Genomic DNA, 288,358 nt, shown 5'->3' with positions numbered 1-288,358 from the left:
TACCATCCCCCCACTAGGACTCTTGGCTGAGAAAAATCCTTTTCTAGCCTCCAGAGATTTCTCCATCTGGACTTCAAGCCACCAGAAGTTTGCAGCTGCCTCTTTCATGTTCCTGGAGATGTCTGTGTTTGCAGTTTCTTGTTTTTTCTCAATTACTCAGAGTATGTTTGTCCATCAACCAACAGAATCTTCCATTTCCAGATTAAGTCATCTGGTAGGAGACCTAGTGAAAAGTCAACAAAGGATGTTTGAAAGACACCCATTTTAAAGTATATTAGTAATAAGAATACACTGAGAAGGAAGGACCACTACTGGAGGATCCCAAGAGGAAAGAGATAGATAGCTAGATAGCTAAATAGCTAGATAGATAGATAGATAGATAGATAGATAGATAGATAGATAGATAGATAGATAGAACAGTCATGGGAAGGCACTTCCACATCCTTTTGCACCCTTTAATATGCTGTTTAGGCTTATGTGTTCTGAGTTGGTGATGTTTAAAACTCTGTTTTCTACATAATTTGTGAAATGTAGCACTTTTACTTAAAAAACAACAGGAGTAACATAGCCCAGTCTAGTCTTTGGAGGATTAAAACATTTAAAGTTATTTCTGCCTGGAGACTAATGTAATGAAACCTCTTCAGTAAGCTACAGAATTGAGAGTCTGAGTGGCATTTCCTTGAAATAACCTCCAGTTAAAGATAGGAAGCACCCTTCCCTTACATTTCCCACAACCTCTCTCAGAAACAGAAAATCCAGTGTAGACTGTAATCTGCCAGTTCCATCTGCCAATGTGACATTTTTACATGTAAACCTCTTTTTTTTAATCCATTTCTCTTGTTTATATTATTTATTTCTGGGTACTGTTTCAAAGCCAAATATTAATTTCTACTTTATCAATATGATCTTCTTCTTGGGCTTCCTCTAAAAATCCCAGTCCACATTACACTTTTTTTCAAGTCATATATCTTTTGAGTTTTGTAAATGACTCCTGAGATTTGTGTGTCGTAACAAATCTCTATTTTAGAATTATCTTATTTCAGTGATAGAAGACTATCCCAATCTCCTACTGTTTTTCCCACTCCTGTTTTCCTTCCCCCTACCTTACTGTAACTGTCTTCTCTCTCTTACTCCCTTAGAATTATCTTATATTTATTCTGAAGGCAGCTAGATGGCACAGTGGGTAGAGTCAGGCATGAAGTCAGAAAGATTCATCTTCCTGAGTTCAAATCAAAGCTCAGACATTTATTAGCTGTGTGACCCTGGACAAGCCACTTAACTATGTTTGCTTCAGTATCCTCATCTGAAAAAAAGAGCTGGAGAAGGAAGTGGCCAACCATTCCACTATCTTTGCCAAGAAGACGCCAAACAGGGTCACAGAGTTGGACACAACTAAAAGGACTGAACAACAACAAAATATTCATTCTCAGCAATAGCATGATATCATGGTTAGAGAGCTTAAATCAGAACCAGGAAGATCTGGCTTAAAGTTCTGCCTCTGATAAATACTACCTAAAAAATCACCACCTCCCAGTACTTGAGGTTTTAAAGATTATAATAATTTTAATTTATTTTATTTTATTTCAATTTATAATAAACTACTTTTAAAGGCTATTTTTTACAGAGAAGATGCCAGTCTGCCCTGATAAAGCAAGTTCCTCACTGTGAGCTCTCTAAACAATGGAAATCCCAGGTCCAGTCTCTAACTCTATGCTATTTACTCTGTGTATTTACTAAGGTAAGGATACGTCTCCTTTAGACTCATCAAAGCTCGAAGTTATAATGGACAAAAACCAGAGACATTGAAATATAAAGATCATATAAAATATATCTTTCAGATATAGAGAATGATATGCCTTAGAATCTTAAGTAGCTAAAAGAATAACTGAGTTTACTGGCAGGTTTTTCAGGGAAAGCATACTGGTGAGCACCCATGATCTACAGACAAGGAAGCTATCCACTCAAAAGCAGACAGCCCTGGATACCAGAGAAGGATCACCCTCTAGAGATCCAACTTGTCCCTCCAGTAGTAAAAGGGAGTGGGGAGAGTTCTGAGAGGATCGTACACTAATATATAGACATGTTTGTTTGTTTGTATATTTGTTTGTTTCAAAAACAGAACACAATTTCCTTGAGAACAAGAAATGCTTCATTTGTCATATCCCCAACACAGATCACAGTCCTTGGCACAAAGTAGATGCTCAATAAGTGCTTGCTAATTGGTAGATTAATTAAGTGATCTTTTTAGGGGAAGAACCCTATGATTTCATTACATCAGTAGAAAATACACTATTATCATTGTCAATGGAATTGTGTAAGCAAGAATAGAAATTTAAGATGAGGTAATGCAGTAGGTTACCTATGAAAACTACATTCAAGTATACCCAGGACTAAATAAAATGTCAAATAAAGGCTGGGGTTTAGAGATAAGTGTCAAGACCAAGAATGTCTAAAGATCCTTGGCTGCGCTTGCCATATGAAGATTATAAAAACTTCCAGTTTCTAAGAGAAATAGAAAGGTCCTAGAACATCCATGACTTCCATAGATATTGGCAGTCTAGGTACGCATAGCACCTTCCCTGGCTCCTAACCCCCACACACGTCTGCCCTCTCAAGACAAAAAAAAAAATGTATCTTAAATGGGACCCAGGGTTGGGAAGAACTTGTGTTTGGGTGTCTCTTCATGTAAAGCAGAGGCTTAAACATCTTGTATCTCATGAATTTGTATGGAGTTGAAGTTCCTGTTTCTTTTATTGATTAATTCTCTGAATTGGTTTGAATTTATTATCTCTGCTACAATCTTTTTTTTTAACTTTGACGTAACTATTATTTATGCATTCTGTATTTGAAAATGAATTTATCCAAGTGTGATGGTGCATGCCTGTGGTCCCTGCTGCTGGATAGATTGGTGATGATGGATCTCTTGAATTCTGAAGTTCTACACTTTGGTAGAATGAAAACCAATTAAGTTAGTAAGTTCTCTTGGAGCAGAAGGTCATCAGGCTACCTAAGGAGAGATGAACCACCCCAGGCTGGAAAAAGAAGGCTTATTAAAGTTGCTGTGCTCATTGGTATTACTACTGGACCCATAAGTGGTCACCATTCTTAGAGTCTGGGCAAGATGAGGAGAACCAGTCCTCCCCCCCCCAAAAAAAAAAAGAAATATATTTTGTTTGTAGCAACATAATAATTTTGGAGAAGAATTAGTAACTTATAGATAGAACTGGCAGGCACCATTAGAACAATCCATTTAATCCCACTAATTTTATCCTGAGAAGGCCCTAAGGGAAAAAAAAAAGAAAGAAATTTCAGATTTCTGAATAGTAAATTGTAAATTCTGATTTTTTTTAACCCTTACCTTTTGTCTTAGAGCCAATACTAAGTACTGGTACCAAGGCATAAGAGCAGTAAGAGCTAAGTAACTGGGATTAAGTAACTTGACCAAAGTCACAGAGCTAGGAAGTGTCTGAGGCCACATTTCAACCCCAGTCCTCCCATCTCTAGGCCAACTCTCAAACCATTGAGGCACCTAACTGTCCCACAAATCCTGATTTTTAAATCAGATAAAATTAAAAATTCTTAATTTTTTTTAGAAAAGAGGGGCAGGGTCAAGATGGCGGCGTAGAAGCAGCGAAAGTTCAGACCTCGGAAACCCTTCCTTACCGATCGCAAACAGAGTGCTCCTAGACCACCGAAATTCAAGCTGAACAACAGGATAGACCTGGGGAAACCTCCTCCTGGACCTGGATCAAAAGGTACCACACCCCAAAAGCCAGAACCCTAGATCACTCGGATCTAAGGGGTAGACAGAAAGAAGGTCCCAGGACCCATCCCCCCCAACCCAGAGTGCTGAGCCCATGGCAACAGCAGGAATCTCAGGGCTCTGAGGACTCACCTTGAAAGCAACCTGAGCCAGTCTCTAGGGTGCCCAACACAGATGGCAGGGAAACATAGAGAGAAGGGGGAAGCCTGTAACCCCCTGGCTGGGTCCTTCCATCTGAGTCTCAAGGGAGGTCCCAGCTTTAGGGCACCAGCTGAACCCAATCCCATCAGGAGCCTTCAGAGCTACTGAAAGGACAGAAAACTCAGGGCTGGCAAAGGGTTTGCTCCGAAGAGCTTACCTTGAAAGCTGGGCCAGTTTCCAGGCATTCAACACACACTGTGGAAAAGGAGGTTGCTGCTTTTTTTTTCTTCCTTTTTTTGGCTCAGGGATCATTCGGCCCACACCACCTGAACCTAATCCCATCAGGAGCCCTCAGAGCCCAGGCAAGCCATGACCCCTCCCCCCTAGAGAGCAGGGTCTTCTGAAAAAAACAGAAACCTAAAGGTGAAGTCAAGATGGCAGCCTAGAAGGAGCATAGACCTGGAAGCCTGGCCAGAGCTTTGGAGATCCTCCATATCTGCTCCAGCCTTCCAGGAAGTTTAAAACTCAGAGTAAACCCAGCCCAACTAAGCTGAACTCAATCCCATCAAAAGTCTCCAGAACACAGGGAAGCCCAGGCTCCCCATCCATCCTCACTGACTGCTGGACTTTAAGCCAATCAAAAGCCTCCAGAGGACAGGAAAGCTCAAACCCCCAACAACCCTCCCCCAGAGATTACACCAAGAGATCCTCTGTTAAAGCTCCAAGAGGGGAGACTGATAGAAGTCCCCAAAAAACAAAAAAAATGAGAGGAACAAGAGCACAGACAAATACGGGGAGGAAAGAAGGGGTGAATATGAACAAACAAAAGAAACAGAAGAAAGAAACTACAATAGACAGCTACTACTCACCAAATGGAACAGAGGGGGAGAGATCAGCAAACGATAAACCAGAAATCCCAGCGAAATGGATACAGGCTGTGGAAGAACTCAAAACACAACTAAGAGAGGCTGAAGACAATTGGGAAAAGAACTTAAAAATTAAGATAAGTCATCTGGAAACAGAGGCACTTGAACTAAAACAAGAAAATAGTGTCCTGAAAGCCAAAATCATCCAGCTGGAAAATGAGGCAAAGGAGATGAAAGATGAGGCAAAGGAGATGAAAGACGAGATAAAGAGGATGAAAGACGATCTTCAAAGAAAATCAGACCAGAAGGAAAAAGACGACCAAAAAGCCAGAGATGAAATCCAATCTTTAAGAGCCAGAGTAAGACAACTAGAATCAAGTGACCTCACAAGGCAGCAGGACACTATAAAACAAAACAAAAAGAATGAAAAAATTGAGGAAAATATGAAGCATCTCATTCACAAAACAGACGATTTAGAAAATCGTTCAAGAAGAGACAATTTAAGAATAATCAGACTACCAGAAGACCACGACAAAAGAAAAAGCCTGGACATAATACTAGAGGAAATTATCCAGGAAAACTGTCCCGAGATCCTAGAACAAGAGGGGAAAGTGGAGATTGAAAGAATCCACGGATCACCCCCTGTATTTAATCCCCAACGGACAACACCAAGAAATGTTATAGCCAAATTCAAAAACAATCAGATAAAAGAACAGGTATTACAAGCTGCCAAAAAGAAACCATTCAGATACCATGGAAACAGGGTGAGGATAACACAGGATCTGTCTGCATCCACACTGAAGGACCGAAAGGCATGGAATACGATATTCCGGAAAGCAAGGGAACTAGGCCTACAGCCAAGAATAAAATACCCATCAAAACTGACTATATTCTTACAAGGGAAAGTATGGCCATTTAACACAACAGAAGAGTTCCAAGCATTCATATATAAAAGACCAGACCCGAACAGAAAATTTGAAGTCCAACCACAGAACTCAAGAGAATCATCAAAAGGGAATTAAAAAAGAGGGGAAAAACAACAACAACCAAAAAAAAAGTTTTTTTTAAGAGACTCAATAAGTTAAAATGATATGTATCCCTATAAGAAAAGAGGTCATTGGCAACTCTTAAAAACCGTTGCTATCACCTAAGCAGCTAGAAGAACTACACTCAGAGGGAACAGTGACAAACTGTATAGGATGAAAGGACAAGACATAAATAGGTATATAGATATATGCATGCACAAATACATATACGTGTGTATGTATATATATATATATATACATGACTAAAGCTAAAAAAAAGAAAAGAGGTTATGACTAAAAGAAATGGGAAAAGAAACAAATGGGGGTAAATTTATATGTCACAAAGAAGCTCATGGAGGGAGGGGGGAGAACATCGATACACTGGAAGGGTAAAGAGGTCGGAGATAGGAAATACTCAACTCTTATGTACTTTGAAACTGACCCAAAGAGGGAAGAACAATCCAATCCATTGGGGAAGAGAATAGATTTGCGCCCTATAGGGGAGTAGAAGGGTAAAAAACAGACTGGTGGGGAGGGAAGCAGTACAAGGGAGGGAGAGAGTGGGGGGGAAATTTTAAAAAGACTACAGGGGAAAATAAGGGAGGGAATAAGAAGGGAGGGGGGTAGAAAGCGAAATACAAGGGGGACTGATTTAAAGTAAATCACTGGACTAAAAGGTAGAGCTGAAGAAGAAGGGTTAGAATTAGGGAAGGATATCAAAATGCCAGGGAGTCCACAAGTGACAGTCATAACGTTGAACGTGAATGGGATGAACTCACCCATAAAACGTAGACGAATAGCTGAATGGATTAGAATCCAAAACCCTACCATATGTTGTCTCCAAGAAACACACATGAGGAGGGTAGACACCCACAAGGTCAGAATTAAAGGATGGAGTAAGACCTTCTGGGCCTCAACTGACAGAAAGAAGGCAGAAGTGGCAATCATGATATCTGATAAAGCCAATGCAAAAATAGACCTGATCAAAAGGGATAGGGAAGGTAATTATATTTTGTTAAAAGGGACTTTAGATAATGAGGAAATATCACTAATCAACATGTATGTACCAAATAATATAGCACCCAAATTTCTAATGGAGAAACTAGGAGAATTGAAGGAAGAAATAGGCAGTAAAACCATATTAGTGGAAGACTTGAACCAACCATTATCAAATTTAGATAAATCAAATCAAAAAATAAATAAGAAAGAGGTAAAAGAAGTGAATGAAATCTTAGAAAAATTAGAATTAATAGACATATGGAGAAAAATAAATAGGGATAAAAAGGAATACACCTTCTTCTCAGCACCACATGGCACATTCACAAAGATTGACCATACATTAGGTCACAGAAACATGGCACACAAATGCAGAAAAGCAGAAATAATAAATGCAGCCTTTTCAGACCACTAGGCAATAAAAATAACGATCAGTAATGGTACATGGAAAACCAAATCAAAAACTAATTGGAAACTAAACAATATGATACTCCAAAATCATTTAGTTAGAGAAGAAATCATAGAAACAATTAATAATTTCATCGAGGAAAATGACAATGGCGAGACATCCTTTCAAACCTTTTGGGATGCAGCCAAAGCGGTAATCAGAGGTAAATTCATATCCCTGAGTGCATATATTAACAAACTAAGGAGAGCAGAGATCAATCAATTGGAAATGCAAATAAAAAAACTCGAAAGTGACCAAATTAAAAACCCCCAGCAGAAAACCAAACTAGAAATCCTAAAAATTAAGGGAGAAATTAATAAAATCGAAAGTGATAGAACTATTGATTTAATAAATAAAACAAGAAGCTGGTACTTTGTAAAACAAACAAAATAGACAAAGTACTGGTCAATCTAATTTAAAAAAGGAAGGAAGAAAAGCAAATTAATAGCATCAAAGATGAAAAGGGGGACATCACCTCTGATGAAGAGGAAATTAAGGCAATCATTAAAAATTACTTTGCCCAATTATATGGCAATAAATATACCAATTTAAATGATATGGATGAATATATATAAAAATACAAACTGCCTAGACTAACAGAAGAAGAAATAGAATTCTTAAATAATCCCATATCAGAAAATGAAATCCAACAAGTCATCAAAGAACTTCCTAAGAAAAAATCCCCAGGGCCTGATGGATTCATCAGTGAATTCTATCAAACATTCAGAGAACAGTTAATCCCAATACTATACAAACTATTTGACATAATAAGCAAAGAGGGAGTTCTACCAAACTCCTTTTATGACACAAACATGGTACTGATTCCAAAACCAGGCAGGTCAAAAACAGAGAAAGAAAACTATAGACCAATCTCTCTAATGAATATAGATGCAAAAATCTTAAATAGGATACTAGCAAAAAGACTCCAGCAAGTGATCAGAAGGGTCATCCACCATGATCAAGTAGGATTCATACCAGGGATGCAGGGCTGGTTCAATATTAGAAAAACCATCCACATAATTGACCACATCAACAAGCAAACCAACAAGAATCACATGATTATCTCAATAGACGCAGAAAAAGCCTTTGATAAAATACAACACCCATTCCTATTAAAAACACTAGAAAGGGGGCAGCTGGGTAGCTCAGTGGATTGAGAACCAGGCCTAGAGACAGGAGATCCTAGGTTCAAATCCGGCCTCAGCCACTTCCTAGCTGTGTGACCCTGGGCAAGTCACTTGACCCCCATTGCCTAGCCCTTACCACTCTTCTGCCTTGGAGCCAATACACAATATTGACTCCAAGACGGAAGGTAAGGGTTTAAAAAAAAAAACACTAGAAAGCATAGGAATAGAAGGGTCGTTCCTAAAAATAATAAACAGTATATATCTAAAACCATCAGCTAATATCATCTGCAATGGGGATAAACTAGATGCATTCCCAATAAGATCAGGAGTGAAACAAGGATGCCCATTATCACCTCTATTATTTGACACTAGCAGTAGCAACTAGAGAAGAAAAAGAAATTGAAGGCATCAAAATAGGCAAGGAGGAGACCAAGTTATCACTCTTTGCAGATGACATGATGGTCTACTTAAAGAATCCTAGAGATTCAACCAAAAAGCTAATTGAAATAATCAACAACTTTAGCAAAGTTGCAGGATACAAAATAAACCCACATAAATCATCAGCTTTTCTATATATCTCCAACACAGCTCAGCAGCAAAAACTAGAAAGAGAAATCCCATTCAAAATCACCTTAGACAAAATAAAATACCTAGGAATTATCTCCAGAGACAAACACAGGAACTATATGAACACAACTACAAAACACTCCACACAACTAAAACTAGACTTGAACAATTGGAAAAACATTAACTACTCATGGATAGGACGAGCCAATATAATAAAAATGACCATCCTACCCAAACTTATTTATCTATTTAGTGCCATACCCATGGAACTCCCAAAAAATTTCTTTACTGATTTAGAAAAAAACATAACAAAGTTCATTTGGAATAACAAAAGATCAAGGATATCCAGGGAAATAATGAAAAAAAAAACACAAGTGAGGGGGGGCCTTGCAGTCCCAGACCTCAAACTATATTACAAAGCAGCAGTCATCAAAACAATTTGGTACTGGCTAAGAGACAGAAAGGAGGATCAGTGGAATAGACTGGGGGAAAGCGACCTCAGCAAGACAGTATACGATAAACCCAAAGATCCCAGGTTTTGGAAGAAAAATCCACTATTCGATAAAAACTGCTGGGAAAATTGGAAGACAGTGTGGGAGAGATTAGGTTTAGATCAACACCTCACATCCTACACCAAGATAAATTCAAAATGGGTGAATGACTTAAACATAAAGAAGGAAACCATAAGTAAATTGGGTAAACACAGAATAGTATACATGTCAGACCTTTGGGAGGGAGACTTTAAAACCAAGCAAGACATAGAAAGAATCACAAAATGTAAAATAAATAATTTCGACTACATCAAATTAAAAAGCTTTTGTACAAACAAAACCAATGTAACTAAAATCAGAAGGAAAACAACAAATTGGGAAAAAATCTTCATAATAACCTCTGACAAAGGTTTAATTACTCAAATTTATAAAGAGCTAAATCAATTGTACAAAAAATCAAGCCATTCCCCAATTGATGAATGGGCAAGGGACATGGATAGGCAATTTTCAGATAAAGAAATCAAAACTATTAATAAGCACATGAAGAAGTGTTCTAAATCTCTTATAATCAGAGAGATGCAAATCAAAACAACTCTGAGGTATCACCTCACACCTAGCAGATTGGCTAACATAACAGCAAAGGAAAGTAATGAATGCTGGAGGGGATGTGGCAAAGTAGGGACATTAATTCATTGCTGGTGGAGTTGTGAACTGATCCAACCATTCTGGAGGGCAATCTGGAACTATGCCCAAAGGGCGACAAAAGAATACCTACCCTTTGATCCAGCCATAGCACTGCTGGGTTTGTACCCCAAAGAGATAATGGACAAAAAGACCTGTACAAGAATATTCATAGCTGCGCTCTTTGTGGTGGCCAAAAAATTGGAAAACGAGGGGATGCCCATCAGTTGGGGAATGGCTGAACAAATTGTGGTATATGTTGGTGATGGAATACTATTGTGCAAAAAGGAATAATAAAGTGGAGGAATTCCATGGAGACTGGAACAACCTCCAGGAAGTGATGCAGAGTGAGAGGAGCAGAACCAGGAGAACATTGTACACAGAGACTAATACACTGTGGTATAATCGAACGTAATGGACTTCTCCATTAGTGGCGGTGTAATGTCCCTGAACAACTTACAGGGATCCAGGAGAAAAAAACACCATTCATAAGCAGAGGACAAACTGTGGGAGTAGAAACACCAAGGAAAAGCAACTGCCTGACTACAGCGGTTGAGGGGACGTGACAGAGGAGAGACTCTAAAGGAACACTCTAATGCAAATATTAACAACATGGCAATGGGTTCGAATCAAGAACACAATGGAATCATGCGTCGGCTACGGGGGGTGGGGGGAGGAAAAGAAAATGATCTTTGTCTTTAATGAATAATGCATGGAAATGATCAAATAAAATACTATAAAATTAAAAAAAAAGAGGGGCAATATTTACAAACAAAATAACCAATTCCACTTTTTTAAAATGACTGTAACCAGATCCAAACCAGTTAAGATTAATCACTTAAAAGATATTGAATGAGTCTCATCTATGAAAAGTAAAAGAACAGGATTTTAAATTTAGGTTTTTGTTTTTGTTTAAAAAACAAAAAGGAAGAGAGAACATGCATTTACAAAGGCACTCTGCTATGCCCTTTACAAATGTCTCAGTTGATCCTCCTATGAGATAGTTGCTATTAATATCTCATTTTTACAGAAGATTCTGAGGCAGAGAGAAGTTAAGTGACTTTCCCAGGGTAACACAATTAATAAGTGTCTGTGGCCAGTTCTTCCTGACTTCAGATCTAACATTCTGTGCACTGCACTGCAACCACCTCACTTCCTCTAGAAAGCAGATCTTAACCAATTGGGGAATTCTTCTCGCATACTACATGGAGAGAAATAGTCACCATGCATGAAAATTGTGTCCACTGAGGCAGAAGAACTGGTAGCATGGCATGTTTGCCAGGACCTTCTCAGTGGTATAATGGAAAGATCTCTGGATTTGGAATCAGAGTACCTGGATTCAAATTCTCTTTCTACCCCTTATTACTTCTGTGACAGCATCATAATAATTAATAATACTTGTGGGACACTAGACAAGTTATTTCACTTTTCTTACCTCAGGTTCCTTTTCTCTAAAATGAGGTGAATGTGGACTGGATGCTAGAGAGAATCCTTTCCAATTAAATCCAAGGTTCCATGACAGACTGATATTGAAACTTCCCCAAAAAACTCTGAGGGAAAGTATGAGTCTCTGTCTCTGTCTCTGTCTCTCTGTCTCTGTCTCTCTCTCTGTCTCTCTCTCCATCTCTTTCTCTCTCTCCCTCTCCCTTTTTCTCCCTCCCTCTTCTCTCTCTCTATATATATCTATATATATATCTATATAGAGAGATATATATATATATAGAGAGAGTGCTCTCTCTATATAGATATATATATATAGATATATATCCCTCTCTCTCCCTTCCCCCCCCCCTCTCTGCAGCCAGCATGGGCTGCAGAAGATCACCCTGAGCATGTAAAGGAAGTGGTGAAAGAGAGTCAAGGTCGAGTCCGGAGTATTAGTCCACCTGTCCAACTTCACTGACACTTCATTAAGGAGTCAGCCTCCTTAGTGGTTTTTCCAGAAGGGAGAATGTCTCTTTCCCTTTTCCTTCACAGATGCAGTCCAGGACTCTCTGGGCTTCCTAGAATTTTTATTAAGTATGATAGATATTCCATCAGTCGTTTTTAGGCAGCTTTTACTAACAATGATAGCTGCCAGGGCATGGGTTTAGCCCTTGAAAATGTTCACTTGAGATATGCTGCTAAACCTTCAATTGCAAGCATTCATATGCAATCAACATATCACTTAAATATTAAAACTATTTGCCATCTACATCTCTAGCAGCTTTGAGACAACCTAAAATCCCTCTTTTCTATAATTCAGGACATCGCAGATTTAGAGCTAAAAAGGACCCCAGAGGGCATCTAAGCCAGTCTCCTGGTTATAAAAATGAAAAACTAAGGGCCAGGGTGGTTATGTGTGTAAAGGTAAAAGCCCTGTGCTTGGGACAAGCTTAAAATCCCCTTCTTGGTTCTGACCCACATGGAGGTTCAGTGAACCTGCTTTGAGACATATATGATGCAGAGCATGTGTTGGCATCCCCTACTTTTCCTGCCCTCTTACCATAGGATAAGGAAGAGTCTTTTCATTGACAGCTGAGCCAGAAGTGAAAGTGCACCCAAAAGGTAAACAAGACCATGTCTTGGTCTCTCTCCTGGATGCCTGTGAGTGAGGACATAGACTAGGATGTCCTCCTGCCTCTGTAGTCATACAGCATCCTATCTCCCCACCCCTCTTCTGTTTCTATCCATGCATGACATTTTAAGATCAAGAAAAAGCTTTGGCTATGCCACACTGAGTGGTGAGCATGGTGGAAATTCTGCCAAAGGAGAAAAGGTCTCCCCAAAATTAACTACACCTCCATAAAAGGGGGGATATTTAATGCAAACCACTTCAAGTTTGGCTCCACGCTCCCTAAGAGTCCCTGCTCACAGAGAGCAAAGCATGCCCCGCTGTTTGGAGAGATGTTTTGGCTGCTATTCTTGCTATGTTTTTTTTTAAACTCTTACTTTCTGCTTTGGGAACAACTCTAAGAAGGGCAAAGGCTAGGCAAAGTAGGTTAAGTGACTTACCCAGAGTCACACATCTAGGAAGTGAGTAAGGCTAGATTTGAACCCCCTGAACCACCTAGCTGCCACCTGACCTCTGACTCCTTTCTTTTTTCTTTTTAATTTTTTTTTACTCCTTTCTTAAATATTTCTTTATAAAACCTAATTTATAGTACAATGAGATGGCTCTGTAGATAGATCACTAGACATGGAGAAAGGAGGTTCTGGGTTCAAATATAGCCCCAGGGAACCCCGATTGTCTAATCTTTCTGCATTGGAACCAATACTTAGTATCAATTCCAAGATAGAAGATAAGAACTTTTTAAAAATGCTAATTGATATTGGGGAAATATAGACTGGTTAATTGATGTTAGAGAGTACTCCAGATAGGCAATCATAAGTGAAAATAACAGAGAAACCTCTAACTCCTCAAAGTTACTCCTAATACTCTTTAGGGTATAGTACTCAACTTGTTGGTGGAAGTGGAAGTTGGGAGCTTGAATCCAAAGGTGTCTACAATTGCATTGCCCCAAATTACACATATAAGAAATATTAAAAGCTGCATTTGAATACAAGTCTTCTGAATCCAAGAGTCAGTGTTCTCTCTTTTCCCCCCTACCTGGTCTCCATTCGACTGGCCTATGCTATAACATGAGATAGTTCCATAAGTCATTTAAATCCAAGCTTTGGGGTCCCACAGGCTGTAACTTTGGTCAGCTAGTGAACACAAAGACTCATGAGAATAGGAATGCCTAATAGAACCTCCCTTCAGTTTTCACTTAATACCAAAGTCAGAACACTTCTATTAATTAAAGGCCAAGGCTTCCACTAGTCCTCAGTGATGTGAAGAATCAAGGAAATTATCTGAACCACTGAAGCTTCAAATAATTGAGATTTCCCTCTTTATCTGACAAGGCTTTTTCCTGAAATGTTTGGCAGATTTCCTCCTGCTAGAATACCCCATTAGGTCTCTTTCTATAACTGGAACCTATAATTCTTATGTATTTTATAATTCTTACATATAAGAACTTTCTTCTTATCACATGCTCTACTCCTCCATAAAGATGTACTTTATAATTCTTTAAGAAAGACATACAAAGGATCAGGTGACTTATTTTCTTATTATAAGCCTCTAGCACTCACTGCCATCCTTTTTGCTGCTCTTTCCAATTATGCAGGATATATATTTATGTGCATGTCTATATACATACACTAGTTTTTTTCATTATATCATATTATCATTTTTACTCTTAGAATTTCCCAAGGGAAATAAATACCTTAATTTCAAAGATCTTATTGCCTTCTCTGACTACCAGTGGGAGAAAAGTCAAGAAAAAGAAAATCCACACATGATAAAGTACAGTTCACGTTGTTTGTACTTGTGATTATTTATTTCTAAAAGTTTTGACCAACAAGTTACATGAAGTGAACATCTGGCTAAAAATAGCCCACAGAAAAACAGACCATTGATAGTGATGCTGAATTGTCATTGTGGTTAATCTTAACTGTTATGGGGAAAACCACCTTCACTGTATACAGTTTAGAAATTATTCATGTTCTAAGAACATAGGGGTATAAATAGCACTTAACAAATAACAATATGGTGTTTTTTTTTCCATTCTGTTTAAACAAAGTGGTTTTACATTTCCTTGAAGTGGAAAAAATGACATAGGTAGAATACGGACAAAAAGAAATCTGACTGATGGTAAATAACCCTCACCTTTCAAAATTTAACTCAATTTCTACTAGAACAAAAATATCTTGATATTCATATTGCTTGAGCAATGGATTATATCCTGGAGCCATCTTTACTATAAAATTCTATATATAAAATTAATAATTAGAAGATCATTTGCATTTTCTTTTTATATAATCTCTACTTTTCAAAATTATTATTATTTTATTAATGGTATAATTTACAATAGAGGACACCACCATTTATAGCCACCAATGGAGGGCACTTCCTTTTCAACATAAAAGGAATTAAGATAACATTTCCACCATAATTTTCCATTTGATCCATGATTTCTTCAGTATGAGTGCTCCATAAGCAGTACAGTACAGTCCACATAGAAACATCTCTGCTTTCTTATTCCATGTAGTTTTGTTTCATGTCTTTCTATAAATTCAATGAAAATAGCAATAAATGATAATGAAGAGATAGATGATAAGTAAAGGGGCACAGTAGAAAGGATATTAGATCTTGCATGGGAACCTCTGAGTTCAAATTCAAGCTCTTTTGCTTACTAACTATGGGACTTTGGGCAAGTCACTTAACCTCTCTTGGTCTCAATTTCCTCTTCCATAAAATGAAGGGTCTGAAATAGATGGTTCCTGAGGTCTCTTCCAGATCTAAATGGAATCCCATGGTCACAATTCTTTACTCCAGAGAGGTTCTACACAACATACTGGAGCCTTTCCTCTAGAGATCATTTAATTACCCCTTACCCCATCCTACAGATGAGAACACTTGAGGTCCTGAGAGGTACATGGAGAAAAATTCCTCCTGCTGATTTATTGTAAATTTTAATTCCAGAAGGACATTTTCCAGCAAAAGACCCATCTTAGGATCTTCTTAAATAGCATGAAAGAGCACTAGTCCTTGTTTCATGAAGTTTTGATAACAAATCAATTTTAGTTTTAAGCATTTGCTTAATGCGATCTAGCTATGAGTAAGTGATAAATTATTTTCCCTTTTCATACCCAAATATGTATTAGTCACATTCATCTATTCAACACATAATAAAGTTCTTTTATAGCAGAAGAAAACAATGCAGGACAAATTCATTAAAATACTTAAAATAATAAACAAATTATATTTGACATCATCTAAAATTTAAAAACTATCTCAGACAGAAGTTTCTGAATATGAATGAAAATGTCAAGGCAAACAGGAAGCATGCAATTGGACACATTTTTATGCTGCAAAATTGGGAAAGAAAACTATTATGACTTCATTGACTTTGAAGCAAACATGGAAGAGAAACATCAGCAAAAATCATCAGGCTTTGAATTGTGTTTCATGGAGTCCAGAGAGGAGAAAATTGCTATTATCCCAGATGTGTTTTTCTCATGGATGGCATGGGCCCATTTTTATCCCTTGGAGAATTAGCAAATGTGGGAATAACAGGCTTGAAGGCAAACCAGTTGGCCTGTTTTCAGTTTCTAACACATACTCCAGAGTTCATATTCTGGTCATCAGAGAGAATCTACAAAAAATAAAGCTAGACATGACTGTGGCTCGTCAGCTAGCTTAACCTTGTCAAGTGGGGATGAAACCGGAAGTTTTTTGTGACACTGATTGGCAGAATTGTTCTCCAATGAAGAAAACATACCGCAGGAGAGATAGTGAGAAAATTAATGAAGTCTATACTCTACCATGGTCAAGATCAGAGAAAAAATTAATGCTTATGATATATTTCAGCAGACTGATCCATTCCAGAAGTCTTTTCTTTTTTAAACTTCCTTCAAAACTGTTTACAGAAACTTGATTGAGGTCAATGTGGGTCATGTAGCAAAAGAGTATTTTTAATTGTACAAATGACATTCTTGCTGTCCTAATTCAGAGGTTAATACAGAGTAAAAGTACTACTTTGATGGTCTACAACACAAACATAACTTCAGTAGGTTTCAAATACACAGACAGCCCTCCATAGCTTTTTTCCTACCCTTATATTTTATTTTTTTTATTTATATAAATGTTTTATATTTGAATAGGCCTAGGAATTTCTGGGCTTTGTAAACAACACTCAAGCTGATAAGATTCAAAAGCACATAAAAAGAATCACATATCACAAAAATATGCTATGTCTTTTTTTAACTGAAACTTTAATTCATTTTAAAGGAGGGTAAAGTCTATAAATCCCCTTCACTGAGCTCAGTAAATGTTTATTTAATTAAAGTTGCAGTGGAAACATTAAAAAACACAGTGATATACTGACTGACACATAGCAGGTGTTTGATAAGTATTTGCTGGTTGGTCTCGTCTGGCACAACTACCCATAAAAATTGAGAAGATGACATGCCACAGGAGACGGTCGATTAGTTGATTAACAGGTCATCTTGAAAAGAGCCAAATATTTTAATCACCAAGTTGCCTGAATATGGGAAGGATCTATGATTTTGTAGGCCTAGGGAACTTGGAGTGTGGGAACTGCCTCATCTTTGACGTAGAAGATAAATCCCAGAAAGTTGTCGGTTGTACCTAAAGGCTAAATGCTCGCCCAGAGTCACAAAACTAATAAGTGTTGGAAGCGTTACTGTTACCCAGGTCATTCTGACTCCACCGTCAGGCTGTCTCTCCAATCAAAAAATTAAACCAAATTATTTTCATAGGAAAAAAGTTGCTGAAGGGCAATCACTCAACAAAAGAACTCATGTGAGTGGTATTTAAGCAGAACTGTGAAAAAACAGGGGATTATATGAGACTGCTGGGAAGAAGAAATGAATTCTAGGGGAGTATCTTCAAAGATGGGGCAGCTAGGCAGAACAGAGGACAGAAGGCTGGGCTTGGAGTCAGGGAAAAATCATCTTTTTAAATTCAAATCTGGCCGCAGGCTGCGTGACCCTGGGCAAACCGTTTAACTCTTGTTTTCCTCAGTTTCCTCACCTATAAAATGAACTAGAAAAAGAAATGGCAAACCACTCCAGTTTCTTTGCCAAGAAAACCCCAAATGGAGTCACAAAGACTCAAACATCACTGAAAAACAACGCAATGACAGCAAAAAAACTTCTAGGGTTGGCAAACAGCCTTTGTGAAGGAAAACAGAAATGAGCCTTGGAATGTTACATGTAAGAAACAGCAAGAAGGTCAGTTGGTCTGGACCACAGAATATGTGAAGGGAACTCTGGAAAATTAAGTGGAAGTCAGGTTGTAAAGTATTTTCAATCCCAAAGAGAAGAAGTTGTATTTGATCTTAGAGGCAGCAAGCCATTGGCATCTTACTGGTTAGGGTATAAAGTTGTCAGAAATATCACTATGGCATCTTGTGAGAATACATTGGAGAGGAAGAAAGATGAAGCAGGGAAACCATTCAGAAAGTCTACTGGGAAAGACCAAGTAAGAGGTAAGTAGGGCTAGACACAGAGTGGTGTCCCTGCAGTTAGGTGGAGATTAAAAGGACAAGAAGTGGAGAGATGTCTTGAAGGGATAATCAACAAGATCATTGAGCATACTCTGCCAGTTTAAACCTTGGAAAAACAAAGCCAAAGAGTTTCTGAGGGAGAAAAAGACATATAGACACATACATCACTCGTTTTTAAAAATCTTGCTGGCTCTTAACAACCTCTCATGACCCTAATGACTGTCTTTCACAATATTCAAGGCTTTCTAACTTCCACTTCCATCTCTACAGCACCTAACAGAAAATTAATGGGAAAATTTGGCATTCGTAGTACTTAGTACATAATAGGCACTTAATAAATGTTGAGTGATTGAAAAATCAACAGGGATCTTCAGCTCCTAAGGGTCTGTAGTTAAAATGTTATTAAATCATAATAATAACAACTCCCATTTATATATGACTTTAAGGTGTACGAAATACTTTGTTATCTCATTTTATTTTCTTGATACTCTGAAGTAGTTGCTATTATTTCCATGTTACAGATGAGAAAAATGAAGCTGAGAGAAACTAAGTGATTTGCTTACACACAGATCACACAAATAGCAAGTGTTTGGGGCAAGATTCCATTATCCATTGTGTCTTCTAGCATCATCTTTTATTTATTTTCATTATAACTAAATTCATAAACAGCAATTATTAGGAATTCTTTTTCCATATATAACTTACAACAACAACAACAAAAACCTTAATTTTAAAAGGAAATATCTCTCTAATCAATAATCCAAGTAAAGAGTTCAAACATACACAAGCATTTTTTTAAAGAAAACCACCATGCAAAATACCTGTATCATCATTATCTGCATAGAGTTGCAGTGATAGTTGTCTCTTAGCTGAGTCTCATGAGAAAAGATGAATAGTAAAGAATTAGGTTGATAGAATGAATGTGAGAAAGCTTATAGGGTAAAGGGATAATACTCCAACACTCGTGATTTTATATATATAGATGAATGGATGGATGGATGAATGAATAGATGAATGGATGGAAAGAGAAGTGTCACACACACACACACACACACACACACACACACGTATCCTCTCCCATACTGGTTTCTTATATATTGTGGATTGGCATAAGAAATTAAATGAGAATTTTGGTGGAGTTTTGTGGAAGCAGCAGATAGCTAGCAAATAACACAAAAAATTTAGAAACTCAGAAATGCATAAAATATGTGTATAGTATCATATATTAACATATTTTATCTTTTAATACCCTAAGTATACATAATTTCCTTTTTAAAGTTGAAGTAAGAAAAAGTTACAGTCTGCAAAAAGAACACAGAAGCCAGCAGATAATACTAATACACAAAGGCTAGAAATGTTAACATTGACTCACATATAACCTATGACCAAATATTTAATCCAATTTTACAATAAAGTACTGTAAACACCTAATAAAAGTAAAAGAAAAAAATCAGACTTCTGCTTTGGTATGAAAGGAGGACTAAACAATTTTACACAGATTTTCCAGATCATAGTGCCTATAACACCAACAATGTGGAAGGGACCTGAATATATATACACAGAACAATAATCATCAGTTTAGCTTGAAAATTACTTCAATGGCCACTCATATACACTAAAAATGGACCCATGATCTCATCGATGTAGGCATTCCATTTAGTACCAATCTTTTGTGCAAACCTTATCCATGCCATTCCATAAGATCATCAAAGAAGGTCTACCTCATATGATAGAAGCCTTCTTCTGTGATCACAAGAGTATCAATGAACTACTCTGGCTACTTACCTATCTGTCATCCCTCAACCTCATGTTGTGCTTTTTAAATGGACTGTTGTTTCCAAATGGAAACCTTGCCTTGTTGAAGGAACTTTGTAATTTCCCAGGGAAAAAATCCAGCCCACCCCACTTCTCCTGATTAATTCAGGGCTCAACTCATTAAAGTGAAATATGTGTTTATTCTACATTTCAGTTAGAATGTCCAAACATTCTTCTTTTTTAAAAAAGGGAAGTGGTCATATAATTACCCATATCTCTAACATCATCTTTATAAGAATTCCACTGACAGTAGTTAGTCTATACTGTCTATCCCTTTTATACTTACTAGTAGACAAGTTCTATAGGTTTTCCAACCAAATGCAAGTTGTAATTTGTGTAACGAACATTTTTTTTATCCACTTGATATTTCCACTGTGTATGATCAGATCAAAGTCTTTTTAGATCTCTTCTGGGAGACTCTGAAATGTTCCATGGCTTGAAACAACCAACACGATGTCATTTTAAACAGAAGCATCTAGAAAATCTTATTACCCATGGAGAATCTTTTTTTACCCTGAATTCTCTTATTCTCTTCTTCACATTGGATATTCTCAATCATAATAACAAATGTCTTTGGTGAGCCTACATCTCCCTGCTATGTGTCTTATCAGATTTTTATGATCAGAGAGTCATTCAAATTCTCCAATGATTTTGATGTATGAATGGAATAAACTTTGTTAGAAAAGAGTTTTTAAAGCAAAATTTTGCTCTAATAAGTCAAATACTTTTTCATAATCAGTAAACAACATAAGCACAATGAGATTTTATATACTCCATAACTTTCAGTCATTTGAGAAATTAAATTATATGGCTCATTATGAATATTCATTGAGAAAGCCTGCTTGTTCCCTTTTCCAGTCCCTCTCATCAAAGATGACCTCAATTCATGCATAAATGGCTCTGAAAAAGATTTAAATAAATATCTAGAAGAGCAGGCATACAAGTTAATAGTGTTTTATTGGCATTTCCTCAGTTGTCCTATTTTTTTATATATTAATAAAGTCTAAGATGTTTTGTGACTCTGACATTTTCCCCTCCTTTCTGTTTTCTATCTAACAATCTCTTGGTGCCTTCATAATTTGTGGACCTCATTTTATACCTTTGTTCTAATCTGGCTGCTTTTTAACATTTTTGTTCTCTTTAATACCATTTCCACTTTCGTTTATTGATATATCTGGGACTATGATGTTAAGGACCAAGTGTGATGGTTCCATTGTCTTTAATGGCAAAAAAAAATGGTTTGCCATAATAATTTTTGCAGGTTTTTCCCATTTTCCTTCTATAGTTTGTGCCCTTTTTATTCTGTCTTGCAGTGTTTGGGGGATGACTTTACTTGGTTAGATATCTTACTAAATTTTCTTTAACCTGCTTTCAGTCTTCTCTGATTCTTTCTGTCTTAGGAAATAATAGTTTTTATTATCATCTACTTCTATATTTTTCTAATTGAATTTATATTTTAAACTAACTTTTCTCTTTTTCTATTTGGCAAATAAGTCAAATGTTCCCTGACTTTTCTGAGTTCCTTTGGTTTTCTTGCAATAATGTGGTGGATAGAAAGCTAGCTTCAAAGCCAGAAAGATTTAGGTTTCAGTCCTTCCTCTGACACATGCTGACTGTGGGACTTTGGGCAAGTCAATTAACCTCTAATGGTCTAGGCAACTCTGTATAATTATATATTAGCTTGGGGGTAACTTCAGAAATTCAAGAAGTTGAGAGTTTCTGAATGAGATACTAGATGCCCAGCAAGAAATGATTTCTTCAACTACACAATTTCTCAAAGGAGAAATCATTATTAATAGAATCATTTTGAACATAAAGGACTAAAGAGAGTCATGTTTTTGGTGGCTGGGAGGTCTAAACCTTGAGAAATGCTCAGACAGTGCAGATCTGAAGTGAATGTAAAAAAGGAGACTTACATATTTCAACCTTCCCACAAAGTAGTTGCTGGAATGTATGATGAAAGTGGTGGGTCATCACTTTATTGGGGGGAGGTGTCTGTATTTGCTCACATAGACTTTTGAATTGTTTGTGTTTTGAACTTTTACTGTGATAAAATAAATAAATAGATGTTAAATGAAAAAAAAAGTGTGAGGTATTGGAACAATGGGGAGAAGAGAAAATCCAGAAACACTACATAGAAGTTACAGCACCAAAATTGATTCCTAAAAGAATCTGAATAATATTATGAAATGCAGAGATCAGGAGATGTGCAAGGGACATAGTGGGTCTTTGGGAATAGTTTTCTTTATTGCCCTCAAAATTACTCTTCTTCATCCTGAGGCACTTTGTCCCAGGGTTCCCAGAGTCACACATGAAGAGAGTACCCTAGGAGTACTAACTAGAGGTTCCCTTTCCCAAAACTGCTCATTTTAGCATAGCTTAAACTAATGGCCCCATCACGTGTGTAAGAATGTATGTATGTGTGTATTTGTGTGATACAAATTTGGTCACTTTATGATATTTGCTGATGTTAAGTTATTTAAGTAGTTAAGAAATTTAAGGTTTGATATGAGGTTTTCATTTCACAAACTGAAAACAAGAAATTCCTAATGTTGAACATTGCATCACATCTGTTTTACAACACAATCACAAATACACAACACAAAATCACAATACCAATATTTTACATGAAGGAACATGAACATCCTTTGATTTAATTAAAAATACTTTCCAATTCTTTAGATAGTAATGATCACATGGTACATGGTGGGATTTTCAGGACCATATATAAAGAAAAGGACCTCTGGGATGAAAAAAAAAATACTAAAGCCCAAAATTATTTGGTAAAGCAGGATTTTAGAAAATCAAGCAGCACTTCTACAAATTTCAAGACTCCCTTTTCTCCAAGAAACATGATGCTTTCTCTGGACCCTGAATTTTCAGAGAGAAGGAAGTCTAAAATATAGTAGACAGAGACTAGCAACAATCAGTTAGGTTGGTCTCTCACATCTCTGCAGTTTAATAGTGGGTCAGAGTTCCATCATTAAAACACTGAATACTCTTTTTTCCTTCTGACAGTCACTGGTTCCTAATGGATGGTGACTTCTGCCCCTTTGATCTACTATGGTTTTTCAAGATAAGGAAAAGGATTCATATTTCTTGAGTGTTCCCACAGCTTAATCATGTTGTCCCTATCACTAACATTCTTCTCTCATACTCCTCTCCTCATAGGAGGGAGGTGACTCTGGGCTCTTTAAGGCCATGCCAATGAGACACAAGCCCTAGTAGGTCCAACCAAATTGCAAAGGTTTCAATTACAAATTCAATGACAAACTAAATGCTACTTAAGGGACAGTCTATATGGTTTCAGAAAGACTCATCCTTTGGTTGCTTATGAATTTTTCAGCTCCAGTTACTCTCAAAGACCAGGAATATCCACACCAAAGAAATTATTTATCCTTAAAGTGTTATTTTCCTGATATGTATTATATACTTTTAAAATATGATACTTTAAAAAATTATGCACTGGCTTATTTAGACAATCATTTATCCCTCCCTGCTCCCCCAAACAATAAAGAGGAAAAGAAAACACTTATTAAAAAATGCACAGTCCAGCAAGGCAAATTTACACATTGACCATGACCAAAAATATCGGTCCCATTCTGTATTTTAATTCCATCATCTCTCTGGCAGGAAATGGTTTGTGTGCTTCATTTTTAGTCCTCTGTACTTGGAGTTTATCATTATGATGATCAGTGTCATTTTTCTTTATCATATTATTATTGCATAAAGTGTTCTCCTAGATCTGCTCACTTCACTCTGCATCAGTTGATAGAGATCTACCCAATTTCCTCTGAAACTGCCCGTTTCATCTTTTCTTATGGCTTAGTACCACAACTGGTTTAGCCATTCCTCAATAGATGGAGGTTTACTTAGTTTCTATTTTGGGGCTACTACAAAAACATATGTTGTAAAATTTTTGTACATGTGGGTCTTTTAACCCTTCCTTTCATCTTTTTTGGGTATAGTTCACATAGCTGTTTAGCTAAATCAAAGGGCAAGTACAATTTAGTGATTTTGGGGGCATAGTTCCAAATTGCTTTTCAGAATGACTGTAAATTCACAGCTCCATCAGCAGTGCATTAATATGCTTACTTTTCCTTAACCTCTTGAACATTTGTCATGGAAACCCTTTTTTCTGGCTTTAATATTTCCCTAAATTTTTACCTTATTTAGTTTCCAGTCACTGCAAGAAATCCATTATTCTTACTAACATGACCACATTGCTCCTCACTTTTCCATACTAGTCACATATTCCACTATCAAGAAGATTTAAACACCTATAAAGCAGAGAAGCAATCATTATTAAGAATCTACTAGGTTCTGGGTACTAAACAAGCCACTGGAGATACAAAAATAAAAAGAGAAGTATATTTGGAATTCTCTCTTTCTGAAATCTGTTATTTTAATATAGTTCATAAGTAATTTAGAGTTGCTTGGAGCACAGGATAGAGAGCAAGCCTCAAAGTTAAGAAGTCCTTGGCTCAAGGACAACTCTCTGGCAATGCTATATGACTCTGAGCCAGTCACTTAACTTCAGTGCTCTTGGAAACCCTCTATGACTATATGTTGCAGAGAAGGTGCTGATCTGAATTGGTACCCAGAGTTTCTTTGGCTAGTAGTTCACGATACTAATGAAATTACATGTCCAGTGCCTAGCACTATCCCACGTGAATAATATGAAAATAAGCTGAACATTACTCCTACATTATTATTTACAGCAGTCTCAAACATGTAGGACATAAGGCACAAAAAAGATTTGTGTAAGCCAGCTCTATAAAATAGTAAATAGAAGGAGCAGGGACAGAATCTGAAGTCAACTCAATCTCTAAATCTATGGCCAACTGAGAACATTAAGGAAAGTTTTGTGAATAAGGTGGGATTTTATTTGAATGTTAAATGATGACTAGGACTTCATCATGGGAAAAGATGAACCACCAGGCACAAGTTACAGCAAGAGCAAAGGCAAACAGAAGAAATGACATAATGTATATAGGGGCCAGCAAGCAGTCTAATTGGCTGGAGTATAATTATCCATTGAAAAAAGGGTTTGACCCATTTGATACCCTGCTCCCTTTACAGGTCTTTGCTAGAATATTACTATTAAGTTTAAGTTTTCTACTTCCCTGTTCTTGACTCCTTTCTACCCTGTTCTTCATTCCTCTCTCTTTATTAGAAAACATCCTTCATTCAGGAAAAAAAAAAACCCAAAACTTCATTTTACTGGCCCAATAGAATAACAGGGAAATCTCTCATTTGGTATCACATTGAAACATTCTCTCAAATAACATATATACTCAAGCTTTGAGGATCCCCATGGTATTTGGATGGAACATGGATAGCCCCACCTACTGTATTCTGCCTACTCCAGGCATGGGAAGTTATTCTTTCTTTCCCTTTTAAAAAGTATTTAAAAAGTATTAAATTTTGCAGTATTTTTAATGTTATATTTCCTCCAATTACATGTTAAAACAATTTTTAACATTTCTTCCCTTTTTTATTTTGAGTTCTAAATTCTCTCCTTCCCTCACTATCTCCCAATGTGTCCTGCTCTCTAAGATGGTAAGCAATCTGTTATACATTGGAACCATGTAAAATGTTTTTCCATATTAGTCATTTTGTGAGACAGGAGGAGGAGGAGAGGAAGAGAGATAGAAAGAAAGGATAGAAAGGGGAGAAAAAGAGAGAAAGGAAGGAAAGAAGGAAGGAAAGAAGGAAGTGTGAAGACTGGCTACCTCCTGATTGTAACAATGAAGATACTTAGCTCTTCCTTGATTGTGAAGATTAAATTATAATCCCCTGATTGTAACAATGAAGGTGCTTAGCTCTTCCTTTATTGGCAAGATTGAATTGTAATCCCCAATCTAGAAGGAAGGAAGGAAAGAAGGAAGGAAATGTAGAATGTTTTGTTCTGCATTCAGATTCCATTAGTTCTTTCTCTGGAGGCAGATCAAAAAATATTGCTTGTACTTTGTGCAATGTTCTGGTTCTACTTACTTCACCCTGCATCAGTTCATGTAAGTTTTTTCCAAGTTTTTCCAAAATCATCCTGTTCATCATTTCTTATAGCTCAACAGTGTTCCACTATACTCATATAACTCAACTTGTTCAACCATTCCCCAATTGATGGACAACTGCTCAATATCCAATTCTCTGCTACCACAAAAAGAGCTGCAATACTTTTGTACAAATAGGTCATTTTACCTTTGGTGATGGTGTTTTTCAATCTTGACTTCCCTCACTAAGGGAGAGTATATCAAAAATAATTCTATGTATGAATACATATGAATATGAAACAAAACTGGAATGGTGTAGTAATATTAAATTGTGGAGGCAGACCCTTGAATGACAAGCTAGGGACTTAAACTGTCTCTAATTAGTAAGGCTTCACATAATATTTTATGGAAGAAAGTAATATGGCCCAGTGAATGATTAAGGAAAATGTCTGAATTATGTTATTTTAGGATAAGGGAGAAAGAGTGGATACACAAAAACCTGTGAGATTTTTCTGATCATCTAAGCAGCTGGAAATAAAGATCTTTTAGAGTAGTGACTATGAGAATTGAGAGTAAAGGATGATTATGAGAGTTATTAAAAAGGCAAAATCATGGGACTTAGTAACTAATTGGATGTTAAAGGTGAAGAAAGATGTGTTTAATGTTTTATTATGGATATCGTATATTTTTATTCCAGATATAGTACATATTAGATAATCCTTGAAATAATGAAAAACCTTAGGTGATAATTCTTGGGGAAAATCATTCTTTCCTTCAGATTTGTCCCACTTGGTTGTGGATCTTTCAAAGTCACAGCTTTTGTAACATAAAGAATCCAATAAATATAACCATTGATAAATCCTCTTTATATTTAGGCTTATGTTCTTTTTGAGAATTGTGTTGCATTAATTTTCAGGTAATTATACTCCTTTGTTCTGTACCAAGTAGCACTTCACCTTCCTTAGTGTTAACACCTTCAAATAATTGCCGATGATTATCATGGCCCACCTTTGTTGTCATGCAGCCAAAGTATACCTATTTAAGTCTTTTAATCTACCCTCATAGATCAGTGCCTTCAACCCCTCAATCATCTTCCTGCCTTCTTGTCTGTACTCTTTCCAACTTAAAGTCTAAATCTTTCCTGTGCTGTTATTCCCAGAACCATGTGGTATCCCAGATGTCAGTTTACCAGAATCAATTCCGTGATCCAGGGTAAATCCTCAATTCCAGCATCCTCCAAATCCCATTGGGTCTATTCCATTCCTCTTCCTTTTCTTTCACTTTCCTCCCCAATATCAAGGGTGAGTCCTAGCTATTTTGTATCCTGTGGTCATTTCCTATTCTATTGCATTTTTGGGGATTATTATAATGATATTTCTTACTCTTTATTCTCCTCTAAATAATGTGTAATAAATAGCAAATGTAAAAGAATGAACAAAAATAAAAGAATGGAAGGATCAAAGCAATATAATTATTTAGGATTGGATTATAGGAAGTAGGACTCAAAAGGACATTAGAAGACTTCTTATCCACTCCTCATGCCTCTTTACCACTGAAAAAAATTGCTCAATGTCACATAGGTAGTAAGAGGCAAATCCAAGATTTGAATGTCTTCTGACCCCAAGATCAATGTTCTTTCTGTTAACCAGTGTAAAGTGTAAAAGTAAAGTGTAAAAAAAAATTACATTGCAAAGAACTGCTAGAAATTATGTAAATTTATTATCTTCTGCTCCAAAAAGCTTTAAAACTGAGTAATGAGCCCAAGTATACTAAAAACAACCAAAACTAATGTCCAAAAAAGAATAGAACATTAATTAGGGGCTTCTTTACATTCTATTGTTAACTCTAATTGTCTGTTTGAACTAGTACCTAACAAGAAACAATCACATTAAATAATCACATTAAAGTTCATGTTTATTTGATTTTCACCTCTAAGATTTCAAGCTCAAAAATATTTTCATATGTAATTACTAAGATCAAAATATGAAGTTTAACTTAAAATAACATTCAGTCTTTGGAAGTGAAATCAAAGTAGAAGAGTCTAGATAGATTTGTCTTTTATTTTCTTTGTTATAAATATTTCCTGATAATCAGGTCTTTAACAGCCTTTTCAGAAATGTGGCTTACTAGGAAATTTGTAGGTGAAGTTTCAAGAAAAATATGTCAAATGGAACAGATCTACAACAACTTATTATCATTATTAATTTTAGTAGAATAACTTTTGGAACTCTCGGTCCTTTTTACACTATATGTGACTTAATAAAATGAAGGTGGCACTTGAGAAAATGAAGTTGGATAAGTATCTAGAAACTGATTTCTACTTATTTATTTATCTAATTGAGACTGGATCTCCCTATCTCGCTCAGACTTAAAATGCAACAATATTCATGAGCCCAGTCCCAATACTGATCAACTCTGAAATTTTGTTCTGCTTTATTTTTCCAAACTGGGCCAATTCACCAATCCTGAGGCATTCTGGTGGCCCTCTCCCTTTCTTACTCTGTCCCCAAAGGACTCATCATATTGGGCTATGATTTAGTGTGCTGTCCACCCCCCACAATCAGCTTTAACACTAATGCAGCTCAGAACTCACAAATTCAAGGGATCTACCACCTTCAGCATCCCCAGCGGCAAGGACTACAGGCATGCATCACTCCTCTGGCCCCAGAAATTGATTCTGAAGATATCAAAAAGAAGGGACTATTTCAGAAGAGTTCAAAAGATCATGGAGGACAGAATTACCAAAGAAAGACAAACAACAGTAATTATTGCTATATGTATATAAAATCTTTATAAGTATGTTCCATTTTTGAATTGGAGGATATCTTTGATGAAAATATGAAAAAGAAACACTAGGTTTTGCAGACAAATTTTTGCAATAGACTATATCTTCACAGTCACACAACTGGAAAGAATGTCTTTGTTGATCATTTTGTTTTTGTTTTTTAGAAAGAGGCATTTGACTCCAAAGGACAGAACTCAGGCTTAAAGGCTGTCTTCAAATGAATATGCCTTATGTATGTGTTCAATCCTAGAGAATTTTGTGATATATTTAACCAAAGAGAGCACTTATTCCATGTTTAAAAATACAAGTGAGACCTAAGTAAAAAGATTTATGATCATCAAAGGTATTAATCATAACAAGGAGGAAAAAAAGAAAAAATACAAATGGAAAAGAGGATCCCTATCTATGATGAGCACTTCTATATGGTCCAATTTGTGAATTATATGCTGATTGCATCAAATCATCTAATACTCTAGAACCTTCTCAATAAGATCTATAATTACTCAAGAGATCAAACTAGTAATTCCCATGATAAGAAACATGTCAATGAAAAAGGTATATTGCAGATTATAATATGCAGCTGGACAAATAGTCCATTGAGTGTTATTCTATAATCAACATAGGTCAGTCTTTGTGGGTGTACAGAGTCTAACAAAAACACCTGCATTCACATAGATACATATGCACAAACAGGTTGTAAACAATGTGCCTCAACAATGAACCAGAAGCAAGTAAAAGAAGAATTACGCATGTGAAGAATTACGATGATCCCAAGCTCCCTTTAATCACCAAAGTCTTCTTTTTTAACGATAGTATTCTCCTAGTAATAATATAATAATACAGTCTCAGAAAAATAAAAATGCAAGATGACACAAAATTCTAGGTGGTACAAGTAGACTGTAGCATATCACTAACAATAATTCATGGCAAGAAATATGAAAGAGATCATCAAGAACTGATATGAATAGAGAAGGAAGTGTGTATCATGTAGAAAGAACAAGGGCTAAAAGATGACCAGAACAAGTGTTGCAAAGGTGCTATGAAATGCCAAAACCCTTAGAGCAATGCCTCCAGCATACTGGGTACATCTCTATAGAGGATTTAAGAAAGAACATAGACAAGAAGAATTCTACAGGAGAGAAATTCTACAGAAATTCTACAAAATTCTACAGAATACATACAAAAATTCTACAGAAATACAGAAATTCTACAAAAATTCTACAGGATGAGAAACTATATGTAAGTGCCTAGCTGAAGGGAGTCTCTTACTGATGAAATCATGGACGTAGTGCAATATTCAGATTAGAAAAGACTTTAAAAGTAACAGTGTGACTAGGATCTCCTTGCAGCTTTAATGTGTGGGCAAATATCAAGTCAAATCAATTAGCATTTATTAAGCACCTGCTATGTGTCAGGCACTACGCTAATTATGAGGCAAGAAAAGGAGAACATGCACATAACTATATATAAATATAAATATAATGTACATATATTTGTGTGTGTGTATATATATATATATATGCATGTGTGTGTATGAAGCATCAATATACTCTGAGGAAAGAATAGGAAGCAACAGGTGTCAGACAACTCAAACCACCACCACCTTGACCATCTCCATTCAGGCTGTGATGGAGATAGCTTTGGGAGGAGAGATGCTTCCTTCCCAATGCTCTCAGTCATTATCCTAGGAAACAACCCCTATGGAGACACAGCCTGGTAACTGTCCCCCTCTGTGCTAGAGCTGTAACTACCAAAGACCCCAAAAAGAAAGGTCTTTTCATTAATGTCCTTGGCACTATCAAATAGTTCAAATTCAGAAACTGTTATCAGGGTAAATTATCATTCAAGAAGAAATACCATCTACTTTGCCAGTGTATCCTAATGACCATAAGACCTTTCCATCTAACTCACAGCCAAAATTTTCCATTTGTGTTGTCTCCTTCTTCTCCCTGATTCCAAACTCCTTGAGAATATGTATCATTTTATTTTTCTATTTGTATCTCCAAAACTTAGCATAGCTTTTTGCTTAAATTAAGTGCTTAATATAGGCTTCATTCATCAAGAATGAATTAGAGATAATCAACTAAAGAAAGGCACTAGCATTAAACTAGATGGAGAAAGACTTCTTGTAGAAAACGGATTTTTAGCTAGGTCATGAAGAATGCCAAGAAACCAAAAGATGATGTTCAATAGGAAGGTAATACTAGGCACTGGGGACATCCAATGAAAGTACATTCATTTTACAATAAAAATTTTCATATTTAACTATATAAATATAACTATATAAATAACTCAATTAAGAAGGAAAATTAAATTGGCTTATAACTTTGTTCATTTTCATTATAAATACAATAGAAAACTAGCATTTATTTCACAACAAAACCAATCATTCTATTGTTATATGAAGAATATTTCTAATCAATAGGAGAAGTCCTAGCATAAACAGTCAATAACAGATTTACAATCTTAGTTATGGGAATAATTTCTACTCATTGTTTGATCTTGAAAATTAGTTTAAGAAAAGACCATCTTCATCAAGGAATGTGGATAGCACAGTAAAAACTAGCTAATCCAATGTGATAAAGATAAAGGAGTTTCAAAATAGTGTAAATTATATTTATTTACTCATTTACAAAATACAAATTATAATTAATTTGATGAATATAGAGAAATAATATGCTCTTTATTTGCTAAGTAAAATAATGACTTCGCCCTGCCATCTTGAATATCCGAAGGGTTGATTCTTGCTTCCTACCACTCCTAAAAAGTATTTTCCCAACCTGATACCTAAGTTCGTAAATTTACATTTTACTCTTCATAAATATACCATCAAAAATGTTAGAACTGGAAGAAAGGTTAAAGATTATCTAGTCCAAACCTCTCATTTTGCAGATAAGGAAGCCAATATCCAAATAGGTTAAATGATTTGCCCAAATTCTCATTATTGGTTGGTAAGGGAGTCATGACCTGGAGTCATTGGTTGGTAAGGGAGTCATGCCTGGTCTTCTAATGACCAATATTATGCTTCTTTTACTATATTTGCCTTTCTTTTGTGACAATAGCTTTCAGGTCTCCTTGCCCACTGAACATCAGTGTACAATCTGTTCTTCCTGCCCAGTAGGCACTAGTTCTCAATTATCTGCACCAGTGGAGGGAACCATTAGTGAAGATAATACAATAGTTAATCAGCTACTGCCTTCTTCTCCACCATTGTCATCCTCCTGGGTTGTGGTTTCTAGTGCTAAATCTTCCACTAATGTTAAGTAAGATAACTTTCAGTCTTTCTGTTTTTCCCCTCTCTGAAACTGTGATTTTCCAGATCAATATATGAGATTTAAGGATTAATTTTTAAATGTTCATAAAATATTTTTGTGTTAGATAACAATAACTCTAAAACAAAGTAGATCATCATATAGCATTTTAGAACTAGAAGGAACCTTAAAGAACTAATCTAATCCCTTCTATTTAAAGATAAGGAAGCTAATTATCTCTCTAAGGTCCTACAACTATTTAAGGTTAGAGCTGAGGCTGAACCTCCAAAAAGAACAAATGTTATTTCCATTGTGACTTTGTGTCCACAATATAATCCCTGACTTCAAGGAGTTCACTTTGGAGATGGGCCACATTTTGTACTCTGAAAAATAAATACCATATATAGACATAAGAATTTTAAGAGTAGAGAATTAACACCAGGCCAATGATGAAAGGAGTCTTCATGTTGGCTGAGCTAAATTGCTGGATTGAATTTAACCACAAGACAATGTTATTTATAGATTACAGGATATTTTCATAAATGTATTGCATGCAGAGTCAGCTAAGTGGCTAAGTGGCTAGAAAGCTGGAATGGTCAAGAAGTCCTGAGATCTGACACTTCTTAGCAGTGTGACTCTGAGCAAGTCACTTAACCTTGTGTTCCTCGGTTTCCTCACTTGTAAAATGAGCGGGAGAAGGAAATGACAAACCACTCCAGTATCTTTGCCAAGAAATCCCTAAATGGGATCATGAAGAGTCAGATGTGACTGAAAGAACTGAACAACAACATTGCCTGCAGATGGCAACTGGGCTTTTAAGTTCATACTTAATTGAGATATTCTCAACTCTTGACTCAGGGTGTGTCCCAAAACTCTCTGAGATCATGGACAAATCATTTGAAAAACTGAAGTTGATCACTTTAGTTTAATTTTTACAAGTCTAATTCCAGCTGCATAAACCATTCTATCTAGCTACTTTGGTCTGAGGGCAATGACAGTGGATCCCACCATTTTCAAAACTCATTCCTATTTATTCCAATAGCTAGCACTCCAGAACAGTTTACAAAGTCCATAATCTAAAAAACAAGGAAGGATTAAAGAAATAAATTCAACTATGCCCCACGATCATAAAATGTTTATTGGCATGACCTAAGGATGGGAATAAAATTCAAATGATGTGGCTTGAAGCTGAGGAGCCTTTCAAGGAAGTGTGCTAGATTTGTTTGAATTTTTCCAGGAAATAGGACCTGGAAATAGGACTTACAAAAGACAGTTTACATGAAGTTTGAAAGAAAAGCTCATTCCTGTTTTTGTTTTGTTTTGCTCCCCCCCTCTCCCCCCTGTTTTTTCCAGAGTTGCACCTCAGGTGAAACTAAGAGAGAATACTCTTGTAGACAGATACACTTCAGTTGGTTTTGTATAGCCCTGCTTTGCATGACAGTAAGAATAAATACACTGTAAAATGATACCAGTTTTAAAATGTTATCTTTAAGCAGTTTAGTGCCTGTCTAAATGAGGACACTCATGGCCTTAAATGTCTCAGAGCAGCTTCACTGTATTAATCTGTTGCATAGCAACCCTCAAAGAAACCTGGCAAGCGCAGACTCAATCCGGACAGGGCAAGCTCAAGTATGAAACATATCCCAGATCACTTCAGACATTTTTAGCATACAAATGTAGTCAAGTTCAAAACAAAACACCCACACCCTCCTCTCTTCTAATGTGAGTCTGGGGAATTGTGGTTTGGTTATGAAGGCTGAAAGTCTCATTTAGTCAGTATCTGCAGTGTTGGCCAATTATGCCCTTGGCTAAGAATTAAAAAAAAAATACCCTATTTTCTTTTGGGTTTGGGAAAGTGGTAGAACTAAGACTGATAAAGTTTTGGTTGGAGGGAAGGTCTTATGAGATCTTGGATCTGGAACGTTTAACTGGATTTGGCTTCTGGTTAATAGGTTGGGTACTTCGTTATTAGCTAGTCTGGGATTTAGTATTTTTAGGTCGAAAAGATGTTCTCAGTTGATTTTCTACTCTAGAAAAGCAATGGTCTCCATTCCTGTAAGGCAATTTGCATTTTAACAGGAATGACACTCAAAGCAACAAATGTCAATCAGTATCAGTAGAAACATAGATGATATTTGGAGACCAAACTCTCTTCTTGGTCCAAGTAAGAGGAATATCAACCAGGCAAAAGGGGGAAAGATGATTTTCTTAAAAAGTTGATTCATGGGCATCTACTTTTTTAAGAATTAAATTGTCCTCTTTTTTTCAAGTTAAATTTGTGGTTTCACTGGTATATGGAGTTCCTAGAAGGAAACTTCCTCTACAGATACAATCTGATACCATCTCAGAAACTTTTAAAAAGTTGACTGAGGTAATGAATGGCTAAGTGAACTGCCCAGAGTCCCACAGCAGTATGTTGCAGAGGCAATACTTGAATTCAAGTCTTGCTCACTTCCAAGCCCACTTCATATCCATTATACAGAAGGTATTGCTTCTCTTGGTTTCACATACTGAGTATTGATTCCTCAATGTTAAAAGTAATCTGGTAATTGTTTGAAGAGTTTAAAAGGCATCATTCCTGACTAATAATTTGTGTCTCCAAGGTTACTTATTTAGTAAGCTCATCTTTAGTTCTAATTAAATGCCAAGAAACACAAGTCTAATGAACAAGCAGTTTTCAGATGAAGGTATCAAAACCATCAATAATTATATGAAAACTGTTATAAATCACAACTGATTAGAGAAATGCAAATTAAGACAACTCTGTAGTACCACCTCACACCTATCAGATTGGACAATATGTCAGTAAAGGAAAGTGATAAATGTTGGAGGGGATGTGGCAAAATTGAGACACTAATGCATTATTGGTGGAGTTGTGAACTGGTCCAACCATTCTTGAGGGCAATGAAAACTGTGCATACCCTTTGATCTACTAATGTCACTGCTGTGTCTGTATCCACAAAGAGATAAAAAAGGGGAAAGGATCTACTTGTACACAAATATTTATAGCAGCTCATTTTGTGGTGGCAAAGAGTTAGAAATTGAAAGGGTATCCATCAATTGGGGAAAGGCTGAACAAATTGTGGTACATGTTGATAATAGAATACAATTGTGCTATAAGAAATGATAAACCAGATGATTTCAGAAGTGTTGGAAAGATCCTCAGGAAATGATGCAGAACAAAATAAGCAGAACCGGGAAAACATTGTACACATTAACAACAATATTGTACAATGGCCAACTGCAAAAACTTGGCTACCCTCAGCAATGCAATGATCTAGGACAATTCCAGCACTTATGACCCAGAATGCTATCTACCTCCAGAGAAAGAACTGCTAGAGTTGGAAAGATGCAGATCAAAGCATACTATCTTTCAGAATACCAGTCTATTTATAGTTTTATTTGGGGGTTTTAGTTTTGTATGAGTGTGCTCTTACAACAATGACCAATATGGAAGTGTTTTGTATAATAATAACTTTAAAAAAGAAATATAGATCTGCAATTATATGAAAGATACCATGTGGTCAGTGGCTGCTAATCCATGAATCATATCAGAAGTGATATGTACTGTGTTTCAGGGAAAACAATGGCACGTGGTATACTACTAACCTTTTGAAACAAAAGAATGGTTTGGTAAACAGAGATCTTAACATCACCTGGAAAAACATTCATTCTAAGTACATTAGAGCAAATGTTTGGAGACACTTGTGCTAATATTTCTAGAACAGAATTCCCTTTCAAGTCTTTATACTCAGTCAACAACTTATACATTCCACTAATCTCTGAACTCTCCTCGACAGTATCATTTTTCTACGAGGGTTAGAAAAAAATGGAAGACCCAGCCAACTACTCAAAAATATCAGTGTTCCAAGCTTCCATATTTCAGGGAAAGCATTGTTGCATAAAGAAGACTGACCTAACAGTTTTTAGCTCTATTCTCATTCAGAAATTTAAAAGTGGAAACAAATAAAAATTTTTACATTTTTAATCCAATGACTACTTATTAAAATCCCTACTAGGTGCTGGACCCTGTACTTCAGGCTGTAGATACTCTTTTCAAGGGGCTTATATATTCCACTTTCAGAGATGCAACACACACACACACAAAGGAAGTAAAGGGGGCAAAAGAAAGTTGCAGTACTTCAAGAATACTTGAGTAGTAAGAAAGTACTTTCCAAGGGGTTAGGGTCAAAGACAGTTCCACAGGAAAAGGCCAAAATAAACCAAAGGTCTAAACTCTGAAAGAATCTAACTAAGGGTTCTGAAAAGAGATCAGGAGGGAGCCCAGTCCTAACATGGGGACAGCCTGCACAAATACTTGAAGGTAGGTGAAGGAATGTCAAGTTTAGGGGAGAGCTAGTAGTTAGTTTGACTGAAATGCAGAGAGCATGAAGCAGAATAATATGAAAGAAAACTAGAAAGGAATATTGGGCCCAGATTATGGAAAGTTTTAAATACTAGGCTAAGGAAAGTGTGCTCTGTCCCAGAGGCATATGGGGGTCCTCACTGAAGGCTTGTGTATAATGAAATGGCATGTTCAGACTTATTTTCTGACATGATTCCTGTTAGCTGTATAAGGAACAGGTAAGAGGAAAGAGAGGCTAATTCAGTTGTCCATAAGATGCAATGAAAACTTGAAAAAGGGCTGTGGCAATGTGAGTAAAGGAATGGAGCCAGTTATATACAAGAGATGGAAGGAACGAAAAAGGAAGGAAGGAAGGAAGGAAGGAAGGAAGGAAGGAAGGAAGGAAGGAAGGAACGAACGAACGAACGAACGAACGAACGAACGAAGGAAGAAAGGAACGAAGGAAGTAACGAAGGAACAAAGGAAGGAACGAAGGAACGAAGGAACAAAGGAAGGAACGAAGGAAGGAACGAAGGAAGGGTTAGGGAGGGAGATTTAGGGAGGGTTAGGAAGGGATGGAGGGAGAAAAGAGGGAGGGAGGAAGGGGAGGAGGAAAGGAAGGGAAAAAAGGAGAGAGGGAGGTAAAGAATTTATGAAGCATCTGTGTGCCACACTGTGGTAAACACTTTACAAATAAAATATTTTATCCTCAGAACAACCCTGGGAGGTGGGTGCTATTATTATCCCCTTTCTTTTACAGTTGAGGAAACTACAGCAGGCAGAGGTTAAATGACTTGCCCAAAGTCACAGGTTAAGTATCTAAGATCATATTTGAACTCTTCTTGACTCTAGTCCCAATGCTTTATCTTGCTTTAGTTCTGTAAAATGAGGAAGAGGTTGAGGGAAGAAATAAGGATAATTCTGTGGTTAACTTTATTGATAACTAAGACAATGTTGCTGTTAACATAAATAGGAAAATTTTCAGGAAGGGCATTTACAGGGAGAAGATTCTGAGAGCTATTTTGAATGTGTTAAACAGGCAGGTTAGAGATGGGTTGGGAAATAAAAAAGATTAGATTATTTGGATAAACCTGAAGAAAGTCCTTTGTCCTTCCTGACAAGAAATTTTAAGAAAGCATTAGACTTTTAAAGAGGAAACTAATAGCATCAAAGCCATTTGTGGAAATGATAAAATTGACTGTAAGTGTTCAAAATCAATTGAAGCAACTACAATTTTGCTTCATTTTGCTCTGTGTTGGTGTTGAAAAGTAGAGAAGAACAAAGGAGGAATTTTCAGTTTACTTTTCACCTAAGACCTATGTCTAATTTTTCTTTAAAGCTAATAGTAACAATTATAGCAAGAGCTTAATGGTAGCATGGAGCAACTAATGATTCATTTCTGTTTCTTCCTTGATTGATACAAAACTAACTGACAAATTAGGCAATTGTCTGCTTGCCAGGGCATGGGAATTTGGTCAAAAGTAGGAGAAGGTGAGAGGTTTACTTAACAATTCCAATTGCTCATTTCTGTATTGCTACATCCTAATCCTTCTCATTCCAGGTATGCTAAGCCCAGGGCTATCGTGAAGGTTGGAAAATAAAAAAGAGGGTTAGATCATTAGGCCCAAATCCTGATACATATATTATGCATAAACTTTTATGTATAGTTTGCGGCATTCTTGCTCTAACTCAGTTTCTGAAACTGTTAGCCCTTACATTACACAGAGGGGTTTTATGAGAAATTTTCTAAAGATATTGCCCCACTAAAATGTTAAATATAAAACAATATATGTGCACATATGTAGTTTTATACTTCATACATATATGAAATAAAATTCTGAATACATGCAGCAAATTTTTGGCAAACAAAATGTTTGTTTTATTTTCTCTGCTTTGATTCAAAATCTCCAGAATACTTTATTCCTGGCATATTTCAAATGCCCAGACCCATGTGGACCAATATTTACAGTTCCCTCAATATCCATCTCAAGTACAAAGGTTTTGGCAAATTAACCTGGGGAAAGCTGCTTTAAATGTATGTGGAAAGATAGATAGACAGATAGATAGATAGATAGATAGATAGATAGATAGATAGATAGATAGATAGATAGAGATGATAGAGATGATAGATAGACAGAAGACAGATAGATAGATGGATCAGTTGATCAATCAATTTAAATTGAATCTTTTATTTCATCTAAGTATGGAATTTAGTGAGTAAATACCCTCCTTTGATGTAGACAAGCAATTGGTCTGCATCCTGCAGTTTTAGGAAATTGTTTAAGCACTGAGATGTTAAATGACTTGCTCAGAATTCCATATCTAGTATGTGTCAAAAGGCTAGACTTGAACCCAGATCTCTATGATTCTGGTGCTGGCTCTAGTTCCACCACTTCATAACTGCATTTCTTGCTTCAAATATATGAAATGTAAAGAACTCAATCCATCCTAACATATTTGGCTTAAAGAAAAACTGAACCTCATTGCTTTCTACCATCAAAATCCTCAAGAACTTGGTTTTCAGAAAAATGTTCTAGATTGATACAGAGTGAAAGGAGTGGAACCAGGAGAGCATTATAGACAGAGACCAATCCACATGGCACAATCAAATGTAACGGACTTCTCTACTAGCAGCAATGCTATGATCCAGGACAATTCTGAGGGACTTCTGAGTAAGAACGCTATCTACATCCAGAGAAAGAACCGTGGGAGTAGAAACAGAAGAAAAACATATGATTGATCACATGGTTCGATGGGGATATGATTGGGGATGTAGACTGTAAACGATCACCCTAGTGTAAATACTAATAATATGGAAATAGATCTTGATCAATGACACATGTAAAACCCAGTGGAATTGCTCATTGGCTATGGGAGGGGGGAGGAAGGAGAGGAGGGAAAGAATGTGAATTATGTAACCATGGAAAAATATTCTAGATTAATTAAATAAAATTTTTCAAATCAAAGAAAAGAAAGAAAGAAAGAAAAAGAAAGGGAAGGAGGAAGAAGGGAGGAAGAGAGGGAGAAAAAGGAGGAAGGGAGGGAGGGGGAAGGGAAGAAAGAACGAAGGGAGAAAAAGGAGGAAGGGAAGAAGGAAGGAAGGAAGGAAGGAAGGAAGGAAGGAAGGAAGGAGGGAGGGAGGGAGAAAGAAGAAATGGAAAAAGAAAAAGTCTTGCAAGACCAAAATTAGTATGGATACAATAGATTTTATAACATTTGGAAGGCACCAAAAAATAAAAAATAAGAACTATCAAATATTGTTACTTTGTCTTTGCTTTCTTATAAGCTATGAGATCTTGGACAAGTTGTGGCACAGTAAAAGGGATGAGAGAATTAGAGTCAGAGTTCTCTGTTCAGATCCTAGCTTTGCCACTAACATACCTCAGTGACCTTGAAGAACTCATTTTACCTCACTAAACTTTGGTTTCATCACCTGCAAAATGAAAGGATTGAATTAGATGACTCCTCAAGACTCTTTCAACCCTAAATCTATGATATGACATTTTGACTTATCAGAGCCTCAGTTTCCCAATCCTAAAAATAAAAATAATACTTAGCCAAACTAATCATATGGATATGGATGCAAATAATGTTATTGTTATTATTATATAATTATATGCTACTCTTATCATGTAATAATCACATTATTTTAAATTATTATCTCATATTTAAATAGTCAAATGGATCTTTAATTTCTCCATTAATTCAGATCTCAGTCTGTCCTTTCTTGTCCATCCTATGTAATTCTCACCCAAAAGTTCCCTGCAGGAAGTTCAACCAATATGCCAGATGTCTCCTAGTCTCAAGTCTCTCCCTACTCCACTTTATCCTTGACTGAGTTAACAAAGTAATCACCCTAAACTTCAGGTCTGACTGTGTGACCCCATTATTCTATAAGTTCCACCGACTGTCTATAGAATCATTTAAAAAAAGTTCTTAGACAAGCTCAGATCAACATTTTATTTTATTTTTTAAAATCCTTTCCTTCCATCTTGGAATCAGTATTGTGTATTGGCTCCAAGGCAGAAGAGTGGTAAGGGCTAGGCAATGGGGGTCAAGTGACTTGCCCAGGGTCACATAGCTAGGAAGTGTCTGAGGTCAGATTTGAACCCAGGACCTCCTGTCTCTAGGCCTGGCTCTCAATCTACTGAGCCATCCAGCTGCCCCCTCAGATCAACAATTTAGCAACAATAAACACAAATACACATGGAAGATAAATTATTGTTTGGCTTTTAAAGCCTTTCATAATCTGACTAAATTTCTAGTCTTCTATCACCTTACTGCACTCCATAGACTCTGGTATCCAGTGGCATTGATCTCCTTGCTGTGCTTTGCTGTGACATTCCATCTCCCAACTCTGGACCTTTGTGGATCATGTCATAAGCCTGAAAATCATTTTCTCTTGGAGAGAGAGATAATATTAGTCAATAAATCATTACTTAGCACACTGGCTGGCATCTTTTAATCTCTTTTTCAGTTATGTTTGATTCTTCCTGACCCTCTCTGGGGTTTTCTTGGCAAAGATACTGGAATGGTTTGCTACTTCCTTCTCCAACTCATTTTATAGATGAGGAAACTGAGGCAAACTTACTTAATTAACTTACCCAGGGTCACATCTGAGCTCAGAAAGAGAAGTCTTCCTGACTCCAAGTCTGGCACTCTACCACCATGCCATCTTGCTGCTCTGTCTGGTATCTCGTAGGTGCTTAATCAATGTTCCCTTCCCATCTGTGGGTCCCTCCTCCACCTTCCTTGGAGTCTGAGCTAAAATCTCACCTTCTGCAAAAAGCCTTCTGTTGCCCTACTTAAGATTCTGAGATGTTTCTCCAGTTGATTCTGAATACATGCTGCTTATGCTTTTCATATTGTCTCCCTCACTCCTTGAGGGCACAGGGACCTCTTGCCTATTTTTCCTTTCTTTGTGTCCTTGGTGCCAAATGCAGCCCTTGGTATATAATGGCACATAATAAATTCTTACCAACTTTACTTGACTTCCTTAACTTTCTCCCATCATCTCAACTTTTCATCCCTTGATCTCACCACATGACCAGACTTTTCTTCCTGCCATACAGTTCTCTAAGGATATCTTTTCTTCCTGTTCCTCCCCAGAGTTCCTCAACAGTTATACCCTGGAGCCTGCTCACACCCACTCTGTGCCCTTCCATCCCAATCTATGTGATGTGCTTATCTCTAATGGCAAAGACAGAACGTTCCATAAACATCAACAATATAGCCACGGAGGTCCTGCTGCCTTCAGATCTCACTCTAGGGACCAACCTGATGTCCTACCTAAACAGCTCTGTGGAGGAGATCGGAATCTGAGCCCTGCATTTTGGATATTTTGCTCCATCAAATATACACCAATCTATGGAGGCTCCCATAGCTCTAGCCCTTTAGGGGCTCTCATCCCTTAAATCGTCCACATGAAAAGTGAAAAGAGCACTGAAGCCAAGGACAGGGTCAACAGCAAGAGTGGAAGGAAGTTCAGGAGCGATTTCAGGGCAGCTGAAGTCCCTCTCTCCTAAGCAACTCGCCCTTTTAAATCTCAGAGCAGCGAGGGAAGAAGCAAAGGCGAGAAGGGAGTCTTAGAGGAAGCTCTTCACTTCCCCAGCAAGTTGAAGCCTGCATGGAGAGCAGAACGAGTTCATAGATGAGCATACTGGCTCCAGATGCCATGAACAAAATCCTGCCCCTAGACGCTGTGTTTCCCCAAACAGACAGGAAGATTGCACCACAAGGTCCCACGTTGATCGAGGATGTTATCACCCAGGAGTCTCTTTCCAAAAGGTTCAGGTTTCATTGGCTGACAAACTTGAAACAAGGTAAGAAAGCGTTTGCTGAGGCTGTCCTTTTTGACAGTTGGCATGGTGCTGCAGAGGGTTATGAAATGCTAATGTGCCACCCACCGCCCAGAGTGGGAACTAAACTGGGTGACCCCAGAGCACACCTCCAACCCTACTTAGCCATTGAAGTCCTCAGGCCATCATAAGGCATAGGAATCCTTGGAAGACATACAGCAACAGGATATACAAGCAGGGCTTGCAACACCCTGCTGGGAAAAGCTCAGAACTGTCTTAATGACTAGCCACAGATTGTGTGTGTGTGTGTGTGTGTGTGTGTGTGTGTGTGTGTGTGTGTGTGTGTGTGATTCCATATCCAATGTTTGATAAAAGTTATTAGACTTGTCAGCATTGTTTGCTGCATTTTTTTTCTTACCCAAACTGCCTCAAGGGGGAAAAAAAGCACAAAAGAAGCTGCAAATGAAAATCTGGCTTTTCCCTGCACTAAATCACAACTCCAGAGTTCTAGGGTAAGCACAAACAACATTATGGAGATAGTAAACACAAATATGCAGTGCCTGGCACATAGTAGGTGCTTAATTAATGTGAATGGATGGAAGAGAAAATTTTTCATTACACTTCTCTCAGTTTACCTGCTCCAACTCTAGGACCAACTCTCAATTTCAAAAAACAAAAATTTTAGGAATGCATTTTGCTAAGCACAGAGATATTTAAACAGCTAAACAATTAGATTTCATTGGAAAAAACTGAAGGATGAGCCGGTTAACTTTTCCTAAGGTATATAAACAGGAACCAACAAAGCTGAAAACAGACCCCAGACAAAGCATAGTGGAACACAGTTATGATCCTGCTGCTTTGTCTAAAAAGGAGCTGGTAGGGAGCAGCTGGGTAGCTCAGTGGATTGAGAGTCAGGTCTAGAGACAGGAGGTCCTAGGTTCAAATCTGACCTCAGACACTTCCCAGCTGTGTGACCCTGTGCAAGTCACTTGACCCCCATTGCCTAGCCCTTACCACTCTTCTGCCTTGGAGCCAGGACACAGTATTGACTCCAAGATGGAAGGTAAGGGTTTAAAAAAAAAGAAAGAAAAAGAAAAAGAAGCTGGTAGATTCCTTGCACTCAGAATTTCAGAGCTGAAGAAGGGCCAACCCTGATCAAACGGCTACAATAAGTGTGGCTTCAATTTGATTAGTCACCCCAAGAGCAGAGGACCACCATTTTGCCTAAATTAGGGTAGAAAAGTCAAGTTAGTAAAAATGGCACAGGTTAGCTCCAGTAATAGCAGGGGCACTTAAAGTTTAAATAAATAAGATACATAAAATAAAATAAAAAATTGAAAAAATATAGACTTGTTCAATCATTTTTCATGACCTCATTTGGGGTTTTCTTTTTTTTAATAATTTTATATATAATTTTAAAATATTTTTCCAAGGTTGCATAATTCATGTTCTCTCCTTCCCTCTTCCCTCCCCACTCCCAGAGTTGACAAGCAATTCCACTGGGTTATACGTATATTATCGTTCACAACCTATTTCTATATTATTCATTTTTAATAGAGTAATCTTTTAAAACCAAAACCTATATGGGGTTTTCTTGGCAAAGATACTGGAGTGGTTAGCCATTTCCTTCTCTCACTCATTTTACAAATGAGGAAACCAAGGCAAACAGGGTTAAGTGAATTGCCCAGGTCACACAGCTAGTAAGTGTCTAAGGACAAATTAGAATTCAAGAAAAATAAATCTTCCTGGCTCTAGGCCTGTTATTCTATTCACTGTCCCACCTGGCTGTCCCATGAAAAAAAAAAGAAGAAAAAGAGGACCTAATTTCAAAAAAAGGGAAGAGGAACCAAACCCACAATACTCCCAACAAATGAATAGTGACTCCAGCCTATGTGGATTCATTACTATTGTTTCTTTAACTTTTTTTGGAATCACAACTCCTCGCCTCCAAATGTTCAATCTACTAAATTATAGTAAATTGAAATTAATTGTATTTTGACAGTTGCTAGAAGATTTCATGATACTTCTTGAGATAGCTGGAAACATTCCTGGGGAGACACTAACCAAGGGCTGAGAATACTAGGATGGGTAGAATTTTAGAGATGTGTATGAATCATCTGCTACTCATTAAATATGTTTATTTGACATCTGCTGTTTTTACTTTTCTCTTCTGTTTGTCCTGTCTCCTTGGTAGAAAGTAAGCTCCTTCAGGGCAGGGATAGTATTTATTTTCCCCTAAATTCCTTCTCCCCCTACCCTTTACTCCAGAAAATTTGGTACAGTAGCCTCTCACTAAATATTGTTGACTGACTGATTTACCTAAATTACAAATTCATAAACTGGCTTAAAACTTCCTAAATTACAAACTCATAAATTGGCTTAAAACTTCCCATAATCCCAACCTTGCTTTGGAGTTTACAACCTTCTAGACAGTGGCTGTGACTAACTCCTGGTGAGGTACAAGCATTATTCGGGTAGGCTTCAATATACATGAAAGCCTCATGTTAGTTGCTGTTGCCAGTTAGTCCAAAAGTCAACAGTCTCCTTTCCCACAGCATTTCCTCCCATCTGCTTTCAATTATCAATTGGCCATGAAATGACGCAAAAACAAATATGCACGAAAGTTATCAACATCTTTTAAGTCTTAAATACTTAGGTTTTAAGGAATAGGTGGGAACTCATTCCAATTTATCAGAGCAGTTCTTTTGCAAGCATCTATCTACTTAACACAAAGCTAGGTCTCAGTCTACTGCTGGTTTGAAAAAGAAGTGCTTTCCTGTAATTCTATTTCTTCTTGTCTTACTTAGATCTCTCATCATTATCTAAAGCTGAACTGAATGGTTCCTCCATTTCAGTCCTTCAGAATTGCCACTATACTCAGCACACAAATTTTACCTGGTTTATCACTAAACAAATCTTTCTTTCTGATAAACTCTTCAGAGCAAAAGGTCACTATAAAATGTCCAAAGATGTTAATAATAATAGCAAGTACTTCCTTTTTCTTTAAACGCTTACCTTCTTTCTGCCTCCAAATTAATGTAAAGTACCAATTCTAAAGTATAGTCTTTGTTATATACTTTGTTATCACCTAGAACTGTATGAAGCATCAATGTACTTCTTTCAGAGAAAAGTGGTATACCAAAAATTAGACTTTAATTTTAAAGCAAAAGAAGCAACTGAGAATTACCAGAATCATATTGTAATGAGAAAAGCTTGAAAAGATTTCAGTGGCAGTAAGTAGTGGTGGAGTGGATAGAATGCTGGGAAAACCCAAGTTCAAATTCAACCTCAGACACTAACTTACTAGTATTAAGTCCCTTACACTTAGCAAGGCACTTATCCTCAGTTTTACCAACTGGAAATTGGGGGAAATAATAAGAGCACCTATCTTGATAGGTTGTTGTGATGATGAAATGACAGTACCTAGTAGATAATAGCTGCTATATAAATGCTTATTGCCTTCCATCCCCCCATTCCCCCATATAATGATCTTTATAATTTGAACTTTATAATTTGTATATACTTTATAATTTGAACAGGATGTTTTGTTTCTTCTTGGAATTGTAAAGTAATTCCTTGCTCACTGGTCTTTCCTTTTCATCCCATTTTAACTCTTAACCAAAGAATTTATGAATAGGAGAAAGATTACATGAATTTAAAGTTCAGACCAAATATTCAATATTCTTCTGATTTTTCTTCACTCTATTTACAGGACCACACTCACTTTTGGATAGATTTTGGGATTCCATAGGTACTGCCTGAAGAGTCATTCTTTTTTTTTTCTCTAGAAATGAGCAGCTACATTTATTTATTGTATTTATTTGTTGGTTACATTAATATCCTCACTCCCAATTCCTTTCTCACACCATAGAAGACATCACCCAACAAAAATAATGTATATATAAACTATGTATTTCATGTTTCTATTTTATCAGTTTTTTCTCTAGAGGTGGACATTCACAAGTTATTCTTCAAATATTAATTCTGTAGCTATATGCAATATTCTTTTGGTTTCACTCCTGAAGAGTCATTCTTGACTAATTATAAGGTCCTAGTCTTCATCTTATAAGTGAAGGCAAAAAAAAGGTGTTTTTTTTAAACTATTGTTACTATGTTGTTAATTTACAAAGAAATACTACATTTCATATACACAAAATCTAGAGAATTCTGTGTGTTTAGATTCTTGAGTGTGAACTTCAAAATAAATTTCAGGTTTATTTAAGTTTTTCCACAAAATAAAAAGAAAATACAGACTATTATTGGTCAACTACTCATAGGTAAGCAGGAACAAACAATGCAAAGAAGATAGATATTATATATGCAAGAAAGAATAAAACTTAGGATACTGGGTCAGGGTTAGGACTGGGGGGGGGGAGGGAGTAGTATTGCTTTGATGTACAAAAGAACCATTGTTAATGTGGGACAAAACCTCCCCAGTATGAGACAGAGATAAAAAGGAGAGAGTTTCTAGTAGATCAAGGTCAGCCGAGATATATGAATAACATAAATGCTATTAATCGACTGCAGCATGAATCACTGAAGTTCAGCAGGATATAGCTGTATGGCAGAGTTCATGGCATGAGCATTTTATGCCACTTTGTATTAGATAATGAGCATATTCATTGGAGATTCCTAAATTCTATCCAAACTGGCATAGAAGAAGCCTTAAGGAGCTCAGTGAACAAATCAAAGAACTAGATCTGAAGATCACAAAGGTAATAGGGATGTTCAAACAGTGAACCAAGTTGAGATATTCGCAGGCGTCCATACAATTTCACTCTGCAGGAAATAGCGTGAGAAAGGATTTCTTATTTGGACGGGCTTGCAGCTTATGGCTGATATTGCCTCACTCATTATGTCCTAGTTTAGGAGTTATAAAAGATGCAGACAGTAACACATGAAAAGGCTGCAAGCTGGAAAACATGGAATTCTTTTCTTCCTATGACTAATTCAAAAGTACAAAATAAGCTGTTTTTCATTTTCCAAGAGAGGCTCAGGCTAAACACCATCGGGTAAGAACTGCTAATTATTTTCAGCTTCAAATATGTATTCTTGACCCAGAGATGCAAACCTTACTGCTTTGTTTCTGATTTCAACAATGTATATACCATTTGACTTCAGGCCCATATCTTTCAATATCGAGATTTGGGTAAGATGGGACAAGGAAAGGACACACAAAAAGAGAAGCTAAAGAATGGAAGAGCAATAGAGGAAAGGATGAAAGAGAAAAGAAGAGGGAGGAAAGAAGAGAGGGAGGTAATGACTAGAAAAAAAAACAGGAAGCCCAGGGTGATTTTTTTTTATTTTTATTTTTTGAAAATTGGTTGTATGCAAGTATTACTCTTTCCTGCATTTGTTATTTTCATATGTCTCCATAAGCTACAGCTTATATATGACATTGAAAAAAAGTAATGGTTAGCCCCTAATTTATAATTATCAAAGACATTTGTAAAAGGACCACCTTACCAGTTCCCGTTTAGATTTGGTTTTTGTTGGCTATTATTGTTTGCTGATATACAGAGTTAATATAAAAATCAGCACTGAGATTGGTCACCCTTTGTTCTTTCCAAGATTCCACTACATGGGATGAAATTTTTAAAAAGGCACCAGAGTAGATCAGTATAATGTTGTTCCTATAATAATTCTCAAAGAAGGCTCAAAGATACATAGCTTTCATTCCAATCCTTCTAGATCTATCCATCTAAAAGAGAAAAATGATTCAAAAGGCATTTATTGAGAAGTTAGTATGTTCAAACCCTGTTTTAGACAGTGGAAACTTGAAAAAAATTTCTTGCTCCTTTTTTTGGTCTCTTCTGTCTTGGCTTCAATGACACTGTAATGTCCTGGTTATCTTAATATTTCTGCTTTTCTATAAATATTGACAGCTTGAGTGACTGATAAGGAGTACAGTACAAAATTCCAAAGGAATGTAAACCACCCCTGTATTCAGCCCAATATTACCTACCTCAAAATGGAGCCTTTGTGAGAGGCTCCACATCTATTCACCTTGTGATTAAATAATGTTCGTCCTTTTGCCTCTATGTATGGATAGTTTTTTGTTCTCCATTCTCTAATCTTCTTACATTCTCTCCCTTGACAAATCTCAGTCCTTCCTAGGGCTTCAGTTATGACCACCATATCTAGGACTCTGAAATCTTTTTCTCCAATCAGAACTTTCTCATAAGTCCCACTCCCCAAGTGTCTGCTAGACATCTCCAACTGGATGCCTCATTGGCACCTCAAACATCATCTGTCTAAAACTAAGCCCCCATTGCCTGCCTAATCTAATCTATCTTTCTTTTCTTACTATTTCTCTTGTTAAAACTGTCATTCCTTCTGTCACCCAAGCTTCACAACTCAGCATCATCTTTAACTCCATCCTCTGTCTCCTCTGCCAAAGCCAATTAGGTGCCAAGCCTTACACCTACATAACATGGTAGATGATTTCTCACTTCTGTTCACACCATAAGGCATTCATTCTAATTATCCAGAATACTGTCATAGCTTCCCACCTGGTATCTCTAGGCTCTAACCTATCCTTCACACCCTTCACATTAATTTCTGGTCCAGTCATTCCCTAATTCAAAAAACCTATAGTGGAACATCTACAAGATTAGGACTAGCCAAAATTATACTTAACCTAACCTTCTAGAGTCCCAATCTGGCTTCCTCTCTGCCTTACTAGTCTTGCCTCACATTGTCCCCATCATGTACACTGTATCACACCCCCTTTAGACAATTCCTCATTAATCCATCTGCTCTCACCTTTGTCACTTCTGCAATTTTGCTCCTCCTTTTCTCTTCTTGGCATGAACTTCCCAAGTCAGGCATTTCATTCTTCCCTGGCCCTCTTTCTAAGTTCCAGGGTCAATGTTGCTCATCAACTTCTCCAAGAAGCTGATCTTAATTCCTCCTCCTCACCAGTAGAAGTGACTTCTCTCAAATATGAATGTTGAAAGTCTTTTTTCAGAGTTGGGCTTCAACCTACCTGTCTAGTCTTATTAAATGATTCCCCTTTATGTGCTCTGTGACACTATCAAACTGGTCTTCTTATTGTTCTTGTTATTAATACACAAGATTCTTCTCTCCTACCTCTGTGCCTTTGTACTGTGTATTCTGCCTTTTAGGATACTTGCTTTCTGTTAAGATTCACACCAATCCTTCACAAGTTTTTTATTATACATATGATATGTGTCATCTGCCATGGCTTAGTTAATATGGAAATATGTATTGCATGAAAGCACTGATATAATCCATATCAGACTACTGACTGCCTCCAGGAGGGAGGAAAGGAAGGAATCTGAATTGGAAAATGTCAGAAAACAAGGGGGTAATTTGTCCTCAGATACTTCCTTCCCACATGACCCTGAGCAAGTCATTTAACCCCTATTTTCCCAGCCCTTTCTGCTCTTCTGTGGTGGAACCAAGTTCCTTGAGGGCAAGTATTATTTCTACTTTGTATTTATATGACATAGTGCCTAGAACACAATAGGTGATTAATAAATACTTGGTTGAGAATTGATATTTTTGTCTGAATCTCTCCTAATAGATTTACCATATTTTCATTTTTCCCTAGTGACTTATATGTGTCTCCTTGAAATTTACTGACAAGTTCTTTCAGATTACACATGACCTTAATTTTTTTATGAGTAAATGAAGATAAAATACATGCATTCACAAAAAAACAGAGGGTAGTATAAGTACCAAAGTAACATTAGAGACAATGTGTTAGAAAAGATTTTATAGAGAAAGTGGAATTTAAGTTTGACCTTGAAAGATTCTTAAAATTTCAACAGGTTCAATGGTTTTGGGGAGTGATGAAGAACAAACTAGGGAGGCTAATACACAGGGTTTATTTGGGGAAAATAGTAGGAGACAAATTTGGGAATTATAAAAGGTCTTGAAAGTCATCTTGGGAGTTTTATTGATTCACTTATGATTTATGCTCCATTTTCTTCCAAAAACAAGTTGAGGTAGTAAGCTAAAGCATTTAGATTTTCTTTTTCAGGCAGTGGAGAACCATGGAAGGTTTTTTGAGCACTCTTTCCTCTGGTAAAGGTTCTCTTACTTAGAAGAACAGAATGGAGGCCTCCAGGGCATGAATATTATAAATATGGCCTCATTTTCAACTGGAAGGGCTATAGAGGATAAGGGGTGGGAAGGAGAAAGAAGGGTAATGAGAAGTTGTTACTGAGTGGTTTAGACAATTTGATTAATCATGTAAATAGTCAATTGAAGAAGGTAGAGGGAATGAATTGGGTGACCTGCCAAGCTCATCAGTCAGCACAGCTAGAAGGAAACAGGAAGGTCAATTGGGTTTGCACCAGGTTTCAGTCAGCTTGCTTGGGAGTGTTTGGCACACAATAAAATGCCTGTTGATTGATTGATTGATTAATTGATTGGAATGAGTGCTAGAGACTCCTAGGCACAGTGTCTAATTCAATGTAGTGCTCACTCCAGAGTCAAACTTCTCTTTAAAATGTTGGAAACTGTTTTTACATGTAATTGAGGGAAATTTTAATTAAGTTTTTAAAAAATTTTAAATATTTAGTGCTCACTATGCTCAGAGATGAATCTAAGAAGATGAAATTTACTAGGGAGAAATTTAAGGACTGAAAAGTTCCTCAGAAGCCATTTAATTCTGATCCCCTAGGTAATATATTCAACAAGTACTCATTCACTCAGTCTCTACTTGAAGTTCTCAAATGAGGCTCTAATTGTTGGGAAGCTCTTACTTATATTATGTCTTAATTTTTCTCTACAATTTCTAACCATTCCTCCTAGGAATGTCTTCAAGGACTAAGCAAAACAAATCCAATCTCCCTTCTTCCAAAAGATAGTTTCCAAATATTTGAAGACAATTATCAAGTCTTCACTGCCTTTTTTATTCAGACTAAAACATAAACAGTTGCTTCAATAAACAACAAAAGTAATAGTTTGAATTTTCATAGAGTTTTATGTTTCCTATGTCACTTTATGAATAATTCATTTGATACTCACAACATCCGGGTGGGGTTGCTGCTATTATTACCACTTTATAGATGAGAAGACTGAGACTGAGAGGGTTTAAGTGACTTGACTAGGGTGATGTGGTTATTAAGTGTCTGAGGCAATACTTAAATTCTTCAAAGGTTTTAAACAAACAGTTCTCAAAAGAAGAGGCTTTCAACTTACATATGAAGGAATCCTACAAATCACTAATGATAAGAGAAATGTCCACCAGAATAATCCTTTGATTCCACCTCACATCCTGCAAATTGGCAATGGCAAAAGATGAGAATAGTCATTGTTGGAGGAATTGTGGGAAGATAGATTGCTATTGTTCTCTTATCTTGTCCAACTCTTGGTGACCCCATGGGCCATACATGCCAGGAGCTTCTAGTCTCCACTACCTCCTAAAGTCTGTTCAAGTTCATTGTTTCCATGACACCATCTATCCAACTCATTCTTTGCCATTCTCTTCTTTTACCTTCAATCTTTACCAACATCATGATCTTTTCCAAAGAGTCTTGTTTTCTTATTGTATGGCTGAAGTATTTAAGTTTCAGCTTCAATATTTGACCTTCTAGTACATAGTCTGAATTAATTTCTTTAAGTATTGACTGACTCGATAGCTTTGCTATCTAAGGAAATCTCAAAAGTCCCCTCCAACATCACAATTCAAAAGTGTTGCTACTACGGCAAAAACCATAGCTTTGTTGGCAAGGTAATGTCTCTGCTTTTTAGTAAAATCCTTACAAGGAGAAAGTAATGTTGGTAGAGTTCTGAATCAGTACAACCATTCTGGAAAACAACTTGGATTTATTTAACTAAAATACTAAAATATCCATATCTTTGATTCATAAATCCTATTATAACATTTGGATCCCAAGGAAGCTTATTAACAAGAAAATCCCCACATACACAAGATGCCTATAGAAACACTTTTTGTGATAGCAAGTAATTGGAGATAAAGTAGGCTATTTGGGGATTGTCTAAAAAAAATTGTGGCACATAAATGTAATATAATATTATTGTGGTATAAGAAAATACAAATGAAAAGATTTACATGGACTAATGATGCATAGCAAAGTAAGCACAGTCAAGAAAGCAATGTACACAATGACTGACAATGTAAATGGAAACAAAAATGGTAAAATAATCCAACAACAGTAAATAATCCAAAATAAATGTTTCAAAATTTTAAAAAAGCATGACCCCAAAGAAAAAATATGATGAGCTACCCTCATCCCATTCCTCTGCAGAGGTAAGAGGTTCAGAGGTATGGTATGTCACATATTTTGACTTTTTTAAATGAATGCAACAGTTTTGCTTATTTTTCTCTTTTTTGTTTTTATTTTACAAAATATTATTTGCTATGTCAGCTCTCTGAAGAGAGAAAGAAAGGGATACCGGGAAATTTTTGGTGCCATTTAAAGAAAAGGTAAATAAAAATTTATTTTAAAAAAAGGATTAAAACTCCTATCTTCATGTCACCATGTCTAATGCTGTTATACAACACTTTCTCTCATGGGAATATGCTCATATGAGTGACCAGTTTCTATATGGCATAGTCTTCAATTGACTCAGTTATCTTCTGCCCTAGCTTGTCCATATCATACCTAAAATGCAAACCTAAATAGCACTTAAATGTTGTTGAATAAGGGTAGAATACTGCTAGTCCCTTTATTCTGAAAACTATGAGTCTGATGCTGGTTTAAACCAAGGCCCTTTTACCCAGAAGGGTCTAGGGGAAAGATACAGACTTAAAGAGATAGAGAGATTGATGCCTATCATTACTGAAGGCCCTGGCTCCAAAGAAATTCCACCAGGTTTTGGGTTTAGCCTTAATTTGACTTAACTGAGGTTGGTACACTTATAAAAACTTCATTTCCCCTTGACCTCTTCAGAATAAAAATGTATGTCCTAGAAGAACTTGATCTTGCAATCTCCTTTCCTCAAAACAGGCAAAGATGGGGACCTATGATGTAGCAGGGATGTGTATATCTTCTTTTAGGAGTATGCCCAAGTGGTTTATATATTATTGAATAAACCCTATAGTTCATTCAATGTAGTGTGAATTATTGTCATATTCCTTTGAAATTCCAAACCTAACAAGTCTACACTTTCTTCATGCAGCCCTTGTAAGACAGCATTAACATTGTATTTGTTAATCCAGTTAATTGGACCCCTGAAATCCCTCTTTTCCACATGAATAACTGTCTAACTATCCTTTCCCACTTTCCACCCCATCCCATCAATCCTATATTTGTGGAATTGGTTTTAATACAAATGCTGAACTTGACAGTTATTATTATAAAATGGGTATAAATTGATTCTGTTCTTGCTAAAACATTTTCCCTAGCCCATATTGTAGTTGGGTTTGCTGTTTATTGGGGAAAAACACTGGAATAAAAGCTGCCTGGAGAAGCTCACACCAAAACACAGGATGGCTTCTGTATCAAGCCTTGCCTGTTCTTCTTCCCAAACTACCAATGCTACTATATTTAACCAATTTGTATGAATTTGCAATTAGTCACTTTGTGTGTCTGGATATCTTTACATATACTTGTAATCTGCCCCTTTAGACTATAAGTTCCTCGCCAATAGGAATTTTCTTACTATTTGCACCAATATCTCCATTGCCTAGCACATAATAGGTTCTTAATAAACAATCAGTTGATCAACCAGCCAGGCCCACAGCAGGAAGAAGAAAAAAAAAGCACATAGAGTAGTCTTCTGAAAAGGAAGCCACAAGAAGAACAGACTTGGAAGAAGGCAGAGCCTCTGATTCAGAGCAGGAAGATAGATTTCATAGTAAAGCGTGCTGGCCTTGGAATCAGGAAGCTGTTATTCAGTCATCAGTCATGTCTGACTCTTCATGACCCCATATGGAGTTTTCTTGGCAAAGACACTAGAGTGGTTGGCCATTTCTTCTCCAGTGGATTAAGTAAACAGTTTAAGTGGTTTGCCCAGGGTCACACATCCAGTGAGGTCTTGAACTCAGGTCTTCCTGACTCCAGGCCCAACATTCTATCTACTGAGCCAGAGTCAAGAAGTTGCCTCCAGAGTGAGATTTCAAATAGTTCAGAGCAAAGATGGGATCCTATGAAATAAAATACTTCTAGGGAAGTCATTCCAGGAAGCTTGGGAGATTAACAAGAATGAAATTCTGAAGGCATAAAGTGAAACAATTCCAATGAAGAGGAAAAAATAGAACTAGTCTGAAGAGACAAATGTGAATACATAGAGAACACTCCAATCAAAACTTTGATTTTTTTTAAAAATGTATTAAGGTGGAAGCCAAGGCCAGGTAACAAAAAATGAACATAAGCTGGAATGAATATCTAACACAGAATGTGAAAGGTTCTGAGTCTCAAGCTTTTGGCTAACTCTAATAAGATCAAATTCAACACAGCTAAATGTAAAAATCTTATAGTTGAGTACAAAGATTCAACTTCACAAGTGTAAGATAGGGGAGGCATAGATAGTTGTGACTGAAAAAGATTCAAGGGTTTCAATAGATTGAAAGTTCAATGTAAATCAGCAGTATTATGTGGCAGTCAGAAAAAGCTAATGGGATTTGGGATCATACAACCCATAGCTTCCAAGAACAAGAATTATTCTCATTGTACTCTGCCCTCATGAAACTTCACAGTAGTATTGGATTTAGTTCTGGGCACCATGGCATAAGAAAGACATTGATAAGTTGGACAGTGCTCAGAGAAGGGCAATCAGTATAGTAAAGGATTTTCAGTCAATAGTATATGAAAAACAATTATAGGAATTCAATGTATTTACTCTGGAGAAAAAAAATATTCAAGAGGACAAGATAGTGGTATTCAAGAATTTGAAGGGTTGTCATATGTAGAAAAGACTAAATCAGTTCCATTTGGACCAGAGGTCAGAGCCAGGTGCAATGGACAAAGAGGCAAATTTAAACTCCACAGCAGAAAAAGCTTCCTAACAATCAGAGCTTTCCTGAAGCAGAATGGCTGTCTTGAGAAGTTGTGACTTCTCATTCCTTTGTGGTCTTCAAAAAGAAGTTTGTCAGCTATGTTTTAGTAGGGATTTTAAAAATGGTTGAATTATATAGCTACTGAGATTCTGTCTAACTCTCAGAACATTTTTGATTTTCCCATAGAAAGAAGTTTGAGTAGGAGTTCAAGCCCCCCAAAGTGAGATACCCCCTTCATGCTCTAGGTGTCTCTAATGGAGATAGTCTTCAAGAGAAGTTAATATATTTACCTGATACATATTTTTATATCAGGTTCAGGGATGTTATGTTGTTGGGTTTGTTTGGTTTTTTAAACTTATCCCACCCCCAGTTTCCTTGAATCCTTCTAAGCTCTCATGGAAAGATTGAAAAGAGAATTCCATAGATTTGAGGATCTTTTTCATTTAAATTCTAAATAAAACAAATCATCTTTGTTTTAAAACAAGGTAGAAGAAAGAAAAAGAAAAGTGTTTTTATCCTATAATTCTTTGTTTGTGAATAGTTTTCCTTCTTTAAAAAGTGAATCTAGAATAGGAGAGTTAGATCTTAAATGTCATTCAATTTTACAGAGACAAAGTGAATTGTACTAGATGGTCAGAAAGTTAACAAAGGCTAAACTAAAACTTATAGCATCATAGAGCTGGAAGGAACTTCTTAGGTCACCTAGTCCAGTCCACACTAGAACAAGGATCCCCTCTACTTGGGTACACAACAAGTGTTCATTGAGCCTTGGACCCATTTCTGCCTCTTAACTAGTCCATTCCACTTTTGGATAACTCTCATTGTTAGGAAAATTCCCTTACATCAAGCTGAATTCTGCTTCTGGGTAACTCCCATTCCTTTTCTCCACTTAAACAGACATGTAGTAAAGACCTGCTCTGGACCAGCTCAGTTCTCCCCACTGATCCTAGTTCTGCCCTCTGGGGCCAAGCAGAAAAAATCTTATCCCTTTTCCCAGGTCTCAAAGTACTGAAACCAGTGCTCTTTCCTGGTATTACCAGGTCACCAAGGGCAACAAAGAGTAGAAAAACACAGCCAGACTTCCATAGTTTGTGAGCAACACAAATTGCTGGAGAATCTCTTGTAAATATGAAAAAGGCAGACATAGAAAAAGCTATAGATCTTGAGTGAAACGCTGGTTATTTCAACTCAAATATTTCTGTTACAAATGAGGCCTGTTTTTGTTTTTTTTTAAGAGTATCGCATTGCTTCTCAGAGCAAGTTTTAAGAGAAAGGAAACTGCTTGAGGCTATTCAAAATCAGATGGTAATAAATCTCTCTATCACTCCTCCTTTCCCAAAGTCAGAACTCTAGTTCTGGCTAACTTGGCCATGCTTTTGTGTCACTAAAATGTAGACAAATGTTAAGTTCTTGAGAAGCCAGGACCTCAGACACTCTTAGATGGACCATACACTAAATATAAGAAAACAAGTTTCTGTTCTAGTTGCCTAATAGCTTTAGGTTTGCTTATTTGTTTTTTGTTTCTTTGTTTTGCTTTTTTTTTTAAGGAAGGAAGACGACTTCATTATAGCAACTGTGGATGTAAATATAGCCCAAATAGCAGCTACATGGCAGAGGGTCATAGGAAGTAGAGGGCTACCCTCTGCTGGAGACTGATTTGTTTTGTTTTATTTTGTTTTAAAGCCTTATCTACTGTCTTAAAATCAATATCGTGTATTGGTTCCAAGGCATAAGAGTGGTAAGAATAAGGCAATGGGGGTTAAGTGACTTGCCTGGGATCACACAGTTAGGTAATGTTGTCTGAGGGCAGCTTTGAACTCAAGACCTCTCATCTCTAGTCCTGGCCCTTAATACACTGAACAACCTAGCTGCCCCCAATTTGTTTTGTTTTTAAAGGGAAAGTCAGTCCAGAAATTTTTCTTGGCTCCTCATAAATTAAGCCAATGGAAAGAAAACTGGAAAACTTTGATCAAGCCAGTATCTTTGGTCCTCAATTGACTCACCTATAACATGAGGGAAAAAATGTAGCTTTGTCTTTCTGGATGGATAAGAGTTTGAACAACTAGTTATCTCTTTGGATTCTCTTCTAAGTCTAAAAATCTATAAATCCTTTTCCACATATGTTGAAAATGGGGCGGGGTGGGGGGGAGAATGTGTATGTATACTGAAGGAAATGGGCAGGAATTAGTAGGAAGTATGTCTTATATTTTGTCTACATTCTATTATAATTTGATGAGCTGTCATTTTGAGCTTTTGGTACTTTGGCTTTTAATACTGACACATTTGAGATATTTCTCTTAAGTTCTAATCACTCAATGGCAATGAGTATGTAAGTTGAGGAGGCATCATGGTACAATAAGAAAAACACCCCTTCTATTATTAGAGGACCCACATTCAAATCCCATCTCCAATACATAGCACTTTTGATCTGAGGCAACTCATTTCCTTCATTCTTTGGGTCTCAGTTTCCTTACTTGTAAAATTAGGTAGTTAAATTATGTAGCCTCTGAGGTCCCTTCTAGATTCAGGTGTATGATCCTATCAACTAGATTCAGAGATCTAGTGGGAAGGCAAGCAAGCATGAGTCTGCAGAGTATCTTGTTCAAATGAAGAGGCCTGAAAAACAGGGATGATATCTATTATATAGCATATACCTCCCAGGGAGGAAACTGAGGCAGAGGTTAAGTGACTTGCTTAAGGTCATACAACTACTAAATACCTGAATCCAGATTTGAATTCCTATCTTGTTGACTGCACTCTAGAGAATAGCCCAGATGCCTCTAAGGCATTGTAGTAGGCTTGAAGGAACCATGAGACCTTGAAAATTAAGGAACAGAAAAAGCAATGACAAACAACACCAATGAGTCAGAAAAGGCCTCAAAGAAAAGGATTCTTTGGGGCAGGTAAATAGTTCAATGGATAGATAACCAGGTTTCAAGATGGTCCTTGGTTCAAATGTGACTCAAGACATTTAACCCCCATTGCCCTAGCCCTTACCGTTCTTCTGCCTTGGAACTAATACTTAGAATTGATTCTAAGAGAGAAGGTAAGGGTTTAAAAAGAAAATGATTTAGATCTCCATACTACAAGGTGTCTGTGCCCATGAGCCAGTATTCGCAGGCTGTGATTCCTGTCTTTACGGAGAGGCTATGTAGCTGTGTATGTGAGAACTACAGTATGAGAAGAGAATCAAGAGAAGCCATTAAGCAAAGCCCTGAAATCCCAAAATGAGGGGAGGGAAAGAAAGGCTCTGCACATCTCATTGGGTGGCTGGATCCCAGTACAGTTCATATAAACATGAGGACCCACAAAAATCTAATCTTTATTTTGGTCCTCGGGAAAAGAACTTAAGAATCGGCAGCTGTTTTTCTCCCACCTTCCCCTCTTTTCATCTTCCACTGTCTTTAGATCAAGGAATGTATGAAGAGCTATTTTCTTCCTATCTACCCAAATTTTATTTAATAAGTTGAGTTGTTCAGTCTCCATTTCATCACTAGATCCTTAATTCCTGGTCCTCCACTTGGCTTTGGGGCGATAAGACCTTCTTCTGTTGTGGGTGAGCCCATGTGCTAAATGCTTTTCCCTCTTCTCTCTAGGAATCTCTTCCCCAGCAATGGCCCCCATAGGGGCACCTTCTGAGCCCAGTTTTAAAGAGAAAGCTAAGAAAGGTCCAAGTTCTCCTTCCCTTTCTTTCTCCCTCTCTGCCTTTAGCATTTCATGGAGAAAACAGCAATTCCTGAATGTGAACGTGTGTTCATTATAACTGGACTGATGGAGGCTTTTTTTTTTTTGGTCAGAATATTGGGCTCTGTGTACATTTCTCAATTTAACCACGTGAAGGTGTGTGTGTGTTTGCTCTCCCTCTTCTTCCCCATAATTACATCAAGTGGTGAAGCAGTTAATGTTGGATCACTATTCTTGGCACCATATTCTCTTAGAAGACAATAGGAGATTGTTTTCGGAGGACTGGGAAGGATCAGGTTGGAGCAGGCAGGGAGCTTCTAGTCAGCCAGCTTTAACATGGTTAGGGAAGAGAGCATGTGTACCTTGTTGGAACCTGACTTTCAAGTGTCTTTTTAATAAAGACAATCATCTTAACCACAACTTTCACCAAACCGAAACCAAAAATCTTCGTGGATGGGTCTGAGGAGGAACGCGGGCAGGCGAGGGAGAGATGAAACTAAGCCGGATATAGCTCCTGAAGAATTAGATGAAAGCCAGCCTCAAAACCCTGCTGCCCTCCGGGTTAGCCGATTCCAGAAAGCCCTTCTTTCTCCTTCTACCTCTGCCCTAGTTAACAGATTTAGAGCCGCTACTGAGTATTAGGCAATAGGAACCACCCCCAAGATGATGAACTTTGCCTAGCAGGAAATAAAGGGATTTGGAGCCTGGAACCCCTGAGGTGGCAACCTCGGCTGCCTGTTCCATTCTCTGAGGAAGGACTTCTTTCATGAGGGAATCTGCTGTGAGGAGAGAGAGCAAACAAATTATACGGGAGACACAGTGATGGCTGGCTGGCTGGCTGGCTGGCTCCATGAGAGGCTTCCATCAGGACACAAGGAAAGCGAAGCAGAGAAGTGCCAAGAAAAGTGCTGGGAAAGATGGTAGTTTGTGCAGGAGGCACTGAGAAAAGTAATGTGTTTAGTACCAATCTGTCGAAACAAACCTTAAGTATTGACAACCCCAAGGGGACAGTGGATTTTAAGAATGAATTGAAATGCCAAGTATCCAAACACACTATTTCCATAATTTAATTCAGTTAATTATTCCTTAAACTTGGATTAAGAAAGTCAGTAGAAAAAATGAAAGTAGTACTCTACAACAAACTATATGTAAGATTTTTCACTTATTCGTTTTCAACTTTTACTGGAACCATTTTATCACTGTAGACAATGAGTTTGATCTCAGAGGGCAGCAGGGTGGCTCAGTGCATTGAGAGCCAGGCCATCTCGGGGTTCAAATCTAACTTCAGACACTTCATACCTGTGTGACTCTAGGCAAGTTACTTAACCCCCATTGTCTCCACTATTGATTCTATGACAGAAGGTAAGAGTTTTAAAAAAGAAAAGATTTTTATCTCAGACAAACCCACTAACATCTCCCTCCACTTGGTTTGCTCATCTGTAAAATGGGGATAATGACACCTGCCCTGCCTACTCACAGACTTGTGAGACTCATATGTGAGACTCAAATCTAAGATAAAAATCATAACTTCTGAGGTAGGTTCAATAGTGACACAATGACAGAATTACAAATTGAGGCATAAAGAAAGAAGGCTAGCTAGAGATTAACAGAAAAAAAAATCTAGAAGTTATAATGAATCACAAGTTGAATAGAAAAGTTTAATGTTATCTTAAAAGTAAACATGATATTAGTATGACTTTCTAAAAGTATGAAATAGAAAAGTCAGGAAATGATTTTTGTACTATATTTGGCATTGACACTGGTATGGATGTTGTGTGCCATTTAAATTTCTATATTTTAAAAAGAACATGGAGAAACCAGAATGGATTTAAAAAAAACCAATAAGGATGATTAAAGGGATAGAAAATTGTCCCTCTGAGCCAAAATTAAAAGTTGGAACTGGTTAGCCTGGAAAAGAGAAGACTAATATATGACTTAATAATGATTATTGAGTATGGAGCAGGTTATTATGAGAAGGATGCTGAACAATTCTCCATATTCACAGAGGACTGAACAGATAAAATGAGCTCAAATTGCAATGAACACTTTTAGTTACACACAAGGGAAGAGATTTCTGAAGATAAAGATGATTCAACACTGGAATGAGTTACCAAGGGAAATTGTGAAATCTGTCCCTAGAGATCTTTAAAAATAGGATAGAGAACCATCTGACTCACATGCTTTAAAAATTCACCTGCTAGAGGCAGAAGGCTGGCCCAGATGTCTCAAGGTCCTCTGAACATCCATGAACATACTATTTAAATTTAACTCTGTCAAGCCTGTCCATGTAAACAGACTAGAAGGTCAGAATAATTTATTCATTAGTCTTTGCTTCTTGCAATATTGTTAAGGTGGCAATATCTAAGAATGTGATTTGGATTTCTTAAAATTTAAAACAAAAAGGCTCCTGGTTATGGATGGAGTGTACCTAACTAGAGATGGCAAAAGGATGGAAAGAATGTATTTGGAATCTTAATGAATCTAATCAAAAGGATTTTAAACTGACAAACAAGTAAGATGGGAAGAACTATATAGAGCTACCAAGTTATATAGCATATAGCAGTGTTCAACAAAATGGGAGCTCAGGCAATCTCAGGGCTTTGGCTCAATCCCAAGAGGGATATGCTCATCATACGCTAGAAAAGAGGTCATATTTCACTGTCCCTTAGTTAGCCAGTCATAGGACTTCTCCCCAGCACAACCATGCATATATTTATTCCCCAAAGACCTCACATCATATACCTTTCCTTCATTGTGAAGGTTAACAACCTCCTCCCTTATAAACTCATGACTGTGCAAACTCAAGACCTCTCCCCTTTCAGAGCAGAAAGAGATAAACTCAGAGAAGTTTTAACCCAAAGAAATTACTAAACATAACTGCTATTAAAACAAATGGTTCTGGGATCATAGCTCAAGAGCTTCCCAATATCACACATCCACTATATATACATATTTATATTTATATATGAAGAGGTAAGATTCTAACTCAGATATTCTTTGCTTAAAGGTCAGTTCTCTATCTACTATGTCATGGTGCCTCTCCAGTAATACATATAATTTATGAATATAAATATATATTGGAAATATAGGCTCAAATATTTTTACTGATAGGTATCTGTGATGAAAAAAGTTTGGAGACTACTTCTATTTATTAATTTTTATTTTATTTTCCCCTATTATATATAAAAACAATTTTTAACATTTTTATTTACAATTTCTCCCCCTTCTCCCCTTTCCTTTCTTCCATCCTCTACCCCCTCCCTGAGATAGTAAGCAATCTGATGTAGATTTTACACATGTAATCATGTAAAACATCTTTCCATATTAGTCATTTTGTGGAATAGATATCAAATGAAAAAAGGTGAAGAAAATGAAATATAGTATGTTTCAGTCAACATTCAGATTTTATCAGTTCTTTATTGGAGGGCAGATGGCATTTTTCATTATGAGTCTCTGGGATTGTCTTAAATCATTGCACTGCTGAGAATAACTACAGTCATTTGTAGTTGTGAAGAAATATTGCCAACACTATATACAATGATCTTCTGGTTCTGTTCCCTTCACTTTACATCAGTTCACATAAGTCTTTCCAAATTTTTCTGAAATCATTCTGCTTTTCATTTCTTATAACACAATAGTATTCCACAACTATCATATAACACAACTTGTTCAGTTGGAGACTGCTTCTATATAAGGTAAGAGGAAGAATAGCAATAAAGACAAAAAAATTCACAGGGGGCAAATATCTAAGGAAGAGTTAGCAATAAATCTGATGGTTTTGTAGGTCTATATATGAATGCATTAAATAGGGGTAGCAAGTAATCAATAAATAGTCAGTCCATCAACATGAATTTATAAAGTTCTTACTTGTACCAAGCACTCTGTTAAGTGCTCAGAATACAAAGAAAGAGAAAAACACATTCTTTGACCTCAAGGAACTAACATTCTTTTGATGGCAAGAACATAGAAATAACTATATATCAATAAGTTATATACAGTTAGAATAGAAGGTCATCTCAGAGGGAAGATACTAGTAGTGGAGATGGAGAAGGAAGCCTTTTATAGAAGGTGGGATGTAAACTGAATCTAAAATAAAGTCAGAGAAGCTAGAAGGTGGACAGGAAGAGGAAGAATATTCCAGGCAAAGAGGATAGCCAAGAAATAGAAATAGAATTGGGAGATAAAATGCTGTGTGTGAGGGATAAGAGCCTCCTCTCCTATCCCAAGATGATGGTATCTTTTTCTTCTGAGATAACTTTCCCTTTACTCTGTATATATCTGTTATCTTCCCAGATTTTTTCATGTTTGCCTTCCCCACTTCAAAATGTAAGCTCCCTGAGAACAGAGACTGTTTTTGCTTACCTTTATATCCTTAGTGGTTAGCACAATGCTTGGCAAGAAATAAGCACTTAATAAATAAGCACTTAATAAATGTTTTTTGAAAGACTGAATGATTAACTAAATAGTTTTATCTTTCTCAATTTGGGAAAAACAATGAGAAAAACTTCTATCCTTGGTTTGGTTTTCAAAAATAAGGAGAAAGTGGCTGCATAAATAGAAATTATGGGAACTTTGAAAATGGCAACTCTATAGGATGAAAAGTGGACAGTTTTATATATATGTGTGTGTGTGTATATATATATATATATATATATATATATATATATACACCCAAATTTAGGGTAAAGCAGATTTTAAAGAGTTCAGAGAAAGATATACCAGATCCTGAGGAATAAAGTTTTAAGGGAAAGTCGGCATAGGAGGAAGGGGGTGAGGGTGGTTCCTTAGGCATCAAAATTTTAGGACAAAAATAATTCTGATCAGGAAGAAAAAAGGAGATTAATTAAAAAGAATAATATAGAGACATAAGGAACATCATCAACCATCAACCAAAATGAATTTTAAAAGACATAGAAAAGATTAAGCAAGAGTAAGTAAGAATAGTGTCAGGAACGCTAATAGTAGAATGAGCTAAGTCATATAAGGAAATCAGAGGGCAGAAAAAGGGATAGGTTTTTTGGTTGTTTTTTTTTTTAAGCTCTATTATGGATAAAATGAAGAAAAGATACAATAGAGGGTATTTCACAGTATGGCCAACAGAAAAACTGCAACTAAATCAAGCTTTACTTTACCTCAGAACTGTGAAACTTGTTCCAAATTGGAACAAATGGAAGGAAGGAAGGAAGGAAGGAAGGAAGGAAGGAAGGAAGGAAGGAAGGAAGGAAGGAAGGAAGGAAGGAAGGAAGGAAGGAAGGAAGGAAGGAAGGAAGGAAGGAAGGAAGGAAGGGAGGGAGGAAGGGAGGAAGGGAGGGAGGGAGGGAGGGAGGGAGGGAGGGAGGAAGGAAGGAAGGAAGGAAGGAAGGAAGGAAGGAAGGAAGGAAGGAAGGAAGGAAGGAAGGAAGGAAGGAAGGAAGGAAGGAAGGAAGGAAGGAAGGAAGGAAGGAAGGAAGGAAGGAAGGAAGGAAGGAAGGAAGGAAGGAAGGAAGGAAGGAAGGAAGGAAGGAAGGGAGGGAAGGAAGGAGGGAGGGAGGGAGGGAGGGAGGGAAGGAGGAAGGGAGGAAGGGAGGGATGGAAGAGGAGACAGAGAGAGAAAGGAGAAGAAAGAGAAAGAAACAGTTTCTTTAAGGAAAAATAAATTAATTTTGCATAATCAACTCCTGATTAGTTCTCAAAATCTCCCTATCTACATATCTTGGGCTTTATTCAGCTGTTGTTGGAAAAGAAGGGCGGTCCTAAAAAAGGGAGAGGTAGTTCAAACCAAGTACTTTCACTAACTAACCCAATGTCTATCACTGCTGGTGATTATTTATTCCCATCCTCCCACCCAATTTTCTCTTCATATTAGGCTTTAAAAATACTGAGTACCAAATGGCATCTTTTTAAAAATTTTTATATATTTTATTTTTCCAATTACATATAATAACAATTTTAAACATACATTTTCCAAATTTATAAGATCCAAATTGTCTCTCTCCCCCTTTTTCCTCCCCACTCCTGATAGTGAACAATTTTATCTAGTTTATACAAGTATTATCAATAAAAACTTACTTCCATATTAGTCATTATAAAAGAATACTCATATAAAACCAAAACCCCAAAATATAAATACAAGTAAACTAAAGTGAAATAAATATTATCTGCGTTCTGACTTCAACAGTTCTTTCTCTGGAAGTGCATAGCATTCTTTGTCATAAATCCACCAGAATTATCCTGGATTATTATATTGCTGAGAATAGTAAAGTCTTTCATACTTAATCACTACAATATTGCTGTTACTGTGCACAATGTTTTCCTGTCCTGCTTATTTCACTCTATATCAGTTCATGTAGCTTTTCCTTAAATCATCTTGCTTATCATTTCTTATAGCACAATATGGTATCACCGTACATATTACAATATGGGGATCCAGGTATGAACTAATCTTGAAAGTATTGTTCATATATTCGAAATCTATCATAATCAATGTATTCATGTTACAAACTTGTGGTTATTTTTCTCATGATTGATTTCTTAATCCTTGTAACAAAGTGTAACTCATCTTACGGTATTCTGACCACTCCCTAAGCCTACACTCCAAAGGTCAAATGGACATCTAGGCCAGGCGCTGAGTTCCAAATTATCTTAGTCTCCACCTTTTAGATCTTATGGTTCTTAACCAGGCCAATGTTAAATTCTCTGCCATGTCACATGTTCATTAACTACTTCCCATTCCCCATTCCTTGATTCTACAATAAAAAACTGAGTCCAAGTGTGTCCTGCTCTCTCTCCACCATCAGAGGAGCACACACATGGAATCCCATGCTGCTGCACCTTTTGTCCTCTTGTCTTTCTTTCTTCTTCATGTTCCCTCTCTCTTATCTCTAAACCCCTTCACCCATTTTCCCTCAGTTGCCAGTTTCCCTTCGCAGGTGTTCATCCACAAAGATAAAATTTTGTGGCTGCTGGCAGCTACATACAATTTTTTCAGCAATTCTCCAATTAATGAACATTCCTATATTTTCCAATTCTTTGCCACAACAAAGAGAGTTGCTAAAAATAGTTTTGTACAAGTAGGTCTTTGCCCCCCACACTTTTTTTTCTCATTTTGAACACAGACTTAGTAGTAGTATTTCAGTAGGATTAAAGGGTATGCACAATTTCATAGCCTTTTGGGGAATAGTTCCAAACTGTCCTCCAAAATGGTTGCGCCAGTTCACAACTCCACTAACAAAGCATTAGTTTCCAATGTTGTCATGTCCCCTCCAACATTTATCACTGTCAAATTGGCCAGTCTGATAAGTATGAGATGGTACCTCAGAGTTTTTTTTAATTTGAATTTCTCTAATCAAAAGTGAGTTAGAACATTTTTTCATAAGATTATTGATAACTTTGATTTCTTCATCTGAACTGCTTATTCATATCCTTTGATCATTTATCTGTTGGAAAATGACTTGTGTTCTTATACGTTTTACTCATGTAGTAACTAAATGAACACAATTACAAAATACTTTACTCACAAATAAAGACAGATTTAAACAACTGGAAAAAGATAAATTGCTCATCGGTAGGGCAAACTAATATAATAAAAATGACAATTCTATCTAAATTGATTAATGTATTCAATGCCATTCCAATCACAACCACCAAAGAATTATTTGACAGAGCTAGAAAAAAATGAAACAAAATTTACCTTCACTAAAGGGCAAGACTATCACAAGAATCAATGAACAAAAAAAGTGAAGGAAGGTGACCCAGCAGTATCAGCTTCCAAATTATACTACAAAAGAATAATAATCCAAACAACTTGGTACCATATAAGAAATAGTGGTGGATCAGTAGAAGAGATTAAGTACAGAATATGCATAAGTAAATGACATAGTAATCTAGTGTTGATTAAACCAAAATATCTAAATTTGTAGAACAAGAACTCACTATTCAACAAAAACTGCTGGAAAAACTAGAAAGCAATCTGGCAGAAACTAAGCATAGACCAACATCTCATACCCTATACCATGACAATCTCAAAATGAGTACATGATTTAGACATAAAACATGATATCATAAGCAAATTAGAAGAGTATAGAAAAAATTATCTGCCAGATCTGGATAAGAAAAAAGTTTATGATCAAAAGAGAAACAAAAAGGTTCAAAGGAGGAAAAGGGGACAGTCCTTGTTACATTTAATTAAAAAGGATTTAAACAAACAAATCAATTTAGCCAAAATTGGAAGGCAAAGATAAAACGGGTAAAAAAAAATTAATTTATACCAGGCTTCTCTGACAAAGATATTACTTCTCAAATATATAGTGAAGTAAGCCAAATTTGTAAAAATAAGAGATACTCCACAATTGATAAATGTTCAAAGGCTATCAACAGGCAGTTTTCAAAAGAAGAAATCAAATTTATCAAGTCATATAAAAATTGTTTCAATCACTAATAATTAGAAAAATGCAAATTAATTGGTTCTACATCATACCTTTAAGATTTGACTAACATGACCAAAAAGGTAATGATACATTCTGGAGGGTATGTGGAAGAATAGGTACACTAATGCAATGCTGGTGGAGTAGTGAACTGGTCCATCCAATGTGGAGAACAATTTGGAACTATACCTAAGGGGCTATAAAATTATGCATACCCTTGACCCAGTAACACCTCTACTAGGAATGTGACTACTAGAAAAAGAAAAGGACCTATATGTACAAAAAATATTTCTTGTGGCTTATTTTGTGGCAACAAAGAATTAGAAATTGAGGAGATACACATCAATTGGGGAATGGTTGAACAAGTTGTGATATGTGCTTATGATGAAGTACAGTAAAAAATTATGAGGGAAATGGTTTCAGAAAAACCTGGGAATATATTTGAATCTATACTAAAGGATATGAGCAGAACCAGGAGAGGAGAACATTGGACACTATACAATAACACTTTAATGATGATCAACTGGGAAAGACTTAGCTACTCCAATCAATGCAATGATCCAAGACAATTCCAAAGTACTCGTGATGAGAAATGCTATCTTCTGCCACAGAGAAAACTATAGAACTATTGAAGATTGAGGCATACCTTTTTCAATTTATTTTTCTTTCTTTTCTTTTTTGCAATATGGCTAATATGAAAATGTTTTGCATTATTTCACATATCTAGTGAGTACCATATTGTTTGCCTTCTTAGTGGGTGGGGGAAGAGTTGAAGAAAGGAAAATAATTTGAAACTCAAAATAAAAAATGAATGTTAAAAAATAGTAAGTATTTAAGAGACTGGCATAGTATCCTGAGAGAGGAGAGATATAGCCATATCAGCATTAACTGTCCACTGGACCCCTGCCCTATTACTCTTCAATAGGAAAAAGGTATTAGTTGTGATTAGTGAATATTAGTGAATCAATGAGAGCTTATTGAAAATAAGGAGCTGACTTCAGGCATCTAAGATGGTGTCAGAGAAAATTATTTAACTTTCTGTACCATGAAATGAAGAACTTTGGGTCTGAAATCTAATTGGGCACAAGAAGAATGTATTCTATTGATACTAATCATTTCCCCACACTTCTATGTCCCTGTACTCCATTTGTCTTTGAAAAAAAACACAAATATTATCTATAATAATTTCTGTTTTTCATCATATCTCAATATATTCTTTTCCTATTAAAGAACTATAGTTTAGGGGCAAAACCAATCTTAGGATATAGTATGTTTTCCTGGAATTTTAACATTCTTATTAAGAAGAGAATGGAAAGAGCTTTTGCACAAAGAAAACCAACTAAAATTAGAAGTAAAACATAAATTTTGAAAAAATCCATTGTAGGAAGTTTCTTTGATAAAAGTCTCCCATTCAAGATATATAATGAAACTTATTCAAAATTATAAGTACTGTACAAGAGCTATTCTTCAATATATACTAGGTAACCCACTCTACTTTCAGACAATTCTGTTAGCAAATTTATACTTAGAGCCCAAATTTAGAGATCCAAAACCTTTTTAGAGGTTTATAGTTTCTATTTTTGCTCATGCTATAAGTATTTTCCCCACCCTTTAGGCCACATACCCCAAAACCAATCCTAAAAAAGGATAGCAGAATTCCCTATAAGACAGGTCTCAGACATGGCCCTACCTCTGGGTGCAGTGCCAATTGAGACAAAGGAAGTTTATGTCATCTTTATAGCCAATTCCTTCTTATTGGTCAGAATCAATTCCGAATTATAATTCTTCCTGCTTCCTCTATATTTTGGAAAAATAAATTATCAGCAAAACAGTTTCATCATTTATCATTTGCTTTGTTTTTTAGCCAAAAAGAATATTCTCATAGATATTCAGATGGTTGAAGCTCCCTGTCACAATTATATCCTTTCTCCATGCCAGCTTTGCAATTTATGTCAGGAATGCATTATATATTTGATCTATTTTGCCCAAGTCAATAGTATACTTTCATTATAATGGTAATTTCACTCTCCTTTGAGCCTCATCCAAATTCTTTCTACCCTATTTCCCTTACCTTGTGTTAGTGCATTTACAGAGAGCTATAAATCTTGATGTTCACTTCTTTTTCCACCCCCATCCCTCACCTCTCTTCTATCTTTGAAAAAGGTACAATCTTCCATTCTGAGAGATAGTGATTAATTCACATTTACTTCATTGCCATTAATGTTTCTAGTTCATTTCATCAGCTCTACTCTGCTTTATTATATACACACACATCTATACACTATTAGTAACATTTCTAACCCTTTTCTCAGTTTTCTATCCACTGAAATATTGAATATTTCCAATGCTACTTATCTTTCTATATCACAATGCAGTAAAATATTGTTGACTTTTGTATCATAGTAGTATGAGTTCAAATCCCATCTTTGCTGCTTACAGCCTATGTAACCCAGGGAAAATTAATTAAAGACAGTGAAGTCCAGAGAGATTATCTGGAAAATGAGAAGAATGGACTAGATGACCTCCAAGGTCTTTTCTTGGCTATACATGCCTAGGATCTGATAAACTCCTAGACTCTGTGGTATCTGGTTTAGCACTTACAGCTAGGTTTAAAACAACAAGAACAATAACAACAAAAAAAACATTTCTGATATCTACCTGTCACCTGTGGCTCCAAGAAGCTATAACATACACAGCAGCCTCACCCAGAGAAAATCCATCTCAGCAGACAGGCTAAACCAGATTGAGGATAACTGATATACCTCAAAGCCGTCAGTGACTTAGGAGGCCTATGCATGTAAAGATCTACCCCAGCCAAATGGGCAGATGAAAACAACTTGTTCCAATGTCCTTGATGGCAGTTGAAGTAGTTGCTATTAAGTTTCTAAAGCCTGGTCTAAGACATCTAAGACATCTAAGCCATCAAGGTCATCTGTTTTATCCTGGGCCATCACCAGTCATCCTGACTTTTTCTTGACCCTAGACTTTAATCGATCTGGATGAGTGAAGCTGACAACTTAGTATACCTCACTTAAATCCAATTCACCTGCAAGTTGAGAATGTCATTGGTCTTCTTTGAAATGAAGGATGAAAAATAATACATCTAGGTAATTTTCTTCCTCTCCATTCTCAGCTTACACTTTTCTTAAACACATCAAGTCTCTAGAAAAGTACATTATTTACTGAGATAAGCCATACTCCAAAACTATAACTCTTTAACAGGAAAACATATGTTGAGATATGACGAAAACAAATTATGATAAACCAAACTCAAGATTTGTATAGATTCGTGAAAGGACAGGGAAGGGTTAAAGAAGCACTAATTAGATGTGCCTCACCTCAAAACAAGAGTCCTTCATTTCTATATCATTAGTTATGGTCCAGAAAGTCAGATCACTTTGTCTGAAGCTAATTTTTTAGCCAGCTGTTTATTTTTCATCTCCTCCCCTTTCTCTCATGAAATCCCTATATTTACCAGCCACAATTAAGAAGTTCTTCCTGTTGACATTATTGTACATCTTTACTCTTGGTAGACCTACCTGGGGCTCTTCTTTACTATTCTGTGAAGCACAAGAATAAGAGGTTCCAGATTTCTATGGAAAGTACCTTATTCCTATTAAGTGGTTCCAACTCCTCATCCCCTAAACCCTAACTTCTGCCAAAGGTTTGGATACCACTTAGACACTAATGTATATTTGTCTTTACTTTCCACTTGGATCATTTCTTCTGTCATATTCAGGGAGATCTCATCCTGCCTGTTAAAATGGAAAATAGAGGGATACTTTCAATCTATTCTTCTAGCAGAGAGATCAATTTGCACTTGGTATATTATTGTTGTTGGTTGCCTGGGAAAGAAACACAAACTTAGCAAAATCTCCTTTTTCCTGGAAGTTCCTTTCCTCATGAAATATGCTGAGCCTAAATTCTCAGTTCTGAATTACTTTCTCTGACTACCTCTGTTTGCCAATGGTCTGAGCAAAACTGCCTGGTGGCTGCCAGAGGTTCTATTTTAAGGAAATACTTTCCACCTTCTGCTTTGCCCAGATGTGGATAATCAATAGTCAACAGGTTCCTACTAATTACTGACAAATGTCTAATTGCCAACAGTAATCACAATGAGAAGTAATCCTCAAGAGGACTTCTGGCAGATTAAAATTACCTCTTCTCCTCCCATACTTCCTCCCTGAATTTGTGTCTTCAGAGCTCTGCTTTTCTCAACCCTGTCAGCCAAGCTTTCATGGAGTAAGTCATGAACCATACCAATTAGTTCAAAATCTTGCTACCTAACCTCAAATGGGCTTTCATTGCTATTCAGTAATCTTTTTATTTATGTATAATTGGCTTCTCATATACCCTAGCCTTGAAGTTAGGATATCTGGGTTCAAATCTGGCCTTGGACAATTGATGTCTAAGTGAACATGAGCAAATCATTTTATTTTTCAGAACACCAACTTCTTCATCTGTGGAATGGATAAAATAGTGTCCCTGACTCACAGGATTATATTGAGGCAAGCATTTTGCAAGCTTTAAAATGCTATATAAATATATATATATGAAGGAAGTAAGCATTTCAATATCAACTATGTGCCAGGCACTGTGTTAAACATTTTACAAATATCCCATTTGGAAAACAGTAGGTAGCATAGTGGATAGAACACTAGGCCTGGAGTCAGAAGGATACTTCCTAGCTGTGTGACCATGGACAAGTCCTTAATGCAGCTCTTCTGTCTTAGAACTGATACCAGGACAGAAGGTAAAAGTTAAAAAAATATATATATATATATAAAATCTCATTTGATCCTAATAACAACCCTGGAATATTCATGCTATTATTATCCCCATTTTATAATTTAGGAAATAAAGACAGACAATTTAAGTGACATACCCAGGGTATGTCACACAGCTAGTAAATGTTTGAGGCCAGATTTGAATTTAGATATTCCTGACTCTGGGCCCAATACCTTATAAATTGTGCCAAACTGGGCTCTTCTTTTGTTCTTTAATGTAGTTATTTCTAGGTTACTGTTGCTGATTTTGTTTTCATTCTCTTCGTCTCTAACCCTATCTACCTTAATTTTTGTTAACCACAGCTACTACTCTCTTGATGCTGAGAGTATCTAATTATGAGAGCCCTCAACTTTTCATGTCAATGGCTCTTAAAGTAGAGATGACCAGAACATTGGAAAGCAATGACCAGGCAAACTTAGAGCTTTTATAAATCAGAACAGAAATAGTCCGACATCAAACCCAAACTTTAGGAAAGCACAGTCCAAAGAGTTCAAAGATAAGGCAGGTCATCTAGGCAGGGTATCAAGGGACCAAGATGTATAAAAGGAAGTCACCATAGGAGAAATGGAAGGTTTGAGAATGACATTTTAACAACACAGCCACAACTGGTCCTGATAAAGAGGAAAAGGGAAGTGCTCCCCAGGACTGACCAGGAAATTCATTAATTAACTCAGATTTAAAAACAACAACAACAAAAAAAAAAACAAGCACAAAAGATAGATCGGGGCAGATAACTGAAAATGAATAGAGTAAGTTCCTAGAAGGATATTGTTAGGAAGTTTAAAACCTCCTTAAAAGACAAATTCAAAATACAGAAAGTTATACAAAATCTTTCTTCCATTTTGTCTAACTGCCCATTGTTGGCTATCCCTATATGCTCAAATGTTTTATATAGTCATGTCCTTGGTTTTCTCATTAGTATTTTATTTTTGTTCCATTTCTCTATAAGACATTAGAGAGAGCTTTGCCAAAGGGAATCTCAAGAGAACAGTGAGTAACACACACACACACACACACACACACACACACACACACACACACATTCATATGCACAGTTTTTTCAAAACCACACAGCAATACAAATGCCAGAAAAGCAGTTATAAAAACCTGTAGAACTATACTAATGTTTATCAGTAACAAATTCTGCAGAGTTAGGATGATCTAATCATGAAAAATACCTTTAGTTACCTTTAAATAGTATGTTGTATACTATCAAAGGACAGAATGGCTAAGTTTCAAAATTTCTTACCAGTTTGCCCATAACAAAAACTATAAAATACTCTTTTTTAATTGTTCAAAGGTGTTGTATTACCAAGACATGAAGAGAACTGACACAAATATGAAAAGATAAGAGGCATTTCCCAATAGATCAAAGGGTATACTGAGTTTCTAAAAGAATTGCAGCAACATGTGAAAAATTGTGCCAAATCCCTAACAAGAATAATGCAAGTTAAAACAGTTATAAGGTTTTATCTTATAGTCCCCCAAATAGTAAATATCATAAAATATGAAAATCAATGCTAGGGGTGCTTTAGGAAGGCAAACATGCTAATATGCTTCCAAATGTTAAAAAATGGACTCATGAAAAAGTTTCTAAACTATTCATAACTATTTAATCCAGTGATTCCACTGGGTTGTTCTGAGGATAAAATGAGATAATATTTGTAAGGAGCTTAGCCAAATATCTGGCACATAGTAGATACAATATAAATGTTAGCTATTATTTCATCATGTTACCTAGATAATATGTATGAAAGTGTTTATTTAGCACAGAAGGCATTATACAATATTTATTCCCTTGTACTTCTTCCCCCATATATATCCAAATACTGAGTAATTTTTTTTTTGTGATAGCAAAAACTAGAAACAAAATAGACACTTATCAAACGGAAATGAGCCAAACAAATAATATCATATGAAAGTAATGGCATATAACTTTGTTGTAAAAAAAAGATGAATGTAGAATTTAGAGAAACATGAGATGTTTGTGTGAGTCGATACAAAGTCATGTAAGTCAAACTAAGAAACAATATGCACAACTTCACTGTAACCAGGGTCTGGTGCATGTGCAGACACTCTTGATTTGTTCAGATAGTAGCTCTAAATGGAGCAGATAATGACTGTCTATGTGGACTGCACAAGTAATCTATTTCTGGGATAATCATAAAAGGGAATTTCCTTCGAGAGACTGGAGCATTTGTAGATATTCGGTAATGGGTCAAGTTGACTAACCATGTGGTGAAGGAGCATTATTCTCCATGGTTTGGGAGGAAATTGAAAAGGCCAATTCCTCTGGGGTTGGGATGATATCCAGTGAGAAACTTCCTCTTTGAGGCAATTTATTCCCCAACAAATAGAGAGACTCCTATTTCTTCCCCCAAATACCATTCTAAATGCAGGGAGTGGCACATTTGACCTTAGGAGCTATAAAGGTTAGGAGAAAGAGCCATGAAGATGCAATAATTAGAATCTAAGCTTGATTTGCAGCAAGCTCAGGATACCTCAAGGGACAAGGAGTGTGACCTTGAGGACCCAGTGGTAGAACTCAGGGCAGCAATGTCACTTGTGGGATGAACTTGGTGAGGTCATTGAACTTGACTCAATGTAGTACTTGATCCCCTATAGCTACCAGTTTGAAATGATATTGTGGATATTATGACTTTTCTTGTTAGGACAAATATCTGGTTGTTCTGGCTCTATCTTTAAAATGAATATTTCTTTGTAAAAGACAAATGATATTAAGTAGTTAAATGGAACCAGAGTGCTAGTTAATAGACCCCTAACAATTCAAAGGAACACAGAGGAAAAGAAATATCTGTAAAGTTCTCAGAGGAGAGATTAAGCCTGCCTGGTCTTGAGAGAATGAATTCCAAAAGGTCCATGTTACAGTAATAATATAAATGAAAACATACTAAAAGCCAGCTGTTTAATTATAATGGCCAATCAGAACAGATGAGGGCTCATACCTCCATTCTTGGAAGAGAATGTTCAAGAACTATGGAAGTGGAAGTGATGTGTCATCAGGTACAGTGACTATATTGCTTAAGTTGGTTTAGCCATCTTTGTTACAAAGGAAGTTTTAATTGGTGAGGAGGGGAAGCATATTAGGGAAAATAACTGTGGTATAAAAACAAAAGGCATCAATACAACTTTTTTCAAACATATTAAGTGGATTATTTTGTGAATCATTATAAAATAAAACATCGTCCTATTGTATTGTATATTGTTACTGTATTAAGTTATTAAAACATGAATAGGACATAATATTTGCATGAGTATTACTGTTAGCTCTGGTTTGAATCAGACACTGTACATGCAAAGTTATGCAAGTTTGCTTATGTACTCATCCACTTTTTTCTCCCTTCTCTTGTCCCTGGTTTCATTTCCTCTCCTGACTTATTTTCCACATATTCAGTATCACATTGCCCACACACTAAAGTGGTAAGTCAAATTATTGGGATGATGTTGTGATACTGACACATAGGATAAACTCCAAGGCAAAAGTTATAATATACGGTACTCTATTTGGCAGTAGTCCTTGCCAATTGCTTCTTTAGATGCCTTGTTCTTTATTGGAAAAGTTAGTGAGAACTTCTGGAATAGGCAAATATATCCTAAAGAAATCATGGACTTTAGAGATTAACAATAACCTCTGACTCCAGGCCCTATGCCAGTTAGCTTCTTTGAAAACATATGAAATCAATTATCTATCTGTATCTATACCTGTATGTATCCATGTATCTATTTCCATGACACGGTGCTAAAGTGTACTACAGAGTAGTAGAACATCTCGCTTCCGCATATATCAGAGGTCAATAATAAAATCTATATCTGTAGACATATCTATATTTATATCTGTGTTTACAATATAAAAGAAGCCATATTTGTTTATCCCAATGGGCCTCACTAACTTCTCTAATAAGGAACAAGAATTTAAAGAAGGATTGGTCATATATGTTGCTTAATAGAACATGTACAAGGATTATTTATGGTTTTTAGCTCATTGAGGGCAATTCAGACCACTTTTGTCATTGTGAGGCTTTTCCAGAGAACTCTATAAGATAGAATTCTTTCATCAAAGTTTTTAGTATAATTGCAAGCTGGCTAAAATCTAAATTCATAGATTTACATGTGGCATGACAATAGGATCATAAATTTTGAGCTATAAGGGAGCTCAGAATTCATCTGGTCTAATACATTTTTTTTAAAGGTTAGGCAACTGAGATTCATAGAGATGCAGATTTGCTCAAAATGAGAATTAGTAAGTAGGTAGCAGAAGTGGGATTTAAACCCATTTCCTTGAACTCCAATCTAGCTAGAGCTCTTACTACTATTCTATGCTACAAAAATTTATCTAGTAATTGTATTTTTTTAATATGAACTTCGCCAGTATATTTATAAATTACCTTCTTATGTCTTTATTTCCAGGAACAGAAATAATAACTGAAAGTAAATAAATGCCTAAACTAGAATACTGTCAATAGTATTAGAAATTATAAATCAGCTGCCAGAGATATTGTAAAGATAGAATTTACAAGACTTGGTTTGTGAGGGATATAGGAGAGTTAAGAATTAAAAATGAAACCAAGGTTTTTGAATTTGGGCTTGACTAAGAGAATGATCAATAAAATAAAATAAATTATAACAAACATGTAATGATAAATATATATAATGAAAATAAATAATGATAAAGATGATGTTCTCTGTTTGAAGCCTGTTAAATTTGAGGTAGGGATATCCAAAAGACAATTGAAAAAGTGGGACTGGACTTTAAAGGAAAGGCTGGAATTGATACATGTATACAGGAGTTATATGCAGAGGATAGAATTGAAGGAATGGAAGTAAGTGATGTTTTCAAGAGTATAAAGGAGTGGAGAAGACCAAAGAAAGAACCTTAGTGGAAGCATTTACATTTAGGGGATAGGAAGAATAGTTGGAAAAGTATTTGAAGAATGATCTAAAGTAACAATACCAGAACAATTCAGAATCATGACAATTCAGTAGCTATTAAGGAGGGAAGGATTAACAGTATCAAATGTAATTAAAACAAAACTTGGACAAAGAGAACTGAAAAAAAAGGCCCTTGAATTTGATAATTAGATGGTATTTAGTAACCTCACAGTGACCCTGATCTTTCAACAAATTAGTAAAGATCAAAACTTGTCTGCAAGGAGTTGAGATGTGAATGCATTGTAAGGCAGTGGAAGTTAAGAAAATGTCCTATGCAAGATAATGATAAAGAGCTCCTAAGGAAAGAGTTCTTCTAAGGGCCTCATTTTTTTTCTCCCTATACCCACCTACCTACCTCCTAACTTCCTTATTACTATAAAGGGCAATACTATCCTCCCAGTCTTTCAGGTTTGTAATATATGAGACATCCTCAATTCCTCACTATCTCTCTCACCTCCGTATCCAAGGGCTATCTATTGCACCCTTTCAACATTTCTAAATGATGCTCCCATCTTTCCTCCAACACTGCCACCACTTTTGTATACAACCTCATCACCTGACACCTGGAGTACTATAATCGTCTACTAGTGGATTTGCCTGCCTCAAATGTCTCCCCAAGGTTTTTCATCTTCCATTTAACTACAAGTGATTTTCCTAAAGTTCAGATCCAATTGTGCTACCAACCTCTAAATAAATTCCAGTGACTCTCTATCATTTCCAGGATCAAATACAAAATCCTCTGGTTGGGCTTCAAAGCCCTTTGTGATCTAGTCCTCTCCTAGCTTCCTAGTCTTTTTATCTCTGCCACGTATTCATCAGTCCAGTGACACTGGCCTACTGGCTGTTCTTTGAACAAGACACTTCATTTCTTGGCTCCTGGCATTTTCTATTCCTGCTCTCATCCCCGGAATGTTCTTCCCTATTTCTTTGTCCTTGCTTGCCTGATTTACTTAAAGTCTGAACAAAAATCCCACATTCTACGGGAAACTTTTTTCCCAACCCTTCTTAATTCCAGTACCTTCCCTCTGTTAATTTGTATATATTTGTTTGTTGTCTTCCCCATTAGATTGCAAATTCATTGAAAGCAAGGATTGTCTTTTTGTCTCTTTATGAACTTCCACAGTGCTTAGCATAGTGTATGGAATATCATAGGTGCTTAAAGAATGTTTGTTGATTGGTTGATAAACTGATATCCATTTTCTTTTTCTCCTCTACCTCTGTCTTTTATATTCTCTAGACTAGGAGTAAACATTACTAGGGCTTATTTGGATGGGAAATAATATGTGTTTGATAATATGAAATAAATATAAAAGAAACCTTCCTAGTTCAGATTAGGTGGTACTTAAAGTATCTAAAGTATTCTACCTTTCAGGCATCAAGTAATCTATCAAGTAGTATCAGGCTATACTTGGCCCCTATTCTATTCTAGGAGAAAATCTCCATGACTAGAACTAAAGCAATTTTGATTTTGTTTGTGTTCTCCAAAGAGAGTCACTTTCTCATATCATAGTACCTCTTTTCTATTTGGGTTTGGACAAAATGGAAGGTCTGGCCAAGTTCATTACTCCATTTTATAGTATCAGACTCGAAAGGGACATGGAGATTGTAGATTTGCTATCCATGGTCCTTTATATTCTCTTGCTATCTACATTACCTTGGGAAGAGGAGAATAAAAATGAATAAACATTAACACTAACATAGCATCCCAATCTGGGCAATAAAGCCAGAAGAATCATTAAATGAGAAACATAAAGAGCTATTATACCAAAGATGCCCAAGATACAAAACAGAAGAAGAGAAAGAAGGAAAATGATAGTTATTTCTTCAGAACTCTGTTATTAGATATCATGGAAGGAGTCAAAAATTTAAAAAAAGGAAGGAACTGGTAAGAGAAGTGTAGAAAGTGCACATATGTGCATGCACACACAAATATAGAGTTTAGTGCAGAAATGTATTTAATTGAAGAAGACTAGAAAGAGGGAGAGAAGAAAAGAAATACAAAATGGAAGATAGATTCAAGGAGGAATCAGTCATAATCATAAGCAAAAAATAAATAAATAAATCTAGAAGTCAGAAAATCCTGAAGAGATCTTTAAGAAAAAGAAAGCAAGAAAGAATAAGACAAACATGGAGATAATGCCAAAGGCTAAAACAGATACCCAGATAAAAGTTTGCAGCTTCTGTGCAATCAAAACTAATGCCACTAGAGTAAGGCAAGAATTGGAATGGGGGGAAGGGTCTTTGTAACAAATTTCTCTAAGGGCTCAGTAATCAATATAAATAAACAAGATAAATAAAAGACCAAAGTCCATTGATTAATAGTCGAAGGATATGAACAAACAGTTCTTGAAAGCAGAGTTGCTAACTATTAACAACCATATGAAAGAATGTTTTATTTATTCATTAATCAGAATACAAATGAAAACAATTCTGAGGTTTGACTTCATATTCTAAAATTGGCAAAAAATGATTAATACAGGAAGAACCAACATTGGAGAGATGAGGGAAAGATAGGTATCCTAGTGAATTGTTGGTTGAAGTATGAATCAATTCAGTCATTTTGGAACACATATTGGAATTATGCAAAAGAGACAGAAATTTTTACAAGGTTAAAAAAATACATCAACAAAAAGTTATTTTAAAAAATAAAGGATAAAATCTATGATAAAGAAAGAATGGGGAACAAAAAGGGAGAAAAGCATGAGAATGGATGAAGGGAAATACACAGCAGACAAAATGTGAATTGGATGAAACACTCATAAAATGGAAAAGGAGAGCAAAACAGATTACTAAGAAAAATCTAATAATATGTTGTTTTAAAAAGCAAATTTGAAATAAAAAATCCACAAAACTTCCTAGCTGTGTGATCTAGCTGTGCCACTAAACACCCATTGCTAGCCCTTAGTGCTTGGAAGCAATAAACAGTATTGATTCTAAGATGGAAGGTAAGGGTTTAAAAAAAAACAAGCAAAAGAAGACCCACACAAAATTAAAACAAAGAACTCGATTAAAACTTATTATGGTGGGAATTGGTTTTGCCTGACTAAATATTTTTGATACAATGTTTATTTTCTTCCTTCTTTTTGAATTTGAAGAAGTAGGACAGAGAGAAGATAAACTTTCACTAATTTAATTAATATTTATTAAGCTTCAGATGAATTTAAGGAGTAAGGATAGCAAACAATCTCAGACAAGGCAAAAAAAAATAGAGACCTAGTTAAAGAACATAAACAAGGAAATTACATTTGGCTGAAAGGTACCATAAATTAATTTCAGTATTTAAAATTAATATACCAATTGGCATAGTATTTAAATACTTAAAGGAAAAAATAAATGAATTACTATGAAATAGTAAAACTATAATATGGGGACACAACGATACCCCCTTTATAGCAAGACATAGCTAACTCTTCACTTTCCCTCAAAAAAAACCCAAAAGAAAACATGAAGTTAAGGATCTACTTAGGAATTTAGAAAAGTTAGATATGATAGATTACTAATAAATACTGAATAGGAATAGAAAAAATATAAATAATTTTCTGCAGCATATGACACTTTAACAAAAATTGATTGTTTTAAGGAATAAAAATTTCACAAACAGAAAACACCAATGTTAAGCAAATTACTTAATGACTACAAACAAAAATATATTCTATAAAAGGCTATTGAAGAAATGGACTAAATTAACTAGAAACTAAATACTTAATTCTGTAGAATTGATAGATCAAAAAACAAATAGAAATGCTAGATAATTTTATCAAAGATAATGACAACAGCAAAACAACATGCCAAAATTTTAGGGATTCATCCAAAACAGTAGTTAAGGGAAAATTTGTCTCTAAGTACCTTCAGTAACAAAAGAAAGAAAGAAAAAATTAATAATTTGGGCATACAACTAAATATACCCTAGAAAATCAAGACATTTTAAAATACCAAATTAAACACTAAGCACTAAAATAAAAAAAACTTGAAAAACAAGGTAGAAATGAACAAAATTAAAGGCAAAACCAACACAAATTAATAAACAAAACTAGGAATGTTTTAAAAATTAAAAATAACAAAATAGATGAATTGTCAATTAAATTTTTAAAGGGGAAAACTAAATTGCCAATATCAAAATTGAAAAATGAGAATTCACAACATGAATTTAGAAACCGTTTTGCTTAATAATCACCAAATCATAGTGAGCAATAGTTGGACATAGCCATAATTTGCACAAGGGCTAGGCATTTTTTAGTTCATTTTTTAGATTTTGTTTACAATGGCATACAAGCTGATGGTCTATCCATCTATCTTTCTGCCTCTCTATCTATCTATCAACCAAACAAGTGCCCCCTCAAGGAAAAGGCTATAAAACAGAACATTACATTCTTTTAAAAGAGAAAATTTTGAAAGTTTCACATTTTAGGAGCATGTGTGCCACATAGAAGATTATTTTATCTTTCTTCTTTAAAATATATCTGGAGAAAAGGTGGTTTTCCCACTCTCATCCAGGGTGGAGCTCTATAACTCAATGCTTGTGCTATGGTTTTATATTTTTCTCTATTTCTTTTCCAAGGAATCAGGATAAGCAGATCAGATCTTACCTCTGATACTTACTAGTTGGGTGACCATACACAGGTTGAAATTAATCTCTCCAAGTTTCAGTTTTCTGAAACTTGTGTAAAATGTGTAAAATGAGAGTAACACCAGTCATAGTAGCCATCTCAGAGGATTGTTGTGAGGATCACTTTAAAGCATTATAAACATTTCAACTATCATCATCAGTATTTGTGCCTGTTTGAAAATTGTTTAATTATGATAGCCATTTCTCTTTTTAAATTAATGTATGTAAAACCAAACAAAGAGGACAGTCCTTGAGCCAAGTTAAAATCTGTATTGGCCCATGACCTATCAATTCACTTCTAGTATCTGTGATCTGACCAATGGGGATGCATGGATTCTACGCACTCCATATATCAGCAAACAACCTTCATGACTTGCTCTGGTCAAAAGAATCATTCCAAGGTGGTCAGTCTTCTGGCAATTAGGCTTGTCTCAATTTAGGTGAGTCCTGGGAGAACAGGCAATCTATCAGTACCTGTATATTGTTTCTGTTCAACTGTTTTCATTCATGTCTGTCTCTTTCTGATCTCATTTGTGCATTTTCTTGGCAAAGATACTGATTTCTTCTCCAACACACTTTAAAGAGGAAGAAACTGAGGCAAACAGGGATAAGTGACTTGCCCAGGGTCACACAGCTAATAAGTATCTGAGGCCAGATTTGAATTTAGAAATATTAGTATTCCCAGCTCCAGGCCTGGCACTCTATCCTCTGCGCCACCTGGATTAAGGCAAAAAGGTTAAATGACTTGCCTATGATCACACTGCTAGTAAATTTTTAACCAGATTTCAACTCAAATCTTCCTGATTCCAGTACCCTGTCTATTGATCTAGTTGCCTTTCCAACCTGGTGGGGCCCAGAAAAGTTTCTGGTCTTTTATTGAGAAAAAAACTTCAAGAATCTAAAACTATGTCCACACTACATTGAAGCATTGATGTAGGGCATTAGTGGAGGTAAATACCAATTATTATTATTATTTTTAAAATACTTACCGTCTATCTTATAATACATACTGAGTATAGGTTCCAAGGCAGAAGACCAGTAAAGAGTAGGTAATTGAATTTAAGTGACTTGCCCTAAAGTTAGGTAGTATCTCAGGTCACATTTGAACCTAGGACCTCCTGTCTCCAGTCCTAATTCTCTATCCACTGAACCACCTCGCAGGAAGACCTATTTAAAAAAAATAAAATCTCTCATGTTCAATTTTCATGTTTCCATTCATTCAATTTTTTTATGATTAATATCTTGTATATAAATTCCCATGGAAAATGTAAACAAAGAGAATTAAGAAAAAAAAGTATTAAAAATTAAGTGCCTCTGTATTTCACTGGGGTCTTAGTGCTTTGTATGAACAAGTAAGTGAAAAATGTCCTTTATTTGTATATTTGTCTTTAAAATCTGATGGCTAACAGCCATCAATGCACTCTAGTTGCTTGTTTAAAATACGATATAACAACCTCAAATCCTTTCCTCCTTTTGTTTCAAGAATCATTATACCTTTTAAAAAAAAAGGATCCAAATAAGTCCCATTGAAAGCAAACAAAACTTTTTCTATGAAGGCCACTTTATCATTATTTCAACAATTAGGTAGGACCCAACATTTAACAAGAACTATTTGCTTTATGCCTAAAAACTCCCAGTTAGGGTGAAGCAGACACCATGAAACAACAGGATCAATGTGTTTAATTTATTTCACCCTGAAATCATGGTGCGGAAATGCTGTGGACAGCTGTTGTCAGCGCCGTTTACTTTGTGTTATTTCTGCTTTGGTCAGGTTCCAGGCAGAGGGGAAATACAAGGGAAGGGAGGTTACAAGGAAAAAGGCATTAGAAGTTCCCTATCAACTTGTATTTGCCAACCCGGAAAGGAGTTTCACAAATAGGTCACTCATTAAAAGTTTATATAGCTGAATTCAGGAAGGCCAATTCTAAGTAGAACAACGGTGAGGGTTTTATTGAGCCTTCTGGGTGGGCATGACCATCAAGCGGAATCCAAAGCTTACATAAACCATTACCTCTCAGATACTCATCTAGCCACTCAGTAAGCATTCAGTTATTATTTACCCTTATGTAAACACCTCTAATCATTTTTTTTTCTTTTTCACAGGAATCAAAAGAAGTAAAACTTGGCCACACAATTAAACAAGTCAGCCCTCATACCCGCTTTGTACAGATAGGCAAATGCTGGAGAATACCAGGCCTGAGGAGAAGCAAGCTAAAACAAAGAAATCAAGGAACTAGCTCCAGATTTTTCATTGTTGTTTTTGTATTTTTAGAATAGAATGACATTTTTCTTTTTCCCCCACACAGTGAGCAATAGGTGGACAAAATTAGCCACAATTTAAACGAGGAAGCGATGGACTTTTAAAAGATGTTTTTGAAAAATAAATTTTTTTACAACACCCAGGCCTAATGGAATGGTATATCTAGCTCTCTGGTAGAGTATAAAGCAAGCAGACACTCCTCCAGGAGAATGCTATAAAGCAGAGCCCTCAGATTTCTGAGAATCTTGCCAGCTCTCTTTCCCTAGCTCTTTCTATAGACATTTCCTCAAAAATAGCTTCCATTGTATATATAGGCTTCAGTCCCTTCATTCAATACCCCATACACTTCACAGTTCTCCTGACAATCTCGTTCCATTCATTTCTTCTTCCTCTAAGGCTCTTGTAGGAGCTATGTCTTTTATATGCTCAGAACAGCCCAGTGGTTCATAATGTTAACACTTTAACCTTCTTTTCCTTATTAGCATTCCTGAAACGTATGGTTAAATCATCAATAACACAAATCATTTGGATTTTTCCTCTAACTGAAATCATTTGGGAGTCTTGGTTTGGCTAAGCCAGAGTGGGACCTGGCTTGAAAGTTTTCTTAAGTTTATTTTATTCTTGATTATCTTTTATTTTTTGTTATTTCACCTTAATACAATATGGCTATAGTTAGAGTTATGAAAAGCCAAAATTCCCCTAAATTCCTTTAAGTTTAGATTTACGTCATTTATTATAATGATCAAATATATACTCATTCTTGGTATAGGTTTTAGATTATCCTGTCTTTTAAGTATATATAATGTTTAACTAAATAACTAATGGTATAATATTCAAGTACAGTGATGGGCATGAAAGCCAATTAATGCTAGTTATGAGTCTTTAAACTTCTATCATCAAATTTCAAAAATTGATGTGTTTTGTTTTGATTTTTAATCTTGGATAGAAGGGAATATTTGCCTGGGTGAGTACAGAGATGTTTGGAAAGAAATATAAGTGAAAACAAAGGCATCAATAAATTTTTATTTTTTATATTTTTCAAGTTAAATAGTTTCATTTTAGAGCTTAATCAATTTGTGAATGCATTCTGATTCATAAAGAAGCTGGTATAATAGCTGACTTTATTAAAGCTGACTTTATTATCTAAGTATCTGGAAGTATAATGTACAAAGACCTATTAAGCCAGTAGGAGCATAATTTATTTAATCCACTATTTTATCTATTTAGACATTTGGATTATAATTCCAACATTCCAGTTTGTCATTAGTATCAGCCTTCTCTCCAGTGATGTAAACAGAAACCTATCCCTGCCTTCCCATCCTGCACAAATCTCACATATTTTCCTTTCAGACACTCACCAGATGCTGTCCACTCAACTTACTGAGGCCCTCATCATCTTCTTTTGATATCATGAGATTACCTTAGAACAGGAGTTAGCAAACTATGACCCATTGCCAGTTTTTGTGGATTAGAATAACAACGTGCTCTGCAAGCAACAAAACTTCACGTTTTAATTTTTTAAATTCGCATTTAAAATGAATTAGATTCTAGCACTTTCAGGACAATCTCAGGGGATAATAATAGTAACAGTAATACATGTCTAACAGGTATCTATGTATTATACTGCTATATATGGTATAATGTATCACAACGTATAAACTGACAGCAATTCTTAAGTGAAGCCTTTTAACCCTTTGTTACAATTTTGACTTCCATTGTTGCAACCTGAAATCTTGTTCTTCCTCTGCACCACATCCTCCCACCCTGTCCTTTCTGATACAATTTCCCGAACTCTACACCCTCTACACTAGTTCCTCTTTCCTCCCATTTTCCCCCCATGGTGAACCTTTTCCAACTCTATACTTGGATCTCTTGAGCCTTTAGTCGCCTCATCCTATTTTGCCCTACCAACCCTTAGCCTTGGATTGCTCCTACCCTCTCTAGCCTTTGGTCCAGTTTACATGCTATTTGTTAAACAAAGCTGGAGAAAATCACAAAACCATGCTCACTGGGTCCACTAAAAATTAAATTCCATCACCTCCACTAGGCCCTCTCTGCAGCCAGACTACCCTTTCACATCTCCCTAATCCATTCATTATCCCACTCTACACTGCAGCTTTTCTGAGTCCCTGCCAAGGCAAACAAGCACCTTCTTTCAGCACAAGGGAGCTTATTTCATCTCATTATCTTTGGCAGATCAGATCTCTGTCATCATCTCTCACTTGTCTTTAGTGTCTCCATCTCTTCCCCTCTGCCCTGAAGATGTGCCCATGTCTCCCCTATCCTCATACAGCCCTCATTTGATGCAGCTTTGCCTAGGCTTTCTCATTTGATCTGTTCATCACCATTAGCTATCATCCTTCCTGCCTTTTGCAATTAATCTCGAGATGGCCATCTAGACTAAGTGCCTCTCCACTTCCTTCACTCTCACTCGCTCAGCTTTCTCCAGGCTGGTTTCTAACTTCATCACTCAATGGAAACTGCTCTCCTACTTGTTAAACCTAATGGATTTTTCTCAGTGCTCATCCTCCTGGATTTCTCTGCTGTTTTTTTCACCCTATTCTTGACACTTTCTTTTCTCTGGGTTATCAGGACACTGCTCTCTTGTAGTTCTCTCATAGTTCTCTTTCCACCTCTTTGGAGGGAAGGAGAAAATACCCAAATTTTGGCTCACCAGATTGAACTAATTCCTAACAGTCTAGACTTTCAGGCTACCAAAGCCATCTGATGCCCTGTGACAATCCAAACTCCTGTGAATGGTGATGAACCTGAACTCATGACTTGATTATCAATATCCAGCCACCCTCTCTATCCCAGAGATTCTGAATCCTTCCTTGCTCTCTATCCCATTCTCAGAATTCAGGTCATACACACTGACCTTGGGTGTCCCACAGGGCCCCTTTTCATCGCCTTCTATACTTTTTCACTTGATGTTTTCACTGATTTTGTTATTATCTCTATACAGAGGACTTACAGTTCTATCAAGCCCTAAAACTAACCTCTCAGCCAATGTCCAGACCCATCTCCAACTGCTTATTAAACATCTCAAACTGGATACCTACAGACATCTTAAACCTAAAATGTCCAAAATTGAACTCATCTTTCCAAGCTCTTCCTTCTTCCTAACTTCCCCAGGAGTGCTGAGGGCACTGCCATCTTCCCAGAAACGTAGACTTGCAACCTATGTATCATCCTTGACTATTCTTTCACCATCATCTTCAATCTGTTGTCACATCACGATGGGCAATGGCTGTTGAGGGAGAGTCTTTAAGTGGCAATGCAGAGCAAGAGGTTTTCCAACTCCCCATCATGAATAATAAGTTAGCAACATGAGCAAAAGTGTAACCAGTACTGGAGAGAATGATCAGGGCAGCAATATCATTAAAAACCCAGGTCTTAATGACTGCAAGAAGATAGAATGGATAGATTTTTTTAAATGAAAGTTAGTTGTTTTGTTTTGAAACCTATGGAGCTGGCATTCCAAAGAGCATAGTGAATAACTCTGAAGTAGGGCCTTAGAGGTGGAGGTATTGCTGAATTGAGAGGAACAGGAATAAGGGAGAGGATAGAGCAATGGCAAGTAAAGGTTGAGAATCTCTGAAATGGGGAGGGTATGAAGGGTGGGAGTATATAATAATTGAGTTATGAGTCAAATCCCTATAGGGATTTGGATTGTCACAGGGCATGAGACAGCTTCTGTATCCTGAAAGCCTAGACTGTTGGGAATTTGTTCAATATGGTAAGCCAAAACTTCGGTGTCTTCTCTTCCCTCCATACTCTACCCCCCCCCAAAAAAAATTCTTCTAGTTAATGGTCTTTGTTCATATGATTACCCATAGAAGGCAAGAAGAGACTTTAGTACTTAAATGCTCAAACCCATCTTACATATGAAAAAGCTAATCCAGGAAAGGAAGGAATTTAAGACAAAGCAAGAGGTAGAGAACATTGCAAAATGTAAAATGAATGACTAAATTATATCAAATTTAAAAGGTTTTGTACAAACAAAACCAATGCAACCAAAATTAGAAGGAAAGCAACAAACTGGGAGAACATTTTTTATAACAAAACTCTCTGACAACCATTTTAATTTCCCAAAAATATAAGGAACTAAGTCAAATTTATAAAAAACCAAGCCATTCCCCAATTGACAAATGGTCAAGGGAGAAGAATAGGCAGTTTTCACATGATGAAATAAAATTATCAATAAGCACATGAAAAAGTGTTCTAAATCCCTCCTGATTAGAAAAATGCAAATTAGAACAACTCTGAGGTACGACCTCACACCTAGCAGACTGGCCAATATGGCAGCAAAGGAAAGTGATAAATGTCAGAATATGGCAAAATTGGGACACTAATACACTGCTGGTGGAGTTGTGAATTGATCCAAACATTCTGGAGGCCAATTTGGAATTATGTGCAAAGGGCTTTAGAAGAATTCCTGCCCTTTGACCCAGTTATACCACTGCTGGGTTTGTACCCCAAAGAGATAATAAGGAAAAAGACTTGTACAAAAATATTCATAGCTGGGCTTTTTGTCGTGGCAAAAAAAAATTGGAAAGTAAGGTGTTGTCCACTGATTGGGAAATGGCTGAACAAATTGTGGTATCTGATGGTGATGGAAATTATTGTACTAAAAGGGATAATTAACTGGAGGAATTCTATGTGAATTGGAACGGCCTCTAGGAATTGATGCAGAGTGAAATGGGGCAGAACCAGGAGAGCCTTATACACAGAGATGGATACACTGTGGCACAATCAAATGTAATGGACTTCTCTATTAGCAGCTATGTAATGATCCAGGACAATTCTGAGGGACTTATGAGAAAGAACACTATCCACATTCAGAAGAACTGTGGGAGTAGTAACACAGAAGAAAAACATGATTGATCGCATGGTTCGATGGGGATATGATCAGGGTTTTGAGGTTAAAGGATCACACTACTGCAGATATGAATAACATGGAAATGGGTTTTTAACAATGACACATGTATAACCCAGTGGAACTGCTTGTCAGCTCCAGGGGGTGGGGGGGAAGGGAGCCAGGGGGAATCATGAATGTAACTATGGAAAAATATTCTAAATTTAAAAAGTAAAGACTGATCCTACAGAGATGGATGAAGTGGTTACTAAAGGTCACAGAGGTAGTAATAAGTAGCAGACTTTAGGTTTGACAACAAATCTTTTGGCTCCATAACCTGATATTAATATCCAGGGCTTCAAATTAAGTCTGAGAACTTTATAATTTACTAAGTAGGCATTTCTTTAAACTGGCTTAAACTTTATATTCTGACCATTACTCTAGGTAACTTAATGGTGGCTCTATCTAGTGTGGGTTCATTATAGTTTAATATTAACTATAATATTTCATTTGATATGAGCTTTCCTGTGCAAAATTAACAGATACTTTCCTCACCTAATTAAGTAAAGCAAGAGATTTTAACATAAGTCCTTGTCAAATCTGAAAGCCTTAGTACATTTGTGAAACTCCAGTAAAGCAAAGGAACTACTTAATGTGGAAAAATGATGAAATAGATGTCATAATTAAAACTTAAATTTACCTTCAGAAGAACACATTAGATCCACAGCTTCATAGTATTTATAACTTTATTAATAATTAAAATACATGCCAATGTGTGTTATGCTTACAAGAAGTATGACACTTCTATATGACATGATTCAGTTGTATGGTAATATTTTACAGTTGAATTCTATTTACAATATATTTCATTCCATAATTGAAAGATTTGACATGCTTTCTGAACAATGAAATGATGGCTCAAATTGCTAAGTATATTTAATATGGTTTAAAACATAAAGGCTCAGTATTACTTAAATATTCAAAACAAGTCTATAATCATTCAGATATGCTTTCCATACAAATAATTTTTTAAAAACCTACCAAATACTGTACATTTTCTTCATGCTAACAAAGCAATTAGCTAAGAAAGCCTTTATGCAACATTGGAAATAATTTAATTTTTTTATTGGAAAAGGAGAAAAATATTTTTTTTTCTGAATATTGGATACCAGAAATGTGTCAGGAGTAACACTTTTCAAAAAGTACCTGACATCCCTTATAGTCTATTTAGAAAATAGAACATTAAAAAAATGCATATTGTAAAAGGTTTGACTGTCTTACTTATATAAAACAAATGGCTAATTAGGCATATCAATTAAATAAGTAAAATGTTTATGGAATATTTAAAGCCTCTAAGTAATGAACTCATCCACCACAATTATATTTAATGCCAATCTGCTATATGCCCACTTGAGCATCAGGGAAAAACAAAGTAACAAATGTAAATCACACATAGAACTAATATGAGAAAACATAAAGCTGTAAAACATGCATTATAGATAGATATATGCTCATTCAACTTAACTGCTTTTGGAGAGAAGGCAACCAGTTCATATTTATGTCATCAGCTAAAATTTATATAAGACACCTGATATAATTTAGGTGTGTTTTGAAACCTGATTTACTTGGTCTAATAACATTTTAAATAGCCAATGATGATGATGATGATGATGATGATGATGATGATGATGATGATGATGATGATGATGATGATGATGATGATGATGATGATGATGATGATGATGATGATGATGATGATGATGATGATGATGAAACCATTGGTTCCAAAGAGCATCAGTAGTCTTAAAAAACAGAAATACTTTACATAGGTCAAATCCCCTACTTTCATTCAAATTCTTACTTATCTACTCTTCGATTTCTCTCTTAGTCTCTTAGACCTGTCCTAGACCAGTGATGGTAGGCAAATTTATACGCCTAATAGGTATTGAGATATACTACATCTTTTTAACAGTTCTATTCAATAACTATAGGCAGATATTTTCTCTATGCAGCACTATTTTTTACAGTTATTTCTAAAATCATAGAATACAGAATCATAAATAAAACCAGTTTTAACAAGTCACTTTCATCAACAAGGAAATGTTTTCAATCCAGTAGGATGCATGAGAGTGCTCAATAGTCTGAAAATAAGAAAATGCATTTCAGAATTCTCATGTAAGCTCTGCCACTTAAGTTTCTACAAAAAGTTTCAACTTTTTAGGTAAAGCTGACAACCAAAGAAATAGTTTGTGCTCTAAAATGATAAATTCTAAAACCCTTTGATTATTCACCAATAACATAAATCATCTCATCCTTAAAAATACCAGATGCCTTGGAAATTTACAACTCTTTTAGGCTACAAAAAAAAAAAGTCAGCATATAGAATCTAAGGAAACTGTGGAAGATAACTGTGCTCAAATCAAATTTAATTTAGATAAAACAAAAATATATAAGAAAAGTAAATAGGATCTAGAAAAAGTACATACAGACGTCTAGTCAATGATGCTCTTCTTTCTATCATTCACTAAACATAATGTTAACAAACAATATGAAAAAGAAAAATACTTATACATGTGAGACAATTTGATGAAGAGCAGTGCTTTGCAGCTCTTTCTATGGGGGAGAGGGGAGAGGAAGTGACGTAGCATGCACAGAAGACAGTATGGAGCAGCAGACGGAAGAGTGCTAAGAAGGTACTTTATTAGAATACTTATATATGTACCAATATGCATCATAACATGAAGTTGGCCCATCAAATTTTGCTTTTATGAGAGTATATAAGTAAACCTAATTTTAGCCAACTAAGAAATGCAAAATGAGCCTGCAGAGTTTAGAATTTCTAATTTAATTTTGTCACAAATATTTAGAGGTTGTAAAGGGTCCATAACTATTATAAATATACTTTATTCAAATTACTACAAGTTTTCAATAGTATATTTGCATAGTTTCTTCATGATAGCCATTATTTTGACTAAAGTTCTTTAGAATTATTTTCTTTGTCATTTGCCAGAAGAGTTCTATATTCATGCAAGTAATTACCACCACAAACATACAGGACTCTGTCAAGGCAAAAGTTGAATCACTTTTGCATAGACATTGAAATACTACATAGGTATTTAATTTTAAGATATGTCATATAATAATGAAGAAATTACATAAATAAAAGAGACAATACTGTTATTGGGAAGACTTTTAAAAGGCTAGAATTACTACAAACTGAACATATTGGAGATGGCAAAACATATTTTGGTTTGAAATCAAGCTGAAGTTGTCATGTACAATAAACGAAAGGCCATAAAATCAATCAATGAGAAACCATAGCACTGATATCCACATATCAGGAGGATCCCACTTTTAAAAATCAAAAGGTTTAAATGAGATCATATTAAGGTATGCATGGGTAGGGTGCTGGGAAGGACAAAAATGAATGAATTTTTAGATAAGATTCTCACTTCCACAGCCTTCAAAACAAAACCAACTGAAATATTAATTACAGTGCCTTGTGTTCTCTTAAAAGGGGGGGGGTGTCTTACTTTAAATGTAAGTATGGTTTATTTTTTGTTTTGCCCCTTTTATGTATTTGTAGGCATATACATGTGTACACACACGTATATATATCCACATGGTTAAGAACCTCTTTCCTATTTTTCCCATTTTCCCTTTAAATCTAACTAGATTTTCTAAATTCAAAGAATCCTTTTTAATTACAACAAAAATCCCTCTACATACTAACAGACATACATCTAATATATGGACTTATACACATTTCTAGAAACTGGTGTCAGTCTTGCTTATGAGTTCAATAACCATGTTAAGAACCAAAGTGTAACATCTCTGCCCCAACTCTCCAAAACTCTTATTATTCTAAGAATTCCGACACAAAAGAGCCAAGAGAATAAAAGCAAAACAAATCTTAATATTAATACCAAATTATTCCATTTTAAGTAATAACAAACAGATTAGAGTTACCCATTGTCTCTATGAAAACCTGAATTAATGGCAACTTTGTATCTAGAGTACCATTAATAGTTACATTCACAAAGTCAGTATTCTTCCAGAGTATACATATCCGGGTAAAAAGTATTCATTTTGCAAGTCCAAGTATAAACTTAAGAATTATGTTATGCGACTTTTTAGTTTTATCTTTCCTTTAGGAAGCTACAGCTTAATTTTTAATGATCTTCAGTGATTTCTACAGGCACAAATATAGATGATTTCCTAGACATAGCAAAGTCATGTACATTATATACAGTACAATAAACATTTGGTTCAAGGTTTGAAACATGTAATTGAGGTTAAATGCCTCAGGAGAAAGCAGATTTCTTCTCTATAAAACATCATACATAAGAGTGGCAAGTACAGTGGAAGTAACACTGGTCTTTGGAGTCAGAAAACCTGTGTTTTAGGCCAACCTTTAATACTTACTAGTTAAATATACTCAATGAGTCATTCAACCTCAATAATTCTCAGTTTATTCAAGTGTAAAATAGGCATGGAATATGCAGTATTTGATAGGATTATTGTTAGAATTAAATGAGAATATAGGTAAAAGCATGTTGCAACTGTAAAGCATTGAAAAAATATTAACCTATCTTTGAATTATTTTCCCTCATCTGAATCCTCCTACAGAAAGCCTTCTTTTCTATCTTTGAATTGTTTTCTGCAAATGGAATATTCCTCCATGTCATATTTCCTATATTTATGCAAGGGACAGGATGCAAAGTAAAATAAGTAGGCTCATTTTCAAAATGACCTTAATAACATACAAGTAAACAACACTCAAAGAATTCAAAACTCTGCAGTGACCAATCATGAAATTCTGTGGAATGATGATGAAACATGTATTCTATTGCTCAGCAGAGAGGCAGAGGGCTAGCAGTACAGAAAGAAATGTATGTATTTACCCACAGTAAATGTGTTTTGTTTTGCTTGGCCATATTTACTTATTAAAAGGGTGGAGAATTAATGGCGGTGTAATGTCCCTGAACAATTTGCAGGGATCTAGGAGAAAAAAACACTATTCATAAGCAAAGGATAAACTATGGGAGTGGAAACACCAAGGAAAAGCAACTGCCTGAATACAGCGGTTGAGGGGACATGACAGAGGAGAGACTCTAAATGAACACTCTAATGCAAATACTATCAACAAAGCAATGGGTTCAAATCAAGAAAACATCTAATGCCCAGGGGATTTACGCGTCGGCTATGGGGGGTGGGGGGGAGGAAAAGAAAATGATCTATGTCTTTAACGAATAATGCTTGGAAATGATCAAATAAAATATATTTTTTAAAAAAAAGGGTGGAGAGAGTAAGTAGGATGAGACAATGACTTTTTAAAGTCATCAACAAAAACATTTTTTTAAATAATCGGAATGGTGCAGCACGGGAGCACAATAGAGAGCCAGGCCTGGAGTGAGAATTATAAGGATTTAAATCTGGCCTCAACACCTCCTGGCTGTGTGACCACGGACAAGTCACTTAACCCCAATTGCCTAACCTTCACCACTCTTCTCCCTTAGAACTGATTCTTAGTACTGATTCTAAGACAGAAGTAAAGGGTTTTATTTTTTCTTTAATAAAGGGAATAAAAGGCCTTTCCTATATCCACAAAGTATACTAACAAAAGGGTTCTTATTTCATACATTTCTCACTCTATTTCCACATCAACCTAATATACAGTTATCACAGTTCTCTAAGACATATAGACATAAAGTAATTATTAAATAACATTAGGCATCAAGTTAAGTTTTATAAATCCTGCCATAAGAATCACATACACACTCCAGAAAGAGACTTACCAAAAAAGTTAGATAAGTATGAAATTATATTATCCTCCTGTATGGAATTCATGGTTATGTCAAAATACAATTAGATTTTCAAAAGTCAGATAATTTCTTACTCCTAAATTATTTCCACATATGTCTTCATTTCTATATATATTATTGTCCCTGATGATTTCATCAATCTTCATGCATTTAGTTATTGACAATTCCCAGATCTATATATCTAGCCCTAATCTCCCTCCTGAATGCCTCTTATGAATCTCCAACTATCTACGGGCCATTCCAAACTCAAGATGTCCAAAATGGAATTATCTTTTCTTCAGATGTTCTACTTGTACAAACTTCCAAACAATTTCTGCCAGGTACTACCATCCCTACAGTTGCCCAAATTCACAATCTCAGAATCCTCAATACCTCATCATTCACCTCACCTACCTAAAACCATAACAAATCTTATTTCCACCTTCACAACATCTCTGGTATGTCCCTCTTTATATAGAAACCGCCTTAGTTCAGACTCTCATTCAATATAACTAAAATTTTTGCAACAGTCCTCTTCTGGTCAGTTGCCCTACTCGTCTTTCCCATTCCAATCCTTTCTCCACAGCTGCAAAAATTATTTTCTTACAAAGCACAGATCTGGTCATGTCCTACATTCCCACTCCTCATCATCCACTCATTATACTTAAGAAGCTCTCGATTACTTTTAGGATCAGAGAGAATGTCTTTTGTTTGGCACTTCAGGATCTTCATAACTTGGCTTCTTCCTACCTTTCCAATCTTTTCACACTTTGTTTTCCCCTCCACACATTCCATGATTATGATTCCAGTCTAACACCTAACTTCTACTCCTTGAACACCTTTGCCCATCTCTGTCTTTGCATTGTCTGTCTTTCAAGATTCAGCTCAAATGCAACCTTTGCATTTCCCCCAAGCACTTGAGTTTTCCCTTCCAAAATGATATTCTTTCTACTCTGTATCCACCTTTTAGGTGCCAAATTATTTACATCTTTTTTCTCCCATCATTAAGTAATTCCATTCATATGTAAGGTCCTTGAGGGTTTTATATGGTTTTAGATAGCTTTGTATTCCCTCTTTCCTCTCACCCCAGCAAAATACCTGGCACAAAGAAATACTTAACAAACTCCAGTTGAGTAATTATGCTAACTAATGTAATTTTTAAAACTCTAATCATAAATGTTTCATTAAGTTAATTGTGGCTTCCTGTCCGAAGTCAAATAGGATAGGTGGAGAGAAGGAACAATCATAGATTTTCAGACAGAAGGGACCTTAAAAGATTATCTCATCCAATACTCTCATTTTACAGATGAAACTGAAGAGTAAAGAAATAAAGGGATTTGACCAAGATAACATAGCAAGTATGATGGCAAAGCCAAGGTTGGCATGTAGGGTCTCTAACTCCAAACCCACCACTCATTGCACTTCAATGTTTTTTTTTAAAAGAATATCAACTTTTTTGGGGGAAAGATACTAGAAATCAAATATAGTGAACCTTAAGAGAATGTTCGATATGTTTTTTATTTACTAAAAGTTCATTGTTTTAAATATTGCTTACAACAAAAATTAGGGAACTAGCTAGGATTTAGAAATGCTTTGAATATCCAGACAATCATCATGATGAAATTTTTCTCAAATCAATTTCAATCATTTAAATTTAAGTTCCTAAAAGAAGAGAGATGAGACCATCGGTAAGGAGAAAATAACAGACTTAGAGAGTTAAGTGTCAGAGAGATCAAGTCCAATTGCCTTACTTTACAAATGAGGAAACTGAAGCCCAGAAGGGCCATGTGACTTGCCCAAGGTCACATAGGGATTAAGCATAAGAAGCAGAATTTTTCTAATTCTACAACACTTTCCTTGTCCCATGCTAGATTTTAGTGAGATGGGCATTGAATGACCTACACAAATTGCATACGATGTAGACATTAAAATATTGTCATGTGAAGGTATAAAATATATACAAAAATAATGAAAAAATTTTAAGGAAATTTTAACTAACTTCCAAGTGTTAGTCTGTGTCCACTCAAAATAATTTCACCTCATTTTATAATAATATGATATGGTTTTTGGTTTCCAAGTTTTAAGGCAGAAGGCATAGCTGGTAAGGTATTCCTAAAACACAGGGGGAGTTGCTCCTATCCAAGCTCACAGGAAATAACAAGGAAATATGCAGCTCTTTGATACATCTGGAAGAAATTGCTATGCCTTTGGAAATGATGTCCCTACTCTCTTGTTCCTGATTATAATATTTCAGGCTACCACAACACTGTACACCAACTAAAGAGGCTTAGATAACATGTAAACTTTAACCTAATACAGATTTAGCACTGAAGAGTTAAACATGGAGGTAGTATTTGATGTTGGCCAGAAAATGATAATCCACATTCAGAGAACAGATTGCAAATTGAAGAAAAATTGAATTGAAACGCAGTATTTTGATAAAGTTCCTGGCTTTTAGCTCAACTTGCTAATCAAGCCTAAAACAAACAAAAAAACCTTACCTACATTTCTAGACAATTTTTGTGATAGGCAAAAGAATCAAGTCTTCAGAAAATAAATTCTAAATATTAAAAGGAATGGGAGAGGAAAATGTAAACCATCAGTTGTTTTAACTTACAATCCAAATTATATCTTAGTTGCCAAATTTTCTATTTTATTTGCCAAATATTTAAGGCATGTAGACGGATGCAAAAGAACATGAGTAAGTCAAAAACAGAAGTCTCAATTAGCAAAACAAAATTATATGTTTTTATTTGCCATTCATAAAGATAATGGGGAAAAACAGAAGAGTATAAAGATGAAATTCAAAAGATACTAAACACAATAAATTGTATTTCATCAAGTAGAAAGCATATTTCTCTCTGAAAAGTTATATTCACTTTTTATAGTAGCCTTCAAAGAATAATATGGTCAATATGTGCCATTTTTAGGTCTCATATAGATATAAAGTTAAATTTTGAAGATTTGACACAGACTCCACCATTTCTAACATTAAAAAATAAAATTATAATTTAAAAAATAAAAACTGATGAGAAATTATTTTGAAAGGTGCAAAATACATTTATCTATGACTGAAAACCTGGATTCCAGTTATGTTGATAATGGCTGAGAGGGTGAATTCTTAAAAGTATGGCACAAAGACCATTGGTAATATTCTTAAGTTTTATACACCTAGCTACAAGAGATGATTTTCTCAAAACTTAACACTATTACTATGAAGCAAGAAGCTATTTATATTGAAGGTTTTTACTTATTAGCTGAGCTTAAATAAACAACTAAAGAGAAAACTCCTTATTACTAAAAAGACATCTACATCTATCAAGACTGCTCTTTTTTTAGGATTATCTCAAAATGAGACTGGCATAATTCAAAAATAATTTTCAAAAAATTTAATTTAATAGATCAGATGTGATGTTAATACCGAAAACAAACTCTTGCTCAAATAATATGGATCATACTACAAACCAAGTTACTTCTTTAGCTATCATTGAAGCTCAAAAGAAAACTTATCCAAATAGTCATTTGGTACACTAATCCCCTCTGAAATTCTGTTCCAAAATAATCTATGTTATTAACACCTAAAAGATCTATATTTATCTATAGGTCTGTCTATAAATTTACATACATACCATATTTATTAAAGGTAAATGGTTTTAAAATGAATAGGAAAAGATTTAGACATAATCTACAAGAAAGTAGTCTGAAAAGAAATTAATGCATGGTTATTTACAGAGGGAAAGGGTTTTTAGTGGATGAAGCAATACCTTGGTCAAAACTTGACAACTCCTCTAATAATCAACAATGCAAGTTCTGGAAAACTTTATAACAAATGATATTCTATATGAATAATTACTAGATGAATTTATTATCCATAAAATTAATTAAGAGTCTGACCTACCTAATCTGAAGTAAGGAAATTTAATTTTTATGCAAATAAACTTCAGATTACTATATCAGTGGTACATACATGCTTATAAAGAGAATTTACCACTCAAGTCTTTCAGGTACATGAACACTGATTAATAACCAAGTCTAACTGCACCTTATCTCTATTACACAAGTTGCTTTTTCATGTGAATTCTTTCCTTATAAATGAAACATATGCAAATGTGCAAATAACAAAGGTAACAAATATTTCAGAGAATGAACAGAAATGGCATCTAAGAATAAACCACCCTGTCATTCAATTATTTTCTTCTCTAATTGGTCTTCTGTTGTTAGTAGTCTTCTATCCTATTAGGCTGGAAGCTTACAGATCATCTGGAAATTTCACATTGGTATAGGAAAGGAATGTCTGGTCGATGTAGTCTAGGGATAAAGAGAGGATCATTCATAAAATTTATTAAATTAATGAGTTAATTTATGATAGCACCACATTTTTAAAAAGTTATTCACACTAAATACCAAAGATATAAAAGAATATCAGAATAATTGGAGAGTTTTGACCATAAAAATGACATGGTATTTTTTCACAGTCCAAATTTTATACAGAATAAGTCCACTGGCAAAAAAAAAAAGATAATTTCAAATGTTGACATTTTCTTTGCCAATTATTTAAAATACTTAACACTAGTGAAGAATTAAATGATGATGCCAATCCTTGCAACTGTTTTCAAGTTTTTAATAAGCCTTCACCCAATTCTCACCACTGTGAAACGATTTAGGGAAAATTTAATTTGACATTAAAACTCATTTTCACTTTGTGTCTAGAAATATTGAATGGTTATCATTCTCTTCAAGAGAAAAAATATAAAATGGAACACATTAAAAGGTGTGGCAAAGGCAAATTACATAATCTTATGGACAAATTATTACTGACATCAATGAAGTAATATCAGTATCACAAACCATACTTCAGGGTAATTTATGATAGAATGATTATAGTAATTCTAAAGCTGCTTACATTTATTTATATTCTTACTTAAAGAGGTAAATTTATTGTTTCCTTTTCCTACATTATATGCTTTAAAAAACTAGAACTATTTCTAAATTTCAAGTATGCATATTTTTAAAAGACTTATTAGAGGTAGCAAAGAGAAAAGTTATAGCCTTCATCTGAAGTTACTATTATATTCTATGTGGAAAAAAATGTTATTCCTAGGAAAAGAAAAAATATATTTTCATGTTCTTTCAATATCTAGAATGGAGACTTTGTAAGTGAGTCAGGGTGAGAGGGAGAATGTTTCTTTATATATTTTTATTTGCATAGTTTCTTTAAACTTTTATGTAAATCAACAGTTTACTTTGTAAGCAACAGTATTTCTATTTTACTCATTCAATATTTCTTCTTTAATCCAGATTGCTTAAGATCGGTATGTGACAATTCTATTTTCCAATGACAGATGTTTTTATACCAGATGTTTGTATGGATTTTATAGTTCTATCTAAAATGTACACACCTTCTGTGGAAGAATTTTGTTATAGCTTTTCAGACTTCAAAACTGCTGTTCTGATTATATCATATTCCTTCTATGGTCAAACTTTAAAGACTATTTAAGAAAGTCTGATTATATTAGTTAAGTGTCAACTAGAATCTATACATTTTTTAAGCAAGTATGAAATTTTGAAGTTATAAAATGAAAAATGAAAGCTTTTATGTTATTTACATAGTAAAAGCCTAAAAGTTATCTAATATATATCTAATAAAAATTATCTAAAATATCTACTATCTAATAGCTTCCACTTGGTTTAAGTATTAAATGCCAGTAAGAATACTATTGAATTCAATAGAAGTAAGCTAAATAAATATGTTGATTCATAACTTATCCTTACCATCAATACAAGAAGAAAAACCTTGTCCTATGAGCAGCTGCCATACTTTCCGACATGTTTCTGACTTTAAGATAATTGACAAATCCTCTGAAGAAAAGGAGGAGGCCTGCAAGTTAAAATAACATCATTTACATCTGAGACATATCCCATATTTGATAGAAAAAAAAATTTTTTAACTATAAAGTACATCTTAAAATCTTGTTGTTTAAGCGTTAATCTGAGTATTTCAATTACAAAAGTTCATTTAAAAAATAAATTTTACTACTATGTTAACTTTAACATGAAGAAATATATAATGAACTTTAATCTCATTGTGGTAAGATCATTATATAAAGTAAAAGGATAAAAAATTTAAACAGCTTTGTGTTTAACTTATATAGTAATATAACATACCATTATGCTATATCAATTCAATCACATTGAATTAAGAGTTCCTAAAGTTAAGTGAAAAAAAAGAAACATACCAAACTTTTGTCCATACTTATATCCTAAGGTAAAACATGGTTTATTTGTTTTTAAAGGGAGTTTGCCTTAAGATTCCTTCTATAGCTAAATTCCCTAATGTACTTTAAATTATTCAATTTTAAAAGTTCCCATTCACAGACAACTTTTCAGAAGTATATTTATGGGATATAAAATGAAGTAATTTGCTCAGCCTATTCAAGATAGATATATTAAAGCATATTGCTATTAATCAATGCTATTTTATAAAGATTAGTAAGATTTTTACTATATGCACATACTTGTCTAGAGATGTATAATTACACATTCAAATTATTGGTCACTCAATGATCAGCATTTAGAAATGGTAGTACTTTGAAATGGCATATAGCAGACAAATTTACGAATAGTTAAAAGGCAAGAACATGTAAATGCTATGTAAGATGCTTTGGAAATTTAAGTCAATTGTGACTTATTAAGAGAGCTTAAATATTTCTCTCTGTAAAATAGTTTCTCCCAGTATAAAATATGTACTCTGAGGATTTGTAAGCATCATTTAATTCTCCAGCAAACATTTATAATAGGTACAACAAGGTGGGATGGTGAAGCGGAAGATATATGCAGTAGGGGATAAAGATTCTGGGGAAGTAGTGAGTCAAAAATCAGAAAGGTACCTCAGAGCCTAATAATATTAAAAATTCACATAAGGCAAAAACAGATACAACCACAGGATGAACAGACAGAAAGAAATGATGACAAAACAAGTGGTGTCAATTTAGGAAAATAATAAAAGTACCCCATCTATTTCCCATATTTGTAATTACCTCCATTTCTGATCCCCCCACTAAAATTATATTTCAGACACTACTCAAAGACAATGCTGAAGTTATTGATGTGTAGGAGTGTTGCAAAAAAAGTTTGTGACTGTATGTTCTGTAAAGATTTCTACTTTGGTTGATGTGGTTTCAGAAATATTATTTTACTGCTACTAAGGTATGTTTTTCCTCACTCAAAAATCAAGCAAAGTCTTTGTTCTAAAAAGTCATTCCATTGATGACCACTGTTTAGTAACAATTAGCTGCTACTTTTCCCCTACATTCCATATCATATTTGGAGGATAATTCCATCATGAGTAAAAAGAGTTTTTATGACCTTGATTTACACAAAACCTTATAAATGTGATTTGGATCTCAGGATACTTCTCTTCACTCCATGACCCTATCAATGTTCCCCTAAAGTTTTTTCTAACCTCCACAGCACCCAAAGATATAATCAAATGTAGTCACTTACTACACTCAAATACTTAGCAGAAATCTCCTATTTCCTTTGCTTGGCTATTCACTATTCAAATACATGAACATTTTGGTTAGGAAAAAATTAATGTAAAATTGTCATGAAAACACCACATTGATAACCTTGTTACATTTTTTAAAAATTAAACACCACTACTAATCTCTATCAAACAGAATGAACTACCAAGAACCTGTGCTTCTTCTGATCCTAAAGATCTATCACCAGTGATTAAATAAGTACACAAAGAGTGCCACCTACTGAACTGCAAACACCATTTTCTGTTATAATCCTAGAGGTGTTAATTACAACTAGTTACTATGAGATAAAAGAATAAATGTTTGTCTCTTTAATATCATATACTACTACAAATATAGAAGTAAAACTATACCCCCTTAAAGCATCTGATTTTAACATGTAAGTCCTCTATAACTTATACGGAACCAAGGAGGCAAAAATTGAAAATCCATAAAGCTCTTTAACATGAATGAAAAGACAGACTTTTTAAGAAGACTACTGAACGGAAACGCTGTGATCAGCAGGCATGAAGCTTTTCCCTATGCCTGACTGAGTAATGATTAATGCAGTATGCATTTCAAAGGCAACAAGGATGTTTCCATAATTCAAAAACAAGAGGACAGATATAACATCCGAAATTAGTCATACCCCCCCACATCTTAACTTCCTCTAAGATCTTTAAAGACTGTTTTTATATAAGACAAGAGTGTTAAAGGTTAACACCTTTTTTTAAGTTAAATTTATATTATAATTTCAAATAAGTTATATGGTACAAAATTATCATTTGGTCCTTTGCTGATTCCATAAATTATGTAATTTCCAAATTTAATCAATGGAAATTAGTATCACTCCACTGAAATGATTTGTGAATTCAAGAAGAGTTAAGGGTTGTTATAAACCTATATAAACCAGGTACTTAATGGAAAGAAAATATATAATCATTTTGACTATGTATTATATTTTTGACCCAAGGGTCAAATATACAGTATTCCAATGAGTTAACATGCTAAAAAAATTACACAAAAACATGCTGTAATATCATTAAATGTAAGAGTAAACTTACCAAGGACAAGAAATATCCACCAAAGCCAGTATTGTCCATTGACATATCCAGTAAAAAAATCAGAAAACTATGAAAAGAATGTGAATAAAATTAAGTGATAATTAAATATGAAAATAAGATAGCCCAAGAAAACATTGTGGGGAAAGCTTTTCTACCCATCCACATAATCTTAATTTAACATATAATGCAAAAAAAAAAAAAGTAGACGGGAACAGAGGTGACAGGAACAATAATTGCTTAGATTTTTATATACATATATACCACATACAAACATATACACACATGTGCAAACACCCAGAGACACAAATAAAGCTATAGGCATTTGAAAATTATCTTTTATGCAAGAGTAATCTAATTTTTTAGTGTTTTAGAAAATAAAAGCAATTTAGATGTTAATAAGAAAGTAAGCAAATACTTTATCTGAATCAAACATTTTTTTCCATTAAAGAGTCAATGTCAGTTTTTCTCAAAGCCACAACTACTATTCCAAACACTGCAGCAACCCGCTGCTTTAGATATTAACACCAAAAGCCACATTAGTTTAATCTTATCAGATGGGGATGTTCTGGTGACCCCTCAAAAGAAGAGCTTTTGACCTTCTGTACACCCCCTACTGTTAATCGCTGCCAAGAATACTAGTCACATAAAGACCCCCAACTCATTAAAGTCTTTTCATTTTCAAACTAGATGCTCCAGCATTCAGTTCCCAGCAGTGAGCTGAGCGCAGCTAAATGAACCTTGAAGTGGCATTTCAACTGTTCCTGTTAGTGACCATGGTAGACAGTTTTATATTCTCTGTGATGTGGGAATATGAACAGGCAGCTGGAGGGCAGGGTGTGATGCTATTGGAGACAGGTATCTTTTCCTTGACCAGACTCCAGACTACATGCTTCACTGGTTTAAAAAAAAAATCCAATCTAATCAAATGTCCACAGATCTTATTTCAGATACTTTGTATTCCTTTTTCTAACACTTTAGGCTTTTTGTTAAGCAATTATTAAAAAGAAGTTTAGAAGTAGATTAATTATATTTAATGCACTTCTGATACTACTCCTTTAAGATGTGAGCTAGCTTAGAAGAATTTTTTATATTTAATATATTCTCATTGGATTCCAAAATAAATTACATTTATTTATATCCAGTCATAACCAGAATGTGTTCCACTCCAATCTGAAACTAATTAGAAGACTATGTCTCCAACTTTACAAGCAATTATTTCTAATTGTTTAGTGCTATTTTCTAAAGTCTTTAAAATACAATTTTAGAAATGCTGAATATGTTAACAAATTTCAAAAGGCATCACCACTGGGAAGGAATATTCACTAAAAATGGGAACATAATCTATGGATACACTGTAAAAGATCTCTAAAATATTAAGGTATTATTCAATTGAAAAATAAACCAAGTTTTTATCAGTGCTTTAAAGGATTCTAATCTTGACCTAAGAAATAAAATGCTTTTGAAGCATGATAAGAAAAAGTTTGAAATCCTGTATTTCCCTGTGCTTTCCTTCCAAAATAAAAGGAATTATTTTTTTTTAACCTTACTTCTCCTTTTAAATATACTTGTAGATAGGAGTATGCTGTTTGTATTAAGGGAGGGAAAATTTTTAAATAGTAACAGATCCTGGGCAATTCTATTCAGACAAATATTATCAAACATGTTTTTCTTTTTTAATTAGGGAAAGTTAAAGAATAAATAAAATGCCAAAAAACAAAAAAAAATTAAAATGTAGCATATTTAGGTCATTAAATGCTACCCAATGATGAGTGCCACCAGAAGAGAGAGACTAAGAACAGTTAGGATTCACCCAGAAAACATTGTCTTTTTCTTTATTTTAAGTGGTAACTTCAATTACCTTTAAATCCCAAAAACAGATAAAAAATGGATAGGCAACACACTCTGCAACAATGAAGTTAAAAGTGCTGAGTTTATGGTATTAACAGAATTTTTATTAACTTAAATACATCATCTGCAGAACAATGTTACTTACATATAAAACTAACTAGTCATGGTCTTTAACACAGCCTTGGTTAAGAAAAATTTGGACTATAAAAAATGTTAACAACGGTCATAGAAATTTATTTTATTTTCTAAGGTCAGTTCTACTAACTGGCAAAAATATATCATCACTAAGAAATTAGGAAATGTGAGAAGAGCTAGTAATTACTTTATATATCAAAAGATTTTAAAAATATTTCTTAATGACTTCCTTGAACCAAATCATAAGACTTGATTTTAAATTTCCTTAAAAAAATCCATCTTACTCTTTATGTTATGTCATTTAGTTACAAGATTTGAAGAAATTTATATAACATTTTATGAAAGTGGATTTCCTACAGAGAAAAGTTGTTCAGTTTTATAAACTCTCAAAGTTTTACACTTTCAATCCTTATAGATCTTAAAGAAGTCTAAACGACAAGTCATATTTATAAAAATATAGTTAACAAAATACTTTCATTAGAACATGAGGGAAAAAGTTGCTGTCATTTTGTGTATCTTCATAATTTGCAAAGCCAAAAATAAAGGCCTACGAAGTGACAAAAATATCCTATCATCATTTTATACCTAAAGAATTTAAGGTTCAAAGAGTGGACTTAAATTGATGTGGCCCAAGGATAAGGCAAAACTCAATCCAGAACTGGCCACAAGTCCAATACTATTTTCATTACATGAAACCACTTAGAAACAAACAATCTCAAAAATTAAGAAGGGAGAAAAAAACTCCAAATTTAAAACAACAACAACAACAAAAACAATGGAATAAAATAACATTTGTATGTGATAATGGAATATATAACCTCTGATGACCCTCCTAACACTAAAATTCTATGCTTTTATTTCACCAAACCATAAAACTATCCACATCTTTGTGATCCTATAAAACCTTATAAAGATCAAGAAAAAGTCAAAATAATCATTTAATATATTGATAAAATGACCAAATATTGATTCATTTTTCCACACTTTTACCAAGTAATTTTCCTAAAGGAAACTTACCCGAACAATGAGGATCCATTTGATCAATGAAAGGCCAAATCCACAAATGGCACCATATCTTCCAGCAATGGTATTAGTTATACAAAAGGATAAACAAAATCCAATCCAGTTGAAAATAAATGCCACTACAGGAAAGAGAAATCATCCCTCTTAAGGCAAACCAAATTAACACATTTGTCAGGAATATTTATTATTAATAATCTTAATTTGTATTCATGAAAATTCAAAAATATTAGTTTTCAAGGAAAACCACAAAAAAATCCAGAAAGTTTTTTTAATTCAAGCATTCATGAAATCATATGAACATATATGTTAACACTGCAAGTCTTATAATCTTTAGAAGTCTTTCAAATTGAAAAATATGAATCCTTGAAACATTTTTTAAAACTTGTCTTCTGTCCCAGAATGGATACTAAGTATCATTTCCAAGGCAAAAAAGCAATAAGGACAAAGGCAATGGGAGTTAAGTGACTTGCTGAGGGTCACAAAGCAAGAAGCGTTTGAGCTAAAATTTGAACCCACAATCTCCCATCTTTCAAGTCTGATTCTCTATCCACCAAGCCACCTATTACTCTGCCATAGAACAATTTAAAAGGCCATCATTTTACTTTTAAAAATAGATAACAGTAAAATTTAAATAAAACACAGTGATGTCAGGGAGAGAATGTTCCCAATTTGCGTTATTGAATTTTGATTCTTTTGTAATTACCACATTAAATGTCTACTTATCAATAGAATAAAGTTTATTCTCATAAACAGATTAAACATGACATAATATATTCCTTAAACTATTTATCTGTTTGACAAACTATTTCTTTGATGAATAACACAAAAAGTAAAAACAAAGTCCTAGTTCAGATGGAACTATCAGGAATTCTGAATTGGTGAAGCCTAAATTAATGTACTTAAAAATTATTTAAATAGAATTTATATGTTGAACATGGGAAGATTAGACTTGAAAGTGAGCTACAAAAATTGTAGAGGCTAAAGAAAAGAAGGAAAAATGGGAATAAATGAAAGTACATTAAGATCAGAATTTTCTTCTATTTTGACAGCCCAGGATTTTCAGAAACAGAATTCTGCCAAACTCCAAGTATTTCAAAATATAGATAAAACTGTAACATAAAGTTTAACATTACAATTAATTCAAAAACCTTTAAAAATTTCCTCCCATATTTTTGGGGTATAGGGAAAGGAGGAGTCTCATCTCTACATAAATGGCTTTCCATTTCTATATTAAGTATAATTCTCCATTAAAGTTGACCTAGTCTAGATTCTGGCTTTTTCCTGAAATGTGTTTTAACTTTAAAGATTTGGTTTCATCCTAAAACTCTTTCTCTTGGCTTATTTCATGCATGCTACAGTTTGATGCTTCATGTGCTAGAAATGGCTACCGTGTAAGACTACCATCTCGGGCCAAAATCACACATAAAATAAAAATGAACTTTTTGGTACCCAGTCTTGCAAGCAGAGGGTCTGAGATGGAGGTAATTCTAGTGTGATCTGATATACTAACTTAAAGGTTAACTTTAATATTAATAAATTAACTAGATTGATGTGTTTACTGAAGCATTTTCAACAAGAACAACTCTGGGATTCAAAATACAGTCATGAGATAGGATAAAGAATAGTAAGAACTTAGTGCTACTTATTAACTGAAAACTTATTAAATGTAACTAATATTTACTTAACTTTTTATATCAGTATGCCAGAGTCTATAATTTTATGTATTCTTTATACTTAGAACTAAATGGGACAGATAATATCATTAACCTTACTTTTTGTTCCATGTAAGATCCCATTATTATGTGGAACTAGACTGAGAAATGCTGAACTAGTTGGTGAGTCAACAGAACAAATATATGACCAAATGTTTTCATCTAGTGTGTGATCATTTGTTTTCTCATTCTATAGAAACTATGTGAAGTTTTATATATTATTACCATCTGCACACTTTGAATAAAATACACAATACTTTCTGGACCCAAAACTATTTTCCATCAAAATAAGATAAAATCTGTAGTCACCAAACAACATATAAAAACCACCTTATGAAATATAATTTTAGTTACATAACTTGTTGATCACAAACATTCTACTAAAGCAAGGATAATATCAAAATTTGTTAAATATTCTTTATTTCTGAAATCTCTTCTCTTCTCAATTCATAGAATTTTGAATTCCTCCTTTGAAGCATGTTTGTTTTAGATATATCTAGTTTCTCCTCTGAGGTGATACTTTTTTTTGACAGAACCACATCATATTCACATTTATATTGTCAAGAGTCGTATAAATAGCAGACACTTAATATGTATTCACTGAAATTCAATCTATCAAATAAATTATTATTCTGTCTCTATTAGCAAAGTATCCATGCTGTTAAGGATAGAGTAAGCAATACTACCAGTTAATCAACAGATTTAATACCATGCCACCAACTAACAAAGGGATGCTTTACAGAATAAGGTAAAAGAATAATGAAATTTATTTGAAGGAAGATGTAGAATACCAAGGGAAATCAATCAATCAATAATCATTTATTAAATGCTTACAAATATATCAAACACTGTGATAAACAATGAGGATATAAAAAGAGATAAGACAGTCCCTGCCCTCAATCTAACAGGGGAGACATGTAAATCTATACAAAGCAAGAGATACATAGGATAAATAGTAAATAATTAGCAAAGAGAAGGTACTATAATTAAGAGGGATTTTGAAAGACTTCCAGAAGAAGGTGGTATTTTAGTTGGAACTTAAAGGAAGCTAGAGAGATCAGTAGTTGGAGCAGAAGAGGAAGAAAAAATATTTGCTGGCATGGGGGGACAGTCAGAGAGTTTGCCTTATGTAGAGAAATAGAGTGGCTTGTTGTGAAGTATCCAGGAGGCCAATGTGACTGGATCAAAGAGTATATGTCTAGAAATAAGGTGTAAGAAGACTGAAGTGTAGAAGGCTATGTTTTGAAAGAAGATATATATGAAGCACTTTGAGACCTCAAATTCTATTGTAAGGAAGTAATTATTAAAATTCATTCAGTTTTGGATAAAAAAAAAAACAGTATGACATTTAAAGAGCTAGTTTTTAATCCAAAAAATCAGAGTTTAAGTCTCAGTTCTGACACTTTAGTTGTATGACTCTGGATAAGTCACTTTAACTTTTCAAGGCTCTAGGCAACTCCATAAAACTACAACACTAAGAAAATGCTAATCTTAATTAGTAAAGTATAAAGATCACTCACTACATAAAACAATGAAATTACAGCTCGAGTCTTTTATCCCTATCGTGAAAAACAACAACAACTGATCAGTAGACAGTAGACAGCCTATACAAAGAATAAGAAACAGTTGAACTCAATAATTCACTGTTTAATAAACCCTCAATGAGAAATTACCTAGGAAGCAACTCCTTTTTGACAAGAATTTCTGGGGAAACTATTAAGCAGTCTAGTAGAAATTAGTCTGAGGTCCCACCTTAAATCTCTTCCCATGCCCCAGTCCATCAAAAAGCAGCAAAAAGAGAGATCAGCAATATCTACTCCTACTGAAGGAAGCCATGGACTTCTTTCTCCCTTCTGAATCTAAATTATAGGCTCCCTTTTTCCGTATTTTGGTTCCCCCTTTAGACTCTGAGTTCCTTGAGATCAGAACTGATGTTTTGTTTTTTCTTTTTTTTCCTGCCTTTGTACTCTTAGCACAATACTTGGCATAAATTAGACACTTACTAAATGCTAATTGACTAACTAAAGATTAAAAAATGGCAATGTTAGTAACCATAATGTCAAGAGGGATATACAATAACGTGCTCTAAGACAGTGATGGTGAACCTTTTAGGAGATCATGTGCTGTGACCTGTCCCTGCCCCAGACTGCATGCTATGCCCTGCCCCTCAAAAGATCAAGTGCCAGCCTTCCCCCACCCCTAGCCCTTGATATCTGATAGGGGAGGGAGAGATGGGAGGATGTGGCTCCAGCATTCCACTCAAGGGAGGGAGGAAACACTTCCTTTGGGGTGCTAGGCCAAGGGGCAGGGAAGTAGGGTGTAGGGGGGAAGGGAGAAGACCAATCCAAGTCCCTCTGCATTTCTAGTAACTAACTCTGGCAGACGATGGCATGTATACCTACAGAGAGGTCTCTGCATGCCATCTTTGGCACATGTGCCATAGGTTTGCCATCATGACTCTCAGACCTTGAAGGTGAAAATGAAGAAAAAGAACAAAGGGATATAACTCATGGTTGACACAAGTCTTTTGTGTTTTGTTGGTATTTATAATTTAATCATAAATTTTACCTGCAGACAAGAAAAGTAAAATCATGCCCCCATATAATAATTAAATCCTTACTTTTTTCGTTGTTCAAGGTATTTTGTGAGAGAAAGAAAATTTTGTGTATGCCCCCTGAAAAGTGATGAGCAAGGAGTGCTGGCACCATAAAATCATACACCAAGTTTAAATCTAGAATTAACTTAGAAGTTAAACAAGGATATTGTGAAGATTAAATTTAACTCTCCCCTGATTGTGAAAATGAAATAAATTAACTCTCCCCTGATTGTGAAGATTTAACCCCTGCCTATTTTTAGATTTAATCACCCAAGGAGTAAACACCCCATTCACACTTGAGTGGGAGAGGCCTGTGACCCACCTGTGCAATCGTGGGTGACGAATCAGAATTAAATTGACTGTCCCTGGGCAGTCCTAAAGCAAAACTTCAACTGTGATTGGTAGACATAAAAATAGGGAAAGACACAGGAAATGACACTAAAGAAAGTGTCTTTAAAAGGGAGTGACAACTTCCTGAGTGAAGTTCCACTTGAACTTTGGCTTCTTCTGGAGTTCTGGGGAGACTGGAGAAGAATCTGCTGCCTGTACCTGAGACCATGTTCCTGGTGAGGCTGTTCTTAAATCTCTTCCTTGTGGTGACTGAAAAGGCTGACTCCTTTCCTGGATTTACTGAAAAAACTAGCCTCAGGAGAGACCTACCTCTTGAGAGAGACTTCCTCAGGTCCTTGGTTTTGCCAAGGTCCTAAGGACTAACTCACCCTGCCAGGGTTGAGCCAGGGGCAGGGAGTAAATTACTTATTGCTTAGGCTAGATATCTTACCCTATCCTCTCTCTCATTTCCTACTTCATTCTTTCTATATTTTGTAAATAAATCTCTTTGGAATAAATTAAATTCCTAGCAACCTTATATTTAAATATAATCCAGTCCAATCTTCTTAATAAATAACCCCTTTTCCCCTTTATAATACACAAATAGTCATCTGTTCTTATGATAGCCTTATCACTCTAAGTTACTTAACTATATGACAAGAGTAAGAGACAGAAAAGATTTCTCAAATAAGATAATAAAAGCATGAGTTTGACAAAGAGGAGATATAGATGTATGAAACCCAGGGTCGAAGATGTAGATAAGAACTATTTATTTTTAATCTAAAGGACAAAATATAAAATAAGGTTTTTCCCCCCTTCTTCCATTTAGAATTACATAAATGCTATAAAGTTCAATTCTATAAATTGTTTTTCAGCTATAATCTAATGATTTTTGTGCATCCAAGGTACTGAAGTTACACACACACACACACACACCTCTCTAGATTCATAACTTTTTTTGAGAAATGTTGATAGCACAATTTTCCGGTAGAAAACAAGGAAAATCATTTCCTCCTCTATGAAAAATAAATACGTCTATACCTGACTCCAGTCCTTATTGTATCTCAAATATATCTTTCTACAATGCGTTAATGACACATTTTTTAAATGGTAACTTCAAAATTAGTTAAAAGAGATATTTTGGAATTTGTCTTTGACCAAAGCCCTGATGATCTCTGAAAAATAATATTTATAAATATTCACTTTTATTACTAATATAATTATCTTAGTGTATCTGATTTATATTAATAATTTTCTATAGTTTTTCAGTAAAGAGATTCTATCTACTCATCTCCGATGAGCCCAAAGGGAACTAATAAAGGAGTAAACTAGGGAGGTGGTCTTATGAGTGGAAAGAAGGAGATATACCTGATAAATATAATAGAAGTAAAAAAAAAAACCTGGCAACCAATCTATGGATTAAGAGTAAGAAATCAAGGATAGCTAAACCATTTCAAAGTTAGGTGACTGGAAGGATAATGATATCCTTGACCAAAATAAGAAAGTTTGAAAGAGTAGTATATTTGACTTGTTAAGTTTGAGATGCTTATGGATCTAATAGGTGGTTTGTGATAGTGAACTAATGCTCAGAAGAGAGACTATTTGAACAGATTATAGATTTGGATCACTAGGGCAAAGGGAATGGTCCAGAAGACATGGAGAAGAGGAAAAGAGAAGGAAGAAGAGAAGTAATCTGGAAAAGAAAATTAAATTATAGTATCTGAGGATGATATGTAATTATATACTATACATTTCTGAAGGATATCTGCATTGACAAAAACAAGTAAATATTACACAAGTCATATAATTCATCTTACATTACTCATTTCTGAACTGTATTAGTAGATAGTTCCTATTTCACTCCAAACTCTTTTGTAGTCATAAGAGTTTTGTATGATAGAAAGAACTAGAAGTCTGGCCGACTCCTGCCTAGGGATACTTACTAGTTATGTGATCATGGAAAAGTCATTTAAACAATCTGAACTTCAATTTCCTACTCTGTTAAAATGAAGTGAAAAATAAGCTCCAGTACGTACCTCCCTCACAGAGGTGTTGTGAAGCCAAACGAAATAAAGTGTGTAAAGCCATATGAAAACATTAAGGCACCAGATAAATGGCAGCTGCTATAAAGGCACTAAACAAAATAAGCAAATCTATCTCTACGTAGTATTGCATATCTAGTAAAGTTCAGTATTTCTGAAATATTTTATCAATTCCTTGAACCACTATTTTTATTCTAGCCTAATCCAACTATACGTTGTAATAATAACTTATGCATATATATGTTAATTAACACTAACATATCAATAATCCAGAAGGATTGGACATCCTGGATAAATAAGATTTCTTCAGAGTTGAAGTTTATCCAGTGTGTAAACAACTATTTTTGAAGGGGTTCTTTCTAAACTATATCATAGGGCAGTTAATATGGTAAAGGGAATGTTTCAAGCTAAACTCAGCTTTTTCTAAAACCATCTCAAGAACAATAAGAAATTGCACCATCTGAAACATATCAACAAACAAGAAAGGAATGAAAAAAAGCAATTTTCATACACATAAAATTAAAAATAAAACAACAAAGAGCTATGTTACTGTCCCAGATTACTACCAATCCACTCTAAGCCAATGCTAGCAAAGCACTGATATATACACACATACACAAGATACAGATGGACATAGGCATAGGTGTGGGTGTGTGTGTAGTTAATAATGGTGAATTTCAGGATTATAATAAAGGTCCTTTCCACTCTCTTTGCTGGTATTTAATGGAGTTCACAAGGAGAATATAGAGAAGGAACTTAATGTGGAGGAGAATAGAAGTGTAGATGGGTTGGTTCCTACTCTCCTTTCTCCTCCCCTGAGTGAGGCTGTTGATAGCTGCTATACAGGTAATTCAGGGTTCCCTGATGAGAAAGGGTGATGGAGAGATGAAGAAAGGTCTCCCCTATAAAATCTACCCAGGGATAACCTCAGATTCCCCAGTACAGAGGGGATCCGGAGACAAGTCTTGGTAGGTTTTGACTCAGTGGGGGAGGGTCTTGATGGGTCTCTGTTGAATCTTGATTCAGATACTTTCTCAAGTTCAAACCGAGATGCTTGACAAAATCTGACTGCGGTTTAGGTGTTTAATGATTAAATCAAAGGCAAGTTGAGAGGTAGAAAGTGGGACTCTATCCCTAATTATTTCCTAATACGGTCCTTGGCTAAGGTAGCTTTTTATAGCTGCCTTAGGTCTCTCTGGCCAGATCCCCAACTAAATTATCCAAACTATTAAATATATATATATGTATATATATATATATATATATGTATATATATATATATATATATGGGGGAGAGAGAGAGAGAGAGAGAGAGAGAGAGAGAGAGAGAGAGAGAGAGAGAGAGAGAGAGAGAGAGGGAGGGAGGGAGGAAACTCTAAAGGAAACTATAAAGCAGGTGCAGGAGGGCTGGAGGGGAAAGAGAGCCAGGCTCCCCCTTCAGTGAGTCCATGGCACCCCCTCGGGGTTTGAGGGATCTGCTCCTCCATAGGGATGTTGTTAGAGATGTCAGACAGATAATAGCTCTGCAGAAGAAACTTGGATGTTGAAACAGAATTGGTCTCCTTCTGGCTCTTGGTGAGATCATCAGCTAGGAAAACACATCCTGCTTAGTCAAAGTTTCAGCTTCAAAAGCCAAGAGTTCCATCTGGATCTTTCCCAGGTCACTTTTCCTTTTCTAGCATGCTTTGCTCTCCAACCAATGTTTTCTGCCACTCAAGCCCTTCATGCAAGATTCCAATTTCCTATCTTGCAGCCATCATTACAGTGTGTGTGTGTGTGTGTGTGTGTGTGTGTGTGTGTGTGTGTGTATCCTATGTAGCTATCAAAGAATATGTTATATCCTAATAGAATGTAAAGGCCTTAAGGAAAAGGACTATCTCGCTTTTGTAACCCCCTTATTTAACACAGTATCTGACACACAGTAGGAGTTTAATAAAGGCAACAGATTACTTAACCATGTCCCTCTGAGTGATAAAAAAAAACACAAATTACAATAAATTGGATTTGCTATTGTACTCTAAACCAAGGACTGAGAAAAATCATGTAGCTGTTAGAAGTCATTACTCCCAAGCTAGTCCCAACAATACTTACAAATGGTTGTAACTCCAACAACACTAGATACTGAGGAGCCTTAAGATGTTCAAAAGAAACCCTCAAAGGTTAGGGTGTGGGGGAGGAGTAGTAACCAGTAATCCCAAGTGATGGATTTGAAATAATGTATAACTATCATAAACCCATAGGGAAATGGTTTACTTTGAACACTTAATAGAATTTTTAAATTGAATAACTCCTTTAAATGCAGATAGAAGAGTTGATACTTTCTGAAACTACTTCACAGATACAAATTCAGAACCTATTCTCCAGTAAAACAAAATGTCATTAATTCAGAACCTCCTAATTTTAAAGTGGTAATAATTCAACCAAAGATAAGCAGATGTTTGTTTCTATATTATACAAATGAAATGTGCTAAATAGTAATATAAAAAATATTGGAAGTTACTTAAACTAAATGTTTAACTTACCTAATTTAAAGCATTTTAGAAGTCCCCATTTATATATGGTTACCAATTATTCAATCTTAATAAAAGTAGACCTCAATAATCTTTACTTGAAAATAATTTCTTATACTAATTATGTTACTATATGTGCCTGAAAAATTAATAAAAGCTGATTTTGGATATATTTTTTAATTCAAACTTCCAACCATTTCAAACTAGCACACATCAAACCTACCTAGTTTTATGTATATTAATAAAAAACTAGTTGCTAACTCTTAAATGAGCTATATATTTTCCTGTAAATGCTACAAGAAGCATACTTCTGCAGTTACCCCTATATAAAAACATTATGAAATTTAACAGGATTTTACATAATTAGCAATATTCTAATTCACACTTCAGAAGAAACTATTTTGTAAAGTATAAATTACTGGCCTGAGGAAAAATAAAAGTTTAGGATGGGAAATCAGGCACTATGCCAAATCTTTCAGTGAAAATATACTAGCCTCAAATGTCAAAGAGCACTCTGTGTAGGTCTTTGCAATTTGTTATGGTTCAGTGCAGCCTTCCAATGTATTTAGTCTACCTCTATTCTAATAGATTTGAATTAATTCCAATGTAAGGTGAACCTATGGAATACGTGTACTTGCCCAAGGTCATGCAAATGGTAAGCATTATAGGAAAGATTTGAACCTAGGTCCTCTAACTCCACAGCCAATGTTCTTTCCACTGTACCATATTATCTTGCTCGATGGCAGAGAAAGTGAATGGAAGAAAAAGAATAAGAAATGAAGAAGTACATATTCACTATGACACAAAAGCATGTATTAACATCAAAAATATCTTTTAAATATTTTAAATTGTAGGAACCTGTAATAGATGCTAATCAAAGATTTTTAGACTTCTCTCAACTCTCTAGCATATATTAATATTTACCAAGTACTCAAAAATATATATATATACACTATACAGACAAAATATAGGTGTAAGAGGTAAAAGCCATAGTAAATAAATTAAAAGTATAGAAATTCTGTGCCTAATTCAGTCCAAAGGATCATTTTTTAAGTGCTTACTACATTTAAGATGAGTTGGTACTATGTGAGGTTCTGGAATAACAAAGACAAAAACAAAACAGGTCCATACTTCAAGAGGTTTACATCTTATTGAAAGAAGGTAAAGGAAGGAAGATAAGACATTCAAACATTGTGAAACAAAGTAGGATATCAATGGAGACAAAAGTGGTATGTGTCAAAAGTGTTCTTTGAAAAACTGAAGAGAGCAAAAGCTGGGAGGAACCAGGACTGCTGCATAGATAAATTATCTGATTTGAAACTCTCAGAAGAAAAATATGGGTACTGATAGTTGAAAGTAAAGAAGTGCTCTCCAAGTATGACATACTGCAGAAGCAAAATCATATGTGACAGTATTTAAGTAAAAGTTCAACTGAAGTGGAAATGGAATGTAACAAAATTAAAAGTAATAAGAAATAAGACCAAGAAGGGCTGACTGGAATCAAGAATATAGAAGAGTTTAAATACTGGGCTAAAGAGTTTGTATTTTATCCTTGAGGCAACAGCAAAAGCTACTGAAGGTTTTTTAACACATCAGTAACATGGTGAGAACTGTGCCAAGATTATTTTAGTAGCAATGTGAAAGATGTACTGAAATGGAGAGATGAGAAGCAATGAAACCAGTAACAAAAGTACTATAAATGTCTGAGAAAGAGGCCTTGAGAGTCTTAGCTAGGAGATTCCAAAGCAAAGTTCTTTTCTTTAAAAGGGGGAAATCCAAGTAAAACTAATCTACTTACTACATATGATAAGATAGAAAAACTTTATTTAGAAATGTCTTGTTTAAACTGAATTAATAATTAATTATAATTAATAATAAAAATGAGAATATATGCCTTTTTAGGAAAATATAAAGCAAGACAAACACTAATACTAATAATACGGAAAAGAAATGGGCTAAAGTATCAAAAAATTACCAAAAAAATACAGAATGAATAAAAAGCAGAATTTAAAAATATATTGTTTATAGGAACACCTTTTATTTGGAAACATTTAAATAATTTTTAAATAAAAGTCTAGTCTTAAAGAAACTACAGGCTGTCTAATTTTTAAAAAAAGAGAAGTGGTACTATCAACAAAAATGAGTTCAACCTAAAAAACATCAAAATACATAAAGGGCATTATACTTATGCTTAAAAATGCTAGACAAAACAGTGATCCTAAATATACATACATCTAAAATTCTTCATCAAACATCCTTTAAAATCCTTTAGCAGACTTATTTTAATATGATGTTCTGAGAATTCTTAATCGGCATCATATTAGGTTAGTAGAAAGAATAAACATTGTGCAAAAAAAATCAAACTTTTCAAAATAAAAATGTTTTCTAAATAGGCGACATACACTGAAGTGCTTCATACAGTATCATATCTCCAGGTACACAGATATATAATTAAAGGGATCTTCTATATTTTCAAGAAATAAGCTATTTTCCCACTGCCTTAGCAGAAAGGCAAGAGAGGATTGACTTAAAATATAAATATATAGAGATCAGTCATGAGGAAATAATACTTGTACATAATGTAGAGGGAATATTGTACATAATCATAATAACAAAAGAAAAATGGATCATCTATAGAACATGGAAAGCCTGGAAAGCAAACAAAATAGATGGACTTGATTTTAACAAGTCTCCTTGTCCTATGAAATACAGGATAATTTTTGGGAAAACATGGAAAGATAGAAAATTATGAAGAGTGAAAAAGCAGAAACAAGAGGACATTATATAAAGCAACAGAAATATTGTTTGAAGAATGACTTGAGATATAAATGATGACTTCTCAAATGGGGGCAGAGATGGAAAGGAATTAACTGGGCATTTTAATGTAACAAACAAATAAATATTTTTAAAATGTAAAAATTGTCCTATGATTCTACAAAGTAATCAACATATTTTTTCTACTTTTATGTGTAGCAGTTTTCATGAAATTTTGACACACCAGTCACATTTTAAAGATGGTTTTACACTTTATCTTGCCATCATTCACAAATGTACATTTCCATGTTGATGAACTCTGAGCTTCTTTTATCTGATATATAATCGACTGCTCTAATTCTCTGTCTGCCTTCATTTCCTATAAACCTGTTCTTCATCCATGGTAAGCCTCTGATACTTCTACTCCTCAGTTTTATCCCAGGCTATCACTCCTGCCCTGGCTACATTTTCTTCCTTTCCTCATTCTGATGCCTTGCTAAATCAGTTCAACTCTATCGCAATGCTCTTCTCTTAAGTCTCCTTATAATGTACCTGATCTTGCCCCACCAAACTTCAGCTTTGGATCACTCCCACCTTTCTCTACTATAGAAGCGCTGCTATACAAAATTAGAGAAACTAACAAAACCATACTGAATGGATCAACTACAAATTTATGTAAAATATGGGCTATGCCTCATTGCTGGAAGAAACTTCTTTTTACACTTCCCTAATTAATACACTATCCCATTCATACAGTCAATCTTTAAAACATCTTTATTACCTCCTAAAAATTCTCTGCCATAGTTCTCCTTCCCTTCACCCTCTTAGCTGAGAACCTTGTCTCATATTTTACTTAAAAAATCAAGGCCATGGGGGCTTCTGGGTAGCTCAGTGGATTGGGAGCCAGGCCTAGAGACGGGAGGTCCTAGGTTCACATCTGGCCTCGGACACTTCCCAGCTGGGTGACACTGGGCAAGTCACTTTACCCCCATTGCCTAGCACTTACCACTCTTCTGCCTTCAAACCAATACACAGTATTGATTCCAAGATGAAAGGTATGGGTTTAAAAAAAAAAAATCAAGGCTATTCGCTAAGTGCTCTCTCTTCTTCCTTCCTCTTTCTTTCATATCACTCAAGGACATGACACTAAAATCCTCATTCACCCTATCTCTCCTAAGAGATGCCCTTCTTTTCATCTAGGCTGACCCCTTTCCCTGCACTCTTCCAATCTTCTCCAATAGACTCCCTGTTCTTCTATCCCCACTATCTCACATATTTTCAATCACTCCCTCTCAAATGCCTACTTCCTGTCCTTTCACTTTCTTACCAAAGCAGTTCTCCCCTAAATTACTAACCATCTCCTAAATAGCAAATCCAAAAGTCTTTTATCAATCCTCATCTTTATTAATGCCCCTATGGGTGTGTCTATCACTTTAATTTTGATATTCTCTTCACTTTAGGTTTTCTGAATACGATTCTCTCCTGGTTCTCCTCCTATCTGTCTGGTCTCTGAGATACCTTCTGCTAAGTTTTCACCCAGGTCATGCTATCTAACCTTGGATGTGCCACAGGGCTCTCAGCTGGATGTATTTTTTTTCCTGTACACTACTTCACTTGGTGATTGTCAGCTCTCATCAATTTAATTATCATCTTTGTGCTGATAATTCTCAAACATACCTATCTAGCTCTAACCTCTCTGCTGAACTTGCCTCACATTTCCAACTGCCTTTCAGACATCTCAAACTGGATGTGCTGGAGATCACCTAAACCTGGCATGTCCAGAATTGAATTCATTCTCTTTCCAAACTTCCCCATAGCTATCACCATGTATGTCTGTGCTCACAACCTAGATATCATCCTCATCTCCTCAGTCACTCACTCTCTCATATCCAATCTGTTGCCAAAGCCTATCAATTATTCTTTCTTAACATCCCTCACATATGCACCTTTCTTTCCTTTGACATTACCACCACCACGGCACAAGTCTTTGTCACTTTAGCTGTCTATGGCAGAAGCCAATCTCTTGGTCTCCATGTTGCCAGTGTCTCTCTTCTCCCATCTATTCTCTTGTCAAAGTAATCTTCCTAAAGACTGGGCGAAACCAGATTACCTGCTGACTCAATAAACTTCAATGGTTCCTTCTCACTTCCAGGATCAAATATAAAAGCCTCTCTTTGGCATTCAGAACCCTTTATAACCTAGTCCCTCCCTACTTTTCCAGGATTTTTATACATGACATCCCTCCTGTCTCAAATACTCCTGGATCCAGTGACACTGGATGGACTTGTTGCTATTCCTTGGACGAAAGTTTTTCATGTCTCTATTTCAGGCATTTTCAATGACTATCCCTTGTGCATAGAATGTTCTTTCTCTTCATCATTACCTCCTGACTTCCTTAAAATACTAATTAAAATTCTACTTCCTAAAGTAAACTTCCCTCAATCCCTTTAATTCAAATGCCTTCACTTCTGTGGATGATATCCAGTTTATCCTATATATAGTTTATGTATATATACTTATTTGTCTATTTACTCTCCCATTAGATTGTGACCTCCTGGGAAACAAGGGCTCTCTTTTAGCTTTACTTCTTTTTCCCAATGCTTATCATGGTACTTAGAACAAGTTAGATATTTAATAAAAGTTTATTGAATGAATACCAAACAAAAGAAAAAATTTAAGTGTGTGTATACATGTGTATATATGTGTATGTATGCTACCAAACTCTGGAACTCACAATCTGAATTGATCTTTATTTTCCTTTTATAGCTATTAGCAGGATAAGAGATTTTCAAGGAATATAAGTAATTCAATGAGTATTTGTTAAATGCTTATTATAGTAAGGAATAAGATATGACCACTGACATAATTATTAACATAACTACTTTTCCTTGGATAATAACCTTTTTGCAAAACATAATACCAAGGATTTAAAATTGAAATGTAGTTTTACAGTGCTCTCCATCTATAGAGAACAGCTATAAAGAAAGTCAAATGCAGAATGACCACTAGATGGCCTGGAAGGTATGGCTCAAACTGCAATTTAGACTTCTGCCACTAGATGGTAGCTAATGATCACGAATAGATCTATGCCTAATGAAACTATTAGATAAACTAGATTCCAAATAAAGCCAAAGGGAAATATAAATCAGACAGGAAAAGATGATGAATTGAGTTAGATTCACTTGTCACAATGTTAATAGAACAACTCTCTGATATAGAAAGAAAGTTATAAAATATCTATCAGGGATATCATTAGTAATAGTATTTCAAGCCAGAAATGCCTTTGTGGTTATTAATAAAATTATTAGCTAATAAGACTGATATAATGATCATATTGTGTTAAATCTAAATTTTACTGAAACACTTAAATGATGAATGTGAGTTTTTTTAATGACTAGAAAGAAATACAAAAATTAACTCATCCCAAATGAATATTGAAATGTGAATATTAATAGGAACTAGAATTTAAAAATTAGAGTTGCTATCACCAAATAAGTTTACTTTATTCATAGAAAATAATACCCAAATCATCATATTTTTGGCTATTTTCCAAAGGGAGTAACCATAATAAAAATAATAACATATAGGCTTTTAATCTGTTGTTAAGGAAATGGGCAATTTAGAAAAGTAACATGCTACTGGAGAGAATGTGTTAGTCTTCAACTGAAACATACAAAATTCCTTCATATTCAACATAAGATTACCAATTAAAAACAAAGATTGTAGTAATTATCAATAATATTCTTTAAGGAGAGGCAGAGTCAAGATGGCAGCATAGAGGAAGCAAAAGTTCAGACCTCTGAAAACCTTTCCTCACCGACTAAAAACCAAATGCTCCTAGAGGACAGAAAACCAAATCTAACAACAGAACAGAGCTAAGGAACCAACTTGCTGGACTCAAGTTAAAAGGTACTCACCCAAAATGCCTGAATTCAAGAACATTTGAGTTTAAGGGGAAGGAAGAAGGAAGGTCAATGGACCCCTCCCCCACCCACAGTACTGAGCCTCCAGCAGTGGCCAGAATCTCTGGTCAGCCAAGGGCACTAGTCTGGAGGGAGTACCTTGAGGGAAAAGCTGTGCCAGGTTCAGGGCTCCAAACACGGGTGGCTGGGAGGCAGCTCAAAGAGAACAGAGGATGCAGCCTAGTCACAGTAGCAGAGACACTCCATACTGCACCCCCCCCTTCCCAAGGTTTTGGCCTCGGGGCACATCCAGCTCTGCAAGTTCAACTAGGCTGGGCTTAATCTCATCAATCCTTCAGAGGGCAGGGAAGCTCAAGCTCCAACACCCCTCCCCCACAGACTGCTCTGAGTGCCTTGCTAAACTCCAAGGGTGAAGGCTGACAGAAAAACCCAAATCCACAGATCCACCACACAATGAAAGGAGCAAGAGTGCAGGCAAATACAGGGGGAAAAAAAGGGGTAAATATAAGCAAACAGAAAAAGAAAAAAGAAATTACAATTGACAGCTTCTATCCAGGCAATGAACAAAGAGCAAATGTAACAGAGGAGGAACAAGGAACACAAAGCAAAATCACAGAAACTCCAGCTAATTGGACTCAGGCTTTGTAAGAACTCAAAAATACAATTCAAAACACAATTAAGAGAGGTTGAAGACAACTGGGGAAAGAATTTAAAAGCAAGATGAGTCATCTGGAAATAGAGGCACTTGAACTAAAATGAGAAAATAGTGTCTTAAAAGCCAAAATTAATCAGCTTGAAAATGAGATAAAGGAGATAAAGGACGCGACAAAGAAACTGGAACATGAGGCAAAGGAGATGAAAAATGACCTCCAAAGAAAATCAGACCAGAAGGAGAAGGATGAACAAAAAGCCAGGGATGAAATCGAGTCTTTAAAAACCAGAAGCAAGAGACTTCACAAGGCAGCAGGAAACTATAAAACAAAATCAAAACAATGAAAAATTTGAAGAAAATACGAAACATCTCATTCACAAGAGAGAATATTTAGAAAATCATTCCAGGAGAGACAACTTAAGAATCATTGGTTGTTCAGCCCAGTCTGGAGTGGCATGCTCTTCTTGGTTCAGCCCAAAGACACAGGCTTCTAAAGGTTAGAATTGTTCTTGTTTGCTTTCTGTCTATTGCTAAGATTCTGAATTAGAACAACAAGAGTAGACAGAAGTGGGACAAAACCTCCGCCAGCCTCTAGGGCCTGGCCCTATACTCTGAAGCTAAGGTAAAACTCCAATTCCAACTGGATTATAAAACTTTATATTATTTAAATTCTCAGTCAGATAAGTGGACTATCTTTTCTGGTCATAGAGGGAGCTGAACTTCTTTACAGTCATCAAGGCAATAAAAAACTTTATCGGACCCCTGCTGTTTCCTCTCAGCAGGGGGCATCTCCGTCCCCTGCTTCACCAAACAGTGTTCCCTCTCTCCCCTTAACTCCTCCATACCCCACAGAAACCTCCCATTTATCCCCATTTTTCCCAATCCTATTTCCTTTCCCAATAAATATTACATGGCCTACTGGAAGACGATGACAAAAGAAAAAGGCTGGACATCATCCTACAAGAAATTATCCAAGAAAACTGCCCCGATATTCTAGAACAAGAGGGAAAAGTAGAGACTGAAAGAATCCACAGATCACCTCCTGTACTTAATGCCCAACTGAAAACAACCAGGAATGTTATAGCCAAATTCAAGAACTGCCAGACCAAGGAAAATAATATTACAAGCTGCTAAGAAGAAGTCATTCAGATATCATGGAACTACTGTTAGAATAACATAGGATCTGGCTGCATTTACACTGAAGGACCAAAATGCATGGAATATGATATTCCAAAAAGCAAGGGAACTAGGTCTACAATCAAGAATCAACTACCCAGCAAAATTGACTATATTCTTACAGGTGGAAGTGTGGTGATTTAATAAAATAGAAGAATTCCAAGTAATAGTAAAGAAAAGACCAGACCTGAAAAGGCCATTTGATGCCCAAACGCAGACCTCAAGAGAATCATCAGAAGGTAATTAAGAAAGGGGGAAAAAACAAAAAACAAATAAACTTTTCTTAAAGGACCAAATAAGTTAAAATGATACATAGTCCTACAAGAAAGAGGCTATTGGTAACTCTTAAAAAATGTTATTATCTGGACAAAAAGACTTGTACAAAAATATTCATAGCTGCGCTCTTTGTGGTGGCCAAAAATTGGAAAATGAGGGGATGCCCATCAATTGGGGAATGGCTGAACAAATTGTGGTATATGTTGGTGATGGAATACTATTGTGCTCAAAGGAATAATAAAGTGGAGGATTTCCATGTGAACTGGAACAACCTCCAGGAAGTGATGCAGAGCGAGAGGAGCAGAACCAGGAGAACATTGTACACAGAGACAAACACACTGTGGTATCATCGAACATAATGGGCTTCTCCATTAGTGGTGGTGTAATGTCCCTGCACAATCTGCAGGGATCAAGGAGAAAAAAAACACTATCCAAAAGCAGAGGACAAACTGAGGGAGTAGAAACACCAAGGAAAAGCAACTGCCTGACTACAATGGCTGAGGGGACATGACAGAGGAAAGACTCTGAGCGAACACTCTGATGCAAATACTAACAACATGGCAATGGGTTCAAGTCAAGAACACATATGATACCAGTGGAATCACACGTCGGCCACGGGGGGGTGGGAGGGAGGAAAAGAAAATGATCTTTGTCTTTAATGAAAAATGCATGGAAATGATCAAATAAAATACTATAAAATTAAAAAAAAATGTCATTATCACCTGGGTAGTTAGAAGAATTGTATAGGAGGGAATAGTGACAAACTATATAGGATGAAATGCCAAAACATAAATATGCATATAGATATATGTATGCAAAATATATGTGCACATATGTATACAACGAGAGAGGTTAATATTAAGAGACATGTGAAAAGAAACAAAATGAGGTAAATTTACATGTCACAAAGAAGTGTATAGTGGTAGTGGAGGAGAACATCAATATACTGGAAGAGTAAAGAGGTCGGAGATAGGAAATACTCAATTCTTATGTGCATTGAAATTGTCAAAGGGGGGAGAACAATCAAATACATTGGGGCAGAGAATTGATTTGTGCCCTATTGGGAAGTAGAAGGGTAACAAACAGACTGGTGGGAAGGGAAGCATTACAAGGGAGGGAGAGGATGGGGGAGTAGTTTAAAAAGACTGTAAAGAATTTAAGAGGGGAATAAGAAGAGGGGGTAGAAAGGGAAGTAAAATAAGGGTGGGAATTAGGGGGACTGATTAAAAACAAAACACTAGAATAGAAGCAAATAGTGAAACAAGAAAGGGCAGGACTAAAGAGTGAAAATCAAAATGCTGGGAAATACACAGCTGTTAACGATAACTCTGAATGTGAATGGAATGAACTCACCCATAAAACATAAGCAAATAGCAGAGTGGATTAGAAACCAAAACCCTACCATATGCTGTCCACAAGAAACACACATGAGGAATAACTGAGAAACTCTCACTTGACTAGAGAGATACTAAGGGAAACTTCAAGGTGCCTAGTTGTAATGGAGATAGATATATTTCTGAGAGATAGAGAGATACTATTAGAGGGGATACTCTGGGGTTGCCTATTGATCACTACTGATGGCTAACAGATCAAGATATTTCCTACCATCCACCCTTCACCTCCCAGTTTTCCACCCACACCCTCCTGCCTCTCATCTCCTCCCCCATGTTAATCAACCACCCTTCTAAGTAATTCAAAGGTGAACTGTGAGATTTAGGGGAGATATTTTTTCCCTCTGTCTCAGGTAAGGAAGTTTATTGAGGAAAACAGGACAAGAATGGAGATTGAGGTGAGAGGGATAAGTTGTCCCTAGTCTATAAGGAGGGTTAGGAGATTTTAGGAAATGTCAGTCCTGTCACAGCTGTGACACAAAAATCTATCATGAAGATGGGAGGACAACTCTTTAATCTTCTTTCTTCTTCCTTCAAACTCAAATCTCAAATATACAATCAGGTCTTCACACTCTAAACCACCAACAAAAGTTAATTTCTTTTCAACCTAGCTCCAGACCGCCCCCCACCCCCAGGGTCCTTCAGTCTAGGACAGAAACTAACAGGGTGTCCAGTTCAGAGCTTCTTCCCCCTTCAGCCTGGCTTGACTCTCCAACTAACTTTTCTGGGAACATTCTATTTGGAATTTACACCTTGATTGACAGATGATGTCCCCAGATTTCTGTCTTGCATGCATGAAGTTCTCTCTTCCTTCATGTCTCTTCCATATTCCCCCCTTTTTTTCTTTAAAAAAAATGTATCTTGCATCTTTCAATGATACTTACCTTATATATAACAATATCTATTCTTAACTCTGTACTGTCTTAAATATTCTTTACTTTCCCAAAAATAACAAAATCCTAACTAAATTTAGCTATTCTGTCTACAAGCATCTAGGTAGTGGGTATAAGAGTGGGTATAGGAAAATGGTTTAGGTAAGGGATTTACATGAACATAGTTTTTACACAACAAATCATGTAATAACTTTCAAATTATTCCAACAATTTCACTAACATTCAGAATAAGCAATTGTCCTATTTCCTAATATCTATAAATTTAACCAAGAAAATTCCTACCTCTAACAAATACTAACTTACAATAACAATGCAATCTAACTTCTATACTTACGAACTTCTATCTCTCTCTCTACTTCCTTAAGACTTGAACAAATTCACTAGGCTGTCACTATTGTTAGTACTTAGAATATTAATAAACTATTCCAATAAAGTTAGCTTGTTAGTCAATTAGTTTTTACATGTGTACATAATTCTAGATTTCTGTGCAAACTCATGCAGATAAGAAATGTTAGTAGTCTGTTTGAATTTTCTACAGAAATTTGTATCAGTGTGTCTTCTTGTTATGTAACTATGCATGTTGTATACTTACCCATTCCATGAGATATCTTCCTAACATGTATTCTATGTAGAACGTGCATGCATATATGTGATGTTAACATATATGATGCATTCTTACATATATTCATGATCAAAAGTTCCAAAATTCCAAAGTTCCAAAGACCTTCCATGTCCATTTATGATGCTTGTAGAAACTCTTTCTTCCTCTCTGGTCCGTCGTCTGATCAGCATGCCACTCTTCTGTCTTCTTTCACTTTTGATTGAAGACTTGTGTTCGTCAACTCAGGATCCACTAGAATAATCAGGAACCAGGAATACACGGGAACAAACATGTATGCATGTAAGGCTTGATGTATGCATGCATGTAAAGTGAAATTTACGTGTGCATGGAAGTAAGTTGAAATCTTCATGAATGTTTATCAAAATTTATCAATCTTCATGTGCGAAAGTAAGGATTACATGTGTTTTCTTTATGCATAGGGATAATATTTGCATATGTACATCTTCATGCATATAAGTAATCTGTACATGTGTTCTTCATGGGTGGGTATGAGCATTATGCATAGGTTCTCAAGATTTTGTTAAGAATAGTGATTTGAAGTAGTTTCTAATCTTTTGCTGTGACTTTTTATAAGGAGATTTATTATATGGTTACAGTAATCATTTCTTGTATGGTTACTATACTTATTTCTTGGAGACAGAATTTAAAGAATTATGTATTCACTTGAAATAACATTGTTTCTTTCTGTTCAATTATTGTGTGGCTGGCAGAGACTTCATATAAAAATATATAGAGGCTATTACATGGCTGCTAAACTTTTAAATGCATGTTTTCCTTTTGTCTGTATTACTGACTGTATTTGCTTCAGGGGTGCTATCCTTTTATCATTTCAACATGTGCAATGCTCTCTTGTCTGTATTCTGGTGGAAAGTACTCTCATGTGTTTTCCTTTGTTTTCACAGGCTTTCATCCACAAGACTGTTTTTGATTTCTTCTTGGCCTATTCATGTTGCTTTTCATGACTAGGACTGGTTTTTTATGTCATTTGTATTTATCTTCACTGATGACATGATCATAATGTTGTGTCTAGTGGGGTATCTGAAGCTATAAAGTAATATCTTCATGGTATACCCTTTCTCTCTTCCTTCCCCCAGTAGAGACTGTTTTAGGATGAAGATTGAGAGATATGAATAACCTTTCCTCTTAGTTCTCAACTATAATTGGATGTTAAAGCCTTCTTAACAAATTCATCCAATGTGAATCTATGCTTCCCCAACATTCTAGATGTTTGTGTCTGTCCTAGTTATGAAGTTGGAGTTTTATGCTACAAGGTTAGGAGTGTTCTTGTTGTTGAATTACTTGTTCTTCTTTTGCTAGAATAACATATTTTTCATGCTACCTAAGACTAGTCTTCATTCTCATAAGGTTTTTTAGTAGTATGATGGTCCTATGGAACTACAACTAATTTTGGTTTCACTGTTCCAGCATAAATGGTACTTGTCATGTTTTTGAAGTTAGAGAATAGAAGTGAAATCGTGTATCTATCTCTCCTCCTCCAGTTCTTAATATGTTTCTTGATATTCTCCTTCCCCTTCAAAATCTGTATCTGTATAAGCCATGTAATTCAATTTCTCTATAAAATCATTTTATCAACCCCTAATCTTGCATAAATTTCTTCTAATGGTATGCAACTTGTTCTGTGCCCAAAGAATAACTCCTCATCATAGTCTTGGTAAGATTTTGTTTGCACTGGTTCCAGGTACTCAATCTTCTCACTAGTGTCCCACACATCCCCTTCTTCGTCTACCTCGTCATAAAGCTTATAAAATTGGTAAGGCATCTGTTCTAAATCATCTTCATCCACTATTATTACACCTTCTGATGTTCCTTCAGATTCAGTATCTGAATCTAATTCACTAAATCCACTCACTATGTTCTTTGGATTTTGCTCAGTGTCATGTAAACTTTTGTTAGATGTTGGTAGCTCTGGCTTTGCATGCTGAGCTACGCCAATGTAACCAACTTCTGTGTTTCTCAAATCAGCTCCTGTTTGTTTATCACTACTAAGCTTTAGAATTACATTTTGAATTGGTAAACTTGATGGTATGGGGTTAGCTTCTTCTTACAGATCGTCTATACTGTTAAAAATCATAGATCATAACAGAAAGGAAGATCAGTGGAATAGACTGGGGGAAAACGACCTCAGCAAGACAGTATACGATAAACCCAAAGATCCCAGCTTTTGGGACAAAAATCCACTATTCGATAAAAACTGCTGGGAAAATTGGAAGACAGTGTGGGAGAGACTAGGAATAGATCAACACCTCACACCCTACACCAAGATAAATTCAAAATGGGTGAGTGACTTAAACATAAAGAAGGAAACCATAAGTAAATTGGGTAAACACAGAATAGTATACATGTCAGACCTTTGGGAGGGGAAAGGCTTTAAAACCAAGCAAGATATAGAAAGAATCACAAAATGTAAAATAAATAATTTTGACTACATCAAACTAAAAAGCTTTTGTACAAACAAAACCAATATAACTAAAATCAGAAGGGAAACAACAAATTGGGAAAAAATCTTCATAGAAACCTCTGACAAAGGTTTAATTACTCATATTTATAATGAGCTAAATCAATTGTACAAAAAATCAAGCCATTCTCCAATTGATAAATGGGCAAGGGAAATGGATAGGCAGTTCTCAGATAAAGAAATCAAAACTATTAACAAGCACATGAAGAAGTGCTCTACATCTCTTATAATCAGAGAGATGCAAATCAAAACAACTCTGAGGTATCACCTCACACCTAGCAGATTGGCTAACATAACAGCAAAGGAAAGTAATGAATGCTGGAGGGGATGTGGCAAAGTAGGGACATTAATTCATTGCTGGTGGAGTTGTGAACTGATCCAACCATTCTGGAGGGCAATTTGGAACTATGCCCAAAGGGCGACAAAAGAATATCTACCCTTTGACCCAGCCATAGCACTGCTGGGTCTGTACCCCAAAGAGATAATGGACACAAAGACTTGTACAAAAATATTCATAGCTGCGCTCTTTGTGGTGGCCCAAAACTGGAAAACGAGGGGATGCCCATCAATTGGGGAATGGCTGAACAAATTGTGGTATATGTTGGTGATGGAATACTATTGTGCTCAAAGGAATAATAAAGTGGAGAAGTTCCATGGAGACTGGAACAACCTCCAGGAAGTGATGCAGAGCGAGAGGAGCAGAACCAGGAGAACATTGTACACAGAGACTAATACACTGTGGTATAATCGAACGTAATGGACTTCTCCATTAGGGGCGGTGTAATGTCCCTGAACAACTTTCAGGGATCCAGGAGAAAAAAAAACACCATTCATAAGCAAAGGATAAACTATGGGAGTGGAAACACCGAGAAAAAGCAACTGCCTGAATACAGAGGTTGAGGGGACATGACAGAGGACAGACTTTAAATGAACACTCTAATGCAAATACTATCAACAAAGCAATGGGTTCAAATCAAGAAAACATCTAATGCCCAGTGGACTTACGCGTCGGCTATGGGGGGTGGGGGGGGAGGAAAAGAAAATGATCTATGTCTTTAACGAATAATGCTTGGAAATGATCAAATAAAATATATTTAAAAAAAAAATCATAGATCATACTCTATCACTAGTCTGAGGTTTATGTTTATCTTCATTTTCATTTGACTGTGTAGAGATAGGAATCTTTCCCGCTATTTTATTATTTTCTTCTGGAAATAAGTTTGGTACATCTACATTTCCCCCTGTATCATCAGTAGGATGTGCACCTTCAGTCTGTTCCACAGTATAACATATATCTGTTTCTGGCTTTGTAGCGAAGGTGTTCATAAACACTAAATCAGTGTCCATGTCTTTGCTACTCTCTGCCAGTTGTATGTGTGTCTCAGCTAATTCTTCTTGATTTGATTCATTAATTAAGTCTTCATTGGAGGTTGTACTCTCTACTACAGTGGAACATGAATCTAAATCATAGCTGTTGCTTTGGCCAGATACCCCTCTGCCACATAGAACATTGGCACCAAATGAATCCTCGGTTGTTCTGCCATTCCATCCCCATATTCAAATTTAACTGTTATTACTCCATTACTTTGAATAGGATTATTGTGTTCAAAAGTAGTTTCAGCTTCATATTCAGTTAATTTTGTCTCATCTGCATCACTAATTGCTGGATGGAAGGCATTAGCTTCTGGATCCAAATTAGATGTATTTTCTTACCCTATGCCATGTAGCTTTTAGAAAAATTAACTAAGTTTAGTGGAAGGTCATCTGTGAATGTTTTTAAAGCATTGTCATCTATAGCAACAGTAACCTTTAGGGAACTGAAATTATGTGTCTTCGTATCTGTCACTAACTCCTTCTTGAGTTCTTGTGATTCTTTCTCTTTTGCACAATCCAATCTTATTGCCAAATCTACACTGGAAAAAGTTCTCTAAAAATGATTTCATTTCATTGCCACTTTTCCTGTTTAGTTAAGATGCAGCTTTTCTGTAAGTCTCTTATCTCATTTGCAATTTGTGAAGTAATTTCTTTTATTTCTGCATCAATTTCTTTAATCTGTCTCTGCCTTTTTCTTACTTTATTGCATGTACTTTTACTCACAGATTCACTTTCTTGCACTGAATTTTCGCCATTTCCCAACTTTTTTCTACTATTTTTAACAGCAGCCTCATTCTCACTATTTCTTCTATTTCCATTTGTCACACTATATGACTTATGGGCTGGACTTCATAACTCTTTCCTAACCATATCCAAGTACTTAGGTTTTGCTCCAGAGTTAATGGCATGTTGCATGTCATACAAATTGTTAACTTACTTTGAAGATTTTAACATGCAGTGAGAGCAGCAAGAGGACTTTTTGTACCAAGTTTGTGAATTTTGTGTGTTCTTGTTATTAATCTCATGTTTCTTCTTTAAAAAACAAATTTTAATCAAGTGACCTTTTTTGTGGCAAAAGAAACATTCCCTAGTCTCTCTCTGAACTGGTTTTTCCTTGTAACTTGGTTTCTTGTAACTAGATGTGTAAGTCTTAACCATGTTTAGCCTCTTGATTTCTTCAATCTCCTTTTGTTTAAGATTATTCTTTGTCATTTCCAATTTTTCTTTTAGGTCTTGGACTTGTTTACTTGGTTCTGACTCATTCTCATGCAAGTAACTTGCTGTCTCACGCAATTCTATCAGGCCAACTGAGTCATACTTAGGGAAATAGTGTTTCAAAAAAAATTTTTTTAATTAGGTGTGCAACCCCTTAGAAATTGCCTATGGACGTGGCTAACAGATTCTTCACTATCAGCTTCTATTCTCAAAATGGAATCTGCCATCTCTGACAGTCTATGTATGTGGCAGGATGTTCCCCATTATTCTTCAAGATCTTATCAAACCTCACCCATGCTTTGGTTTTGAACAGCATTGTTTTATAACCTAAAGCAAGTCCTCCCTGAATTTTCTTAGGTAGGACATACTAGTAGGGTTAGCAAAGTCCATATGAACCCTTTGCTCCACAGTACGCCAGCTAGTTAAATTGCTATCAGATCTTGTCTTTTCTAAGAATTGCCTTTGTTGGTGGGGACTGAACAGTTCTGCTAGTAGGAACTCTACATCTTCAAAATCAGGATCAAAGATCCTGAAAGCACGTTTCAGCTCCTTCTGGGATTTGAAAGGATTTTCTACAAATTTCGGGAAACGGCTTTTTATAGATTCGAGTTCCTTTGGGGTGAATTGCCTATGGACCTTAGACTGCAATATGCCTGCAGTTGATGATAAATTAGTGACTTCTTTTAAAGGACAGATTTTCTCAGGTTCAGTCAGGCTTGTAACTCATTGTCACCTTCATTTTCCTTAGATACCCCATCTGTTTGTCCATTGTCCTTGCCCACAACCTGATCTAGCCTTTTCTCCTTAATCTATTGCTCAAACACAGTCTTAATCATGCTTTACAGATTGTTATCAATAGCCAGTATCTTTTCTGCCTTAAGGGGAATCACAAATCTAAAGATCTTCTTTAAGAGTCTGCAAGACAGTCATTCAGAGCACATACACTTGAGCCAGGACCTGCCAGAGGAATGGAATGGCAACTTCAAAACAGACCATGTTATGTGGCCTATATAATCAATAGATTCCATGAACATATGGCTCATTCTAAGCAATGATAGCCACAATCACAGTTCCACAAATAATGTCCTTGAACATCTTCCCTCTTTCCTACTCTGCCTTTCAAAGTATTGTGGGGTTCAGTCAGTCTTTGAGGTGCCAATTGTATGAGAAATATAATCTAAGAGATATTTCTGGTAGCAATAAATGAGATACTCTGGCAGAGACTAGAGAGATACTAGGGGAAACCTCAGGGTGCCTAATTGGAATGGAGATAGAGATATTTTTGAGAGATATACTACTAGAGGGGATACTCTGGGGTTGCCTATTGATCACTACTGATGGCTAACAGATCAAGATATTTTCTACCATCCACCCTTCACCTCCCAGTTTTCCACCCACGCCCTCCTGCCTCCTGCCTCTCTTCCCCTCCCCCCTGTTAGTCAGCCACCCTTCTAAGTAATTCAAAGGTGAATTGTGAGGTTTAGGGAAGATACTTTTTTCCCTCCTTCTCAGGAAATTGAGGTGAGAGGGATAAGGTTGTCCCTAGTCTATAAGGAGGGTTAGGAGATTTTAGGAAATATCAGTCCTATCACAGCTGTGACACAAAAATCTGTCATGAAGATGGGAGAACAACTCTTTAATCTTCTTCCTTCTTCCTTCAAACTCAAATCTCAAATATACAATCAGTTCTTCATACTCTAAGCCACTAAAAAAATTTAATTTCTTTTCAGCCTAGCTCCAGAATCCCCCCACCCAAGGGTCCTACAGCCTAGGACAGAAGCTAACAGGGGTCGAGATCAAGAGCTTCTTCCCCCTTCAGCCTGGCTTGACTCTCCAACTGACTTTTCTGTTAACATTCTATTTGGAATGTTCACCTTGATTGACAGATGATGCCCTCAGCTTTCTGTCTTGCATGCATGAAGTTCTCTCTACACATAGGGTAAAAGTAAGAGGATGGAGCCAAATTATTGGGCATCAATTGATAAAAAGAAGGCAAGAGTTGCAATCATGATATCTGACAAAGCCAAACTAAAAATAGATCTAGTCAAAAGAGATAGAAAAGATAATCAAATCCGGTTAAAGGGCAGTATAGACAATGAGGAAATATCAGTACTCAACATGTATGTACCAAATTGCATAAGCATTCAGATTTCTAAAGGAGAAACTAGTAGAGCTCAAGGATGAAATATATAGAAAAACTATACTAGTGGGAGACCTGAACCTTCCTCTATCAGAACTAGATAAATCAAACCAAAAAAATAAATAAAAAAGAGGTAAAAGAAGTGAATGAAATCTTAGAAAAATTTAGAGTTAATAGATATGTGGAGAAAAATAAATGGGAACAAAAAGAAATATACCTATCTTTTCAGCAGTGCATGGTACATTTATAAAGATTGACTATGTACTAGGGCATAAAAACATTGCAAAAAAGTACAAAGGGCAGAAATAATAAATACAACCTTCTAAGACCACAATGCAATGAAAATAATAATTAGTAAGGGTACATGGAGAGATAAATCAAAAATTGATTGGAAATTAAACAATATAATTCTCTAAAATCAATTAGTTAAAAAACAAATCAAAGAAAGAATTAATAATTTCATTGAAGAAAATGACAATGATGAGACATCTTTTCAAAATCTATGGGTTGCAGGCAAAGCACTACTCAGGGGGAAATTTATATACTTGAGTTCATATATTAACAAATTAAGGAGGGCAGAAATCAATGAATTGGGCATGCAAATTTAAAAAACTAGAAAGTGAACAAATTAAAAATCTTCAGATGAAGAGTAAATCAGAGATCCTAAAAATCAAAGGAGAAATTAATAAAATTGAAAATAAAAAAGCTATTGATTTAATAAATAAGATTAAAAGCTGGTACTTTGAAAAAAAGGAATAAAATAGACAAAGTACTAGTCAATCTAATTAAAAAAAGGAAAGAAAACCAAATTGACAGTATCCAAGATGAAAAGGGAGACCTCATCTCTAATGAAGAGGAAATTAAGGCAAACATTAAAAATTATTATGCCCAATTATATGTCAATAAATATGGCATATTTACAAAAATATAAATTGCCATGACTCACAGAGGGAAAAAGAAAATGCCTAAATGACCCAATAAAGAAAAAGAAATTGAACAAGCCATCAAAGAATTTCCTAAGAAAAAATCCCCAGGACCAGATGGATTCACAAATGAATTCTATCAAATATTCAAAGAACAACTAATCCCAATATTATACAATTTATTTGACAGAATAAGCAAGAGTTCTAGCAAATTCTTTTTATGACACAAATATGGTACTGATTCCAAAGCCAGGCAGGTCAAAAACAGAGAAAGAAAGAAAACTACAGACCAATCTCCTTACTGAACAAAGATGCAAAAATCTTAAATAGGATACTAAAAAAAGACTCCAGCAAATGATCACAAAGGTTATTCATTATGAGCAGGTAGGATTTATACCAGGAATGCAAGGATGGTTCAATAGTAGGAAAACCATCCACATAATGGACAATATTAATGAGCAAACTGACAAAAATCACGATTATCTCAATAGATACAGAAAAAGCCTTTGATAAAATACAACACCCATTCCTATTGAAAACACTAGAAAGCATAGGAATAAAAGGGCCTTCCCTAAAAATAATAAACAGTATATATCTAAAACTATCAGCAAACATTATCTGCAATGGGGATAAACTAGAAGACTTCCCAATAAGATCAGGAGTGAAATAAGGATGCCCATTATCACCTCTATTATTTAACATTGTACTAGAAACACTAGCAGTAGCAATTAGAGAAGGAAAAGAAATTGAAGGTATTAAAATAGGCAATGAGGAGACCAAGTTATCACTCTTTGCAGATGATATGATGGTCTCCTTAAAGAATTCTACAGAATCAACTAAAAAGCGAGTTGAAATAATGAACAACTTTAGCAAAGTTGCAGGATACAAAATAAACCCACATAAGTCATCAGCTTTTCTATATATTTCCAACACATCTCAGCAGCAAGAATTCCATTTAAATTCCATTTAAAATCACCTTAGACAATATAAAATATTTAGGAATCTTTCTGCTGAGACACACACAGGAACTATATGAACAGAACTACAAAACACTCTCCACACAATTAAAAATGACAATCCTACCCAAATTAATTTACTTATTTAGTGCCATACCCATTGAACTACCAAAAAACTATTTTACTGAATTTGGAAAAAAAAAACTATAACAAAGTTCATTTGGAAGAACAAAAAATCAAGGATATGTAATAATAATCTAAGAATAATGATAATAATAATAAATAATGAAAAAATGCAAAGGAATGTGGCCTTGCAGTCCCAGATCTCAAGCTATACGATAAAGCAGTGGTCATCAAAACAATATGGTACTGGCTAAGAGACAGAGAGGAGGATCAGTGGAATAAGTCTTGGGGTAAGTGACCTCAGCAAGACAGTCTATGATAAAGCCCAAAGATCCCAAATACCAAAATACACTATTTGATAAAAACTGCTAGAAAAATTGGAAGACAGTATGGGAGAGATTAGGCTTGGATTAACATATCACACCCTACACCAAGATAAACTCAGAATGGGTGAATGACTTGAATATAAAGAAGGAAACTATGAGTAAATTAGAGGAACACAGAATAATATACATGTCAGATCTTTGGGAAAGGAAAGACTTTAAAACCAAGCAAGAGTTAGGAAAAAAATCACAAAATATAAAATAAATAATTTTGATTACATCAAATTAAAAAGCTTTGATACAAACAAAACCATTGCAACCAAAATTAGAAGGGAAGCCACAAATTGGGAAACAATCTTCATAACAAAAACCTCTGACAAAGGTCTAATTACTCATATTTATAAAGAGTTAAATCAATTTTACAAAAAAAATCAAGCCATTCTCCAATTGATAAATGGGCAAGGGCCAAGAATAGGCAATTCTCAGTTAAAGAAATCAAAACTATTAATAAACACATAAAAATGTGTTCTAAATCTCTTATAATTAGAGAAATGCAAATCAAAACAACTCTGAGGTATCACCTCACACCTAGCAGATTGGCTAACATGACAGCTATGGAAAGTAATGAATGCTGGAGGGGATGTGGAAGAGTTGGGACATTAATGCACTGCTGGAGGAGTTGTAAATTGATCCAACCATTCTGGAGGGAAATTTGGAACTATACCCAAAGGGTGCTAAAAGACTGTCTGCCCTTTGATCCAGTCATAGCACTGCTAGGATTATACCCCCAAAGAGATACTAAGGAAAAAGACTTGAACAAGAATATTCATAGCTGCGCTGTTTGTGGTGGCAAAAAATTGGAAAATGGGGGAATGGCTGAACAAATTGTGGTATATGTTGGTGATGGAGTTCTACTGTGCTCAAAGGAATAACGAACTGGAGGAATTCCATGTGAACTGGAATGACCTCCAAGAATTGATTCAGAGCAAAAGGAGCAGATCCAGAGACTTATCCACTGTGGTACAATCGAATGTAATAGACTTCTCCATTAGTGACAATGCAGTGATCATGAACAACTTGGAGGGATCTATGAGAAAGAACACTATCCACACTCATAGGAAAACTGTGGCGGTAAAAACACCAAAGAAAAACAACTGCTTGATTACCTGGGTCAAGGGGTATATGGTTAGGGATGTAGACTTTAAATGAACATTGTAGTGCAAACATCAACAACATGGAAATAGGTTCTGATCAAGGACACATATAATAGGCAGTGAAATTGTGTGTCGGCTATGGGAAGGGTTGGGGAGGGGAGGGAGGGAAAGAACATGACTCTTGTAACCAAGGAATAATGTTCTAAATTCGATTAAATAAAATTAAAAAAAAAAAAGAAAACATACCTAGAGAGGTTTGTATTAGTAAATCCTTGTGACTTTATTAAAGTCTATATTTACCTAAATGTCTCTAGGCCTGTGTCCCTTTGTAGCTCTCCATGTGGATTCACTCTAATGTGAGCCCATCATCCTTTCAGTCAGTTCAGGTTGGCTTATTAATTTTAAAATATCATCGATGGAATGATCCAGCTCAAGGCATGGGTGATGCGATAGATTTTGGAGGTCTTTTCTATCTTATGACTTTGTCTTTATTTTCTAAAAAAATCCAGTAAAGAGATGATATTTTAAAGATCTGATCATCCTAGACTAATGTTAATAAAAACTTCAATAACATAAATAAAAAAATAATAATATCCTTTATGTTAGAAGTAAATAATTGATTGTTATATGTGCCTTTCTTTGTATAACCCTGAAATCATATAAAGAATTATAACATTTAAATATAAATTCATGTAATATAACAACTTAGAAATAGATTTATAATTAATTTGGCCAAAAATATATCTGAGCACATATATCTGAGAGTGTGTTTACATGCTATATATGAGCATATATTGTATTAGAAAGATAATCTCTGGAGATATAGTTCTAGTTGTAATATATGATACTCTGGCTTGACTAGAGTGATATTAGGGGAAATCTATGCCTAGTTGTAATGGAGATAGAGATACTTCTGAGATATAGAGAGATACTACTAGAGGGGATACTCTGCGGTTGTCTATTGATCACTACTGATGGCTAACAGATCAAGATATTTCCTACCATCCACCCTTCAACTCCCAGTTTTCCACCCACACCCTCCTGCCTCTCATCTCCTCCCCCCTGTTAATCAACCACCCTTCTAAGTAATTCAGAGGTGTACTTTGAGGTTTAGAGAAGAAAAACTCCTTTCTCTTCCTTTCTCAAGTAAGGGGGTTTATTGGGAAAAACAGGACAAGGATGGAAATTGAGGTGAGAGGCATAGGGTTGTCCCTAATCTATAAGGAGGGTTAGGAGGATTTTGAGAAATGTCAGTCCTGTCACAACTGTAACACAAAAAATCTGTCATGAAGATGGGAGGACAACTATGTACTCTTCTTTCTTCTTTCTTCAAACTCAAATCTCAAATATACAATCAGTTCTTGACACTCTAAGCCACCAAAAAAAGTTAATTTCTTCTCAGCCTAGCTTCAGAAGCCCCCGCCCCCGCCCCCCAAGGGTCCTTCAGCCTAGGACAGAAGCTAACAGGGGTCGAGATCAAGAGCTTCTTCCCCCTTCAGCCTGGCTTGACTCTCCAACTGACTTTTCTGGGAACATTCTATTTGGAATGTTCTTTCTTGATTGACAGCTGAGGTCCTTTACTTTGTTTTACATGCATGAAATTCTCTCTTCCTTCATGCCTCTTCCACAATATACAGATGTACATAATGAATTGGAAATAATCAAAAGTGGGAAGGCACTAGAATTAAGAGGGATTGGGAAAAGTTATCAATGGAATATGGAATTTTAAGTTTCTTGTTTTGTTTTGTTTTGTTTTAAACCATTAACTTCCATCTTAGAATCAAGTATTGGTATTCCAAGGTTACTGGATTCCAAAGCAGAAGAGCAGTAAGGGCTAGGCAATGGGTGTTAAGAGACTTGCCCAGGGTCACACAGCTAGGAAGTGTAAGAGGCCAGATATGAACCTCAGACCTCCTGTCTCTAGGACTGGTTCTCAATCAACTGAGCCACCCAGCTACTCCTGGAAGATGAAATTTTAGCTGGGACTTGAAGAAAATGCAGAGATGAAGTAGGAAAGAAATCCAAGCATAAGAGACATCCAATGAAAATGTCCAGATTTAGGAGACGGAATGTCTTGTTCAAGAAAAAGCAAGGTTAAGGACACTAGACCTCAGAGTTGGGGAGGTAGCAGAACAGAGCAATAAGGTAAATTATTAAAATCAGCACTCTAAAATCAGACCTAGAAACTATGAAACCTTAACTTTTTATTTAGCACTTGAAAATTAGGTAAATTTAAAGTTATAGTCATGAATATATGAATTTTAAATCGGAAAGATGAAATTTCTATGTCCAATGTTTTCACTATTCTAAGTCAAAAACTAAATTGGGAACTTCTATATACATAAGAAATCATAATAGGCAGAGAACTTTAATACTGTGAATAAAAGACTAGCCTTAGACTCAATAAGACCCAAGTTTAATTCCTCTCTCTGACAAATAATAGTTATTAACCTTTGAATCCCTCAAGTAATCTCATAATCTTTAACTTACAGAAAACTATCAATCTGCATTGACAAAATGGGATTTCCACCTCAAGATTTCCCTATACTTATGAAATTACTCAGCCCTCCCAGGAAATCCAGTTATTTCAACCATGTTAGCCCCACTTCTTTTTCAAATTTGAGGTAATTTGTTTCTCACCTCTATTCAACTCAAATATTTAGTAAGCATATACCCTTCAGTGTCTGAAGACATTTGGGGTGACAAAGTTAACATGAAAATAGTCATGTGTTATAAATGGGAAATGCCAATCAGGTATAACTGAGGACTTGAAAGATAGGAAATATTTATTATTGTCACTGTGTGAAGTAAAATAGAACTATGAAAATATCTAAGAATAGAATTTTGGAAATGTCCAGCTTCCAGTGAAGGAGTAACTGAGGTTAAGTAGTGAACTAATATTCAGATTTGTAATACTTATTCCCATTAATTTAACAACAGTAGGCAAGTTTTATTGTAAAGAAGAGGTGTCAAACTCAAAAAAACTTCCAAAGCAGCAGAATCTTGATTAAAATGTGACTGGGGCAGGGCAGCTGGGTAGCTCAGTGGATTGAGAGTCAGGCCTAGAGATGGGAGGTCGTAGGTTCAAATCTGGCCTCAGACAGTTCCCAGCTGAGTGACCCTGGACAAGTCACTTGACCCCCATTGCCTAGCCCTTACCACTCTTCTGCCTTGGAGCCAGGACACAGTATTGACTCCAAGACGTAAGGTAAGGGTTTATTAAAAAAAAATGTGACTGGGAAATGTTCAACAGAATAAATGAAAACACAATACAATATATGTAATGTTAATTTGATGTTTTCAAAGTGTGAAAGGACAGTAAGTGGTTAATTGTGGCAACTAAGTGAAACACACTGACTCCATGTTGTGATTCAATTCTGAAGCTACCTTAGTTTCCTTTCTAGTCAATTATAGGTCCAGTTCAACTTTTGTCTTGTGAGAAAAATTTATTCAATTGTGAGAATTGGGAAAAAAATCTGACTGCACTGTTTGAACTTATCTCTACATGACTAAGAAATTAGACCATTGAACCTGCTGTATAGAGACCCTTAACCAAAAACCTAAATTATGTTGACCAGAAACAGTCAGATCCAAAGACCGATATAAGGAGTGTTCTCATAATTGTACATCCCAAGCAACCTATATGTTTCATTTGAAACTGACCCCATCCTGACGAATCATATATTATTTCCATCTTCCTTTGATTGCTTTCAGATACTTGGGGAGGAATGAGATACCTCTTCCTGAATTCAGGGAATTACACCTTTTCACCCTCACTCTCCCAACTTGGAAAGTCCCTAATCCTTTATCCAATTAGAAATTAGATTATCTAATGATGTATTGTTTTCTTTTAATTTATTGGTGTTATTTGATTATTTGTTTTTAATTTATAAAAGCATGCCTTCCCCTGTATTTGGGGACCAGCCCTTAACTGAGGAAAGGGCTTGGTCCTGATTTGTTAGGTGATTGGCATGTACTTCTTAATAAATCCACATGCTCAGATCAGACCTCTCTTTCCTCAATCTTTTGCTTGTCAAAGTTTCTTTGAGGGTAGGGATTTTCTTGCTTTTTCTTATTTGTATCCTCAGCACTTACCACAGTACCTTGTATACAATAAAAAAAACAAGCCCTCTCATCTTATTTTAAAATCCCCAAATCCTACTTCATCACACTCAGAAATAAGCTCCTATTTCATCTTTCTGAATCTAGTTTCTACCTTCCCAGTCTTCCTACAGCTTCCTAAAGCACAGATCTGAAATTGCCAATCTTCTATCCAGAAAGCTTCATTGGCTCCTTATTGCCTCTAGGATAAAATAACAACTCATTTGGCTAACTTTTAAAGCCCTGCAGGATCTGGTTCAACCCTAACTTTCTAGATTTCACATCACTCTCCATCAAGCACTCTACTTTCTAACCAAACTGCCTTACTTGCTAATTTCTCCACATGTAACATTGTATCTTTTTGTATATCCTGCCCTTTACTTCTATTTTTTGGAAATCCTGGATCCTTTTAAGGTTTAGCTTAAGTGATTATCTCCTAAAAGAGATATGTCCCATACCCGAACAGTTGTTAGTCACCACTCCCTACCAGAAACTTATATATATATATATATATATATATTTTTTTTAAGTGTAGATCCATATATACACTTAAAATTACTGATCTTTATAAATGTTCTTTCCCCACAGTACAATATAAGTTCCATGAGGTTAAGGACCTTTTTATTTTGTTTCATAACTTCCCTATCATTGTCAAGGGTATCACCATCCTTCAGTCATCCAAGTCCACAAGGTATTTCTCTCATTCTCAACTCCTCCCTCTCACTGAACCCACATTTCCAATCTGTTGCCAAGTCCTCTGGTTTCTACCTTTGCAGCATCTTATATAGGTTCCCTTTTCTCTTCTGACACAGTCATTATCTGGTAGGGGTCCTAATCAGCTCATGCCTTCCTACCTTTATAGCCTTCTTATTACAAAACTCCACCAATATACTCTATGATCTAGTCTTCTTGCTTTTTCTCAACAAAACACTACATCTCCAAATTGTGGACATTTTTACTGGCTGCCTTTATTCCTGGAATATTCTTTTTATTGACTTCTTTCTCTTGTTAGGATTTGACTCTTCAATCTTATCTTCCAAAAGGATTTTTTTTTCTGGTTCTTTACCTCCAATTTACTCTGTATATATCTTACATGTACATAGTTGTTTCCATACTTCTCCCCAGTTAAAAATGTGAGGGCAAGGACAGCTCGTCTTTTCTGCATATTCTGAACTCTTAGCACATGCATGGCACACACAAAGCATTTAATAAATGCCTACTGCCTTGTCTTGACTTCTCTTTCTACTTAAAGTACCTAGAGCACAGAGAAAACACTTCAACAAATGCTTGTTGAAGCTAACTAACTGACATAAGCATTAAAGAAATTGTTGGAATAGAGTCTTTAAAGCTATATTTTGGTTAATGGAAACAAATTTTTTTTTGTTGTCAATAATGAGATGGATCTTATATTTTCTGCATCTTTCAGTCAATTCTAAAACTACAATAATGTGTTCTACTGTAGGATATAATTTCCAAAAGTGTTTCTGCTTCTTTCACATCTACATCAATGACATTTTTAGTATCTTTTGTAGTTATTCTTAAAGATTGTGCAGGGAGGGGACAATAAAGTAATACATCAACATTAATGGATATTTCCATAATTTTTCTTAGAAAGCACTTAAATATAGCCAAAATAAATAAAATATTTGCTCTTCTCTACCATGTTTTATTAAAAAAGTCTGCAATTGCTATTTAGATGTGATATCTCTATAAAGGTGGTTTAGAAATGAAAAATAACTTACTGAAAAATGCCAGCATGAAGATACCATCATTTCCCACTCTAAGCTGATCTGCATCACTGAAGTCATCTCTTGGAGGAAACTCTTCTTCCTGAATTTATAGGACATTTAAATTAAAATTTCCCATTAAAATCATAGAAAACAGATAGTCTTAAATGTAATGACAACAGTATAATCAAATATAGCCTGTTTTCATTAGTTGTTTATTTTGTTAAACAGCTATGAACTTAAAGATTTTACTAATGAAATTATAATTTCCACATTTCACTATTTAATGAATTAAATGATATAATTTTATGTTATTTATATTATAAAATTTTAATTTATTTCATTAATAAAATTATAAAGATTTAAAAAATAACTACAGTGTACTAGTTAAACAAAAGTTTACAGATGATAAAATTTAAAAATTTTTAAAACTAATGCAATATTTTAATAAATTATAGAGGTAACTATCCCTAATATTTAAAATTAGATTACAAAGAAGCATCAAGTATCATTTTTAATATCTGAAAAGCTCAGTAAAACTTTAAAGTTACATATCATGCCAATGGCAATTTATTTAGAGTTTTTAGTCATGATTTTTAAAACCATATATTCTCTTTATGTGTCTGTCTCTGTGTGTCTGTCTCTCTCTCTCTCTCTCTCAATATAAACTAAATAAATGGCAATGAAAAGGCATAGGCTTGTCAGAGCTCTCCCAAATTCCTTTCTAAAAAACTTGACACACTTCAAAATGAATTTCCACAAAAGAAAAAAAGTCAGCAGGAAAGTTTGTCACACTGAGATGAGAGTCAAGTACAGCCCAATGCAGGCTTGCCTAGGCAAGCCAGAAACTGTCCTAAGGGGCACTGAATCAATGACAGCATCTTCCAGAACTCTAAGTCCACAGATGGTAAGGGGATTGGTCAACTGGTCAAGAGATTACAGTGGTTCCTTTGTTGGCACTGAGTGTGGCATTACCCATGTGCGGATACAAGGCACAATCCAGGGTTACAGTCTCAGGGCAAGCACACAAGCACATTTAATCAAAATAAGGAGTGTAGACTCTGGTCACAGTGGGGAAAAATGTGTTTGTGGTTGCTCACAGACCGGAGTATAGGCCAAAAGAGAGTAAAAACACCTATCTTTAGACCATAAGGAGATCTAAGAAGATCTAGGAAGAACTAAAAACTTACAGACTTAGCTACATAAAAAAAGCTTAGGACAGTGCCCCCTCCACCCCAGGAGCAGAGCTCAATTTTAACTTTTTTTTTTTTAGTTAAAAGTCAAGAAACAGACTAGAAAATGAGCAAACAACAACAAAAAAGAACTTGACCCTATAAAGTTACCAAGTTGAAAGGGGAGATCAAAATACAAATTCAGAAGAAAATAACAAAGTCAAAAACTGCTATATCCAAAGATTCAAAAAGAAAATCATGAATTGGTACAGGTCAAATTAGAATTCCAAGAAGAACTCAAAATGGATTTCAAAAACCAAATAAGAGAGGCAGAGGAAAAAATTTGGGAAATGAAAATGATACAAGAAAATTGTTTAAAAAGAGTTACAAACTTGGAAACGGAAGTACAAAAAAAGAATGAAGAAAATAAAGTCTTATAGACAGAATAGTCAACTGTTAAAAGACATACAAAAATTCACTTACAAAAAGAACTTCTTAAAAAGCAGAAATAGGAAGGGAAAGGGGTAATAAAAGAAAAGGGGGCTGATATAAGGAAAGGTGGTTTAGAGAAGGTGGTAGACAGAAGCAAACCATTTTTAAGTATGGACAGGGTAAAAAGAGACAGAGGAGGATAAACATGGGAAAATAAGATGAAGGGCATATAAGTAAACATAACTATGAAAAAAATTTATAGCAAATTTCTCTGATAAAGGCCTCATTTCTCAAATATATAGAGAATTGAATCAAATAATGCAAGCCATTCTCCAATATGGTCAAAGAATATGAACAGTTTTCAGATTAAGTAATCAAAGCTCTCTATAGTCATATGAAAAAAACTTTAAATCACTACTATTTGGAGACATGAAAATTAGCTAATATGATAGAAAAGAAGAAAATGGAGGTGAGATGGGAAAATTGAGACACTAATGCACTATTGGTGGAGTTCTGAACTAATTCAACCATTCTAGAAAGCATTTTGGAACTATGCCCAAGGGCTATAAAACTAAATATACCCAACAATACCACTATTAGGTCTGTATCCCAAAGACATGAAGGGGGTTGGGGGGGGAAAGGTGGGGGGAAACCTATGTATAGAAAAATATTGACAGCAGTTCTTTCTGTAATGGCAAAGAATTGGAAATTGAAGGGATGGGATGCCCCATTTGGGGAATGGCTGAACAAGTTATGATATGTGAACAAGTGACGGAACACTATTGTGCTATAAGAAATGACTAATGGGATATTCTCAGAAAAAAATCTGGACTCAAATGAACTTTGGCAAAGAGAAATGAGCAGAACCAGGAAAATAATAACTGTAATACTGTACAATGATCAACTGTAAATGGTTTAGCTATTTTCAGCAATACAATGATCCAAGACAATTCCAATGCTTAAGATGAAAAATGTTATCCATCTACAAGGAAAGAACTTATAAGAGTCTGAATGAAGATCAAAGCATACTTTTTTAAACTTTATTTTATTTTTCTTTTTGTTTGTTTTTTTCATTTTTGGCCTATTTTTTTAAATACCATGACTAATATGAAAACATGGTTTGCATAACTGCACATGTGTAATCTATATCAAACTGCTGTTTCAGCAAGAGGGAAGTAGAGGGAGAGAATTTGGAACAATTTTTTTATGTTTAAATGTGTTTTCTACATGTAACTGAGAAAAATTAAAATTAAAATATTTTAATAAACAAATAAAATCTGTAGGATTATAGTAATATATACAAATAGATGGGGCCATTTTTAATATAAGAATAAAAGGCTGCAGGCTTAAACAGTCTTTTTTTCCTTTTATTACTGAAACCAAAAGGCAATACTACTAAAAAGACTGATTTAGAATGATGTGTGTCAACCAGGAAATCTTTCAATAGAATTCATTTTTAAAAATCTATAGCATTCCTAAGTGACTAAAGAAATAAATGCCTACTTATTTAAAAAAAAAGAATTATCAATATGACACCAAGAGGGATAAAAAAATTTAGATAGTTTAGGGAGAATAACAAATCAAACAAGTATTGACAGTAGCATAGGATTATTAGCACTAAGTCTAGAGTTTATTTCCTAGAAAAATTTATTCCTCAAAAAAGTTATTTCTCAGCATCACTTTTTCTTGGCATGTATTCAAAATAAATGTGCAGAAAATTCATGGTCAAAGTAGAAAGGACAATTTGAGATTCGTTAGTATATCATGGCATTAAGAGAATATTATAATTACATGTTATTTGTAGTACTTTATAATAGTATATTATTACTATCAAAAAACTTTAATAGCCTCCTTATTTCCTACTTCAACAGGGTTAAACTACTCTAAATGGCTATCAAGATGCTCCATAATCTGAACCTACATCAGGTAAATTATAATTTCTCTAAGCCTCAATTTTCTGATCGTCATAAAGATAAATCATATTTATGCTAACTATTTTATGGAGTTTTGAGCACTAAATTACATAATTAATACAAACTGCTTTGTAGTTACTGAATAAAATATCTTTGTTAATCTTTATATATTTCTTATTTCCCATTACTCCAAAACTAAACTCTCTCACTTTGGTTTTATATAAACATGTTATGCATAGTACAACTGCAATAGCAAGGGCACAATTTGCTACTAAACTTTATACCTTCCTAAGAGCAGCAAAAAGGGATAAGTATAGTAGTCTATACATAGTTTATGTTTCCTAATTTTTTAAACATTTTGCCCATATTATTCCCCTTTCCTGCTGTCTTCCCTCCTCCATTTCACAAATCCAAATCCTAGTTCACTTCTAAGATCCAGATTAAATACCAATGTGTCCCTGGAACCTCTGTTAACTCTCTCAATATCAATGACTTCATTATGTTTTACAATCTTCATTGCTTGCTGTCTATATAAACACAATTTAAAATACTCTCATGTTATTTAATAATGATTTCCTACATTTTTATTGTAGCAAGCACAAAATGACATCTCAAATGGAAATTGATTGTATTTTAACAGACTGGTTAATGATGTGATGTCTATTTTCAAATCAGCTATATATTGACTTTCTAGGACAAAGATAAAAATCAGCACCAAATAAGAACTAGTAAAATTACATTATTTGACACAGAAATAGAGGAACTCCAATCTCAACTAATTTTAAAAAGGTATAGATGCATAAAGAATAAAAATAGATAAAAGAATAGGCATCAATAGACTATCACTAGTTCCAAAAGAAATGTTATTGTTCAGTGATTCAGTTATGCTTGACTTTGCGACCCTGTGGACCACATCATCCGTGGCATTTTCTTGACAAGAATATTGGATTGTCATTTCCTTTTCCAGTGGATAAGGCAAAAAGAAGTTAAGACTTGCCCAGGGACATACATTAGTAAGTATCTGAGACAAAATTTGAACTCAGGTCTTCCTGACTCCAGTCTCAGGGTTCTAGCCACTGGCCTGCCTAGCTGATTCCAAAGAAGTATGATATAAATAAATTTCTATAATAGGGAGCATCAAAAAGCCCAGAAACCAACAAACACTTTCTTTGCCAATTGGGCTCTGTGGTAGCCAAGGGAAACATCAATTCAGAATATGAACTTCTGTATATCTTATGGAACAAAATGTCAGAATAATATGAACTATATGACCTCATAAAATAATAAGAAACATGAGGAAAAACAAGCTTATAAAAAAGCTTCCCAAGAGTAGAACGTCCTAAAGAGCATTTAAGTTTGAAATTGACTGGTGGAACAATGAACAGATGGAAGATGGATCAAAACTGTAAAGATTTCTAGAACTCTTTTTTCCCATTAATGACAGTGAAATTACTACATTTTAACTCTTAGTATCACAGTTCAACATTTCTGGGGAAGTAGCTGGATTAGACCAAGTACATATAGAGAAGATTTGTACTTCAGAAGACATAATACTGAGGATGGTAAGGAATCAAATCTTAACATGTCTGATAAAGGATTAAATATCAAGGGCTTAGAAGAAAGCTAAGGCATTACTAGTCACTAGGATATACTGTATGAAGTATTGGGCTTATTTAAATCCTATTTCTGACATTTATAAATTGTATTATGTCCAAGACACTTGAGCGTCAATCTCCCTGAATACAAAACAAGGAATACATAAGATATACTATATGAACCTAGTAGAGTTGTTGTAAGACTTGAATGAGATATGGTGTGTAAATACCTCTGCAGACTTTAAAGCGTGAGAGGAATGTCAGCTCTTGTCTTAACCACCCATTTCCCCAACCCCCACAAAAATCAATCAGCAAGCTGTCCTTAAGCACCTGATATATGCCACACACCACACCAAGCAGTCAGGATAAATAGATAGAAGTCAAATAATTCTTTATCTCAAGGAATTTATCTAATTAAAGGACAAAACATATACTTATAGACAAAATAGGTATAGGGCAATTTAGGGGACAGGGGGTACTAGAAATGAGGATGGGAGAAGGAAAATTCTTCGTGTAGAAAATAGTGGTTGAACAGAACCATTTAGGAAACTAGGGATTTGAAGAGATGGAGGAGATGAGGGAGTTCAAAGGACAGACAGTGCAAAGACACTAGAGACAAAACGGAGTGTCATGTATGAAGAATAGCTTTTTAAAAAGCCAGATGGTTGAGCCAACTGTGTGGGGAAGAGAAAAAATGTATATACTGAGGCTTGAAAGATAATTTGGAATTATTATAAAGGGCTTTGAATACTAAGGAGAGAAGTTGATACTCAATCTTGCATATGTATTCTTCCAATGATACTACATGGCTATAATAAATGGAATATAAATCTCTGAATAAATGAAACTGAAGATCACTCAAAGGGCAATGGAAAGATTCCCAGAGGGCATGTGTAGAGTGCAACCTATTGTCAATGAATAATTGTGCAGGAGAAGCATAAAGGCCATAATTAGGGAAATTTATGATCATTAAAAAGGCCACTCCGTCATTTTAAGAGAATGGATAACCAATGGATAACCATGTTCACCATTACTATTCATGTAACAGCAAGAGATCTAGAAGAGCCCCAGGAGAATGACCTGAGGATAATTTACATGAGGGCAAAGACAAAATTTGGAAAGGATGAAAACTTGTGATCTGAAATGATGAAAAAAATACCCATATAGATGAAATCATGGATCTATCAAATATGATCTTATGTTAATCATGTCTTCCTCTAGATTTTCAACATAAGAACATGCCTTATGCAATTTTGTCTTTATTAAGCAACTCTTCCTAAGACACAGTGGGCATATATTGGTTGAATGGCTAATATTTAACATGGTACATGGCATCAGTTTAGACAAAGTTTTTTTTTTAATAGTTTACTCCTAATTATTATAAATTTATAGCACAAATAGTCAATAATATGAATAGGTTGAGTTTCTAAGAGAAATTTTTGGAAGTCAAGAATATATTTGCCCATGCAGAATTATAAATGAGAGGGAGATTCACACAATTATAGTATTAAGAGAGAAGCATCAAAGGTCAATTAGTTCATCCAATATCTGAACAAGAGTATCTCTTAAAAAAATCATTTAACAAATAGGTGGTCCATTCTCCAGTAACTTACCTCAAGTGAGAGAAAATCACTACTTCCTAAAACAAACCATTCCATTTATTGGCTATATATAGTTTATATAGATATACAGATATATAGATATAGTATATATAGCAAAATACCTTAATTAGAAAGGTTTTCTTTGTGTTATGTGTAAATCTGATTTCTTTGCACTTCTACCTTTACTAGTCTGTCTTTCCTTCTGGGGCCAAAATGGACCAAACTATTCCTCTTTCATAAAACTGCCCTTCATAGTTATCAAAGTCAGACCCCCGGCATACTATAAGATCCCATTCTCTTTTCCTTTTTTGAAAATTGAGATATTTGTCCTTTTCTATTCCTATGGAACTTCTCAGTGTCACCATCTTTCAAAGACAGCAATCACTTCTGCCAGTTCTTTCAGCAACTGGAAAGCATACGGTTCATTGAAACCAAATGATCTGAACTTAACAAGAGCACCTAGGTAATTGTTTATAAAATCTAAAGAAAAAAACAGAGCAAAGTAAACCTATTATCTCAAATTATTCTTGTTAACTATGTTTCTCTTATCAAATATTGAAATGAAACAAAGTTAGGAGAGATTTACTGTTAAATGACTGTAGGATTTCAAAAAGTTCTTTTTTTTTTAAACCCTTACCTTCCATCATGGAATTAATACTGTGTATTGGTTCTGACACAAAAGAATGTTAAGGGCTAGGCAATGGGGGTTAAGTAACCAGGGTCACACAGCTAGGAAGTGTCTGAGGCCAAATTTTAACCCAGGGCCTCCAATTCTGGGCCTGGCTCTCAGTCCAAAAAGACACCTAGCTGCTCCCAAGGATTTCAGAAAGTTCTTGACAAAATAGTGTATTAGGCTAACTCTAACAAGATTACATTTATCCCTATTAAACTAAGTTTTATATAGTTTTGAATTTTATATAAGTTTATACAGTTTTGAATTTTTTTAAAAATCAATATCACAGGTAAAAGTTGTAAAAGGCATGCCTCTAGTTTGTCTGAAAAAAATAAGAGTTGTTTTTACTATAATATAAGCTCACTATGAGTCAACAGTATGTAATGGCAGCCCAGTAATTCTCTTTTATTTACAATGAAGGTCATAAAGTTCAACAATTATGATGGTCATAAACAGGTATGTTGTGGTAAACAACTGGCTCTTCATTTTTAAAAAGTACTAATGACACGCTTTTAAGTTTAAACTGAATCATTAACATTTCCTCCAACACTTTAAGTCGATTAACCAACAGAACACTATATAAAGACCCAATTTGTAACATTTGTCAATTTTTAAGATGAAAATGCTCACCCTGAAAATTTAATAACTGGATAGATTCAAAAACTGGTTCTAGGATATCTCTGGTTACATGGCTTAAGTGTTTTAGTCAGACAAAATCTGTACTACCATATTTAGTTCTAGAATCACTTTGTAGAAAGGCAATAAATAACAGACTAAAGTAAGAGTTCATAACCATTTTTATGTCATGAACTCCTTTGGCAATCTGCTGACATCTTCTTATAACCCTCAGAACCTTCTCCTTGACCCCTTCTTAGAATAATGCTTTTAAATGCATAAGACACAAAGAATTAAAAAGGAAACCAATTATAACAAAATCTAGTTATCAAAATATTACTAAAAACACAAAACATTCATTTGCCAGAAAAAAAAAATTATCACAAAGTCTAAACTATGTAGAACTGTACCATACCTCTGGTGAGTGCAGGAATATTTCATCAAATAGACTCCTAGATTCCCTAAACTGTCCGTGCTAAGCATGTAAAACAATAAAACAGAAAAATATAAGGTGAAAACTAAAAATTGTGAAAATTACTCATAATACATAAGCTAAACATTGTCAACATTTTAAGGTTTTTTTGACATCACTAGAGACAAAAATTTAAATAGCTGTATTTTCAAATTCATATTTAAAATGTAAGCTACCTTTTCTGCCTCATACTTTAAATGCACATGTTAATTATTGTGTATAATGGGACCATTAATAGCTGAAAAATTATTACATCAAATTATAAAATTTAACTATCGAATAATTACTCCAATTTAACAATCAAAAACTTAATGAATAATTATTATTGTTCAGTTGTTCAGTCATGTCCAGTTCTTTGTGAACCTGTGGACCGTAACATATGAACACTGTCCATAGAATTTTCTTAGCAAAAAAACTGAAACAGTTTGCCATTTCCTTCACCAGTGGATTAAGCAAACAGAGGTTAAGTGACTTGCCCAAGGTCACACAGCTAGTATCATATTTGAACTCCAGGCCCAGCGCTATATCAATTGTGCCACCTACCTGCCTCTTAATGAAGGCATTCTATAAAACAGTGAATGTTTCAGGCATAATACATACTTAAGAGATCAGTAGATATTTTTAATTTATTTATTTATTTATTTATTTAGAATATTTTTCCAAGGTTACATGATTCATGTTTTTTTCTCCCCTCTTCCTCCTCCCTCTCAGTTAACAAGCAATTCCTCAGTAGATTTTTTTTAAACACACATTTTATTCTTAGAAAATATGTCAATTGCCATACAATGAAAATGGATGATTTAGAGGCTTTCAAATGATCAGTGACCTCTAATATATATTATATAATAATAATGTATATTACTCCCAGCAATAAAAAAGCATCTTCTTCCTATCAATCGTTTCGATTATACTGAAACAACAGGATATATAAAGGTGAGAGAGAGCAAGCAAGACTTCCAGGGACAGCACATGTGTCTGTCAAGTTACTTTCCAAACTTGGAATTAACTGCTTATCCATTGTTTTGCAATCACCATGATGCTTCTCCAAACAATTAGTTCGGATGACTTAAACTAAATTATTTCTGTTTGCAGCAAAATCTATAAACTCAACTTCTATCCCTTAACACAAATTTTCCTCTTTCACAAGAGTTAAAGAATCATATTCACACAGCTAGTATGTATGAGAAGCAAGATGGAAACCCTGATCTCTGACTCAGTGCCCAACCCCTCTTTCAACTTCACTTCTTATTTACATTTTTTGGCAGATATAATTACTGTTTATTTTCATAATCCTGAGGTAATCTTTTAGAAATCAAAGATTTTTCAAATTTATATACATACAGGCATACCTCACACAACATGGCCATGACAGAAGTTTTACAATATCATTGTTGATGCACAAGAAATTGTGCCATAAATCCATACAATCCCACTGTAATATTACATAGCGTAAAAGACAAACTATTCCCAGTCTTTCTCATCCAGAGCCCTTTCACAAGTACATGCACAAGAAATTGTGCCATAAATCCATACAATCCCACTGTAATATTACATAGCGTAAAAGACAAACTATTCCCAGTCTTTCTCATCCAGAGCCCTTTCACAAGTACATCTTAACCCCAGTTATTAATTTATAAAATTGTTCTTATAGTAGTTAACTGCTTCCTACAACATTGCTTCATCTAAAAACATGTGTTAATGAAACCTATACATAATATATATTTTTATTGCTACTACATATGCAATATATATACACAAATACCATTTTGAAATTGATGTTACATTGGATAACAAAATAGCCAATTACATTGGATAACCAAATGTATTTAAGCTTTCTTTTCCTAAAGAAATAAGCATGAAGGTTATAAAGCAAATCATAATGGTATTTAAATTCTGATTTCTGGAAATAACATTGAATTAATAACCTATATATACTATGCTACTTCTCATATATAATCTTTAATGAAAATAATAGCTAGTATTATTTAAATAGCACTTTAAGGTTTGCAGTAAGCTTTATATATGATACATCATTTCATCCTGACAATCACCTGGGGAAGTAGGTGCTATTATGTTATTCTCATTTTTCCTATGAGGAAAATTGATGCTGTGAGAGGTTGTGACTTTCTCAGGGTCACAAAGTAAAAAAGTGTCTGAAACAAGGATTCAATACAAGTCTTCTTAATCCAGAGTCTAAGTTTTAGATCTCTGAACAAATCAAATGAAAATATGCATGGAGCCACAAAGTATGACATAAATAATTAAGCTAAATATAAAATAAATCTATGATGAATGTCAGATTTAGAGACATCATTTTGTGACAAAATTGCATCATATAATAAATCTATTCTGATTTTTCATCTTTCTTCCTTCTCTAAGTATCTCAGTAATACATTTATTTAAAAATAAAACTAAAATAAAATATTAACAAACTAGGAATAACTCAAAGCCTTTGTCCTATACTCACAGCTATATAATGCACTTGCATTTCACTTACACTGATCTATGCATTTGGTCTATTCAAATGCCAAGTTTATGCATCACAATGACTGTATTCAACAGTGCAAAATACAAAACTTTCACACTTCAAAGACTACAGCTCTGTTTTAAGCAATATGAGATAAAAGACCTGGATGAAACAATTCAAACATTTAGTAAGCATCCTTCTGTAAAAGTGATTGTGCTAAGAGTTGCAGATGTAAAGAAAAAAAAATGACAGTTTCTGATCTCAAAGAGTTCCAATTCAAGAATACATTCCCCACATAAATTTGAAATTAATCCACTGCAGTTTTCATATATCTACTATTACCTTAGACCTGTAGAGGGGTTAGGGATTAATTTTGCTTTTTTTAATGTGATCAACACAATCTGCAAACTATTCCAAAAAAGAGTGAAGAAAAATATAAAAATGACAAATTGTAAATACTGATAATATTAATCTATTAAAACTAAACATGGCATCGGTGTTGCTTTTAGTAAAAGAAAGTATTATATTATGTAATCAATAGATTATCTGAATATTACATAAAACATATTTACCTATGCCCTAAAAATTCAAGAATAGGACTTGAAGACATCCTTTTATCATAATTTAATTAGAAAATTCTTCCCAAAATAGTACTTTCAAGAATACCAAGTCCTATTCTACAGAGATAGGACCTCTCTCATTTGGGGTTAAAAAGTAAGACTTGGAAATTATTTACTTTATCTTAAAATTCTGAATAATATGAGGGCAGCTGGGTGGCTCAGTGGATTGAGAGCCAGGCCTAGAGACAGGAGGTCCTTGGTTCAAATATGGCCTCAGACACTTCCTAGCTGTGTGACCCTGAGCAAATCACTTGACCCCTATTGCCTAGCCCTTACCACTCTTCTGCCTTGGAGCCAATACACAGTATTGACTCCAAGACAGAAGGTAAGGGTTAAAAAAAAATTCTGAATAATATTCAATCTTAATATTTCCTTCCACACAACTACTTTGTCCCTCTGGCATAAATTAAAATGCATATTTTATCATAAATATTTTTTCTCATTCTGGGGGGAGGGTGGGAATACTAATTGGAAAAAAAAGGAAGACAAATCTAGAAAACAGGCATTATTTCTACTTAGAATTATGGAATTACAGACTTTTAGAGCTGTAAGGTGACCACACAGTTTCGCTTCAAATTCCCTACTTGGCTTAGATTTGTAAAAATCTAATTATGTTCATGTAAAAGAAAGATCTCTTCAAAGAATCAGCACTCAAGCACCCACATAACTTATCTTCAAGTTCTCTTTTTACCAGCTTCTTCCTTTCTGTTTATAAACATGCCCATGTCTCCTCTATCTTCAAAAAATCCTCACTTCATCCTTTCCCATTTCTCTTCTACTTTTTGTAACTAATTTCTTTGACAAGTATTGACAAATACTATAGACACCTCCACTTTCTCTCACTTTCTTCTTAATCCCCTATAAACCTCTCTTGAACTCATGATTCTACCCAAATTGCTCACTTCAAAGTTACCAATGATCTAATTTCCAAATTCATACCCTTTTCTCAATTTTCATTCTCTTGACTCTTTACAACTTTTGACACTGTTGATCACCCTCTGCTCTTTGATATGCTCTTGTCTAGGTTTTCAAACCAATACCCTCTCCTGATTCTCCTTCAAACTATCTGACCATTTCTTGCTCAGTCCCCTTTGCTGGATTTTAATTCAGGCCAAGTGCACTAACCTTGGATGTTACACAGGACTCTCTCCTGGGCCTTCTTCTCCTGTACTACATCAGCTCTCACTGATTTAACTATCATCTCTATGCTGGTGTTTCTGAAGTTTAGCTCTCTGCTAACCACATCTTCAATTGCCTCTCAAATATCTGAAGGAGTCATAATCCAATCTGCTAGCAAGGCTTGTCAATTTCACCTTGGCAACACCTTCTAACAGGTTTTTCTTCTCCCCTCCCCTACTACCAAGATCCTAATAGAGATGCTAATCTCTCCATACCTGGACTTTTTAAATACACTAGTTGGTCTGTCTGCCACAATTCTCTCTACACTCCATTCAACCACCAAAATGTTTTCCCTTAAGTGTAGGTCTGTCCACATCACTCTCATATTTAATAATCCAGTGACTCCCTATTACCTCTAGGATTAAATACAAAATTCTCTGACACTTAAAACCTTCCATATCCTATCCCTAACCCATCCCTCCACCACATTCTCTTGAATACTGTGACCCTGGACTTGCTGACCATTCCATAAACAAGACACTCCAACTCTCAGCTCCAGAAATTTTCTCTGGCTGTTTCCCATGTCCAGAATACTCTTCTTCCTCAACTCTACCTCCTAGCTTCTTTTCCTCAAATCCCAACTAACATCTTCCCTTTTACAGAAGAATTTCCCAGTCCCCCCCCTTAATCCTAGCACCTCTCCCCTGTTAATTTTTTCCTATTTATCCTATGTCTAGTTTATTTGTACATACTTGTTTGAAGGGAACTGTCTTTGGCATCTCTTTGTATCCTGAGTGCTTAGCACAGGAATGGTGCTTAATAAGTATTTACTGACCCTCACATATACACATATGATCATAAATCTTTCATTCCTAAGGAAGAAGTCCTTTGTCCAAATTTCCAAGGCACCATGTTTATCAAGAGTCAAGCACCCCCAATATAGTCATACCTGTATTGGGCCATTGTTACTCTAGGCCCTCCAAGAAGCAGGGCAAAGGAAGAAAAATCACTAATATAAGTCAGGAATAGATATTTGACTCCATAAAAATTAAATTATATCTCTAATAATAAAAAAATTATATTTTATGAGGTTTATTAAGGATACAAAATAAAAACCATGTGCCCATGGCTGATTAGCCCATTCAAAATTCCCGCTCTTAGCTTAGCTTACCACTATACTTGCTACATCATTGCAACGGGAGAGAAGAGAGCGTGGGAGGCATTACTGCCAGTTAAATATCAATTGTGATCTTGCCAACGTGGAGACTCAAGTGAAATTATAGGGAATTCTGGGAAATAGCAAGGACTTCTGGGGATTGAAGTCTAGGGTTCAAAATCTCCCTTTTTTATAACTCTTTACAGGGAATAATTAAGTATCTTCCTTGTGCTTCTGCCATCATACTCCAAGCTTCCTTTTCTTTGTTGAGGGCACCACTATGCATCTAGTCATTCAGTTTAACCCAATAAACACTTATTAGTAATCCAAGTTCATCATCTCTGAATCATAATACTTCAGCTTTTCTCTTTTCCTCAGCTGCCACATTAAATCAGTCCTCAAGTCTTATGATTTTTACCTCCATAACATCTCCATATCCACGGCTCTTTCATTTGAATGCTACAACTACCCCAGTTCAGGGTAAGTTCCTAAGGGTCTCCTTATTTCCAGTCTCTCCCTCTCCCACGGTATTGCTAAAATCATCTTAGTCTCTCTCCTCTCCATTCATCCTCTATATACATCCGAAAATAATCATCCTAAGGCAGAGGTCCAACCATTTTACTACCCTGCTCACAAAGACTCTATAGTTCCCTTTAGACTGCAGCATAAAACAGAAATACTTCAGCTTGGAACTTCAGGTCTTCCTATCCCAGTCTTCCCAATCTTGCTTTAACTTAGCTTTCCAGATTTATTTTAGCTTATTTCACTTCATATAGTGGCTATTCCTGAATTTTACCTTTTATCTCCTACCTCTATGCATTTGTACAACTGTGCTATTCCATCTTGTCCCCTCTTGAAATACTTGGAATATTCTACCTCCAAGTCTCAAAATCCTTCTCTTCACAGCTCAGCTACTATCTCCTCCAGTAAGGTTTCCCTGATCACTCCAGTTGTTAATGCTTTCCTTTTCTCTTACAAATTTCCTAAATTTATTTTTCTATGCCCATTGGTGTATCCCAATGAGAGCAAGAATTATTTTGTTTTTACCTTTCTATCTCTAGATCTATTAGATCCCAAAATCAAGGAGAAAGAAGGAAAAAAAAACTAGCCTTTTTTCCTCAAAAAAAATTTATACCTTGAGTCCAGATAATTTTATCTTTAGGACTGTCTGGTCATCAACTAGGATGTAAAGAGCAATGGATTTAACCTCATATTCCATTCATATTGATTCCCTGTATCAAACTTTTCCATATCAGACAATACTATTATACCCTAAGTCAGGAATTTAAGACTGATCTCTGAATGTTAGCCTACCAGTTAAATAGATAATTAAACTATGCTGCTTCTTTTTTCACCTAAACCTATACTTTCTCTTTGTCTTTTCTCCTCTACTAGAGCCCTAGAAACTAGCCCCTAGCCCCTCATGCCTAGAGTATGGTAGCACCCTCCTTACCAGATGGCTTGCCTTTAGCTTAGCCTTCTGCTATTGCAGAAGTAATTTTGTCCTTACTTTAACTATTATACATTATAATTGTTATTTTGCATTTTCCTGTCTAAATTCTTAAAAAGTCATTTCAAAAGTATTTTGGACTGTATTATTGCCTTTGTTTTACTTACAACACAATCGGCTTCCATGTTCACCCTGAGCACAAATCCCTGAGCTTCCTTCTGAATGCCTCAATCTATTTCTTACTAAAAATCACTCCAGTTAACTAAGCATTAAACAGCTCCTGAAATTTCACCTTCTCCAACCACAAAGTTTTAATGAATTTTAAAGCAATTAACCACCCTGATAGATTATCCTCTTCAACTACATATAATATATATCTTACTAGCTCAATATTGATGTATTTCTTAAATTAAAGTATCTAATCTCTATATATCCTATAAACATGCATCCATATCAGTGTTGTCTGTCCAGATGTTGGATTATTACCTAATTCTCCTGATAACACTTGGCAGTGCAACACACAAAGACACTTAGATAATGTTTTTTAATAATGAGAGTGTTCGATTTTAAAATTACATGGGTTATTTGCACATCAACTTTAATATGGACTTAAGCAGGATGAATTGTCCTTGTTTATTCCTTAATGCCATCCAAACTGAAGTGAATTCATCAAACAAGGCATCCTTTAAAAGAGGTACTCCAAATATAAAAATATCATTAACTCTAAAATATAATATAGGACCGTAAGAAAAGTACACCAAAAAATTATTATACAAGAAAGAATGTGATAAGCACAAAGAAGGAATCCAGAAAAAGTGCTGGGAACTTTCAAGCAGGAGAAATGATCTCACAAGCTGGATGAAAGAAGATTCCCTGGGGAAAAAAAGGAAGGGATTCAAACATTAAAGACAGCTGAAGAATAAAGCAATTCTATTCCAAGCAGGAAATGGAATGGCCAAAAGCAAACAAAAAACAGCATTTCTAAAAAGGATGATAATTCTTTTTCTTACTCTCAGAGATGGTTCTGCTGCTGCAGCTGCCATTGCAGCAGCTTTGGCTTTCTCTGCTTCATCATACGTAGGAAGAGAGGTAGCTACACTGTAGGGTGGTGGCACAGGATAAAATTCACTGTGAGTTTCAGGTTCTGAAGAAATAGAAAAAAGATAAACATGATCAAATAAGGTGTATGATATGAATTTATTACAGATCGTAAAATTTTGCATACTTTGAACAATTCTATTTCAATTATAATTTATAAAAATTATCTATATAGCTAAGTAGCCAAGAGGGAAAAGGAACTAAAATTATTTAAGGTAGAATATCTTTTAATCTCTAAAGATTATCCCTCCCCTTTCAGGTCTATTGATACTACCATAAAAGAAGCAGAGTGAATGAGGAACTAGAAGGTGAATTAGAATAGGAAGCAAAAAAACCTAAGCTCTACCATTTATTAATATTAACTCCATTATTTTAGGCAACTTGTTTGGTCTAAACCTAAGAGTCTTTATCTAAAAGATAAAGGGTTAGACTAAAGGATTTCAGTACTTTCTGCTTTCTAATAAGCTAGAGCCTATAATTCTAGTTCAGCTCATGATTGCCTTCTATACAGTCTGCCTTCAGTATAACCCCCTCCAATTCAGTCCTACAAACATGCTATTTCATTTTCTAATGTACAACTTTGACCAATGCATTACTACTTAAAAATCTTTAGTGGCCTATCACCAAATGTTAAATGAAATTTAAACTCTTTAGCCTGATATTCAAACCCTTTCATAATTTATTTTCAGTCTATCTTTGCAGCTTTATCTTACAGGACTTTTGTTCACATTGTCTATGTTCCAGTCAAACTGAACGACTATGTACTTGAAAACATAGGCCCTTCTATCTATATACTTTTATTTGTGTTTTTTCCTAGATGTGAGATGACACCCACTTCCTATATTACCATTTAAAATCCTACCTATCACAAATGCTGTCCTTCCTGATCTTTTCATCCAGATATGATTCATCCCCTTCTCATGAATTCCTATTGTGCCTTAAAATAATCTAATTTATATTGATTTATCTCTCTAACTAGACTTCCAAGGCCAGACAGCACACAACATCTAGTCTATTTTATTATCATAATATATATTAATACTTCATATTGAATTATTTTGTTAAATTATGGTTTCCAGGAAAAGAACTATTTCAAAAATCAGAGAATTATATATGCAAAAATGTCATATGATAGCTATTTATATGTTACTTTTCCAAAGAGGTATTATAATGTTTAAATATTTGTAAAAACTATTAGATATCTTATTTAAAAATCTAAGACATGAAAAATAAAGGTACCAGAAGTACTTTACCCTGACCATTTTCCAATTAAAAAATGTGTCATTCTCTTTATGGCATCCTATGTATTAGTTATTATGACACAGCAAAAATAGCACTGTGCTGAGAACTAAGAATTTTGTATTCTAATTTCAGTTCTGCCAATACCTAGCTGTGGAAACTTAAACAAATTATCTAATATCTGGGCTTTTTGTTTCACTGTTTCACTATAACTGTTTGCTGGTTTACCTAGAGTGATTTAAGAAGATTCAATAAAGACAACAGAGGAATAATAATAAATAGGAAATAATAAATAGGAATTTAAATATAAATTCCTAATAAATAGGAAAACCAGGATAGAATATTTTCATAGCCACCTAGGGAGAAAAAAGTATTAAGGAGAAAAGGGTCACTGGAAATACCAGAGGTTTCAAAGAGATCAAGAACAAAGCAGACTAAGAAAGGGTCAATAAATTTGGCAATTAAGAGACCCCTTGTAACTTTGGAAAGAGCAGTTTCAGTATAAAGAAAAGGGAGGAAAGGAAAAGATGATACCAACTACAGAGAGACCTCTCAAATTTACCCCCAAAACAGAGAAGGGTTATGGAACGATAGCATCAATGAGTTTTTCAAGAATGGAGTGCTTTACCCCTTGCAGCATCAAGGTCCTGAAATCGCAAAGTTTCCCTAAATATCCACAATCTGAAAGTTGGCAATAAAAACTGAGTACAAGAGTTACCTCCAAAACTGTAACCTCTCTGTTATTCACAATAACACTTTGGTCAAAGTGACTTGTCTTGTTCAAAAAAGAAAAAAAAAGTTTAAGATCTTTGTCATTTTCTATGTTGTGTAAGTTTTTTTTTTTAAACTATATAACTACACCCTATAAATCATCCATTTGACTGTGATCTAAATGGAAATCAAATAAGTTTTGATCAATTATAACAACTGATTATAATAAATAAGGTATGCTCATAAAAAAATTGAGAGAGAATGGAGTACTCTGCAAATTTTAGATGACTACTTGCTAATTAGGACCGAAATAATCTTTAAGGAACTTTATCAGTTCATACAAACAGAGCAAGTATATAAGAAAGGAAAATCAGGAACAAGCAAAGATCTAAAAAAGAAAGTTAAAAGATAACTTTTAAGAGTGATTTAACAATAAAGTAAAACGATTTCATGGAAAACTAAATATATTCTACACATAAAATACTATCAGGGATAAAGGTTAAAAAAGGTAAAGATTTTTTGACAAATACATAAATATTTATGAAAATTCAAAGAAAAAAGTACAAAAGTGGAATAATCAGGAAGTTGTGATTCTTGGGGAAAATAAAGTATAATAGCATGTTCTACGCTATAGATAGCATATTAGGGTCTTAGTTACTTAGTTACTGTTAAATTACATGTGACCACCAGAAATGGAATGCCACAAAGTGGCAACAGAAAAAACAACAGACACAAACAACATATGAAGTGGTTCTATTTTTTTTTTTTTAAAAAGACAGTCTGAAAAGAAAAGCAGAAGAGTTTCAAATAGTAATTAATTCAAAAAACCATTACTTCAAACTGACTAACTACTGTCCCAAGTATCTGTTGTTTAGTCATTTGTCTTTCAGTTCTGTTCAATTCTTTATGACATTTGGAGTTGTTGTCACAGAGATACTGGATTAGTTTACCATTTCCTTCTTCAACTCATTTTACAAATGAGGAAATTAAGGCAAACTGGGTAAAATTATTTACCCAGGGTCACATAGCCAATAAGTGTTTGAAGCCAGATTTGAACTTATGAAGATGAATCCCCTAAATCTAGGCATGTTCCACATTGCTGCCTAAGCGAAGTATACAGAAGAAAATTATGTAATCAGCAAATACCAATAACATTTTTTAAAACTGGGATAATATATACAGGCATATATTTCTCCTGTCACATAAAAGCTAAATATCCCTAATCTGAAATGAACATAAAAATTCTTAAATTATCAAGTTTAAATAATTCAAGAAATTACCTGAAGTTGCAGCTGCTTCCACAGTAATGCTACTATAAGGTGGAGGAGAAGTCTCAGGTTCAAGTATTGGTGCAGAAGGAGAAGTCTGTGGTATCTGTGTTGAAGTTGATGGTGGCTCAACAACAGGTAATTCTGAATTATCATCTTCATTATGAAGCTGAAGAAAAAATGGAATTAATTAAATATAATTTATAGAATATAAAAAAATGAACTGATCTAATTGTGATAAGCAAACTAAAAAATATTTAGAAGAGTTAATGAATATTGTTTTGTTTTCCATATCTAAAAAGTTAAAGCCAAGTTACATAAATTCATTAGCCATTAAAAAAGGATTTAATAGGGGCATCTGTGTAGCTCAGGGGATTGAGAGCCAAGCCTAGAGATGGGAGGTACTAGGTTCAAATCTGGCCTCAGACACTTCCCAGCTGTGTGACCCTGAGCAAGTCACTTAACCCCCATTGCCTAGCCCTTACCACTCTTCTGCCTTGGAGCCAGGACACAGTATTGACTACAAGACGGAAGGTAAGGGTTAAAAAAAAAAAGGTTTTAATATATTAAAAAATTTAACATTAAAAAAAGATTTAATATAATAAAAACAAAAAAAGGAAGCCAATTCCAAGATACAAATAAAAGAGAAATTCTCAACCCTATCATCCCATTAACAGGAACAGAACTATAAGAGCTTCAAAAATCATTATTATTATATAGCTTAGTCACAAGAACTTCTAAGAATTAGTACTTAAAATAAATAAGGCAAGATTAAAAAATAAACAACAATAACACATTAAAGTCCTAGAGAAAAGAACTTTAGAAGGAAAATATATAATTTGATAAAATTATCAGATATTAGAATAGATATAAGATATGTGATAAAAAAAAGACTATTAAAAAAAGAAAATCACTGGATTCCCCCAAAATCATGACTGTTTAGACAAAAAAAAAATCTAAATTCCATACTTCAAGAAATAATAAATGAAAATAATTAGGGAATGAATTGGGAAGAATACCTTAGTAACCTATTGAAATAAATTCCAAATGAAAGAGAACCAAGAAATTGTTATCACCAAAATTTAAAAATATTTCAAACAATCAGAAGGAAAGAGTGTAGAAAAGTATAGTTAGCATTACATAAGACTTTGCAGGTACTACGTAAAAGAAGAAAAAATCTTGGAATATAATATTCCAAAAAGCAAAAAATGATAGCTTAAACCAAAGAACAATTTAAATCTGAAAGACTAAATAAGTTATGGACCCTTAAAAAAGGCACTTTGAAGTATTCCTGAAGGTGAGGGATCAAGACTAGAAATGACTAAGAACAGAAAAATCAACTAAAACCTACAAAGGTAAATAATATGAATGACTAGAAAGAGCTTAAGTATGACATGCTTTTCATTCTTCTAGGAGGAAAAACTACACATTTCCTTTCAGAATTCTAATGTGTTAACGGGTCACTGAGGGGATTCAAAAAGCCAAAAAAAAAGGTCTGTAATTTTCATTCTATTTTAATATCCTTATGAGAGCAAATAGAGAGAAGTAAAAAATTAACATCTGAAAGAAGAAATTATGAAAAAGTATGTAAGAACTTGCTATTTCTCATAATGGAAGTAAAGAGTATGGAGTAAGGAATGGGAGAGGAATGAATATCATAGGATCCCTCTTTTTTTCTAATAGAACAAAAGAAAATTGAAGATACACACAGAATTTACTTTAGAGAATTTTAAATTAAAGAAAATGGAGCACAATAAAGAATATATAATCTAAACAAAACAACTTCAGAGCAGGCATCATAAAGAAGAGATTAAGAGAAAAGGTAAGATGTTCAAGATCTAGGTGAAAGGAACTGAAGCCATGCAAGTTCGAAACAGATCACTTTAATTACAAATCATTAAAAGCTAATCTCAAAAGGCAGTTCTCAGAGGAAACAATTAAAACTAACCATAGTGATATGAAAAGATGCTCCAAATCACTACTGATTAGAGAAAAGCAAATTAAACCAACTCTGAGATACAACCTCATATTTATTAGATTGGCTAATATGACCGAAAAGGAAAATGATAAATTTTGGAGGGAACATGGGAAAATTGGGGACACTAATACATGTTTGGTAGAATTGTGAATTAATACAACCATTCTGGAAAGAAATATGAAAACTGTATCAAAGGGCCACAAAACTATGCATACCTTTAGACCTAGCAGTACCACTACTGGCCCAAAGAGATCAGCGATAACAGAAAAGGACCTACTTGTACCAAAATATTTTTAGCAGCAACTTTTGTAGTGGCAAAAAAATTGGTAACAAGTATTGTCCATCTCTTGGGGAATGGATGAACAAGTCATAATATAGGATTGTAAAGGAATACTATTGCACCATAAGAAACAACCAACAGTGAGTTCAGAAAAACCTGGAAAGACTTATATGAACTGACACAAAGTGAAATGAGCAGAACCAGGAGAACAATGTATCCAGTGACAGAAATACCATTCAATGGTCAACTGAGAAGGACTAAACCATTATCAGCAAAGCACGTTTCCAAGACAACCAAAGGGGACCGATGATGAAAATGCTATCCCCAGCCAAAGAAGGAACTGTAGGAGTCTGAAAGCAGATCAAAGCATGCATCTTCCACTTTATTTCCTTCATGAGATTTTTATCGTATTGTGATATATGTCTTCTATCACATCACGAGCAATATGTAAATATGTATTACATAAAAGTATGGATATAACCTATATTAGACTATTTGCTGCCTGGGAAGAGGGAAGGAGAAGGATAGGGGAAATCTGAATTTAAAATGTCAGAAAGCAATTGTGAAAAAAAATTTTACATGTAACTGAAAAAAATAAAAAAAATTTAAATACCAGTAAAGTTATCACATATTTTCTCTTTTTCTACTTTCTTATTCCTTACTAAGGATGGGGAAGTGATTTTATATAAAAGGACAGAAGGGGAGAATGTGTGAACAATTAACAACCATAACTGTGAATATAATCAGAATGAAGTCACCCTTAAAACAAGCATATAGAAAAATAGATTCTTAAAGCAGAATTCCATATTATTTACAAGAAACACTTGAAATGATGATTCGCACAGAGTTAAAGTGAGCAGTTCAAAAGGAAAATATTATACTTCAGATAAAAATCAAAAAAGCATGGGTAATAGTAATGATTTCAGAAAAGGTAACAGTGAAAATTCAAACAGTTAAGAAAAGTAAACAGGGAAATTATATTATGCTTAAAAGTACCATAAGCAAATGAAGTGTTAATTCTCAATATGCCTGGACCCAATGGCATGAGTAATAAATAAGGGAAATATTAATTGAACAGCATGGAAAAATAAATAATAAAAATTTAACAGTAAGGGCTCTTGAAATACTCCTTTTAAACTGTGGCAAATTAACAAAAGGGAGTAATTAAGAAAGGTGCTAAGGGCCTAAATAGAATTTTTGAAGATAGAATGGTAATGGTTTTTTAAAATTTATTTTCAGTTTCAAATTCTCTCCTTCCTCTACTCCCTTCCCCACCCACTGAGAAGGTAAGAAACACAATACCCATTATACATAAGAAGTTATGTGAATCATATTTCCACATTAGCCATGTTGCCAAAACCAAAAGAAAGGCAAGAAAATAAAGTTTAAAAACAATCTAGAGTCAGAGTTCTGTTAGTTCTCTTTCTGAAGGTGGATAGCATTTTTCATCATAGTCTTTTGGAACTGTTGTCAATCACTGCATTGATAAGAGTAATTAGGTCTCTCATTGGTGATCACTGTACAATATTGCTATGGTGTACAATGGTCTCATTCTAAGGGTAGAGTTAAAGAAAGAGCCAGGTAGAAGGGCTATAAGGTTCTGTGTGTTAAGAACAGACAAATCAGTTAGTCTGGATCAGAGAGTGCAAGAAGAAAGGAGAGTAATATACAATAACACTAGAAAGACAGACTTGGAGTGAAGTATAAGACTTTTTGAGAGTTAGAACAATAGGGAGCAATAGAGTTTATTGAGTAGGAGAGTTACACTGTCAGAGCTACCCCTTAGGAAATTACTTTGTGAAGTGTGTGTAGGAAGGACTAAAGTATGAAATGAACAATTAACAGGCTGTGCAAGAATCTGAGAAAGAAGTAATAAAGATCGGAACTAAGGTAGTAGCTGTGGGAATGAAGAAAATAGCTGGGTTTGAGAAGATAGACAGCTCTACCTGTATGTCCCAAAGTATCTCAAACCCAATGTGTTCAAAATGAAAGTAATTTTCCCTAAAAACAAACACAAAAAACTCACCCTCTTCACACATTTCCTGTTTCTCCAGAAAGCATCTAGTTACCAGGTATACCTAGTCACAAATTTATACTCAAATCCAAGTGTTTAGGAATACACAAAATATTTTTTTTTTTTGCATAACACGTTTTAACATCATCCTCCACCTCCAGTTTTGACTTTTTGGGGAGAGCAGGAAAAAAGATATTTTAACAAACTGAACTGACTGCAGAAAAGATTTATCTATTAAGTAAATGGTACGGGGATGGGGGGTGGGGTAGGGAAGCACTGTATTTTGGGTCAATAGACCTGAGAATTCAATCCTATCTCTTTACCGATTTGTGAGACATGTGAGATACTAAATAAGTCACTTAACATTTAGGATTCTTTGTAAATTAAATCCTATGATCCTACTTGCTAGGTGCCATATCCTAATACATACACACTATACACTGAACATTTTCTTCATGTAATATAAACATAGGAACTAGACTTGTGACTTCCTGGTATAGAGCGTTCCTGATGAGGAATTTCATTTCCCAATGGAGGCTGGAATCTGTGCAATTTAAAGTATCAATATGAAGTTACCTAAAGTATTAAGAAGCTAAGTGGCATGTCAAGAATCACAGAGCCAACTTCTATTAGGGTTAGATTTAATTCAGGTCCTTCTGACTTCAAGGTCAGCACTTTATCCAATATGTCATGCTAGATCTCATATGTAATTGGATCTATCCTTGCCTACTCTGCACACACACCAATATAGCCTACTGTATAGGGAAGCTAGGTAGAACAGTGGATAGAGAAACAGGCCTGGAATCGGGAAGACTTATCTTTATGAGTTCAAATCTCACCTCAAAGACTTACTACCTATGTGACCTTGAACAAGTCACTTTATCCAGGTTGCCCGACTTCCTTATCTGTAAAAAGAGCTGTAGAAAGAATTGGCAAACCAGTCTAGTATCTTTGCCAAGAAAATTACAAATGGGGTCACAAAGAATAGGACATGACTGAACAATAATATACTTTACCAGTTTCAACTCAATTTGAACATAATGTTGTGGCTATGACAAAGTTTTACAAATTATGTTATCTCTGTATAAAGACACCAATTTTGAATTTTTTTTAATTTAATGCAAGAGTTCTAGAAAGGGGGGCAGGAACTTCTGGTTAAGCATGGCTGCAGAGTAGACACGGCTTGCTTCCTCTCCTCAGACCCAACAACACAGACGACCTCAAAAGACCCTCCCAAAATAAAAAAAAAAAACCATCCTCAGAAGAACAGAAAGACCCCACAACAAGGCAAAGCTCTGAAGGTAGGTGGGATTCCTACATCTCCACAATATAAGGGAACGAAAAACTGACCCACCCTCAGCTACCCCACCAAACAGCCGGAGACAGAGTTAAAGTCAGCACTGGCCAGAATAAAAAAATGAGGGAGGGGCACCCCAGGACTGAACAACGGTCAGTCCCAGGTCTCGGGACCTGAATAAGATCACAAAGATCCTTCTCCTGAGAGTACTAAAACCCAAAACCCCGGCAGGTGGGCTAGGGGAGCACAGATCTCAGACGCACAGAACTAGCACCCTATAATCACCAAGTGCACAAAGAGATCCACTGACGTGAGCAAGGGACACCTACAGGTCTTGGAAGTTAGCTAACTCCCGAAACGCCGGCAGGCAGGGGAGTCCCTGGGCCTCCCCAGAAAGACAGCGCAGCTGGAGAGAACCTAGAATTAGCCTGAGACTAAAGCCTTGACCATTAGACCCTTATACTGAGACCAAACTCATTGAGATTTCTGACTAGAAAGGGGAGGAAGAAAAAACAAACAAAACACAGAGATGGCAAACTGTACCCAAGAACTCGAACACCAAGAAAAGCAAGAAGAAGGGGGTGACTTTGGATACATTTTATGGAGGGAAAACACAAAAAACAGAGGAAATGGCAGAAGAGGAATCTCAAACAAATGCTCTCCAAAGCCTTCCAAAAGAAATGGAAATTGTCCACAAGCTCTTGAAGAATTTAAATTGGAAGTTATCAAAAAGATGGAAGCCTTCTGGCAGGAAAAATGGGAAATAACGCAAAAGGAACTCAGCAATCTGAAGCACGAAAAAAACGCAACTACAGAAACAGCTTAAAGTCTCAAATGCCAGGATAGGCCAAACTGAAAAGGAAAACCGGGCTTTAAAGATCAAAATCAGGCAACTGGAAGACACTGATCTTGCAAAAGAGCAAAAATTAATAAAGCAAAGCCAAAAGACTAAGAAATTAGAAGATAACACAAAATATCTCAATGACAAGGTGACAGACCTGGAAAATAGAAGAAGGAGAGACAATATGAGAATAATTGGCCTACCAGAAAAGCCAGAAATAAATAGTAATCTCAACATCATAATACAAGATATCATCAAAGAAAACTGCCCAGAGATTCTACAACAAGGGGGCAATACAGAAATTGAAAGAGTTCACAGAACACCCTCTATACTAAATCCCCAAAAGACAACTCCCAGGAATGTAACTGCCAAATTCCAAAGCTTTCAAGCAAAAGAAAAAATCTTACAAGAAGCCTGAAAAAGACAATTTAGATATAAAGGAATGCCAATCAGGGTCACACAAGCCCTTGCAATTTCCAAACTGAACAACCATAAGACATGGAACATAATTTTCAGAAAGGCAAGAGAGCTGGGTCTTCAACGAAGAATCAGCTATCCATCAAAACTGACTATATACTTCCAGGGGAAAGTATGGGCATTCAACAAAATACAAGATTTCCAAGTTTTGGTAAAGAAAAGACCAGAGTTCTGTGGAAAGTTTGATGTCCAAACACAAAGAGCAAAGAAAACTTGAAAAAGTAAATATGAAGGAAAGGGAAAAGGAGAAAAATGTTATCTATTTCTTTTATTCAAACTCTCTTCTATAAGGACTAAATTTATATCAAATTATATATATTAATATGTGGGGAAATTGTAATGTGTAACTCTCAAAAACTGCATGCATCATTAGAGTAGTTAGAAGAATCACTCATAGGGGATAATTGGGGCATTAAGACAATATGGAGAAAGGGCGAGTGAAAGAAAGAAAAAGGGAGGGGGGGAATCATTGATGGTACTAAGATATACTTCAAGAAATAGAGAAAATATCTAAATAGAATACTCTTTCTCACTCAAAGATTAACATGGGAAGGGGAGGGGAAGAAATTTCCTATAGAGAGGAAAGGAAGAAAGTGCTAATTGGTATTACTCAAACCTTACTCAGTGAAATCACCTCTGAGAGGGAAGAACATCTAGATCCATTGGGATCTTGAACTTTATCCTATCCAACAGGGTAAGAGAGAAGGGGAAATGAAGAAGGGGAAGGGGGAGGGAGTATAAAAAGGTAGGGAAAGGAGAGGGGTAACGGGAAGGGAACAAAAAGGGAGGGTCTAGAAAGGAAAGCATATCAAGGGAGAGGACTAGGGGGACTAATCTAAAGTAAATCACTGGTTTAAAAGGTTATAGCTAAAGAAGAAAGGTCAGAATTAGGGGAGGATATCAAAATGCCAGGGAATCCACAAATGACAATCATAACTTTGAATGTGAATGGGATGAACTCACCCATAAAACGTAGACGAATAGCAGAATGGATTAGAATCCAAAACCCTAACATATGTTGTCTTAAAGAAACACATATGAGGTGGGTTGATACTCACTAGGTTAGAATTAAAGGATGGAGTAAGACCTTCTGGGCCTCAACTGATAGAAAGAAGGCAGGAGTTGCAATCATGATATCTGACAAAGCCAAAGCAAAAATAGACCATATCAAAAGGGATAGGGAAAGTAAATATATTCTGTTAAAAGGGAGTATAGACAATGAGGAATTACCACTAATCAACATGTATGCACCAAATGGTATAGCACCCAAATTTCTAATGGAAAAACTAGGAGAATTGAAGGAGGAAATAGACAGTAAAACCATATTAGTGGGAGACTTGAACCAACCACTATCAAATTTAGATAAATCAACCCAAAAAACAAATAAGAAAGAGGTAAAAGAAGTGAATGAAATCTTAATAGACATATGGAGAAAAATAAATAGGGACAAAAAGGAATACAACTTCTTCTCAGCACCACACGGCATATTCACAAAGAAAGATCATACACTAGGTCACAGAAACAAATGCAGAAAAGCAGAAATAATAAATGCAACCTTTTCAGATCATAAGGCAATAAAAATAATGATCAGTAAGGGTACATGGAGAGCCAAATCAAAAATTAATTGGAAATTAAATAATATGATACTCCAAAATCGGTTAGAGAAGAAATCATAGAAACAATTAAGAATTTCATTGAGGAAAATGAAAATGGTGATACATCCTTTCAAACCTTATGGGATGCAGCCAAAGCATTACTCAGAGGGAAATTCATATCCTTCAGTGCATATATTAACAAATTAGGGAGGGCAGAGATCAACGAATTGGAAATGCAAATCAAAAAACTTGAAAGAGAACAAATTAAAAACCCCCAGAAGAAAAACAAACTAGATATCCTAAAAATTAAGGGAGAAATTAATAAAATCAAAAGTGATAGAACTATTAAACTAATAAATAAGACTAGAAGCTGGTACTTTGAAAAAACAGACAAAATAGACAAAGTACTGGTCAATCTAATTTATAAAAGGAAAGAAGAAAGTCAAATTAACAGCATCAAAGATGAAAAAGGGGGACCTCACCTCCAATGGAGAGGAAATTATGGCAATCATTAAAAACTACTTTGTCCAACTATATGGCAATAAATATACCAACCTAGGTGATATGGATGAATATTTAAAAAAATATAAATTGCCTAGACTAACAGAAGAAATAGAATTCTTAAATAATCCCATATTAGAAAAAGAAATCCAACAGGCCATCAAAGAACTCCCTAAGAAAAAATACCCAGGGTCTGAAGGATTCACAAGTGAATTCTATCAAACATTCACAGAACAGCTAATCCCAATACTATACAAACTATTTGACATAATAAACAAAGAGGGAGTTCTGCCAAATTCCTTTTTGGATTCCAAAGCCAGGCAGGTCAAAAACAAAGAAAGAAAACTATAGACCAATCTCCCTAATGAATATAGATTCAAAAATCTTAAAATAGGATACTAGAAAAAAGACTCCAGCAAGTGATCAGGAGGATCATTCACTATGATCAAGTAGGATTTATACCAGGAATGCAGGGCTGATTCAATATTAGGAAAACCATCAACATAATTGACCATATTAACAAGCAACCTGACAAAAAACACATGATTATCTCAATAGATGCAGAAAAAGCCTTTGATAAAATACAACACCCATTCCTATTGAAAACACTAGAAAGCATAGGAATAGAAGGGCCTTCCCTAAAAATAATAAACAGTATATATCTAAAACCATCAGCAAACATCATCTGCAATGGGGATAAACTAGAAGACTTCCCGATAAGATCAGGAGTAAAACAAGGATGCCCATTATCAACTATATTATTTAACATTGTACTAGAAACACTAGCAGTAACAATTAGAGAAGAAAAAGAAATTGAAGGTATTAAAATTGGCAATGAGGATACCAAGCTATCACTCTTTGCAGATGATATGATGGTTTACTTAAGGAATCCTAGAGCTTCAACCAAAAAGCTAATTGAAATAATCAACAACTTTAGCAAAGTTGCAGGATACAAAATAAACCCGCATAAGTCATCAGCATTTCTATATATCTCTAACCCATTTCAGCAGCAAGAATTAGAAAGAGAAATACCATTTAAAATCACCCTAGACAATATAAAATATCTAGGAATCTATCTGCCGAGACTAACACAGGAACTATATGAACACAACTACAAAACACTTACCACACAGTTAAAACTAGATCTAAACAATTGGAAAAATATTGATTGCTCATGGGTGGGATGAGCTAACATAATAAAAATGACAATCCTACCCAAATTAATTTACTTTTTTAGTGCCATACCCATTGAACTACCAAAAAACTTCTTTACTGAATTAGAAAAAAACATAACTAAGTTCATTTGGAAGAGCAAAATATCAAGGATATACAGGGAAATCATGAAAAAAAAATTGAAAGGAAGGAGGCCTTGCAGTCCCAGATCTCAAACTATGCTATAAAGCAGTAGTTATCAAAACAATTTGGTACTGGCTAAGAGACAGAAAGGAGGATCAGTGGAATAAACTTGGCTTAAATGATCTCAGCAAGACAGTTTATGACAAACCCAAAGACCCCAGCTTTTGGGACAAAAATCCATTATTTGATAAAAACTGCTGGGAAAATTGGAAGACAGTGTGGGAGAGATTAGGTTTGGATCAACACCTCACACACTATACCAAGATAAATTCAGAATGGATGAATGACTTATACATAAAGAAGGAAACTATAAGTAAATTAGGTGAACACAGAATAGTATACATGTCAGACCTTTGGGAAGGAAAAGATTTTAAAACCAAGCAAGACTTAGAAAAGATGCTTCTGATTTTAGTTACATTGGTTTTGTTTGTACAAAAACTTTTTAATTTGATGTAACTAAAATCAGAAGGAAAACAACAAATTGGGAAGCAATCTTCATAAAAACCTCTGACAAAGGTTTAATTACTCAAATTTACAAAGAGCTAAATCAATGGTACAAAAAATCAAGCCATTCTCCAATTGACAAATGGGCAAAGGACATGAACAGGCAGTTCTCAGCCAAAGAAATCAAAACTATTAATAAGCACATTAAAAAGTGCTCTTCTACATCTCTTATAATCAGAGAGATGCAAATCAAAACAACTCTGAGGCATCACCTCACACTTAACAGATTGGTTAACATGACAGCTATGGAAAGTAATGAATGCTGGAGGGGATGCAGCAAAGTAGGGACACTAATTCATTGCTGGTGGAGTTGTGAATTGATCCAACCATTCTGGAAGGCAAGGGCACTAAAAGACTGTCTGCCCTTTAATCCAGCAATAGCACTGCTGCATTTGTATCCTAAAGAGATACTAAGGGAAAAGACTTCTACAAGAATATTCATAGCTGCACTCTGTGGTGGCCAAAAATTGGAAAATGAGGGGATGCCCTTCAATTGGGGAATGGCTGCACAAATTGTGGTATATGTTGGTGATGGAATACTATTGTGCTCAAAGGAATAATAAAGTGGAGGAATTCCATGGAGACTGGAACAACCTCCAGGAAGTGATGCAGAGCGAAAGGGGCAGAACCAGGAAAACATTGTACACAGAGACTGACACACTGTGGTACAATCAAAGGTAATGGATTTCTCCATTGGTGTCAATTTAGTGTCCCTGAACAATCTGCAGGGATCTAAAAAACACTATCCACAAGCAGAGGATAAACTGTGGGAGTAAAAACACCGATGAAAAGCAACTGCTTGACTGCAGGGATGGAGGGGATATGACTGAGGAGAGACTCAAAATGAATACTCTAATGCAGATACCAACAACACGGAAATGGGTTCGAATCAAGAACACATGTGATACCCAGTGAAATCGCACGTCGGCTATGGGGGGGGGGGGGGGCGGGGGCGGGGAGAAGAAAGAAAAGAAAATGATCTTTGTTTCCAGTGAATAATGTTTGGAAATGACCAAATAAAACAATGTTTATAAACAAAAAATATTAACTGCTCATGGGTAGGATGAGCCAATATAATAAAAATGATCATCTTACCCAAACTTATTTATCTATTTAGTGCTATACCCATTAAACTTCCAAAAAAATTTTTACTGACTTAGAAAAAACCATAACAAAGTTCTTTTGGAAGAACAAAGGGTCAAGGATATCCAGGGAAATAATGGAAAAAAATACAAAGGAAGGTGGCCTTGCAGTCCCACATCTCAAACTCTATTATAAAGCAGTGGTCATCAAAACAATTTGGTACTGGTTAAGAGACAGAAAGGAGGATCAGTGGAATAGACTTGAGGTAAGTGACCCCAGTAAGACAGTATATAACAAACCCAAAGAACCCAGCTTCTGGGACAAAAACCCACTATTTGACAAAAACTTCTGGGAAAACTGGAAGACAGTTTGGATCAACACCTCACACCCTACACCAAGATAAACTCAGAATGGGTGAATGACTTGAACATAAAGAAGGAAACTATAAGTAAATTAGGTGAACACAGAATATACATGTCAGACCTGTGGGAAGGGAAAGACTTTAAAACCAAGCAAGACATAGAAAGAGTGACAAAATGTAAAATAAACAATTTTGATTACATCAAATTAAAAAGGTTTTGTACAAACAAAACCAATGTAACCAAATTGAGAAGGGAAGCAACAAATTGGGAAATAACTTTCATAACAAAATCCTCTGACAAAGGTCGAATTACTCAAATGTATAAAGAGCTAAATCAATTGTACAAAAAATCAAGCCATTCTCCAATTGATAAATGGACAAGGGACATGAACAGGCATTTTTCAGCCAAAGAAATCAAAACTATTAATAAGCACATGAAAAAATGTTCTACATCTCTTATGAGCAGAGAGATGCAAATCAAAACAACTCTGAGGTATCACCTCACACCTAGCAGATTGGCTAATATGACAGCAAAGGAAAGTAATGAATGCTGGAGGGGATGTGGCAAAGTAGGGACATTAATTCATTGCTGGTGGAGTTGTGAATTGATCCAACCATTCGGGAGGGCAATTTGGAACTATGTCCAAAGGGCGATAAAAGACTGTCTTCCCTTTTGATCCAGCCATAGCACTGCTGGGTTTGTACCCCAAAGAGATAGTAAGGAAAAAGACTTGTACAAGAATATACATAGCTGCACTCTTTGTGGTGGCCAAAAATTGGAAAATGAGGGGATGCCCTTCAATTGGGGAATGGCTGAACAAATTGTGGTATATGTTGGTGATGGAATACTATTGTGCTCAAAGGAATAATAAAGTGGAGGGATTCCATGGAGACTGGAACAACCTCCAGGAAGTGATGCAGAGCGAAAGGTGCAGAACCAGGAAACCTTTGTACACAGATACTGATACACTGTGGGGTACAAGAGAACATAATGGACTTCTCCATTAGTGTCAATACAACGTCCTGGAACATTCTGCAGGGATCCAGGAGAAAAAAACACTATCCACAAGCAAAGGAAAAATGGTGGGAGAAAAAACACCGAAGATAAGCAACTGCTTGACTACAGGGGTGGAAGGGACACGAATGAGGAGAGACTCTAAATGAACACCCTAATACAAATACCAACAACATGGAAATGGGTTTGAATCAAGGACACATGTGATACCCAGTGGAATTGTGTGTTCGCTAGGGGAGGGGCGTTGGGAGGAGGGGAGGAAAAGAAAAGGATCTTTGTTTCCAAGGAATATTGTTTGAAAATGATCAAATAAAATAATGTTTAAATTGGAAAAAAAGGGGAGGGGAGAGCTGAGTAGCTCAGAGGATTGAGAACCAAACCTAGAGACGGGAGATCCTAGGTTCAATTCTGGCCTCAGACACTTCCCAGCTGTGTGACCCTGGAGAAGTCACTTAAGCCCCATTGCCTAGCCCTTATCACTCTGACGGAAGGTAAGGGTTTTTTTTAAAAAAGAGTTCTAGAAAGGTAGATAGACTGCATTTGGAAAATTGTGCAGCACTCAAAAGAATCCCATGGTACTGACACAAAAGCTCAATATTCTCATTTTCTGAATGTTAAAATGTCTGCAAATCAGCTTAACACAATCTCTGAATAACCAAAATTGCAGATGAACCAAAAGACAAAGAAGAGACTACTTCATAGTACCAATAACTCATATGCAAGTGGTATAGAAAATATCATCCAGGAAATACAAGGTCAAAAAATGAGGCTGCCTTATCATGTAATGAGAGGAAGGGATAAGAAACAGATAGCATAAATGCTTCTCTGGCACTCAGACAAAATAAAAAGACTCCAGCATGCCAAATAGATTCCCCATGTAGAATCTATGGGTTAAAAAAGCCAAGATTATAACAAGATGAAAAAATATAAGCTGTGCCAATGGAGTATCCCTATCAATAAGATCCTCTGAAGTCTTGAAGTATGAAAGATCAAAGATCAATTTTTTTTTATTTACCTAATGATCTAACTTGTCTTTTGGGGAAATTTTGTATCAATTTCCCTAATATTTTACTGTTGAACTGCTGTTTCATATTCTATTCTCTGAAGTAGCAGCCTACATATGAAACCTACAAGCATGAAAATTGGGTTATCTATAAACAATAATGATATAGTGCCAGTTCCTTATTCCATGATGTGACAAAATGGATATTGTTAAGGGTAAATTTTAGGGTTGAGTCTGAATATATTTTTTAATGGTTTCCAGGGACTTAAATTCTAAATTCCAATGAAATACAAGTCAGAATGGAATTTTATGGTGTTTTCTTTACAATAGAAGGAAGAAATTGAGAGAGACAGAGACAGAAAGAGAGAATGAATGAGAGAATCTTTCTCCAGCCTGGTCTGAGCCAGGGGGAGTTCAGAGGCCTCAGCCAAGGGGGCCTTCCCAGAAGATTAAATCTAGCTCAGCTCCCAGCCACGAGGCCTCCTCCAAGATGAGGGGCCTCCTTGGAGGCTGGTGTCTTCAGAAAGGTCAAGGGAAAGAGGAATCAGCCTTATCACTCACTACGTGATCTTCTCAGGGAAGCTGTCTGAGGTGCCACACTTGAGTTCCAAGTCAAGTTCCACCACCAAAAACCAAAAGTCCCTCTCACAGGAAGTGATGTTTCACATCACTTCCTGCATCTCAAATGACCAATGGTGGCTTAAACTTGGCTTTGGACCACCCAGGGGGTCAGTCAGTTGTTTCTGATTTGTCACTTGCTAGCACATGTGGGTCATAGACCTTCCTTCCCCACACTTAATCCTTTTGGGGAATGTCAGTCTTGCCTAAGACTCCTGGTTGCTAAAATTCTAAAGACTAAGTGGGGTGGAGTAAATCTAAAATTCACAATATTCATCCTAGGTCTTCTGTCTAGCAGTGATTTGGGAAAATGAATAGTATAAAACACCTGTAACTTCTCAGTCGTTAAAAAAAAAAAGCAAGGAATGTGAAAAGCCAGGAAATCAAGTTTTTATACACACACATATAAATATATACACCTATACATATATACATACATGCATGTAAATACATACACACAAATATAAAACAACTAATAATATGTGGCATCTGAAACCTGAAAATAATGGAGGTGGGATGAGCAAGTGATAGCTACTTTCAAATATTATTCAACTATAAAAAAAAGGGGGGGGGGCAGCTGAGTGGTTCAGTGGATTGAGAGCCAGGTCTAGAGACAGGAGGTCCTAGGTTCAAAACTGGCCTTAGACACTTTCTAGCTGTGTGGCCCTGGGCAAGTCACTTAACCTCCATTGCCTAGCCCTTCCACTTTTCTGTCTTCAAGACAGAAGATAGGGATTTTTTAAAATAATAATAAAAAAACTATTAAAAATATTGGACAGGAAGCTAGTCATTTTTGTATGTCACAGATCCCTTTGTCTGGTAAAAAGCCTATGAACTCCTTCTCTGAATCATGTCTTCAAATACATAAAAAACAAGGGATGACAAGGAAAGCCACTTTAGTTCACTGGTTGGTTAGTTATTATCCTTCATACTCAAGACCAAAATGGCATAACTGGGTGACATCTTCTGATTCAAGTATAAATTGGATTTTAATGAGGCACAGTTGCATAGTCATTGGCCTCACTCTCCCTTCCAGGGTTATCAAAGTCCGGTGGCAAGACAAAAGTCAAGACAGTTGGTGATGGCTTGAGATGCAATGGATGAATCTAATTTTTCCAATGTCTACTCAAGCTCTAAGGGCTCTCCCAGCCTTCGTGTCTACTGTAACAAATTATTCTCATTTGCACCTTCCACCAGGGAAAGTCTTCACATGCTAGGGGTATATATTCTGCTAATTTCTTTAACCAATGTGTCAAGGGGATCTTATCCCCTCCCCTCCTGGAGGGCCGACCCAGTTTGTCAACATTCTTCAAATGCCAGAGTGTGAGTCCATGAATGTCCGTGAATGTCAATAAAAAGAAATGGGTCAAGCATATCTTGGTCTTTGGGGCACGGATGCTAGGAGGGAGCAGACAGGTAAGAGAGAAAGATTCTTGGAGAATAGGGACACATGGTCTAAGAACGTAGAGTAAAAAGCAGACTTTAACTCTATGCTTATCTACCTTTTCTATCTCAAGTGATTATTAATAAACTTTATGAAAAATAATAACTGGTTGATATATATTAATTTTGATTATAACACCAATATTGTTATAGTTATATAAATATCAAAAAAAAGATAAAGCTCCCAAAGGACAGTAATAGTAATAAGATCAATCGGGACTCTGATAGAGAGAGGATTCCAGCACTAGGGTAGAAGGCTAGACTTGACAATATTATAAGAGCTTTCCTACTTCTAAAAGATTCTAAGAATTAACAATGAATGTTAGTCTCAAAACCAGAATGACCAGGATTCAAATAGCACTTCTGATGCAGACTGGCTGTGGGACTTGCTGAAGACAACTAAGTTCACAGTGCTCTAAACAACCTTCTATGATACAAATCTCATAAGAGATGCCACCTTCCACAGGGAAAGGAATTTTTCTTATCTGAAAGTTCCTTATACAAATGAAACAACAAGTCCAACCTATCCCTGATCCTATCTCTGATGTTATTTTTTTTCAAAGATCACTATGATTTAATATGACTTACTATTTTTCATAATATCCATTGTTTATCCTGGAGGACAGAGGAGATTTGTAAATTATAATTGTTCATTTTGACTGTAATCACAAAGACTTTGGAGATGGCTACTACACCCTTAAAGGATCACAGACTATTTAACAGGCCTGTTAAAGGCTAGAATCAAGGCATATTAAAAAAAAAAATTTTATTTTAGTTTGTTCGGGAAACCCGAGTCTGTTTTTGGAATTCTAAAAGCCTTGAAGAGGCTTTCACCCAAGTTTGTGGGTATCAAATGTAGATGCAAATAAGCATCTTTCTTCAGAAGAAGTAAAATGGTGATGAAACCAGGTAAAAGCAGCAGTTGAGCTCTAAATGCAGTTAATAAACCTTTTCCCTACTTCCTCAAAGCACAAAAGTAACCCTAGATGTGAGTACCATTACTGCTTATATCTTAAGTGTCTTAAAATATTTCTTTATTACTTGATATTATAAAAATTTTATGGCAATTAATATTGATTTTTCTCTGTTATTTGAGGTTGAAAGGAAAGGCTATCCATGGCAGATGAGATTGCCCTGATCTTATTTTATGGTAAGAGTCAAGACAATTCAAGAGTACTTGCTTTTTTGGAAATTAATAAGAATAACACAAAGCATGCCTATTTTAACAACTGCCTCCAAAATCAAGCAATAAAAAATTAGTAAGACAATAAACCAGTAGCAGAGTGATGGGGTGGTAAGTGGTACTGGTGTGGATTCTATTAAGTTATACTTAGATACTCTGCATCAAACACCTACACTATGGCTCATCTTAAAAATCCAATGTACACAACCAACTTTGGGGATTACAACTTTAAGGAAGCAAGAGAAAACGTTTTTTATTGTCACTGTAGGTAAAATTGTCAATGCTAAAACAAAATGAAACCAGAACCAGAAATTTAGAAACCAATGTAAATTAATTGAGTTTGGCAGCAACTCTGTGGGCAGAGACATCCTAAAGAAACAAAAAGACAAGAATTATACAGGTTTTAGTTACACAGGAGGTCAAAAAACTATAAAACTATGCATACCCCTTGATCCTGAAATACTACTACTAAATTCATATGCCAAGTGAAAAACAAGGGAGAAAGGATCTATTTGTACAAAAAAATATTTATAGCAGCTCTTTTTATAGTGGCAAATAATTGGAAACTAGGGCCTATCCATCAATTGTGGGGTGTTTGAACAAGTTGTTGTTTATCATTGTAATGGAATACAATTGTGCTATAAGAAATGACAAACGGGAGTGGTTCAGAAAAATCTAGAAAAACTTACATGAACTGATACAAACTGATGTGAATGGAACCAGAAAAATGTATTTAGTAAAAGAAATATTATACAATGATCAACTATTAAAGACAAGACAATGATCCAAGATAATTACAGGGAAAGAACTGATGAAGTCTGAATGCAGATTGAGGCATACTATTTTTCAGCTTATTTTCTTCATGAAGTTTTTGTTGGTATATTTGATATTTATTTTCTTCTACAAAGTGACTAATATGGAAATATACTGTATATGACATGATATGTAAATCCTATATTAAATTGCTTACCATCTTAGGGAAGGAAAAAAATGGGATATAGGGAGCAAATTTGGAACTCAATATTTTAGAAATAATGTTAAAATTTTTCTTTACATGTAATTAAATTGGTTAAAAAATTTAGGAAGGAGGTAAACTGGGTAAGGGGCATTTCTTGATTGGACAAAGCTGATTATTGGAAGCTTGTAGATAAGACTTAAGTCATGTAGGAGGAAAAACTCTTATAATACTGGTCCAGTAGAGAGGGCTATTCTGGATTCTTGCTATTTCAGCAATAGGAAGATTGTGAGCAAGGGTAGGTGCAGCAATACAAACAGAGTCAAAGACAAAATACAGTAACTATGGACAAACAAGAGTTGCTTTAATTTTCCTGGCTACCTACACTACCATACAGTCTTTTATAAACAATGCAAGGCAACATCATTTAGCTATAATCTAGTTAAAGGGTTAAAGTGAATTCTAGGGATTTTCTATGGCTGCATGTGAGTCATCAATACCACAGTTTCTGAAGAATTAAAAGTTGTAGTTATTCAAAAGATCATGGTGGGTGTGAGTAGGTTGCAACTTATTACCAAGAAAGAATTATATGGGAGAAGCAGCTTGATATAAAGGATGTCACCAAAATGATTTATGCTGCTTATTTCTTTTGCTGCTTGTGGATTGAGGTTCCTACATGCTGGTGGACATTGCTTTCTGTATTATAGGGGAGGTTAAGTTGTAACCAAAGGGTTCAGTGTTTCAGTATAGAGAGGGGAAAAGAGTGAGAGACACTCCCCTTCTCAAAGCAAGATTCAAGGGAGACAGCTGATGTTTAGGGATGGCTCAAAGAGGGATTTTGAAGATTTTCCCTCTTCTGCCTTCCCTCCTTAGCTATGGCTGCTCTCCCAGATTCACTCTTGTCCCTCTTGTTCCCCCCCCTCCACTACTGGAGACCAAAGAGTCTCCCTTTGATGTGTAAACTCACACTTTACTCACAGCTTGGGGAAAAGATTACTATTTAATGTCAACTCAGTCAGGATAATACAAAGGAAAAACTATCAAGGAAAAAAAGGGAGAGGAAAGTGAGGGAAAGGGGTCCCTATCTCTATCTAAACACTTTCTCCTCCCTCCTTGAGTTTGGGGGGAACTCGGGCCTTGGCAGCCTGAGCCCCCTGAAAGAAAGTCAGGTTGACTCACCCTGGGTTTGGCCCTTTGGCCACAGTTCAAACTTAGGGCAACAGGAGCTGAAGTAAAGTCAAATGTTGGGGGGAAAGATTTCTAGTCACCAGCAAGAAAAAGTGGATAACTTTTTCAACCTCTCTTCGGCTTCTCAAGGCTGAAAGACCAACTCCTCTCCCAGTCAGAGTCTTCTCCTCCTCAAGATTCCAATCCCTCGGGGTCCCTACCCCGTCAAGGTGATCACACTCTTCAGCCTGGCACTTTTTCTTTAGTGCTGGCCTCTGTTCCTGCATGTTAGTGGACATTGATTTCTTAGCTTCTGTCTCAAAGGGCTATGCCTTGGTAGTATCTTCCAAGCAGCTCTTTGTGTAGCTTACTATAAAGCATTTTGCCCTATGGTTATTTTTTCCAGTCGCATATGCCTCTGCTGTGGCCAGCCTAATCTTTACCCAATATTCATGCTCTGCTGTCCAGGCTCCCCATTCTTCAGCCTCAGGTCCCAAGTCTCACTGCCAAGGCCTTGCACTGCCCTCAGGGATAAGTCTGTGGTCAGCCAGGCCCCTAGAATTTATTGCCTGGATCTTACTTTGACTCTTGTAGGGTAGGTGGTATAAAAATGGAGATTTAAACCCTAAACTTCAATCCCCAGAAATCCTTGGTATTTCCCAGAATTCCCTATAATCTCACCTGAGTCTCCACCTTGGTGAGATCACAATTAGTACTTAACTGGCAGTAACGCCTACCTCTCCCTCTTCAATGCGCTTCTCTCCATTGCAATGATGTAGTATGTAAGCTAAGCGCAGGGATTATGAATGGGCTAATCAGCCATGGGCACAAACGTGGTTATTATTTTGTATCCTTGATTTCTAATAATCCTTAATAAATTTCAAAAAATATAATATTTTTATTACTAGAAACTAAATTTAATTTTAACAGTGATGTGGAGGAACAGTTATGAGCTCACATTTTGATAAGAGTAGTTTTGCCCCCTTATAGCATGGAAATCCCCAAACACTGCCTACCTTTAAGGCTGCATCCCATTGGAGAGCCCCTTTACATGTCTGATTTTGTTTTCTGTCCTTTTGAGATGCTTTGTATTGATTGGCAGGAAGGAGATTTAGAAAGTTCCTTCTACTCCTCGGGCACCCCCATTAAAGTGATTTATGACTGAAAAAGAAGGTGGGCACATCATGTAAAGAGAACAAGGAACAATTGATAAAAGCCATATTAATGTCCATTAATATGTATGTAAATGTCAGAAAAAAGAGGAAGGTCCCAGTAAGTTGGCTAGACTGTAAGGATTTTACAAGAGGGCCAGGACAAAAGATAGATTGGATGAAAAGGTGAGAATGGGTTGCATTTTATCTTATTATTGGGAATACAGTCATCCCTTGATATTTCAGTTCGCTTATCCCAGCTTCACAAAAAATATATATCTTATTCTATATCATGGAGTTACACTTATTGCAGCACACTATTGGCTGATGGAATGAAAGGCGACCAAACACAGCACTGTGTTCTGTATCTAGTGCCTGTAGGTTAATAAGAGTATGGAAAAGGTTTATAGGAGAGTGGGGTTTATAAAGCCTTAAAATATATATAAATAATAAAATAAATATAATGCCACTACTTCAGGGATTTTCATCCATTGCAGGGGTCTCTGGAACATAACTCCCAACGATAGGTGAGGGATCACATAGACATAGATGAAGCCATAAATCCATTGAATCAAAGTGAATCAACTGACTAGAATGTAAAAGAGCTTAAGCAAACAATATAAATATTCATTTGGTTTTCTACTTTTTTATATTTTCTACTTTTCAATATGTTTTTATAAGCTTTCATGGTAAACACCAAAATCAAAGACTTATTTCCTAGATCATCCAGTTTCCTTCCACACAGTGAAAAAACAATCAGTCTTCTATGGTTATGTTTATCCCTAAACACATTATGATTCTGTAATTATCCTAAAAGTTCAAAGTCTAACATCTTTCTAAAGCAATTGTAAGGAAAGATGATAGTCAATACTCTGGACAAGGAAAGCGAATGTTCTATAGAAGATAATGTAAGGATGCTAACAGAAATCATACACTACATCACGAAATTAGGAGTGACACTTTGTATATAATGATCTGAACTGGGCAGGGGTTGAGGCCTCCATTTATCCTAATTATAAACACTTGGCAAAAAGGGGAATGTCCCCTAATGGCTCTTTGTCAATGCACCTATCAACCATTTTTTTCCCTTTTCTCTCCTAATCTTTATTTAATTACCTAAATTGTAGTTAACTCCCTCCACGAAATTTATAGTTCTTTTATGTTCTGATGCACCCTAGTGAAAAAATCCTAAATGTATAGACTCAATAAGGGGAGACCAACATGCTAATCTGCTAGAGAACCAAAAGTGAGGAGATTTAACATGCTGGTCTCCCAAAGAATCAGAAGTAGGGATTATGTGATTTAAAATTATCTAGGGGACGTAAATCTCAGAAAGGCTCAGTATAAAAATCAGTCATGTTTTTAATGGCCTAATGCCAGCATCCCAGTCCAGGGCTGGCATGACAGCATGATGGCATGACATATGAAAGCCACTGGCCAATTAAAGGACCTGGAAAGATCAGGGGGAGAAGTTGAGAGGGAGGTTTGAAAAGCCAGCACTAGAAGTGGAGATGGTCTCTTTGTTTCCATATCTATCTCTACCTGGCACTTTGTTCTAAGCTTTTTATCTTATCTCTTGATCTCTGGCAAGAGGTGGCATGGAGGAAACTGCTGCCTGCAATGGAAGACTAGATTTTTATCATAAGTTAGAAGGGCTGGAAACTTTATTAATCTCTGCCTTTCTCTTTGCTAATAAATGCTTATAAATCTAGTAATAAACCTTCAAGATTAATTTTATTCAAAACAATTGAAATGTATGTTATTGGTCACAACAGGTCTAGGTAATAAAGTATGTACATTCATCAACCCTGTTAAAAATTTTACACTATTACAGCCTTTAAATTTAGAGAAAGATATCCATAAATCCATAAAATCCATAAATAAATAAATAAAGATCCATAAAAGGCTTGATCATTATTCAAGAACAAATATTTTAACGCTCCTTAAAAAACTTGAGATCAAAAGAATTGAATGACGACTAATGAAGGTCTTGCTTTATAATTACTTAAAAGGTATATTATTTTACAGTATGAATATATGCAGTGTTAACAAACTTCTGAGCTGTACTTACCAATGTACATATACCCTGTTGCTTTTGTGAAAGAAAATAACTGTTTTTTATATGTATACATGTGTGGATTTGTGTACATACAAACCTACTTTACCACCATCTACTACCAGAGAGAAGACAGGGAGTCAAAAGAGCAGAAATAGCAAAAATTAGGTTCTACTCCTATAATTAAAAAAAATGGCAATAGCAACTTATATTAATCTTTTCCAATAACAAAACTTTTTGATCTATTGACTCATAACATTTAGGTATATATTATATCACCTTATTTTACAAATAAGAAAATGGGTTCAGAGTATGAAACTTCTTCTAAGGAAACACACATACAACTAGTGTGATAGAGCAGGGCCTTGAGCCCAGCCTCTAGCCAGAAGTCTAGTATTTTCAAATACCAGAAGATGTAGGCACATGCTACTTGATTTGACTTTTTTCCTCTTAACAAATTTGGTTTCCTTACTGGTTTCAAGATAAAGGGAAATTTCAGGCATCAAAAGCAATGTGTCCCAATTCCCTGGAAAGAAATGGGTTAGAGCAAGATACATGCTAGGAACTAAATGGCAGAAGAAAAGACATAAACCCCCACAAAACCCACCAAACACACAAAAATAGAACATAAAGTACCTTAAAACAAAGCAAAGCAGAAGGTATACTTCTTATTGGGTGAAAGAGGTAAGAGTAGCCTAGTAAGTACTGCACTAGGGGGAACTTGTAGAATACAGGAGCAGGAAGAAGAAAGAAAAGAAGCTTGGAGAGCACTCCATGTGCCTAAGACAATAAGGCCTCTGGTAGGGGAGCATGTCCAAGTGACAAAAGAGCAGACAAGGAACAGCCCAGGAAAGTCCTATATTGGCCTGACGTAAGGAAACTTGAGAGCCAGGACCAGCCCCATACACAGTCTGAAACAACAAAACTAGAAGGGTGGGGAGCAGCTCAATGCTAGCCTTATTCACTTCTACATGAGCTGAGGTAATAAAATGGCTGAGGAGTCCAACACAGGAGACAACAGGGAAAGCAAAAGCCTGGGGAGCAGAATACAGTTTGAAAAACGTGCTGCAAGCCTCCCCACAAGAACGAAAGCAGTCCATCCTGTGGAACTGTACAAGAAGGGATCCAAGCACCAAAGAAAGTTACACTACAAGCTTAGAAGAGCACTCTCTCTATACCAAGAGTGGAACCCAACTCCAATAGATAGGCAAGATGACAATGGGAAAACAATAACTAAAAATATAGACAAAAGATAAAAAAAAACCACCTAAGCTTAGAAAATTACTTTAGTGATAGGAAAGATCAAAATATAAACTCAGAAGATGACAACATTGGCAAAAAAGAAACATACAGCCTCAAAGGAAAGTTAGAAAGAATGTCAGATGCCAAAATATCTCTTGAAAAAACTTATAAAAATCAAATAATAAAAGAAATGATGGAAAGATTCAATAACCTGGAAACCTGAATGCACCAAATAGAAATAAAGGTAAAAAAAAACTGAAGAAAATAACTCCCTAAAGACTAGAATGGTCCAGTAGGTTGGTGTCTCTCCCTCTCCCTTTTCCTTTTCCTTTTCCTCTCCCTCTCCGTCCCCCCCCCCCACAAAAAAACTAGAATAGGCCCAATGGAAAAAGAAACAAAAGCTCAAGGAAGAAAACAACTCTAAAAATTTAGAATTGAGCAAATGGAAGTTAATAACTCTATGAAGCACTAAAAAACTGTAAAAACAAAATTGAAAAAATTGAAGAAAAAATAGAAGAAAAAATAAATAATTCACTGGAAGAAAGCAGATCCAGGGGAGACGATCTTAAGAACCATTGGAATATATGAAAACTTTGCTTTTTAAAAAAGTCTGAATACAGTATTACAAAAAATCATTAGAATGTTGCCCTGATATCTTCATACGAGAGGAAAACAAATAGAAAGAATCCACTAATCACTTCCTGAAAAAGACCTTGCAATAAAACACCCTAGAACTATTACAAAAACTCCCAGGCCAACAGAAAAGTATTACAAGCAGCCAGAAGGAAACAATTCAAATACCATGGAACCACAGTCAGGATTATACAAGTCCTGGCAGCTTACCTACATTAAAGGACAGGAAGGTATGGAATATGATATTTCAGAAGGCAAAGGATTAGGGCTTACAACCAAGAATAATATACCCAGCAAAACTGAGCATCTCTTGGGGGAAGAAAGTGACATTTAATGAAATAGAGGACTTATGGATTTTACACATACACAGAGTTAATAAGAAATTTTGATATCCAAATTCAATACTCAAGAGAATAATAACAAGGTAAACATAAAAATGAAAACCTAAGGGTTTCAATAAGGTTACATTGAGTAAATACATACCTGGAAAGGTGATACTTAAGGTATTTAAGATGTATATGAAACTTGAGTCATATAAGGTATTCAAAGTATCCTAGATACTTAAAGTACCTTGGATACTTAAGAACTTTATCACCATTAATATAGTAAGGATTCTACATAGACAGAAAGGAGTAAGCAGAATATGATGAATTGATATCCAAACCAAAAAAAAAAAAATCATGAGATAGTTAAGTGGAACAAGCAGGAAAAAGAGAAAAGGAAAGATAGAAGGCTATGTAAATTATCTCATACAGAGTAGTGTAATAATTAAAATGGTTGAGGCCATAAACTATAGTGATTAAAATAGTGGAAGACTTAAATTGTAGTAGATATAAGAGTGGATGTAAATTGTGACCTCAGAAAATATGTTTTCACTACAGTGTCTTGTTTTTAAATCAATATATGAGGTGGTCGCCAGGGAAATATTCCCAATTATTCAATAAACCCAAGTCAGCTGGGTTTTATAGAGATTTTAATTAATACAAATGTGGAATTAAAGAAAAGGAGAGATTGAGAGAAAAGGGGAATAATGAGAAAAGGATAGAACAGCCCAGGGCAGCCCTGGCCAACCCAGGCCTAAGCCCTAAAAGAAAGATCAGTCAGTCCTTAATCACTTCACCACAAGATCTGTCCAAGCAAGGATTCTAGTGACACCTGGCCAGCTTCATGTCCAAGCAAGGATTCTAGTGACACCTGGCCAGCTTCATCTCAGCTGACTCTACCAGCTCAATCCTGAATCTCAAAATGACCCTCTGAATGAATCTGAGCTCCTATTTAAAGGGAATTTTCTCCTATGTCTCCTCCCCTAAGTTCTCACATCTACCATTCACCGTAGACATTTTTCAAAGGACAGACCATTCTTAGTTCACACCTGAGTAGACTAATCTTTTGAGTAATTCACACCTGAGTAGACTAGAATCTCTGAGTAAGTTTTCACCTCTTTGCTCCTTGTAAGTTCACAAGTTGACTGACTTTTATAGGTACTTAGCACCCCTTTGTATTAGTCCTAAAATAGGCATAGCTTAAGAACTTTTGTCCTACTATAAGTATGGGTTTAAGTACTTTCATTGTTCAGCAAAGAGTTTACAACTTTATCTTCCCCTAAGGCATGCTTAAGTATAGTGAAGTAGAGTTCTCACATTCCTGATCAAGTACCTTCACAGCCCAAATGGGAAATGGTCCCAAAGGGGAATGGTCTTAACCCAACCTTATGAAGTAGGATCTGAGAATTTTTTAAGGTTCACAGTAGTGCCTAAGAGTAAATATAGTGAAGGAGAAGATTGGGGGTTGCAGTGGGTAATGCCTGAACTTTACTCTCATCAGAATTAGCTCAAAATGGAAATAACACCTCCACCCAGCTAGCTATAGAAACTTACCTTACTCTATAGAGAGTAGGAGGGAAAAGGGAAATAAGAGAAGGGAGGAGGAGGAGGAGGAAGGTGAACTCAGGGAGACAGTGGTTGGAAGCAAAATTTTTGTAAACAAAGAAAAGCTAAAAGAAAAGAGATTAAACAGGATGTAGGGAAATACAATTAGTAATCTTGAATGTGTATGAGATGAACTCACGCATAAAATAGAAAAGTATGACAGTGTATTAAAATCAAAATCCTACAACATCCTGTATATAACAAATTTAAAGCAGTCACAGAGTAAAAGTAAGGTGCTTAAGCAGAATCTATTATAGCTCAGCTAAAGTAAAGTAAAGCAAGGGTAGAAATCGTGATTTTAGAGACAAAAAAGTAAAAATATATCTAATCAAAAGAGATGAGAAAGGAAATTACACCTTGATAAAACGCATAATAGACAATGAAACAGTATTAATACTAAACAAATGTGCACAAAATAGTACAGTATCTGAAGATATCTCAATCTCCTGTTCTCAGAAGTAGATAAAACTGATTAAAAATAAATGAAAGAGATATTATGGATATAAATGAAACTTTATAAAGTTAGATATGACAGACTTCTGGAAAAAAAACTGAAAGGAAATAGAAAGGAATGTGATTTTTTTTTCTCTGCAATACATGGCTTTTTTTTCTCAGCAATTCATGGCTTCATGAAAAACTAACCATAAAGGGGGCAGCTTGTTGGTTCAATGGATGGAAAATCAGATTTGAAGACAGGAGGTCCTAAGTCCAAATCTGGCCTCAGAAACATCCTAGTTGTATGACCCAGGGCAAATTACTCAACCTCCATTGCCAAGTCGGTAAAGGGTTTGGGGTTGTTGTTGTTGTTGTTGTTGTTTTAATTAACCATATAATAAGGCACAAAAACTTTACAACTAAATGTAGAAAAACAGAAATTCTGAATGCATACTTTCAGATCATAAAGCAAGAAGAATTATATATAAAAATGGGCAGCAGAAAGACTAAAAATTAAATGGAAACTAAAGAAACATGCTAAAGAATGAATGGGTCAAAGTACAAATCATAGAAATAATAATTTTATTAAAGAGAAAGAAAATGAAGTGGCATCATACCAAAATTTATGAGATGCAGTATCTAGATGCTGATGTTAATAAAATATAGAAAGAAAAGCTGAATGAATTGGGAATGTAATTTTTAAAATGAGAAAAAGAACAAATTAAAATTCCCCATCTAAACACCAAATAAGAAATCCTAAAAATTAAATATGACATCAATAACAATGAATCTAAAAAACTCATTGAATAAATCTACAAGTCAGTTTTAAGAAAAAATCAATAAAATTGATAAAATAATGGTTAATCTGAAAAAATGAGAAGAAAACCAAATGACTTGCATTAAAAATGTTTCTATCACCAACAAAGATGAAATTAAAGCAACTATTAGGAATTATTTTGCTCAACTATTTGAAAACAAATTTAACAATAAATGAGAAATAAAAGAATACTTACAAAAAAAAATAACTGCCTAGAATATCAGAGGAAGAAATAGAACACCTGAATAAACCTCTTTAAGAAAAGAAATTAAACAAGGCATGAATGAATTTCCTAAGGAAAAAACCAACAAAACAATACGGCGTTACAAATTAATTCTACCAAAAATTTAAGGACCAACTAATTCTAATTAAACAAGTTATTTGAAATGACAGGTAACGAAGTTTTACTAAACTCCTTTTATGAGACAAATATGGTGGTAATATCTAAATTAGAAGAGCAAAAACAGTGAAAGAAAATTATAGACCAATCTCATTAAATAATGTAGATGCAAAAGTCCTAAACAAAATACTAGCCAGGAGACAACAATCTGTCACAAAGATAACACATTCCGACCAAAGAAGATTTATACTGGGAATGCATGGATGGTTTAACAACCATTAACATAATTGATAATATCAATATCAAAAGTAATAAAAGCCATAAAATTATATCAATAGATGTAGGAAAAGCTTTTGACAAAATACAACACTCTTCCCTTTTAAAATCACTAGAAAGCATAGGTATCAATAGTTTTTACATCTACCTATAACCATCAGCAAAGATCAGGAGTAAAACAAGTGAAACAAATACCAAAAATCACCAATATTATTTAACATAATAATAGAAATACTAACAATAGCAATAAGAAAGAAAAAGAAACCAAAGGCATCAGAATGGGCAGAAAGGTAACAAAACTGTCTGCTAATAACATGATGGTATATGTGGAAATTAACTAAAAAGTTAGTTGAAATTACAGATAATTTTAGCAAAATAGCAGGATATAAAATAAATCTACATAAATCAACATCATTTTTACATATTACTAACAAAACCTTGCAAGAAGAGCTATTCCATTTAAAATAAGCACAGAATAAAATACCTGGGAGTATACCTGCCAAAATAAACCCAGGAATGATAGGGACATAATTATAAACTGTTGTTTATTTGTTTTTTAAAACCTAAACTTCTATCTTAGAATCAATACTGTGTATTGGTTCTAAAGTAGAAGAATAGTAATAGATAGGAAGTATCTGAAACCAAATTTGAACCCAGGACCTTCCATCTCTGGGCCTGGCTCTCAATCCACTGAGCTACCTAAGCTGTCCCCTACAAAACACTTTTTAGACAAATAAAGTCAGATCCAAATTAAGAGAAATATATTGATTGTTCATGAATGAGCAAAGCCAATATAATTTAAATGGCAATCTTACCTAATCTACTTATTCAATGTCATCCAATTAAATTAACAATAAATTATTTCATTAGTTAGAAAAAATATTAACAAAATTCATTTCGAAGAATAAAAGATCAAGAATATCAAAAAAAGAATTAATTACTAAAAATGTAAAAGGAAGGAGATATGGAAGTACCAGATTTTGAGGGGGAAGCTGGGTAGCTCAGTGGATTGAGAGCCAGGCCTAGAGATGGGAGGTCCTAGGTTCAAATCTGGCCTTAGACACTTCCCAGATGTGTGACCTGGGCAAGTCAATGACTCCAAGACGGAAGGTAAGGGTTTAAAAAAAAAAAAAGAAGTACCAGATTTTGAATTATGTAATGAAGCAGTAATAGAAATAGAAAGGTAGACCAATAGAATAGAAAAGGCGTACAACAAAAAGCAGTAAAAGATGGTAGTAATCTGGTATTTTATAAAACCACAGATCCAGGATTTGTGAATAACAAATCACTGTTTTGAAAAAATTACTGAGGTAACTGGAAACTAGTTTGGAAAAACTATGTATAGACCAATATCTTACACAATTGACTAAGGTAATATCAAAATGGATACATGGTCTAGACATACCAACAGACACCTTAAGTAAATTGGGACAGTGAACATACTACCTATTGTGAACTTTAGATTACTCCACCCTACTTAATCTAACAAAATCAGGAATGTCTACACCCATATTTAAGGATTAAGTATCTAGGAGGATGGCCTATGATAGACATGTGATAGCAAATGACAAATCAGAAACAGCTTACAGACCCCTGGGCTGTGCTAAATCAAGCTTAAACTACCATTGCTACATGTAAGAACAGGAAAGTGATGTAAAACCGTCTATATATTTTGCATCACTTCCTCTCTCTGGCCTCTTTTGTAGCGGAGAGGTGGCTGGCAGCAGCTTGCTGAGCTTGCTAGCATTCCGAAATCTTGGCATGGCAGAAACTATTGTCTGGCTTGGCAGTGAGTTTTCCTTGATACTAAACAGGGAGAAGCTGAGTAGCCTAGTTCAGGTGAAGCATCTTACTGAGCTCTATTGGAATTTAGGCTTATTCTTTCTCCTTTACCTTCCAAACACTACCCTCTTAGAAAGCCACTAATCTTCAGAGACCTCGAGGCAGAGGACTTTAAACTTCTCCTGGCACAGTCCAGGCAGGAGAAATCCTACACCCTTTCCCTCTCCCTTCTCCTTAATTCCTTTCCTCTATATTAATAAAACCACCAATTTACTAACTGACTTGGGTATTTTATTTGGGATATTCCCTGGCAACCAAAATCAATTTAGATTAGATCACTACCATAAAATTATCCTTACACTATAAAATTTACGGATAGGAGAAGAATGTATGGATCAATAAGCGATGGAGAGTGTTGAGAAATATGAAATAGATAATTTGGAATACAGTAAATTGAAAATGTTTTCTATAAATAAAATAAATGCTGCCAAGATTAGAAAGAAGAAAATTAGGGAGAGGAGATTTTATGGACAGTCTCTCAGAGGTCTTCTACTTAAAATATATAATGAACTTTATCAAATTTATAAAAATAAAAACCATCCCCCTAATTGAAAAATAGGCAAAAGATGCAGACAATTTTCATGAGATGTGAATTTTAAAATCTCCATCTTGCTTTGTCTAGCACCCAAAATTGTGCACACCCACACTACACAGGCATGTGCTAGTCAATGACAAATCAGAAATAACTAACTGCCCACCTGGGCTGTCCTAAGCCAAGCTTGAGCCACCACTGGCACTTGTGAGGCACAGGAAGTGAGGTAGGGAACAGCCTCTGGAATTCGCTCACTTCCTGTGGACAGGGCTAGATGCCAGTTCCTACTAGGAGCTTGAGGAGGGAGGAGGCCCGCAGACACCTTCCCTTCAGATTGGCCACGTGAGTCAAGGACTGATTTTCTTCTCTACCTTGGCCCTTTGGGCCTAATCTCCCTCTGGCTTGGCCAGAGGTTGAGTTAGCCCCTTTCCCTTTTCTCCTTCTCTCCTTCTCTCCCTCTCCCTCTCCCTTTTCTTACTCCCATTGTGATGAAACCACCATAAATTCCATTCTGACTTTAGTGTTTCATTTTAGGAATTTCATAAGTAAGTTCCTTGGCGACCATAGTTTAATATTATAACAATCTTTAAAGGTGATATTTTCACCACATCAGAGAGGAAATCAAAGTCATATAAAAGTAGATGAAAAAATGTTTTAAAAATCACATCTGGAGAATCACACAGATAATGGTGGCTTAGGAGCAGCAATAGTTCAGACATCTGAAAACCCTTCCTTACCAACCCAAACTAAGGAAGAGAGTGGTCCAAGACCACTTTGGCTTAGGGGGAAAGCAGAGGGAAGGTTCCAGGACCCCTCCCCCCAACCCAACGTAGAGTGCTAAGCCTCCAGCAGCAGCGGGAACTTCTGGGCAGGCAAAGGGGCAGGTCTATAGGGTATACCTTACGGGTAGGGCTGTGTCAGACTCAGAGCCTAGACATAATACTACAGGAAATTATTCAAGAAAACAGTCCCAATATTCTAGAAGAGGGAAAAGTAGAGATTGAAAGAATCCACAGATCACTTCCTGTACTTAATCCCCAATTGACAACAACGAGGAATGGTATAGCCAAATTCAAGAACTATCAGACCAAAGAAAAGATATTAAAAGCTGTCAAGAAGAAGTCATTCAGATACCACAGAACCACAGTGAGGATAACACAGGATCTAGCTGCATCCACACTGAAGGACCAAAAGGCATGGAATGATGTTCCAGAAAGCAAGGGAACTAGGTAAACAACCAAGAATCAACTACCAGCAAAACTGACTATTCTTACGGGGGTAAGTATGGTCGTTCAACAAAATAGAAGAATTCCAAGAATGTGTAAAGACCAGACCTGAACAGAAAATTTGATGCCCCAGCACAGAACTCAAGAGAATCATCAAAAGGTAATTTAAAAAGAGGAAGATAAAAATAGAAAGAAAAAAGACACCCACACACACTTTTTTTTTTTTAATGACTCAATAAGTTAAAATGATATGTATCCCTATAAGAAAAGGTCGGGGGCAGCTGCGTAGCTCAAAATAATCAACAACTTTAGCAAAGTTGCAGGATACAAAATAAACCTGCATAAGTCATCAGCATTTCTATATATCTCCAACCCATTTCAGCAGCAAGAATTTGAAAGAGAAATCCCATTTAAAATCACCCTAGACAATATAAAATACTTGGGAATCTATCTGCCAAGACAAACTCAGAAACTATATGAACACAACTACAAAACAATCCCAGATCTCAAACTATACTATAAAGCAGTGGTCATCAAAACAATTTCGTACTGGCTAAGAGACAGAAAGGAGGATCAGTGGAATAGACTTGGGGTAAATGACCTCAGCAAGACAGTCTATGGTAAGCCCAAAGATCCCAGTTTTAGGGACCAAAACCCACTATTTGATAAAAACTGCTGGGAACATTGGAAGACAGTATGGGAGAGATTAGGTTTGGATCAATATCTCACGCCTCACACCAAGATAAACTCAGAATGGGTGAATGACCTGAATATAAAGGAAACTATAAGCAAATTAGGCAAACACAGAATAGAATACTTGTCAGATCTATGGGAAAGTAAATACTTTAAAACCAAGCAAAACCTAGGGAAAAAAAATCACAAAATATAAAATCAATAATTTTGATTACATCAAATTAAAAAGGTTTTGTACAAACAAAACTAATGCATCCAAAATTAGAAGGGAAGCAACAAATTGGGAAACAATCTTCATTACAAAAACCTCTAACAAAGGTCTAATTACTCAAATTTATAAAGAGCTAAACCAATTCTACAAAAAAATCAAACCATTCTCCAATTGATAAATGGACAAGTGACATGAATAGGCAATTTTCAGTTAAAGAAATCCACATGAAAAAGTGCTCTAAATCTCTTATAATCAGAGAAATGCAAATCAAAACAACTCTGAGGTATCACCTCACACCTAGCATATTGGCTAACATGACAGCAAAGGAAAGTAATGAATGCTGGAGAGGATGTGGCAAAGTTGAGACATTAATGCATTGCTGGTAGAGTTGTGAATTGATCCAACCATTCTGGAGGGCAATTTGGAACTATGCCCAAAGGGCGCTAAAAGACTGTCTCTGCCCTTTGATCCAGCCATAGCACTGCTGGGTTTGTACCCCAAAGAGACAATAAGGAAAAAGACATGTACAAAAATATTCATAGCTGCGTTCTTTGTGGTAGCAAAGTTTAAATTCCTTTTAAGAAAACTTTTAGGTAAAGTAAGATGCTACCTCTCTGAATCCAGAAACTGAACTATTGGAGAAGACACCATGAAGAGGCCTCCAGACCACAAGCTGCACAAAAATGAACTTTGGGTGTGGTTGATTAAACATTTATTTGTATGTATAGTCTCATGCCAAAGGGGACTACCCCCTAACTAGCCTTTTGTCAATGCATCTGGCAGTTATTGGGTTTTTTTCTCTTATCCTCAAATTATTGTAGTCTTTAAAATTGATTATGTTTTGATGATGCTTTGGGGAAGTCCTCCCCAGAGGATCAAATGGAGGGATGTAAAAATAGACTCGAATCCAGGACTTCAATCCCCAGAAATCCTTGCTCCACTTCCCCAGAATGCCCTCTAATCTCACTGAATTCTCACCGGGGCTGAAAGTGAGATGGGGTATTTAAACCTGGTTGTATATAGGCTTGGTCTCTTTATTTCCGCTTCGGAGTACACGCGGCTCTCCACCTAGCAGGCAAGATGTGAGTGGATGTGTCTAGGCCTCTCTATGGCCTAGACACATGCTTTTCTTACTTGTATATTCTTAGGTTCTCAATCTTAAATAAACCTCCAAAAAAATAATACTCCTTGCAGAGAGAAACTAATTTCTACCTGCCTCAGTTTTCCAAAAATTTTAATCTTTACACTAAGCAGGGTGGAGTAAATCTAAAATTCACACTGTCAAGTCAAGAGGCAGGCCTGGAGACATAGGCGATAAAGCACCTTACCCAAAGTCAGAGCCGAGTTCAGATATGACTTCAGATACTTAACCAGCAGTATTTCAGAAAAGTCACTAAACTTGTTCGCCTAAATTTTTTCTACTGCAAAACACAAATGATAATTATAATAATAATACCACCTACCTATTGCTATGATGATCAAATGAAAGGATATTTTGTAGGATTTAAATTAATATCCAACACTCAAAGAATTATATTTTATAAAGTTTATTAATAATCTCTTGAAGTAGAAGGGATAAAAGGGAAATAGAAGTTTAAAAAAACCTAATTATTTAACAAAATTAAAACCACATGAGCAAAACTCTCCTGGAATTCAACCCCACCACCTCCACGAAACTGATCAGAACAAGAGACAATGAGAGCTAGGGCTAAACAAAATTTATATCTTCCCTATGTCAGCACATAATGTGAGGAGAGTGGGGTGCTGGGAATAGTAATTTTAGGGTACAGAAATTCTAATTATACAATCTCCCGTGATTCCCATGGAAAATAAGCATGTAGAAATCTCCCAGATTTATATGACTAGTTTCCCCATGGAATCAGTATACATAACCAACTTACATCAACACAGATCTTCAACAAGAGGTACATACAACATTGCACTTTCTAAGGGGAAATTTAGCACTAGAGTGTACATTCAAAATAAATGTTTCAACCCCACACAGTTCAATTTCACTACATCACAAAGATGATTCGCATCTTTTGGTACAGTGTGAGGTTTCTGCAGGCATCTCCATGGCTCCTTTTCCAAACACTTCACTTTCTGGATTCAGGGAGGTAGCAAGTTTCTTATCCTAAAATTACTCTCAAACAAGAAAAAATTTTATCAATTTACAATTATATGACAATTATACAATCCCTACTGAGGAGGATGTTGACAAACACATGGATCACCTAGGGATACATTGCTGAGTTATGTTAATCAATTATAAAAAGGAAGTCAAAAACATTAAAATAAAACAAATAGAAGAAAAGAAAAAAATCAATGAAATAGTATACAAAAATTCTGAGTAGGCAAGTAATAAGCCTATAGTAGGTCCTAGAATCAGGGCCCAATAAACTGATTCATGTCCCACAAGCCTGTAGGATCATTACAGCAATATGCAATTACTCAATCAGCAGCCGGGACTACAGAAAATTGCCATAGAAAGTCAGAAAAGGAACTAGATTTTAGCAAAAAAAATGGAAAATAACATTCCCTGGTCTGATTTTACCTTTACTCTCAGGGATATGGGAGCCAATATGATAGCCAAACTTAGGTACTTGTCAGAATGTTGCACAGGGAAGACCTGAGTCTGACATATGTCAAATACCCTAAACCTCAAACTTCAAACAAGCCCTCTGTCTTAGCACATATTCTCGTCAATCCCACTAGGATTGTTTGGTCTCCTTGATGTGCTTCTCAGCACTGTATAATGGCTCTTTTGTGATCCCTTCTTATGGAATCAGACACAATCATTAATCAAAGTCCCATAATATTTAACAACCAATGACAGGTTTCCGTAGTCTAAAATTTAATATTAGGGCTAATGAATATTGTAAACTTCTATTAGTGCAAAATCAAAAACCCATTAATAATGATAACATGTGCTTCAAATACAAAAAATGAGAGAACAAAGAAAACTCAAATACTCTATTGTACATACAAAGAAGAACAATAATAATTTTTTAAAAGAATCAAAAATACATAGTTCACAATTGATAAAACACAATGTTTGCCAAGGGGAGGCAGAATACAAGGGTTTCTCACTCAAAAATGGGATCCATTTCCTTCTTAACATGGCCATGATCCACAGTGTGAGTGCAAATGATTTTTATCAAGTAACGGTTTTGCATAACAGCAGTATAGCAGCTAATGCAGATTCAGAGAAGCATCAAAATCCCTAAAATCAAAAGAACTCATAAGCGAAAAACCCAGTATCTATAAGGAGTTATATTTTTGCAATAGAAAAGGTTTGCCCTACTTGACTATGGGCTTTTACAAAGATATTATCTCCAGTCCAGGTATAGGACATTATAAATAAAGATAGTAGGATGGTACAAATAACAGAACATATAGTTAATAGCTAAAATACAGTAACCTAAAGTGACATAGTGAAACAGAATAAATGAGATCAATATATGAACTGAACAAGTAAGCAAAACTCCTGCTTCTCACCTCACACCCCCTCCACAAAACAGGATCACAGGAAGAGAGAGCAAGAAGCGGTGCTACACAAAATTTATATCCTCTTTAAATTAACTCGTAATGTTTGAGAAGGAACATGGGGTGCTGGGAATTGTAGTTCTAGGGTTAATATTGTAATTACACAAATTTTATCATAATTAAGGACTGTTAGCTAGCACAGTGGAAAGACCACTAGACCGAGAGTTGGGAGAACCCAAGTTTAAATCTGGCCTCTTACATTTTCTACTTTTGTGACCCAGTGCAAGTTATTTAACCCAGATTGCCTAATTTTTATTTCTCTTCAGTCATGGAATTGGTACTAAGACCAATAAATAAATGGTCAAAGGATATCAACAAATAGTACTCAGAAGAAGAATTGTAGAATATTAACTATATGAAAGAATGCTCCAAACTAGTAATAATAAGAGAAGTGCAAATCAAAACAAACCTGAGGTTTTACATCACCCTCTGTAAACTGGTCAACTTCAGAAGATGACAATGTTGGAGAGCTTGTGGGAAGATATGCCCACTAATTCATTGTTGTTAGAGTGAATCTTTGCAACCTTTTTGGAAAATGGTTTCAAATTGTACAATTCATGACTAAAAGTCCATACCCTTTTACCCGGTGATTCCACTATTAGGCTTATATGCCACAGTGGCCATTGCCAAGATGAAAATCTCGATATATATATATATAACAAAATATTTATAGCAGTGCTTTTTGTGATGTTAAAGAATTGGAAACAAAGTAGGATACCCATTGATTAGGTGAGTGACCTAACATAATGTGATCTATAATTGTAACAAAATATTTGCTATAAGATTAGGTGAGTGACCTAACATAATGTGATCTATAATTGTAACAAAATATTTGCTATAAGAAATTATGAATATAATGATATAGAGAAGCATGAAATGACTTACATGGTATGATTTAGAGTGAAGTTCAAAGAGCCAAGAAAACAACAGACACAATGACTAGAACAATGTAAATGGGAAGATATAATAAATCAAAAGTTAATGTTTCAAAATTTCAAAAAAATGAGTTCTAAAATCAGAGAGATGAGAAGAAATCTCTATGAGGTCCATAAGTGTGGTGCATTGTGAATATTTCCCAATTTTTCTTTATTGATAACTGTTGCTACCCCTGCCTCCTTTATGATATTTAAAAACATTTGTTATATTGGGTGACTATCTTAGAAATTATGGGGAGGGAGAAAATTTTGGTTATGTAAAAGTACTATAATTAAATTTATTTTTTTTAAATGGTCAGAGAACAGATGGAGTATCTTGTGTGAAGAACAACAAAGATACTAGATCTTAGAATACAGAGAAGAGTATACATTGCAAGGGGACTGGAAAGGTAGAGAATTCCAGTTCATGAAGGACTTAAAAAATCAAAAAGGTAACCTTTATGTTTAAGATCTTAGTTTAGTGAAGGGAAATGTGAGATAACATGGCCAGGCCTGTTCTTTAAGAAGATACTTTGGTTGGTGTGTACTGGAGTTGGGAGTGACTTGAGACAAGGAGACTTGCAGAGTTGTAGTAGTGCCAGAGGAGAGAAAGGGTGGTATACAGTTTTTGTAAATATGATTGTCAGGATTGGTCACCTTAGACTCTAGACTACTCATAGATACCTTAGGATCTGAGGTGACTGAGGATGTTTGTATCTTTGAAAGTAATAGGAGAATTTGAATGAGAGTAAGTTTTCTTTTATTGCTATATCTTAGATTGTATTTTTAGATAGAAATACCGTTGACTTTTGAGATTTTATTTTGTAACCCATGACTTTGTTGAAGCTATTGTCTCAAATCAGTATGTTTGAATTCCTTAATATTTTCTAAGTAAATTATCATGTTATCAGCAAATAGGGATGCTTTTTAAAAAAATCTCATCTTTGCCCATGTTTATTTCTCCAATTTCTTGTCTTATTGCTATTGCTAGCTTTTTCCAGTACTAGGCAACAGAGTGGAAATGAAGGATGAGAGAGTTAGGAGTTGATTATAGAAAGTTACTAACCTGAGTGACTGAGAGGATGTTGGCATCCTCTGAGTCACTTAAGTCTCAGTATTAATAGGAAAATTATAGACTAACTCAACATAATGACACTATAGTTCTAAAGGACTTATGATGAAAAATGCTTTCCATTTATAGATGGAGAACTTATGGATTTAGAGTTCAGATTGAAGCATGTTCTTTCTCTTTCTTTTTCTTGTTATGCCCCCCAATCCTCTTCTCCCATCCTTCTGAACATGACTTTTGTTTTGCTTGTTTTCATATTTGTAATGAGTTTTGTATTTCTTGCCCTCTCAAGGCAAGGAGAGGGGAAGGGGGAGGAAGAAAATGTGGAATTTAAAATAAAATTGATTTGTAAAAGAAAAAAATGATCTTACAATAGAAAAAAGTTATAAATATGAAAAGTTTAGGGCTTAGAGCAGAGGGACATGAATAGGCAATTTTCAGATCAAGAAATCAAAACTATTAATAAGCACATGAAAAAATGTTCTAAACTTCTTATAAGAAGAGAAATGCAAATCAAAACAACTCTAAGGTACTACCTTCACACCTAGCATATTGGCTAACATGACAGAAAAGGAAAAGTAATAAATGTTGGATGTGGCAAAATTGGGACATTAATGCATTGCTGGTGAAGTTGTGAATTGATCCAACCATTCTGGAAGGCAAGGACGCTAAAAGACTGTCTGCCCTTTAATCCAGCCAAAGCACTGCTGCGTTTATATCCTAAAGAGATACTAAGGGAAAAGACTTCTACAAGAAGATTCAGAGCTACGCTGTTTGTGGTGGTAAAAAATTGGAAAATGAGGGGATGCTCTCCAACTGGGGAATGGTTGAACAAATTGTGGTATATGCTGGTAATGGAATACTATTGTGCTCAAAGGAATAATAAAGTGGAGGAATTCCATGTGAACTGGAATGACCTCCAGGAATTGATGCAGAGCGAGAGGAGCAGAACCAGGAGAGCATTGTACACAGAGACTGATACACTGTGGTACAATCCAATGTAATAGACTTCTCTATTAATGGCAATGCAGTGATCCTGATCAAAACTTGGAGGGATCTAGGAGAAAGAACACTATCCACATTCAGAGGAAAAATTGTGGGAGTAGAAACACAGAAGAAAAATAACTACTTGACTACAAGGTTCAAGGGTGATATGATTGGGGATATAGGCTCTAAATGAACATCCTAGTACAAACATCAATAACATGGAAATAGGTTCAAATGAAACATAGGAAATATGTTCCGATCAAGGATACATGAAATACCCAGTGGAATTGTATGTGGGCTATGGGAACGGTGGGGGTGGGGAGGAAAGGATAGAATATGATTCTCTTAATCAAGGAATAATGTTCAAAATTAACTAAAGAAAATTCTAAAAAAATTATTATGCCCAATTATATGGCAATCTAGGTGATATGGAAGAATATTTACAAAAATATAAACTGCCTAGATTAACAGAGGAAGAAACAGATTACCTAAATAACCCCATATCAGAAAAAGAAATTGAACAAGCCATCAAAGAACTCCGTAAGAAAAAAATCACAGGTCCAGATGGATTCACAAATGAATTCTATCAAACATTCAAAGAACAACTAATCCCAATATTATACAAACTATTTGACAGAATAAACAAAGGAGTTCTACCAAATTCTTTTTACAACACACAAACATGGTACTGATTCCAAAGCCAGGCAGGTCAAAAACAGAGAAAGAAAACTATAGAACAATATCCTTAAAGAATATAGATGCAAAAATCAAATATGATACTAGCAAAAAGACTCCAGCAAGTGATCACAAGGGTTATTCACAATGCCCAAGTAGGATTAATACCAGGAATGGAAGGATGGTTCACAAAACCATCCAAATAATTGACCATATTAACAAGCAAATCGACAAAAATCACATGATTATCTCAATCGATGCAGAAAAAGCCTTTGACAAAATACAACATTCCTATTGAAAACACTAGAAAGCATAGGAATAGAAGGCCTTTCCTAAAAATAATAAACATTATATATCTAAAACCATCAGCAAACATCATCTGCAATGGGGATAAACTAGTAGCCTTCCCAATAAGATCAGGAGTGAAACAAGGATGCCCATTATCACCTCTATTACTTAGAATTGTACTAGAAATACTAGCTGTAGCAATTAAAGAATAAGAAATTGAAGGTATTAAAATAGGCAATGAGGAGACCAGGCTTTCACTCTTTGCAGATGATATGATCTACTTAAAGAATCCCAGAGAATCAACCAAAAAGCTAGTCGAAATAATCAACAACTTTAGCAAAGTTGCAGGATACAAAATAAACCCACCAAAGTCATCAGCATTTCTATGTATTTCCAACACATCTCAGCAGCAAGAATTAGAAAGAGAAATTCCCTTTAAAATCACCCTAGATAATATAAAATACTTAGAAATCTATCTGCCGAAACAAACACAGTAACTATATGAACACAACTACAAAACACTCTCCACACAATTAAAACTAGATCTAAACAATTGGAAAAACATCAATTGATCATGGATAGGACAAGCTAACATAATAAAAATGACAATCCTACCCAAATTTATTTATTTAGTGCCATACCCATTGAACTACTGAAAAACTTTTTTACTTAATTTGAAAAAAACCATAACAAAGTTCATTTGGAAGAACAAAAGATCAAGGATATCCAGGGAAATCATAATAAAAATGCAAAGGAAGGTGGCCTTGCAGTCCCGATCTCAAACTATACTATAAAGCAGTGGTCATCAAAACAATATGTTACTAGCTAAGAGACAGAGAGGAGGATCACTAGAATAGATTAGGGGTAAATGACCTCAGCAAGACAGCTGTTATCATAAACCCAAAGATCCCAGCTTTTGGGACCAAAATACACTATTTGATAAAAATTGCTAGGAAAATTGGAAGACAGTATGGGAGATATTAGGTTTAGATCAACATCTCACACCCTACACCAAGATAAACTCAGAATGGGTGAATGACTTGAATATAAAGAAGGAAACTATAAGTAAATTATGTGAACACCGAATAGTTTACATGTCAGATCTTTGGGAAAGGAAAGATTTTAAAACCAAGCAAGAGTTAGAAAAAAATCACAAAATGTAAAATAAATAATTTGAATTACATCAAATTTAAAAGTCTTTGTATAAACAAAACCAATGCAACCAAAATTAGAAGGGAAGCAACAAATTGGGAAACATTCTTTATGACAAAAACCTATGACAAATGTCTAATCACTCAAATTTATGAGGAGCTAAACCAATTGTACAAAATATCAAGCCATTCCCCAACTGATAAATCAGCAAGGGACATGAATAGGCAATTTTCAGATCAAGAAATCAAAACTATTAATAAGCACATGAAAAAATGTTCTAAACTTCTTATAAGAAGAGAAATGCAAATCAAAACAACTCTAAGGTACTACCTTCACACCTAGCATATTGGCTAACATGACAGAAAAGGAAAAGTAATAAATGTTGGATGTGGCAAAATTGGGACATTAATGCATTGCTGGTGAAGTTGTGAATTGATCCAACCATTCTGGAAGGCAAGGACGCTAAAAGACTGTCTGCCCTTTAATCCAGCCAAAGCACTGCTGTGTTTGTATCCCAAAGAGATACTAAGGGAAAAGACTTCTACAAGAAGATTCAGAGCTGTGCTGCTTGTGGTGGTAAAAAATTGGAAAATGAGGGGATGCTCTCCAACTGGGGAATGGTTGAACAAATTGTGGTATATGCTGGTAATGGAATACTATTGTGCTCAAAGGAATAATAAAGTGGAGGAATTCCATGTGAACTGGAATGACCTCCAGGAATTGATGCAGAGCGAGAGGAGCAGAACCAGGAGAGCATTGTACACAGAGACTGATACACTGTGGTACAATCCAATGTAATGGACTTCTCCATTAGTGGCAATGCAGTGATCCTGATCAAAACTTGGAGGGATCTAGGAGAAAGAACACTATCCACATTCAGAGGAAAAACTGTGGGAGTAGAAACATAGAAGAAAAACAACTGCTTGAATACATGAGTTGAAGGGATATGATTGGGGATATAGGCTCTAAATGAACATCCTAATGCAAACACCAACAACATGGAAGTAGATTTTGATCAAGGACACATGTAATATCCAGTGGAATTACATGTCAGATACGGGAAGGGTGGGGGGAGGGAAAGAAGGGAAAGAATATGATTCTTGTAACCAAGGAATAATGTTCTAAATTGACTAAATAACTTACAATGAAAAAATAAAATAAAAAAATAAGTTATTTCAGAAGTACATAGGCATCTCAGGGTCATTATTATGAATAACACCTAATATACCTGGAATGTTCATGGGTATTATTTAAGAAATAATTTCATATTAGGAGTGAAAATGAACTGAATTTTCCTATTAGGGCTTTAAATAAAATGCACCCTAATTTGTTCAGGTGGTAAAGTAAAGCAAAAGTATTTTAATCATAAAAATAATCAAGTCATTCATATCAAGATAAACAAAAACTGTTCATTACTAACTTAATCTAATTACATTAACACTAACACTAAATGTGCATTATGTTTGTCCAAATTTTCTGATAATCATGTTCAAACTCAATTTTTCATTAAAAATTTCATTAAATTTTTGGTATTTCATTAAATACTTTTCTAAAATTAATTTATTCATTCAACAAACCTTTAATTGAGCACCAAATATATTGATAATGTTAGATATTTGATGTTTCATAGAACTTTCTGCCTCCTTACTTATTATCACCAAAATACACATATTTAAAATGTGATTTTGCCATTAACTATATTAATCCAGTAATGTGAAAATAATTTATAAAATGATGGCTCCCTTTTAATTACTGATAATTTAACAATGATAAAAGATAGCACTAACAATTAATGTAAAAAAAATTTCCCCATAATATATGCTTCCTGTTCTTCTGACAATAAAAATAAATTTCAAAAGAAGTTCCCCTTGAAAAAATATCATACAAAAAGGATATGCTTTCCCCCACTATGATTACTATCCTGATAATGGTTCTCTATGTTTAAAATGTTTTTCTAAAAAAATTTATATCAGTAAAATTTAAATTTGTGCTTTAGTTATGACATCACAACTCTGCAAAGTGGAATTTCCTTCAGTCTAGACTCTAGCTTGACTGACTCATGGCATGAGTCTAATGCTAACAGCAACAAAACCTTCAAAGATAAAAAGGAAGTTTCTAGCTAAGATATCGATCTCCTGATAGTAAATTTGTTAATAATACAGGAAATGGAACTGTACATAAACTGAGATGATGGAGGTGGGGAAAGTTCTTTGAAAAATTTCCCCAAAAAACAAATGGCTTAAGTCCTAAGCACTAAAATCATTTCACCTTTTAAGTCTACAAACATAGCTTCCCTTTTGACTCATTTACACCAATATAATTTTACAAAAACTATCAACAACCAGGACAATCATGAATTGAGATAGGAAATTCTACATGTGGTAGGAAAATAAATTGAAGGAACTAAAGTAATATTTTTTCAATTGTCCAAAGTAGATATAAAGTTGAAAAATTATTTTTAAGAAAAATTTTTCTCAAATCATAAGATTCTCCTACATATCATCTAAGAAGTTTAATTTATTTATATGGTACCAACTAATACTAAGGGGTAGCTAGGTGGCATAGTAAATTGAGTTCCAGGTCTGGAATCTGAAAGGCTCATTCTCATGAGACCAAATCTGGACTCAGACACTTACTGGTTAGGTGACCCTGGGCCAGGGATTTAACCTTGTTTGCCTCAGTTTCCTCCTCTGTAAAATGAGCTAGAGAAGGAAATAGCAAGCCATTCCAGTATCTTTGCAAAGAAAACCCCAACTAGGGTCACAAAGAGTTGGACACAACTAAAAAATGCTTCAACAACCACCAATTTATGCTAATTTCACACATTACTTTCAATCTATGTATTTTCACACATTCACAAAAGGGTACTTAATTAATTTTCCTCCCCTCCTAATCACAGCCCTATAGTTAATATGTTAATTCTACACAATCAAAAAACCTCATCCTTTATCTACTCATTCCCCAGCCAAATTCTCAGTCCTATAATACTCCCACCACTTCAGTCTTCAACTCCTACTCACATGCAGTTAAACAAGCTGGAGTAGCTTCACAACCAAAGGACCTGGGTACTCTATAAATTCATGTTATCTAACTTCAGTTGGACTTACATTACAATGACATAATCTTTTTATTCTTCCCTAATTGATTCCTTATCTCACTCTCTTTAGAATATATTCCAAACTAAACTGTTTTCTTTCCTCATGACTTCCAAATTCTTCATTCCCCATAATCTATCCAATGTTCCAAATCACTAATAATTTTAAAAATGCACATTAAAGCAACTCTGAAGTTCCATCTCATACCCATCTGCCTGGCAAAGTTGACAAAAAAGAAAATGACAAATGTTTGGATGGAACAAAAGACATAAATGGAGCTCTGAAATGGTACAGCCATATTGGAATCTGGACCTATACCAAAAGACACCAAAAATGGATATAACTGAGGCCTACACCAAAAATGATCAAAGAAAGAATAGGTTTTAAACATTCAAAAATATTTACAGCAGTTATTTTTTGAGGCGGCAAAGAAATAAAAACTAAGAGGATGCCCATCAATAGCTAAATAAATTATGATTTATCCATGTAATAGAAAAGTATTCTGTGGTAAGAGATGATGAAAAAAAATGAGTAAACTAAGGCCCAGAAGGGTTAAGTGACTTGCCCAAAGTTATAATGGCAGTAATAGAGCTTTCCACTCTATCACACTGTCTCTTAAGTCTTCAGCTTTCTAATTCTTTCTCTACATTCTTTCCCTCAGGGAAGTTATTGCTTGATTTCAACAGCACCTTTATATAGATAATACTTAAATATTATCTTTTATCATGCCTTTACTTAGCTCTAACTGAACATCTGTACCCACTAGTAGAATTGTACACAAGATTATCTGGCTCCTTAAATTTTTTCTTCTACAATACTCAAAGATGCACGATTTTTTTAGTGTTAATGTATATCAACTACAATACCTCTGACTTAACAGACTGTCTTCAAAAGTTACCATGGCTAAAAAATGTAATCTTTCTCCAAAGTTGCCCAGATTATTACAAGACAAAGTACTAAACCTATATTCATACCTCATACTCAATATGGGAAACTATCATCATCCCAAAACCAGATACTTACTAGCTGTGTGACCCTGGACAAGTCACTTAACCTTGTTTGTCTCTGGTTCCTCCTCTGTAAAATGAGCTAGAGAAGGAAATGGCAAACCACTCCAGTGTCTTTGCCAAGGAAACCCCAAATGGCATCACAAAGAGTTGGATGAAACTTTAAATGACTCAATGACCACTACCTTGAAGGTTGTGGTATGTAAACCGAACTGGACATTGGGTTTAAAAAAAACTGGATCAATAAATAAAGGCAAGGAAGATATCCAGATATAGAGAAGAGTATGAATAAAACCATGGAAACAGGAAGGTACAGGATAATTTGTTTAATGTGTACCAACCAAACTACCAAAAGAGTATTTTATAAAAGTAAAAACTACAAATACAAAATTTGTACAGAGGAACAGAAAGTCAAGAATCTCAAGGTTAACAATGAAAAAAAGTGGCAAGGAAGATGACGTAATGATCACTACAAAAGATTGGGTATACAATATACAGAAATAAACAATGTTTGATAAACTCAAAGACAACAGTTACTGGGAGGATTCATTATTTGACAAAAACTGGATAGTGATCTGGCAGAAATTAGATTTAGATCAATACTTCATACCATATTCCAAGATATCTCCAAATGATGATGTAGCCCAAATATAAAAGATCACATCATACCTAAATTAGAGGAATGAGAAAGAAATAATCTCTCAGATCTATGGCTAAAAGAAGAGTTCATGCAGAAACAATTAACAGGTTTAAATAACATAAAACTGTCTATTTTAATTCTTTAAAACCCAAAAGGTTTTACATTAACATATCTAAGGTAGTTAAAACTTAAAAGGAAATGGTAACTGAGCAAAAAAATACTACAACAAATTTCTCTTGCAAAAGGTCTCATAACCAAGATATATAAGGAACATATTCAAAAACATGAGACTACAGAATGTTTCCCAATAAATAAACAAAAAATATGAATATGCAGTTTTAAAAGAAAAAAATTCAAAAAAAGAAGAGGAAAACTGGTGCACTGCTGGTAGAGCTTCAAATTGGCCCAGCCATTCTGGAAAAAAATTTGGAACTGTGCCCAAAGAGTTATTAAGTGTACATATTTCTTTGGCCTACATAACTCAGTAAAAAAGAGATGTTATCCTTAATTTCGATTTTGTGTACTGTTTCTTTAATGCCTTTACTAAGCCAATACCCCAAAGAAATCAAAAAGAGGAATAAGACCTGTATGTTTAAAAAATATTTACAATAGCTCTTTCTGTAGGAGCTAAAAACTGAAAAGTAAAAGGCTATTCTTTTAGGGAATGACTACACAAATTGTGATATAGGAATATAATGGAATATTATTAGGCCATTAGAAAGGACAAAATAGGCAGTTTAGAGGAAACTGACAGAGCTACGAAGTGATGTAGAATGAAGTGAGCAGAACTAGGAGAATAATTTATAACAATTATAGTAACATTATAGAGGAAAAACAAATTCATTAGACTTTAAAATGCTAATCGATGTAATGATAAGCCACTAGTCTAAAATAATGAACACAAAACATACCACTCACTTTCTGTTAAAAAGGTGATACTTTAAAATTCAGCATGAGACATACATTTTCAGATATGGCTACTATGGAAATTTGTTTTGCCAAACTACACATGTATTGAGAGCTTTATTTTTCACAGTTCAGTTGTTAAATAGAATTCACTAAATGGGCATGGAGGGAAAGGAATATCAGTGGGAAGAAAATAATAGTAAAAGAATTTTGTTTTAAGCTTAAATGACTATGTTATTATTATTAGCTATGTTATTATTAATAACTATTATTATTGAGCTATTATTATTATACTATGAACTCCTTCATGAACTGTCTACTGTAGCCAAACAGGTTTGCTCTCTTTTCCAAGAAGACATACATTCTGCCATCCCAGTCCCTTTTCTCACAATGTATCCTATACCTGGATTGATCTCTCTCCTCTCTTTTTTTAATTCTTTCATATACTTTAAAGCAACTGTTCGCAATAATCAAGTTTGTGTATTTTAATGATCTATGATGGTGTCTTGCCTCCCCCTACCACTAGAGGGTAAGCTCTATAAAGGCAAAGGCTCCTCTAAACTTACTGTACTTAGTACACTTTGTCTACTAATACATGTCTATTTAACTGAAGTGGGAGGAGTGACACTAATTCAAAGCCTTATTGAGGAAAATGAGCAATTTTTCAATTCACTTTCAATTCAAATCTAATCTAAGGTGTCAAACTTGTGACAGATATGAGATGAGACTGGAAAAATAGGGTGGAGGGCCTCAAGAGTCACTGAATGTTTATGAGCAGAAAAGACATCATAGGATCTAAGCAAAAAACTGGTAAGCAAAAGACTCAAGGGAGCAAAAGCAAAAAACAGAAGACCTGTTATGAAGCTATTTGCAATCTTTCAAGTAGAGTAGCAGAAGAACAAAAAATAATATGAGACAGAGACAAAAGCAAGGAGGACTTGATAATAGACAGGCTATGAGAAATGAAGAAAAAAGAAGATTCAGCTATAACCCTGAAGTTTAACCTAGAGATTGGGGAAATGGTGGTAACATTGATAAAAAGTAGAGAAGTCATAAGGGAGAATATTAGGAGAAAAGATAAACTCAGCTTTGCATTTGTTAAACTGACCAGCATTTATCAAGCACTACTATTCCAGATGCAGAGCTAAGTCCTGGAGAACCAAAGAAAGGTTAAAAAATAAAAACCTCTTCTCAAAAATCTCATAGTTTAATGAGAGAAACACCATGCCAATAACTACATACAAACAAGATATATACAGATAAACTGATGCTAATTAAAAGAGGAAAGGGGATAGCATGGGGATGGGGTATGAAATTACCCCAAATACCCAAAGTTGGGAGACAGAATGTTTTCTTTGGGGAACAACCAGGAGGCAAGGGTCACTAGATCAAAGATCGGGGGACAAAAAGGGGATTGTTAAGGTGTAAGAAAACTAGAAAAGTAGGAAGGAACCATATTAGACAGGCCTTTAAACAACAAATAGATATTTTCTATTCAATCTTGGAGGTAACTGGGAGCGACTAGAGTTTGATAAATTGAGGGCTGGAGAGGACATATGATCAGACCTTCCACTGAGAAAAATCAATAGACCAATCACTCAATGGAGCAGAATGGGGAAGAGATAAGGTAAGGAGATGAACCAGGAAACTATTGCAATAGCCTAAGGCGTGGTGAGGACATCTTGAAGCAGGTCTGGCAGTGTCAGAAGGGGGTATATATGAAAGATGTTTTGAAGGTAAATCAACAGTCTTGGCAACAGATTGGAAATGAATGGAAGGGTTGAAGGAGAGTGAAGAATCCAAGATATCATCTACACAGAATAACAAGGAGGTTGGTGGTAATCTCAACAGTGTTAAAATAAATTCAGAGAGCTTGGAATGGAGAGGGAAAGATCAGAAGTTCTATTCTGAACAAACTGAGTTTAAGAAGTCAGGACATAAAAAAAAAAAAAAGAAGTCAGGACATACGATCTGAGATGTCCAACAACTGGAGAAGATCTGAGTATGTAGGTCAAGAGAGAGGTCAGAGTATGAAAAATATCTCTGGGAATCATCAGCATAAGAATGATAAGGAATCTACTGGCACTGATGTGACCACCAAGGACATAGTACCAATTAAAGGAAATAGAGGATTCAAGAGACTGCTCTCAGGGGCACTGGTTAGCAGGCCCTACCTGGATGAAGATCCAGCAAATGAAACTGAGTGGTAGTTAAAAAGGTAGAAAAAAGAACTAAGAAAGAATAGTGTCATGAAACCCTGGAGAGATGAGAGTATCAAGGAGATGAGAATGATTGACAGCCTTAAAGGCTTCAGAGAAGTAAATGAACACTAAGAAAAAAGTCAACTGAGACATCACAGGTAAGTTTTGAATAGCAGTTTCAGCAGAATGAGGTGGAAGCCAGACTAGAGAATGTTTCGAGGAAAGGAATCATGGAAAGAACATGGAAAACCATGTACCCCCAAAAGTAATATCTAGTAATACCAAGAAATTCTATTCATTTTGGTAGTAAAGCAAAGAATTCTTCAGTTTTCAGGGAGAAGGAGGGAACATTATAAAAACAATGATTTCCATATTATTTCCAGAAGATGAGGGAATGAGGGGTGAAGGGCTGTTGTTGGGCTGTTTTTTGTTTTTAATCTAGAAATAAAATACAAACATTTCTATTACTATTTTGGTTTCAGACGCTTTAAAAAATGGAGTTATTTAGCTAGTTACAGGGGTTAGAGAAAGAGTTTCTAGAGGGCAATGACTGTTGGTGATTTAACTTGTTTGGAATTATATCCTGCATATGAGGGTTCTTTATATGTAAAGGACGAAGGTAAAAAAAAAAATCAGTGAGAAAATCTTTATCTACTACTACTTTTAATGAATTCAATGCTTCAAAAGATCTCTAATTTCTTTAGCATAGTTCCTCCTCTGAAATTGATCATCCTCCTTCTCCTAAGGAAATAAGAATTTGAAAAGACAAAATGGGAAGAAAAGGAAACTTTTTCTGTTTCAGAATATTTTTGCTAATTTCTGCAAAATGAGTAAATTTTTTAAAGCATAATACTAAAATTGATAAAATTCACTAATAAAATGGAAAGGCCCTCTAAAAATTGAGACAATATTAGAACTGTGTCAAAATTACAGAAAGGATTTTTAGGTCTTTTGAACTATTAAAAGAATTTCAAAAGCTATTGAAAATGTGTCATGTAAATTTCTAGATATACTTTTACACAAAATTGTTACAAATAAAATTATAATTTAAACTGATATGATTTTGAGCATTTAGACATACTCAAAATGCAATGCCCTACAGCTCAGCAAATGGTCAATGAAATAATTCTTAAACAAAAAAGTAGACATGAAAAATGAAATTTGAAAGCCATGTACTATGTAACATAGCTAGGTTTTTAAAAATTTAGAAATAGTAAAATAATTCACTTTATTTCTTGCATCAACAGAAAAACCAACAGAATATGTGATGGAGTTTCAATTTCTCCCAGCCCTATTCCCATCCAAATTCTTTTACCTCTTGAGAGATTATGGAACAAATTGAGCTGTTATTAAATGTGGAAGTGAACACTACTACTTCAAGTCAACCTTTAGGTAGATTTTACGATGGGAAGAGCTCCACTACAGAATGTACATGCCCCCAAAATGTATCAAACAGAAGAATACAAAGGAATATAAAGAGGGGAGGGGGAAGAAGAATGAAGAAAAGAAAGGAGAAAGGAAAGGGAAAGGGAAAGGAAAAAGGAAGAGAAGGAAAATTGGAAAAGGGAGTAAGTCATTGAGAGGGTAAAGAGGTTTACTTCTCTAAATCTTAACTGGAAGTCTATACCAGCCATTCCAGAATAGTGATCCAGGGACCCTAGGGAGTCTTCAAAATCAAAACTATTTTCATAACAATACTAAGACGTCTTAATTTATAATGCAACACAAACATATATATTTCATATTTTTAAAGTTCCTGGGGGATATTTTTAAGAATGTAAAGACTTCCTGCGACCTAAAAGTTTGAGAAATGCTATTCCATACTATAAATTGTAGACTAGATAAATTGTTAATTTGCACAGGTAGTGGGAGCTACCTCTCCCAAGGGAATAATCTCAGATCAAGGCTAAAAATATAATAGGTATTTGTAAAACTAGTTTAAAGTTTGAAGTCGTCTACATATATTTATCTCGCTTGAGACCTCATTCTTTTTGAGTCGGAGAGCCTACAACTGTTCAATTTTACAGCAGAGGAAACTGAGGCTCAGAGACGCCGAGGGGACTGTGCCCACGGTGGCACAGCTGGCAAGTTTCAAAGGCAAGATTCCGAATCCGGGTCTTTCAAACTCCAAAGTCCACAATCTATTTACGACAGAGTCAAAATAAGCCACTGGCAATTCCAAAAAGAGGAAAAAAAGATTCCAAAACAGAAGTCAAATGCTTAACCCAGATGTTTACTAAATTCCACAACCCCACCCAGTTTCCGCAGCCCACGTACCTGCCCGCCTCCCACCCAACCATCCAGGGAGTTCCCATAACGCAGAACCCTTTTCCAAAACGAAGCCCAACCACCCGGTATCCGAACCGCCAAGTCACACACAAGTCCTCGGGAGGCAGGGAAGGAGCCTGAGCAAGGAAAACTGATAGCGAGGAAGAGAGAGCGGGGGCGGGGGAGAAGGAGAGAGCGCGCGAGCGCGAGCTCCCACTGCGAGCCCCGAGCCCAGCTCGGGACGGGATCAGGGAGGGAGGGAACCCAGCCTCCTCCTCCCGCTGCACGGCCCTGATATGAGGGGACAGCTCCCGAAGCGGGATCCTGCCCCCAAGGTGACTGAGGAAGGGTCAGCTTCTCTCACCACTTGGTAGCGGCGAGTGGTCATCGGCTTATGAAGATCCATCCCCGCCGGGCTGCAGGAATCTCTTGGACTAGAAGAGGGTTGAAGGAGAAAGGGGGAGGCGTCCAAGTTCCGGGGCACTCGGACGCTTTAGCTGCTACCGCCGCTGCCGCCGCCGTCGCTGCCTCCAGACAGAGCCGACTCACTTCCTGCCCCTGCCGAGACCTCCGCGCTGTCCGTGGTCAGGACGAGGCGCTGCAGTCTGCATCTGGAACCTGCTGGAGCTACTGAGCATGCTCCGCTTGGGCACACGCGCATGCTCGATGACTTTTTTTTAAGTGCCCCTAAGGCTTTTCCCGAGCTAGGTTAGACTTCTCTTGGGGAGGAGTGAAGTAGAGAGACTGAGAGGGAAAGAAGAGCTGACTAGGTGGTGGTAGCTTATGTGCGCGTGGGCCATGGCCGCGACAGTGGAAGTTATTACTAGTCATGGCTAGACTAGATTACACACACACACACACACACACACACACACATAAGACATAAATAAGACAAAGCCAGATCAGAGTTACTCAGCTTTAGGATTCTTCACTCATCCCTTTTCCTTCAAGAAAACTCATTTGTCACACCACATCTGCCTCAGGCTTCTCCCTACTTCCCTTTCCCTCAAAAAAACAAACGAACCAAAACGAGTAGATTAGTGGACAGAGTTCTGAAATGAGCCATTCACTAGTTTGATGTAGAATCTAGGACCAAGTCAATCACTTAACCCACCCCCTCAACTTTCTTATCTGGATCACAACACCTATATCAGTGATGAGGATCGAATGAAATGATACAGCGTGTCCCAAAAGTCGGAAACCTTTTACATAAAGAGCTGTGCAAACCTTAATACAGCATTGTATATTCTCCTGCATTTACTTTAATGTGTATGTATAGGACAGAATGTAAGCTCCTTGAAAGCAAGGGGTCCTTCATTTTATCCTTGTGTCTCCTGGCATCTACCTAGTATGATGCTTGGCACATAGAAGGTGCTTGTTAATTAATCAATTCATCACAGAAAAATAAAAGGAATTCCCCAGAAAGTTTCCTAAGAGGCTGGAGTGAGATAGGGTTACCTTTTCAGCAAGATATCAAAGACAAATGACAAATGAAAATTCAGTTAGGAGAGAAATACTTAGCCATGGCTGCCTTGATTTTCTCATTTGCAAAATGGAAATAATAGCTTTTCCCTCAGAAGGTTTTTGTGATGAACAAATGACAGTGTATGTATGTAAAATTCTCCATATAGCTTATGAAGTGGTTATATAAATGTTAACTATTATATGTTACAGAAACAGGTGATTAGGAATCCTCAGTGTTTAAGTACCTCAGTAAAGTGGTCAGAGAGCTAGACTTGTAGCCAGGAAGATCCAGATTCAAGTTCTGACTGGTTAAGAGTCAACCTGAGTGACAGTTGTAAAAGTCCCTTAAACTCTTTTAGCTTCGGCTTCTTCATTTGTAAATCGAAGGAGTTGGATTAAATATCTTTTAAGTCTCCTTCCTCCTCAAAATCTATGAATCCTACCTACAGTAAGTTCATAAACTTTAGGTGATCAAGAGACAACATCCAGGCAGACAAGAAGTAGGTTTCTATCAACTGAAAATAAAGTGGTCTTGATTAACAGTATGGTTGTATCTTTGTAAGAAGTAGCTCAACATATAGTTCATTGTTTCTTCATAACTGTCACATATTATGCTTCCTAGAGAAAGGAGTGGGAATGATGTGAGAGCATGTTTCTATAGCATGGTTTTTTTTTTTATCATATTTTAACTCAAACTTAGAAACAAAATTTAGACATGAAAGGCACCTCTAAATTCCTGTAGACTCTGATTGATAAAATTACCAGCCAGCCACAATTCCAGGGAGTAAACTGTTCAGTGGGAGGTAATAAATTCAGAATGCAAATTGAGACATGAACTGGAAATGGTTAATATGGAAATTTGTGTTCTTTAAGTCAGGAGTGATTTTTTTTTCTTTTCAGAAAAAGGCTTTTTTTTTTCAAGAGGCTGTGGGAAGGAGACAAAAATGTTTAATTGAAAAGCTTAATGGCTATAAGAAATGATGAACAAGATGATTTTAGAAAAAGCTGAAAAGATCTATAGAATCTGATGCAGAGTGAAATAAGCAGAACTAGGAGAATATTATACACAGTAACAGCAATATTGTATGATGATTAACTGTGAGACTTAGCTACTCTCAGCAAAGCAAAGATTTGAAGCAATCCTGAACCACTTATGATAGAGAATGTTATCCACCTCCAGAGGAAGAACTGTTGGAGTCAGATGGATACAGATCAAAACATAATATCTTTCATATCAGTGTTTTTATGGTTTTATTTTGGGGGTTTTAGTTATGTATGAATCTGCTCTTAAAATAAAGACCAATGTGGACCTGTGTTTTACATGACAACAAAAATATTTTTTTTAAAAAAAGGAAAACTTAATGAAAATTAACTAGCCTAGTACCATTTTTTTTTTCAATTTAGAAAATGGAAGCCCAGAACGGGGAAATAAATTATTCAAGATCATACAGCTTCCTGTTTATCATATGCTGAAAATAATTATTGCTTAATCCCTATATAACTTAGATCATCTGTAACATCAGCAGGAAAGATAGAATTAAAGAAAATGGCCAAATGAAGGTCATATATATATATATATATATATATATATATATATATAAAGCAAAGAGCTTTCTTGTGTATTTTATTGAACCAATCAGCCCACAAAATTTCCAACCTCTTCCAACAGTCGATGAGTCAGCTAATGGCAAAAAGTATCTGTAACCTGAAAAAAAATTCAATATCAATGCTATTGTTATTTAATTTTTTCTTTTAAGTTGTTTAGCAAACATAATTCCTTTTAGTCCTAGTCCATTTTCTTTTATATCTTAGAAATGTTGGCATTTATATATTTACACTGCTGTTACAGGTAAAAGAGCCCACTTTCTTCATGAAAATTTTCATCTCTTGGTAACTTCAAATGATGAAGAAAATAAGCCCCATCAGTGCATTTGTACTTTTATCAGTATTCAAATTTAGCACAAGGCAATTTAATACTTAGTTATTAACATCTTGTTCACAAATTAAAATGCATGCATTAATCACATTTTCTCTTGAGATTATAAATTCCTTGAGGGTAAAGACAATGCTGAATATAAGTACTTCAGTATTCCCACGGTGCAAAGGTACTTCGATGTGTTTAGAGCAGAGCTAAACAACTGACTAAAATGTCTATAAGAATTCAACTTGAATAGCTAATTCTTTATATTTCACACTTCATTCTCAAGGCTCACACTTACATTTTGCTAACCAAAAGATTCCAACATGCCAAAAGTTAGATAATATAAGGAAGCATATTTTCAGACAAAAGACGGAAAATACCTGTTTATAATTTTCTTTTTTTGATTAAATGATAAATGTTGGAGAGGATGTGGAAAAATTGGGACACTAGTGCACAGTTGGTGGAGTTCTGAGCTGATCTAGCTATTCTGGAAAGCAATCTGGAACTATGTCAAAAGGGCTCTAAAATTATGTGTACCTTTTGATCCATCAATACCACTACTAGGTCTGTATCCAAAGAGATTAAAGATGGGGGGAGGGATTAATATTTGATTCCAAGGCAGAAGAATATTAAGGGCTAGGCAATGGGGGTTAAGTGACTTGCCCAGGGTCACACAGCTAGGAAGTGTCTGAGGTCTGATTTGAACCCATGACCTCCCACCTCTAGGGCTAGCTTTCAATCCACTGAGCCACCCAGCTGACCCCTTAATTTTTTATTTTTAAAACATTTTTTCTTTCTTACCACTATTCATAAAGGTTGCAGGGAAAACCATGCTAATACAATAGCAATCTGTCACAAAGCTTCAAATTAATTTTCCTAAATTCCAGATTCCTACTAATCATATAATTTTTTCAATGTTATTTAAAATAGAGTTATTTTCAGTTATTTTCAACCAACAACTAAGTCATCCTAGCTCTTCTATAAATTCCTACAGGAAAACCAGTGGTTTTCCATTCAGAGAAATGGGAAATGGAAAGAACGCAGTCTCATGCCACTGTCTCTAGAATCAATCATTCTATAGTCAACTGTTCAATAAGTAGTTTTTCATATGCAGAATATCTACAGCCTTCCCAAGTATGCAATTACTGTTGAAAATTTTCACTAGCTAAGAAAAATTAGAGGTACAAATGCTTGAGAGTGACTTCCATAGATTTCACGGCAAGTCAATGGAATCATTAAAGAAGACAGATGGCCCAACTTCTAAGACTAGTTCTAAATTTCCCATTAAATTTATTGTCTACTTGGCTTTAAACTGAAATGAATACTTCATAATTTCTGACTAATGTAATATAATCATAAGTTCTAATAACTGTATCTGAAATGGATGATTTTTCATGTTTATTTAGAAAATCCTGGAAGACTAATAAACATTCTTTGCCTAAAAACTTCTTTAGCTAACACAAATTCCTTAACCTCAATTTTTCTACATACCAAACTCCAGTTAGAGATAAAAAGAAAACAACAAAATCCAATCATTTTTAACCTGCAGTATAAAAAATAAGCATCTGTCTTACTATAGAAAGTACTTTCTCCATTATGTTTATATAATTCCATTAAGCAGTTTAAAAACTTAAAGTTCAAAATAGCCTCATTACCTAAACTTATTTTAAAGACTACCCTTAACCGTCTTACCTTTGTAATTTTTTTAAACCGAAGAAATCTTCCAATGTACACATTTTCTGCAATTCAATCTCTACTGTCCTTGGTTAACTTCCCTGCCTTTCCTGAAATGAATTAATGAAAACAAAGTAAAAACTATTTATCAAGCACTTGATGGGTGCTTGATAAGCATTGTCTATACATTGTCTATGGAGACAACTGTAGTCATGCTTATGTTTGATTTTCTATTACCAGTAAAAGTGATAAAGATGATAGATCCTCATTTACAATTTATTTCTTCTTCAAGTGATGCTTTATTCCACCATTCTTTTGTTTTTAACACATGTGTAGACTGACTTACAAAGCAATTTTAGAAAAGGGATTTGTAAATTCTCAAAAGCTAATGGTATTAGTTCCTTAGTGGCCTCATTTGGTCATAAACAATAAACATGAAAAAATCAGAATTAGTTTTCACCTTGATATTTCCAGTTTTAAGTTGTAGCAACTCATAAACTATGTTTGCTTTACCTCAAATATATGAAGTTGGTCTTTGACCACACTAGAGCAGGATTATGTATACTTATACTTTGTGGTATTTTTTTTTTCTTGCCAGCAAGATGGTCTCATTCACAAATGGATAGTGATGATAGTGATCATCACACTATATGATAGTGGCCCTTTGCTAATATATAGCTCTCATATAAAACAGGGATTCTTAACCTTTTGTCTATGTCATGGACTCCTTTGGCCATTTGGTAATGACTCTCATTCTTTTCTCAGAATAATGCTTTTAAAGAATTAGAGGAAATACTAAATTTCACTTAGAGATGAGTGAAAATAAACTTTTTTCCCTATCAAGTTTGAAGTTCCCAAAATATATCCCTTGGTGTAAAGGAATAAAAAATAATATATAATTATATATGAATGTAATAGCCATAAATAAGCAAGGACCCTTTAAAGGACCTTGTAAAATTTCTATTGGTCCATGTGGGCTCTCGATCAGTATCAAAGAATTTTGCAATTTGAGATGAAACAGTATTCATTGTGTTGACTTCAAATCCAACAGCCAGTATGAAGAACTTTCCACTGGACAGATTTTAAAAGGAGAATAAATTCTGCTCTCAATTTCTTCTTCATCTCAGTAGAATTTATGTCATGAAACTCACTTCCTTTCTGGTACTATCATAAGTCCAAAGTTGGCAACCATGACAGAACAGGGCAAGTGCCACAGCTACTTTGGATTCAGTGATTATGTTGTTTATTCCAGTATGAATAAATAAACATGACATTTCCTTCATGTTAACATTTTTCTCAACATATCAATATAGTCATTTTCCCGTGTTTTAATACAACAAATACTATCTCTTATTTATTAGACATAGTGTACTGCTTTTGTCAAAATAATCAAGGAATAGGGTTGCTTAATTTCACAGCATTTCATATCAGACAGTATAGAATGTTGATAATAATCAGATTAATACATTTCACACCTACTTTTTGATTCTAGACTCCAATATGGGAAAATTTCAGATACCAAAAGAGTTAGGAATGTACAAAGACAACACACTAAAAGATTATCTCCATATCTGTGTAGTCTCTGAAAACCTCACTATACTACAAAGTATTTCTATTACTATTTCTTGCTTTACATATCTGATGAATTTAACTCATGGAAAATCTATATATTCTACTTATGGAAGAAGAGTTCTTTAATATCTGGAATTTAAAGTAAAAAAGTATGAATATATCTTCTCTTTTTCTTTTCCCTACTTTCTCATTCCTCTACTTCATTACTATTCCTCTGGATTCGTTGCCATGTCTCTGTAAAGATAAGTGATAAGGGATAGAGAAAAATGACACAGATTGTCTTTAAGAGGAAAGGAGGAGAATTTAGACACAAACCCTGGGAGAAGATTCTGGAAGGAGAAGAGTTTAACTTGGGAGTTTATTTTGGGAGTTTACTGGGTTTAACAGTCACTCCTGATCTGGCTTTCCTCCAAGCTGATTAGGAGGATCTTTGCTTTGGCATCCTCTAGGGAAAAACTAATCTTTTGGAAAGATTAGGAAATTCCTGGACTGGAGAACTGCCTTAGAGGAGACCTGCCTTTCCCTGAAGTACAGAGATAAACCTATCAGAAACAACTTGGCTAAGGTAAACCCAAGAGTTTTGTCACCTCAAACTTTAGGTTTACCTAGGAAATCAACCCCAGGCTTTGGGTAAGGACTCAGTATATCTGTGAGTCCTGTATCCTCAGTCTTTTAAAGTAGTATATATCAGTAGTATATAGGTAGTCAGATAGCTTTTTGGGGTTTGGATAAGATTCAGAAAGGAATAGGAAGGGCTTGAGAAAACCAGGAGAGCAAACCTCATGAGGGGGAGTGTAGATTAGTGGAAGGAGTTATAGTTGTGTAGATTTAGGACTTTATTTATCATTCCCCTACCCTGAATAAACATGTTTGTTTCTTTGTTTGTTTTTATCATTGCAAGGGTTGTGCTTCACTGGCCCTGAGAGGTTCCTTTCCATTAAACTATCTCCTTTAGGAGGTAGTTTTCTCTTTCATCTCTCTCAACTTCTTTCTCAAACTTCAGATCTACATCTCTGGGAACAAAATATCTCAAACTCAATACATGAAACATAATGTTTCCTCATCCAGGAGTTTCCTATAACAAAAACTCAAGTCCAAACCCTATCCCTAGTATTTCCCTCACCCCCAAACTTAAGTATATGACAATTAATGACGATTTCAGGGGAGATTCTGATTAACCAGTGCCCTGCCCACCTCAAAAAATAAGACCACAGGCTATGAAATGAAGCATATACTGCCCAGAGCTCCTGAGTTTAGTCATTCCGAGCTTTTGATCCCTTTACTCTGTATATCCTTCCATTTTGATTGGTGGCTTCACACTCTGACTCTAATTTATTTGCCATTTAATTTTCCCAGTCTAAATCTAATAGATAGCTTTCTACTCTTGTTTTTCTAGATATGTACTTCTCTCTGAGAGCTTTGATGTATGGATTTTTATTAAATCACTGACAAGTCTCTAGCTCTACCCCTCCAGCATATCTGCTATTCTCTCATCTTCCACCTTCACTCTGAAGAACTTCTCTGTCATCATAGAAGACAGTTATATGTGTCAGGCTATAGAATCCTCACTATAACCTCTAGTCTCCCTATTCTTCCCTGATCTCCTGGGCCATCACCTAAGCTCTGACCTTATTTCCTTTTCTACAAAATCTTGCTACTATAGTTAAAAATAATAGTTATAGTGAAATAATTTGACTTTCTACTAGGCCCAATACAAATTTATTTTATTTAATCACAAATGGCCCCATGGCTACTTTTAAATTCTTCTAGGCTTTCCTATATTGAATGGTTACAGTTTCCATAGCATGATCAAAATCTCTTCTCCTTTCCTTGAGCCAAGTTAAGCATCTCTTCTTTTTTTTCTCAGGAGAGAATCTTGGCTCAAAATTGATCCCTAACCCCAAGCTGAGAATGTTTATTACTAGCTCCTTTTTTTTTTTACCATACATTCTATATCTTCTTCTCTAGAATTTTGCCACCATTCAATCATTCAGGTTCCCTAATTTCCACCTTTCCTCATTTATGGGCACTACTTCTCTTGTGCCCCCAACGATGGCTGTGAGGGTCAAGGAGGAAACACAGCTAAATGGCACTGTAATTCTCAGGGCTTTGGGGTTCAGCGTCATGAGCTGCCTAAATTGAAATCTGAGGGGAGGTGGTAGTAATGGTTTGACTCATCTGGTACATGCTACCCACTGTCCCCAATTTCTTCACCTTATATTTCTATCTTTTCTATCTTAAAAAAAATGTTTTTTGCTTAACTCTGCCATCCCTTCAAACTATCAATTTGCTTCTATCTCTTTCTTGCTATGGCCAAACTCCTAGAAAAAGCTGTTTACATTCAATGCCCTCACTTCTTCACTTTCCACTCCTCCACTTCTTACAACATTTCTTTAAACCCCACTGAAAAAAGTCCTCTTGCCAATGGCCTTTTCTCAATTCTCATCCTTCTTATGGAGTTTTCTGCAGTGAGTAATGCTGTAAGGGACCCTCAGGGAGAGACAAGAATGAGCATGTACCAAATAAGTCAAATCATTACATCATCTTCCCTCAGATTTCAATGAAGACTGCCCAAGACTTTGAAACAAAGAACCCTGAGAATAATAGTTCCCCTCAGACAATTAGCCATGCTGCCTCCTTGATTTAAGCTCCTGTAAGATGGGAACTGCTACATTTTTTTCTTATATTCTAAGGGTCTAGCACAGATCACCAACATGATAGACATCATGTAAGTCATCACTGAATTGATGTGATCAGATTCTCTTCAGGGTTTCTGCTTTTTAGTACAACTATATTGACCTGCCTACCCTTCCAGAGCCTTGACTCTCCAATCCCCTTACTCCCAACAAAAACCTAGTAACTTCATTTTTCTGACTTCTGATTTCCAAACTTTCATACTGTTCTTTATTATGTGAAGCTAGTGACCTTATAATAGACCTTATAATGATTTTCTTATTTTTTGACGATTGGCTTGTGTTGAATTTCAATACTGCTGGGGCATCTAGACCTTGGCTTACTAATGTTTGGCCCAGACATTGGCTAGAACTAGTGTATAAGCAACAATCTGATAAACAGATTAGGCATGTCCACAACTAGAGCTAGTAGATTTACATGTGGAAAAATTGTGAGATTTCATTATTTGATTAATGAGTATACTATGATATAAGGCCAAAGGGAGTTCTGAAACAGGAAAACCAATATGAGAAATGAAAAATATCAGATTTAGTGACCTAAATATTGTAGAATATAAATGGGTTTTTAGGTTATATATAAGTTGTAGTATTGGACACAGTCTCAGCTCACTTGTTTCACACCTACTCTTATGTTTATATCTTTCCGCTGGCCATCTCAGAAGTACAACCAATCTATGTAGCTGATAGTGATAAACATTTTGGAGACTGGGTAAAACAGTTTTGTTCTCCCATACATTTTTTCTCCTTTAGACTGAACATTCCCAAATGCCACCAAAGAACCCAGAAAAATAATGCCAGCCCATTAACCTCAAAGCAGGAGTTAAAAATGATAAATTGTTCTCATTCATTTCTGGTTATTAATTTTACATATTCATATTCAGCTACTATGGTGTTAAAGACTTCTTTGCCTAATGTTAGCCTAGTTTGCATTAGGAGGCAGTTTCTAGAACAAGGGAGCTCTACTCCAAGAAGACCACAACCTAAGTTCTATATTCACAAATTCTATGGTCATAGTTCTAGATTTAGAACTGGAAAAGAATTTAAAGACTTAACTCCTCCCTTTATAGATGAGTACAGATGAGGAAATGGGCCCATAGAGGTTAAATTAACTTGCTTAAAATCATATAACAAATCGCAGGACCAGGATTTGAAAGAAGATATTCTAATTCCAAATCTACGAACTTTTTTTTAACTACACTATCTGCTGACTACATATTAAGAAAAATAAAGATAAGCATAAATATTGCTGGGTCTTCATTAAGAAAAGGATAATGCACACACGCAAAAAAAAGGAAATGATGATTTCTTGGTACTCTGCACTAGTCTGAGTATGGTTTTTAGTTCTGGGTACCACATTTTAGAAATGACATTGATAAACTAGAAAGCAACAGGAAGGAAAGAACCAGAATGGTGAAGAGATTTTATGGCATGCCATATGAGAGTGGGTTGAAGTAATTGGGAATGTTCAGTCTAAAGGAGAAAAAATGTATGGGAGAACAAAACTGTTTTCAAGTATTTGAAAGAATGACATGTGGAAGCAGAATTAAACTTATTCTGTTTGGCTCCTGAATGAAGAACTGAGAGAAGGGAGTAGAAATGTAAATAGTTTTGATTGTGATACATTAGAGCAATTTGAAAGGAGAATGAGTCACCTGTGTCACCAGGTTGTGTCCAGGAAGACATTCTCTGGGAGAGACTTCAAAAACAGGCCTGGAGTAGGGTGAGGCACAACTGACAGGTAGAGGTTTGACTAGGTGCTTTCTGAGAGCATCTCTAGCTATTGTATTCTACAGTTTTATGAAATGTATATAATATGTATACTACATTCCTCACAGTGTTATAAGAAAGTAAGTTTGTAAACCATGAAGTGTTATGTAAATTGTGAGCCATTATTATGACATGTCCTTCCCTAAACCAAAGGATCCAGGATTAAGTTGTTTTCTTATCTATGTTTCCTGATAGGAAAAATACTACTGTAGAATATCTATGATCTTGTGTATACTGTTGAGGAGGAAGGTAGTAGTTTACTTTAACTTTATTAATAAAATGGTTTTCTGATATACTGTGGCCAACATATTTGCAAGAGGAAATTGTTGCCTTCTGGGCTGTCTAGTGGAGATACTTTACCTAGGATGAAAATCACTTATGCCAGAAAACCCTGGCAATCCTTTCTGCTGCAGGTACCTCTGATTCAAGGACTACAACAGTTAAAAGAGAATGAATGAATATAATTGCCCTCTCAAGTGTTAGCATTTTAAAAATGATATATGCTTTTCATACATTCCCTCAAAATTTTAGTGATTATAAATTCATTGGATATTTACATTTGTTATTACAGGTACTTCTATAGACATATATGTGCTTATATATACACATGTATATATAAACAACAGCAATAATTCTACCCTCCTATACATTGTAGCAATAGGTTTCCACTTTAATGTGGATTGGATAGAAATACAAATACAAATGAGAGCAGATCCAACTTCTTTTAACTCAACTTCTCCCTTTGACCTCAGGATGTACTATATTATACCAATTTAGTCTTATAGAAAAGATCCTCTCCTTTTTCTCATACAACCTGCTTTTCTAGACTAAGAAGTTAAGATTATATTCTTAAGGTGCTTCTGACCCAAATTAAGGCAAGAAATCTCAAGAGAATGTTGGTATAAAGAAAATGCCAATAGCTGGAAATTATAGTACAAGAGTCCCATCATGAAATGTTTTTAAATCACAAGGCATTCTTGACCTGTGCTGACAAAAGTTAAACCTCGTGAGTAAAGAGAAGATCCCCTTTTGTAGGTTATTAGGAGCCCTTTATATATATATATATATATATATATATATATATATATATATATATAAAGGAGCCCTTTAGCCGTGCGGCATAGTGGCAAGAGCAACAAATCTGGAATCAAAAGATTTAGGTTGAATTCTAATTCTGTCACTATGAGCTATTTAAACTTGAACAAGTCAATCTGCCCTCTATCTCCTTATGTATGAAAGGGAAATAACTGTATCTGCCTTGCCTGTATTACAGTTACAATGAGAAAATGACAAAAATGATTTTCCAAATATATTTATACACTGGAAGGCAGGATGTAAGTGTATTTTTATTACATACTTTGAAACAGAGAACTAAGTCCACTGGATTACTTAATCTGAAATTATCAGCCAGAATGACTCCACCCAAGTCACTGACTCCAGATCATTACCAGGCACCAGATGACAATAAGGAAAAAGCTAGTGTATTTGACCTCTCTGGCTCTTTATGTCCTTTTCAAGATATTTTTTGAGAAAGGTTCAAGAAAGGGAAATTGTTGAATAGAAGGATATTGTGGATTGGGCAGTGGAAATTCAATAGACCTATAAAATAGGAGGTAAGGAGAAATACAATAATATTCATTTGCACTTTCTTGTGGCCAGACCAAGAAAGTTAGTCCATAAAGGATCAGACAGACCTTGAATATTTATGTATGTATATGTTGTGTAGCAAGTCTGTAAATAGCATATGTAATTATATTTCAAGTATTTGTGTTTGCTTGCTTGCTTCTATGGTGCTTTAAATAATGAAGGTTAAGATTTGTTTTTAAAACATGTTCTTCAGGATCTTGTCATTTATCTTCCTATCCACTTACCATCCTCAGGGAGGCAGAAACTTTAGTGCACTTTCAAGTTCAAGAAGGACCTATTACCTGTTTCTTTGCTCAGCACCTCTCCCCTCAAAAAACACTGAAAAAAACACTCCATTTTTCCAACATATAAATAAAACAACTTTTTAAATGGTTAGAGAATCATTTTTTAAAAATATTTACAAACTTTAGAACTAAACTGATTGCTACAAGAAATGCCTACTATCTTATCTAGGAGAAAACTAGCCAAACTCTTATTTTCTTTTTAAAATCCTAATCTTCTGTTTTAGAATTGGTACTAAGTATCCGTATCAAGGCAGAAGAGAGGAAAAGGTTAGGGAATTGGAGTTAAGTGACTAACCCAAGGTTACACAGCTAAGAAATGCTTGAATTCATATTTGAACCCAGAACCTCCTATCTCTAGGTCTGACTCTATCCACTGAGCCATCTATCTGCCCCTTAGCCAAACCTTTAAACATTTTTTTTCTGAACTTTTGCAATAAAAGTCTGAAATAGCAGAGCATCCAATATGAAATATTATGTCTAACATTCACATGCACTCTTTTAGAAATTGCTTAAAAATCAAGTTAACAATAGCTGATATATCATGTAATTGCCTTTAATGCTTGTTGTTCAATGTATATTCAAATACTTACTCTAAGTTTACAAGCATAATTTATAATATGTAATACATATAGATGATATTCCTAAACCAATCTATATTTAAGGATCACTTTAATAGAAAGCTTAAGTCCCATATGCTAAGTTCTATTCCCAAAGCAATAACCTATTTTGTTATTTTGCAGAAACTACTTTTATTATGATTTGGTTTTCCTATTTGTCAAAAGAATTTCTATATCGTATGTCATAGAGAAGCTTAATTATTATCTGTAGTATTTTCTCAGATCTTATGACAAAAGACAATAAAGAAATAGAAAACATTGCACATATAGCATTAGATCTAGTAAATAGCATGCTTGAATTATGATCTAATGGATAAACTATTGTTAAGACTAAAATTATCTGGAGATTGTATATTAGTTCATAATTATTTATTAAATAATAGAAAGCAGTCATTGTATGACTGATCACCCAGCTAACCCATGCTAGCTGCTCACCTCACATCTCCATTTGCTCCTGCTGCTTCACCAGAACAGACTACTCCTTGGCCAGGAAAGATTGCTGCTTGCCAGAAAACAAAAAGGAAACCTCAAGCTTCCTAGATCCATAATTTACACATACACACACACACACACACACACACACACACACACACACACACACCATGACATCACTTTTTCTGGGTCATCCTCATTAGACAGATGACCTCAGCCTGGGTCAGAGGTTGGTCTTTTTGGTGTTACAAATCTCGTGAGAAAAAATGCAGGGATATTTGGAGATGCCAGGAGTCAAGTGGGATAAGAGGCAAGCATCTTCTGAAAAACCATAGAGCCTTGAGACTTCTGGCATCCTCCCATAGTATGCATGTGTCCCCCTTATCCAGATAACCCTCAGGTCTTGTTTTCATTCCAATCAAAGGGTGAAGGATGAATTGAAATTCAATTCACTAGAGAAACACTCCAAGACTGATTTTAGGGTATTAAGAAAAGACCTATAAACTGGCATTCAATTCTCATAATCCATCTTCTGATTCTTTAGGAGACATGTTAGTCTCCCCTATAAATCAGGATTGTCTCACCAAGGTGCATAAGGGCCCCCAAATAGTATGTATTTCTTAGAGAATCTAACTACCACTGGGTGTTTTTTAACTTATTAAAAGCAATTGATAGATGCATTGTTAAGGAGTCATTGGGGATATTCCTCTTTTCAGGCACAAAGGTTTAACAATCAAGATAAAATAATGACTCATGGGAATGACAGAAGTAGATGGAGGGCCCAACCCTACACAATTCAGTTTATTATATCCAAAGGCTCACTCAGAGTTCCATGATTGTAGTGTTTGATTTCTGGAAACATCCCCTATTGCTGTCATTTTTTTAGTCCATCTGGAATCATAATGATTCTCACAACATCTTCTCTGGAAGATCTGCTTTCCTTGTCCAGGTGACTGGTGATATTTTTACATAAAATTTCTTTTTAAACAAATCTTAGTCTATGGACCTTTGGGATAACTTTACAATTATCCTTCTTCCCCCACCCCCAATAGGATACTGTTTGGGATCTAATCCTACATAGAGGCATAGAAATAATGGAACACAAAATAATGTTCTAACACTACCTTGCTTTCAATTTTTTTAATCTTCTAGGTATTCAGCACTTAGTTACAGAAGAATATCCTTGTATGTCCCAAGTTTAATATCATTCGAATGGAGAAATGAACAAATATAATCAAATAATGGGAAAGAGGGAGAAATACATGAGGAAATTAAGTCTCACATATAAGTAATGTGTATGCCTTGTTGGATGTTTTTCTACACTGATAAGGAATAGAAAACTAGTCTCCAAGTTCTTAGTATATGTTTTCTTCAAATAATAAATAATATGGAGGGTAAAGATAGTGAAGAAGATATGTAGTACCACCTGATTTTTACCAAATTACCCTCCAAAAATCTATGGCATAATGCCTTGAAATGAATTCTGGAGGTACATAAATCACAAAAAGATGGAGTAAAATCATTTTTCAGCCTAAAAGTATTTAGAAGACCAGCACAAAGCATCATGCAATAGGCTTTGGGGGGCAGCTAAATGAGTAGCAAAGGTTTTCTGAGCTCTCAAACACAAATGGTAAGGGGTAGGAAGTCAGACAACTCCTGAGAAGATTATAGGGGTACCTTTGCTGACTCTTAAGTGCAAGACTTGTCACACTGCCTATACACAGCCACAGCTCTCAGTCTAGTCTTAGGGTGAGGAGGAGCAATAGCACACACTAGTGTTGGTGGTTGCACAGAAGCAGGGAAACCTAGTCACAGTTCTAAGGCAGAAAAGAGTGCTTATAGTTGCTCACAATTCACAGCACAAGCCAAGAGACTATTAAATATATCTCTCCTCACATCAAATCATCTTGGAATAACTGAAAGCTTATAGATCCCAGAGATAGCTATGAAGGCAGCTGCAGAAAGAACTTGAAGCTTGGAACAGTGCTCCTTTCACCACAGTTTCAGAGCCCAATTTGATCTGTTTTTAAGTTAAAAGAAAAGTCTTGGAAAATAAGCAAACAATAAAAAAAAAAGAAAGAAACTCACCATAAGAAGTTATTTTGATGACAAGGAAGACCAAAACATAAATGCACAAGAAGATAACAAAATCAATACTGATGCATCCAAAGTCTCCTGGAAAAAATATGAATTCTTCTCAAGCCCAAAAAGAATTAATGGAGGAGCTCAAAAGGAGTTTTAGAAATCAAATAAATTATTTAGAAGAAAAATTGGGAAAAGAAATGAGAGTGATACAAGAAAATTGTGAAAAAAGTCAACAGGTTGGTAAAGGAGTCACAAAAAATACTAAAGAAATTAATAAGCCTTCACAACAAGATCAGGAGTGAAGCAAGGATGCCCATTATCACCTCTTTTATTCAATATTGTACTAGAAACACTAGCAGTAGCAATTAGAGAAGAAAAAGGAATTGAAGGGATTAAAGTAGGAGGTGAGGAGGCTAACCTATCACTCTTTTCAGATGATATGATGGGATACTAAAGAACCCCAGAAAATCAACTAAAAGGCTAGTGGAAGTAAACAACAACTTTAGTAAAGTTGCAGGGTACAAAATAAACCCACATAAATCATCAACATTTCTATATATTTCCAACAAAACTCAAGATCAAGAGTTAGAAAGAGAAATTCCATTTAAAATCACTCTAGACAATTAGGAGTCTATCTGCCAAGACAAACACAGGAATTATATGAATACAACTACAAAACACTTTTCACAGAATTAAAAGTAGATCTAAATAATTGGAAAAACAATTGCTCCTGGGTAAGATGAGCTAATATAATATAAATGACAATCCTACAATCTACTTATTCAGTGCCATACCCATCAAACTACCAAAAAACTTATTTATAGAACTAGAAAAAAATAAAGTTCATTTGGAAGATCAAGAATATCAAGGGAAATAATGAAAAAAAATGTTAAGGATGGGGGCCTAACAGTACCAGATCTTAAACTGTACTATAAAGCAGTGGTCATCAAAACAATATCATACTGGATAAGAGATAGAAGGAAGGATCAATGGAATAGACTAAGGGTAAATGACCTCAGTAAGCTAGTCTTTGATAAACCCAAAGACCCCAGCTTTTGGGACAAGAACTCACTATTTGACAAAAATGGTTGAGATAATTGGAATACCATAGGGGGAAAATTAGGTTTAGATCAACATCTTACAGCCTATACCAAGATAAATTAAAATGTGTAAATTATTTAAATATAAAGAGTGAAATCATAAATTAGGAGAACATAGATTAGATACCTGTCAGATCTGTGGGAAAGGAAGGAATTTAAGATCAAGCAAGAGACAGAGAACATTGCAAAATATAAAATAAATGACTTTGATCATTTCAAATTAAAAAGGTTTTGTATAAGCAAAACCTATGCAACCAAAGTTAGAAGGAAAATAACAAACTGGGAAAACATTTTTATAACAAAACTCTCTGACAATGGTTTAATTTCCCAAATATATAAAGGATTAAGTTAAATTTTTAAAAATCAAGCCATTCCCTAATCAACAAATGGTCAAGGGACATGAATAGGCAGTTTTCACATGAAGAAAGCAAAACTATCAATAAGCACATGAAAAAGTGTTCTAAATCCCACCTGATTAGATAAATGCAAATCAAAACAACTCTGAAGTACCACCTTATACCTAGCAGTCTGGCCTATATGGCAGCAAAGAAAAGTGATCAGTGTTGGAAGGGATGTGGCAAAATTGAGACACTAATACGCTGCTGGTAGAGTTGTGAATTGGTCCAATCATTCTGGAGGGCAATTGGAATTAGACACAAAGGGCTTTAAATGAATTCTTGACCTTTGATCCAGCCATAGCACTACTGGATTTGTACCCCAAAGAGATAATAAGGAAAAAGACTTGTACAGGAATATTCATAGCTGCGCTCTTTGTGGTGGCAAAAAAATTTGAAAATGAGGGGGTGTTCATCAATTGGGGAATGGCTGAACAAATTATGGTATCTGATAGTGATGGAATATTATTGTGTTGAAAGGAATAAAGAAATGGAGGAAATCCATGTGAACTGGAAAGACCTCCAGGAATTGATGCAGAGACAAAGGAGTAGAACCAGAAGAACATTGTACACAGAGACTGATACATTATGGCACAATTGAATAATAGACTTTTCTACCAGTAGTAATGCAATGACCCAGGATAATCCAGAGGAACTTGGGGAAAAAGAATGCTATCCACATCCAGAGAAAGAACTGTGGAACCAGAAATGCATTAGAAAAACATATGATCCACCATGTAAGGCTACAGGGATGTGATTAAGGTTTTGATGTTACTACAAATATAAATAATATAGAAATGGGTTTTGAACAATGATAGATGTATAACCCGGTGGAACTACTTTTTGGTTTTCGGAGGGGAGAGGAGGAGACAGGGTGGGGTGGGATCATGAATCATGTAACCATGAAAAAATATTCTAAATAAAAATTTAAGAAAGGAATTAATTTCTTAAAAATTAGAATAAGCCAATTGATTAAAGAGGCACAAAAATTCAATAAAAAGGGTAACTTTTTAAAAACAGAATTGGCCAGTTGGAAAAAGATATACAAAAATGGATTGAAAACAAAAATTTCATAAAAGGCAGAATTGGCCATATTGGGGAAATATGTTAAAAATTTTACTGAAGAGAAGAATTATTTAAAAAGTAGAATTGGCCAAATTGAAAAAGAGGTACAAAATCTCACTCAAGAAAAGAATATCTAAAAAAAATCTAAAAAGAATATATCTAAAAAATTGGACAAATAGAAGCTAATGACTCCATGAGATATTAAGAAACAATCAAAGTCAAATAAATGAAAAAAAAAATAGAAGAAAATGTAAAAATATATCTTTGGAAAAACAACTGACCTAAAGAATAAAGCTAAGAGATATAATCTAAGCATTATTGGATTGCCTGAAAATTATGTTCAGAGGGAAGCTGGGTGGCTCAGTGGATTGAGAACCAGGTCCAGAGGCTGGAGGTCCTGGGTTCAAATCTGACCTCAGACATTTCCTAGCTGTGTGACTCTAGGCAAGTCACTTGACCCTCATTGTATAGCCCTCACCACCCTTCTGCCTTCAACCTAATACATAGTATTGATTCTAAGATGGAAGGTAAGACTTTTTATAAAAAATAAATTTTTTTTTAATTTTAAAAAGAAAATTATGTTCAAAAAAGGAGCTTAGACATCATCTTTCAAGAAATTATCAAAGAAAGCTGCCCTGATATTCTAGAGCCATAGGGTAAAACAAAATTGGAAGAATCCACTGATCTCCTTCTGAAAGAGATCCCAAAAGGATAACTACCAGGAATATGATAGCCAAATTCCAGAACTTGCAGGTTAAGGAAAAAATATTGCAAACAGCCAAAATGAAACAATTCAAGTACCATGGAACCACAGTCAGAATAGCACAAGGTTTAGCAATTTCTTCATTAAAAGATATGAGAACCTGAAATATGGCATACCAGAGGGCAAAGGAGTTAGGACTTCAACCAAGAATCACTTACCCAGCAAAACTGAGGGAAAATGGGAATTCAATGAAATAAAGGACTTTCAAACATTCCTGATGAAAAGACCAGAGTTAAATGGAAAATTTGATTCTCAAATACAAGACTCAAAAGAAGCATAAAAAGGTAAACAGGAAAGAGAAATCAAAAGACATTCAATAAGGTTAAACTATTTGTATCCTTCCATGGAATGATGATTCTTGTAACTCCTGAGAACTTTATCATTATTAGGGCAGTTGGAAAGAGTATACACAGAGAGCAAGGGTGTGAGTTGAATATGATGAGATGTTATTTTAAAAAATTAAGGCATGAGAACGGGAAATGCATTGGGAGGAGTGGGAAGGAAAAATAGAATGAGGTAAATTACTGCCCATAAAAGAGGCCTGAAAAAGCTTTTATGAGAGGAGAAGAAGAGCTAAGGAAGGAGTGTGTGAACCTCATCCTCATCAGAATTAGCTTAAAGAGGGAAGACCATACATACTCAGTTAGATATAGAAATCTACCTTACCCTACAGAAAAAGTAATGAAAGAATTTAAAAATTAGGTTTTATGCTAATACAAAGTTCTAAAGTGATATTGTGGTTGCCGATTTTAAAAATTAACTCTTAAGTCATGAGTCTGTTAGCCACTCTTAACAATTTAGTTTAATAGAGAGATAGTAAAACAGAAAAATGGAAGAAGTAGAAAGTATTGCCTATAATTTCTGTCCAAAGAAGTTCAGTTCAGCACCTGGTAAGGGCTCTCAAGTCCCGATCTCCATGTAGAGTCATGGTAATCTCTTAAACCAAGAGTCCCAGTGGTGTCTTCATCAAGAGTTCCACCAACACAGCTTCCTCTAGGAAAGGAAAGACTCTCTGGAACCAATCTCTCCAGAAGCCAGGAAAGGAAGGCCAGCTACTCACATTTCAAGTCAATGCAGGATCCAGGGAAACAGTCTCCTCCTTCAGTCCAGCTCATCAACTTAAAGAGAGCCCAAAGACAAACTCCAAAGAGAAGTTCAAAGGAGAAGTCCCTTGGACAGGAAGTTAAGGACTTTTTATAGTCCTTGTTCCACATCACTTCCTGTTCCTTCCCCACTTTATGGAAACCAATCATAGTCTTTCAATTTGCTAGCACTGCCCAGGGGCAAGACAGTGACCTCTGGAATTGTCACCTTAAGCCAGTGACTTGTGAACTTTCTTACTTAGGGTCAAGTAGTGGTACTTTCAGTTCTTGATTTGATTAGCTAAAAATAGGCAAGGGGAGAGTTAATCTGGGACTGACAGAAAAGAGGGAAAATTGGAGGATGTTGTGGTAAGAAGTTAAATAATGGAAAATAGATGGAGAGTAATACCCAGTAATCATAATGGTACAAAAAAAATTTTGCAAGTCTCTCTAATAAAGGTCTCATTTCTCCAATACATAGCAAAAATGAGTCAAATGTAAGGCTTAAGCTGTGAAATAAAAGAGTAAACTGACTGGAAACTATTACTGATTGAAATGGAGAGGATAAACTGAGGGGAAACTGTTACTGATGAATAGAGAATGTAAACTGAGGGAAACCAGTTTCTCCTGCAATGACTATTGTTCTCTGGCTGGCTGTGTCTTGAGAGGACTACTAACGGGGCCTGAGGCTGTTTATTGGTAATGGAGGGATGCCACACACACACATACACAGGGATACTGGTACACTGAGGACTGATTATAAGGGACTGCACTGGGGTTTACTCTGGGGTTTACCTACTGATCCATACTGATTGCTGATGGATCAATCTATTTTCTATTCCCCTTCCTCCCTCACTCCCTCCCTTAACCAACCTTTCCTTTTTACTTCCCTCACCTCCCCAAATCTTCTTGAAGCCTTTGCTTCTTCCCCCCCCTCCTGAGTGAACTATAAAGAACTCCAGTTGCTTTCTCAGTCAGGGGGTTTATTGGGATAACATGATGGGAAACTGAGGTAAGAGGGATAAAGATTTTCCCTAATCTAAATGAGGTAAAATTGAGGGTTTGGGAGTCACAAGTGTGACTCTTAGACAATTAGGGAGATGGAGGACAACAGCAGTTCAAAATCTTCTTTCTTCTTCACAAATCAGCCAGATCTCTCAGCTTAACCCCAGAAAGAAACAAAGTTCAAAGTCTCTCCTTTTCTCAGGGCCAGCTCAACTTTCTTATAGACCACCAACTCAAAAGCTTCTCCCCTGATCAACTTCCACAGCTCAGAGACAGAGAGACAGAGACCAAGTCCCCAAAAGCTAAATTTTTCTTCTCAGTGTTAACTTCAACTCCTCAGAGCCGAGAAACAGAAAAATCAAATCAGTCTTACAAAGTCTTTCAGTCAGTTTCAAACCTCCAGGGAGAGAGTGTCTCCCAGTCAGAGACCAAGTCCAACCCCCCCCCCCCATCAGCTGGGGATATTCCATTGGAATCCTCTCTTGACAGACATCTAGAGCTAGATCTCCAGCCCTGCATCTTGGTCCACAAGTCCTGCAAAATCTCTCTCTCTCATGTCTCTATCACCGCTGGAAGTAGAACTAGTTGGCAGCATTTCATCAATCATTGCTGGTGCTATTAAGGAAGATGAACCCCATATTTGCAATAATGTATTTTAAAATGACCATGATTTTTAAAAAATTTAAATCCCAGGGGCAGCTGGGTAGCTCAGTGGATTGAGAGCCAGTCCTAGAGACGGGAGGTCCTAGGTTCAAATCTGGCCTCAGACACTTCCCAGCTGTGTGACCCTGGGCAAATCACTTGACCCCTATTGCCTAGCCCTTACTACTCTTCTGCCTTGGAGCCAATACACAGTATTGACTCCAAGATGGAAGGTAAGGGTTTAAAAACAAAATGTAATCCCTATCTTCTATCAGTATAAATTCTAAGAAAGAACAGCAACCAGAGTTAAACAATTAGGGTTGAATGACTTGCTCAGGTTCACACAACTAGGAATTGTTAGAGGCCAAATTTAAACCCAGGTCTTCCCTACTCCATACCTGGAACTCTATCCACTGTGCTAACCTAGCTACCCTTTAATTTCAATTTTTTGAACATCTATTGTATGCATAGAATCATTCTAAATGCTAACAGACAAAATGTGATTTCTACAGTGATAAAGAAGGTTTATAATATACATTAGTAAATCAGTCAAGCTTTTTTACACTTAGCTGGAATGCTATTAATTGATTTGATTCAATAGAGATGAATTCCCACCTAATTTGATTTAGTCAATAAGCCATCATGTCTGCAAATAAATTTATGTAGGTTTGCAAGAATATGTACACAATATTTCATAAAAGAAGATATAAAGTGAACATTGTGATGCATGGACATTCTAAGTTGCAGAAAGCTGTCAATTTAGTTTCACACTAAGTCCAGCACCAATAAGTAAGAGTCCAGGAGTCATGGGCTAATAGACTGCCTAGAAATAGGCAAACCTACCCAAAAGAAGAAAAAGGAAGAGAACAAAGAGAAGGTGGAGGGCCATAGATGACATCAGCCTTCTTCACTCTATCTATCCTTTCTTTCCTCAATTTTATACTTCCCTTTCCCCCTCAATTCTATTCCTCCCCTTTCTGCCCACCCAGTTTTATTCCTCTTTGCTTCCCTCAGTCAGAAACACTGCATCACATACTGCCTTGAATTAGAGTTGATTACATAACATTGAGGAGTTGCTATGGGAGATGGTGAAGACACTCCCTGGTAAGATTGCAACCTTTCTGAACAAGACAGTTTTAAAGTAATTCCTGCTTGGAGGCAAAAAGAAAAACTTAGTAAATTCTAGAGGTCTTTAGGAATTTGATTTAAAAAAAATTCTTCCTAATCATCCACAAGTCCATTTTCTAAGTATTTCCTGCTTGATAGAACCTGCCAGAGCTTGCACACTGCTAGCAATGCCTTCAGGCATTATCTTCATACTGGGATGGGGCATCAGAGAATTATATTGTAGTGGCCCAGTAACAGACTGCATCTGTTGTCCCAGGACCAGCCCAGGTAAGGTGAGAGACTTATTACCAGGTTGGTTGTGTAGTTGTCTTGGGAGTCTGACCAATGGGTTCCATCCCTGCTGCCTGTAGGGGTTAAGGAGGATGCTTTTGGAAAGACACCATAACTTGTCATGGGAATGTCCTTCTCCCCAGTTTGGAGGATGCTCTAATATTCTGTAACTCATTACAATCTGCTACACAGGGTAAAAAGGTAGATCCTTGACTTGCTGAGCTAGAATGAGTGTATATCCATCAGTCAATGAGGGTCTCTTTCCTCTATTTCTGCTTGGTTACATTGGAAAGTTACATGCTGTAAAATTCTGAAAGGGGAGGTCCTTAGGGTCTCTCCACCTGCGTCTGACGTGTGGTCCAATAAATTCATCTATTAAGAGAAAGAGTTGGTATAAAGTACTCAGAATCTATAAATCTCCATTTGTTAATGATTTTTTTGACCACAAGAATGCTCAAAAATCTTTTAGTAAACTAAAGCAAAATTGTAATCAGAGTTAATGGCAAGACTTCTCTCCTCACTGATATTGAAGATCTTTGAAATATTAAACAAATATTCTTTTTAACCAGTCCATCATCATTTCCTATTGTTTGTTGCTATAGATACAATTTTCTGTTTCCATGTCCTAGTACTTTGTTGATTAATAGAGAGCCATCCCTTAAAATAAATAAGGGGAAAAGACCATCATAACTCATAACTCACCAACATATTGAAGAAGCCTGCCATTATTGCAATGTTTCATACCTGTAGTCCCCTAACTCTGAAAAAAAGGTTTCATTTTTGGGACAAGTTTGATCATGATAATGAGTAATATGATTTTAAGTCTGTAGAAAGAATGAAAAAGAAAGAAATATAGATTTGTACCAAAGGAAGCTCTGATGAAATTTAAATATATAGGAGAATATGCCACTAACCATTAATTTTGTTTTCTAATGACGTGTTCAAGAGACAGAGTAAAGCAATACCAGCTTCATTCAATGTTCTGTCATAATGTTAGGGTTAGTCATTTATCTGCCAATTTCAGTTTCTATCATTATAATAATGGCATGAAATTCTTTATTTCAGATTCTTTATAGACATTTGCAAAAAATAGTTCTCTGCCTATATAATATTTCTCATCTCTGTTTCATTTATCAAATGTTTACTGTGTGACAGGCCCTGCTTCTAATTTGATAGATAAGATGGTAGGCATAAAAACAAAGGACAAGATTTCACAAGGAAAAAAGTTTGAGGCTACAATCAGCAAGAATATCAGAACCAAATTTATGAACCAGAAATTTTCTGCCTAAGTCCAATGCTCTAACAATATTTTACAAGTCAAATTATCCTCTCTAGAGTTTCAATTTCATTATCTTAGTTAGACAAGATGACTGACTGCAAGGTCCATATAAACTGCAAGGACATTTACTGTTCCTTATGAAAGCAATATTTTTATAACCTACATATTCTGTCACTTTTCCATTTGTGTTATTTTCTAGAATTGCAGTGAGACTTGAGGAAGCTTTTCTCTTTTTAAACTTTCAACTACTCATTGGGGTAAGTAGTGCAAATATTAGTCACAGTTTACAATTGAGTGCTAGTTGTGTGACCCTGAGCAAGTCACTTAACTTTGTTTGCCTCAGTTTCTCTTCTGTAAAATGAGCTATAAATGGGAAATCATTCTATTATCTTTGTCAAGAAAACCCCATCTGGGGTCATGAAGAGTTGGACCTGCCTAAAAAATGATTGAACAACAACAATTTGATAATGGAAAGAGACAAAAGGAAAAAGAGAAGGGCACAGAAAGAGGGAGGGAAGCATTACTAAAAGAAGAAAAGAAGGCTTGGAAAGTTCTAAGATGAATGTATGAGCTAAAAACTAACAGCTTTTTTCCTTTTTTATTGAATTAACATTCTGCTGATCATTTGGGCTATGGGCACCAGGGCAAATTATCAAAATAGGCAGGAAACATAGTATAATAGGAAAAAACACAGAACTACAATTTAAAAGTTCTGGATTCTATAATGATATATGTATAACCCAGTGGAATTACTTGTCAGTTCTCGGAGGGGGCGAGGGAAAGAATATGAATCTTGTAACCATGGAAAAATATTTCAAATAAAAAATTTTTTAATGTTCTGGGTTCTAGTCCCAGTTCTGAGATGATCACTGTTCTTTGAGGCAAGTTATGACCTCCTTGAGCTTCCACTTCCTCATCTATAAAATAAAGGGCTAGGTAACATTTGAGTTCCTTTCCAGCCATTAAAACTGTGAAGCTTCTGTCAACATGGAAATATAGAAATACCCAGTTTATTTAGTTAGAGTGTAGAAAGCCCAGGTTTTAACCTTGTCACAGGAGAGGTTTCCCCCTGAGGGAAGGTCCCTCTTCACCAGACAGTGAACTTCCTGGTAGTTTGTGTGGGAACAGCTAATCCCAACCAATATTAAGCATCCCCTTTTGTCCCAATGGTTTCTCCCCCTAGGCTAAGGTCCATGACCAAGGTGACCCAGCCTTGGGCTAAGTCTTTCCCTTTTGTGTCCATTGTGGGGCATCAGCCCCTCACTGTTATTCCCCTCTGGAACTCCTCATTTTCCTTTCTCACCATTGTAAAGTCAATCAACTGTCCCTCTAATCCTAACCCCCCCAGGCCATCTAGAGTGGTATATAGGTTCCCCAAGTTCTTTTGTTCCTCGGAGCCCATCCTGAGTTGGTGACACTCCCAGGGGTCAGTGACCAGGGCGTCTTGACTCTATGCAGTCTTGGGAAGCAGCTCTGTTGTCCTATTTGGTAGCGCTAACCCCTTTTCCCTTGATTAAAGAGTGATTTTGACTATTTAATAGTTCTGCGTTTTTTCTAGTTGACACTTCTGATCTTTACTCTTTGAAATGATAATTAGATCCCTAGCAATTTAGATTTAGGAAATACTTGCTTTTATTTTAATGGTTTATTTTTTTAATTAGGAGTATTTTTCTACTTATTTCTGGAAATTTTGTGCAAATATGATGGCAGTTTTGGGAAATTTGCTTTAATATCTTAGAGACATTTGTCAATTTACAAACTTCACCTGAAAATCTTTTTGACATTCAAAGTCTATCACATTGTTTGGAGAGTACTTTTTTTCCCATAATTTTTACCTATGTGAAGTAACCATATCTTTTAAGAATGTCTTTGGAACTAGCATTTACAAAGGTCTGAATCTTTTTGGACATCTACTTGGATCTCAAGATAAAAGTAATATATAATAAGACCTTCCCCATTCCCCAAAGGACCCTCTGAAAAAAATTCTTTAAGGATTTATACACATATAATACATAATTTATAATATATATAATTTATTAAGCACTTACCATGTGTCAAGGACAGATACAAGCAAAAAGTGTAACAGTCCCTATCTTCAAGGAATTTATATTCTAATAGGGAAAAGAAAAGCAGGTGGGGTAGCGCACATGGGAGGTAGAGTCATTCAATAGTTTCAGACTCTTTGTGACCTTTTTTGGGGTTTTCTTGGCAAAGATACTGGAGTGATTTGCCATTTCCCTTTCCAGATCATTTTACAGATGAGGAAATTGAGGTAAATAGGGGTTAATTGACTTGCCCAGGGTCACACAGCTACTACCTATCTGAAGCAAGATTTGAATTCTGGTCTTCCTGACTCCCAGCCCAGTGCTCTGTCCATTATATCATCCAACTGCCCAGGGGATAGGTCCGGAAGGAATCTGGGGAGTTATAGGCTGAAAAAACAGTTTATAGTAAGCATCATGTGTGTGTCTGTTTTCTGAATGTAGGTTAAGGGATAAACTCACTAATTAGAAGAGGAGGCTATAAAAGTGGAGGAGCTATCAGCATGAGGATAGCCATAGGGTAGAAGGTCCAGGAATATGAAAGAAAGAACTCTTTTCACCACTCCCAGCTTCTTTAGTTACTTTTAACAAACCCTCATAGACTGGTTTAAATGGGATTGTCATCTTGGTTAAAGCACATTGGCCAAAGCAAAGTCATTTCATATACATCTTTATCTCATTAGTAACATGTTTCAATAACAGAGATAAATTACATTTAATGAGTTTTGGAATTAAAGGGATACCTGCCAAATTTGTCAATGGCATTCAATAAAGACATGAAAAATTTTAGTTTTATAGAAATCCAAATGCTATATTTCATTGTCAATAAACAAAGAATGAAAGTTTGTTTACTTCAATCAAGAGTCAGTAGGAATTAAATACTTTAATATATTGGAAACAAACATTTTAATAAATCAGCTATTTTAAATGGTAGTTTTTTAATTAAATGAAAGCATTTAGAGAGAACTTTGCTTCAAAGTTGCTATTGTAATTAAGGGTAGACTTTACTGTAAGAAGAATGTTGAATGTTAGATTTTTTCATTTTTCATTTAAAAAGGAAAATTGTATAGAAAGATCTATCAGTTTTCATGCTTTATACTCCCTTTATTTAAATAAAAAAGGCAATCTGCAAAAGGATGACTCAAAATTTTAAAAAGGAATGAACCTTCAGAAAATGAGACCAGAGACAGGGGATTTGCTCAAGGTCACAGAAAGTGAGTGGTAGAGTTATGACTACAATAGAACCCAGTTTCATTATTTGCAGGCCAGTGCACTTTCTATTATAGTCCAATGCTTCCTTATGGATAGGAAGGAAATTGTGATTACATTAGATCTGAAAACTGCCAAGTAAGGAAATTTCCTCTACTTAGGAGAGATCAGCGTCTGCTCTGCAATGTATAGTTTTAAGAAGTTGCCTAGAACCTTTGTATTATGTCTTCCTATGCCAGTAGAAGATAATAATTTCCCTCAAAATATTAATGATATAATTTTTCACATAAATGAATCAAACAAATATTTAAAAGATTTTAGTCATTTTAGGTATAATCCAGAATATAGCCCTCATATACAAACTGTGAATATCTTAAACTATTAGACAATAAATCATGAAATTATTTTATTTAGGCCCCTCTAGAGAATAGTCAAAGGATGCAAAAAATAGTAATCAGTTCTAGTCATTGGAAATTTTTAAAAATTTTACATTTATACATTAAAACATTAAACATTAAAATATTAAATTGATGCCCTATGATGAATTAGAAATAGTAATAAAAGTGCAAATACTAATAATATGGAACTAGGTAATATGGAACACATGTAAAACCCAGTGGATTTGCTCATTGGCTATGGGAGGAAGTTAGGAGTAGGGGAGGAAAAGAACATGATTCATATAACTATGGGAAAATATTCTAAATTAATTAATTAATTAAACTTTTTTAAAATTAAAAAAATGTTCCTATCACAAAATAAAAAAGAAATAGTAAGCAAATGAAGTTTGAAAGAAAAATATATTCTTCTGACTAAGGTAGAGCCTATCTCAACAGTAACAATTAAAAACAAGATCATTGTGTTCAGACAAATTGAAACTTTATTTTTGATGGTAGCATGCAGTGTATCAACTGTTGTGGAAACAATATAATGTTGCTTTTTCTTATAATAAAGAAGAAAGAACATTGTGAAATAATACAAGGAACATTTTTAGAATTTCCCATGGCCAAAATACAGATGAATGAAAATGAACATATTACCAAGTGTTGGAAAAATCTTCAGTACTTCATATTTTGGGGGAGTTTTACAGAAGCTACAGATGACACAAGAAGGCTAGCAGATGACACAGAAAAGGTTTAGAAACTCAGATGTGCATAAAACATGTATAAGATTATATAATATCAACATATTTTATCTTTTAATGCAATAAATATACACAATTTCTTTTTTAAAGTTAAAATAAGTAAAAAGTTAAAATTTGTAAAAGGAACACAAAAACCCAGCAGATGACACACAAAAGCTAGAACTTTTAACATTGACTTACAAATTCTGCCTTGTAAAAAATAGACTCGAATACAGGACTACAATCCCCATGAGCCTTTGCTCCACTTCCCCAGAATGCCTTGTAATCTCACCTGGGCCGAGATCGAGAAGATATTTAAGCAAAGGCTTTTGAAGGGTTTGGCCTTTTTTGGACTTCCGCGTTTGGAGCAGAGGCGTCTCTTCCATGATGTGAGGTTATTTTGTCTAGGCCTCTGGCCTAGGCACATGTTTCTTACTTGTATATTCTTAATCTTTAACCTTTAATAAACCTCTAAAAAATATATATTCCTTGCAGAGAGAAACTAATTTCTACCTGCCTCAGTCTCCCCCTCTCCCCTAAATTTTAATCTTTACAGTTTGGCTAACCACTACGGGAAAAAGAACTTTCAGTCTTCTGATTTCTTTTCTGATCTTAAATTCAGTTTTAATAGCTAGTACCTAGAAAGCGGTCCCGCCGCTTCCTGCCTGCAGCCTGCAGCCCTGATCGTCCTCACCTGGTACCTGGTCCCGGCCTTGCCCACCGCCGCAGCCGCTCCTGCTCCTGGCCTCTCAGCGGCCCGCTGCCTGCCTATTTCTGTGCCCCAGACCCAGGAGCCCGACCCAGCCGGCTCATCACCCAGATCCTTGGAGCAGATCGCTCAGGACTCATTGCGACCAGCTGGTAACAGTATTGACCACGTGGGTGGAGGGGAGAGACCAGAGGGAAAGGAGATTTTCCCTTAGGCTAAGCCTCCACGTGGCTGGGGGTATTGGCCACTGCGGGATCAGAGAGGGGAAAGAGAGAAAAGACTAGAGAGAAGAAACAGTACTTTTCAAACAGAAACCTAAAAAGCAATGGGCTGTTTAAAAGGATTTTTGACTCTTCTGGCAGTTTCATTGATTTTACCTGCCTGTCTGGGAGCAGACTCAGCCCAAAGATTCAACTTTAACTTTGGGGAGGAAAATGGGTGGCCCAGCGAACTGGAAGCCAAGCCCAGAGACGGGAGGTCTCTAGTTAAAGTCTGGCCTCCGATTTGTCCCAGCTATGGGGCCCTGGACGGATCCCTTGAACCCCTTAGCCTAGCCTTTACTACTCTACCTTCGGACAATAGACATTTAAATGGATAAATAAAAACAAACAAACAAAAAAAAAAACCAAGGAACTTTGAAGAGACTAAAGGCTATATTCTAAGGCATTTCAGACTCTAATGGTTTATAAAATTATCTGTATTCTATTGCATTTTTTGTTTAAGATATAACTTTGTGATTTTAAGTTCATATATTACTGGATTGAATATTATTCTGTGAACTGAAGGTTGATTGAATTTATTTTGAATGTACTGAGTTTTGAAATTCTGTTGTTTTCCCCCTATAACTGTGTTGAAAAAATATTATTGTGAATAAGCCCATATATGAAAAAACAGCTTTTTTCTATTTTGCTGAGGATAGATGGACTTCAGAACTGGTTATAATTGTATTAACAACCTTTGGAAAATTTAATGTGCTAAATACCTCAAATGATTTGATTTTAAGGGTTTTTTAAATATGATTTTGGAATTTTTTTTTAACAGTCTGGTTATTTTTGCCTGCCCCTACCATGAGGTAAGGCCCATTCTAGTAGCTGAAGTGAAATGTATTTTATAACCCCCAACCTTCCCACATGTGAATGGAAGTTGGGCAGTTAATTTCAGGGCATTTGTACCCTTGGGAAAAGCCTCCAAGAACAAGGAGCACCCCTTTATTTATACTCTTCAGCTCACTATTTTACTTCTACCAGGATGATATATAGATTTCTTGATTATGTTCTAAACCCAAGATGAGTTTTACTTTGTTTTAAAATATGTTTAAATACCAAGGTTGAAGGATTGCTCTGTTTGTAAAAATTGTGACAAATGTCCATCAATTCATAGGTTTTAAAAATGTCACACAGCAACTTATGTGAAATATGAAAGGGTGTTTGGTTGCTATTGTAATTAATTGGGCTATTGAGAATTTTGGGGATTTTGATATCTACATAGTTGTACTACTGTATTTTTAAAGATGAAAAAATTGTTAACCTTGTTCAATTCATTTGCCTTCTACTCACAGTGATCATGGCCAGATACAAAGAGGAAATGGATCTCATTTTTTGGTGAGAAAGCCTTGTATTTTATATTTTCTTAACTGACACAGAGTGTCAATGGTTATAAGCTATATTTTTGAATTTTTTAAAGCTCTTTTATTGTTATATTTTTCTTGCATGTGCAATATACTTTTTCAGTTTTTTTAATTATTTTTTCTTTCCTTTTTATATTTGAAGCACATGTCACCAGTATTAAGATTTTCTTTAACCTTTTGATTTTCAGTGCTACAAATTTAAGATACATTTTCTAATGCATGCCCTAAAAAGCTTGTGACTATGAAAATGATGCCACTAATTATTTAAATAAATTATGGGACTTTGCTTAATGATTCTGTCTGATTCTAGGACAAGATATACACAAAAGAGCCACTGCATAGTGCCAATAGAGCATAAGGTCAAAGAGACCAACCAATCCTGGAGAAATTGACGTCACTTTGAGCCTAGACAAAGAGGACTTGAACGTGTTTGGGGTTCGAGGTTGCGGCTGTTTAACATGTGTTAAAAGCAGGTCTTCCTTGTTCCACATTCTACCAAGTACCTCAAACTTGGCTCCCGGAACCTTGGCTTATATACTCTGGTCCCTTTCTTTTCTGCCTCTCATAGTGTGGTAACTTTCTGTAGTCCTGGCTACTGACTGGGTAAATGCATCATTACTTAGATCATTTTGATTGGGCCCTGATTGAAGGACCTGTTATAGATTTATTTTTCTTCTACTTGGAATTTTTACACATAAGACTTTGATAGTCTATATTTTCATCCAGAAATTTTTCTTCCCTTTTTATTTTTCTGATGTCTTTTTAATATCTCTTGCAAATTGATTCATATACCTCAGCCATGCATCCCTAACTGATTCTGAATCTTTCAATCACCCACAACACGGGGGAATGTAAAAAAAAATCATTATTTAAATTGCAAAGTTTAAATTCCTTTTGAGAAGAATTTTAGGTGAAGAAGATGCTACCTCTCTGAATTCAGAAACTGAACTGTTGGAGAAGCCATCATGAAGAAGCCTCCAGACCACAAGTTGCACAAAATTGAACTTTGGGTGTGGTTGATTGAACATTTATTTGTATGTATACTTTCATGCCAAAGGGGACTGCCCCCTAACGGCTTTTTGTCAATGTGTTCAGAAATTATTGGTTTTATTCTTTTTTCTCTTATCCTCACACTATTGTAATCTTTTAAGTTTATTATGTTTTTATGATCCTTTTGGGGAAAAATTAATTTTTCCACAAATGATCACACGGGGGGATGTAAAAAATAGACTCGAATACAGGACTACAATCCCCATGAGCCTTTGCTCCACTTCCCCAGAATGCCTTGTAATCTCACCTGGGCCGAGATCGAGAAGATATTTAAGCAAAGGCTTTTGAAGGGTTTGGCCTTTTTTGGACTTCCGCGTTTGGAGCAGAGGCGTCTCTTCCATGATGTGAGGTTATTTTGTCTAGGCCTCTGGCCTAGGCACATGTTTCTTACTTGTATATTCTTAATCTTTAACCTTTAATAAACCTCTAAAAAATATATATTCCTTGCAGAGAGAAACTAATTTCTACCTGCCTCAGTCTCCCCCTCTCCCCTAAATTTTAATCTTTACAGCCTCCATCCCAGGCTAAAAACTGTAGCCAGGCTGAAGCCTATACCAAAGAAAATTCTGAAGTTCTAAAACTCATTCTTTTTTTTTTTTAAACCCTTACCTTCCATCTTGGAGTCAATACTGTGTATTGGCTCCAAGGCAGAAGAGTAGTAAAGGCTAGGCAATGGGGGTTAAGTGACTTGCAAAGGGTCACATAGCTGGGAAGTGTCTGAGGTCAAATTTGAAACTAGGACCTCCTGTCTATAGGCCTGACTCTCAATCCACTGAGCCACCCAGCTGCCCCATAACTCATCCTGAAGAATTTTCCAGCTGACTGACAGTAGCTGAGACCAGCAGCATGGTACTAGAATTCTAACCAGAGATAAGTCCACAAAAGTGTTGCTCAAGCCTAAATCTATGTTAGGAACTAGGTCAAACCAAGATGGCAGCACTCAGGCTTTGCCATCAAGCAACTGCTTTAGGTGTAACTAAAGCATGTTGGTCCCCAGCCTGAGATCTTGGAATAACTCAACACTCAATACCCCAAGAAAACAGCAGAAGGAACAAAAAGGACAAAAAACAGTCCCAAACATAACCTAGACATTCTCTCCAGAAGTGCACAGAACTTGATACAAAATCTAACATGAAAAAGCAAAACTAGAAAAATGAACAAACTTAAAAAGAATACTACCATAAAAAGGTGAATACTACCATGAAAAGGCAAAACTGAAGCTAAAGACACAAACTCAAAAGAGAAAGTCTCCAAAATATCTTCAAGCAAAGAGTCAAGGAAAGAAACAACTTTGGTACAAATTCAACTATAGTTCCTGGAAGAAATAGAGCAAGAGTTAATTTTTTTTAAAATATACAAAACATGAGGAATTCTGGAAAGATAAGAGTGAGGCAAAAAACTATTTACCAAAGTGCTCACAAATTCCCTTCTAAAAAGTTTTTGAATAATATCTCTGAAGTAATTTTGCAGAGGTGAAAAAGTTTCCCCCAGGAAAGTTTGGAGGGTCAGCAAGAAAAATCAGTTTCAAAGGAGTGATAAGGAAGCATGGTCTGCAGCTGAGCAAGCCAATGGCAGGCTGCACTCAAATATGCAAAAGAGCAAGACCCCACCCCTGGGACAAGCCAGCAGCAAAACATCAAGCCTTGGCATAAAAACAATTGAGTCAGTTCCCTCTCCAAATCAGGAGCAGAGCCCAACTTTAATATAAAGTGAAATGTAACAGATTGATAAAATGAGCAAAAAGCAAGCAAACAAAAAGAGCCTAATTATAGAAAGTTATTGTGGTTATAGGGAGGATGAAAGCACAAACTGAGAAAAAGACAACAATGTCAAAATGGCTGTGAAATCTCAAAGAAAAATGTGAATTGGAATGAGACCTCTTAAAGAATTCCTGGAAGAGTTCAAAGAAGGACTTTAAAAAATAAGTAAGTGTTAGAAGAAAAATTGGGAAAAGAAATGAGAGTAATGTAAGAGACTCTTGAGCACAAAAAAAAATGGGGAAAGATATATGAAAATTCATGGAAGAAAACTACTTCAAAAGTGGAACTAGTCAAATGGAAAAGGAGGTACAAAAGCTCACTGAAGAAAATAATTTCTTAAAAATTAGAATTGGACAGGTGAAGCAAATGAAACATCAAGAAATGATCAAACAGAGACTTCCGGTTAAGATGGCGGCTTAGAGAAAGCTAAAGTTCAGATCTCCGGAAAACCCTTCCCGACCGATCTCAAACTATAAGCTCCTAAGGCGCCGAAATTCAAAACGATCAACAGCACAGACCCTGGGAACCTTCCTCCTGGACCTGGACCCGGTTCAAAAGGTACGGCTCCCCTCAAAAGCCAGAACCCGAGATCACTTGGACCTCAGGGGTAGGAGCGCAGAGTCCAAGGCTCCTGGAAGCCGCAGCCCGGCCGGGCTCAGAGAGCAGGGTCCTCGGAACAACAACCCTCAGGGCCTTCTACCTGAGTCCCAGTGAAAGTTACTGCCTGGGGCTCCCACTGCAGAGAGCTGGTCGAAACAACAGCAACCCTCAGGGCAGGCAAGACAGCCTCACGGGCTGGATCCTGCTATCCAAGTCTCAGTGAAAGTCCTTGCCCTCGGAGCTTGGGGAAGCTGCAGCCCATCCCCCCCGCAGGCCGACGAAACAGCCTCACGGCCAGCGATTCTGAAGGCAACTTCCGGAAAGCGAGCCGGGGGGAGATTGTGGCCTCGTGGTACGACCCTTCCATTCCAGTTCCAGTGAGGCATATTCAGTTTAACCCAGGGAAAGCTCATAGAACCAACATCTGCCCAGGACTAAAGCCTCTGAACACCAGACAGAGATAAGAAAAGCTCATCCTCCACATTCAGAGATGACAAACTCCACAGAAGCACAGAAGCCCCAAAATACCAAGAAAAATAAGAAGAAAGGGGCGACTTTGGACACATTCTATGGAGCCAAAATACAAAATACAGAGCAGATAGAAGAAGATATACAAGAAAATGCTCCAAAATCTTCCAAAGGAAATAGAAACTCTCCACAAACCCATGAAGAATTTGAATCATAAATGACCAAAAAGATGGAAGCCCTCTGGGAGGAAAAGTGGGAAATAATGCAAAAGAAATTCACGCATCTACAAAACCAGTTTGACCAAACTGTAAAAGAAAACCAGGCTTTAAAGCAAGAACTAATAAAGCAAAGCCAAAACACCAAGAAATTAAAAGAGAACATAAAATATCTCACCGACAAGGTGATAGATCTGGAAAATAGAGGAAGAAGAGAGAATTTAAGAATAATTGGACTCCCAGAAAAGCCAGAAATAAACACCAAACTGGACATGGTGATACAAGATATAATCAAAGAAAATTGCCCAGAGATTCTAGAACAAGGGGGCAATACAGCCACTGACAGAGTTCACAGAACACCTTCTACACTAAACCCCCAAAAGACAACTCCCAGGAATGTAATTGCCAAATTCCAAAGCTATCAAACAAAAGAAAAAATCCTACAGAAAGCCAGAAAAAGACAATTTAGATATAAAGGAATGCCAATCAGGGTCACACAAGACCTTGCAAGTTCTACTCTGAATGATCGTAAGGCATGGAACATGATCTTCAGAAAGGCAAGAGAGCTGGGTCTCCAACCAAGAATCAGCTACCCAGCAAAACTGACTATATACTTCCAAGGGAAAGTATGGGCATTCAACAAAATAGAAGACTTCCAACTTTTTGCAAAGAAAAGACCAGAGCTCTGTGGAAAGTTTGATACCGAAAATCAAAGAGCAAGGAATACCTGAAAAGGTAAATATTAAGGAAAGGGGAAAATGTTATCTTCTTCTTTTACTCAAACTCTCTTCTATAAGGACTACATTTATATCAATCTATGTATACTAACATGTGGGGAAAATGTAATGTATAAATAGGGGGTAAAGAAAGACCAAATAGAATAATGGTTCTCACAAAGATTCACATGGGAAGGGGAGGGGAAGAAAACTCCTTTAAGAAGGAGAGGAAGAGGGGGGGGGGTTACTTAAACCTCAATCTCAGGGAAATCAACTCTGAGAGGGAAAAACATCCAGATCCATTGGGATCTTGAATTCTATCTTACCCAACAAGGGTAAGGAGAAGGGAAAACCAAGGGGGGGAGGGGGAGAGGGAGAACAAAAAGGGAGGGAAAGAGAGGGGGGAGGGGGAGGGAAGAAAAAGGGAGGGACTAAAAAGGGAAACATCAAGGGAGGGGACAAGGGGGACTGATTCAAAGTAAATCACTGGACTAAAAGGTAGAGCCGAAGAAGAAAAGGTTAGAATTAGGGAAGGCAATAAAAATGCCAGGGAGTCCACAAATGACAATCATAACTTTGAACGTGAATGGGATGAACTCACCCATAAAATGTAGACGAATAGCAGAATGGATTAGAATCCAAAACCCTACCATATGTTGTCTTCAAGAAACACACATGAGGCGGGTTGACACCCACAAGGTCAGAATTAAAGGATGGAGTAAGACCTTCTGGGCCTCAACTGATAGAAAGAAGGCAGGAGTGGTAATCATGATATCTGATAAAGCCAATGCAAAAATAGACCTGATCAAAAGGGATAGGGAAGGTAATTATATTTTGTTAAAAGGGACTCTAGACAACGAGGAAATATCATTAATCAACATGTATGCACCAAATAATATAGCACCCAAATTTCTAATGGAGAAACTAGGAGAATTGAAGGAAGAAATAGACAATAAAACCATACTAGTGGGAGACTTAAACCAACCATTATCAAATTTAGATAAATCAAACCAAAAAATAAATAAGAAAGAGATGAAAGAAGTGAATGAAATCTTAGAAAAATTAGAATTAATAGACATATGGAGAAAAATAAATAGGGATAAAAAGGAATACACCTTCTTCTCAGCACCACATGGCACATTCACAAAAATTGACCATACATTAGGTCACAGAAACATAGCACACAAATGCAGAAAAGCAGAAATAATGAATGCAGCCTTCTCAGATCACAAGGCAATAAAAATAATGATCAGTAAAAGTACATGGAAAACCAAATCAAAAACTAATTGGAAACTAAACAATATGATACTCCAAAATCGTTTAGTTAGAGAAGAAATCATAGAAACAATTAATAATTTCATCGAGGAAAATGACAATGGCGAAACATCCTTTCAAACCTTTTGGGATGCAGCCAAAGCGGTAATCAGAGGCAAATTCATATCCCTGAATGCTTATATTAACAAACAAGGGAGAGCAGAGATCAATCAATTGGAAATGCAATTGAAAAAACTCGAAAGTGATCAAATTAAAAACCCCCAGCAGAAAACCAAATTAGAAATCCTAAAAATTAAGGGAGAAATTAATAAAATCGAAAGTGATAGAACTATTGATTTAATAAATAAGACAAGAAGCTGGTACTTTGAAAAAACAAACAAAATAGACAAAGTACTGGTCAATCTAATTAAAAAAAGGAAGGAAGAAAAGCAAATTCACAGCATTAAAGATGAAAAGGGGGACAGCACCTCCAATGAGGAGGAAATTAAGGCAATCATTAGAAATTACTTTGCCCAATTATATGGCAATAAATACACCAATTTAGGAGAAATGGATGAATATATACAAAAATACAAACTGCCTAGACTAACAGAAGAGGAAATAGAATTCTTAAATAATCCCATATCAGAAATTGAAATCCATCAAGCCATCAAAGAACTTCCTAAGAAAAAATCCCCAGGGCCTGATGGATTCACCTGTGAATTCTATCAAACATTCAGAGAACAGTTAATCCCAATACTATACAAACTATTTGACATAATAAGCAAAGAGGGAGTTCTACCAAACTCCTTTTACGACACAAACATGGTACTGATTCCAAAACCAGGCAGGTCAAAAACAGAGAAAGAAAACTATAGGCCAATCTCCCTAATGAATATAGATGCAAAAATCTTAGATAGGATACTAGCAAAAAGACTCCAGCAAGTGATCAGAAGGATCATTCACCATGATCAAGTAGGATTCATACCAGGGATGCAGGGCTGGTTCAACATTAGGAAAACCATCCACATAATTGACCACATCAACAAGCAAACTAGCAAGAACCACATGATTATCTCAATAGATGCAGAAAAAGCCTTTGATAAAATACAACACCCATTCCTATTAAAAACACTAGAAAGCATAGGAATAGAAAGGTCATTCCTAAAAATAATAAACAGTATATATCTAAAACCAACAGCTAATATCATCTGCAATGGGGATAAACTAGATGCATTCCCAATAAGATCAGGAGTGAAACAAGGATGCCCATTATCACCTCTACTATTTGACATTGTACTAGAAACACTAGCAGAAGCAATTAGAGAAGATAAAGGAATTGAAGGCATCAAAATAGGCAAGGAGGAGACCAAGTTATCACTCTTTGCGGATGACATGATGGTCTACTTAAAGAATCCTAGAGATTCAACCAAAAAGCTAATTGAAATAATCAACAACTTTAGCAAAGTTGCAGGATACAAAATAAACCCACATAAATCATCAGCTTTTCTATATATCTCCAACACAGCTCAGCAGCAAGAACTAGAAAGAGAAATCCCATTCAAAATCACCTTAGACAAAATAAAATACCTAGGAATCTACCTCCCAAGACAAACACAGGAACTATATGAACACAACTACAAAACACTCGCCACACAACTAAAACTAGACTTGAACAAATGGAAAAACATTAACTGCTCATGGATAGGACGAGCCAATATAATAAAAATGACCATCCTACCCAAACTTATTTATCTATTTAGTGCCATACCCATTGAACTACCAAAATACTTCTTCACTGATTTAGAAAAATCCATAACAAAGTTCATTTGGAAGAACAAAAGATCAAGGATATCCAGGGAAATAATGAAAAAAAACACATATGATGGGGGCCTTGCAGTCCCTGACCTAAAACTATATTACAAAGCAGCAGTCATCAAAACAATTTGGTACTGGCTAAGAAACAGAAAGGAAGATCAGTGGAATAGACTGGGGGAAAGCGACCTCAGCAAGACAGTATACGATAAACCCAAAGATCCCAGCTTTTGGGACAAAAATCCACTATTCGATAAAAACTGCTGGGAAAATTGGAAGACAGTGTGGGAGAGACTAGGAATAGATCAACACCTCACACCCTACACCAAGATAAATTCAAAATGGGTGAGTGACTTAAACATAAAGAAGGAAACCATAAGTAAATTGGGTAAACACAGAATAGTATACATGTCAGACCTTTGGGAGGGGAAAGGCTTTAAAACCAAGCAAGATATAGAAAGAACCACAAAATGTAAAATAAATAATTTTGACTATATCAAACTAAAAAGCTTTTGTACAAACAAAACCAATATAACTAAAATCAGAAGGGAAACAACAAATTGGGAAAAAATCTTCATAGAAACCTCTGACAAAGGTTTAATTACTCATATTTATAATGAGCTAAATCAATTGTACAAAAAATCAAGCCATTCTCCAATTGATAAATGGGCAAGGGAAATGGATAGGCAGTTCTCAGATAAAGAAATCAAAACTATTAACAAGCACATGAAGAAGTGTTCTACATCTCTTATAATCAGAGAGATGCAAATCAAAACAACTCTGAGGTATCACCTCACACCTAGCAGATTGGCTAACATAACAGCAAAGGAAAGTAATGAATGCTGGAGGGGATATGGCAAAGTAGGGACATTAATTCATTGCTGGTGGAGTTGTGAACTGATCCAACCATTCTGGAGGGCAATTTGGAACTATGCCCAAAGGGCGACAAAAGAATATCTACCCTTTGACCCAGCCATAGCACTGCTGGGTCTGTACCCCAAAGAGATAATGGACACAAAGACTTGTACAAAAATATTCATAGCTGCGCTCTTTGTGGTGGCCCAAAACTGGAAAACGAGGGGATGCCCATCAATTGGGGAATGGCTGAACAAACTGTGGTATATGTTGGTGATGGAGTACTATTGTGCTAAAAGGAATAATAAAGTGGAGAAGTTCCATGGAGACTGGAACAACCTCCAGGAAGTGATGCAGAGCGAGAGGAGCAGAACCAGGAGAACATTGTACACAGAGACTAATACACTGTGGTATAATCGAACGTAATGGACTTCTCCATTAGTGGCGGTGTAATGTCCCTGAACAACTTGCAGGGATCCAGGAGAAAAAAACACCATTCATAAGCAAAGGATAAACTATGGGAGTGGAAACACCGAGAAAAAGCAACTGCCTGAATACAGAGGTTGAGGGGACATGACAGAGGATAGACTCTAAATGAACACTCTAATGCAAATACTATCAACAAAGCAATGGGTTCAAATCAAGAAAACATCTAATGCCCAGTGGACTTACGCGTCGGCTATGGGGGGTGGGGGGGAGGAAAAGAAAATGATCTATGTCTTTAACGAATAATGCTTGGAAATGATCAAATAAAATATATTAAAAAAAAAAAGAAATGATCAAACAAAATCAAAAGAATGAAAAATAGAAGAAAATGTGAAAATTTTTTTTTGGAAAAACATTTGACATAGAAAATAAATCAAGGAAAGATAATTTAAGAATTCTTGTTCATGGAGTACTTAGGGTGTTTTAATGGAAAGAGAATCTGGTAGATCTGGGCTGAAATCTAGCCTCAGATATTTCTTATCTATGTGACCCAGTTCCAGTTGCCTAGTCCTTACTGCTTTTCTGTCTTGGAACTGATACTTAGTATCAGATGTTCTAAAACAGAAGGTAAGGATTTTCTAAAAACTTATCGGATTATCTGAAAGACATGATTTTTTTAAAAAAGAGCCTCAATGTCATATTTCAAGAAATTATCAAAGAAAACTGCCCTGATAGCTCAGAACTTCAGAACATAAGGCAGCTCAGGGACAGTCCATAAAAATCTTAAACTATTCATACTAAGGTATTCATATTAAGATTTGTCCTCAGCGACGGGCACAGACAGGCAGTCTCTTTTATTGGAAAGAGTACTAGATGAGTCAGGAAAGGAGTGAGTACAACACTCATCTTTGGTGCCCAGGATCTCCGTGGCTATAGGCAAGACCTCTCTGAAGCTCAGTGTCTTAGAGCACCTGTCTTAGAAGATTGTTGGGAGGATCAAATAAGATCATGAACCCATAACAATAAGCTTTCTATGCTGGGTCTGACAAGTTGGGATGCTGTGCTGTCTCCATGCTCCCTTGAGCTCTGGATCCAGGAAAGAAGGAATCCAGTTCAGTCTTAGGGACAGGACTCTAAACTCTAATGAGAGAGATTATGATCCTTTTCTTACATGAGATAATGTAGAAATTATTTCAGTCCCAAAGTCCATTGGTGTGAGGCTTTCTTTATTTGTGGAGAGCAATGCCCTCACCTGAGACCTAGAGAGAGGGGAAAGCTCTACACTCCTCTTCTAGGGACTCTCTTCAGATCTTTTCAGTCATTTTGGGCTCTGGGTGCTCCTCTATTGGCTTTCAGCATCAAGGGAGAGGATTAAAAAAATGTCAACCCTACTTTAGGTTGTCTAAGGAAAAGATTCTGGGAAGAAGCTAAAATGAGAAAAGTTCTCTTTCACTCTAAATGCTATATATGTGTTTTACTATTATTACCAAATAGCACTATATATTAAGTTTTCTTACCAGATGTTGATACTCAGGCTTTTCATGTTAACCTTAATTAGTAAAGCCTCTCTGAATGTCTTTTTTTCTTTAGAATATTTTTGCATGGTTACATTATTCATGATTCCCTCCCCCTTCCTTCCTCCCTCCCAGAGCTGACAAGCAGTTCCACTGGGTTATACATGTATCATTGTTCAAAACCTATTTCCATGTTATTCATACTTGCAGTAGAGCAATCCTTTAACATCAAAACCCTGATCATATCTCCATTTAACCACATGATAGATCCTGTTTTTCTTCTGTGTTTCTGCTCCCACAGTTCTTTCTCTGGATGTGGATAGATTCTTTCTCATAAGTTCCTCTAAATTGTCCTGGATCATTGCATTGCTGCTAGTAGAAAAGTTCATTACATTAAATTGTGCTACAGTGTATCAGTCTCTGTGTACAATGTTCTCCTGGTTCTGCTCCTCTCGCTCTGCGTCACTTCCTGGAGGTCGTTCCAGTCTCCATGGAATTCCTCCACTTTATTATTCCTTTTAGCACAATAGTATTCCATCACCAACATATAGCATAATTTGTTCATTCAGGGAATAAACTGCCAAGAATTTTAACTCATTTGTTGTACCCGAATAATTGTTGATAATTACTAGTAAATCTTCACTATTCATTAAAAATAAACCAATAAGACTCCTAAATCTTATTTTAGCAATTAGTTCCAATTACTGTTTGTACTTTGTTGCTTCCACTCACTGGCATCATGCTCACCACAACAAATGAAGCTATTCTTAAAATTATTCTTAATGGACACATTTAATTTAGACAAAGTATGCTGAGTGACTAACCTGCCTGAAAACATCCCTTCTTCCTTTCTTTAGTCATATTAATAAAGGGGCTCCATTGACAAATATAATGACTACATTAGCATGTACCATCTTGGAAAAAAACTTAATAATTTCTCTTGTGGGACCATTTTACAGTAGAGATGGGAGTTTAACATGCAGAAGATGGGGAGGAATTTCAATCTCTCTTTGGAACTTGATTTTACTTTATCTCTTTAGCAAAGGCTATGTAATTCTTCATTATCATCTTTTTCCAAGATTCCTTTCTCCTCCCTTGCAAAAGCAACCCTCCCTTCACCAGTTCAGTACACCCTGATGCCAGATAAATAGTAATCTCTGAAATGCTGCCAGAATTTAGGAGCAAAGTTGAGGAGGGAATAGAGGAAAAATAGTTTCAGTATTCCTTAAGACATCAGCTATGTGACCAGTTCTTACTAGCCTTTACATCCCTGCATCAAAGCTGGTTCATGTCTGGCCATATCTCTCTTGCCCCCATTCTACAACCAGTATTTTCACCAATGTTACGCTTAAAGTCTATAAACACATTCTCTTGTAATCAGATTACTCATTAATTTAGACTGGCTCTTACACCATGCTATATTACTGACTAAGGTTTATTGGTTGTCTTGATGTGCAGTTTGTGAGATTCACTTTAAGAAGCAAAACTAGTCTGGGTCAAAAATGCAAAAGCATAAGAAGGTTGTCTACAGCTTCTCAAGCTTCCTTTCTACTCCACCTCTTCCTGTTGGCACACACTTTCCCTGCTTGGCACACACACTGTTCTCACATTCTTTCCCCAAAACCACTTTTTTAAAAAATCCTTTATTTGGGCCAGAGATATAAATGACCCCAAAAGCAATAAAAAAATTCTATCCTTAAGGAAATCAATTTTAATAGGATTCAAAGTCTAAACTAAGTAATTATACTCAAATGCTTTTAGATATCAGCTTGCTGATGGTGGAGGTTGGGTTGGAGGATTTGGCATTTAATCACCTGCTTTGCCAATTTATAAGGCCAGAGTAGTCATTCTGTTTTGTGCTTTCTGTTGAAGTAATTTTAATGAGTACATCTGAGACCCATAAAGAAGACCATGACAAGTAGGATTGCAGTGAAACTTCAGAATCAGATATGAATAAGAATTAAAATGTTTATTTAAAACTATATAACTAACCACGCTAGTTACTCAGTATAGTTATCACTTATATGATTCAGAGTAATGTTTGCAAGTATGGAAGATAGGAAGGGGGTCAGTAAGGAAAAGAGTGCCTTGATCAACTTGATGAGTGGGAGAGAAGTGAACCTTAGTTTGCATAGCTCTATGCAGAGAACAAAAAAGCCCATTGGCCTTTGTAGATGCATTCTTGGCTCAATGAGATTGAAAAATTGAAACTCAGAGAATAGAAATGAAAGAACTGGTTTGGAATGTTGTGGGTCAGAGTCACTACTTTCTGTTAGGTGTACAAAAACAATCTGCCTTTATTAAAAGATCACTATGTACCTAGTCCAATGCTAGGCACAAGCCTAGGAGTACACATTATGAAATAGGATCAGTGGCAGAACCAGATTTTTTTTTCTCTTTTCCAAAGAGCTCCAGAAGGTAGCAGAGTAGAAATGGAGTTCAACAGGATGAAAAGCTTGTCCATAAATATAGCCTCCCTCTCAAGAGCCTTGGAGCAGAGGTCCATTGAAGCAGTAGTGGGAATCTGAAAGGATGGTTCTTGGACCCCTTGTTTCTGGCCCTAGCTATGGAAAGGCAGTGGTATAATCCTGAAACCCAAGAGCATTTAATCATAAAGAGGACAGAGGAGATGACTATCTACAATATTTTATGAATGAGTCACCATTTAGTCCTGAACCCCAGTTCTTTGAGAAATTTCCTAGATGATGTTAAATTCCTAGAAATTTTAGTGACAGTCAAGGATATTTCTGTGCAGAAACTTCGGGATTATTTCTTTACTAACTTCCGAGTTTAAGGGTTCTGGGGCCCAGACTTCTAGGAAAATAAGTAGAGAACCTAATAAAATGATTAAAATTCTTGAAAATCAGTATTCCTTGATTTTAAAATCAATTGACTACTCAAGACATCCTAAACTGGCCAGCTGACTTCCTCCACAATTTGAACAGGCACCTAAAAGCACAAAAAAGACCTAAATACTCTTGTACCAACATATTCAGCCATGTGGAGTCCAACATGGTTATTGGAGATGGCTTGTTTCTTCTAATCTCTCCTGGGTTTACCATACCCTTAATCCTTTTAAAATCTAAACAAAAGAAGGGAGAACTCACCCCATTTTCACAACCTGGAGGAGAAATTGTCTCATCCTGACCTTAGTAACAGACTGTTCTTGGTTGGGGGTAGGAATAGAGGGAAGATAATTTCACAGAAATATCCCATTCAGTATTCCTTTTCTACACTCAATAGAGCTAACCTTTAGGAGAAAAGAGGATCCTAGAATCCATCCTTCTAATGAGAGGAGGGAGAGGTCCCAGGAAATATGCTAGCCTTTTTGAGAGAAGAGTATCTTATTCATGGTGATTCATAATAGGAGATTATGCCCAAATATGAGGGATCCAAAGATCTAGACTTTACCTCCTCCTCCTCCTATCATTCATTTAAGTGCAGGTCTGATGGGAAAGGATTTGCTTCTGGAGGAACTCCAAGATCATGGTCCCTTTCAAGGGGTATCTATCCCCATTTTGGGTAGCATTGCCTAAAGGAACTTGGGGGGAAAGTTGAACTCATCAGAGAAAAATTATTCTCATATGTTTACTTTATGTGGAGGTGACATAAAGACCAACCTATCCCCTATTATATTAGTTACCATGTGAGATATCTTGAGCACTAACATGGAAAGAGAACACCTTTTTATCTATATCTGTGAAGACTTAAGCATCCTCTGTAGTACAGTCTGAGAATTCCCAGAGAAACTCTGAATTGAGACAAAATATAAGTGAAAACTACAAGGGAAGAAATTGGTCAGATAATTGGATCTAGGTAGGCCATAGCCAAGATGGTGACTTAGTGGCTGCATTCTGACAATCATTCCAAACCAATCTTTAAAAAGTGCCACAAAACAACAGGAGTCAAAAACAACAGCAAGATGGAGTGAGGGGGCTCTCCCACTGAATAAAACTTGAAAGGTAGGCAGAGAGAGATTCAATTTTCATTGCATTTACGGGGTATCAGAAGCAAAAATGTACACAGAGGAGTGCTGGCTGACCCCATCCCCACCCCATCTACTGTACCAGGTTTCAAGCAAGCTACACCAACAATAAAGCACCACAGACTCACTGCTTGAAGTCCCAGGCCCTACCTAGTGTAAACCTCAAAATTTCTTAGACTTATAAATGTTGGAAATTTCACCATTGGGAAATTTCATACTTGAAAAATTCCCTATTGATAGTGGGTCTTGGCTATTGGAATGTGAACCCCATTGGCATGAGAGTTTCCTCCTCCTCCCTTCTTAAGATTACTTTAGGACAGAAACCTTTTGCTGAACAATGGAAAGGACTTTGACCTATGCTTAAGCATAGAACAGGAATTTCTTTGAGTAATGATTTATTTTAGAATTGATACAATGGAGATACTTGGAATCAATCTCCACCCTACTCAGTCCTAACAGGATTGAGGAAGGGCTGCAGCATAGATCAAAATTTAATTATTCCAATCTCTACCCTACTCAGGTTAACAAGATTTAGGAAGGGCTGTAGCAAAGGATCAAAGATTTAATTATTTGAAAATATGACCTTCAACAGACATGTGCAAAGCCAGAGACCTCTGGGCGGTCCTGGGTTAAGCTAGAGCCTCCATTGGCACAAGGAAATTGATGGACAGTGATTGGTAGATGTGAGAACTGAGGGGAGGGAACTTGGATGATTTCCTTAAAGAGAGAGGGGTCTGAAGACTGAGGGTGAGGGTTGAGGAGTTTGTCGGAGTGGTTGGAGTGTGCTCTGAGAAGCTTGCTCTGAAGGAATCTGAAGGTGGGGGCCTCTGAGACTGTTTCTCCATTTTGGTCACGTGAGTAATAGGGACTGATCTCTTTTCTTTGCCCCAGCTATCTAAGGGCTTGGGCCTTTTGGCCCAGCCTAAACAGAAGGGGTATTTAAGCCCTATTCCCTTCTCTCCCCTTTCTCTCTCCCTCTCTCTATCCTCCTGTTTGAAATTAAACTCCATAAAAGGTTGACTGCTGACTTGAGTTTTCATTTAGGAATTACATAGCTGAATTCCTTGGCGACCTTAAATTAATATATATCAGTCTTTTAAAGTGATATCCTTGTCACACTAGCACCAGCCCACAGTAAGTCCCAGAAGTCCATAGCACTTAGCCCTTTCAAGACTGTACTGTGGTGAAGACCCAGTCCCAGACAAAATAGCTCACAGTGCTGAGTCCTACAAGCCAGCAGCAGAGTAGACTGAACATCAACTTTCAGAATTCCCAGGCCTCAGGCAAAAAATAAAGGTTGAGAAAATGAGTAAAGGGCAAAATAAACACCTAACCCTAGAAAATTTCAGTGGAGACAAAGAGCAAAACAGAGTCAATAGGGGATTGTGAGAGCCAAGCAACCACATGCAAAACTTTAAAGAAAAAATGAAAATTGGTCTTAAGCACCAGAAGAATGAAAAAAGGAATGCAAAAATCAAAAAAGACAGGTTGAAGAAAAAAATCAGAAAAAGAAATGAAAGTGATACAAAAAGAAAACAACTTAAAAAGAAAAATTGGTCAACTGGGAAAAAAGGCACAAAAATACAATGAATAAAATAGTTCCATGAACACTAGAATGGACTAAATGGAAAAGGAACATCAAAAGGTCATGGGAGAAAGTCATTCTTTAAAAATTAAAACTGGGCACATAGAAACTGATGACTTCATGAGACATCAAGAAACAATAAAACAAATTCAAAAGAATGAAAAAATATAAGTATGAAATATCTCATATAATTGGGGCTAAATTGTAAATCTAGATCTTGTGGTCCTGAGACATAAGTTATTTTCACATACTAACATATATGTATATATGTAGTATGTATAGTATATATACAATGTGTATGTATGTTACATATATGTGTATGTATAGATATACCCTTCACCACATGATTTAATGTAATTTATCATTGAGCTGTTTTTTAAAAGTATAATTAAATTTAACACAATACTAACAGGATTGCCCCCTAATTATGTCACTTCTGAAGTTTTTTCTTCTCTGTATCTTTTAATGTTTTATTGATGTTCTTTTCTTTCTTATTTCTTATCTCTCTCAGAGATATTACTATCTCATTGTCCACTTCTGTCTCTAAAATACAAGTCTGTGTCATAAGTATAGTCAAGCAAAACAAACCACATATCAGCCATATCTGAAAATACATGTCTCATGCTGCTTTTGGTGAAAATTTAACACTAGCTTGTAAAGCCCACCTTTGGATTTTTAAAGCAAAGTACCTTACTTATGAACTCTGAACCATGTCTCTCAGAGGTGATGGGTGGAACCTTCCATGCAATACTGGGAATCATCATATATGGATACTGTGCAGCCATTCTAAGGACCACAAGGTGACTACTGCCATCCAGAAAACCCACTTCTGATCCAGAATGAGATTGGAGTCCTACAAATCAGGGAGCTGAAGAAAGGGGTGTCACAAGAAGCATAAACCAGGCTAGGGAAAGCAAGTATGACTCTTTTGCTTCAGAACCCAGGAGAGAGGAAGTGGCTAGGAGTGCCTGTGGTGTGGCTGTGAAGCTGGCACAGCTGGGTGCGGGGGAGATGGCTAGGAGAGTGCTATCATAGGTGAGTGCTGACTAAGAGAGCCCTAGAGCACCTGAGTTCTGACTGTGTACCTGCCACAGAGGATGAGAGAAGAGGATTGTGAAGGGAACAGCCAGTCATATGTGGCTGGTGCTTTCTTTTTCTCTGGCCTGCTTTTTACTATTTAATACATGATTTACAAATTAATGTGCAGATAAAAATTTTTATCTTAACTTCTAGTCCATTAAGTGGGAAGCACAATTCAGGAATCCTTTGGAGTCAAGATGAGTCACTTGCTAATCAGAGTTCTTAAGTATTTCAAAGTTATTTTCCTTTACATTATTGTGGTATTTTATCTTGTCATTATTCTACCCCACTAGTTTTAATTATTGCTGTGACAAGTCAAAGGTTTAACTGTATACTTATATGGGGAAATATTCTACAATAATAACAGTATTTCCTTTCCATTAAAATATAACCTATTTCATTTTTGTGTGTGAGGTTATTTGGTGCTCACCTTATACAATGCTTATCAATTTTTTTGTCAAAAAAAAGTGTTTGTGGAGCAGTTAGATGGCTCAGTGGATTGAGAACCTGGGTTCAAGTCTTACCTGAGACATTTTCCAGCTGTATGCTTCTGGGCAAGTCACCTTCCTCCCATCCACTGTTCTTTCCCAAGACCCCTTTTCTATGCCATATTGCTCTATACCCGAAGCTCAAACCTACTGTCATTAACCATTGTTCCTCATCATTCTCCCCTCTATGGCAGCTCCTCAAAGGAAATGAAACACTCCAAATTCTTTGCCACATAGTTTCACTTCCCATAATTCTGTATCACTCTTCAACCATGCTCTACTGTGCTGACTTTACTAAGACTTTATTAAAATACCCTGACATAACTTTAAAAAAATCTCAAAAAGGGAGAAGGTAGAATAGAACTAAATGGTTCTGGCAAAAGCACCTAGTCTTCAAAAGAAGATTTTTGTTTATTATATTTTTGTAAATATACATAATATATAAAAATATTTATATTTATTGTACATATAATATATTAAAATTACATATAAAATTATTTTAATTCAATACACTGAAATGCTACTATAACAGTTCTATCCAATACATTAAACTCCTTTTTCTTATTCTTTGAGTACCATAGACATACCAATGTATCTTCTGAGCTGTTCATCTGCTGTCTCTCATTCCCACAACATGTCTAGTCTACCTACTTTTCTGGTCATGTCCATAATGCTTCTCACTTTGGTAACATGTTATAACCTATTTTAGCCTGATATACATCTTTCCATTGCCACTTGATTATCTGTAACTGGATTCTTCCAAGTGGCATTGTCCTGTGATTCATAGCCAAAGAGTTTGCCTGGGACAATGCTGGTATTTAAGAGATGAATGTTCAGCAAGCACTTCCGCGTCATTTAAAGCCTGGCCTAGTTTCCCAATCCCAATCCAGCCGGTTCTGCTCAATTCTAGGCCTCAGTCATTGTCCACATATTGTCCCTCAAGGATATTCACTGATGCCCTAAATGAAGTGGCTGCTCATCCACTTCCTGGCACAGTCTGGTTGAATGCAGCTGCTGAACCTCTTGCTGATTTTGCCCCATCCCCATCCCCAGAGCCATGAATCACAGAACAGCGAGTACTATTCCTTGCACCTCCCTGACTTCTGACCGCCTTTCCCACTCTTCTCCTCTGTGGACTTTATATCACAGCTTCTTCAGGCTGTGCCTCCCCTGGAGGCCCTGGAGACCCTATAATCCTGCTCCCTTGGCCCCTCTTGGGTCTCTGCTGCACACCAATGATCCCAGACTGCAACCCGCTTGCTTAAAGACTCTTTTAAATCATTATTTCATTATTTTCTATTATAATTTTACTAGTTTATTTATTATTTTATTATTATTATTAAAGAGTAGTCTTTAATTCAGGTTGATAGTCTGAATAATCTACATTTTACATTCCCTTTTTCCCCACTGCAGTGAAAATGACTCAATCTCTACCTTATAAATTTGGCTGAAGCTAAGGGAGTGCTCCGGGGCTCACTGTGAGTTTTACAACTTCTAAATGTTTCCCATTTGCAAATAACACTGAGCTTTAATGTCTTTTCCTGTCTAACTACATGCTTCCTAGCTTAACATTTGGACACTTATAATTTTCCGGCATATTTCTCCTGCTGTAATTCGAATAGCATGTAGAAGCTCGCCATTGGAGAATCCCTCCCCATTTTCTTCCTCCCCAGTGAATCAAGTCCCAGCATGAAAGCAGAGTTGGAGACGGCGCAGCTTCTCTACCTAGGCTCCTGACCATATGGGATGATACATATCCTGTATGGTTGCTTCAGGAATATTCTATAATGGGGGAAATTGGGCTGCTTCCTAACAGCTCCTGACCAGTAAAGGGCTGCCCATCCCAGATATGGGAGACAGAAAGGATACAGAGATTTATGTTCACCACCCAGAGCCTGGTTCTGGTGCCTGGGACCCGTTTGGGAGGCAGAGTCCCTGTGACACGACTTCCTGGGCAAGCTTTTTTGAGGCCAGAGGTCTCCAGGGGTAGGGGGTAGGTGCTGGGATGGCCAAGGGCAAGAGCTATAGTGAGAGGAAGTTCGCAGTTTGCTATTGGATAACCAGCGTTATGAAAAACGGAGTAAATTATGTCTCCTACCAGACAGAGAGGGGAAAAAACATACAAGCTTTCCCCTTCTGTAGGGTGGAGACTGCATCTAAAGACAGAAAAATGTGCTCCAGTAGGGAGCTTTGGTGATGCCTTATGCTGCCTGTTGGGAGCTTAGTTAGTATTGTAGGACCTGGTACAGAAAGAACGTGTATTTCCTTAAGAGATCTGTTGTAATCTCTTTTTTGTTTTTTGTTTTCCTTCTTTCAAAAAACAACAACTTTACTACTTTAATTCTGTAAATTGTATTCTTCCAAATGGAGAATCAGTCTCTAGTAATTGGAGTGAGGAGTGAGGATGAGGGAGGTATCTAAAAGAAGTTCCATTAAGTGTATTTGGGTGGGCACTAAAGGTCTCTCTCATCTGCCTTTCTCTGTCTCTGTGTGTATCCTGCCCCTCCCCTCCATCTCCTTCTCCTCTCTCTCTCTCTTCCCCTTTCCTCCTTCCTACTCTTCCCCTTTCTTGCCCTTTTCCTTTCTTTCTCTCCTTTTCCTCCCCTTCATTTCTCTTCCCCCTTCTCCCTCATTGCCTTCTTTCCTTCCTTCATTCTCCTTCTCCCTCCCCCTCTCTCTCTTCCCCTTGTCTTTCCTCCCTCTTACTCCCACCCTCTTGCCCTTTTCCTTTCATTCTCTCTGCCTCCTTCTCCCTTCTCTCTCTCTTTTCTCTCCCCATTCACTGCTCTTCTTTCCTTTTTTTCTTCCTCATTGCCTTCTGTTCTTCCTTCATTCTCTCTCTCTCTCCTCCCTCTCTTCTTTTTATAAAAATGACATGAAATTTTTTTCATTCTTTTTGAATATCTACTCTTGAGAATATCTTGAAAATCAAACTCTGAGCAGGCAGCTGGGTGGCTCAGTGGATTGAGAGCCAGGACTAGAGACTGGAGGTCCTATATTCAAATCTGTTCTCAGATACTTCCTAGCTGTGTGATCCTGGGCAAGTCCCTTAACCACCATTTCCTAGTCCTTATCACTCTTCTGCCTTGGAAACCAATACACAGTATTGATTTTAAGACAAAAGGTAAGAGTTTAAAAAAGAAAATCAACCTCCTATCTGGGAAGAATTGTACAAACTGATGTAAAACCAGGAGAAAAAATCATATAAAGATGATACTGTGTAATGCTTTTACTTTATTATAATTAGCTAATTATAAGCAGGGTGTGCATAAAAAGTGCCATAAGGGCCATTTGGCTCCTTTATGTTCAACTTAAGTGAAATTATTTTAGATGAAAAGTTCTGAGTTTCTCAGAACTCTGTAAATCTAACCTTCTTCCTTTCTTCCTGCTTATCTCATTCTCTTATTTTAACCAAGAAATTTAGGGGTCAATTGGCAGGTACATTGGATCTGGTTGTGAGTATCTCCATCTGACCTGTGGTCAATGCCAAATTCAAGGGAGGAAACAGTTCTCTTTGGTAATTAATTCACTCTACTTGATGTGAACAGCATCAAGGTACTTACAAACAGCAACTTGGAAAGAACAACATGAGACAATGAAGAGTGAAACGAGAAGAACCAAAAAAAAATTACATACAGACACAGACTTAATAGTTAGAATAACTTATGAATGTTCACTCCCAGAGAATGAACTGAATAATGGAAATATGAAAGACATCATCAAAATATACATATCTGTTAGCCAGATGGTACCTCTCTTCTTTGGTGCAGGAGGGGAGGGAGAAACTGAGATACTTGGAAATAAATTCTATTAGTTATAAAAAATTAATGTGGACAAAGTTAGGGAAGATATTTATTTCACAAGTTTTATGGATATATTCAATCAAATAGAAATTATGTCTATATGTGTGTGTAAATTTTAATCTAATTTTTCTAAACTGCTTGGAAGTACGTGAAATGTTACCCTTTGAATACACAGGTAATTTCATTTGCTGAGTTTGTAATCTAGATTATAAATAATTTGGTGATTTTTTTAACCTTATCATCAGTCATATTGAATTCTTCCCTCTCCCCTGCTCTGCCTGTTCCATCAAAGGCTCTCAGTGTTTTCTAGGTCTTAGGTATTCTTTTCCAAGTAAAAGATGCTGTGATTTTACTCTATTGATCTTAAAGGCCATTTTGGACAAAAACACATTAGAAGCCATTCCATTCTTCAGTGAAGTCACTATCAAATTAAATTTTGGCTTGTTACCTAAAGGTTACATTCCACAATCAGTTATTTTTAGCTGTTGGTAAATTTTCTCTGTAGTCTCTAACCTGTCATGTTCTATTTCCTTCCTATACTTTGGCACTTATATTTTGTTTTGCTTTGTTTATTACTTCTATATGGCAAAAATAATACTTGTGTGATCATGTAGCCATTTCCAATTCTTGTTAATCATAGAAAATAAAAAAAAAAACTAATCTTTGTAGTTAACTTTCATGAGGCAGGGAAATCTAATCTAATGTATTGTGAGAATTAGCTATCTAGTGTGAAGTGTGAATCAGACTTTCTTTATTTAGCATCAGCAACTTTTAAATTGATCAACCAAAACTGAAAACATCCCTTTTTAATACTTTGTTAGCTATAAAGTAAGAGAATTTGCAAGTCACTTGCTAAAATGAGTGATAATTCCAGAACTCAAAGCATACCTATTTAACACTAAGTGAGAGTGTTTGCAAGTCATTTGCTAAAGTAGATGAAAACTCAGTCAGAGACTGATGAATCATATGATAAAAAAAAGTTGATACCTTCAGAAGCCTATGGTAAAAGGTTGACACCTTCAGAAGCCTATGATAAGAGTTAACACCTTAAGAGGTGAGAAGTGGATTCCATAGATACTACCACCCTAGGCAGGGCTAGGCAATTTGGAAGCTATGATTGGCCTCTGTGAAAAGGGAAGGGAAAAAAACTCACTATAAAAGCCTTAAACTTCTTTGGCTGGAGAGAGTCTTCTGAAAGCAGTCTTCTGTAGATAGTCTTTGGAATTCCTCTTTGGTCTGAATCTGGAGCTTGGAGGATCGTGGATTGTTTCTTGGATGAGTGAGTAGCTGGTTTCCTTTCCTGGCTTCTGGAGAGATTAGTTCTGGAGAGGCCTTCCCCTCTTGGAGGAGACTGTGTAGGTGGAACATGAGCCCTTTGGTGAGGGTTAATAAGCCCTGATAAACTAGACATCTTCTCTAACCACTTTTTGTATTCCTCTACTTTTACTCTTTCCACCCTTTTTGTAAATAAAAGCTATTAAAAGTCATTTTGGCTTGAGCTATAATATTTTAAATCAGCAACCACAAGATTATTTTAGAATCCTCACATATTTAGTCAAACCCCTAAATTTAATTTCTTACACTATGTTGACCATTGGTTTGCCATGTAACCTGAGGCAATTAATTTCATTCTTAGAATTCATAATAAGTATCAATTCCAAGCCAGAAAAATAGTAAGGACCAGGCAATGAGGGTTAAGTAAACTGCCTGGGGTCACACAGCTAGGAAGTGTCTGAGGCCAGATTTTTGACCCAGGAACTCCTATCTCTAGGCCTGGCTCTCAATCTTCTGAATCTAGATTTAACTGCCTCTTACTTCACTCCTTTTTATCTGGATCTTATAATAATCCCTTTCCCTAGTTTACTTTACAAAGTAGAAAGAATCCACTCATAATTTAGTAGCTGGCATTCAGAGTCTTCAGGTCCTCTGCACATAGGCAATAATGGAAGTTGTGGAAATGAATACAGTTGTAGACAGAAGAGAAGAGAGTAGAAAACAAAATCTGGGTAGTTATATCTGTCTAAAAAGTAGTAAAGAAGATGAGGAGCTAAAGGCTGAAACAAAGTGAATAGAGAGGCAAGAGAAGAACCAAGAGGATGTGCTCTAGAAGATAAGGGATGTACCTAGAAGAAAAAGGTGGTCAATAATATATGTTTTAAAGAGGTTATATTAAGGAATAAAAAAGACAATTTAGGGAGAAGCTAGTTAGCTCAGTAGAGTTCCTGGGTTCAAATTTGGCCTCAGACACTTTCTAGCTGTGTGACCCTGAGCAAGTCACTTAAGCCCCATTGCATAGCCCTTACTACTCTATGTCCTAGAACCAATATGCAGTAATGAGTAATGATTCTCTGACAGAAGTTAAAGGTTAAAAAAAGACAATTTGATTTAATGCTTGAGAAATCATTGGTGACCTATGAGCAAGCAGTTTTAAGAAGGCAGTTGGGACAGAAAGGATGATAAGAAAGTAGAGGTGAAGGAGGTTGAATATTGACCCTGAAGAAGAGAAAGATGGAATAGCTGTGTGCAGCAAAAGGTCCTTTTGGGGACCGGAGAAACCCAATCATTTTTCAGGACAACTTCCATGACTATTCATTACCCTGCACTCTCTTTCCTCTTCACTCTGTCCACCTCTATTATCACCAAAGGATATCATATCTATTAGATATCGGCTGTCAACTTGAGTGAATTGGTTCCCTCTCTCAGAAGTATTTGTAGGTGCATTTGGACATGAAAGCTCTTTATCTCTGTTAAAAGAATGATAGGCATTAACTAATGGAGGTGTTGGGACAAAGGAGGGAGGATAGAAAAGAAAACTTTCATGGTGTTTTTTAAATCCTATAAAACTAACCACACGAGAGAATGAAAACTTTATTCAGTGGAAAAGGAAGAAACCATTCTTAAACTCTTGTTTCATATTTAATTTCTTTATGATGTTTTTAAAACTCCTCCTTGGAACCCTAGCCTTTAGTATGCGTTATTTGTATGATATTTAATGTCAACTAGAAAAAACACAGAACTGTTAAATAGTCAAAATCACTCTTTAATCAAGAGAAAAAGGGGTTAGACAACAGAGCTGCTTCCCAAGAATGCACAGAGTCAAAACGCCCTGGTCACTGACCACTGGGAGTGCCACCGACTCAGGATGGACTTAGAGGAACCAAAGAACTTGGGGAACCTATATACCATTTGGGAAATCTAGGGGCAGGGAAAGATGATTGACATCACTATGGCTACAAGGAAAATGGGAGTGTTCAAATTACACTGACAGGATACAATCAAGCTTGGGAAAAGAATCATATCTAGAGGCTAGGGTGTAAGAGAAGAGAAGAAGCTGCTTACAATAGATACTAAAGGATGGTTCCTGCTCAGGTGTGGATCTTTTCTGGGAAAGATTCTCATACAATAGGGGAGACTACCTAAAACAAAGAGGGTCCTTAGCTTAGCATATGCTTATCTCACCCAACCAGGATTCTCATTTCCCATCAGGGTAGATTCCCATGGGAACAGGGAACAAGTACAAGTATTAGAACCTTTCCCAGGAAGATCCACACTGGAGCAGGAACCATCCTTTAGTATCTATTGTAAGCAGCCCCTTCTTACACCCTAGCCTCTAGCTATGATTCTTTTCCCAAGCTTGATTGTATCCTGTCAATGTAGTTTGAACACTCCCATTTTCCTTGTAGCTCTAGTGATGTCAATCATCTTTCCCTGCCCCTGGACTCCCCAAATGGTATATAGGTGCCCCAAATTCTTTTGTTCCTTGGAGTTGTCATCTAGAGTTGTGGCACTCCCTAGGGATAACATCCCCAGAGTCCAGGGTTTGCACCCTGAAAAGGCTGTGGCACTAACTCTGAGTAAAGGGCCAAATTGGACTTATCCCTATCCTGATTAAAGACTTGGTTTTTCTGACTATTTAATAGTTCTGTGTTATTTCCAAGTTAACACCAGGGAGACTCAAAAGTTATCACTTGCCCTTGATCACATAACTATGTGAGTCTTTAAAGGACACACACCCATATTTCCCGACTCCAAGAGTAATTTTCTTTATAGTGCCAAGTAGCTTCTCTCAATTAAAAGTTTCCTCTGATGAAAATATTAGGGAAATTTCTCTCCAACAAAATTAATTTGTCTAGTATTTGTCTCCCATGTGTTGTTGTTTTTTCTTGTGTCTCATTCTCCATGACCCCAATTAGGGTTTTCTTGGCAAAGATACTGGAGTGGCTTGCGATTTCTATCTCCAGTTCATTTTACAGATAAGGAAAATGAGGTAAACAAAGTTAAGTGACTTGTCCAGGATCACACAGCTGTCTGAGGCCAAATTTGAACTCATAAAGATGAATTTTCCTGATTCCAAACCCGGTACACTATACACTACTCCATCTAGTTATTCCTTACATTTTCTAAAAGTAGGCCTAAATTATTTGATTTTTTTCCTTTTTATTTATATTTTTACTTAAAAAAACCATAACATTGTTTTGATAATGTTTCTATTCTTTAAGTTCAATTGAAAAAGCAGAGAAAGTGCTTCCTAATCAAATATAGATGAACAAATGTGTATATATGTACACCTATTTCCAGAGAAATGTCAGAGGAACATAGAGAAATGTCAGAGGGACATGATCTACTAAACTGCCCAATAAAGAAAGAGAAAAATAATATCAACAATTATTTTAATTTTAACAATCAATGGCTACTTAAAGGATCTGTGATTTCTTCAGAATTAATTTTTCTTTTGCTAGATCACAACTCTTCTACAACTTTAGCAGGTGGTCTTTAAGTGTTTTAAGGACAAAACCACCTGTACATACGGCTCTCTAAACTTAATGAGGCTGGTCCCCAGACAACAAGCAGGTAAACATTACCAGCTGACACTTGGAGCCTTTCGCCTTAGTTGGACCTGCCTGAACTTATGTTCAATGATCAGTTGCCTTCAAGAGCTCAGAATTTGCCTCCATTATCAGAGGAGGACTTTAGTAGATATAACATCATACCCATTGCATCTGTATATAAAACAAAGAGACTATATAAAATGTCTTTATTACCATATTTACATTATATGCATTTTAACAATTAAATTATTCCTCAAGATTCCATATGTACATAAGAAAAGAATTTTTTTAATGAAAAAAAAATTTAAGTACATAGTTTGAGCTCCCTCTGCTGGTTTTATATCAGGAAATGCAGCTATCTAGTCAGACTACCGATGATTCCTTCCTAAACATCAAATAAAATATTAGTCTAATGTTAATAAGAGAAATAAAAAAGGAAATATAAGCTGTGACATTAGGTAATACATTTGGACTTACTTGTATGTAGTATCAATGAATTATCAAGTATTTATTAAACATCCATAAGGTTTAAGGCACTAGGGATAAAAATAAAAGAGAGAAATAACTCTTCCTCCAAAGCACCCGCTCTCTCTCTCTCTCTCTCTCTCTCTCTCTCTCTCTCTCTCTCTCTCTCTATATATATATATATATATATATATATATATATATATATATATATATATATATATATATGACCCTAAATATAGGGCAACAAACCTAATTTACCCAATAGGGTCCACATACACTCTTATACACAGAATTTTAATCATTGTGATATTGTTCTAGATGTAATGAGTATTCTATGTTTTAGAATTTTAAATTTCAATTACTAGAAAATATGCAACTTCTCATTTTTCTATCTTTTATTATATTTTTCTAGATTACATGTAGATACAATTATTAATAATCATTTTCTGACATTTTGCTATATATGTCCTCTCCTTCCCACTCCCAGAGACAGCAGGTAATATGACATAGGTTATACATCTGCTATCATGCAATATATATTTTAATATTTGTCATGTTGTGAAAGAAGACACATGTCACTTATTCAAGAAAAAAAACTCATGAAGAAAATAAAGTGAAAATGGTGTGCTTCAATCTTCATTCAGATCCCATTAGTTCCTTCTATGGCAGTGGATAGCTTTATTTGTCATGAGTTCCTTAGAGTTTTCCTAGGTCCTTGTGTTGCTGATAATAGTGTCATTTACAGTTGATCATAGTACATTATCATTGCTATTCTACAACATTCTCTTGGTTCTGCTCACTTCACTTTGCATCACTTTATATATCTTTTCAGGTTTAAAAAATGTTTTTAAGATCATCTTGTTTCTCATTTCTTCTGGCATAATAGTATTCTATTATAATCATATACCACAACTTGTTTCCCAATTGATGGACATTTCTTCAGTTTCCAATAATGCATATTTTTTAATGAACTCTTTTATTGGATTCTATGAACTAGGACCATTATAAATAATATTCTTGGGGTGGAGCCTAGATGACAAAGTAATCCAGATCAGCTCTGTGCCACCATTAGAATCCTCTCTGACCAAGATTAAAATATTACCACAAAAGGAATGCAGAAGTGAAAGAACCAACAAGGTGACAGGGTGAAACAACTTTTAAGAAAAGAAAAACACAAAAGGTAGGCAAAGAACACGAGGGGAATGGGCATAAGAGGAGAGTAGAGGCAGCGAGAAGCTATAGCAAGAGGGAAGAGGAAGCTAAGAGCAAGTGACACCCCCCCACCCCACATGTGATAACCAAGGTTTTGGAACCTATGCTGAAGCCAACATCCAGATCCTGAGATCCTGCCTGGGCAAATAGTGGCATAAGCCAACCCATATCCCTTGAAATTACAAACCTGTGCAGAAGTCCAGAGCCCTGACCCAGGGAATTCTAGTCTGGGATTGAGATAATGACTTAGTTCACTTTGGAGTGGTTGATAATACTAAGTACTAATCTTTTTGCCTAAAGCTCAGGGAAGATCTCCAAGTCAGGACAATCAAAGGAGTACCTGATTGGATCAAATACACATCCCCTGCCCTGCCCAAGATCAGAGTGAGATCAAAAACTTACACCAAAGCCTGAGGAAATTCTTTAAGCTATCAGCAGCTCAAGGGTTAGTTGAATCATCAGGGGGAGGGGCCTCTCAAAGCTCCCAAACCTTAGACCCTATACCACAACTTGTGTACCTATGCACCTAACTAGAAAGAATTTTTATGGAAACAAAGAGCAAGGTACAGACACAGAAGGGGACAGTGAAAGCAAAGCAAACATACACAAAATCCAAAAGAAAAATATGGATTGGACACAGATTCTGGAAGAACTCTCAAAAGACTTCAAAAACCAATTAAGAGGCAGAGGAAAAGAGGGAATGAAGAAGAGAAATGAAAGTGATTCAAAAAGAAATGGGCAAATTGGAAAAGGAGAACCAAAAACTGACAGAGGAAAATCAGGACTTCAAAATCAGAATTGACCATCTAGAAACTAATGATTTCATAAGAAATCAAGAAACAATAAAGCAGAACCAAAGGAAATTAGAGGAAAACATGAAATATCTTATTGGAAAAAAACTGACTTAGAAAATAGATCTAGGATAGACAATTTGAGAGTTATTAGACTACATGAAAGCCATGATCAAGAAAAACCCTTGGATATCATGTTAGAAGAAATTATCAAAGCTAATTGCCAAGAGATCCTTGAACAAGAAAATAAAATTGAAATTGAAAGAATGCACAGATTGCCTCCAGAAAGAAATCCTCAACTGACAACTTCTAAGAATGTAATAGCTAAATTCAAGAACCAAGTCAAGAAGAAAATACTTGAAGCAGCCAGAAAGAAACTAGTCAAATGCCATGGAGCTATAATCAGGATCACACAGGACCTAGCAGCTTCTACATAAAAGAATCAAAAGACATGGAATATGATATTCAGGAAGGCAAAAGATTATAACCCAGATTCACCTATTAAGCAAAACTGAATATATTCTTTCGAGGGGAAAAATGGACATTCAATTAGATAAAAGATTTGCAAAAATTCCTTAGGAATAAGCCAGACCTAAACAAAAATTCAATTTTTCAAATTCAAATTTACCAAAAGGTAAATAAGAAAATAAAATTTAAAGAACTCATTAAGATCAAAATGTTTCTATGTCTACATGGAAAGTAGATTTATTTAATTCTCAGAAATTACTTTTGGAGGCAGCTAGGTGTCTCTGGACTGAGAGCCAGGCCAAGAAATGGAGGCCTTGATTCAAATCTGGCCTCAGACACTTCCTAGCTGTGTGACCCTGGGCAAATCACTTAACCCCCATTGCCTAGCCCTTACAACTCTTCTGCCTTAGAAACAATTGATTCCAAGATGGAAGGTAAGGGTTATTAAAAATTTACTCTTAGTAGTAGAAAAAAATAGAAGGAATTTACTCAGAAAGAGCATGGAGAAGTAAGTTGATTATGTGTATGTGTGTATATGACACATATATGATATATATGTAAATGTGATATGGAACAATATATATGTATGATATGGGATGTATGCATATGAATAATGTTAAAATCAATCAAAGGCTAAAAGAGAGGGTTGCACTGAGAGAAAGGGGAAAGGAAACATAGAATGGGTTAAATTATATAACATAAAGAGGCAAGAAAAATCAATACAAAGAGGGGAGGATAAGGGTTGTAACAGGTAATGCTTAATATTTACTCTCATAATAACATATTCTCAGTAAAGTATAGAATTCTATCTCATGTTACAGAGAAGTAGTAGGGTAATAAGACAAGAGAAGAGGGAAGTGGGTGTTTGTGTGTGTGTGACAAAAATCAAAATACTGGTGAGGAGAAATAGAGAGAAAGGGAACAGAGCAGAATTTAAAGTGGATAATATGATTGAGGGAAATACACACTCAGTAATCTTAATACTAAATGTGAATGGGATGAACTCACCCATAAAAATGGAAGCAGATAGCAGAGTGGATTAAAAACACAGAATCCTACCATATGTTGTTTACAAGAAATACATCTGAGGCAGGGTGACACACACAGTTTCAACGTAAAAGGCTAGAGGACAATTTATTATGCATCATCTAAAGTAAAAAAGGCAAGAGTAGCAATCATGATACCAGACAAAGCTAATTGAGATGGAATTGATCTGATTAAAAGAGATAAAGGAGAAAATTACATTTTGCTAAAGGGTACTATAGACAATGAAGTAGTATCATTACTAAACATTTATGCACCAAATGGTATAGTATCTAGAGTTCTAAAGAAAAAATTAAAGGAGCTCAAGGAGGAAATAGAGAGTAAGACCATACTAGTGGGGGATTTCAATCTTCCTATTTCTGAACCAGACAAATCAAACCAAAAAATAAATAAGAAAGAAGTAAGGGAAGTAAATGAATGCTAGAAAAATTAGAGTTAATAGATATCTGGAGAAAACTGAACAGGAATAAAAAGGAATATACCTTCTTCTCAGCAATATAGGGTACATATATGAAGATTGACCATGTACTAGGACATAGAAATATTGCAAACAAATGCAGAAAAACAGAAACAATAAATGTAACTTTTTCTGATCATAATGTGATAAAAAATTACAATTAACAAGGGCCCTTGGTAAAGCAAATTTAAAATTAATTGGAAACTAAATAATCTAATTCTTCAAAACTGGTGGGTTAGAAAAGAAATCATAGAAACAATTGCAGACTTAATGAGGAGACAATATATCAAAATCTATAGGATTCAACCAAAGAAGTACTCAGGGGAAAATTTATAACTCTGAGTGCCTATAGCAACAAAATCGAGAGAGAGGAGGTAAATGAATTGGGCTTACACCTTAAAAAATTAGAAAAAGAACAAATTAAAACCCCCCAGATAAAAACTAAATTGGAAATCCAAGAAATTAATAAAATTGAAAGTAAAAGAACTATTGAACTAATAAGACTAGGAGCTGTCACTTTGAAAAAAACAACAACAAATAAAATAGATAAAATACTGGTTAATCTAATTAAAAAAAGAATGAAGTGAATCAAATTAACAGTATCAAAGATGAAAAGGGTGATCTCACCTCCAATGAAGAGGAAATTAATATAATTATTAAGAACTATTCTGCCCAACTATAAGGCAATAAATATGCTAAAATGTGAGAATATTTACAAAAATATAAATTGCCTAGATTAACAAAAGAGAAAATAGAATATTTAAATAATCTCATCTCAGAAAAAGAAACTGAATAAGCCATCAAAGCAACTTCATAAGAAAAAATCCCCAGGGTCAGATGGATTCAAAAGTGAATTCTATCAAACCCTTAAAAAACAATTAATCCCAAATACAATACAAATTATTTTATAAAATAAGCAAAGAAGAAGTCTTACCAAATTATTTTTATAACACAAATATTGTATTGATTCCAAAACCAGGCAGGTCAAAAACAGAGAAAGAAAACTACAGACCAATCTCTTTAATGAACATAGATGCAAGAATCTTAAATAAAATATGTTAACATGGAGTCTAGAAACCCCAAACTTATGGCCTAGTGGGATCTGGTGAACCCAAGGTTTCAGGAATAGCTTGTAAGTTGGAGACCCCAAAGCTTGTATTTATTCCCTGTTCCCATGGGAATCCACCCTGAAGGGAATCCAAGGCTAGCAGTTTCAGACTGAATGGGGGATTAGGTGAATGACAATCCTAGTTAGGAGGAACTAAGCATATGCTAAGGACCCACTTTGTTTTAAGTAGTCTCCCCTTTTGTATCAGAGACCCTTTTCCAAGAAGATCCACACCTGGGCAGGAACCATCCTTTAGTATCCATTGTAAGCAGCCCCTTCTCTTACACCCTAGCATCTATGATTCCTTTCCCAAGCTTGATTGTATCCTGTCAGTGTAGTTTTAACACTCTCATTTTCTTTATAGCTATAGTAATGTGAATCATCTTTCCCTGCCTCTGGATTCCCAAATGGTATATAGGTTCCCCAAATTCTTTTGATCCTTGGAGTCATCATCTAGCATGGTGCTAATCCCAGGGGTTAGTGTCCAAAGTGGCCAGAGTTCAATCCTTGGACTCTGCAGTTTTGTGGTGCACAGCTCTGTGTCAAGGCCTACTCTTGCATTGAACTTCTTTCCCTTAATAAAAGAGTGATTTTGACTATTTAATAGTTTTGTGTTTTTTCCCATTCAACAAATACTAGCAAAAATACTACAGCAAGATATCACAAGGGATTATTCACTACAACCAGGTGGATTTATACCAGGAATGCAAGGATTGTTTAATATTAGAAAAAACATCCACATAATTAATCGTATCAATAATGAAATCAACAGAAATCACATGATTATCTCAAATGATGCATAAAAAGCCTTTGACAAAATATAACACCCAATTCTATTGAAAACACTAAAAAGTATAGGAGTGGAAGGACCAGTTGTCCAAATAATAAAGAATATATATTTAAAATCATCAGCAAGTATCATCTGCAATGGGGACAAGTTAGAAGCCTTCCCAATAAGATCAGGAGTGAAGCAAGGATGCCCATTATCACCTCTATTATTTAATATTGTACTAGAAACACTAGCAATAGCAATTAGAGAATAAAAAGAAATTTAAGGGATTAAAGTAGACAATGAGTAACTAAACTATTACTCTTTGAAGATGATATAATGGTCTATTTAAAGAATCCTAGAAAATCAACTAAAAGGCTAGTGGAAATAATTAACAACTTTAGCAAAGTTATTGGGTACAAGCTAAATCCACATAAATCATCAGCATTTCTCCATATTTCCAACAAAACTCAGCAGCGGGGGTTAGAAAGAGAAACTCCATTTAAAATCACTCTAGACAATATAAAATATTTATGAATCTACCAAGACAAACAGGAATTATGTGAATAAAAGTATAAAACACTTTTTCACACAATTAAAACTGGATCTAAATAATTGGAAAAACATTAATTGCTCATGTGTGGGATGAGCTAATATTATAAAAATGAAAATCCTACCCAAAATAATGTACTTATTCAGTGCCATATCTATCAAACTACCAAAAAACGTCTTTTTATAGAATTAGAAAAATTATAATAAAGCTCATTTGGAAGAACAAAAGATCAAGAATATCAAGGGAAATAATGAAAAAAAAAGTGAAGGATAGGGGCCTAATGGTACCAGATATTAAAATGTACTATAAAGCAGTGGTCATCAAAACAGTATGATATTGGCTAAGAGACAGAAGGATCAATGGAGTAGACTAGGGGTAAATGACCTCAGCAGCTAATGTCTGATAAACCGAAAGATCCTAGCCTTTGGGGCAAGAGCTCACTATTTGACAAAACTGCTGTTAAAATTGGAAAACAGTATGGGAAAAATTAGATTTAAATAAACATCTTATATCCTACTCCAAGATATATTCAAAATGGGTAAATGACTTAAAAATAAAGAGTGAAATCATAAATACAGTGAACATAGAATAGTATACTTGTCAGATCTGTGGGAAAGGAAGGAATTTAAGACCAAGTAAGAGATAGAGAATATTACAAAATGCAAAATGAATGACTTTGATTATATAAAACTAAAAAGGTTTTATATAAACAAAACCTATGCAACCAAAATTAGAAGGAAAGCAACAACTGGGAAAACATTTTTGTAACAAAACTCTCTGGTAACGGTTTAATTTCCCAAATATATAAGGAACTAAGTTAAATTTACAAAAAAAAAAATCAACCCATTCCCCAATCAACAAATGCCCAAGGAACATGAATAGGCAGCTTTCACATGAAGAAATCAAAACTATCAATAAGCACATGAAAAAGTGTCCTAAATCCCTCCTTATTAGAGAAATGCAAATCAAAACAACTCTGAGGTACCACCTTATACCTAGCGGACTGGCCAATATGACAGCAAAGGAAAATGATAAATGTTGGAGGGGATGTGGCAAAATAATAAATGTTGGAGGGGATGTGTCAAAATTGAGACACTAATGCATTGCTGATGGATTTGGGTATTGGTCCAACCATTCTGGAAGGCAATTTGGAATTATGCACAAAGGGCTTTAAAAGAATGCCTGCCCTTTGATCCAGCCATACCACTGCTGGGTTTGTACCCCAAAGAGATAAGGAAAAAGACTTGTACAAAAATATTCAGAGTCTCACGCTTTGTGGTGGTAAAAAAAATTAGAAAATAATTGGGTGTCCATTGATTGGGGAATGGCTAAACAAATATCTGATGGTGATGGAATACTATTGTGGTATAAGGAACAATAAACTGCTTGATTTCTATATAAGCTAGAAAGATCTCCACGAACTGATGTGGAATAAAATGAGCAGAACCAGGAGAACATCGTATGCAGAGACTGTAACACTGTGGGATGATCAAATGTAATAAACTTTGCTACTAAAAGCAATGTAATGATCTAGGGCAACCCTGAGGAACTTGGAAGAAAGAATGTTATCCACATCAAGAGTAGAAATGTAGAAGAAAAACATATGATTTATCCCTTGGTTATATGGGTATAGGTTTGGGGGGCTTGGTTTTTAAAAGATTGCCTTATTACAAGAATGAATAATATCGAAATAGGTATCAAATGATAACACATGTATAACCCAGTGAAATTGCTTATCAGATCTGGGAGTGGGGAGGGAAAAGAACATAAATCATGTAACTAAATACTTAAATATAAATTAAAAATTACTGGCTTGGGGGAGAGGTGGCTAGGAGGGTGCCAGCAGGTGAGCACAAATCCCATAGGGCATGGAGAGGCTGTCTAGAAGAGCACCCTGGGGGTGCACCTGAAGTCTGGCTGAGAAGTTGGCACAGCTGGCTGGGGGAAGAAACTTGAGAAGGGAATAACTGACCATAGGTGATTGGTACTTTCTTTCTCTGGCCTGCTTTTTCTTTTTCTTTTTAAAAAAATTTTCCCCATGGCTACATGATTCTTGTTGTCTCCTTCCCCTCTTCCTACCCCCTCCCAGAGTTGACAAGAAATTCCATGTATTATCACTCAAAACTTATTTCTATTTTATTCATTTTTATAATAATCTTTTAAAAACTCAAATCATATATCCATATAAATAAGACATAAATCATATGTTTTCCTCTGGATTTCTACTCCCACAGTTCTTTCTCTAGATGTGAATAGCATTTTTTCTCATAAGTCCCTTAGAATTGCCCTGGATCACTGCATTGCTTTTAGTAGCAAATCTGAACTGATTTTTCTTTTAATAGTAACCTATTTTTAAGCTCTAGTTATATATATATATATATATATATATATATATATATATATGCATACTCATGCATATGTATTTTTGCATGCATATATCTATATACCTATTTATGTCTTGTCCTTTCATCCTATACAGTTTGTTGCTGTTCCCTCTAAGTATACTTCTTTTTGCTGCCCAGCTAATAACAACATTTTTTAAGAGTTATCAATGACCTCTTTTCTTATAGGGATACATATCATTTTAACTTATTGAGTCACTTAAAAAATTTTTTTTCTTTTTTCCCCTCTTTTTTAATTACCTTTTGATGATTCTCTTGAGTTCTGTGCTTGGACATCAAATTTTCTGTTCAGCTCTGGTCTTTTCTTTAAGAATTCTTGAAATTCTTCTATTTTGTTGAATGACCATACTTTCCCCTGTAAGAATATAGTCAGTTTTGCTGGGTAGTTGATTCTTGGTTGTAGACCTAGTTCTCTTGCTTTCCGGAATATCATATTCCATGCCTTTCTTTTTTTCAGTGTGGATGCAGCCAGATCCTGAGTTATCCTCACTGTGGTTCCTTGGTATCTGAATGACTTCTTCTTGGCAGCTTGTAATATCTTTTCTTTGGTCTGTGTAAACCTTAAAATTTCTTAGACTTATAAATGTTGGAAATTTCACCATTGGGAAATTTCATACTTGGAAAATTTCTTACTGATAGTCTATTGGAATGTGAACCCCATTGGCATGGGAGGTTCCTCCTCCTCCCTTCTTAAGATTACTTTAGGACAGAAACCTTTTGCTGAACAATGGAAAGGGCTTTGACCTATGCTTAAGCATAGAACAGGAAGTTCTTTGAGCCATGATTGATTTTAGAATTGATACAATAGAGATACTTGGAATGACAGAACCAGGTCTTGGAAATTACAATCTCCACCCTACTCAGTCCTAACAGGATTTAGGAAGGGCTGCAGCATAGATCAAAATTTAATTATTCCAATCTCCACCCTACTCAGGGTAACAGGATTTAGGAAGGGCTGCAGCAAAGGATCAAGATTTAATTATTTGAGAATATGACCTTCAACAGACATGTGCAAAGCCACAGACCTCTGGGCGGTCCTGGGTTAAGCTAGAGCCACCATTGGCACAGGGAAGACATGGACAGTGATTGGTAGATGTGAGAACTGAGGGGAGGGAACTTGGATGGTTTCCTTAAAGATAGCGGGGTCTGAGGACTAGGGGGGTTGGTTGGAGAGGTTTTGCTCTGAGAGGTTGTGCTCTGAGAAGCTTGCTCTGAAGGAAGCTGGAGGTGGAGGCCCCTGAAACTGTTTCTCCATTTTGGTCACGTGAGTGATAGGGACTGATCTCTTTTCTTTGCCTCAGCTATCTAAGGGCTTGGGCCTTTTGGCCCAGCCTAAACAGAAGGGGTATTTAAGCCCTATTCCCTTCTCTCCCCTTTCTCTCTCCCTCTCTCTCTCTCTCTCTCTCTAATACCTTTCTTCCTCCTGTTTGTAATTAAGCTCCATAAAAGGTTGACTGCTGATTTGAGTTTTCATTTAGGAATTACATAGCTGAATTCCTTGGCGACCTTAAATTAATATATATCAGTCTTTTAAAGTGATGTCCTTGTCACATCTGATAGTTCTTGAGTTTGGCTATAATGTTCCTGGGTATTGTCAGTTGGGGATTAAGTACAGGAGGTGATCTGTGGATTCTATCAATCTCCACTTTTCCCTCTTGTTCAAGGATTTAGGGGCAGTTTTCTTTAATAATTTCCTGTAATATAATGTCCAGGCTTTTTCTTTTGTCATGGTCTTCTGGTAGGCCAATAATTCTTGAATTGTCTCTCCTTGAACAATTTTCTAAATCCTCTGTTTTGTGAATGAGATGCTTCATATTTTCCTCAATTTTTTCATTCTTTTGGTTTTGTTTTATAGTGTCTTGCTGCCTTGTGAGGTCGCTTGATTCAAGTTGTTGTATTCTGGTTCTTAAAGACTGGATTTCATTCTTAGTTTTTTAGTCGTCCTTTTCATTTTGGTTGGATTTTCTTTGGAGCTCATCTTTCATCTTCTTCACCTCATCTTTCATCTGCTTTGCCTCATCTTTCATCTCCTTTGCCTCATTTTCCAGCTGGTTGATTTTGGCTTTCAAGACACTATTTCCTGTTTCCAGATGACTTATCTTAGTTTTTAAGTTCTTTCCCCACTTGTCTTCAGCCTCTTTTAATTGTGTTTTGAATTGCATTTTGAGTTCTTCCAAAGCCTGTATCCAATTTGCTGGGATTTCTGATTTTTTCTTTGCTGGGTCCTCCCCCCCCCCCCCCCCCCCCGTTTCATTCACTCTTTGCTCATTACCTGTGCAGAAGCTGTCTATTGTAATTTCTTTCTTCTTTTTCTGTTGTTTGCTCGAGTTTACCCCTCCTTTGCTCCCCGTATTTGGCTGTGCTCTTGCTCCTCTCATTTTGTTTTGGTTTTGGGGCTGTCAGTCTCCCCTCTTGGAGCTTTGTCAGATCTCTTGGTACAGTCTCTAGGGGAGGAATGTTAGCTTTCCTGTCCTCTGGAGGCTTTTGATTGGATTGAGTTCAATTGGGTTGGGCTGTATGTGGTATGAAGCACTGAGGCTCTGAAGACTCCTGGAAGGCTGGGCCACCCAGGCTCTCTCCAGTTCTCTTCAGCTGCTTCTCCGCTGTCTGCAAGTGCCCGCCTCCCTAAACTCTGAGGAGTTCTGATGGGATTAATTCAACTGGATTGGTCTGGATGTGCCCGAGGCAAGGGTGAGACTAGAGCCCTATGGATGGACCCAGCCACGGCCAGTTTCTCCCTGGCTTCCTCCCCGCTGTCCAAGCTGGATGCTCTGAGCCCGGCTCCCCGCTGCTCCCAAGGTAGACCTTGCAAACCAGCACCTTTGCCCGCTCAGAGGTTCCTGCTGCTGGGGACTCAGCCCTCTGGGTTGTGGGGGAGGGGTCCTGGCACCTTTGCTCTGCCTTCCCCTTAGCCCTGAGTATTCTCGGATTCTGGCTTTTGGGGGGCGTACCTTTTGATTTGAGTCCAGAAGGAGGGTTCCCCGCTTCTGTCCTGTTGTTCAGCTTGAATTTCGGTGCCCTAGGAGCATTCAGTCTGAATCGGTAAGGAAGGGTCTTCCACGAGGTCTGAACTTTTGCTGCTTGCTAAGCTGCCATCTTGACTCCACCCCCCTGAACTGCTTTTTAATTGATTTAATAATATAAATTAAGATACCATCTCCAGAGAATTTAATCTTAAATGTACACTTGTCTTTTAGGGACAGCAGACTGTCTAATTATGAAGCAGCAGATAGTGTCTTAGACAATCTTAGGCTAAATCAGTATCCAAGAACAAAATAGTATATTAATAATAAGATAGGCTGAGCACAGAATCCAAGAACAGCCCTGTTGAGTTGCCTTTGGCAATGACACTATGCTTCAGTAATTTACCTATAAAAGCTCTTTTGAGCTATAAGATTTGTGCTGCTTTTTCTTCCTGTCTAACTCAGTTAGTTTGAGAAACTATCATGGGCAGAGCAATCTTTGCTTTAGAAAGATTAGGCGGATCAGAGTGGAGCTGGCAATCTCTAATCTACCTAGTCATCTTAAATCAGTTTTCTTCTCACATAGAGATAAATGTAAAGTTCTGGGTTGGAGTCCCAAAAAATTAACTGCATATTTCCCAATCTGGGCATTGAAGTTTAAAATATGATCTAATAGGTGTGTTACTGCCTTTCACAAATTGTCTCCTTTTGTGTTGGAGATTTTGTTCGACTAAATTTTCAAATCCAAGTACATCCTCTGCTACTTCAATCACTCTATCGAGTAACTTTGATGGATGTTCTCCACTTTCCTATATCAATTTCTCAAATTGTCCCCAAGTATCTGGTCTTTTTGAAAAACTTTTCATCGCCTCTAATCGATCTTCTCTGGCCTTTCTTAGATAACATAGATTTTCATTATTAGATAACTCTAAGTCTATTCCTTCCTCTGGCCATGATGTTAAATTTGGATTGTTTCTTGTTTCATCAAGGAATTGTTGTTTTTCTCTTTTTGAAAATAATTCTGAGAGAAGAATTTCAATGTCCTGGAAATCTGGATCATAAAGCCTAATTGCTCTTTTAAATTCTTTTAAACATCTCATCGGTTCTGAAAACCAGGAAGGTATCTGTCTTTTCAGACTTTCAAGGTCAGCTGTTGTAAATGGTTTATGTGTTTTAATATGAATTATGCCGCTATCTGGTTGTAGGCTTGTTTGATCTCTTGGTGGCAATATTGGCATTCCACCTTCAGCCCCATCTGTATTTTCTTGCTTAACTACATTGTTATTTTTAGATATGTCATGTTGTGTGTTGATACCTTTGCAACATTGTTTCTCCTCAGTCAGTTGCTCAATCATTTGCTTTAGTTGCATTATCTCCTCCCTCATGACTAAAATCATCACAGCCATTTCATTGTCTTTTGCTTTTTTTCCAAAAATTAGATGCACACCTTTTTTTAGGGCATAGTATAATTGGGTTACGAAGAATAAATGCTCCAGCATATGTGGGAATGAATGAAATCAAGCAATACATACTTATATTCAGCCATTGCAAAGTTTCATAGATGCTAAGCAGAAAATAAATATAATCCGGTATCATGACAAAAAATAAATTATAAAACATATACAAGAAATATCCAATCCATGCTGGATAACCCATGGCAAGTAATAGTTTCTTTGCTGTCTTGTATCTTGAAAAGCTTTTTGCAACAGAAAAAATGTTTTTAAATCTGGCCCTTTAAGAGTTGCCTTCTCCCTTCAGGAGGAGTGGCTTCTTTTGGGTGAGGTATCACTAGGCAGATTAGTTGCACTCAACACTGCTCTCAAAATGGTTACTTTTCACAGTCACACAGGCTTTTGAAATGTATGCTGGCCTAATTTTTTCAAATTCTTGACAAAATAAGTTGGAAAACCTAGCTGGCTTGGCCAAAAACTATAATATTTATTGGGAAAGGAAGAGTTGATTGAAAAACCAGGGGATAAATGGGAGGTTTGTATGGGGATATGGAGGAATTGAGGGGAGAGAGGGAATATTGCTCCTGGTGAAGCAAAGGAGAGAAATGCCCCCTACCGAGAGGAAGCAGCAGGGGTCCAATAAGGACTGTTTGTTGTTGAATGACTGAACTGATGTTCAGCTCCCTCTATGCCCAGAAAAGATATTCCACTTATCTGACTGTGAATTCAAATAATATAAAGTTTAATATCCAGTTGGGACTGTAGTTTTTCTTAGCTTCAGAGCTGAGACCAGGCCCCAGAGGCTGTCAGAGGGTTTCTCCCACTCCTGTCTACTCTATATCTGTCCTCGCTTTGTCTAATTCAGAATCTTAGCAGTAGACAGAAAGCAAACAAGAACAGTTCTGACCTTCAGAAATGATTGGGCCTGAATCAAGAAGAGGCACGCCACTCCAGACTGGCTGAACAAGCTCCTCCCTCCTCCAACACCAGGAAGGAAATCAAAGCCTGAAAGGAAGGAAGTGCTAGTCACAAGACCCAACTGCCACTCCCCGTTGCCCCTTCCCCCATCAACTGTCAGTCTAGTTTCCTTTCCACACTTTGACTAGAAGACTTGTTATGAACCCCTAGGCTCTTTTTTTCCAATCCATATTTGCATATCAAGAAATATTCTAGGTATTTCTTGATTTTCTCCTTATCTTTCCCATTGCTCTCTTCCGTGCCCCTATATGATTCAAATATCTTGTTCTTCATGTCTAATATGTCTTTTTGTAACTCCCACTCCATCTTTTCTATTTCCCTGTGTTTTAAGGTTTTTTCTCTGTCTCCCTCTCCAGACTCTATTTCTCCCACCAACAATAAAAGTATTGTCCTCCCTGTACTCTTTTTGCATTAAATGTGGCTCCCCTCTGGCTTCATGCAGTGTATTGGGAATTCCCTTTAGACAGTACAGCTGAATATTTGGGTTTAGTCCCCTCACTAATCATTCTCTGCATTGTTTTCAGATCTGGAACATTTTGGTTTTTTAATTTGCAGGGATCACTGCACTTTGGCTTGCCTGAATTATAATATGCTTGTTCTGTTATTATTTCTGTATTTTAATTGTATTGTGATCCCCTATTGTTTACCTGTTCATAATGTGATTTCATTGGACAAAATTTGACTAATTGTCCAATCCTGTGGCCCAGGAAGCATTTCCTAATGTCCCTTTGCCTTTTTTGTTGCAACTGGGATCTTTGTTGTGGGAAAGTCCTAATGGTTGCTAAATTCTTGACCTCCTCTATTTCCTTTTGTCTCTTTTAGTTTTTGTTTTAGGTCCTC

At 35.7% G+C, this 288,358-nt stretch overlaps 1 protein-coding gene across 2 annotated transcripts; it reads right to left on the bottom strand.

Annotated features, from left to right (window-relative positions):
- Nucleotides 1–97,163: 97,163 nt before the first annotated feature.
- NDFIP2 (Nedd4 family interacting protein 2) lies at nt 97,164–215,461 on the bottom strand. Of its 2 annotated transcripts, XM_007501494.3 has the most exons (9): nt 215,184–215,461; nt 163,031–163,187; nt 159,713–159,846; nt 151,834–151,893; nt 143,433–143,520; nt 106,023–106,147; nt 103,023–103,089; nt 100,211–100,316; nt 97,164–98,746 (listed from the first exon to the last, which is right to left on the bottom strand). In XM_007501494.3, exons 1-8 carry the CDS (start codon nt 215,223–215,225, stop codon nt 100,213–100,215), a joined length of 777 nt encoding a protein of 258 aa, XP_007501556.1. In that variant the 5' UTR covers nt 215,226–215,461; the 3' UTR covers nt 97,164–98,746; nt 100,211–100,212. The 2 variants fall into 2 exon arrangements, with proteins under 2 accessions (XP_007501556.1, XP_007501557.1); XM_007501495.3 differs by lacking the exon at nt 151,834–151,893 and having other exon boundaries at nt 215,184–215,457.
- Nucleotides 215,462–288,358: the final 72,897 nt, after the last annotated feature.

Source organism: Monodelphis domestica, chromosome 8, assembly GCF_027887165.1.
Source record: "Monodelphis domestica isolate mMonDom1 chromosome 8, mMonDom1.pri, whole genome shotgun sequence".
Classification (NCBI taxonomy): Eukaryota; Metazoa; Chordata; class Mammalia; order Didelphimorphia; family Didelphidae; genus Monodelphis; species Monodelphis domestica.
Note: the sequence above shows the minus strand (reverse complement) of the source record. Positions and strands in the feature narration are given on the sequence as shown.

What these genes read in the sequence shown, in the direction of transcription:
- NDFIP2 (XM_007501494.3), bottom strand. Translation starts at nt 215,225, where the DNA reads ATGGATCTTCATAAGCCGATGACCACTCGCCGCTACCAAGTG. An exon ending in GGAAGCAGCTGCAACTTCAG is followed by an intron (nt 159,847 to 163,030) that starts GTAATTTCTTGA and finishes CTATTTCTTCAG; the next exon opens with AACCTGAAACTCACAGTGAA. An exon ending in CTTCATGCTGGCATTTTTCA is followed by an intron (nt 106,148 to 143,432) that starts GTAAGTTATTTT and finishes TCTTTCCTGTAG; the next exon opens with TGGCATTTATTTTCAACTGG.